Consider the following 240,451-nt stretch of genomic DNA (forward strand, 5'->3'; position numbering starts at 1 on the left):
ATGTCACATAAGGCCACAAGGTTGCGCTGAACTCAATATCTCATGTGACCGCCCCGGACAGCAATCACGGCTCTGCACCTCCTCGGCACTGACTGGATAAGTGTACGAATTCTGTCCTGCGGAATTCTGCGCCATTCGCTTTGTAACGCGTTGGCCAGTTCTGGAAGCTCTGTGTCGTGTTCTGACGTTGATGTACACGTCGATCGAGTTCATCCCAGAAGTGATCGATTTGGTTAAGATCTGGAGATCTCGACGACCAGGGCAAGTCGTTGATGTTGGCATTATGGAGGTAATCTACCGAGACACGAGCACTGTGCGGTGGGGCGTTGTCCTGTTGAAACAGATCCCTCTGGCAAGTGATGCAGAGCTATAATGCAGTGCATGATGCCAACAGGCCTACAAACCTAATGTGGGATTCGAACCCATGGTCACAGATTTCTGGCGCAGCTAAGGGACACAATTCTGCAAAGGTAATTGCAGCGTCTCAGACTTAGAAACTACTTGGTTAATATGCGTCACTGTATGTACATTTCTAGGAAGTAACGTCGCATTTAATCATTTCAAAAGAAATTTTCCATCGATATAGGAACATGAGAATAACATCTGATTCTATAATCAATCAATAAAACTCACTACCATGTATGCAATGAAGACCTCACGCTTGACAAATGTGGGCCCACCTGTTGCGGTCACAATATGATGGAAAAAGTGGTCCCACGTTTTAGAAAATGGTTGTTGAAGAGGATATGTACATCACACTCTACCAGCTAAACTATTGACTTTTACCAAAGGGATTAAATGGAAAATTAATACTAAGATCGACGACAACGTACAGCGTGACTAATCCCACTTTGAGCAAATGAGTCATTATCAGATTGGAGTATAATTCATGTCACCATATGGTTATTTTTGTCTATCGGACAGTTGTGATATTTGGCAATTTCGTAGCTAAGATTATATTCTGACATAAAATCCAAATGTGAGTTATAAACTTTAATTATTTTTGAAATATTTGGTTGATGGGGTTGGGGTGAACAACCTCTGTGCCAAACTTCTTAGTCAACTCTGTATCGTACACTTTTGGCAGGCGTTATTCGTTCTTGACTTGAGTTCCACTGCAATAGGGAGCACAGGTACCCTGAATCTTCTGACAATAAGTCACCAATTTCTTCACGCTATGTGACATTTGGAAAACTTCTTCACCAATCCATGCTAAGTTTTCACAGTGAACCTTCGCAGTTACATGTCCACTCTCTGAAGATCCGGGTAAGAACAGGTCTTCAGCAACCCATGCTTGCCATGAAATGGCGAAACTTGTCATAAGAGGCGACTAACGGGATCGGTGGTCAGGCTCGCTGACTAGGTTGATGCAAGTCACCGTATCCCGATTGCTGGATCGATGCTCATGGTGATAACTGAATTGACTCGATTTTCTTCAGACTGCCGTCATACTGCTGGGATATTGAAGAGTGCGTCGTTGAACTACAAACAAAACATGCTTATTTTTGTTTTTGTTTTTGGATATGCAGGGAGAGTGGACATATAGATGTGGCGGTGTGTATATAGATATGATAGACTGGACATAATGTAGATGTGACAGAGTGGTGACGTTTAGTAATCATTTTCATTCTCTCAAATACATCATTACATATTTATATCAAAAGAATAACCATCATCGCCACCCTCACCCAGTGTACTAAATCCATGTGCAACCCTGAAACAGTGAACTTGACCATTGCAAGGAAACCTTCACGTCCCTCAACAGTTACCCTGCCCACTTGGTCTCCAAAACCGGACGCAAGGCCCTCAAGAACTAAACCTGTTCCGTCGCCCATCAGAATCACCATACCATACCAAGGCCCTGTCACTCATCAGATATTCCGCCTCATCAAGAACAAAGCCAACATAGATGTCACCTGGTCTAGCAGCAAGTCCATCAAGACCCATCTACAAGCCAATGACAGAGGCACAAGCAGTGTAAGTCCCAAGACCCGAGGATGTATATACCAGATCTCCTGCAACTGTGGCCACCGATACATTGGAGATACCATCAGACCCCTCAACACTAGACTCAAAGAACATCAGAGCTCTGTCAACAAACTCGACCTGAAATCTGCTATTTCGGAACATATAATCAAGAACCAAGACCATTACATCATGCGGGAAGCCTCCAAAGTCCTGTCCAAGAACAACAACAAAGACAAAGAAAACTACAAGAAGCCATTGACATCAGGAGACACCAGCCAGCCATGAACCGTGACCAGGGAACCTATCTGCCTGGTGCTTGGGGCTTATTGCACTGATCTTCATCAGTGTCTAAATTGTTTGATAGACATTACCAGTTAGAAGTTGACGGATGACTAAATAAACACAATTTATGTATAACAACTTCTTTAATTACTCATGTATGCAATTGTTGTTCCTGTTAATCTTCCACCTACTATATATAGTATGTACCATGTTCCTCATTCAGTCTTGCTTGACAACGGTATAAGGATCTATACCGAAACGTTGCCTTTACAGTATTAAAAAAGTTGTCATTCATAAATTGTGTCTATTCATAAATTGTCATTGCTATTTCTATTCTTTTACCTATCAGTGCTAATTACCCCCAGCCTCCCGTTTGCCCATTGTCCATTGCCAATTACCATTTAGTCCTGGCTTCCAGTTGTCCATAACTATCAGTGCTAATTATTGTAAAGTGTTGACTTCCATTGTCTATTGCTAATCACCTATCGGCGTCAATAATCTATTTGCTTCCATTGTTAAGTTTCCACCTTTTGTTATCTTATTAATTTTGTTGTTCTTACATGTACATATATATGCTCTCTGCCTCACAGCATTCATTCACCTCGTGAAGGAGTAAGCATGTACTACGAAACGTTGTGTTCCTCGTAATAAGGAAGGTATCATCCATAAATTCTCTTCATTAAAAGAATAACTGTTTATGTTCTTTTGTTCCAGTTTGTTTGCAGGAGATAAATATGTTTGATATATATATAAAATTCCACTCAACTCAAATTTTTTATAGCCTCTCCTCGTTTAGATTACCCATGCCTTTGACAGCTGTTGAGGACTAACAGGCACGCAACTGTAACACTGTCGCTAGAGATGAATACGTTTAGAAAGACAGAGATATCCGGGTAATCAAGGAAGGAATCGGGTAGAGTAAAGACAATAATCTCCTCCGTCCTGGAGGTTAACCTGCCATGTGGCAGTGCATATAATTTTATTCCTGGTAGGGGGCACGGGTGGCCCAGTCGTCTAAGGCGCCGCGATTCGCTGTGCAGAGTTGCGTCCCTTTGGCACGCCAGAAACCTCTGATTGTGGGTTCGAATCCCGGTTCGCCCCGATTATGTTTCTAGGTTTGTCAGCACCATACCCGTGCTCGTGGGTTTCACCGAAGTGGTAAACGTCTGAGACCTGCATCACTTCGATCTTTCCTCCCACATTAAGCTGACACGCCGTGATATTACTGGAATACAACTAAAAGCGGCGTTAAACACAATTCACTCACTCAATAGTCGTTCAAGAACCACTTTTCAATGGTTTTACATCTATTTCTTTTAATATTTATTTTCATATAGAGAATGTCTTTTCCTAGGAGAAATTGATGATTTAATATCAGGGGGAAAGGCTAGAAAAAGATATATTGTTTTCAGGTTTTAATATATAAATATCGTTCACTGGGCTTGTTGTGTTCTGAATTTTTTTATCCTCACAGATCAGAGAAAATTCTGTATATCGTGATACTCCGCCTGAACAGCCTGATGTTGGTTGAAGGCCCGAATTGAGACAGGTCGTAGACGTTTACCGCTTTTATAAAACCTACAAGGTGACAAACCTAGAAACATATCCAGGGCGAATCTGGGATTCGAACACGCGATTTCTGATTTCTGGTACGCCTAAGGGACGCAACTATACACAGCGCTTTAGGTAACTGGGCCACAAGTGACTCCGGAATGAACACAGTACATGTATATGTATGAATATCTTAGGCTAATTATGCAAATACTAATGTGGAATTGGACACTGTATGGAATGTTACATATATATTTGACTTTGTATCTTATAGGGATTGAACCTGGATCTTGTATCGAGAGAACACGTGACCTGTTGAGCTTTTCATGTGACCTTGACCTAAACAGAATCAACAAGAATTCTCCAAACTTTATTTTAATGTTATTTATTTCTGTATTTGTACAGTATTTGTTTGAATTATTTCGTCATTGTGGGTAATGCGTCTGTTCATCAAGCCGAAGTCCGGGTTCGATTCCCAAGATAGGTACAAAGAATGGTTACTCTACCGTCATGTGGAAATGTCATTAAGGGGCGTGAAACCCCGCTCACTTGTGTTCGATTTAAGTCATGATGAAATTCCGTGAAACGTTGCTATCAATATGATTGCACGCGTGTGCGTGCCTGCGCGCGTGTGTGTGTCGGCCTGTCCTAGTTTTATCCCCTTCATGCCGATCGCCATGCAGGGTAACAACAAGTACCATCGTTTAACATGTTTTGGCATGAAGCGGCCAGGAAATTGAACAAACGACCTTCTGGCAGACGAACAAACCACTGTAAACCCATGTGACGATGTGGTGACACAACAACCATATAGTCATTGACTGGCCGTTCAAACATAAGCTCAAGACATCATTTAAGAAGAAAAAGACATTTTGCAAATTTCAAACACTGATGATCAACCTTTATTTAACAACAGCACCCACATCCACAACCATCCCACCACGACAAAAAAAAACACTTCCAATCCACCCACACCCCTTCCAAAATCACCCCACAACAACCACCCCCACCCTGTTCCACCACCACAACCACCCCTACGACTACCATCACTCCACCACCACGACTACACCAACCCCCACCCCCACTCATACCACGCTCCATCACCACATTCACCCCTACCTCTACTGTTGACAATAAGTGAAATCATTTTTCGTTTTAATTTAAGCTGCTACTGAATAGCAATTTATGTTTTTCCGTAACTTTCGAGAATTACTTCCCCTTAGTTTCACCTACGGTCCAATTCGTCACCACTCGCCCCTTTCCGTAACCTGCAAGAAGACTCGTCGCCCTATCGATGAATGTAATGTGCGAAAATACGACAAACCAATCAGAATGCGTGTATGATTTCAAGTACTTCTTCAAAGAATCCCTCAGAAATAATTTTTGATTTTACATATGTCTTGCATCTAAAAATATACCCAAGACACAGTTAAATGTGTTCAATCATACTGTATAATTCCACAAGTCCCGATGTGCTTTAAATTGCATCTGAAATATATATGATATATGGGGAAATATATGTGAACCATTACGCAACGAATTGTTTTAGGTATGCCCATTTGCGCTAAGACGGAACCCGGTCGCAAAAGTGGACACGAGAGGGGCACGAGTCTCTATTCGGCTTGTCCCGGAATAACACGAGTTAGCCACGAATGCTGCGGTCCAACACACCAACACCATTATTACCGTTCCACCACCGCAACCAACACTATCTTCCCCTCAATCGCCAAACAGTTCGGCAGATGATTCTATTACATGCATCCTGTAACACATACACTGTAGTGTATTATCGACCCAAATTGCGATGAATTTTACAAAACAAGTCTCACAACTTATAAGAAGTTACCGTTTATTTAGGAAAAGCACAGTTCGGGTTGGCGAAACAGTTAGCCCAATATTCGTGTTGATGTTTGGCGTAGGCCTCATCGACACACGTAGACGGTGGGCAACAGACGCCGGACATTGGCCGATAGCAAGCCAGGCCTGCAAGCAATACAGAATAAATCATTGTGTGTAGTAGGATATTGATATGTGAAGGCAATGTAGATCAGTTTTAAAGATTCATGATCGATGGGGCGAGTGATTGAGTAAGGTTTTACGACGCGGTTTGCAATATTCCAGTATTATCACGATGGGGGACGTGAGAAATGGGCTTCACATATTTTATCCGTGTGGAAACTCGAACCCGGGCCTTCGGGGTGACGAGCGAACGCTTCAGCCACAAGGTTACCCGACCGCCCAACACCCTGCCATGGAGCTACGATACACACGTCAACCTACCCGATGGGAGTGGCCATTAGTCAGTGGTGGGCAGTAAGATCTTACTTATTTGAATTGGCGTGGTGGATTTTAGGCCTTATTCCCACATTTAGTTGACACGCCGTGATATAACTAGAATACTATTAAAAGCGGCATTAAACCCAACTCACTCACTCTTTAGATAGTAAACATTCTGAACACTGAAACGATTATTATTTATTTTCCTTTCGTTAGTTTTCATGTTTTTCAAATCGTACACCTTGACCGATACCCGTGTTAGAAGAATTAGAAGAATTGGTCTTCAGCAACCCATGCTTGCCGCAAACGGCGACTATGCTTGTCGTAAGAGGCGACCAACGGGATCGGGTGGTCAGGCTTGGTTGATGCATGTCATTGTACTCCAATTGCGTGTGTTGATGCTTATGATATCAATCACTGGATTGTCTGTTCCAGACTCGATTATTTACACACCGCCGTCATATAAATGGAATATTGCTGTGTGCGGCGTTAAACAACAAACAAACAAACCTTGACCCACCACCTCACCTCAATCAGTAACATTGCAGTGTATGGATCTGGTGGGAAAAGGAACACAACTGTTTTTATATTTTTGCGATCGGGAATACATTCTTATTAAATGCGAAGCAGTGTTTTAGTCATCTTTTTACGTTTAAGGTTTCTGTTTCTGGGTTGTTGCACGGTAGTCAGTAAAACCCCCCTCAAAGCGTCTCAAAGTTCCTGGGTCGATAAATTATACGCGATACGATGCATGGAAACTTAACGCCAGTCGTGTCGTGTTAAGGAACCGCGTTTCATCACGTTTCAAGGCGATGACTACAGACCCAAACATAACATATTTAGTTAGCTAATAATGGCTGGATTAATCATTCAAACTAAGAAAAATGTATGTTGTTCAACAATTGCAAATCCCTTTTGTTTGTTGTTTATATAGTTTCGCTATCAGGTTACATTCAGGTGTACGTGATGGCTTTATTCATGAACACAGAAACAATGCATTCACTTGTTCAACCAGCCAGGGGATAATTTAAGTATAACAGGTGTCTCAGCTAAACTTCCTCAATTCACTTGAACTCAAGCGCACCATAATTTCCTCAACTCATTAGCACTTCTTCAACTGAACTGAACTTCAATAACTCATCATAACTTCCACATCTCACCTAAACTTCCTCATTTCACCTTAACTTAAACATCTCACCCGGACTTCCACAACTCACCCCAACGTCCACTTCTCACTTCAACTGCCACATCTCACCTCAACTGAAAATCTCACCTGCAGTTCCACAACTCACCAAAACTTCCACAACTCACCTCAACTTCCACAACTCACCTCAACGTCAACACTCCATCTCAGCTTCCACAATCCATCTGGACATCCACATCTTCCACGCCTAACCTCAATTTCAACAACTCAACTGAACTTCCACAACTTACCTGGACTTCCACAACTCACCAAAACTTCCACAACTCACCTAAACTTCCACAACTCACCACAACCTCTACATCTCCCTTCAACTTCCACATCTCACATCAACTTCCACAACTCACCTAAACTTCCACAACTCACCTGGACTTCCACAACTCACCTAAACTTCTACAACTCACCTAAACTTCCACAACTCACCACAACCTCCACATCTCACCTCAACTTCCACAACTCACCTCAACTTCCACAGCTCACCACAACCTCCACATCCCACCTGGACTTCCACAACTCACCTCAACTTCTATAACTCACCTAAACTTCCACAACTCACCACAACCTCCACATCTCACCTCTACTTCCACAACTCACCTCAACTTCCACAGCTCACCACAACCTCCACATCCCACCTAAACTTCCACAACTCACAACTTCCACATCTCACCTGGACCTCCACAACTCACCTGTGTCACACTGGCACGAGCTGTCACATATTTCCCCCTTCACAGATTTCTTGGTGCTGCACGTGCCATTACGCGTACGTCCAAGCGTTCCAAACCCACCGAATCCGCCTGGTAATGACAACGATATTGACAAGGAGATGAGACATTGAGCAGTGATTGTGATGGACATTGTAGTGATGGTTGACAATGTGATGGTACTGATGCTAGAGGTGATGTTATGAAGGTGAAGTTGGTTGTCGTGGATGCTGCCGATGTAAAGATTATTATGAGTTATGATTACTCTGATGACAGAGTCGTTCAATGGCCTTCGGGTCGAGGAGACCGTCCTTCTTTCAGGTTTAGTATGTATTGTTTCCATTTTTAGTTTGTATTTCCAAGTCTCACCAAATGGTCCATTGCCCTGGTCTGTTGAAATGACCTTGTCGTTGCTGTCCCTGCAACAGCTGCCGCAGGTGTGGGAACTAGTGCAGTGCGTCCCAGGTGCCGCTCCCTAGTGTTAAACAAAACAGGAGTGAGTGAGTGTGTGAGTGAGTGAGCGCGTGTGTGTGTGAACATTACCATTATTCTGATAACATCAACTTCTCCATAATTCATTTGTCATCAACGAATAGGTCTTCAGCTACCAATGCTTGCCTTAAAAGGTGACTATGCTTGTCGTAAGAGGCGACTAAGGGGATCGGGTGGTCAGGCTCACTAACTTGGTTGATGCATGTCACCGTATCTTATGCTCGATGCTCATGATATCAATCACTGCATTGTCTGGTCCAGACTCGATTATTTTCACACCGGAATAGCTGGAATATTGCAGAGTGCGGCGTTAAACAACAAACAAAACAAACCAAATCGGCGACCAGTAAGTGGAATATTTTAGACAACACATGCCATAAGACAGGATTAGTATAGATTGTTAAGACATTGTTAAAGGTTGAACGCTTTTAGTTCTAACTGCCGGGGGCGGATGGGTAGCCTAGTGGTTAAACCATTCGCTCGCCACGTCGAAAGTCTACGTTCGATTCCCCAGATGGGTACGATGTATGAGGCCTATTTCTGGTGTCCCCCGCCGTGATATAGCTGGAATATTGCTAAAAGCGGCGTAAAACCATACTCACAAACTTCCGGCGAAAAGGAAGTATACACCCAACAAAAAAGAAATGGTTATTCGATGGTGATGTATTTGATACGGGTATCAACCTTGTGTTTTGACCCTTAAAGTGGCGGTATTTCGGCGAATGTTTTCGGTCCGGTAACGTTTTGATAACGTGTGTAATTATTTGGTCAAATCCAGTTTTCAAGTGTACACTTTCTTTTACAAGGCAGTATATTTGCCGGGGATTGACGTCATAAAAGTAATACTCTACCTCGACGTGATAGTGGAGCACCTGAAATATAGATAGTAATATAATATTAGAAAAATGATTGGAACATGTTGTATACTATTGCGCCTTTTTACTTACTCGTTTCTCGCGGTACAGTTCCGGAAACGTACTTCCACAAAACCTGTGCGTTTCTTCCGCAAAAACGAAATTACCGAGATATATTCGAAACACAGAGAGGTTGTTAGGAGAAAGTATCGACAGACAGAAAGGTTGTAAGGAGAAAGTGTCGACATACAGAGAGGTTGTTAGGAGAAAGTGTCGACTTACAGAGAGGTTGTTAGGAGAAAGTGTCGACATACAGAGAGGTTGTTAGGAGAAAGTGTTGACATACAGATAGGTTGTTAGGAGAAAGTGTTGACATACAGACAGGTTGTCAGGATAAAGTGTTGACATACAGACAGGTTGTCAGGATAAAGTGTTGACATACAGAGAGGTTGTTAGGAGAAAGTGTTGACATACAGATAGGTTGTTAGGATAAAGTGTTGACATACAGACAGGTTGTCAGGATAAAGTGTTGACATACAGACAGGTTGTTAGGAGAAAGTGTCGACATAAAAGGAGGTTGTCAGGAGAAAGTGTTGACATACAGAGAGGTTGTTAGGAGAAAGTGTCGACATACAGAGAGGTTGTTAGGAGAAAGTGTTGACATACAGACAGGTTGTCAGGATAAAGTGTCGACTTACAGAGAGGTTGTTAGGAGAAAGTGTTGACATACAGAGAGGTTGTTAGGAGAAAGTGTCGACTTATACAGAGAGGTTGTTAGGAGAAAGTGTTGACATACAGAGAGGTTGGCAGGGGAATGCGTTGAAAGTACCACAGCGGATGTCTAGTCCAGATTCGATTATTTACAGATCGCCGTCAAATAGCTGGAATATTGCTGAGAGCGGCGTTAAACAACAAACAAACAAACACAATAAGGAAAGACATACTCACCAACACAACACAGAGAGCCAGAACCGTCTTCATGTTTACAGTGCTGGGTAGTGACAAACAGGTGATTCTTCACACCACACCTGACAGGTGTAACTTCTGATTGTGATAGTACCCATAACGCTGTTATCTTGATCAGAACAAGGTGCTTGGTTCTGTGCTGATTGTTGGATAAGGTTGTTGTACTTTGTAGTACACTCTTCAAAAAAAGAAACGCATAGGTAGATTTTTAGTAAATTTATTGTACCAAATAAAGTCGATATATTTAATTTAATATCATAGATACAAATATGAAATGTTGGAGCTCGATAGTCACATGTTGTCATTGTACACAGGCACTGACAACTGTTCATTGTCATGTCACATAAGGCCACAGGGTTGCGCTGAACTCAGTATCTCGTGTGACGGCCCCGGGCAGCAATCATGGTTCTGCATCTCCTCAGCAATGACTGGATAAGTGTACGAATTCTGTCCTGCGGCATTCTGCGCCATTCTGCTTGTAACGCGTTGGCCAGTTGTGGGAGTCTCTGCGGCGTGTTCTGACGTTGACGGACACGTTGATCTAGTTCGTCCCAGAGATGTTCGATTGGGTTGAAATCTGGAGATCTCGACGGCCAGGGCAAAACGTTGATGTTGGCATTATGCAGGTAGTCTACCGTGGCACGAGCTGTGTATGGTGCAGCGTTGCCCTGTTGAAACAGATCCCTCTGGCGGGCGATGATTGGAAGAAGGTAAGCTGAAGAATTTGATTCATGTAGCGATTTTTTGTCCAATTTCCCTGAACCACAACCAAGTCAGATCTCGTGGTGTAGGATATGGCACCAACACCATGACACTACCGGCACCGAAATTGTCGAATTTACGTACACAATGTGGGGAAAAACGCTCATTTCGACGACGATAGTTCTTGACAGTCTGGTCCGATATCCTCCTGAAACCAAGGATGCGTCCTGCAGTCTTCGTAGCCGCATTGCGATGACGTTGGTGGAAAAGTTGAATGCAGCGATCCTTTGCAGGGGGATAACTCTTGGTCGGCCGGTTCCCGGACGGTCTGCAATGGAATTGAACCGAGTGTATCGGTCACAAAGGCGACAAATGGTGTGGTGGACGTTGAAGTGGCGTGCAACAGAAGACTGCGATTCCACTCTTTGGATACGTCCTGTGGCGATGTCTCGGCATTTTCGAACTTGAAAAATGTTAACAACTGAATGACAAATTATTGGCGAATGTTTGCCTTTTCATGGCCACTACCACGAGTTACGAAAGCCATAATTTGCACGTGCATTTTGTTTTACTGCTTTTCTCCGTGACATGTTTGAACAATTGTGAAAACAATGCCGTTTAAGACATTGCAAATCGACTATTTTCATACTAAGATCTTCCGTTTGGATATAGTAGTTTGTTTGCTATTCGTGGTTTTCCCATGTTAAGAAGCACACCTTAGCTAAGCGCCCAAGACTATTGTATTCCCCGGCTTTCCAGGACAGATAGCCCTCTCCGAGGTCCACGCGCAAGTATATATACCTTCGTCAGGATCTTGTATCTTTATGCCCAGGTATTGTTAGATCGTTTACGGGTCGGCAGGCTATTGGCTTGTCACTCGAAAGTCAGGTTTCGTTAGTAAGTGATGATAGGGCACTTTTGATCTTGTACTGACTTACTCTGGTCGTATTGAGCTCAACTTATTAGCTGGGTTTTTCATACTCCATTTTTTTCAGTAATCTGTGGATAACCAACCTTCTCGTGGTTGGCTAGCATCTGGGAAATTTTAGTTTTTCCTTGCTCAGTCAAATTAGCCGAGTCTTTAATCTATTAGACTAGTTTGATAGTCAAATGTTCTTGTCCATCTTTTTATTGTCCAAGGCACTTGTTTTTAGGAATAGACCCTCTACGTGACCCAGGCGTAGGTCATTCCCTCATTGGAGTGTTTAGTTAATTAACTTAGGCGTTAAGTGGTCGCAGCCGACTTAGATGCCCGTCTACGCAATTTGTCAATATCTTGCCAAAGTGTTGTTTTAGCTACTCGCAATTTATTACTCTTTCACAGTAGTGAGTGAGTTGGGTTTAACGCCGCTTTTAACAGTATTCCAGTTATATCGCGGCGTGTCAGCTTAATGTGGGAGGAAAGCCCGAAGTGATGCAGGTCTCAGACGTTTACCACTTCGGTGAAACCCACGAGCACGGGTATGGTGCTGACAAGCCTAGAAACATAATCGGGGCGAACCGGGATTCGAACCCACAATCATAGGTTTCTGGCGTGTCCAAAGGACGCAACTCTACACAGCGGCACCTTAGACGACTGGGCCACCCGTGCCCCTTCTTTCACAGTAATGCTCTCGTATAACTAATCAGTCATCTTTGTCAGTGCAGATTGGGTTTATTTGAACCTTTATAGTGTCATCTATTGATACAATTATCTGTTATTTATAAACATGTGAACCCATTACCACGTTTTCATTATTACTCGTTCTGACACGCCTGATATTGGATCATGATCCGTGACAGATTCCAGTACGACGTCTTCCGAGTTCAGTTAACAAAATCTTGTCTTTTTGTTCCAATTTACAGACAAACATTTCGGCGAGTACAGACAAAGTCTGTGACAATGTTCGAGTGTTTAAATTTTTACAAATCATAACCATATCCCGGGAGAATGTTGTCGTATGAACCACCCACGTTCAGGATAGTGGTGGAGTTGATGCCGTTACAGATGACGACGATACACTGGAACAGAATCACGCGGGATGTTGTCAACTCTATGACCGAAAGTCAACTCTGGCGTCCAAAACCGCCAACAGCACTTCACTAGTCATAACCATGCGCATGCGCATTAGGAAGTGATTATGTGAGCCAACGGAAGATGGAACTCAAATTGTCATGTATTCATCTCAATAGACCAATAAAACTTAACACGAACTAAAATCAACTCCCCGCAGATGGCTCGCGTGAGGTTAATGATTTTCACTTTCACCATGTTTAACGTAGTGATCAGGAGGTCGTACACATCGATGGAATGCAGTGACCGCTACTTGATCTGGTAAAAGGACATCGCCTTGTTGGGTGATGACGGTAATGCATTGATAAAAGACATTAAAACAAAACAATATTGGTTTATTTGGAGACACTGGCGAATTGGTTATTGTCTGTGAACAATAAGGGTCAGTCTGTCTTACAGACCCTGATACATTTATATCAACTACAGCCAATGCAAGTCTATAATGTTTGGCAAGTCTAGATTACTGCAGTATCTGAAAATGAAGAGAATCACTGGGCTCCCTTTTTATTAGATTTTTATTTTCTGTATGATATGTTCATTTCAGAGACTATATGTTAGTCTAAATAAGGGTGGAAGGATCTAGAATCCGGGATACGGCAGCGATGGGGTGGGTGGTTAGTTTAATTATTTAATCATTGATAATCAGAGCTGATGGGAAACTGTGGTAGATGTTCTGAATAATATTTTTATTTTTATTTTATGGTGGACATGTGGAGGACTTTTCCAAATTTGCCGCATCAGTGACAAAAATTATGCCCGATGCAATTCTCTGTTTTGACTTTTTGTACCAAATGTTCTCGTGGTTTTTTTTCAAATGAACAATTGACTTGCCTTTGCATGTGTTTGTGACGGATCCGCTGATGGGACAGGAAACGCCAACCTTTTCGCGACCACCAGGTAGCGCCACTATTTGATACTGATTGATAAACACATGATCATGATATAGCTGGAATCGAAGAATCGAGATTGTGAATGTGGACAGTTTTTGTCGCTTTTATGTATAAATGAGAGGGACCAAATCTACAGTTATACTACTTCAAATTTCAAAACACAGCAGGTGTTTCTCCATTCTACCATGACGACAAGAAGCCATTAAAAACCGTTCTCCTTTGATTCGCGTAATTACACATGAGCAAAAAGCTCAAATGTCTTAGAACCTTCCGAAAAAATGTGTTTGTTTGCACGTCATGCACTTGAGGGGGCACGGGTGGCCCAGTCGTCTAAGGCGCCGCGATTCGCTGTGCAGACTTGCGTCCCTTGGGCACGCCAGAAACCTATACTTGTTGGTTCGAATCCCGATTCGCCCAGATTATGTTTCTAGGTTTGTCAGCACCATACCTGTGCTCGTGGGTTTCACCGAAGTGGTAAACGTCTGAGACCTGCATCACTTCGGGCTTTCCTCCAACATTAAGCTGACACGCTGATAAAACTGGAATACTGTTAAAAGCGGCGTTAAACCCAACTCACTCACTCACTCATGCACTTGAAATACATCCCTGAGTGAGGCATGTGCACTGCAATCATGACTCGGGTTAAGAAATGTCCCTTGGGAAATATTTGAGCAACTGTAACAATCAAAACACCAATGTCACTTGCAAATGTTGATAGCCAGTAAATGTTTAATCGTTTATTCCACCTTTTTACCATGTCGTCGTTGCTGAAGCTTACAGAAGTTAGTCTTCAGTGTTGACTGTTGTGACACGCTATTCGTCAGAATATTTTGTCGGTGATTAGAAAGAAGTAGTTCCATCCTTGGGGTGTTTAACAAACACTTCAGTTAGCTAACGCCCTGTTTAGACAACAGAACATAACGGTTATCTTGTGTATCCACAACATCATGATCATTGATCATTGGTTTGAATCTATAGCAACACTAGACCGGTCTAATTAGTACTGACATCAAGACTTATTAGTCGTTCAAGAACCACTTTGCAAATGTTTATTTTCTATTAATTTCTTATAATTTCTTTTAAAACCTATATAAATATAGGGAGCGTCTCTGTTTAAGGAGACATTGATTATTTGGTTTTAAGGGGAAAACCTGGAAAAAATATGTTTTTATTCAGGTTTGCAAAAAAAATCGTTCACTGGGCATGATGGAGTTCTGATGTTGTTTGTCCCCATATATCAGTTATGTCTTTCTTGAACAGCTTGATGTGGGAGGAAAGCCTGAAGTGCTGTTGTCTTAGACCTTTACCACTTGGTGAAACCCACAAGGTGACAAACCTAGAAGCATAATCAGGGCGAATCTGGGATTCAAACTCACAATCATAGGATTCTGGAACGCCTAAGGGAAGCCACTCTACACGGAGCATTGCGGCGCCTTCACATAGATCCCGGAATATACATAATATACAATGTATTCAATAATCGCCAAGAAAAATGAAGAACGGGGCGTGATTTATTTCACGACGAAACATTGTCCTGTCATGACGTCATTTCTGATTCGAATATGCGCTCGCAACTTGATGACGTCATATTTTGGATGATGTTATTTTTTAGATGGAAGTGTCTAGTAAGTGGTTCCCCAAAGATGAAGGTGGGCTTAGCAGATAAACCCAGTGGCCGAACGATCGCATCCAAAAATGGAGAGATAAGACAAACGGTATTCAGAGAAAATGTACAAATAATCGACGTGATGATTGCGGGAAATACCAAACTTAACCCACCTGTTTGTAAAATGGACTTGTCCGACATTAACGAGGTTGGATTCTATTCAGCGGGGTCATCAAATGTTATTAAAATTTGTGTAAATATTTTTAAAGCTTGTACATATTATATCATCATCCTTAAAGAGACTGTACATTATGTTGATATATCATATAAGAAAGAAAGTTGTTTAGTAAATACGTAAGTAGAATGGGACACCGTTGAGACTGTTACATATATATATATATTGGACTTCCCTTTTGTACCTAAACGTTCCCCGAACCTTGTGACGAGGGAGGAGATGACCTGTTTCGCTTCTCATGCCACCTTGACCTAAACAGAATCTACAAGATTTCTACTATCTCTAACTTTAATGTTATTATTCACTGTAGTTTCTTTTTTTAATTTATTCCGTCATTGTGAGTAATACGTTTGTTCATCGCGCCGAAGTCCGGGTTCGATTCCCCAGATTGGTATAAAATATGGTTACTCCGTCATTAAGCTGGGTATTCGTCACCACTCGCATATTTCCGTAATCTACAACAAGGCTTGCCACCTTCTCGAAGGTCGTCAAAACTACGCAAGCCAATCAGACGATGTTGTTACATGTTGGGCCATGTTGATTGGCAGATTAAATGTACACATGAGTTTGTTGACATTCAGGAAACGGCTCCCTTGACTGCGACATCCGTTCATTTAAGCCGTCACTTGTCTACTAGTAGGCTTTCCACTACTACATTTAGAGTAATATTCATTTTGATGGTAAACCAAGAAATTACCAATGTATTAAAGTGATTAACCAATCACCTATTTTAAAACAAATTATTTAATTACCTGTAACATACATTAGTGAAATATTTGAATTAGCAAAAAGAATATGTAACTATAGAGATGGCAGAATTTGCTCCGGTCATTCATATTTTTCATGGTATTAATGGCCCATATCCAAGTTAAGGTCAGAATCAGCTGGCTGAGTTTGGTTTGTGTACCAAATGACATCTTCCCGAGGCAAGGAAGTTAACTGACTGCAAAAGTCCAGTTCCCACCCTTGCCGAACTAGGCTGGAATTTCCAGGCTCGATCGTAGCGCAACCAGTGGCTACTAAGGATTATGTCTCTTATATGTCACTCCTATTGACCAATCAGATTCCATTTCTCATATCACTTGCATTTGCTTCAAATAAAATGGCGGCGCCCAGCCAAAACGATCTGATCGATAATCAAGATCTATATTGCAATAAAGACGGGTCTTTGCCGCGAAGTACATCACATCATTTGAGCACCTTGATTAAAAACATGAAAAGATTTGTAAAATATCTGTTGATGCCCAATCGGCGGTACACATGCTTCGCAAATCCTGCATTCGACTGAAATCTGCACGTTGAAATCCACGTAGTTCTTTACGCGATTTTGATTGGACTATGCAGAGACTCTTTAGTCCAGCCAAAATGTAACTCCGGAATACCAGCCTAGTTCGGCGAGGATGGGGAACTGGACTTTTATAGTCAGTTAACTCCCTTGCCTTGGGCAGATGCCAAATGATAGTTTCTATTAACTATCTATAGATATGACTTTGTCGGACATTGCTCGGGGGTGTAAATGCTATGTATACCCGCGAGCACTGACATATATATAGAGACAATCCTCTTCCATAACTAGTGCTTTAACAATGATGTTTAACTTTGCTTTATTAGCACATAAGCGGGGGGATTCGTGTAGATGTCAAAATTAGGTTAGTGGTGATATATTTTAAACTGAATATATTATCTGGTGAAACACTGTTATTCAGCCTTATTTAACAGCCGCGCTCTTTTCCAGAACTACTCCACCACGACAAACACCCCATCACCAATCCACTACAACCCAACACGCTTTCGCCAACCACCCCCACACCCAACCCTTCACACAAGTGTGATCACTCCACAGGCGCCTCAAACCTCCGCTTATACCACCGCCCCATCACCACATTCACCCCTTCCCCGCTCATACCACCGCCCCATCACCACATTCACCCCTTCCCCGCTCATACCACCGCTCCATCACCACATTCACCCCTTCCCCGCTCATGCCACCGCCCCATCACCACATTCACCCCTACACCACTCATACCACCGTCCCATCACCACATTCACCCCTACACCACTCATACCATCGTCCCATCACCACATTCACCCCTACACCACTCATACCACCGTCCCATCACCACATTCATCCCTACACCACTCATACCACCGTCCCATCACCACATTCACCCCTACACCACTCATACCACCGCCCTATCACCACATTCACCCCTACACCACTCATACCACCGTCCTATCACCACATTCACCCCTACACCACTCATACCACCGCCCTATCACCACATTCACCCCTACACCACTCATACCACCGTCCCATCACCACATTCACCCCTACACCACTCATACCACCGTCCCATTACCACATTCACCCCTACACCACTCATACCACCGCCCCATCACCACGACCACACGTACCCCGTCATACCACTGCCCCATCACCACGACCATACGTACCCCGTCATACCACCGCCCCATTACCACGACCACCCGTACCCCCACTCATACCACCGCCCCATCACCAAGACCACACGTACCCTGTCATACCACCGCCCCCTCACAACGACCAGCCGTATCCCGTCATACCACCGCCTCATCACCACGACCACCCGTACCCCGTCATACCACCGCCCCCTCACAACGACCAGCCGTATCCCGTATTACCACCGCCCCATCACCACGACCACCCGTACCCTGTCATACAACCGCCCCATCACCACGACCACATGTACCCCGTCATACCACCGCCCCATCACCATGACCAGCCGTACCCCGTCATACCACCGCCCCATCACCACGACCATCCGAACCTCCGCTCATACCACCGCCCCATCACCACGACTACCCGTATCCCGTCATACCACCGCCCCATCACCACGAACATCCGAACCTCCGCTCATACCACCGCCCCATCACCACGACCACCAGTACCCCGTCATACCACCGCCCCATCACCACGACCACCAGTACCCCGTCATACCACCGCCCCATCACCACGACCACCCGTATCCCGTCATGCCACCGCCCCATCACCACGACCACCCGTATCCCGTCATACCACCGCCCCATCACCACGACCACCCGTATCCCGTCATACCACCGCCCCATCACCACGACCACCCGTATCCCGTCATACCTCCAATTGACAACTTGAGGGAGTATTGTCCATTACTCCTCTTGCAGTGCCTGGCCCAGTTGGGGTAACGATGACCAAACGACTTTTAATCATCTGGTCAGTATTTTGAACTCCAGTGGCCTGGCGTTAGTGAACAGTGATTTGACTGGCTGTTTGGGATCGATTTCTTAAAACCTGGGTTCTGATTACTAGTAAAATAATCCTGGTCTTGTGATGTTGACCTTGGGCGCCCTGTGCGGGGTCGATCATTAACATTTGGTGTCTGCAGAAACCTGTTCCAGGATCTTCATATCACAGACGGAGACATATTGCACATGTTGGCTACTTCTCGCTGAGTTCTACCACTTTGAAACATGCCAGTAGTTTTAGGCGTTTGTCCAAGGTGTAGACGACGAATTTCCAATCTGACAATAAATACTGCATTAAAACAAGAGTATAGACCTTAGACGTATTATTATGGAAAATGAAAATCAACAATATCAATTGCTCAGAGCGATGTGACGACCTTGTAACTGATGTGACAAAATCAAGAATGACCCCCAATCCACGTGCTCGGAAGGATAGCATGATCCACGTGCAATATGTTTTTCGGCGTTAGGGTTTGGTTCTGAAACTGTCCTATCTATGGCAGTCATCTTTCAAAGCTGATCTTTCTTCATACGACCGATCAAAACATTTTTATTTCACGAGTACATAAGGGAAAGTCTCGCTGTGAAAGGCGAACGAATAGACGACGAGGTAAACAGGTTTCGTCTCCTAATCTTTGATTAATTTCAACGCAAGCATTAAATTTTGCTTATTTACAAATCTAAAATGTGATTGTGTATTTAAGTTTGTTTGAACGTTTTAAAGTGACTATTATTCTTCAAAATTGATCTACCACAGTAACTGGAATATTTTATACAACAAATCCCATTAGAAAGTGAGTGAGTGAGTTTTTACGCAGCTTATAGCAATATTCCAGCAATATCACGGTGGGGGACATCAGAAATTGGCTTCACACATTGTACCCACCCATTAGAAAGAGTCAGTATAGATTGTGGGACATTGTTAAGAGTTCAACGCTTGTTGCCCTTAACTTCCGGGCAAAATTTTGACCCTTAAGTTCCTGATGTCTCAGCGACTGTTTGCAAACCAGTAACGTTTGTAATTATTTGGTCAAATCCAATTTTCAAATGTACGCTTTCTTTTGCCTGGCAATTTGTGCGTCGAGGATTGACGTCATAAGAGTAATACTCTACCTCGATGTGATAGAGGAGCACCTGAAATAAAGACGATAATACAAAATTAGCCAAAAGATTTCAACATATTGTGAACTACTGCTCACAATTTCTTACCTGTTTTTCGTGGTACCGTTCCGGGAACGTATCGCGGTACTTCCACAAAGACTGTATGGTTCTTCCGCAAAGATTGATTTACCGCACCACGGTTTGCGGAATAACAGCTGCACGTTTTCGGAATTACCACTATACGCTTGTGAAATTAACGCGGCAGTTTGCGCTATTAAAAAACTCTTAACAAACTATCTGTATGTCAACGCTCTCTCTTAAGAAACCATCTGTATATCGACACCCCCTAAACAAACTCTCTGTGCGTCAACACTCTCTCAACAAACTATCTATCTGTATGTCGACTCTCCCTTAACAAACGCTCTGTATGTCGACAGCCTCTCTTAACAAACTCTGCATCTCGACCCTCTCTCAACAAACTCTCTGTATGTCGACACCCTCTTAACAAACGTTCTGTATGTCGAAACTGTCTCAACAAATTCTGCATGTCGACCCTCTCTTAAACTCTCTGTATGTCGACACTCTCTTAACAAACTATCTATCTGTATGTCGACTTTCTCTCTTAACAAACTATTTGTATGTCCACTCTCTCTCTCTAAATAAACTATCGGTATGTCGACACTCTCTTAACAAACTATCTATCTGTATGTCGACGCGCTCTCTTAACAAACTCCGCATCTCGACCCTCTCTCAACAAACTCTCTGTATGTCGACACCCTCTTAACAAACGTTCTGTATGTCGAAACTCTCTCAACAAATTCTGTATGTCGACACTCTCTTAACAAACTATCTATCTGTAGTACGACTCTCTCTTAATAAACGCTCTGTATGTCGACAGTATCTCTTAACAAACTCTGCATCTCGACCCTCTCTTAACAAAATCTCTGTATGTCGACACTCTTAACAAACTCGCTGTATGTCGACACTCTCTTAATAAACTATCTATCTGTATGTCGAATTTCTCTTAACAAATGCTCTGTATGTCGACATTCTCTCTTAACAAACTCTGCATCTCGACCCTCTTTTAACAAACTCTCTGTCTCCCGACTCTCTCTTAACAAACGTTCTGTTTGTCGAAACTCTCTCAACAAATTCAGCATGTCGACCCTCTCTTAAACTCTCTGTATGTCGACACTCTCTAAACAAACTATCTATCTGTATGTCGACTTTCTCTCTTAACAAACTATTTTTATGTCCACTCTCTCTCTCTAAATAAACTATCGGTATGTCGACACTCTCTTAACAAACTATCTATCTGTATGTCGACGCGCTCTCTTAACAAACGCTCTGTATGTCGACAGTCTCTCTTAACAAACTCTCTGTATCTATGTTAATAGAAAGTATGGAAATACACAGAGGCAGTTAGAGGGAAAAGTGTCCAAAGGGCAACAGAGTCTAATATTCTATGTGGGGTGTGCATGTGGTTTAAATAAGGTAAAACTACCCACCGAGACAACATAGACAGCCACAATCGTCTGCATGTTGTGTACAGTGATGGGTAGTGACAAACAGGTAATTCTTCACACCATACCTGGCTGGTGTAAATTCCGACTGTGGTAGTACCCATAACGCCGTTATCTTGATCAGAGTTAGGTGCTTGGTTCTGTGCTGATTGTGTCATAGGTTTGCACAAATTTTGCATACAGTAAACTACGGTTATAACGAACTCAAAGGGACCACTAATTTTAGTTCGTTGTAACCGTAGTTCGTTATAAGCATATATACAGCATAACTACAGAAAATAGTCTGGACCAAAAAAGTAAGTTCGTTATATCCGTCAGTTTGTTATAAGCGTGTTCGTTATAACCGTAGTTTACTGTATTTACATGTTACCAGTGATTTAAACCCTGGGACCACTGAGCAATGGAGAGTTAACTATGCATTTAGTGAAAGGGTTAGGGTTAGTCAGGGTTTGGGTTAAGTCAGGATTGGGGTCATATTGGTAAGGAGTGTTAGGGTTAAGGTTAGGGTTAGTCAGGGTTTGGGTTAAGTCAGGATTAGGGTTATTTTGGTATGGAGGGTTAGGGTTAAGGTTAGGGTTAGTCAGGGTTTGGATTAAGTCAGGATTAGGGTCATTTTGGTAAGGAGTGTTAGGGTCAAGGTTAGGGTTAGTCAGGGTTTGGGTTAAGTCAGGATTATGGTCATTTTGGTAAGGAGGCAGTTCAGAAGTAATGCCACGTACGAAATGTAATTGAATTTATTTGTATTTGTAATCTTCCATCGGACGAGTAAGTGAGTGAGTGCGTTGGTGGGTGGGTGGGTGGGTGGTTGAATGAGTCTGACGCAGTGTTCACCAGTAGTTCTGTCATATCACGGCGTGTCAGCTTGATGTGAGAGAAAAGCCCGAAGCTTGACTTGAATATTGCTGAGTGTGGCAAACAAACAAACAAACATATACCAGTAATGTAGAATACTTTTCTACGCCAGGGATTAATCCTTAGACCAACGAAAATGCGTAGCGAGACTAACCCCATTTGTAGCAAATGAGTCGTTATCAGATTGCGGGCGGTCGGGTAGCCTAGTGGTTAAAGCGTTTGCTCGTCACGCCGAAGAACCGGGTTCGAATCCCGACATTGGTACAATGTGTGAAGCCCATTTCTGGTGTCCCCCGCCGTGTTATTGCTGTAATATTGCTAAAAGCGGCGTAAAACCAAACTCACTCACTCACTCACGTTATCAGGTTGCAATATAATTCATGTAAATATGTGGGGGTTTTCAAAACTATCTTTCAAATAATTATGACAGTGGGCAATTCATTAGAAAATATTACATTGTAACATTAATCCAATGTGAGTATTGAATTTCAATTCTGGAAAAAAACCTCTTTTTTTCGTGACGTTCGGTATATAAGAGCGAGAGGAGGGAGATTTAGGGCATTCTACAACCTTACATGGTCGTATTTTCTTGCCATGTGCGGACCATGTACATACCTAACTTAACCGACTTCCTGCTAGTACCATCTTCCATCAGTGTTTCCGGATTCAAGAACGTAGTACGTGCCACTTTCGGAATATTCAACTCGTTATCGTAACTAAATTCTTAACATATATTACGGGGCCTGTTATTTACAGATGCTGTCTCTTCACTGACCAATTGCGATCTTGTTATTCCTTTTTTACTTTGTTACACAGTGTTTTTGCTTGGTAATATGATCTCCGTTATATGTCTTCAAGATACACCATCCCTAGGCCCCTCTACATAAGGACCAGCACTGAGCCTGTTAATGGAATGTCATTTTGAACCTTGAAACTCCACAATCTCTGCTCAGATCCGGGCACATTCTGACCGCTGGAGGATATAGTATTTAACAACATATGTGACAGAGTTGACAAATATATGTAAACTCTCAAATTGACTGATTTTTGTTAAAACAATAATGTGCCTGAAGTGTGCATTTTATTATTGTCATACATAGGTAATATTTATTCCCAGTAAGGAAGGCATCGTTTATGCTGGAAGAGCGCAGTTCGGGCTGGCGAAACAGTTAGCCCAATATTCGTGTTGTTTCTTGGCGTAGGCCTCATCGACACACGTGGACAGTGGGCAACAGACGCCGGACATTGGCCGATAGCAGGATAGACCTGCAAACAATAGATAAACAAATTCAGGGACCACCGTTCAGAATTCAAGGGTGTTGTGGAGCTGCGGTGTTTTTTACACTGGAAATTTTCAGTCATTACTTTAAATTATAGCAACAAAACCATTTACGTAATTATAAGAAATATATAGTAAAACCAGAGTCAATTGTATCTTTCGGACCAAACCATAAGTATGCGTTTATGAATCACTATGAAATAGGATGACACCAGGTGTTCGCGACGTGATGCAATTGTTTTCTGTGTTTTCTACTCAAACACATTCCAGGACGCCCAACATGTCGAGTGAACTATTTATGTTTGAGTGTATACCTGAGAACAAATTATTTTTCTTTTCTCAAAGTCTATCAGAAAGTTAAACCTTATTCTCTACGTTCTTGATTTCGTATCATGTCCACAATCAAGTGTCTTGTTATATCGAAATGTATTTATGAAGTCCTTAATCTCATTTTTATTTGCAGTCTACTTTACAGCTAGGACATACTGCATTAAACCTTTAAGAACTATCATATCAAACTAAAAACGTCATATATGAAATTGAACGTACCCTTTGAGAATTGATTTATGTTGAAATAACATAACAGAAAGTATCGACACGAGTCAGCCAGCATAGATCGGTCATCAACAGAAATGTTTCCAGTTTTGTCTACCAACATGACAATTCTGAAAATCACTCAATCCTTTGCATGAGAGTTAGGATATTGGGGAATATATACCCATTTGATTCGACTGTTATGTACAGCAATGCCATATGGATGATATGACGAAATAAATGACGTTGGCAGTATGTTTAACCAACGAACAGCCAACGTCAATGTATTGAGTCTGTTTCCGGCATCCCAAAGACGTCGACGTAGCCATGGTCACAAGAGCGGACGAAGGCCAAATGATATCATTCATTTGGAAGATTTGTTGCCGCTCCCTCAGTAACCTCAGTAACCATTGGGACTGCACAAAGTAAGAACAAGACTATACTTGAACGGAATTAAACGACTCCGGCAACTTTTTCTGATGAGTGGGTCTACATAAAGTAAGAGCCCACAGTATCGACTGGAGAGTATAGCTCTTGATATCTGTTTTAAGCGTTTGTCCAAACCAGAAACAAACCCCACTAAATAAGACAAAGACCGTATGTCTTTAAATTTGAAATTTGCAAACAAGGGAATTGATGCCTTAAAATTAAGTAACATTCCTAGACAAAAACAATTTTCCACATTGTCCCCCTATATTTTAAATTTCAGGAGCCACCAACAATTTCATTTTCCAAAACGAACACAATTTCATCCAGGATGTTCAATTATAGGAACCTGCTGCAGAACGTGGACCTTGCAGGTCATCACTTGTGGCAGCCAAGACTCATCATACTGCTATCAGCCTGTAGGTCATACAATCACAGGTGACTTCTCTGTTGTTGACAATGACAGCCTTCGTCAGTTATTCAAATATGGACCAAAATACCGTGAGCAACATCCTACCAATTGGGATCACAAGTTTAAAATCAGTATGGATGCTGTCAAAGAATATCCAAAAAATGGGCCAAAAGAGAAGAGGGACCTGCTGAATGTCTTTCAGAGTGGGTTAAGTCACCTCAACTTCCACATCTCACCTCATCTCACCTCAACTTCCACAAATCACCTCAACTTCCACAAATCACCTCAACTTCCAAACCTCACCTCAACTTCCACACCTCACCTCAACTTCCACAACTCACCTCAACTTCCACAAATCACCTCAACTTCCAAACCTCACCTCAACTTCCACACCTCACCTCAACTTCCACATCTCACCTCAACTTCCACATCTCACCTCATGTCACCACAACTTCCACACCTCACCTCAACTTCCACATCTCACCTCATGTCACCTCAACTTCCACATCTCACCTCATGTCACCACAACTTCTACAACTCACCTCAACTTCCACATCTCATATCAACGTCCACACCTCACCACAGCATCCGCATCTCACCTGGACCTCCACATCTCACCTGGACTTCCACATCTCACCTGGACCTCCACAACTCACCTGTGTCACACTGGCACGAGCTGTCACATATTTCCCCCTTCACGGATTTCTTGGTGCTGCACGTGCCATTACGCGTACCTCCAAGCGTTCCAAACCCACCGAATCCGCCTGGTAATGACAACGATATTGACAAGGAGATGAGACATTGAGCACTGGTGGGGATGAAAGTGATGAAGACAGTGGTTGTGATGGACATTGTAGTGGTGGTTGTGATGGTACTGATGTAAGAGGTGATGTTATGGGGCTGACGTTGATTGTCGTTGATGCTACCCATGATGATCTTCTTGTTATTTTTTCTAGATCTTCAGACACAGTGAACTATCGTTCTACTTTACATATCTATAAAACAATATTTCTGCTGGGTGTACATATTTAACATATAACTGGGCACTTAATTAATTAATATTTATTGACCATAAAGTATAGAAAATCGAAAAAAATCTGATTTTAATGGCACTTAATTACCACTTATTTACAACAGAATTAGTACAGGGTAAATACCGTGACCTTTAGTGATGTCCTTATTAACTATTTACTATATATACTATTAACCGGCTGAGTTAATCTCACGTTAATCTCACGCTACACAACTAAACGTCAATGTTAATATCACCCAAAGATTGGTTGGTTGGTTGGTTGTTTAACGCCGAACAATATTCCAGCCCATATGACGGCGGTCAGTAAATAATCGAGTCTGTACCAGGCAATCCAGTGATTGATATCATGAGCATCGATCCACGCAAATGGGATCGATGACATGCATCAACCAAGTCAGCGAGCCTGACCACCCGATCCCGTTAGTCGCCTCTTACGACAAGCATAGTCGTCTTTTACGGCAAGCATTGGTTGCTGAAGACCAATTCTACCCCGGATTTCACCATACATGACATTCAAGCATGTGACAAAAGTTCAATACTGTTTGTAACCTCCGCGTGTCTAAATCAATTTTGTTATAATCTTATTTTGTACCATGTGCATCAGGTAATGATGATCAGATGTCAGTTTGTATTTCCAAGTCTCACCAAATGGTCCATTGCCCTGGTCTGTTGAAATGACCTTGTCGTTGCTGTCCCTGCAACAGCTGCCGCAGGTGTGGGAACTAGTGCAGTGCGTCCCAGGTGCCGCCCCCTAGTGTTAAACAAAACAGGAGTGAGTGAGTGAGGTTTTAGTGAGTGGGTGAGGTTTGGGTGAATGGGTGGGTAGTTTGGGTGAGGTCTGAGTGAGTGATTTATCAATTTTTTAATCTTTTTTTTTTAAACCAGTGTCATACGGCTTGCTCTAGTGTATGATTAATCAGTTCGGCGATATGTTTGTTAAATATTTATTAGTTTTGTTTGTTTGTTGTTTAACGCCGCCCTCAGCAATATTCCAGCTGTATGACGGCGGTCTGTAAATAATCGGGTCTGGACCAGACAATCCAGTGATTGACATCATGAGCATCCATCCACGCAATTGGGATCGATGACATACATCAACCAAGTCAGCGAGCCTGACCACCCGATCCCGTTAGTCGCCTTTTACGACAAGCATAGTCATCTTTTACGGCAAGCATGGGTTGCTGAAGACCTATTCTACTCCGGAAGAACTTTTATTTAGGTGTTTTTCTCCACATGTTGCTAACAAGTCGGGGTTCCGTTATCAAGGCAACATATGGCGTCATCCTTTGTTCCCTGACGCCATAGCATTCCACCAGAACGACGTCCTGTCTGTTAACTCTGAGAGTAGATAGTAATCCAGAAAATTGCTCATATCTTGCATTTCTCAACGCCTATAAATGTTGAAAAATGCGAATAACGCCATCGGTTCCAAGTCGATTTTCCGGGTATCAAATATTCAATAAAACATCTCCAGTCTCATTGAAACACGCTACCCCTCTGAGGGAAGATGTGACAAATGCTCCATGCGTGGGTCACCGGGTCATCTGATGTAATTTTTCTAGAATGATTTGGTTAAAAAAATTGATTTCGTGACCACATGTATTCGGATATGTCGAACTTCACAAAACAAAAGAACGCGACTATTCCCTCTATGGCACACCGCTTTGGGCGTGGATGACATGATGCTCAGAATCAACAAGGTCGATCATATATCTATCCACAACATAAATAGCGCAGCCGTTATTATTTTTCATTCGGAAAAATAATCTACCTCGACGTGATAGTGGAGCACCTGGAATAGAGATTAGAAAATACAATTAGGAAACCGATAAGATTAACATTGGTAGTTTTCAAAACGATTTGTAGTCAATATTGAATATTAACTTTAGCCACGTTTTGCGTTAATGTTGGGATACACACAATGTCAGTGTACAGAAAACTTAAGGTTATGTTTTAATAAAGAGAATATTGAAACATCGATATGTAAAAAGTGTAAGGATGCAAAGGGGTTGTTACGAAAATGTGTTGACATAAGTATAACGAGAAGTATAACGAGAACATTTCGAAACACACAGAGGTTATTAGGAGAAAGTGTTTAACTACAGAGAGGTTGTCAGGAGAAAGTGTTTAACTACAGAGAGGTTGTAAGGAAAAAGTGTGGAAATACAGTGAGGTTGTCAGGAGAAAGTGTTGAACAACAGAGAGGTTGCCAGGAGAAAGTGTTGAAAAACAGAGAGGTTATTACGAAAAAGTGTTGAAATACAGAGATGTTGTCAGGAGAAAGTGTGGAAATACAGAGAGGTTGTCAGGAGAAAGTGTTGAAATACAGAGAGGTTGTCAGGAGAAACTGTTGAAATACAGAGAGGTTGTCAGGAGAAACTGTTGAAATACAGAGAGGTTGTCAGGAGAAAGTGTTGAAACACAGAGAGGTTATTACGAGAAAGTGTTGAAATACAGAGAGGTTGTCAGGAGAAAGTGTTGAAATACAGAGAGGTTGTCAGGAGAAAGTGCTGAAATACAGAGAGGTTGTCAGGAAAAAGTGTTGAAACACAGATGTGTCATTCGGAGAAATTGTCAATATACAGCGATATTGTTCGAAGAAATTAAGAAAGGTTGATCGGAAAAAGCAGGAGAAAGTGTTATATGAATCTGTTTGATGTATGCCTCAATACGAAGGAAATACTCACCAACACAACACAGAGAGCCACAACCGTCTTCATGTTTACAGTGCTGAGTAGTGACAAACAGGTGATCTTCACACCACATCTGACAGGTGTAACTTCCGTTTGTGATAGCACCTATAACCTAGTTTGGGACATAGTTGTGATTATTTGCACGGTATACTACTTCGGGACTAACGATCAATGGAAAATTTATATACCATTCTCTCGTTGTTGTTTTTGTTTTTTTTGGTATTGCCAAGCAATATCACATGCAAACATAATATGAGTGAGTGAGTGGGTGGATGGGTGGGTTGGCTGGGAATGGTTGGTTGAGTGAGTGAGTGAGTGAGTGAGTGAGTGAGTGAGTGAGTGAGTGAGTGAGTGAGTGAGTGTGGTGCCACCGGTGGGATACACTCACCTTTTTGCGAAACACATACTTATGATAAAGTTTGAATCGTAAAGTCCACTATTTTTTATGGATATGGAAATGTTTTTTTGGTAGTGGTAGTAGTAGTAGTAGTAGTAGTAGTAGCAATAGTAGTAGTAGTAGTAGTAGTAGTAGTAGTGGCAGTGGTAGTAGTAGTAGTAGTAGCAATAGTAGTAGTAGTAGCAATAGTAGTAGTAGTAGTAGTAGTAGTAGTAGTAGTAGTAGTAGTAGTAGTAGTAGCAGTAGTAGTAGTAGTAGTAGTAGTAGTAGTGGCAGTGGTAGTAGTAGTAGTGGTGGTAGTAGTGGTAGTAGTGGTGGTGGTGGTAGTGACATTATCAGCAAGAATCTTATATTCGAACCCCCGATTATAGATTTCTGGCAGGTTATAGAGCATATGTACTAGAACGTAAAATATACAGAGTTTTATCCCATGCTAACACATGCATCTGGACAATATGTTTGTTCTTTCGAAACACATTTGTTTTGTTCACAACGTAACATACCCATATTGAAAGACATGAACCTTAATCGACGTTGTACTCGTAAAGGCTCATTGTGTAACTATTCCATGCCAGTGACTGCCATCATGCCTTCATATCATATGACCAAGTCTGTGCGTCCCTTGTGGATAGTCTCAAGTACCTACTGAACTGGTAAGTGTCACGGTATATAACCGTCAAATCCCATGACGGTTTTCCTGTGGGATTAACGAACCGAAAATCAATATAACAAAATCGCTTAAGAGTTGAAGATCAGTTTGGATGGGTTCTTTGAAGTGTGAGCGATTTAAAAGCGCTGGTTAAACTGTGTGAACCTCCGAGCTTTTTTTCTAAGACATTTGAAATGCTACAAGACCAGACAAAAATGCTTAATTAACTATATTGCTGAAGAATGCAGGGATTAAAAAGATAGTAGAAAAAACTACTTGATTGTAAACACCGATCGAGAATTCGGGGAAACCCCGGAAAGTAGTTCACACGAACAATTTCACACAAAAATTGTTCACATCGTGTGAACTTTTTCTGTTCGTTTACAGGTGTTTGAACTCCAAATATCAGATCACGTGACTACCCATTCAGCCAATCAGCATGAAAGAAAGAGTGTAAACTTCAAAGTATGAAATTATTTTCAGGTATTCAGGTCTTACAAATTTGCCCCAATTGATGAAAATGTGGTTTTCTTATATGACCTGAATCGGATTACTTCTAAGTTCAAAGGATCCGTTGTTCGGTGTTCAGCAACCCACGCTTGTCGTTAGAGACGACAAATGGGATAGTGAGTGAGTTGGGTTTAACGCCGCTTTTAACATTATTCCAGTTATATCACGGCGTGTCAGCTTAATGTGGGAGGAATGCTTGAAGTGATGCAGGTCTCATACGTTTACCACTTCGGTGAAACCCACGAGCACGGGTATGGTGCTGACAAACCTAGAAACATAATCGGGGCGAACCGGGATTCGAACCCACAATCATAGGTTTCTGGCGTGCCCAAGGGACGCAACTCTGCACAGCGAATCGCGGCGTCTTAGACGAAGGGGCCACCCGTGCCCCCACTATTGGGATAGGGTGGTCAGGCTGGTTCATTTGGTCGAAGCATGTCATCGTGTGCCAATTATGTCAATTAGTGGAACGTCTGGTCCAGACCGCAATATTTACAGACCGCAATCATAGAATATTGCTGAGTGCGCCGTTAAACAGACAAACAATATTGTACATAATTGGATATGACCAATGGTTTCAACCCCTGGGATTACCAAACTTGTGGACCGCCTCCGTGGTCTAGTGGTAGAGCATCCGCCCAATGAGGTTTGCCCACTGTTGCACGCAACTAGTAATTATGTATATTATGACTTTCTGTTGACATTTCACTGCAGCCCCCTTATCGTCGCAAAATATTCGAATTATGAAGTGAGAACCTAAATAAAACATACCTCTCAGCTGATTATAACGTATGTTGATTTTCAATTGAAAATATTTTAAGTTAATATTATATCCAAAATATGAACTATAATGGCGTTTAGACAACACTCAAAGAATACTTTTACATTTAAAAATATATTTTCATACAAAAACTTTTCAAAATTACAACAAAAATTCGCATTATCCACAAATTTTGATGACATCTTATCTTTGAAAATCTATTAAAAAATATTTTTTTCGACACATGTTTACCACATTTCAAACAGGGTAGGGGTCATGTAGTCTCAAAATCATTTTTTACCCCAGTCTCCAATGAACCAAAATACTTTTACACAAAATTACCCAGTCACAGATTACTTTTTACGAAATGATACAGGAATGACATAATCAATTTATACAGTTCTTTCAATTTTCAGTTCCATAAAGAAAAACTCGGTATACGTTTTTTGCCCCTTATTTTATTTTGACATCTACATATGGACTATTGCTCACAGAATTTGCTTGTGAATATCAGAAATGATGGATGCCTATGCTTCATCAAAATACCAATTGTCAACCTGAACCAGGGCGATGGGATAGCCTAGTGGTTCAATCGTTCGCTCGTCACGCCGAAGATCTGGGTTCGATTCCGCACATAGGTACAATGTGTGAATATTGTGTGCGCCGTGATATTGCTGGAATATTGCTAAAAGGGGCGTAAATCCATACTGACTCATTCACTCAATCTGAACCATTTGTTTGTTTGTCATGTTTGAATCCTTACGTCAACATGAACGCTGAAGTTACTTGCCGTGATGAAAGTGTTTATAACATCACGCTTCGCGTTAAGCCATTAAATGAGGCAACCAGACCGTAGAATTCAATGTGAATTATCCATGCCACCAAAACAAATGGACTCGTTGATTCAAAGGAATTACGTAGGTTGAGAATTGAACTCATTGTCTCTGTTACTTTGGTGTAACCTGACGACTTAAATATTTTATATTTGTTTACTTTACCTTATTGATTAAACTGTCAACGCGACAGCACGTTGTTTTCCACTATTTTTTTACGAAAGTGGTTTTAGCATATTTTTCCTGATAATAGACCCGGATATAATGGCACGGCGTTTATTGGATAGATGTTTGTGTTTGTTTGTTTGTTTGTTGATTAACACCGCATTATTCCAGGCATATAACGGAGGCTTGTAAGTAATCGAGTAGTCGACCAGTGGTTGATATTATGAGCAACGATCCACGTCGTCGGGCACGATGACACACTATGAACCAAGTCACCGATCCTGACCCGATACTTTAAAGCCTTCTCAGAGGGTGTTGGGGACAATTTCTCATAGTAATGCGCATATAAAGTGCCTAGCCGCCCAGCTTCATACAACTGTTCCGTGGCGTTAACGGAAATATAGATGACATGTCAATAAGCTTGCGTAAAAGGAAAGCTGACCCGTGAAAATCCGGGGAAGAATGGGTCTTCAGCAACCCATGCTTGCCGTAAAAGGCAACTATGCTAGGCGACTAATGGGATCGGCTGGTCAGGCTCGCTGACTTGGTTGATGCATGTCATCGTATCCCAATTGCGTGGATCGATGCTCATGATGTCAATCACTGGATTGTCTGGTCCAGACTCGATTATTTATAGACCGCCGTCATAGAGCTGGAATATTGCTGAGTGCGGCCTTAAGCTACAAACAAACAAAAAGAAAGGTTTTAAATTGACGTCGGAAGAAATCAAGAATGTCTACTTGTGTCAGTTCCAGTAGTATAGAGTTCCAGAGCTTTCGACTGGCAACAGAGAAAGAGCGTTCAGCCGACTTTGTTTTGGTGTCTGGTACGACGAGTCGGTGTTCTCGTGCTGAAATTAATGCCCTGGATGGTTGATATACTAGCATTTGAATCAGTTCTTTGAGATATCCTACGAGCAGTCAGCATTTAAAGCTGAATCTTGAATCTTGAAGCTGAATCCCCGCGGGGGTTTTGAACTGATGACATTTACTTGGGGATGTAGTCAATGTATTCATTTTATAGTTTCTTAATGGAGACAAGTATGTTCGTGGTGTAAATAAAGTATACATGTACTTCCATATATTCGTTAGTGCCGCGATTCGCTGTGCAGAGTTGCGTCCCTTGGCCACGCCAGAAACCTATGATTGTGGGTTCGAATCCCGGTTCGCAACTATTATGTTTCTAGGTTTGTCAGCACCATACCGTGCTCGTGGCTTTCACCGATGTGGTAAACGTCTGAGACCAGCATCACTTCGGGCTTACCTCCCACATTAAGCTGACACACCGTGATATAACTGGAACACTGTTAAAAGCGGCGTTAAACCCAACTCACTCACTCTTTAAAACTGCGGTACATACCAAGGTGACCCTTTAATAATGACGCTGAGTATACATCTTTATCGCTGTAGTTTCTGTCGATCATTTACTTAAACCGTCCTGAAACAATATTAAACAAGGAGTTCACCAGTGCACTGTCAGTAAAAATGGGTGGTGGAGTAGATAAGGAATACCACAAGCACAAATCAGGAGTGCATAAAGTTTCAAAATGTTTTATGATAGACATGAGAAGGACATTTCCAAATTTGACGCATCAGTGATAACAATGATGTCCGATGCAATTTCCTATTGTGACTTGAACCATATGTTCCCCTGTGTTTTTCAGGTGAACAATTGACTTGCCTTTAGAGAACAAATTATCCAAAACAACTTCCAAGGCTGCAGTTCAGTTGCATCCGATATGAACCAGTGTATACCCACATCGACTGTTGGTGAGTTGAGGTTGAGGTTGAGGTTGAGGGTGAGGGTGAGGGTGAGTACTAGTCCGGACTGATGCCGATTTACAGTGCTAGCACACCACGTCGCAGTTTTAACATGAATACCCGACTCAGACACAGTAACTGACTCCGAGCCGACCAGTCCTTTGATTAGCCCCTTAATGCCGAGCGCCAGACAGAGTAACAACAAGTTCCATCTTTTGACATCTTTTGGTATGACATGGCCAGGGATAGAATTCCTGACCTTCCGCTCTCTGGACCTGACAGTCTTTTATACACTATGTTCCTCTATTACAGTGGAGTATTGACGATTTATTACTTGCCCGTGAAGAGATCACCCGTTTAATAAACATACAGCTTTATTACACATTGTGTAATACCAAAACGCGTGCTTATGTACTCTCGGAACACGTTTCACGAACAAATATTGAAAGCTCTCAACATCCCTTGGCGTATTCAACGACATTGCGTGTGGAGATGATAGATCACTGGGAGGAGCTTATGGACACTCGATGACCCCAGCAACCTTGTTGCTAGGCTGACGTCACATTGCTTTGACCCGCCGATGGATCTTGCAACAAAATTCAACAAATTACGTCATCGGGTATTGTGACGTCATTGTAAACTTTGAGCTGCAAGGCCCCGTTCCACAAGGCGATCGTACTCTAGCGCAACGAGAATCTTTAGTCTAAGTTAAATTATGTGAGTTGTGATAGCCTTAGCACTACGATAATTTTGTGGGACGAACGCCTGAATTCTAAAGGTGGACCATTGTATGATATTAAATTCATACGTTTCAACTTTTGACGTGTTTGAAGTATTATTCTGTTAAACTCAATTGGATTATGCCATGGATCGTGTAGGTGTCGGCCTATTTACACTCAACAGTATAAGTCTAAAAACATTATAAATGACAAGTAATAAATAAAATACTAAACTCGCTCTCGTGTAAAACCAATTTTATGAAACTCGTGAATAGTTGTGGTATCTGACTCGCTTTCGCTCGTCAGATACCAGAACTATTCACTCGTTTCATAAAATTGGTATTACACGGGAGCTCGTTTAGTATTCTATATGTACATAGGCTGATTGATCAAATAGGTATCACTCCTGGAGTCCCCTGGCAGGTACTGCCTGCCTCAAGCTTTGTAAAACATCCACACTCCCTCACATTGAGCCCTCTGAACACAAACAACTCATGGGTTTCATCAAATTACCGTATTCGACATAATAAGCGCCCAGGGCGCTCTCAAAAATTAGAAATTGGGGGCTCTTATTAGAATATTATTTAGGTGAAAAACAACAGAGTTGAAAGATCGTAAACTTCATGGTTTATGTTGACAGCCTTAAATGTTTATATACAAAGATATACTTTTCCTGAATTTAATTTCCCATGATTAAGGATGCATATAACACACGTATTATGTGCGAATAAATAAGTCTTTTGTACATTGATCAATTGGAAGGGGTGCTAATTGGGATTGTTCACTAGCCAATATATTAGCAAATATCGCCGTGGGTGCTTATTAGAGCGGGGTGCTTATTACGTCGAATACGGTAACATCAAGACTTGCACCAGTTGGCACGTTGCTCCTGCATCCACCCGACACACCGTGACACAACTGCAATACTGTTCAAAGCAGTGTTACAACAAACTGACTCTGTTCTTGACACTCTACAAACAACACCACAAACTGATATTTACATGTAATTTATTACAGGCGTTTTATGAGCGTTCCGCAGTTGTTAACAAGATTAAAGCATTATTATACAGTAGGTTTACTTCATCAACACATCCACTGTTATTATATTTACATGTATGTTGCAAAAATATACACATAGAATGGAACAGGTTCACTGTAGATTGTATGCCCCAGTCTTTGTAATGTTCAGTCAAATCAATAGGGATAAGATGTCACCCTTGGTTTATCCCTTGTTCCTGAATGACAAAAGACATGTAAACTAACCCTTATAACCCTCCTGAATAACTACCGTGAAGATACGGGGTAGAATAGGTCTTCAGCATCCCACGTTTGCCATAAAAGGCGACTAAGCTTGTCGTAGGAGGCAACTAACGGGATCGACTAGCTGACTTGGTTGAAGTATGTCATCGGTCCGAATTGCATGGATCGATGCTCATGATCTCAATCACTGGATTGTCTGGTCCAGACTCGATTATTTACAGACCGCCGTCATATAGATGGAATATTGCTGAGTGCGGCATAAAACAACAAACAATCAAATCTCTTGTTTGTTGTTTGGGAGCTGTCTACGTGAATATTGTAGGAGCCAAACCCAAGTCTTTGGGAGCCAATAGATACAACGGGGTAAAAAAACAAACCAACCAACTCAAGAATATAGCCCTTATGTATCACTCCTTGCACTGATTTGTGTTTCTATAATGTCAAAATTAACTACCAAAATTAAAAACAAAATGATCCCAATAGATATTTAACATCATTTGGTCAACAATATACTTTTGGATGTACCCCCACCCTGTGTCTTTGACATGGAGGACCAACACTATGTTTGGCAGTGAAAACTGATGAAATTTTAAACATTACATTCTTTCTTTTATAATAATATACCCTAGATATGCCAAAAAACCCATTCAAATTGGCAGCTATTTTTTCAGTAATGTAATCGTTATTTAATTAAAACTTATCAAACATATTACCTCTTTATAACTGGAGATTCTGGTAACACAAGGGACAAATATTTTGCTGTGATGTTTTTGGTTAGAGACAGATAATTCTATCCCACCCCTACCCCTACCCCTACCCCAACCCCAACCCCAAATAACATGGTTGGTTCTTAACTCTTGGGGTGAAATATTTATTTGCATTGTTTAAACATCTATCACACAGTTAGTCCCTAGAATGGAAATTTCTATTCATTCAGTTTCATAATCAGCAGGGAGTCAACAGGAACTCACATTTTACCACTTTGGATTGATTCAAGTTGGCAGCCAAAAGGAACAACAATTTTAAATGAAAACAGTGATTGTTAGTTTGGTTATGAAAAACACAAAAACAGAAATAACTTTAAAATAATGTATTTTGGCATGTAAAGATAGGCTCTTATGGAGACTGGTGTTATTACGCCCCCCATATACATACCTCATATATTTTCATCAATATGAGAAAAAGTACGTGTCCGCTGAAACGACTGAAAACGATAAAGACTGAGGCATGAAAGCTGCTAAATCACCTTGAATGTACTTCCGTCTGTTAAACCAGAATACTGCATAGTGTTACAATGTAGATCTTAAAGTTACTATTTCACAATGAGCAGAAATCTACACATCAGCAAAAAGAAAAACAAAATGAAAAAACTTACAAAAAAAATAAATAATACTGAACAAGAGAGTAGAAGAATTGAATGTTTTCAGAGAACAAGTGATAAAAAAATAGGAAGACGCACTTTATAAAAGGCAAGAAGATACATATTCATTTAAGAATTATCAAAATGTCATCTTCACTCAATATGAATATCATATTTCTGTTTAATATGTATCAGTCTTATTATTAAGTCTTACTGTCAAACTGTTAACATTAACACTAAGAATACCTAATATCTGCATTTTATGCAGTATTCTGGGAGGTTTTAATTATTTAATGCTATTTATTGAGAAGAAAAACCACATGTATCCTTGAAACAGAACAAAGGTCTTAAAATGAAGTAGTTTAAAACCAAAACTAGTTTATCTGCTATCAGTACCTGTAGTTAATATCACAAAAATGAATCTGTTTGTCTTTGATTTTGGCATATGGTTCCCTCACACAAACATGCTTGTTGAGACTTAAATTCCTAAGTATATAGATCATTAAATCTTTAACAGCTCCTGATGATAATCAGTGGCTGCAAGTCTTAAGCTTCATTTGTATCTGTGGAATTTGATGATCATCAGTGTTAATACGTATGAAGACTCATTAATGAAAACCTGCCTTAAGCATGATACATTTTCGCACACCTCCAACATGAACAAACCAACGAAGGCCAGGTCAATTATATTTCTTGTTTTGTGGATTTTTTGGGTAAATGTGCCTCAATTCACAAGGAACATTAAAAAAATCACAGATTATAATTAAGTCAAGTTTCTGAAATAAACTCATAAGCGCAATTCTTAACAATAGGTACATATTTAACCATAAAGAAAAATTTAATGCATACTTTTATTTTTGAAAATTATATTTGCCAAAAGCAGTCTTATCCTCAAAACAAGAAACATTTTGTCCTGTTAATCTTCAAAGGGACCTAGACATGGTTCTAATTATTATCAAAACAGCCAATTTCTATTGTGAAGCTCTTAAGAATACCGGTAATATGATCAAGTCACCAAATCTCAATATCATCACAAATGTGGCAATGCAATACAAACTTTCCAAGTAGTTTTACTTATCAGTATCAACTTGTTATAACATATGAATCTCAACATAATATTTTCAAGATACTTGTCACCTATTTCTTAATCTAATAAGTATTACATTCTTAACAATTTAATCAGGAATATATATCTATTTCTACTTAACCTTCTTACAAAAATTCAATTCACACGTTACAAATAACAGTCAAGTCAACTATCTGAATGAAAAAGGGCAGCACTATATTATTTTTTTACTTTACAAATGTCCTATTTTCAATTTCACTTCATGTCATAAATAATAGGTAAATTGTCAAAAAAGTTTGCAAAAATAAAAAAGGTTTAAAAGTTAACGGAGACCAGCTCATAAAATCAATGTTTCACTAAAATTCTATACAAGTCCAAACATTCATGCATGAAAAAAACAGTCCATCGTCGATATTGCAAAATACCAATTTTGTCAACCTAGAACCTAATATTGCATCAAAAGTTCAGTTTCATGTTGGGTGAATTAAATGAAAACAAATATAGATACATAAAATAATACAAAGTTTTCAGAAAAAAACATACTTATATGGACAATAAAATATCACTTTCAAAGGATTTTCAAGATTAAGGATATCTCATTATTTAAGACATTTATTAGCACTTATATATTGTAATACAGTAAGCAAATTAAGGGATATTTCCAAGTAAATATCAACCTTCACATATTTAGTAAGTTTATGAATATTAATAAGGCATATGAATATTCAAACTTGTCTGATAGATATGTATGGTAGTAGTTAATTGTAAGACAGATTTAAGGAGTTGCGTTCATTAATTAAATTTTCTTATACTTTAATGCTAAAAATGTAACAAATGATTCAGCCTTTGAATTGTATTAAAAATCATGGGATCACATTCTAGTATCATTTTGTAAATTCAAAATATTAACCTCAACAACTCGACCACCACAACAATATTCATGGTAAACCTTGCAAATGGTAGAGAAGCATTCACCACAGATGAAAATGTACACAAATGGCAGTTTCCAATCAAATTCAATAAGCACTCCACGTTTGTACAGTCTGTAAACAAAACAGAACCCATCAACATTGCAGTCCCAGTTTTAACTACTTCAGTTCTCTTACTAAATGCACAAACAAAATTGCAACTTGCACACTGGTTCGGTAACAACATTCTCACATTCTGCAACCATGGTAACATCTAATGTTTGGACTCCGATGTTAAATCTGGTGTACTTCCACGAAGTCTTTCGGACTGTATCCATGACAACAAGGACCTGTTCTCTGGTACTGCCGGTTCCTTGACAACTGGCTGCAACTGTTCCCAAGCAGACACTTTAGGTTCAGTTTCCGCCTCTTTTCCGCTTGTGACGGAAATCAAAGCCTTGAAATGCTCCAAGTCGTTTGTGCCTCCAACAGTGTGACGTCGCTTTGACCGTTTTGTGCGCTTCTTGTCACCGACTGGGGACTCGGATCTGCAAGCAGGTTTAGAAAACACAGCTGACTTTACAGCGTCTCTGCCACTGAAATATTTCTCTTCCCGGCTCAACTTGGCCAGTGTGGAATTAACTTCAGTCTTTTCTGACTTAGAGATAGGTCTAAAATCAGATTTACTCACAGGTTTCGTTTCCAGTTTCTTTGGTTGGGTCAACGTCGGCGGCGATGTCACCATCACTGTAGCACCCGTTTCATTCACAGGTTTTCCTGTGAACTTAAATGGAAAGGCTTTTAGTTCCTGAGTAGACTTTCGATTCTGCAACGACTGTGGACTCCCGGTAACAGGAAGAACTGTTGCAGTGGACTGAGGCTGCGTGACTTGACTCCCTCGCTCAAAGCGAGATGCAATACCGATTTTAGTTTCAGATTTCGAGGACCGGTGGAGACTTGGGTCCCGGAAAGGTCTGTCCCGAGAAAAATCCCCTATTCCAGGCACCCCATGTTGAGGGAGGACCACTGGAGTGTTCTTGTGGGGGACGACCTCAACAGTCTTCTCCACATCATTGTCCTTGTCCTCTACAGCGTCCTCCACATTACTAGCACTACTCACGTCCTCTGCCCTGTGTCCTCCTCTCCTGCTACCACTCAGTTTATACTTAGGATTCAAAAGAATTTGTAACTTCTGATCAAAGGTCGTAGTCAGACTTGTAAGCAGATCTGACCCATCTTCCGAATCAGACGATGCCCACGAACCACGATTGTCCTGTTTATCATACAAATCAATCAAAGAGTCGAGTGACCCGTGTCGAACAGACCCCCCTCGACTCAGATTCCCATGAGGTCTCTTTTTCTCACCTTCATGCCTAGAATCTCTCCGCCCGTCCCTCTGACGATAGCTCGGACCACGCACGTGAGACTGCGGTGGGTGGATGTGGCCGTGACTGTCTAATATATTCTCCAAGGAACCAGCTCGGGAGAAGCGAGGAGCCAGGGAGTCAAGGCTTCCCTGGGTTACCCGACCACCACTCCTTTCCCTGGACCTTCCCCGAGTGTTCCCGATACTGACAAAATACTTCCCCCCGTGACCCCTGTCCTGCTGTGATTCCGGTCTCCGTAACTGGACCTTCCCATCTGAGGGACCTCCAGACTGGGAGGAGTCTGTGGAAGGATAATGTCTGTGACTTGCCCCAACAGATCCACGGCTGTCACTCCCGGAATACTCGGACACGGGCACATCCTGGAGTCGGTGTGAGTAGTCTGGTCTCCAGTTCAACAAATCTTCTACACTATGCGTCTCTTCCATCTCCATCTCTTTCTTCGTCTTCTGATACTCCTGCTCAATCCGCTGTTGCTCACGACGACATTTTTCCATGTCCCTCTGACGCTGTTCTTCACGTTCACGAAGAGCGCGTGCCTCGTACTCGATCCGTTTCAATCGATCAAGGGTATCTCGGCTCAAACTCCATGTACTGCTCATACCATGCGACATCTCTAATTCATCGTTCCTATCAAGCAAAGACTCATCAGAGTAATGCCGGGAAAATGTACTCACATTGAAAGACTTTGATTGTGGTTTAAACTCAGACTTGCTATCCGTGCAGTCAAAGTCCAGCGAATCTGTCTCGTCAACAGTTGATTGTGGAAGCGACTTCATAGTCGAGGAGGATAGTTTACGATCAAGGAATTCCTCAGAAATACTGCGAGACGATGGAACGGAGCTGATCGTGGATTGTGACTTGCTCATCTTGGTGGCACTGCTTGCCTTCCGACTAATTTCAAGGTCGATATCACGCTCATTGAAGGACTCGTCAAAGTCAAGTGAGTCCATGCTCTTCTGGTTTTGTTTGCTGTGGAGTTTCTTGTGGGCAGCACTGATGATAGAGGAGACGATCTCGCGGGTGTTGATCACCGAATCGAGGTCCTCTGCAAACAATAACATGGCATCAATAACCTCATGGTCGATACCTCAATATTGAGCTTACCAGTTTCCTAATATTGAAATGAAAATATACATCCATTACAACATAGATATTTCTGTCATAAGATTAATCAATAGCTTATTTTATTTTTAGATAGATCACAATCATATTTCAAGTTATCTTATAAACAGATCACAATCATATTTCAAGTATTCTTATAAACATATTTCCCCGAGCTTTATCTTAATCACAACACATAATTATGTCTTCACATGAAACAAGGACATTCACAAGACGTCATCCTTCACAAGGACACAACACGTCATCCTTCACAAGGACACAACACGTCATCCTTCACAAGGACACAACACGTCATATATATCCATTACAACATAGATATTCCTGTCATAAGATTAATCAATAGCTTATTATATTATACCACAACACGTCATCCTTTACAAGGACACAACACGTCATCCTTCACAAGGACACAAGACGTCATCCTTCACAAGGACACAACACGTCATCCTTCACAAGGACACAACACGTCATCCTTCACAAGGACACAACACGTCATCCTTCACAAGGACACTCCACGTCATCCTTCACAAGGATACAACATCCTTCACAAGGACACATCCTTCACAAGGACACAACACGTCATCCTTCACAAGGACACATCCTTCACAAGGACACAACACGTCATCCTTCACAAGGACACAACACGTCGTCCACATAAACTCACCGTCATCATCTCGCATGACTCGGACGTCGGAGGTGACCGGGGTTTCGCAGACCTCCTCGGAGGGGACAGTGTGGTCGTCCTCCCAAGAACTGAAGAACCAGTCAAACTGCCAGAAGAAAGGGGTGTCAGAATATCACGCTGACATCTTGTCACAGACCAACACTCAAATCATCCTAAGAGAGCCATACCAATTGTTTTGTAGGGAATGATTTTTTAAATCTTTTTAACTTGTGAGAATTATCTCAAATCCATTCCCAATCTCTCTGAGCTTACTTTATCAGTAGCATATAAGAATAGCGTTGTAACATATCCAAAATATGAGGGGGAATGGATGGCCCAGTTGTCATTGGCAACACTACTCAGTATGCAGAGTTGCATCCCTTACGAATGCCCAAAACCTATGATCGTGGGTTCGAATCCTGGTTTGAATCCTGGTTTGAATCCTGGTTCGCCCTGACTCCGTTTCTAGGTTTGTCAGCACCATCAAAACCCATGCTCATAGGTTTCACCAAAGTGGTCACTTCATGCTTTCCTCCCACATTAAGCTGACATACTGTGATATAACTGGAATACTGTTCAGATCAGTGTAAAAACCCAACTCAGAGACTGAAAAAGTAAATATGTTTCCCCCCAAAATGGAAAATAATAATTTGTCCTCACATGAAATACTTTTTTTTTAGCGGCACCTCCTTTCATAAAATGGGATACAATCACAATGTTTGGAAAATGTCTGTCCACCAGAATATTGATCGGTGGGTCCCTGGCGATGTTTGATATTGTTTGGTTAATAACACCACACGGCAGTGTCTAACCACTGAGAGCTGGGAGGAATTGGACCTGCTCACGGGGTCATGGGACGTTGTACGTTTCTCTTTAGAACATTCAGAAGTTAGTATCACAATCTTAAAGAGAAATTTGTCCCTTTGCCTTGAGGGGAGGTAACTCTTGGTACTCACATGAATGATGATGCTCTCAACGATGTGACACTGATCCGACATATCTGTCACCATTGAGATTGTGTCATCCTCAGATTTACGAATTAAGGTGGGACCAAACATTGTGGCAAGGTTTTTGGCATTCATCTGAAATAATAATAATAATAACAATCATGAGCATCATCTACGTAATTGGGATACGATGACATGCATGAACCAAGTCAGTTAGACTGACTACTCGATCATGTTAGTCGCTTCTTACAAGCACAGGTGGCATGGGGCAATCATCATCATAATCATCATCATCATCATCATCATCCTCATCATCATCATCACCACTACCACCACCATCATCACATCATTATCATCATCATCATCATCACCACCACCACCATCACCATCATCATCATCATCATCACCACCACCACCATGATCATGATCATCATCACACCATCATCATCATCATCATCATCATCACACCATCATCATCATCATCATCATCATCATCATCATCATCATCACCACCACCACTACCACCACAAACTGATCACAATCAATCACCTACACTCTGTGACCAATGTCGCTAGAGTGAGAAGGGTGTAATGCTTCTTTTAGCAATATTCCATGAAAAGTTTGTGATCAAAGCAAGAAGAATATATACTGTAGATACTGCGAAACCCCCGGAGTGAGCCATGTGACAACTCCCGATCCCCACCTTGTTGATGTGTCCGTAGGCTGCCACCCGGTTCAGGTGCTCCGCCATCCGCTTGAATGTCTCGAAATGATGCTCTGGAAGAGTATGTAGCCGCCTCTTCAGCTTCAGCATCCGCTTCTCCGGGTCCGAAATACGATTAGCTTCGATGAAACTCCCATAACACTCTGTAAACAGCATAGAGACATTTAACACATAGGTACATCAAGAACTATCACACAAGGGTTCAACAAATATGTCGGTTCACAGAGGTTGACTCTAAGAACCATTTTGTGTTCAACAGTCTTGGTTCATTATGTTTGTTCCAACAGCAATATCAATCAATCAAACTGAGTTATGCTAGCTCAAGTAGGGACCTGCAGTTATTGTAAAACTATGTATAATTCCACTTTGTCAAATTTCAAATAGAATCAAACTGTGAATCAATACATGTGTATCATAGTGTCAGTCGTAAATTTCTGATGCATATTATATCTTACATATACAGTGTTTGAAATTAAGCATGAAAGTCAAGGGGCCCTTCTCATAGCTCCATTGTTAAAAGTTCATGAGTTAGGGTTTCGGCATGACGAGCAAATGCTTTAACCACTAGGCTTCCCGACAGCCCCGAATCCTAGTAGGGGAAGAAACCATTGGTTATATCCAACTAGTCCACACGGCTTAGTGGTTATGTAGAATATTATTTTCTTGTTTGTTTGTTGTTTAACGCCTGTCTGTAAATAATCAAGTCTGGACTAGACAATCCAGTGACTGACATCATGAGCATCGATGTACGCAATGGGATGCGATAACCCGATCCCATTAGTTGTCTCTTACACAATAACTAGAATTTGGATAAAACATCTGTCTTAATTTTTACTAGTCTTGGACTAAAAGACTACTGTAGCAGCCGATCTCTATCCCTGCCCTAGATTCAAAAGACTGCAAAATTATCCTTGCGTACTTAACATTTTTTGGCTGCCTGTGGGTAAAAGTGCTTAGGTTCCTGCACAAACACAACACTGGAAGCAGCTTAATATGTTACATGGCAACTTACTGTTTGTGACGAGGGGTTCAGGCAATTTCCTGAAGAAGGCTTTTAGAAGTGAGCTGATCACGTTCACATCCAACCACTTCTCATTGTCGATGTTAACATTCTCAATTCCCTGCAATCCAAAATAAAGTCATAAACGTACAATTCCGTCCTCTGTTATAAATAGGAGCAGGATTATTGCACTTGTATTGCGATGTGCGTGCAGTGTGTGGCTACTTGTACTAGTCCGGACTTGTCGGTGTTTTATGCCGACCCACTGAGCTACCATGCCGCAGTTTAACATAGATACTCAACTCAGATATAGCATATTGAATCCAAGCTGACCAATCCTTGCCTTAGCCCCTCAATGCTGAGTGCCAGGCAGAGTCAGAACAAGTATCATCTTTTAATGTCTATTGGTATGACGCGGGGAGTGAATCACTGACCTTCGCTCTCCGGGGAGATGTTCACTCCACCGTATCTCTTAGGGATGAGCCTGGAGCCTTGATCATTTACCACCAACAAGACATTATCCACTACACCACGAACATGGTTGCAAAAAGAATTCGCTGTCACATGCTCAAATTGCAAATAAAAGATCTGGGTCCCGTTCCACAAAGCGATCTCATCGCTACGATAGTAGTAAGTCAGTGTTAAAGAATGGGAGTTTTGATCGACTTAGTGCTAAGATCACTTTGTGGAACGGGGCCCTGCTCTTAATATAACCTGTATTGTTAAAAGTATTGCTGCTGATAGTGAGTGAGGGAGTATTGTTTTACTCTGCTGGGAGACAGGAGACAAGTATGGATGCTAGAGATGAGAAGGGGATGAGAGTAGAATGTCGTGATTGTAATAATAATTTATTACCCATAGGGTTAGAAATAACCATATTCGTATAAATCGTATGTGCTCAAATGCAAATATCACTTCTCGTGCACCAGTGCATTGTTTCCGTCATCCTGACAGCATGGTTGACGTCATACAGATCTTATTGTAAAGTAACGTCAAAATGCCATCACACTAGAAACTTCGTCAAAGCTGAAAATTGTTGACACCTTTCGAAAAATTGTTTTAATGGTGGTGATCACTGCATTTTCTGAAGGGGAGCTGAAAAGGATTAAGAAATCATGGCTACAAAAGAAATTATTACACTCACAAATGTGTCATGATTTTCGAAATTTGGTAAGAATCCATGTATTGCCCTCTCGATCGGGAAATACACGAATTCTGACGTTCGTTTTGTAAAATCGTAATGACATACTCGTACAATAGTCTCAATATTTGTCTGGGATCTGTAAGAGAGACAGCATTCATGGTCTGAATCCGACAAGAAGAGTTGGTGTTTACCTTGTTGAGCTCTTCCTGCATGTTCTGCACTGCCACCGAGTTGCCTGGTACGCGGTACACCCCGATGACCTCCAGACCTCGCGCCTCCACAATACGGGTACATAGCTCCACGATCAGGGGAACATACTGCAACAGGACGCATATCAGACAGTGAGTGAATGCTAGCAGTGAAATACACGTCAGCTCTATAAAGCACTAACATTAATTGAATATTACAAGTTGGGAAATTCTTATTACCACATGGGAATGTTCACTGACATTTCTTGCTGACCGGGGCCTGAATATCAGCCTCCGAACAGGCCTAATAAATCACTGAAGTCACAGAAAAACATCTTTACATACCCAGGAAAGATGTGTGGTTTTCTACCTTATACAAGCGGAGCCTTAGGCACTGGAATACTATTGTCCATACAACTGATTATTGAGAGTTGACCGTTAAGAGGACCTCTGTTGAAAATCTGAAGATTTTTGTAGTGTGAAGACAGGTTTATGGCGACGGTGTAATAGAGGTCAGATATTCGAAGGAATTACATCTATACATAGGCATGAAACTGTTAACATGAGTCAGTGCATAGAGAGTCAACAGCATGGATAATAAGTAGAGTGTTTTTTTGCTACAACCATGGGCAGTTGTGCTTCTTCAATCCAAACAGTCTCTTCAAGTCATTACGCCTGTAAAAATACTAACCTCGTTGTGTGGTGACGGCATACACAGGTCAAGAGACACTCCGAAGGCTGCCGTCTTCATACATTCTTCATCCATTTCAGACAGGGCGGTGGAGCTATTGTTCTCATGGTGTTTCTTGAAGCTTGGCATAATGCGTTCCTTCCAACCCCGCGACTTGGAGTCTGAAATTCATATTGGATAATTTAGATATTGGCGCTCTCTGGGGGAGCATACACACAGAGCCTCCCCTCGACAATCTCAGACACTGTATAATGCTACAAAGAAATTATGTGCCAAGTTTATTTCGGTATCATAAATATTTTCCATAATAAAATAGACAGATAAACCGATCTGATAAGGTGAGGTGAAATTGGTTTTAACATCCCGTCCAAGATTATTGCACTTATATAGCGACGTGCATGCACGTGTGTGTGTGTGGCTGCTTGTACTAGTCCGGACTGATGCCGATTTATAGTGCTAGCACACTGAGATACCATGCCGCAGTTTAACATGAATACCCCACTCAGACACAGTATACTGACTCCAAGCCGACCAGTCCTCGTTTTAGCCCCTTAATGCCGAGCGCCAGACAGGGTAACAACATGTACCATCTTTTAACGTCTTTTGGTATGACGCGGCCGGGGATCGAACCCCCGGACCTTCCGCTCTCCGGGCGTACGTTCTACCACTAGACCACGGAGGCGGTCTCGATCTGATAAACTTAGTGTCATGATCAGATAATGTGCAACTGAGGTTGCCTTGCAGGAACGACTTTCAAGCTCCATACATCAATACAATATCTGTTATATTAATAAATTATTGTCTGACGTTACCAGTAAGTTTACATAGGGGTTTCCCTGTGTTGTGTTCCTGTAGACAAACATGACTGTGAAGCACTTAGCACTATATGATTGATAGGGCGGTTTACTCAAACACTGTATTCATACGCAGATACTTCAAGAAAGAAATCATAAAAAGAAATTATTACCCTCGTGTGTTTCTGCATCATAAATGTCAGTGGTTAGAAATATAAAATATGTAGATTCGATAATACAATTCTTATTTCTAACATATGATATCTAAAATCTGGAAAGACACTCAGCCAATTACAGTCAAGTCCTGTTAATCCGACATGGTTGGTTGCATATGATTATGTCGGAGTAACGAGTATGTCGGATAAACGAATTTAAGTAGTACCAACGTTCGTCGGTCATAGTTCGCGAAAGGTTCTTCTGATGTGACCTGTAATGGGATGTCCTCGGCGATAGCGAGAACTTGCATCTGATTTTAATGAGATTGAGGTAATCTAAGCATGTGATTAATCCTGTTTTCTTTATTTAAAGCATTAATTGTTTATTGTTGAGCAAGTTTATCTCTGCAGCCGTTGTAATATGCAGCTACCAGCCAACTCGTCTCGCATCAAAACACAGGCTGTGGACCCTCCAGCAGATGACAACGGAGTAAGCTTATCACTGTGTCGGATTAACAAGACTGATTAATTAGTGATTTCGGTAATTCGTTGCAATTTAGGAGTGTCGGAGTGCGAGATTGTCGGATTGACGGGTCTAAATAGCACTGATTAAATCGGTTCCCATCATTAGTGTCGGATAAAGTCAACTGTCGGATTAACGAGACTTGACTGTATCTCTATATTACGCATAACTCAGCACCCACCTTTTTCACTTCCTGTCTTCTTCCGTTTGACACTGGGGGAAGCAGCCTTCTTGAGGGAGAGGGCACTGTGTTTCTTGCTAGGCTTGTGGGTTGCAGTGGGCGACGTCTTGACCGTCAGCTCTGCCTGGGAGGACTTGCGACGTATCAGGTCGGCGTTACCGATTCCTTCATCCTGGAGACAAAGTCAGCATAATCCATAAAATCCCTGAATACTAACAAGTCAGTCTGGTTGCTAGGACACGGATGATCTGGTTCTCATGATCCTTTTCACTGTGTGACTCAACAGGGAACCTTTGTCAGGCAAAAGAGTTCTCCTAGCAAGCTTGTCTCATGCCAGTCAAACACCACATTGTCAACTGCTACCAGTATTTAAAATAATTTGAAAACCCAACAAGACAGTCGGCCAGGTGACCCATAAGTGTTGCCTGCCCATCTTCAAAGTCACCTGCCTGCATTCAGACATCGTAAATATTGAAAAATCGCAAAAACAAATTACTTCTTGATTCACTTGAAATACTACAAACTTTAGAATCTACAAGGAGTTATGATAAAATTGAATAGTAAGTAGTCTGTAATTATCTGCCAGACAGTCGGACAGGAGGAAGACAATTTCATGCAGCCCGACAGAACAGTTACAGCCATGGGCAGGTAGTTATTTCGGACACTGGCTACAACCTCTCATTCTATAGTTGGTTGGTTGGTTTGTTGTTTAACACCGCACTAAGCAATATTCCAGCTATATGACGGCGGTATGTAAATAATCGAGTTTGGACCAGACAATCCAGTGATTAATATCATGAGCATCGATCCACCCAATTGGGATCGATGACATGCATCAACGAAGTCAGCGAGCCTGACCACCCGATCCCGGTAGTCGCCTTTAACGACAAGCAAAGTCACCTTTTATGGGAAGCATGGGTTGCTGAAGACCCATTCTACCCCAGAATCTTCACGGGTTCATGCTAAAGAACAAGCATGTGGTTATTGATGACGATAACAAGCCATGGGACAACAGATCCGTCTTCACTCATTACTGTGAGTGAATGAATGGAACTGAACGCTGCCTTGAATACTGTTTAAGTTATATCATGGCATTTCAGCTTAAAAGTGGGATGGTTACCACTTTTTGTTTGTTTGTGTGTGTGTTTGTTGTTTAACGCCACACTCAGCAATATTCCAGCTATATGACAGCGGTCAGTAAATAATCGAGTTCTGCCCAGATCTTAACGGGTCTTACCACTTTTGGAAACATATGAGTGAGTGAGTTGGGTTTAACGCCACTTTAACAGTATTCCTGTTATATCACGGCATGTCAGCTTAATGTGGGTAGAAATCCCCAAGTGATGCAGGTCTCACACATTTACCACTTCGGTGAAACCCACGAGCATGGGTATGGTGCTGACAAACCTAGAAACATAATCAGGGCCAACCAGGATTTGAACCCACAATCATAGGTTTCTTGCCCAAGGAACACAACTCTGCACAGCGAATCATGGCGCTTAAGACGACTGGGCCACCCGTGCCCCCTTTAAACATATGAACACGGGTATGGTGCTGTCAAACCTAGAAACATAATCAGGGCGATTCTGCGATTCAAACCCGTGATAATAGGTTCCTGGCATGCCAAAGAGGTGCAACTCTGTATTGTGACTTGCAGCCCCCTAGACGTCTCCATTCCGTTTTTTCAAGAAAACTCTGATCCCCATGCAGGCAAAATACCGTTTCAAACTAATCCTAAACCTGCTGCCTTTCTCCTCTAAGTGTTCCAGAGCCACTGTCTAAGAAGCAACAGTTTATATATTTCAGACTCAATGTTAACTTACTTCCTGCATAATGAATCCCAACACTTAGTAAGCTAAAGGCCATGAAAGGCAATAGACTTGTATTGATAGATTTCAGAGAGAGAGTTCAAATTTTACATTGCATCGGCAATATTGTGATGATAACAAGTTAATTATTATCAAAAACATAATAATATTCAAAACTTTAACGTAAGTATCAGCTTAGGTATAAAACAAACCAACATTAAAACAAATAATTTTTCAGTAGATTAGCAATAAATTAAACCCAGACTATAGACCACAAGCTTGATAGCTTCCATACAATAAGCAATTTTTTAGTGCAACATTTGGTATGGAAGGCAAAATGCAATATTTACAGCTTAAAACCATAAGCCAAGTTTAAGAGCAACATAAAATTACTGGCGCATAATTAGCTGGATTCAATAAGGTGAGATGAAATTGGGTTTAACATTGCGGCCAAGATTATTGAATTTATATAGCGACGTGCATGCACGATTGTGTGTGGCGGCTTGTACTAGTCCGGACTGATGCCGATTTATAGTGATAGGACAATGAGATACCATGCCGCAGATTAACATGAATACCCCACTCAGACACAGTATATGGACTCCGAGTCGATCAGTCCTTGTTTTAGCCCCTTAATGCCGAGCACCAGACAGGGTAACAACAAGTACCAACTTTTAACGTCTATTGGTATGACGCGGCTGGGGTTCGAACCGTGGACCTTCCGCTCTCCGGGCGGATGTTCTACCACTAGACCACGTAGGCGGTCGATAAAAAAAGGTAAAACATCAATTCACAAAACAACACAAATAAACCAAATGATTTCGTTACGAGTAAAATAGCCAAAAGTCTCAAGCAGGCATGATTTGAGAAGCAGCATTTTGCTTTATCAAGCATACAAGCAAGTTGAAGCAACACATCTACAACTTGATCAGTTTCTTACACGTCTCTTTCTTACATCGCAATCTGGGTTGTTGTTGGTTTTGATTGCTTGTATCCATAGTAACATGGTACCCTTATCGTCGGCCTGGAATAGGTACTCGGATCCGTTGTACGTGACGAGCTGAAACACATGCTTCTTCCGCTTGGCGTACTCGTGTTTGATGTCGACAAGGCTGGACTTGATGGAAATCGGTTTGTCCTCATCAAAACTGAAGGTACTCTGTGGGTGAAACCCAAAGTGAGGCATTTAATACAGGGATAACTGGCATTGAAAAAAAAACATATACGATGTAATAAGTGCCCCTTGGCTAGTGAACAATGCCAATTAGCACCCCTTCCTATTGATCAATGTACAAAAGACTTATTTATTCGCTTTGAGTACTCACTCATGTGTTATATGCACTCTTGATTATATGCAATTAAATTCTGGAAAAACATATGTCGTACATTAACGTTTCAGGCTGTCAGCATAAACAACAAAATTTATCTTTCAACAAATAATATTCTAATAATAGCCCTCTATTTCTAATTTTTAAGAGCACCCTGGGCGCTTATTACATCGAATACAGTATTGTAAGTTGTTGCATGATCACTCGGGGTACATTGGAGTTTATGCATCCCACGTTAAGTTTTACAGCCACAGCCAGAGGCGAGTGGTATAACGTATAACGAGGGATGCATAAAACCCAGTGTACCCCTCATGATCCTGCAAGGAATTTATCTTACCGACATGATTTAAAATGACATTGTAAAAGTGAGTGAGTATTGTTTACGCCGCTTTTAGCAATATTCCAGTAATATCATGGCGGGGGACACCAGAAATGGGCTTCACACATTGTACCCATGTCGGGAATCGAACCCGGGTCTTCGGCGTAACAAGCGAACGCTTTAACCACTAGGCTACCCGACCGCCCACATTGTAAAAGAATTAAACAAATTCAAAATTGATAGAAAACAGCTGTTCCATTGAGGGGAGGTTAGCTTGTGCTATGTCACGTGACTTTCATTGACTTGGAAATAGGGTGCAGCTTTTTGTTTCGAAGCTTTGTAAAACAAATTTATTCTGCCTCTCAGAAAGCCACATGTAGCCTGTCTTGCTGGTGGGAGGGTATAAGCGATTTATTCACCTGCTGAGAAATTTATTTCCCTCCAAGGCAGGATACATAGTATTTTATCAAGATCACATGGACCAATCAGATCTCATCATTCTGACATGAAGGTACAATAATAATAATTATAATGAGCATGACTAATAAAGGTACTTTGACTGGAAATTTCAGTATTGATATATAGACTCAAAAATATCATGATACATCGATATATTGATAAATAATATAATTAATTATTTTTAATGTGTAAGGATATAATTGCCAATAGACCAGTAATTTAATGATAAATATGAACTTGGCGGATCCATTGAATAAACAAGAAACAAACAAACAAACAAACAAAACTACTTTTTGACTGGAATTATGTCAGAACGTTTATATGTTTCAAATCTTATATTTCAAGTTGTTTTATTGTTTTTCATAAAATTTTGGAAAAAATAATATCTTTTTTTCCTTTTATCTCCAGCATATTGGCATACTACTAAAGTAAATATGTCTGAACTGTTTGTTTTTAAACACCGCACTGAACATTCCAGCTATATGACGTCTGTCTGTAAATAATCAAGTCTGGACAAGACAATCCAGTGATTGACATCATGAGCACCCATCTATGCAATAGGGATACAATGACATGTACTGATACCCTAGGGTTGGAAGGGCTGACATAGCGAGCAACTTCCTATTTTTCACCTCTGTCACTGATTTACATATTTAACTCCGGATACCATGGATACTGAACTCACTTGGCTCTCCCTCCTGTCCTTGCACAGGAACAAACAGTGACCTCGCAGTACGACCCAGGCTTCCTTCCACGATCGGTCACTTGATTTCTGAAAGTTGGAATAAAACTAATTCAATAAAACATGTTGTAGGTGAGGTGAAATGGGGTATAATGTAGCATCAAACCACCGACCTTGCACTCTCCAGGCAGACACTCCATCCACTTGACCAGGGAGACGGTTTCTTACAGAAACAACAACATTCCTTGGCTAATGCTTCTCTCAAAGCTATTATGAGCTGGATTTAAAGCCATTTTGAACAGTATTTCAGTGATATCCCAAAATGTCATCTTGATGTGGGAGGAAAGCTCCAACTGATGAAAGACTTTTACCACTTCAGTGAAACCCACGAGGCCAGGTATGGTGCTGACAAACCAATCAAACTTTGAGGGCTGTGCCAAACACTCTCAAAGTAAGGAATCAGCTCGATGAACCTACCTTTCCATCTGTGATGGTGGTTTTACATGTCAGCCATCCCTCCTTGACGATTTCCGGGAGCGGGGACTCTGGCATCTCCAGCTTTGGCTCCATTGCCTCGATTATACAGGGGGTCTACAACATGGGAGGCATGAGTGAGTGAGTGAGTGAGTGAGTGAGTGAGTGAGTGAGTGGGTGGGTGGGTGGGTGGGTGAGTGAGTGAGTGAGTGAGTGAGTGTGGGTGGGTGGGTGGGTGAGTGAGTGAGTGAGTGAGTGAGTGAGTGGGTGGGTGGGTGGTTGAGTGAGTGGGAGAGTGAGTGAATGAGTGAGTGAGTGAGTGAGTGGGAGAGTGAGTGGGAGAGTGAGTGAGTGAGTGAGTGAGTGAGTGAGTGAGTGAGTGAGTGAGTGAGTGAGTGAGTGGGTGGGTGGGTGAGTGAGTGAGTGGGAGAGTGAGTGAATGAGTGAGTGAGTGAGTGAGTGGGAGAGTGAGTGGGAGAGTGAGTGGGAGAGTGAGTGAGTGAGTGAGTGAGTGTGATGGGCTCTATCTTCTTCAGTTCTGTCATAATGTGTCTCAACTTTTTCATATTTGTAACCAAAAGAAAACTTAATAATAGAATTAACACAGTGACAAATAGCGAAGCATGCTAGAAATATTATTCATCTGAGGTTAGTCATTGTAATGAAACCCAAAGAAATACACTCATTTACATATTTTCTCAATAAACCCCCCAATATTGATCATATCATAACACTTTGTTGAAAGTTTGTACCATGGTGCACTGGTTATACAATAAAGATATAAAAGCCAAATATGTGCATGATTACCATCTTAAAATGCAAAAGTTGAACCTTGCAGAAAAACACTTTCATGAGAATTCTGTGAAATTTTATTTATATCCTGAGTCTCCCCTGTCAATATGATGTTATTGCTTTGTCTGTCACGATATTCAGGTGAAACTATCATTATCCCAGTGCTGACAAGCAAAGGATAAAATACCTACCTTTTCACCGAAGAAGTGCTTGATCTTATTCAAGCTGGGTTTGTGTGGCGGCGTGACCAACCTGTGGAAACATTGAGAAGAGTTACTTCCCTTCCATCATACACAGCCTTTCATTAGGATTAAGAAAATAAAAGAATTGGTTCTCAGGCAATGACTTTTGAAAATATAGTGCGGACGTGTGTTTTGTTGTTGTTGCTTTTTCTGCATGTCCAAACTCGTATGTAACCAAATAAACAGGTGTGTTCCATCAACCTGGGAAAGGGCCTCCCTACATAAACAAGCATACAAACTCCTATTGCCGCCATGACCATAACACAAGTTCCGCAGCAAAGTAGTGCGCATGTAAAGGGAAGTAACTTTATGCTATATTGGATTGCATTGTTATTAGGATTTTTAATTATTATTTTTCTAAATGGTAATAAAAACAAAACGTGTGGCAGATTTAAAGACGATGCGAGCGGTGCCTGAGAACCAAGACTTATTTTTTATAGCCTTTTGAAGTGAGCACCACAGCAGGTAACTGTTTTCATTTGAAATATGACAAATTTAGACTTCTGGAGACAGTATATTGTAATCCAAAACTTAATCAAGACTTATATCAACTTCAGTTAAAAACAATGAACATTTGCAAATACTGCATTTCCATTGAGCCTTTAATAATTAAACAACAGGTATCAGGAACATATGTTATAACCATATTATAACAGTTAGAAATGCCACATCTACATCGAGGTAGCTTCATGTATGTGGACTCAAGTGAAGACAGTGCCAGTATTTTGTTGCCATGGATACTCCACTTCAACATGGTTCTTGAGGCTTGAACCCAGAAGTCAGGTGGAGAGACACATGAATCTGCGACTTACTGTCCCTCGGGAATAGAAGCTGGTGGTGAGAAGGACTGCTCGTACGGCTGCTGGTTGGAGCGGTCTCTCGCAGTTGCCATCAGGTACGAAGTCCGCCTGTGGAGCTTAACCGCCTCCTCCTCAGGAGATGCTGGAAAAACATAGATTTTTGAAATGATGATGATTGATGATCGATGATGATGATGATGATGATGATAATATACGCCATAAGGGCAATGATATCAGTGAAATTATTTTCCGTAATTCTCATTAAAGTGCTAAGCATTAACACTTCTGTTCATGCTATAGGCTAGTTTCATTGTTTTTATGAAGCCCCCTCTCACCCCCCCCCCCCCCAAAAAAAATGTACTTATATTCATGAGAGAAAGTCTTCAGATTCATTTTCTTTTGAATTGATAAACAGCTGCAGATTTCAATTAACCATAAAATATCAAATTTCATTTTCAACCACATTAGGTGATGCAAGGACATTTGTAAATCATTCAAAACATGACATAAAAATATCTCTACAAGTTTTGTCAGGTGTCAAGAGGATGCTTTCCATACAGCCTACCTATGGCCTTGGACCTCATCTGTACTCCTGGCTCCGAGATGACTGTATCCATGGAGCTTCCCAGGAACGTGGAGCCTGACGTGGAGCCAGCATCTATCCGGGACAGCAGCACCCCGCCGTCACTGGAGGACATGACTAAGGAGGGAGGACGGAAGGCGTGAGTGAGTGAGTGAGTGACTATCGTTTAATGCCTCATCAGCAAAAATATCTTGCAGCTATTTGCTCTAACCCGGATCTGGTCAGCGAGGACAACATGACATGTACTCCAAAGGGGGACTGTGTTCCCTGACTGGACTCCTGTCTACTTTAACAATTAGCCAGACTGTGGCCAATTTCTCATGGACTGCATTTGGATGACACTAGGCATAACTTCTTTGATAGGCAATTTAGAAGTTGGAGTACTAAGTAAGGATAAGAATTTATGGATGAACAACCTTTTTATTACAATTACGAGCGATGTTTCGGTGTAGGTTCTAACACCGTTATCAAGCAAGTCATCAAAGAAGTGGTTCATCCATAAATTCTTATCCATATTGACACTAAACATAGTTTCTTTGATCCTTTGAATCGAATGCAAACAACAGAACAGACCAGGTGAAGTTCACTTATACAGCAAATGTGGGGAATTAAACCCAGGTCTTCAGCGTGACAACACTTTAACCACTAGGCTACCCCACCGCCCTATTAGATAAGGATGCTAAACTGGACATGGTACAGATTGTTCCAGATTTTTGCCTCTAGAACCAGCACTAGGACCAGCACTAGAACCAGCACTAGAACCAGCACTAGGACCAGCACTATGACAAGCACTAGAACCAGCACTAGGACCAGCACTAGAACCAGCACTAGGACCAGCACTAGGACCAGGTCACTGTACCATATGGTCTGGTGCATGATTCCAATCCAGGTCTCATTGGATTGAGTGCCATGTTTGACATTGAGACACATCTCGTTAATGTTGTTTATAATCACGGTGCATACAAAACTTGCACCAACAAATGTAAGGCCTCTAAAGTGAAGAATAAGTCAGACATCCAATTATTCTGCTTGTGAGGTTCGTTCAAGGCTATCTGGCACATAGTCCCGTTTCTGGCGAGTTGCTGCTTTGAACAGTATCTCAGTGACATAACAGTATACCGACACCGAGCCAGCCAGTCATTGTTCTATCCTCCTAATTCCAAGCGCCAGTCAGGGAAACAAGAAGTACCATTTTTTAACATCTTTTGGTATGACATGGCCACAGAACAAACCACCGACCATCGGGTGTTGGGGCAGAAGCTCTATCCACTACACCATGAAGATTTGTAACAAGAGCAACATTACTTGTAACAGGCCTTATCAATAATGCCTCTGTCAAAAGCTATAATTAGCTGAGTATAAGGCAGCTTTGAACAATATTTGAATTATATTGGTCTATGATTCAGGCAAAGATTGTTATCGCTTTGGTGAAACCTCCCAGCACATGGTGCTGACAAATATAAATTCATGATCAGGACAAATCTGGTATTAGAACCCACGATCATAGGATCCTGGCATGCCAAAGGGACATAACTGCGAAATGGAGTGCCTTAGACAAATGGGCCATCCATGTTTCCATACATGGGAGTTTATCTGTTTTGCTTGTTGCTTGTTTGTTGTTACATGACAGTTGGCTGTAAATAATTGAGTCTGGACCAGACAATCCAGTGACTGATTTTGTGAGCTACAATGCACACCATCAAGGAACACTGTCACACAATCAAGTAGCTGAGTCTGACCACCTGAGCCGTTCGGTTGCCTCTTACAACCAGCATAGGTTACATTTTAACCAGGAAACCCCGGAGTTTTAAAGACATTCAGTCCTTTGTGACCATATTAACCTAGTATGGCCTGCATTATTGTAATTCAATCACATAAAAACTCCAGATGAGACTCAGTCTCATTAAAATCATATCTGCTACGCTGCTGATACGATACCTCTCAAAATGGAGATCTGACAACACAACAACAGGACTTCACGTCAGGTGAACCCTGAGCCAACTTTGACCATGCAATATAAATTGCAGATACAGATGTCAGCTTTCTAAAAGATTCAGCTTTATTTCTTTACCTTTAACTTGATTTTACAAAAGAAAACCCACACAGATCCCAAATATTCCTTCACTGGTACTCCTTTTGGCCGTAGATGCCATTGAGCTCAGAAACGACACGGCGTGAAACACATCCACAACAACATAATGTCACAGACTTAATTATCTCCATTTGGAACTGGTTCATCAACTTCATTTTTAAGATACAAGAATCACATATGCTGTTCTGAATGCTTCTTGTACAGAATCTAGATGCCTCGGTGGGTACAGAGGTGTCCTCCGATCTCCACATGGCTCCGTATCACCGCCTGAAGACTGATTTTAATAAGTCCACAGCAACACAAGGTGTGCAACACACAAACACATATATAGACACAAATAAATATAAATAAGTACAAGGAGAGCATGCTAATAAACACCAACCCAAATTATTAGACAATATATTAGTGGGGTTAACATTTCAGAAAAATGACATTCATAATATAGGCCAAAATATTGCAAACTTTGGAGAACAATATATATGAATGATGACATGCAAATTTGAAAAAAAGAAATCATAGATTAATAAATTGACATTTGAATATGAATATTCATTGGCATTTAAGAACCACATGACCCTACCATGGAAGACTGGATAGTTCTCTGACTTTTTTCCAAAAATGTTGAACCCCGCAATATTTGGTAGAGTTGTCACGATATACTGTTAGTGATACTTCAGTCATGATATAAAATACATCGCATTTTTTTTTATATTTTATATCGTTTAAGTGTGAAATTTGACTTGTTCCCCGTGTCCTGGCTGACAATAGGTCACCTGCTGCTTTCAACCAGTGTTAAGGACTTGATATTTTGGGCTTGTTCCAACAGTTTTACGGGTACTCCATCAGATTCAGCATCATGTTTTATAATCAAGGTGATGTTGGTCGTAGTAGTCATAGTCCTGGTTTTGCGAAATTTGAAATACTTTTTTTGAAGTCGATAAAGAATCTGGGGTGGGCATATCAGGTAGCGTATCGTCGTGACAACCCTTATGTTTAGTGAGCGAGAGGAGGAGCGAGGCTCGTGGCAGACCAACCTGAAGGGACATTGCTATACGAGGAGAATAAACTGATGCTGCCAGCACTGGAACCTAGGCTAGTGGTCGAACCCAGGGGCTCGGGGAGACTCGACGGACTTTCCAGATTGTCCAGCGTGTCGTCGCCATCAACATCATCTTCGTCATCATCTGATGCATCATGGGAATCTGATGAAGGGGCGATGCATTTTGAATTTCAAAACAGCATTGGTCTTTCCCCCCGTGTTATATCCATGATGCATCTTGTGTTGATGTATGGATGGATGGATGGATGGATGGATGGATGGATAGGCGGATGGATGGATGGATGGATGGATGGATGGATGGATGGATTGGAAAGTCGATGGGTGGACTGGTAAGAGAATGGATGGTTGGTGGATGGATGGATGGATAGGTGGATGGATGGATGGATGGATGGATGGATGGATGGATTGGAAAGTCGATGGGTGGACTGGTAAGAGAATGGATGGTTGGTGGATGGATGGATGGATAGGTGGATGGATGGATGGATGGATGGATGGATAGGTGGATGGATGGATGGATGGATGGATGGATAGGTGGATGGATGGATGGATGGATGGATGGATGGATGGATGGATTGGAAAGTCGATGGGTGGACTGGTAAGAGAATGGATGGTTGGTGGATGGGTGGATGCATGGACAGAAGGATTGGTAATCAGGTGAGGGGATGGTTTGGTGGGTGGATGGTTTGGTGGGTGGATGGTTTGGTGGGTGGATTGTTTGGTGGGTGGGTGGATTGTTTGGTGGGTGGGTGGGTGGTGTGGTGGGTGGATAGTTTGGTGAGGGGATGGTTTGGTGAGGGGATTGTTTGGTGAGGGGATGGTTTGGTGGGTGGATAGTTTGGTGAGGGGATGGTTTGGTGAGGGGATGGTTTGGTGTGGGGATGGTTTGGTGAGGGGATGGTTTGGTGAGGGGATGGTTTGGTGGGTAGATGGTTTGGCAAGGGGATGGTTTTGTGGGTGGGTGGTTTGGTGAGTGGATGGTTTGATGAGTCGGTGGTTTGGTGAGTGGGTGGATGATGGATGGGAGGCTGGATTGACAGATGAGCGAATTATCTCATTAGAAAAATGTGATCAAATTTGAAAACTTAAGTTTTATATTACCGAAGGGCTTCAGAACTTGATTATCAACTTTTAAAATATGTCATCAAAGTTAAACAAAACCTAAGAGATGATTGAACTAGTGTTTGAATCTCAATGAGTGGGTTGAAATTCTATTACTACATAAAATGTGTCAAAAACAGAATGTTCGTGAACAGCAAAAAATTTAAAAGAAAACAAAACATTTTGGGGTGACATTGTACATTAATTCTGAAATCATTACAAATTCAATGAAATGATTAATCTTGAGGAGATTCTAAAAAAGTGAAGCATGCAAAATTATGATCACAGTCTATGAGGTAAATATACACCTTTACAAGTGAATTAATCTAGATATATATATAGAGAGAGACATTGATACATATACACATGAGTACATTCATCTATATTAAACCATCACCATTGACTAGTTTTCTAAAGAAATGTATATGAAAGGAGAAGGGGGAGAAGGGGACATTTATAGGATAAACAGACAGAAAGCTCAGTGTTTCTTGCACTCATAGGATTGTATTAATGTTGCAAGTGATTTACCATCACACAATCAATAGACAGTAAAAGAGACATTGTCGGTGTGTCCATTCAGATTGCTGATACAGTAGATCACCGTTTATAATGTTTGTTTTTTAAGGCCGCACTCAGCAATATTCCAGCTTTATGACGGCGGTCTGTAAATAAGCGAGTCTGGACCAGACAATCCAGTGATTGATATCATGAGCATCGATCCATGCAATTGGGATCGATGCCATGCATCAACCAAGTCAGCAAGCCTGACCATCCGATCCCATTAGTCGCCTTTTACGGCAAGCATGGGTTGCTGAAGACCTATTCTAACCTGGATCTTCACAGACCCCATTTAAAATGCAATTAGTTTGTTCTGAGAATGCATGGGAAGAAAGCATTGGTCATATCCACAGCTTGTACAAGACTAGATGTTTATGTAAATAACTAGATGTGGGGAGAAAACTACTTGTCCCTCTAGATTTTCACTTGTCTCCGACTAGTGGTCGAGTCTAAACGTGGGTACGTCAGGGGTCATACTATGACCTTGGTAAAAGATCTTTTGTTTTTCTACCAACGCCAGATTCTTCTTACGATGTCAACAGGTGTTTGAAAACCAGCCGGACATTTGACAGGTGTATTATAAACAGTGAAATACAGCATCACAATCCACTACACAAGGTTTCTCTGGTAGCAATTTTAAGAAAAAGTATAAACTTTTGAGAAGATTCGTCTCTAAGATGGCTTACTCCTGGAATGAGTGACCACCTAGACCTTGACCTCATTGTATGGCCTCAACTTATTGTGTGGCCTTGACTTATTGTGTGGCCTTGAACTTATTGTGTGGTCTTGACCTCATTGTGTGGCCTTGACCTTATTGTGTGGCCTTGACCTCATTGTGTGGCCTTGACCTATAGACTCAGACCTGGACCCAATTTTAGACCTGTCCAAATGGAATTGTAGAGGCAATTACAATCTGCTAGACAGAATGTGATCAAAATCAATATGGTTGCTGTGTCTGACTTCCCTAAAAAAGGCTATAGTTCTTAAGTACAGATTGCAGAAGCATTGATTAAATTACCTGATTCAAAACAATGCCAAATGTTTCACAAACCTTCTCCCCCAAAAAGGGCTACTCACAGAATAAACACAATATTAAGAAACACCGAGGAGCAATTAAAAAACATTTTAAAACTTACACCGACTGCGAGGGGCGTTCACAGCCGAGAGATACGACGTCTTCCGCACGGGACGACTTCCATGGATGTTCTCCTGCACGATGCGAGCCTGAGGGAAGGGCTCTTCCACTACTTCTTCCTCATGGTTGAAAGACTGTCTGGGCTTTGGGTCGTGGGTCAAGCTTGTGGTCATCTTGGGTGCCGGTTGATTCTCCTGGAATACCGGCACAATCTCCACAATGGGAGACACTGGAGCACTAGAACTACCAGGAGAAACATATATCCGTATTGGCGCCGGGGCTTCCTGATAGCTCGCCAAAGTGGCGGGACGGTCGGGTTTATCGTTAGACATTTTGGGCGGGATATAACGTTCGGTTGAAATTTTCCGGACCTTAATGGCAGGTTGAACCTGAACAGAATTGCTAGGAACCTCAGGTTCTGGGGAATCTTGCTTTTGTTCAAAGACTGCGGCACGATTTGCAACACTTTCAAACTTCTTGAAAGTCGTCATTTTTTCAAGTTCAGTTTTACACCTATCAAACTTTATTCCTGGACTGTGGTTTTCATTTTTACCTAACTCAAACAGTTGTTTCCTATGCGAGACAATCTGTCTGGGAGTCTTCTTAATTTCTATCTGCGTTGTGACAGGGGATCGTGTCAAGGCGAATGTCGTCCCCGATCCCTTCCCCCCTCCATCAGTTCCATCACTCCCCATCGATCGGTCCCCAACTGGAATCCGGACCACAAACGTTCTCATTGGGCTTTCAGGATTGGCTTGATCATGGAATCGGTTGCTGTCCGTATGCCATGAGCGCTGCGTCTGGAACCGACTTAACCTTGAATCGATGTTATCAACACTGGAAGATTTGGTACCTTTCTCTAGCGGATTTGCAGACACAACAGGAACATAATGCCGAACTCCGCGAACATCTGTTTTATATTCAACGTCACTTCCACGTCTACCGGAAATCTGGCTGCGGTACGGCGACTGCGATGTTATGTTGGATGCTGGTGATGATAACGATGACGTTGTGTGGGAGCGTGATATGATAATGGACGTGGAATCTCCCGATTTTAAAACTTTCGAACCACTTGGTGAATATGGCGGTGGTTTCGAATCTATTCCTAATCTATCTTGTGAACGTAAAAGAGACTCCTTGGACTGCGAATTGTCTGATGTGTTATCAAACGATGGCTGTCTGTGTTCGTATCCTAATCTACGTGGACGTAACTCTGAACCCGAATCTCGGATATTTTCCTTAGAATATCGATTACTCCCCTTGTTTAAACCATCCATGCTGTTTGACTTGTTATCTCCCTGTTGGGGAGGAAAGTACAGTCCAAAGGAATATTTCTTCTGTGGAATTGAACACGACACACTGGAGCTCATGCTGACTCCGTCAAAACCATGGGGATTCCGATAATCAAAATCAGAATCCCGGAAAAACGCTTCTCTGTTGTAGCTGCTATCACTCCTCAAGGGTTCCTTGTAAGACGACAACGCTGAACCGAAGGACGCAGAGGTTTTCAAGGGGTAAGGACCGAACTCTCTTGATCGGTCAATATAGTAGTCCTTGTTTCGGTGGTCCTTGACTGTGAAGGACAGTCGGGATTCCTGGCGGGGTTCGGGTGATAACACATTTTCGTTTGAAGCGTAAGCAGAATGGACTCTTCGGATAGGGGCAGTAGCTTGGCGGTCGGAGTCTAAGGAACCATTACTTCCGCTGATGGAATCCTGAGCTTGTGGGTGGTAGGCCTGAAAACACAAATGCACAGAGTAAGTCCTGGTGTGAGGTGAAATGGGTCGCATTCAAGATTATTGCACTTATATCGAGACGTGCAAGTTTGTGTCATAAAAATCACTTTGAAGGTATCATGGTGTCATCTTGATGTGGAAGGAAAACCTGAAATCTTGCAGGAGTTTATAACATTTTGAAGGAATTCAGACTGCTTTTCATAACATTATGACATTGTAATATGACAGGCTATGATAAAGGGCAATTACTCTGTAGAAGGTAAGGCTTGGATAAAGGGCAATTACTCTGTAGAAGGTAAGGCTTGGATAAAGGGCAATTACTCTGTAGAAGGTAAAGCTTGGATAAAGGGCAATTACTCTGTAGGAGGTAAAGCTTGGATAAAGGGCAATTACTCAAGAGGGTAAGGCTCGCTACCAAAGTACAGTGTTACTCTTAATACGGGATTTTCACCATCCCAAATCACACATGCTTGATAACCTCTATGTATTATAAGTAAAGTATGCCAATGTTCACATTGTTCAGTGATTCAGTGACTTGTACAGTCCTCCAAACCAGCTTCCACTCTATCACACTTCAGACAAACAGATGGAAGGACACTTACCAACTGTAGAATGTCTTCATCTTTGGGCACAACAAGAAGTTTCAAAGCTGCATCACTGAAAACAGAATATATCCAGTTGAATACTTTGTAACAAGGGGTGGTGAATAAAGTGTTTGCCTGTCCTGCTGTAGGCCAGACTTAGATTCCCTATATGGGAATATGGGTGAAGCCTATTTCTGTGGTTTTCAACAACCAATGCTTGCTGTAAAAGGCGACTATGCTTGTCGTAAGAGGCGACTAACAGGATCGGGTGGTCAGGCTTGCTGACTTGGTTGATGCATGTCATCAATCCCAATTGCGTGGATCGATGCTCATGATATTAATCACTGGATTGTCTGGTCCAGACTCGATTATTTACAGATCGCTGTCATATAGCTGGAATGTTGCTGAGTGTGGCATGAAACAACAAACTAAAACCCAAACCTATTTCTGAGGTTTCTGACGATATTGCTAGAATACTGATCAAAGCGTTAAAAAAACGTACTCACTCTTTAGAATGAGAAAGAATGCCACAGCACAGAATTTATTTAGGCCTGCTTAGAGGCCGATATTCAGCCTGAAGTCATCAATTCCAAATTGGAATTAAAAAATTCCCAATTTATGCTGTTATAGCTTTGTTGTAGTCTTGTATTTTACTGATAACAGGACCAATATAGAGGAAGATTAATGCCTAATTTAATACTATCGTATGCAATGTTGCAACATAATGTGAAAATACCTCTCAATTTAGGAAAATAAAAATCCTAATTTGAAACAAACTAACGTCCAATTTTTCCCAGCCTGCCAAGAGCAGTTTGATACATCCCTGCACAGTCAGCAATATTTCAGCTGTACCGTAAGTGAAGGTTAAGTTTTGTTTGTTTGTTTGTTGTTTTTAACTCCGCACTCAGCAATAGTCCAGCTATATGACGGCTATCAGATGGACTCAGTTGGAGCAGAGAGGCATCTGCCCTGCTGAGTGAGTGTTGGTTCAGGCCCCAATCAGCAGAACTCGAACAATATCATGACAGGCTGCAAACAATCAAGACAGCTCCTTCCACACAAGTGGTTTTCTATATATAACTGTTGACAATGTTTTTCATAATTGTTCTTTCTCAAATTTCTGATTTAATCTGATTTCCTTCCAGTTTGGGTGGACACAATATTTTCTCACTTGCCAGCATTGGTTTTATTTTCATTCTTCAAAACACTCAATACACTCCCTGCAAACAATCGTACTGAGTGAGTATAGGGTATTTAACACTGCCGTCAGTTATATTACAGCCACATCACAGCATATATATATACAATCAAGTCTGAGCGGGGCAAACCCGTGGTCGACGGCAAGATCATCAACTCATACCGTCAGAGCACAGTGACATACTATGGGACATACAGGACCTATTGTAACCCCTGTAATATTCAGAGGACATATTGTAACCCCTGAAATCCTCACAGGACCTATTGTAACCCCTGAAACCCTCACAGGACCTATTGTAACCCCTGAAATCCTCACAGCACCTCTTGTAACCCCTGAAATCCCACAGGACCTATTGTAACCCCTGAAATTCTCAAGGGGCCTCATCCAAATGACAAGCAATGGTTACTCAGGACCGACTGTGCCCTGGACTTATCCCAGGGCTTCTAATCACCTGCTGAGGATGGTATCAAGCCTACCTGGACTGTATAAGAGAGATGACTTGGGAGTAGGACTTCCCGGTGACAGATTCTCCGTTGACGGACACGATGCGGTCTCCTGTCTTGAGGCCAGCGACATGTGCGGGGCTTTCCTCCTTCACATTCTTCACAAAGATGGTGTCCATCGGCTCCAAGCTGGCCAGCTTGGTCCGCTTACTTCTCTTTTCTGAAACATGGTGAGGAAGTGAGTGAGGAAGGTTCTACACTGCTTTTAGAAACATTAAATGCTTCCTTTTACCAGAAAGTACATCTTTTTAAAAATAAAATATTATTTGGACTGGGAATTTCAGACGCTGTCGGTTGCTTGGACCAGCATAAATATTGTTGAAATAAGTACCACAACAACATTAAGTGAGTGAGTGAGTGAGTGAGTTTTATCGTGGCGGGTCAGCTTGATGTGAGGAAAGCACAAAGTGATATTTACATCTGAAACACAGTGTTTGACACCGACCAAAATTTGTCAGTGGTCCTAAGGACCAGCCCCAGAATACATCTACTGGTCCTGTTGGATCTCTGCTTGACACAGGGGTGCCTTATCACCGATTTCAAAATTAGAACAAACTTAAATTACTGTGTTCCTTCCTAAAATAACGCTAGACCACCGGACAATATTCTGTCTAAATTGACTGATCCTTTAGTAAATATGCTAGACTCGGACCAGCAGACCAGTGTTCATGTTGAGCAGAGATATGGAGCGGACGAACCTTGAAACATAATCAGGTAGTATTTGGGATTCAAACCCACAATCAGAGGCACCTGACATGACTAAGGGATGTTACTCTGCTAGCGAATGTCCCCCCCCACCTGTAAAGTAACCCCAAAACAAGCAGTGGTTAATTCCACCTCTACACCTCGACTTAGCTAAACTTGTCAGATTGACTTGGCCTCGTGCTGTGTGTATTGGAGATACTGCGGTCAACAATACAGCCCTCTTAGTGGCGACCATTTTTGTGACCAAATGCGACTTAAATCTATGATTGGCAACCTTAATTGATTTACTTCATTAATCATCATAATAATTCTTGGTACATATTTTCCTTTACAACTTCAAATTAAGGAAGGTCCTGGGGTCCAATGGGGTTTGCCCCTCTGGTATTTGAATCCAGGGACCCCATAAATCTTCAGCTTTCGAAATTAAGGTCATGACAAGGACCTTCTGACTTTCAGGCTCCATTTTAAACACTGTATTGGGATGTCATGACATTTAATAAAAAAAAATTGAAATTCGAAAAAAAACCTTGAAACAACATGTAAAAGTGTGAATGTTTTTACGAGAGTCAGAAATATTACAGTGTCATCAAGATCGATAAATATTAGTCCACACCTGTCAAACCAATGGTTGACAGCATGAGCAATGACCGAAGCCTTTGAAATACAACCAAGAATGTCACACATCAAAACCATCCAATTCCAACCTTTGTGGACTAGTTGAGTCATAAAAGCAAAAGTATGAAATATCCTTCCATCATACACACATGTTGTCTATTCATCTAAATCTAAACAGGCACATACATGATTCTTTCAACATTATGAAGCATAAAACCAATATGCAGAAACCTTAACAATTACAACCAGGAAAACCACAAAAAAATCAACAAAAGTTCGTCAAATTCCTCAAATTCTCTCCACCATGTTTCAACATCTGTCCAGACATTGAGTCCAATAATGCAAACTCCTTGCACCACATGAACCATCAGGCACAGCAGTGATAGGCCATGCAACTGCCGTGTAAGGAGCTCCCGCCAGCAGGTGGAGTGGCTGTTTGGAGACGGTTGCGTGTGCACACACCAGAGCACGGGGAATGTCGGGCAAAACAAACACGCTCCCACTGCCAGGAATGTAGTGGCATCATGACGACATGTGTTCTTCAAGAACACTTTTTGGGGTAAATGTAACATATGTCCTTGCTTCATCATGCACTGATTACAGACAGTTAATGACTTTCAGAAAAACGTTATCGCAACTCGGGTTACAGATGATAAATAAACCAGGAAATAAGTCCAGCATCTTCATCTTCATATATTCCGAACATTAATGTATCTAAACTTCACATGATATTGACCTCATTTCGATAAATGTCTCAGATGCCACAAATAAGTTGGCATAAGAACTAGGCCACATATTTTTCAACGACCTACACTGAATTTTAAGCCAATATTTTGCAAACCAACCTATAAAAACCCAAAAAACAAAAACCTCATATCAAGTTTTACTATAAGTACTAATGCAAAAACAACAGTACACACTGGTTTCTGGACGTCAGAGTTTCCAAGAATGGCTATAAGCATACATAAGTCTCAAATCAATTATAACTTTTATAATTTCATACCAAAACAATCAAAGTTTTAAAAAATCAACTCCAAGAACAATCACACTGATTGACATACCCTTCCTTTCAAAACACTTATCTGTCTTTCCTGCTTCCGATAAAAATCAACTTTTAGAAATCAAAATATCTCTAAATTTAAAATGTCATTCTGAGGGAAAATTCAATGACATTTACTTCACATTCAACACTATCTATCCAATTACGCACAATGAAAGTACGTCTTTCGAATCCATGAGTTACGTTTAATGACATTAGAAATGATGTTTAAACAGTGAACGATTGAGATATTTACATAACACAATGGTAACTCAATATCCTGGCAAAGCACGGACCAGGTCGCTCTGACATTGTTCTACGTTCAAGTATCTCATAGACCTGCATTTCAGCTCTGACAACACAAATATGTTCCTCTCCGTTCCACAGCTGCAGGTAATGTTCTTGGGAACAGAATGACTTTCATGGTTTTGTTTCATGCGTGCACATATTGGCTGCCAAACGGTCTATGGCTGCACGTGTATTTCGGCTATTTCATATTTGATGTTAATTGATAATTTATACTCTGATGATATGGCAGAAAGGTATTTATAAGGAGCATCATGTTTCTTCAACAGCCATCAGCAACATGATGATATTTGAGGATTGGACGACATATATATTAATTTGAATCAATGTCGGTTGAGACCCGTAAAGATCTGGGGTAGAATAGGTCTTCAGCAACCCATGCTGGCCGTAAAAGGTGATTATGCTTGTCGTAAAAGGCGACTAACGGGATTGGGTGGTCAGGCTCGCTGACTTGGTTGATGCATGTCATCGTATCCCAATTTCGTGGATCGATGCTCATGATGTCAATCACTGGATTGTCTGGTCCAGACTCGATTATTTACAGACCGCCGTCTGGAAATGTTGCTGAGTGTGGCGTTAAACAACGTACCCATCAACCAATGTCGGTTGAATTAGATTCAAATTTCATCATACATACAAAGTTTTTTTCAAAAATTTGTAAATGCTGGCAATGATTTCTGGATGCTTGTGTATGGGTGTTTTTTTCAAATCAGCAAAACTGTCTGATAAAGTATTTACATAGAGGTGTCAGAGAAAGGTGTCACACAGGTGTCAAAGGTGGAGTAAAAGAATTGACATATGTGTCATACAATCTGTTTGTTGCTTAACACCGCACTCAGCAATATTCCAGCTATCTGACAACGGTCTGGAAATAATTGAGTATGAACCAGACAATCCAGTGATTGATATCATGAGCATCAACCGACGCAATTGGGATATGATGACATGCATCAACCAAGTCACCGAACTTGACCGGCCGATCCCGTTAGTCGCCTCTTATGACAAGCAAAGTCGCCTTTTACGGCAAGCATGGGTTGCTGAAGACCTATTCTATCCTGGATCTTATCCCGGGTCAGGTGTAAGCTAAGTGGTTGTCAAGTGTCATACAGCAACGACACAGGTGTCATAAAAAGGTGGCATAGGTGTCATAAATGATTTCATGCTGGTGTCACATGTGACAAAGGTGTAGAGGTGAGGTGAAATGGGGTTTAACGTCGCGTCCAAGATTATTGCACTCATATAGCGACGTGCATGCACGTGTAAATATGTGTGTGGCTGCTTGTACTAGTCCGGACTAATGCCGATTTATAGTGCTAGCTCACTGAGATACCATGCCACAGTTTAACATGAATACCCCACTGGGACACAGTATACTGACTCCAAGCCGACCAGTACTTGTTTTAGCCCCTTAATGCCAAGCACCAGACAGGGTAACAACAAGTACCATCTTTTAACGTCTATTGGTATGACGCGGTCAGGGATCGAACCCCAGACCTTCCGCTCTCCGGGCGGACAAAGGTGTAGAGATGTGTCAGATACAAAAAAAGGTGTCAGAGAGGTGTCACATGTGTGTCATACTCACCACTGCCATTGTGTTCCAAGTCCTCTCCCTGAAAATAAAATTCAAACATGAATGATCTGCATAACATTTCATTTCCCATAAAAACTGACAGTCATCAAGTCTGATGCTGCGACTAAACACAATTCTACAAAGTCCTCTTTAACCGGTTTTGGTCAAATTTGTTCCCCTTCAGGAGATACTCAGGGCCCAAGTGGTCAATATAATTCACTGTGGAGTGTTCTGGCCCTCGATTTGCCAGTATCCACCAGTCCAGGTTTGAATCCTAAATTCAACTCTCTTATGATTCTTGGTCTCTAAGCACCATGTCTGTTGCCATCACTTTCACTCCAGTGATAAGTTCTATGACACGTGCCACCATGGGTTTTGACCAACTCTCTCAATAAGAAAACCCCAAGTGTGGCCATTACCTATGAAAAAGACGCGCATGTTTCAATAATTATAATACTGAGAATAAAACATCTGCTCTCAGTAGGAGGGTGCAATACCTTTACTTGGATGTCCAATGCCCTTGACAACCTCGAGCTCTGTGTAACACTTCTACCAGGAAGATCCAGGACTGATTTTCATCAGAGCAACATAAGTTTATCATACAATGTCAGAATGACAAAAAGAGACCATCCCATTCAGATATAACTTTGGACAACACAGCGCAAAGGATGTGTAGGTCCATTCATCATCAATAGAGGAAGTGACACAGCAATGATGGACATGGTGTGCCATCTCCCCCCACACATACACACACGCACACCGACCTCCATCTCAAAACCCACACACTTATATACTAACTAACATCACTCACGCTCTAGTTCAGTACATAATTCATGCTCTAATTCAGTTCATAAGTCATCACAATTCACTGTTCTCACACTCTGACTCAACCGATGAACACATAAGCAGAACACTACTGAAGCACCTGTAGCAATAATGATCAAATGAAAGTTTTTTTCTCATAAAAAAGGCAGAGAGTTGTGGGTGTAAGTCAGGAAAGATGGTTTAGATGACTATAACACACTGCTGGTAAACAGTTCACGGCAAGATGGAGGAAGCTGTGGAGGAAGCTGAGGAGGCAGGGCTGTTGGAGGGGGGGGGCGAGTAGGAGGGGGTTTAGAGTAGGAGGGGTTTAGAGTAGGAGGGGGTTATATTGGGTGTTGATGGTCATCCCAGCATGAAATTGGCTCCATTTTCAGCCACTATTTCTCTGATATGAACTCTGCAAGGTTTTTTCATATTTTTTTTTTATATTTGCTGTTGTCTGAAGGACTTTACAGATGCATCAGGTATAGAGTTGGAGTATCCTGTGGAAGTATAGAAACGTTGGGTTTATTGTTCACCTAAAATTAAAACTTTTACATTTTAGGTTTTTAGTTTAAATATCAACTAATATTTTCACAAGTTGAGGAATGTTTGAGTCCGTGAGTCCGTGAGTCTCTGAGCCTATGAGTGAGTTAGATATAGATTCATCCAGGAAGGTTATACAATATGCACGAGCTGGTGATCTTAAAAATGCGGTGAGGTGAAATGGGGTTTCACGCTGCGTCTAAGATTACTGCACTTATATATATAGCGACGTGCATGCATGGCACTGTGTGTGTGGCTGCTAAACTTACTAATCTGGACTAATGCCGATTTTACAGTGCTAGCCCACTGAGATACCATCATAGTTTAACATGAATACCCCATTCAGGCACAGGATACTGACTCCAAGCTGACCAATCCTTGTTTAAGCCCCTAGATGCCGGGTGCCAGGCAGGGTAACAACAAGTACCATCTTTTGTCGTCTTTTTGTATGAAGAGACCAGGGATTGAACCCCGGACCTTCCGCTCTCCGGACAAACGCTCCACCACTTGACACTCTACAGATCTTAGATATGTGCCACTTTGGTGACATGATGCTGACAGCACAAGGATCATAATGGAGGCCAACTTTGGGATTGGAAACCGATGATGTCTGATCACAGGATCTTTGCACACCTAAGGGACGCAACTCTGCACAGCTAATTCCAACCCCTTCAACCCTCTAAACACACTTAAAAATGAATGGAGTTTACATAAACATTATGGGAGGACAATTCGGAGAAATCTTTTTCTCATTCATTTATTTTAGTTTGTTGTTTTACATCATACTCAGCAATATTCCAGCTATATGACGGGGGTCTGTAAATATTGAGTCTGGACCAGATAATCCAGTGATTTACATCATGAACATCGATCCATGAAAATTGGGATCGATGACATGCATCAACTAAGTCAGTGAGCTTGACCACCCAATCCTGTTAGTTGCCTTTTACGGTAAGCATGGGTCTCTCATTTCTAGAGGGTTGGATGAAAACGTAAAAATAGAAAAAATTAATTTGCAAATAATAATCAATTCCACTTATCAACACTGTCCGATGTGAGAATACAGGTACGTGGGAACAGGCCTAAAACACTGCAGTAAACAGTCAACAACTCGAGTTGTGTAGGTTGGTAGTTTTTTTCCTCCTCCAGTTCAGAACCATAAATCACCTGAGCAGTTGCCTGTCCCAGCTTATCTGTAAGAGTACTCCCACTTCTCTATCCGGGAGGCATACAGGCCTAAATACTGTCATAGCGATGAGGTGGGTGAAATGGGGTGAAATATCGACTTCAAGATTATTGTGTGTCGTCTTCAATTTTTACAACAGTCCGAAGCCTGAGTTTTGTGTAAGTGTGTTTGGTCTTGTTAGCTCAGCTAATTCTAGTCTATTTTATAACAATAAATTCTACTGACAATGATGAGTGAGTGAGTGATTATGGTTTGACGCTGCTTTTAGCAATATCCCAGCATTATCACGGCGGGGGACACCAGAAATTGGCTTCACACATTGTACCCATGTCGGGAGTTGAACCCGGGTCTTCAATCCACAATCTGGGCCAGTTAATCCAGTGGTTGATAGCACAGGCAACAAGACACACCACCCTGTATTATGATTGATTGGTTTGTTGTTTAACGCCGCAGTCAGCAATATTTCAGCTACATGACGGCGGTCTGTAAATAATCAAGTCTGGACCAGACAATCCAGTGATTGACATCATGTGCATCAATCCCACAATTGGGACTGATGACATGCATCAACCAAGTCAGTGAGCCTGACCCGATCCCATTAGTCCCCTCGTACAACAAGCATAGTCTCCTCTTACGGCGAGCATGGGTTGCTGAAGACCTATTCTACCCCGGATCTTCACGGGTCCCCAGTATGATGACACCAATCAGCCAGGTCCTACATGGTTACAGCATATCATCATGTCAGTTGGTCACAATGTTACAACAATCAGCTCAACTGTGTCAGTACGAAATCATTAAGGAGGTAGCCCACCCTTGGCACACCAGAAACCTATGATTGTGGGTTCAAGTCCCGGTTCACCCTTGTTATGTTTCTAGGTTGTCAGCTCCATACCCATGCTCATGGGTTTCACCGAAGTGGTAAACGTCCGAGGCCTGCAGCACTTCGGGCTTTCCTACCATAGGTGGTGGACACGCAGTGACATAACTGGAATACTGTTAAAAGTGGCATTAAACCCATCTCACTCACTCACAAAATTATTAAAGTCTGTCTGGTGAACCAACGGTAGAAACTACACTTTTTGGCCACTAGTCCTTATAATGATAACATAAAGCAAAACCCTTAAAATGGCAAATTTGTACTAGTCCTCATGACACCTTAACTATTGGGCAGTTTGGCAAGGACTACAGGACTAGTGTCAATTTCTGACACTGGGTTAACAGAACTCAGCAGCTTCGTCCAAACACAAACCCACTCTCTCCTCTTCATGCCCAAACCATACAACGGCCCCTCAAAGAGCAAGTCATCTGTCTGGGATGTCGGTTCCAAGGAACTTTTTTAAGAATTCCGTAAAAATCATAAGCAATCCACCTCACATTCTCGGAACTATGTCATGGGTGCACAAAACTATCACGGACACTGTCTGATAAAACATCAAAACAGCATTTCCATCATCACCTCAAATTAACACCCAGCTGTTGAAAGCAGTAAACTTACTCCACACTGCATTCGGGAAAATAAAAATGGCAAAAAAATAAACCTCACATTCTCGGAAATATTTAGAGGGTGCAATGAAAAGATCATCAACATTAGCCAACAGAACACAACAGCATTGCATTTTCATCCTCAAATCTAAACAACACACACCTGTTGAAAGCAGTAAACTTTTCAAACTTACTTTATGCCGTATCCAGGTAAAGATTTGGCGAATCATGGTAAAGACGCCAGACGAAAGCGAAAGATAGGTCCTAAAGCAAAGGTACAGACTTACTAACTGACACACGAAGCAGTTCTCACGCTGCAGCTAAGGTGAGCCATGAGACTCTTGCGCAAGTACAGACTCCTGGAATGCAGAATGGCGGACAAAACAAGGATATTCTGCCAAAATATCTTTCTATGGTGCTTCCTACAGTGATGTCGGTGGCATCGTATTCAGTCGTCTCAGAGGTGCATTGCTCTTCCCAGAGTGTTGATGGGAAAGTCATGTTTGATGGGTGTGTTTTCATGCCTTTCTTTGTACACTGTACAGTAATCAGTGATGGCAGCTTAAACTCACTGAACTTCTGTCTTCACTGACATATATACCGCTATCTTTTGTAACAACAGAGCAATAACATTTCTTGTTTTCCACGTTTCCTTGACCAAGACAACAAAAAATTCCAGTTCAATGTACAATGATTGCTCAACTTGAAACAAAGCTATGTGTGGCTTGATCTCTCAATCATTTGATGATGGATTGCCACTCCTTCACAGATGACAAGTGTCAGCTATCCATATTGTAGCGTGTTACATGACCGTACTATCAAAATACCTCTCAAACAGCAAGAAAACAATGTTTGATTAACAACATTTTTTGGACTAAAGGATCATTGACCGTTGAAATAATTATGAACAAAACACTCTGTCTCCGGACTGTGTTATGTTATTTTATGGGAGCTATGACCAACTTACTGATAAGATAATTTCGGGGAATAGGCTCTAGAATCGGTAATTTGGTATATGGTACTCTTTATAAGAGAACTAACCTTACTTTTAGTCTCTGAAATGAATACATATCTGATTCGTTACACTGTCTTCTAATGAATAATAGAATCTTAGGAGCTCAGAAAATTTCTTCATGTTCAGAAACTGAAGAAATCTTGACTTGTATTTTAGACTTTCTTGGTTTGGGGTTTTTTTAAAATTATTTCATGATCTCTATTATTGACCAAATGAAAACATACACCTCCAAAATACATTTCTATTCAACTGGCAATACAAGAATAAAATATACAACTAATATTAGTCATAGGCTTGTCAGAAATATGAATTTAAAAACATTGTCTCTATTTTTCAAAGTTCATGCCAAAAAACATAAGGCACATTGTTGTTCATGTCAAGAGTCTCAAGAAAAATTTTCAATAATCATAGTCAACATTATTGTAAAGAACTATCCCAATTCCTTCATTGTAAATATGACGTACACTGACATGCACTAGTACGTGCATTCCTCTGCAATTAGGCCTGTAATAGTTACCTACATGCACTGACGTCTGAGGAATGTGCTTGGATGAAATATGTGCAGCAGTAGAATACTCATAACGTGTCCATCACAGGACATACTTCTGTCTGACATTCTCCCCACATTCTCACAACATTCTTCTGACTGAACACCAGATAATGGTAGCAGTGCAAATGTACCAAGATCATGTATGATGACTTTAGCTTACTTGTGTTAAATTATTTGGGATAACATAAACTAAGAGACAATTCATTTAATACCACAAGGACTATCGTTATTTCCAGAGCTTCAGATGAGCTGTGGATTGGCATAAAATATGCAAAATAAATCACCATTACCCAATTAACATTAACTTTCTTGCATACAAATACACATGAAAAATATAAAAAAGATGATATTATAATAACACTGGTCATAATTACCCAATGTTGCCTTTCACTTTCAAAAAAGACAAATTAAGAAAAAAAAATTATTTTCAATTAAAACAACATTTTTGTATAAAAATAACATTCAAAATTTATGTTCATCCTTAAAACTTGGCAGCCAATGAGGTCATTCTATCCACATTCTGCCATGAGTTTGGAAAACATTTGATTTGAGTGGTCAATCAGAGGTTTCAAATCACAATAACCTCCTTTGATTGAAACAGATGGTTTGAAGACCACATCACCACAGAAAATAAGGAAATGCATGTGCACTGTCTGAGAAAATTGGATTCTGCGCAGTATCTAGTTCCCATGTGCGTCTCATATGTTAATTATCAAGCCTCTAACAGCAACAAACTTGACGTTTTTAATGTCTATAGTCTTGTCTGTATGACCGTGAGTACGAGTTTGATTACTTTGGGACTTAATAACAAGATTGTGTATCATTCATAAAGTCATATTACCCTTCTGAAATGTGGCACCATCTGAACATATCTCCCACATTCTGCAGAACACATATTAAATGTGGACGCTATATGTGACTGACATCCAATGAATGTAGATTGCGCAACATGAGTTGTATGTATCACGCAATTGATAACTCTGACATTTGTCAATCACCTGTCAAAACATGCGCAGTTGTCTGCTGGTCGGCAGGTCAAAGTGCATTTTGTCACCTTTACACATATTCTGATTCTCTTTCGTTGTCAAGTGTGTCTTTGAAACCGTTTTTTTCTTTTTTTTCTTTTCATATTATTATTTACCAGATTTTATTGAAAGGATTTAAATCATGCTATCATCAGAAGTTATATATATATATATATATATATATATATATATATATATTCAATGATGATGATGATGAACAGTGACATATTTCGAACAAAATCACTTGCCAAAGGAGACCCAAAATCATCATCATCATCATCATCATCAAACAACACTTCTTTAGCATGTTAAGTATGCAAAGCATTTGCTAAACAAAACCTTATCCATGTTGTACATATCACCCCTAGGTCCCGGTACATTTCACTCGTACATTACGCTGGTGTTACATACAGTTTATCAAGTGTACATAGCATTCTCAGCAGGAATTCACAGACCCATACGGGTCAGGGTCAACCACAACAGACTTCATCACTCCAAAGTACATGTATGAATGTTTTCTCCATTGCCAGCAATACTGTATCTTGTAGTGAGTGAGTGAGTGAAGAGATTTCTTACAATGGTCAGTCAACAAATTTATAACTTTAACCCACATTCTTCAATAGGTTCCTGGGGGCACGGGTGGCCCAGTCGTCTAAGGCGCCGCAATTCGCTGTGCAGAGTTGCGTCCCTTGGGCAAGCCAGAAACCTATGATTGTGGGTTCGAATCCAGGATCGCCCCGATTATGTTTCTAGGTTTGTCAGCACCATACCCGTGCTTGTGGGTTTCACTGAGGTGGTAAACTGATATAATGGGAATAATGTTAAAAGCGGCGTTAACCCGTCTCACTCACACACTCAATAGGTTCCTAAGTACTCCAAGCGCATTTGTTTGTAGCGTACTGCCACTCTCAGCAACATTCCAGCAATATGACTGAGGCAAGTAAATAATTGAATCTGGACCAGACAATCCAGTGACTGATATTATGAATGCCTTGAAGAGAACTTCAGCTTTATCCCAGCGTGTCAGCTTAACGTTGGAAAAAAGACCGAAGCGATTCAAGTTTGTGACATTTACCACTTTGGTGAAATCCATGAACATGGATATGTGTATATATTGTACATACAAACTCAGAAACATGATTAAGTCAAATCTGGGATTCGAACCCATGATCAAAAGTTCATGCCTTAGTAAAAAACCCTGCACATCGAATTGTGCTGCCTTAGAAGACCAGGCCACATGCAGTCACTCTCTGCAACAAAATCCTACATCAATATGAAAATGACAGAAAATTGAACCAAATAGCTTGAAGAGATCTATACCTAAAAATAATCACTACAAAAACAAATCTTACTTAAATTCAACAAGTTAAATTAGCACACAGCTTGGTAAAGCCTTTGCACGAAGATCCATAAGGGGTGACAATCTAGTGTGGGCTAGTACATGCAGACTCCAGTGGTAGATAGCCACTGCTTGTACAATTAACATTCACTTTTAATTGAAACCTGATATTGGAAGAAAGGAGAAGGATCAATCTCACAAATGTTGAAAGGTGTGTTTTCCAAATTTGAGGAAATCATTAAGATGTCTTCTGTTAGAAGCTTGGATTAAAATTAAATATTGATAATCAGTAGCTAAATGAGGGTCTTGAGAGGAGCTGTGAATGTTTAACGTTTATGATTTAATTATCCAAATGAGCTCATAACTTGTAAAACCTAAGATGCTTTAATATCTTTTTCCTTTTTTTGTCTTTCTTATTGACCTTTGATCATTTAGAAACTGTCTTACATATTCAGGCTCATCATCATCATCATCATCATCATCATCATCACACGTATGCACGTATGCACGTATGCACGCACGCACAAATGATGACCATAACAATCATCATCATCATCGTCACTTTCATAATCATCACACGCATGCACGCATGCACGCACGCACAAATGATGACCATAACAATCATCATCATCATCATCATCATCATCATCATCGTCACTTTCATAATCATCACACGCATGCACGCACACACAAATGATGACCATAACAATTCAAAAACCCATCATCATTTTCATCATCATCATCATGGTATTACTGGATGTCTAATAATTTTTTTTAAAATTCAAACTTTTTCAAGACGACATCCCAATGTTTACCCTTCAAATAAAATTCCAAATACAAACACTCAAATTAGCAGCTGTACAAAAATACTCCAACATTTTCAATTAAATTAAAAGAATCAACACACATTCATGTCCTAAGTGCCAGAAATATGGATAGCCGAGCGAAAATAAGATTCCTCCCTCATATCCACCCCCACGATGCCCCCCAGGCATCCAACAATCACCTCCAGAAAATGTGCATCCCCCCCCCCCCCCCAGCTTGAAAGGGCAAGCCTCCTATTAATAGCCATAATGAGATATTCTTGAAAGTCCCTCTCCCCCCCTCAAAACCACCACCACCACACACACACATTTTTTTTCCCATTTCTCGTCCCACGCAAGTGAGCCCCCAAACAAACAAGCACATTAAACAAGGGGCGCATGACAGCGCGGGTCTTCTTCATGTTAGGTAAGACACTGGTTTAACCCTTTTGAACTTAACAGGAATTGAAGCTGCCCATGCCAAGAATAAACAGTGTCTGGTTGTACAGACCTTAAGATTCAGCAGTGAACAAACTTCCAGGAATTTGAGTTGGTGAGGTTTGCGGACTTTACAACATCTTTGGGTTCCCACAAGAATGAGGGCTAGAAATTACCGCAGTTCCTTGACTAAAAGTAGTTCTCCATGACCTAATTATCTGACATAACATTGTGTGTGCAGTGTTCATTTCAAAACTCCCCATGGGGAATTTGACATACAAAATTTCTTGATGTCGCAAAGATAAATAGCAATGCACCCAAAGGGATTAACATAATGTTGTTTGTTTGCTGTTTAAAGAAGTTTAAAGAAGTTAACATCCATAAACTATCTTCCTTAATACTATCTGGTTAGGTAAAGCATAAATTATTAAGCATACAGTCACATTTCCAGAATATTAAAACCCAGCAGTCTGAAGATGCAACTGTTGCAGTGTGTGACTACCTTGCTTTCATCCAGTCCAGGTTTCGTTATTCCAGGTGCACATAATTACACCATCCTAGCCAGCACACAGTGTTGACAGGTAACACCACACCTCTTGATTAACATGCTCTGCCCGTGAGTCATGGGACATCCACCTATTACACAACCACCACGACAACTCCATCTGTTTCCTGCTCACAGATGAGGACATGACAGTGTTGTGATGCTGCAGTGCTAATCCATCTATAGCATTATCAGGGCATATGGCGAGTCAGGTTGTTTGTTTGTTTGTCGTTTAACGCCGCACTCAACAATATTCCAGCTATATGACGGCGGTATGAAATAATCAAGTCTGGACACTGTTGGTGTCTATGTTAAAGTACTGCCATAGTCTTAGCGCTAAGACTGGTCGCGTCTTTGTAAAAATACTACAATAGTCTTAGCGCTAAGACAGGTCGCGTCTTTGTAAAAGTACTGCAATAGTCTTAGCGCTAAGACTGGTCGCGTCTTTGTAAAAGTACTACAATAGTCTTAGCGCTAAGACTGGTCACGTCTTTGTAAAAGTACTGCAATAGTCTTAGCGCTAAGACTGGTCGGGTCTATGTTTAAGTACTGCAATAGTTTTAGCCCTAAGACTGGTCACGTCTATGTAAAAGTACTGCAATAGTCTTAGCGTTAAGACTGGTCGCGACTATGCAAAGGTACTGCAATAGTCTTAGCGCTACGACTGGTCACGACTATGCAAAAGTACTGCAATAGTCTTAGCGGTAACAGGTAACACCACACCTCTTGATTAACATGCTCTGCCCGTGAGTCATGGGACATCCACCTATTACACAACCACCACGACAACTCCATCTGTTTCCTGCTCACAGATGAGGACATGACAGTGTTGTGATGCTGCAGTGCTAATCCATCTATAGCATTATCAGGGCATATGGCGAGTCAGGTTGTTTGTTTGTTTGTCGTTTAACGCCGCACTCAACAATATTCCAGCTATATGACGGCGGTATGAAATAATCAAGTCTGGACAAGACAATCCAGTGATTGACATCATGAGCATCGATCCATGCAATTGGGATACGATGACATGCATCAACTAAGTCAGCGAGCCTGACCACCCGATCCCGTTAGTCGCCTCTTACGACAAGCATAGTCGACTTTTACGGCAAGCATGGGTTTCTGAAGACCTATTCTACCCCGGAATCTTCACGGACTGGGGAGTCGAGCTGAGGGCACAGAGTCCAATCTTTGATGTACCGTTGATGACAGGGCCACCCGTGCCCCCTAAATACTAAAGTGCGAGGAAAACCCAAACAGGCCATAGATGTTCACCACTTGTGAAACTGCAGAGATGGGATTGACAACACAATTTCTGATTGCTTCTTCAACCTGTGATAGAAACCCATAGGAACCTATTAGCTAAGGACATCATTGGACGACCTGTGTCACACATGAAGATCAAACGTTTCTGTCCCTGGCTGACCAGCACTGATCATGCATGAAGCGAACGCTTCCATTCAGTCTAGCTGCAATGAGTTCAAGCTTAAATATCAATTTCTCAAAGTCACGGTCTGGCTGTGAATGACCAAGACTTCAATGAAAGCAAAACCCCAAGTCATATATATATCTGTCTTCAAAGACAAAATAAAAGATTACCATGAAACCCAAATCACAATCTAATTAAAATCAGACCTTAGTTCTTGCTACCGCTAAACAAAGATCTTAAAGACTTCCCATTAGGGGTCACGGCAGACCGACCTTTCATCCGACCAATCAGTGCGTCGCTTACCAGATTATGAAAGTGACAGTCGGAATGTGATTTCTAATCATACAACCTCTAAAACTTTAACACGGGGTATACCGAACGATAGTTACGGGTTAAACGACTGATTCCTTACAATCTAGACCATCTATTAGCCATTCCAGAATGTTTTTTGTTCAGGTTTCAAATTTTTAATCGGAATTTGTCTAAATATGTTTCGAAGCGAAGTCGCCAATTTGAAATTAGTGCCGTACAGGACGAGAAAGCTGCCTTCTGATTGGTCATTCATTTGGTTGGTCAAAGTTCGCCAAGGTCGGTCTGACGTGACCCGTAATGGGATGTCCTCAGATCTTTGTTCAGCGGTTGCGAAAACTAAGATCTGATTTTAATGAGATTGCCCAAATCAATGAATGAATCTGAGGTTGTTTCAATTCTAAATAAGTCAGCTCTACTTTACACTTTTAACATAAATAATGAACCAATACATAACATCTGCACAAATATCCAGCAATGACCTGTTTGACATACCTGTGAACTGTCATCCGTTAGTTCCGGTGGGTATACAATAAAATGCCTCAGAGTAAATCCAAATCCTTGATCTGTTCTTGGTACCAGGACAGTTCTGGGGCCAGCCCAATCCAAGGCATCAAACTGCAAAACAATAAAACAGGTAACTAAAAATGACAAAACCCTGTCCACATTCATCAAAAATATCTGCTAAAAGCAAAGTCGATTGTATGATTCCGACTATATGATGAGCAAGTGCCTAAATCACAATCAGACAGTGATGACACCAGGTGTTCCTGAAAAGGTACAAGTACCATCTTTTTAAAAAAAATTGGTATGGTGCGACTGAGGATCGAACCCCAGGCCTTCTGCTCTCCAGGCAGACGCTCAATCTACCACTGGACGACGGAGGATGTCTCGATCATCAGGGACAATACAACCACCATTTTCTGATGCATTCTGCCAAAGTAAATGGTATGCTTTAAGCAAGTAGGAAATACTTGTTTTTTTTAATACTTTTCCTTTATTTGGGAAGGTTATATGTGGTGTTATTATTGAGAAAATTTAACTTGTGTCCATGTTTACAATTGAACCATCCCTTTTTATGACGTTCACATTTGTTTCTACCAGCTACATGATGAACGCCTGTTGATAATCAAATTCAGTTAGTGATATTACATATCCTCTGCCAAACCCATCCAGCATAAACGCTCCAAGGCTGTTAGTCTTATTCTCACAAACACCACCTGATCAACCACGTTAGTGACTATGGCTAGATACCATCAAAACAAGTGTCAGTTTCACAATGACTCACAATACAATAATGTGCCAGTGTCAACATGCACAAAGCGATCTCAGCGCTAAGACTGTTGGTGTCTATGTTAAAGTACTGCCATAGTCTTAGCGCTAAGACTGGTCGCGTCTTTGTAAAAATACTACAATAGTCTTAGCGCTAAGACAGGTCGCGTCTTTGTAAAAGTACTGCAATAGTCTTAGCGCTAAGACTGGTCGCGTCTTTGTAAAAGTACTACAATAGTCTTAGCGCTAAGACTGGTCACGTCTTTGTAAAAGTACTGCAATAGTCTTAGCGCTAAGACTGGTCGGGTCTATGTTTAAGTACTGCAATAGTTTTAGCCCTAAGACTGGTCACGTCTATGTAAAAGTACTGCAATAGTCTTAGCGTTAAGACTGGTCGCGACTATGCAAAGGTACTGCAATAGTCTTAGCGCTACGACTGGTCACGACTATGCAAAAGTACTGCAATAGTCTTAGCGCTAAGACTGGTCGCGACTATGCAAAGGTACTGCAATGTGCATTGTCAATTGTAGAGCCAAATGTGACTGGGACACCAGCGACCCCCATGTCTGTAGAAATCACAATCTGACCTGTTGACATGAAGCATTGGACAGCCATATATGTTGATACCAATAACATGACACAGAAAATTGTCACATATGTGATCCCTGCCATCAAAATCCTGTACTCCTCCACAACCTGCTGGAACAGTACGTCTCAGAGCCTTCAGGGATCGAACAGAATATCTGACAATATGATCCACTAGACTACTTAGGATCCTAATGATGACGTAGGTTAATGTCTAGTTTGATCCAAAAGAATATCGCTTGTAGGGCTGGCTAAAAAGATCGATAATTGGAATTATCGTCGATGGGAAGAAATATTAACCATAATTGATATGAAAATTGTGTTATCGATAATAACTTTCAAAAAGTATAAGGAAATCAGCTGATTTTGTTGAACCTTAAATGTCCACAAAGTTCTGTTTCTGAGCTTTTGCATATTTGATGAAAGTTACTTTGATTGGATCGATATTTAGTTAACGAATTTCAATCTCTAATATCTATATCAATAGCCAGCACAAATCATTTGAAAATATGTTCCACAAGACTACATACCAATGATTCAAATGACCTAATGCACCAACATTATGCAGAAAAACGTCAGTGATTCAAAAGAATATCTTCTTTGAAAATGTTCCTTAAAATTTCAACAGCTGCAGTCGTAGACTATAAACATAGTCATAAATGTGATATTTTTGTGCCATACGTAACAATATACCAGCAGAAATCATATACAACATACCACAGCAATAACAGCAAAGTACATCCCAGAGCCTTCAGGTATCCAAAAGTATATCTGACAATACGTTCCACAGGACTACTTACGACCCAAATGACTTAATGCATCAACATCATAAGTTAATAAATGTCCAGGTCGCTGTCAATATCGACTGATCAAGTGGTACATCAATGAGCTGTCACTCCAAGGTTCACAACATACCTTCAGAAAGCAATCAATCAAACCAGCCCCAGTTATTACAACCTTAACACATGTCTTCAGGAATGTAGCATCTATTTCATAATCACCCCTAAAATGAATTTTATCCACACAAGCCCAATACCCCAAGTCTGCTCAAACAAATCTTCTCTTGCCATTAACTTGACAAGACGACAAGAAATTTGTCTCATTTCCCACAAAACACTCAGTTGACCACCAACGGCCTTTGAGTAGGCACAGCAACATTTGCATAGCTCTTGAATCAAACTAAACCTATTTGCTGGAGTTAGCATGATAGGAGTCACTGGGTACGTGACTACATCGGTTGTCGTAGACCGGAGAGGTAACGGTAGATGCAAAAAATATATCAGCATAATAGTAACAATGATAATCTCAAATATTATTGTCGCCTCCATGGTCTAGTGGTAGAACATCTGCCTGGAGAGTGGAAGGTCCTGTGTTCCGATCCCCGGCAGCGTTATATCAAAAGACGTTAAAAGATGGTACATATTGTTACCCTGCCTGGCGCTTGGCATTAGTGAGTGAGTGAGTTTGGTTTAGCGCCGCTTTTAACAGTATTCCAGTTATATCACGGCGTGTCAGCTTAATGTGGGAGGAAAGCCCGAAGTGATGCAGGTCTCAGACGTTTACCACTTCGGTGAAACCCACGAGCACGGGTATGGTGCTGACAAACCTAGAAACATAATCGGGGCAAACCGGGATTCGAACCCACAATCATAGGTTTCTGGCGTGCCCAAGGGACGCAACTCTGCACAGCGAATCGCGGCGCCTCGCTTGGCATTAAGGGGATTGATGATGATGTAGATGAGGATGATGCTTACTTATGATGACAATGATGCTGATGCTGCTACGATGATGATGGTAACAATGGTGATGACGGTAATGATGATGATGATGATGATGATGATGATGATGACATAGATTTAGTCAAACATGACAGACTACAGAGCAGGATGACAAGGACAACAAATTCTGCAACCCTACTAGTCAAAACTTAATCCATCTTTAAAACAGGAAATTAAGCCATGAAAGATTTCCTTAAAACACAGCTACAGGAAAAGGAAAATCGAGAGTTCATTTGTTTATGAAATACATTTTAATGAACTGGCTATATTTATCTTGAGACCACATCACAGGGATGACGATGCCCCAAATATTACAGAAGAAAAAGGTCAAGATGGTTTCTTTCATCATAAGAGCTTTTTTAAGGAAATATAGAACGTAGCCTTAAAATAAACAGGCATTTCAAAAAAAATGTCATGTTATTATTACATAAAAAAAATAATTTATTTGATTTCACAATCACAATCATTTCACAATCATCTGGAGAATTTCACCCACACAAGTGAGTGAGTGAGTTGGGTTTAACGCGGCTTTTAACAGTATTCCAGTAATATCGCGGCGTGTCAGCTTAATGTGGGAGGAAAGCCCAAAGTGATGCAGGTCTCAGACATTTACCACTTCGATGAAATCCAAGAGCATGGGTATGGTGCTGACAAACCTAGAAACATAAATGGGTCTTTCTGTACTGGGCGCTCCATCGTGATGCACTGAACGAGGCTTCAAGCACCCACACCCTTTCCTTGTTTATTTCACTAGGGCGGGTGTTAATTTCAACTAACATACACAAAAACACACAAAAAACTTTCCACATTACTGAACCAATATGCCTAAACATGCACATCTGACGTTTTGTAACAACTTTCAGAATCAAGGCATGATTGACCTTGACCTTTTGAGACACGGTAGCCATTTATCAGTGACAGTTTTCATGTGGGAGAGGGGCCATAGATATCTTGTTTTAGTTTAAGAGCTAAATCCGTCCCTTCAAGACAAGTGGCATGTCTCTATCATGTCCTTATCAGGATGAATCAAACTAGAAAAACAGAAACATTATCCCTTGAAGAACAGACTGATGACTACACAACATGCAGAGATGTACACAAGACATTAGGTCCACTCCCAACTTTCTAAACATGGTTCAAAGCTGGTGAAAAACTGTTGTAAAACTAGTTCTCATTACCTAACTTTTTAAAACATTTCTACCAAATCTGCCCAAATTATAAATTTTACTTTCAAGTTTGAAATGACATGTACTTCCACATGTAGCCATGTACTGTCCTGTTGGGGTGTTTTGTACAATAAAGTCCTTGATTCATGATCTAATAAATAATAAAATTTCAAATTTCCATTTCGGTAATTTAAATAAGTATCTACACCAACCATGCGAACGGTTCCTATCAATGGGCGAGGTCACATTTAAATTTTATTAATGTAAACATTTCAGCGCTAACAGAACTGAGACTCTTAAAAAAAGTCACATTTGTTTGAGACAAAAAACATCAAAAATATTTTGGCTGAATAAACAGATTCCAAAGAAAATTCTGGTTTCTGCAGTCAGCCAGTGCTGATGGCCTTTATAGAAGGCTATTTATAGGGGCTGCCCAGTGGTCCATTCAACCGATGCCCCTGTCTGTCATAGAGAGATACTGTATGTATACGGAGAGCCCAGTAGTCTGGCTGTGTGTCACTTCACCGCTAAGCCGTATACAGTATAATACTTCACATGCAGTCATGAAGCTGTTCTGTTGATATTCTTCTCAATTGTTCCGTCTCAAATAACGGATTTTATCTCATTTCCTTTTAGGTTTTATGTCCCCGCTGGCCAGGTTTTGTAGTTGTGGATCATCACTGCGGTATATGTGCATTAAATTTAATCAAATGAGTGATAAAAAATGTAGAGCTAGCAAAGATTTCACCTGAAATCAGTAGTGTTTGAAATTTCAGGCATGGAAGTCTTGTGGTCCTTATTTATTAGGGCTGCAACGAATACACTGTGAGGCAAATACGATTCATATCACGAATATAGGGTAAAGAATACAAATATTAATTCACAATAACAAGTCAGCAGTTATGTATTATTTATCATATTCAGTTAAACAATAAAATAAATTATTTGACATGGTTTGTTATACATTCTATATACTGCATTTATCCAGGTACTAGTATCTGCTGAAATGCAACAATGACCAGTGACAACAATACTGTCAAATTAAATATTATTAGAGTGTTGTCATTGAAAGAAATCTATGCATATAATATGTTGTTATGGATATTCTTAGGTACAGGGTATGTAAATATACATGATAGCATATTCATAAATATTCCATTCTAGTGGCCATGAATAACAAATTCAATTCATGAATAGTTACGGTTCGATTCACCGAATACGCGAGTGAATCGTAACAGCCCTATCATTTCCTATGTTATAACTCATCACCATATGATCTGTTTGTCTACAGGTTTTGAATTTTTTAAATATCCCTCATTTTTTACAAATGACATGCCATGACAGATTAACTATAGTAATATGAAAGAATTTGGCAGCCCTTAACTTTTTTGAATAGTATATGATTATGCTTGCAATTTTTTAATTTAAACATGATATACTTACGAGGCTAATAACACTTATATCAGCACCCCTACTTATCACCTTGAATATCACCTCCCAATTATCATATCTACACAGGTAGGGAAGCTCCAATTAGTCCATACCTATAACGAGCGATCCACACGTGGTTTGACCTCATCACCTCACATGAATAACCTGGCAAAGAATAGCCAGGCTGCTATGTTCCTCGGCTGAGGTAATAATAACTCCACATGACAAACATTGACTTGGACTGACCTCTTTAAATCATCAGGACGAAGAAGAAAATGGAACATTTATAAAATTGTAAATTATAAAGGTCAAAATAGTGATAATCTTATCAGGAGGAAAAGTGACATGTAATATTGATGCCGATAAAAAAGCAACAATAAATCTGAGAACCAATGTAACAAAACACTGTTATATTTTGTTGTTTTTTTAACGCTGCACTCAACAATATTCCAGCCATAATGATGGCGGTCTGTAAATAATCAAGTCTGGACCAGACAAACCAGTGATGGATATCATTAGCATCAATCTATGCAACTGGGATACGATGTCATGCATCAACCTAGTCAGCGAGTCTGCCCACCCGATCCCCTTTGTTGCCTCTTACGACAATCATAGTTGCCTTTTACGGCAAGCATGGGTTGCTGAAGACCTATTCTACCCCGGATCTTCACGGGTCTACGGATGTTCAGCACAAAATGACACCACAACATGACACCACAAAAAGACACCACTTAATGACACCACATAATGACACCACATAATGACACCAATGTGAGGTGAACTGTGATATTAAGAAAACAAAATATGTCAAAAAAGGTCACATTCACAAAGACACTGAATGCTTATCATTTGGATTAGCAAACAGGTTTTGCTTCACTTAAGCTCAAAATTGGAAATGTCAGTGAGATGAGGAGATCTCTTGGCATGCAAAACTGTAAAAAGAAACTACTCACATCCCCGTAACCTTTCAGTGCTTGCCGCTTTCTGCACATTCTCATTACAGAGTGTGAAGGTAAACGTGAATAGTTTAAGTGACACTGTATATTTCATGTGTGTCTCCAACCTGAACCCTCACCTCTGTGACTGTGTCACCCAAAAACAGTTTAAGGGGGATATACAGTAATGTTCCACGGTCTGTTGCCCATGGTCAGATCAAGTCTTGATGGTGTAATTAGTGCCATGTGTAAATGGGACATCGTTTCACTCCTCAGTCCTTATTTCCTTTGCCATTTAATCAGATGTATTCCTTCAAACCTTTGGAGGTCATCATGTCAGATGACCGGTGCCCAGTAATGTCATACTAGTGAGTGAGTGAGTGAGTTGGATTTAACGCCGCTTTTAACAGCTTTTCAGCAAATCACTGCGTGTCAGCCTAATGTGGGAGGAAAGCCCGAAGTGATGCAGGTCTCAGACATTTACCACTTCGGTGATACCCACGAGCACGGGTATGGTGCTGACAAACCTAGAAACATAATCGGGGCGAACCGGGATTCGAACCCACAATCATAGGTTTCTGGCTTCTGGTTTCTGGTTTCCCAAGGGACGCAACTCTGCACAGCGAATTGCGGCGCCTTGGACGACTGGGCCAATCGTGCCCCCCCGTGTCATACCACAAGAAGTTAAAAGAAGATACTTGTTGTTACTCTGCCTCGCCCTCGGCAGGATAAAACAAGGACTTTCTTCTGGGAGTCAGTGTACTGTGTCTGAGTGGGGAATCCACGTTACACTTGAGCATGATATCTCACGGGGCTAGCACACCAGTGCAATAATCTTGAACATGATGTTCAATTCCATTTCATGTCACGTCTAATTAGGTTGATTGTTAGGGACATGAATACCCCATTTAGACACAGTATACTGACTCCTAGCAGACCAGTCCTTGTTTTAGCCCCGTAATGCCAAGCGCCAGACAGGGTAACATCAAGTACCATCTTTAAACGTCTTTTTGGTATGACACAGCTCAGGATCGAACCCCAGACCTTCCGCTCTCTAGGCGGTCACTCTACCACTAGACCACGGAGGCCGTCATTGAAACATGTTAAACTAGTTACTCATCCTACGGAAAACATTTCAGATCTGATTGACTCTTTTCAGGATATCAAAATATTCAGAACATCTACAGTTCAAGGTACAACAGTCCAAATAGAACAATTCAGGCCACAATCCTTCCTGAATGACATTCATTGGAATATTTCCTGTTTCACATAGATTTAATATGATTGTTAAACGAAACCCATTACTAATATCGTACATGAAGAAAAGGTCTTCAGCAACCCATGCTTGCCGCAAGAGGCGACTAACAGGATCGGGTGGACAGGCTCGTTGACTTGGTTGATGCATGTCATCATATCCCAATTGCATGGATCGATGCCCATGATGTCAATCACTGGATTGTCTGGTCCAAACTTGATTTTAACAGACCGCCGTCAAATAACTAGAGTGCGTGAGTGAATGAGTGAGTTGGGTTTAACGCTGCTTTTAACATTATTCCAGTTATATTGCGGCGTGTCAGCTTGATGTGGGAGGAAAGCCTGAAGTGATGCAGGTCTAAGACGTTTACCACTTCGGTGAAACCCACGAGCACGGGTATGGTGCTGACAAACCTAGAAACATAATCGGGACGAACCAGGATTCGAATCCACAATCATGTGGTGTATGTGTGTCAAACGAAAATGATGCCCGTGCTCCTGCACACAAGTGGCAATACAAACATGTCTCACTTTCAGGTGGGTATGAATTCCAAGATTACTAAACAAGTCTTCCATACGTCTGACCCCGACAGATACACAACAGAATAGCCACTAAAGTATGTCATCAACATGAAACACAAATCAAATACACAGCAAAGAAACTGAAAACTTGTTGAAACATACCAGTCCTTCTAGGAGGCAAGCTCTTAAATACCAACAACCAACAAATTTAACCTTTAATATTCAAACTACTTCGAAACTTAGAATCAAAAGAATGTCTTAACATAAATTTCATGCACAGAGTGAAATTGACAACTTTGTACTTAGCTGTTTTTAACAAGTATAAACACCTCAAAGGGTATGACGCAGCGCTAGAAATTGGCACTAGTCCTGTAGTCCTTACCAAACTGCCAAATAGTAAAGGTATCCTAAGGACTAGTAGAAATTGGCCCATTTTAAGGCTTTTGCTATAAGTTATCATTATAAGGACTAGTGGACAAAAACTGTAAGTTTCTAACCCTGATGTCAAGGGCAGTAAAAGAATGTCTTAACATAAATTTCTATCACAGAATTAAACAGTTAAAAACGGGGGCATATATACTCAACCCAAAAAGATAAGGGTTATGAGTATTTTGAGGGATATTTTTTGGCAGTGAAGACTGAGGACGCAATTTCATAAAAAATATCCCTCGAAGTAGTCATGATACCTAACATTTTTTGTTCAGTATATTACTTTATGTGTCAAGTTAAGTCAACAAAGAACATACATGCATTTCAAAGTGGCACAAAACTCACGTGTTGCGTGAACTAGACAAATTTGTACGTATATGCCCCTGTCAATGTAAACTCTCCCCTTACTCTTTTGGGCACACACTCCCAGCTTAGTGGCTCACCCCATACACTGCTGTACAAACCTGGGCTAAATAGGCATTCATGGTTCCCACTGACCCGTGGCTAAGCTAACATTGTTTGCTGGCTCAGGGAGACACGTTGATCACCTGAAGGTGATATTCGTTGCACTTGTACCTGGCAAGTACTCAGCTCAAGATTGATTTTAACATGGAAGAAGTATTCTCAAGTTAACAGTAGTAGTAGTTGGTTGGTTGGTTTGATGTTTAACGCCACACTCAGCAATATTCCAGCTATATGACGGCAGTCTGTAAACAATCGAGTCTGGACAAGACAATCCAGTGGTTGACATCATGAGCATCGATCCACGCAATTGGGATTGATGACATGTATCAACCATGTCAGCGAGCCTGACCACCCGATCTCGTTAGTCGCCTTTTACAACAAGCTTAGTCATGGGTTGCTGAAGACCTATTCTACTCCGGAATCTTCACGTAGTAGTAGTAGTTGTTGTTGTTTGAATAGTATTTCATTTATGTCACGACATCTTATCCTATAGTGGGACAAATGTCCAAGGTCGTGAATATTTATCATGGTTTCAAACCTACAATCAGCAGATCCTGGCATGGTAAAGGTATGTAACTGCAAAGCAAATAATGGTGCTTTACCCCACAAGACAACTCACAACCCAACATCGTACAAAGTCCTGCAACATGACCTTGGACTTTTTTCTTTTCTTCATCAACACACAAAGCAAGTCTAGATCAAACTAAACCAAGTCTAGATTTGTGGATTCCACATATGAAAGCAGCAGAGGAGGAAAGGTTCTTTAGAATAAAAATACATTACAATTACTTCAAAGAAATGTTTTCATAGACAAAGTGTCCGTCTAGGCCAACAGCTCAATACTATCAGCAAGACATTAGGATAAGTCATGAAATCTAATGCTACTAAATCTGTTGAGGCCTGTCCGTAGATATATCTGACATTCCAGACATCTTGTTGTTCTGAAGCCAGTGAACCTCAAAGCTGCTCCAAACTGTCATTTTCTACAAGTCCGAGATATTGTTATCTGAAAAGAACCTTCAAAGCGTCAACTCCGCTAGTAAGTCAGGTGGTTAGGTCAACATTTCTTATCTTAGAAAACAGTCAGGGGGGATTTTTCTCTGCTTCAGCTTCAGGAGGAACCCTCCACAAACTTGGCTGATCTCATCACCTCAATCCACATTTAATGTCCTGAAAAGACCATCTCCCAGTTCCAGTCCAATCCTTTACCGAGAGACACCCGATAACATGGCGGTATCTTGTTGTACACGTTCATGCTGCTATCTAAACACTTGCCTGACTTCAGCCACACAGGAGGACATCCATCCCCATGTACTTGCCAAAACATTAACTTCCACAGTCTATCCACTGTTGACTGCCTTCCACCTTCACACAGCTTGATAACACAACCGTATCGCTGTCATCACAAAATACATGCTGTACTATCATGACTGTCATTTCATATGCTACTTTCAAACCTTTCTTGTATATATCAATCAACATAGAACAATATTCTCCAGGCTCAGTTAAAACAAGAAATGCAGTTAGATCCTCTATCTGCCATAGATCTCCTGAAGCGAAGAAATGCAAAACAGCGAAGGCCAAGCTCTATTTCTGAAAGAAAGTAGGCAGCTCGAACATATCTAAAAACAATTTAGAAATCCTACCAATTTCCAAAAAAATGTTATAAATATGAAAACAGGAATCTGATCAATACTACAATGCAAATAGACATATGCACCTACTCACACGACCCCTGAAGATCCGGGTTAGAATAGGTCTTCAGCAACCCATGCTTGCCGTAAAAGGCAACTATGCTTGTCGTAAGAGGCTACTAACGGGATTAGGTGGTCACACAAAAGACCCAAATGGGGACATGTCAGCTGAAATTGCACCTCTTAAACACAGACAAGCGAAAACAGCAGAACTGAAATTAGCACTAGTCCTTGCCAAAATGCCCAATAGTTAAAGTATCATTAGGACTCAATCTCATTAAAATCAGACTTTAGTTCTTGCTACCGCTAAACAATGATCTGAAGACATCCCATTATGGGTCACATCAGAACGACCTTTCATCCGACCAATCAGAGTGTCACTTACCAGATCATGAAAGTGACAGTCGGAATGTGATTTCTAATCATACAACCTCGAAAACATTAACATGGGATATTCCGAACAATAGTTACGGGTTTAACGACTAAATATGTTTCGAAGCGTAGTCGTTAAATTGAAATTAGTGTCGTAAAGCACGAGAAAGCTGCTTTCTGATTGGTCATTCCATTGGTTGGTCAAAGTTCGCGCAAGGTCGGTCCATGTTTCATGGCTTATTGGACATAAACTTCTAAAGTGACATGGTTCACAACATAACTTCAACCCTTCCTGGTATATATCAACCCACAAGAGTAGTCTTCAGCAACCCATGAAATCATAAGAGGCGACTAACGGGATCGGTTGGTCAGGCTAGCTGACTTGGTTGATGCATGTCATCGTAACCCAATTAAGTAGATCGATGTTCATGATGTCAATCACTGAATTGTCTGGTCCAGAATCAATTGTATACATTTCCTATCCTAGTCTCAATCATTAACAGTGCAGTAACAGCTGGACTATTGCTGACTACACATAAAACAACTCAATGACAACTCACTTCTCCTTTTCCGACGTGCCAATCCTCAAAATTCAAACAAAGCCTTCCTCCGCTTCTTCCTAGAACAGGAACAACCCCAGGTCATCAGGTCTAACAGGCTGGACCAGTATTATCATCACTGACATTTGATGTGATATACCATCTATCTACTATGATCGCCAGGTGCAGTGTTGCTATCAACGTGACGATCTGTCATCAGTTTGATATGTACGCAGGTAGCATGTCGACCAGTGACATCCAGTACACGCTGACCCACAGAGCCTCGTATTCATAACACCGTTACAGACCCTCCATGCTGTCATATGTATGTCAAATATGATAAAAACTTTCTGGAATGAATAAATATTGTCCAATTCCAAACTTTTGTAATATGACGTAAATTCCGAATTCTCATCAAGATATTTTTTTTCACAAAATCTTGTTGCAATTCATGTCATTCCAATCCGTATCGTATGGGTTATTTTCAAAATTTCAAAAAACTATTTCATCCTGAGTTTATATTACTTGACCATAACACTGCTACAAGTGAACTTATCCCATCCTGAGTCTTCTGTTGCCTCCATGGTGTAGTGGATAGAGCCTTTGCCCAGAAAGCCGAAGTTTGTTAGTTCAATCCCTTACCACGTCACATCAAAATACGTTAAAAGATGGTACTTGTTACTACCCTACCCGCTATGAGGACACAACAAGGTCTGGTCAGCTTTGAGTCGGTATACTTTATCTGTGTGGGGTATTCATGTTAAACTGCGGCATGGTATTTCAGCGGGTCAGCACAAAAAAAACTGACATCTGTCTGGAAAAGCGCAAGCACGAACAAGCACGCACAAGAACACACACGAATCACAATATAAATGCAATAATCTTAAATATGACTTTAAACCCATTTCACCGCACGAGTCTCTTTGACACAACAAACTTGCCACAAATCCTCAATTTAAGTGCATTTCACTGTCTAATTACAGAAAATAACTGCATGCCAGTATACGTAGCTGAGTGTTAGTCATCGTCATCTGAAGTGCAGGTCATGGTGACATGCACATAGTTCCCTCAAGGTGTACAGTACACGGTAGGTGACATGCCCGAATCGTCTATACCATCAGCCCTCTATGTAATTACAACCCCATCACTCCGAGGCGATACCTTTACAAATCAGCCCAGGCTAGAACAGCTGGCAATTATTAGTCCTGCACCATCTTTAAGGTATACCTGCATTTAATTTAATCAAAGTCACTTTAGACGATACACATAGGCTAGTCAACATTATTTTTTTTTAAGTAAAGAAATTTATTAATGAGAGTGAGTGTGTTGGGTTTGACGTCACTTTTAATAGTATTACAGTTACATCACGGCGTGTCAACTTAATGTGGGAGGTAAGCCTGAAGTGATGCAGGTCTCAGACATTTACCACTTCAGTGAAACCAACCGGCTTGTATTATTATAGTGCTGACAAACCTAGAAACCTAATCGGGGTGAACTGGGATTTGAACCCAGTCATAGGTTTCTGGTGCGCCCAAGGGATGCGCAGCAAATCATGGCGTTTTAGACGACTGGGCCACCTGTGCCCCCAAACTTATTGATGAAAGTTTTCAAAGACTCCATAGCTTACACCAATACTAAGATAGGTTTTTGAATGTGTCACGATTTCCAATTAATGAAATCATGATCAACACAAAAATAATTTGTATAGTTATCAGTGGTCTTTAGCTAATAAACTCAAATTATTATGCAAACTTATTTCTATGGAAATGAAACACTAATTACAAATGATGAAATAAATTATAATTATTTATATGTCTTTTGAAAGTCAGTTTCGTTTTCTAAACTCACACTCATCCATATTCAAGTCATATGAAACCTGTGAAGATTCCGGGATAGAATAGGTCTTCAGCGACCCATGCTTGCCGGAAAAGGTGACTCTGCTTGTCGTAAAAGGCGACTAACAGGATCGGGTGGTCAGGCTCGCTGACTTGGTTGATGCATGTCATCGATCCCAAATGCGTGGATCCATGCTCATGATATTAATCACTGGATTGTCTGGTCCAGACTCGATTATTTACAGACCGCCGTCATATAGCTGGAATATTGCTGAGTGCAGCGTTAAACAAGAAACCAACCAAACCAATCAAGTCATATGATCATGATCCATACATAATCAAATCTGGACCAGACAAACCAGTGATTGATACACAATTATGACACACATCAACCATTTAGTCACTGTGCTTTTTGTTTGTTTGTTTGTTTTACGCCGCACTCAGTAATATAATAATTCAAGCTAAATAACGACAGTCTGTAAATAATCGAGTCTGGACCAGAAAATCCGATGATTAACATCATGAACATCCATCTACGCAATTGGGATACAATGACACGCATCAACCAAGTCAGCAAGACTGACCACCCGATCCAGTTAGTCGCCTCTCACAACAAGCATAGTTACTTCTTTTGGCAATTAAGGATGGGTTTCTGAAGACCTATTCTGACCAGTGCCCAGTTGCACAAAACGATCTTAGTCTATGTTAAAGTGTGGGAGTTAAGATCATCTTAGCGCTAAGATCACCTTGTGTAAGTGGGCCCTGAGATCTTCACAGGTCCCACTGTGCTTGACCATACAATCCTTAAAGTCACTACCAGGGTTAGAAACTAACATTTTTAGTCCACTTGGCCTTATAATGATAATGTAAAGCCAAACCCTTACAAAGTGCCAATTTCTACTAGTCCTAATGATACCTTAACTATTGGGCAGTTTGGCAAGGACTAAAGGAGTAGTGCCAATTTCTAACGCTGACTATAAGCATATATTGTGCTAGGTTTTCGTTGAATATTTCTGAAGTATTCTAAAAACACACACAGATGGCACTACCTTAGAGTAACAAGAAAGAATCTATGACACACACAAGAGGGCTGGTATCTCCGTACAATCTAACAACAGCAATGTACAGGCTATTGAGGAGACCCGTACAAAGTACATGCGAGGCATGAGTCCCTCCACATGCTATACATCACACAGATAATGCCATATATCACGCTGAAATTCTTTGTTGTGATATTATAGGTCTATACATAGACGGTCTCAACATGTGATATACCCAGTCGTATGGGACCTCATGTGTAGAGTTATTTATTATACATCATAAAGATCTTCCTCCAAACACTATGATGTCAAAACAATTGCCTTGTGTATAGACGTATTACATAGGCGTATTGCATTTGGTCTTAGATGTAGGATTAGTGAACCGTTAACTTGTTTTCTTCTAACAGATTCATGTAACATCAACATGAACATCATCAACATCAACAACATCATCCTCATCAAAAGGAGCAACTGCAAAAGACATTACTTAAATGTTACTCAAAAATGTCATCAAACAAACCAAAAAAAGTCATAAACAATTTCACACCTTCACATTCTTCTAAATGCATATCATTACTTTTACATTTTATACATCTAATATGAAGTTTTCTTAAAATATGCTCCCTCACCAACCAAACTGTGAAAACAGATGCAGATAAACCACACTATTTTCCATGTGGCCAAAAGCCAAATGCCTGAACCCACCTCTTGTATATGCAGAGCATATTCATAAGTACAATTTTTATAATGCTGTTAGGATCAATAATCATATCAGGTTCATTAAAGTGTAATAAGGTGTGAATTCTCCTTTATAGTAAACTGACTGTCAACATCGATAGATATATACCTCATGGGACAGCTGTTGGTGTATTGACAGATCCATAACACTGGACATACATCTATACACAGACTACAAATAATAATGTAACGATGATGATGATGATGTGAGATGATGTGACTCAGAGCCAACCAGTCCTTGTTTTAGCCCCTTAAGGACGAGCCCCAGATAGATTTTAGTATGACGCAGCTGGGGATCGAACCCAGGAACTTCCGTTCTCCGGGGGGACGCTCTACCAATAGACCATGGAGACGATGATGAATGATGATAATGACAATGATGGTGATGACGACGATGAAGATGATGATGGTGATGATGGTGATGACGACGATGATGGTGATGATGGTGATAATGCTAAGGCTAATGCTAATACGGCTGATAATGATCATCAAGATGGTCATACAAATAACACATCGTATTCATCAGAAGAGGATGAGAGAACAACATTGTTATTTTAGTTTCAACAAAATGTTAAAGTTCATTCCGTCATGTTTACTTTTCAAATCTAGCCTACATATCTTCTGTGCAAGAAACCCTGGTTGGGCTGCAGAAAATCAATAAATGCATGGACTTTAAATGTCAACATGAAACGTAGTACTGTGCTGTCTCAGGTTCTGGAGAGGGAATATACACGATAAACATATTTACCATATCCTCATATTAACAGTTCAACATTATACAGAGGAACGCCCCGAACAGCCAATTTAGGAAGTACAGCCACTAGATACTGGTAACAAATTGAACAACATTTTTTAATGTCCCTTCCTGTAAACTCATTAATCCAGACATAGTATATTGAAAGTAAACTGTTCAGATTCAAGGGGGTCTGCTAAAAGCATTTAGTGTGTGTGGGCAGTTTTTAACAGTTTTTCAGCAAATCACTGCGCGTCAGCTTGATGTAGGAGGAAAGCCCAAAGTGATGCAGGTCTTAGATGTTTACCACTTGGGTGAAACCCAGGAGCAGAGGTATGGTGCTGACAAACCAAGGATCTTAATACCAGCAAATCTGGGATTCGAACCCACTGTCACTGGATACAGGAAGCAGAGGGCAGCAGCTCAGTATGGAACCTTTTTGCTGCCTATGACTGAGCCAGTGTTTCCAATATGAACTAATATTTGCCCAAAATGTGATATGCATTAATGAAGGGTTGTCAAAGCAATTGTAAGGAAAGGACTCAGTTGATGTTCATTTGACTAAAAACATATGCACGTAAAAAAAACACATAATAATTCTTGTTTAGTGGGTTTCTATGTTCCGTTCACCTGACTAGTGTCCATATATTAGTGGTGGGATGATACACGGATGCATCAATGGATCGTGATTTTTTACTGCTTGATACAAGTATCAATCACAGTGGCACACTAAGTAAAAAAAGTTCATACATACTGTATTTTCTTGAGTATAGTGCGCAACCCCCTCTAGCGGGTTCAATATTTTGGAAAAAAGAAATTTGAATATTATGCGCAGAAAAAAATTACACCGTACCCCTTCAGTTAAGTCCGGCAAACGAACGGGTGATGAGAAACTTTGTCAGTACAAATTCGTAATTTAAGATAAAAAAATCACCAGACATTTTGATTTACCGTTTAAATTGTATTATTTGTTCAGCTAGGCATTGTTTTATATCCAGGGATTAAGATTACCTTGTGTATTTTCTCGTAAACTAAGCCGGACACAGCAATCAGCTGTACACACGTTTACACACAAAAAAGTGTGCACTATACTCAAGAAAATACAGTACCTTAATTGTTTTCTGTTATAACTGTTACACCAAACACTAATGAGTAATAAAACACTAATAGTGAAAACGTAAATATGTTCATCCATTGCACCGTACTTGACACTGCCAACTGTAAACATGGTAAATTGCCTAATGCTGCATCACGAATTACATATATAGAAATATATATTGCTGTCTAAAATGAAACAAATTACTTCTCTTGAAATGATAAAATTGATGACATCAATATACTGAAATCATGCGCGGATGTTTGATATGGTTGCTACCTAAAACATGGCTATTTTTTTTAGTTGCCTAACAACTCTATGAGACCTGCAATTCTGTTTACAGCGATGATGTTTATGGGAATGTTTACTGTTCAGTCAGTCAGCGTAAATTACATGAAATGCGTTGCAACAGCTATTTCAATACAGGCAGGCTGAGGCAACAGTGCAGCCACAGAGGGGGATGATACCTCCACAAGTGATGTTCTATTCTTACTGCGTTGATGTACCAATATTTATCAACCTTTGCCTCAGTAAATCGGTCTACAGCAGTTTGACTCAGTGCCAACTTGCAACATCTGTTACAACAAATACTCCACCGACGTACACAAACCCATTCAATTTCTAGTGGGCCAACATTTTTCAAGATGCTCAAGACGAAAATGGCATTCTAGAAAATGTTTATTTGGATGCAAGGCTATTATGAGTTTATACCATCCCTTCGGGAATTTCAAATTAAAAATTGGGTTGGGTTCAATTGAATTCCTGGTTTGAGACGCTTCTTAGATTCTTAACATAATATTGTCATTTCCTCCACAAGAAAGGTAACACAAATGGATGAAAATTATATGAAATCCTAACACCCAAATTTTACAGTCATAACATTTTGTAATTTTTTAATGTTTCACAAAAACTTGATATGATTATGCGGCTGTTGTTATGACAACATGGTGATGATACAACTTATGAAACAGCAAGATCGGGACTGTAAAATTCACTGTAAAATTCACATATCAACTCTTCCATTACTGCTACATTACCTCCCTAGCTCCCATATTAAAACGTATGCAATTTTTCTTCAGGCTACCACTGTGTCAATTTATAACAGTGAAAACGTTCAAGTGACAGGTCAACACACAATATGACACACGGCCCAACACCTACCTCCTAAGCGTGGGAAACGCTGTGTCCTATTCACTATTCCTTTCCACAAAAACAATCTCCGCTACCGTCTCCCAACTGAACTTGAATACATATGATCATAAAAAAGCTCAAGGAAAAATAAATTACAGCCTGCTACATATTCAGTACCCCTGCTACTTACCACCACTGTAGCAGTCTAACAGCACATCTGTTTCATCAACAGCAGACGACACAAAACTGTATGCATCAAATTCACTGGCTATTCCATATCAAAATCTATAGTAAATCCACACAAGCCATCAATGGACACGTCTGTCGACAAAATCCACCACAGGGGCAGACGTAAACTTGCCGTCTGCTCGTTTCACGTCTGCTCTAGAGTTCACGTCTGCTCGAATGTAAATCCTCCACATGGGTAAAGACACACCAGCTTTCCTTCCGTCACACACGTCACAAGAGACGATAGCAGGGTTGTGTCATCCCTTTCCTATCAGAGCGTCACAGGTTGCTTCACCGAGCTTGTGCATACATAATACTTGCTGACCATGGCCACAGACTGTCTTGACCTCCTCCCCAGTTCACGTGGGTGGCAAACCGGGGCAGCTCAGATCCATTATCTAGTAGAAGTGATAAGCCAGGCTAGGAAATGCTTGTGGGCCATGGCGGTTGCCTAACAGTGTTATATACTTCCTTCATGTGTTCTAACATTTTTGTTGTGGTCTCAGCCTGGGTTGTAAAAGATAACCTAGCCACTTGATCTCATAGCAACAGGGGACATGAATTTGTGTTCATCCCAGTTGCTGGGATTCTGCATCAGGCAAATATATTCACACACAGACTACTACTAAACGTCCTGTTTAGAGGTGTCATGCCCTGTTAAAACGTGTGAAACCAGGGTATCAATTGCAGCCTGAAGCATCTTGCTGTGAAGGAATTATTCAAGCATTTTTTTATTGTTACTTGCTATCATTGCCTATGTAAGTTTTCCAAAGTAAACTTGAATATCTATTGCACATGTGTTAACATGTGTTAACATTTGGTTAACAAGTGTACATGTGTACATAAGATATATCGTTATCTTTCAATCATCAAAAATAAATAAAATCTTAGAGCATAAATTTATTAAATCAGATTTTGCATGTTATGACATCCCTTTTCTGCAATCTTGCCAAACTACACCAAATCTCAGGGTACAAATTGTTTAAGCAGATTTTGCATGTAAAAATGTGGTTGCTTTTTCGCACTAACACCCGCCCCGAAACCCCTCCCCAATAAAATATTCACCAAATTTCATTTTATTTATTGTTATTTTTTGTTAATATTATATGAATGGTGTACAAGAAAAATTAGAATATTTCATGGCATGTCTAATTTCTGTATGCACATAACTCCATCAACATCGGGCACAAAAATCTCCAGAACAAAGCCAGGTATGTTGTCTGTATTACCTTCCCATCAATCATGCACGCAGCACGCAGCACGCAGCACGCAGCACGCGGTGTACATTTCAGTACCGTGTGTCTTATCTAATACATTTCAATCAATCAGTCAGTCCATATTTGTCTTGAAAATATTTGTGACAGTTTCATCTTTCCCTTCATCATTAGCAATGCACCTTCCAATTCAGTGAAAACAGTCTTATGTTTGCTGTTTTGAGATTTATTTACATGTTTCTCAAACCATTTGCCTCATTCTTTGGTCCAAGCTTGGCACACGTGATAACTTGTTCAAAGTTTGCCTATTTTCTGAGAGAATGTTGTGACAACATCAACAGACAGCAGTTTATATGAGGTGAAGCAGCAGGTGAGGACAGATGTTCACATTCATTCCCTCCACCGGCTCCTACAAGTTAGGAGATACAACAGACTGTAGATCACAGCCCTGAAAACTGGCAAAATACATAACATCGTAATTCATCATCTGAGTGAGGGGAAACAGGGCTTAACATTAGCACTCCACATTATTGCACTTAGATAGCTAGCTGTGTGCATGTGTGCGTGTGTGTGCGTGTGTGTAAGTGTGTGTGTAAGTGTGCCTTTGATTTTGTGAGTGTCTGTGTGTGTGTGTGTGTCTGTAAGTGTGCCTTGATTTTGTGAGTGTCTGTGTGTGTGTGTCTGAGAGTGTCTGTGATTTTGTGAGTGTCTGTAGTGTGTCTGTGAGTGTTGTGTGTGTCTGTGAGTGTTGTGTGTGTCTGTGAGTGTCTGAGTGTTGTTGTCTGTGTGTGTGTGTGTGTGTGTGCCTTTGATTTTGTGAGTGTCTGTGTGTATGAGTCTGTGAGTGTGCCTTTGATTTTGTGAGTGTCTGCGTGTGAGTGTCTGTGTGTGTCTGAGTGTCTGCAATTTTGTGAGTGTCTGAGTGTGTTGTTGCCTCTGTGTGTGTGTGTGTGTGTGTGTGTGTGTGTGTGTGTGTGTGTGTGTGTGTGTGCGTGCGTGCGTGCGTGTGCGTGCGTGCGTGCGTGTGTGTGTTTTGCTTTTACTAGTCCAGACTATACTATCATAGTGCTAGTTAGCCCACTGAGATACCGTGCCTCAGTTTAACATGAATACCCATTTAGACACAATATACAGAATCTGAGCCAATCAGTCCTTGTTTTATCCCCTTAACGCCCAGCACTAGGCAGGGAAGCAACAAGTACCATATTTAACATCTTTTGGTATGACCACGGACCTTCAGCTATCCAGGCCGACACTCTATCCACTAGACCATGGAGATGGCCTGATTCATTGTGTAGACTAGGCAGCTATTATTAAATGCCGACAGTTACCATTCGTCTTTAGTCATTTTCTACTTCAAGATCTTATCATCCAAAACGAAATAACTGCTATCGTGAACATCATCACTCCTTAATCCTTTTGCTTTGAACAAAATCATTTGGGCAATTTGGAAGAAAGTTTTTTCTGCTTCATTTGACACAGTAATGATCTCAGATTAAAATGACTTTTGTGAAGGATGCGGGAAAGGAGGTGAGGTGAAATGGGGTTTAACGTCGCGTCCAAGATTATTGCACTTATATAGCGACGTTGCAGGAAAGGAATCGTGACTATTTCATTTATAGTTTGCTGATGGGCCCATGAACTGATCAAATTTTACAAATGGTGAGAAGATGCTGGCAAGATCAAGTCAAAATGAGTGAGTGAGTGAGTGAGTGAGTGAACTTCCCACACTGTACTCATGTGGAGAATCAAACTTCAGGCCGACAACCAACTTTTCAACCACTTTAACCACTAAAATTCAAGAAAATCTCAATTCAAATGTCTCAATTATGAAGAACAAGTCTCCTATAACACAATTAAAGCTTCACCATTTCAGCAGAATCAGACCAGGTAACTCCTGCAGACCCTGTGGAGCTAGACGCCTGATAATCAGGCTTTTAGCAGGTTAGAACGGCCTCCGAACAACAAGCCTATCGCTTACACTCCAGATAAGAAGGCTCTGTGGGTTGTCATCCTGTTGGCACAGAGCTTCATCCACAGTTTGAAGCTTCTTCAACAGAATTCTCTGATTTTTCTAGCACCAATTCCTGACTTCATGCCAGCCTCCTCCATATCAGAGCTGTTGTAAACAGTGTCAGCTCCCAGGCAGGACCTGGAGGTCAGCACCCCACCTGCTGATAGATCAAGTCAGATGCACCAATCTGACATTTTGGTGGATTTGGTGAACCATATTTTGACAACCTTTGTGTTCAGGACCAATGGTCTGTGGTATAGATGTTGCTCACAATATCATCACTGGATTGTCTGGCCAATCACTTCTTTACAGGCAGTCATGTTATTGCTAGAATACTGCTGAGTGCAGCACAACCCTTCAATCCAAACCCTACCAGGTTTCCCTGCTATTTCCACTCAAACCTAAACCTCCACCCCAAACAGATGCCCCAAGGAAACTCTCAAATCACACACCTCCAATTAGCACCTGGCTTAAGGCTGGCAAATCAAAGTGGAAGGTAGGCAGCCACAAATTTGCCACTTAATCAGTGCCTCTTATCTGATTACCACTGAACCAGTTAACAATTATCACTCATCCAGAAACACAGGCACATACCTTGACTCTTAATTGAATAACCTTGAACTAATAAATTACAGCAACAAGTTCCACACAATAGCATTCTCGGCTAACCCATTTCCTTTACAGTTTGTCAGTCATTCCATCAAGCTGATAGTGCTCGACTGTTGCACGGCCGCGAGATAGACACGTCACAGAACACAGGATATGATTCCATTCTGTTTTACCTCCTGCATCAGGTGCAACCAAGTAAATTAATCAGGTTGCACCACCAAAATATTGGTTGCACTGGATCATCTTACATTGAAACACAGTATTTTGTTATTTTGAATTTGAAATAAATTCATAGAGAAAATAAACTTGAGAATGTGCTCCAGTATTTTATTTTTGGTAAATCTGTATATGTCTTTTCATATCCAGTAAACAACCTTAACAAGAAGTTTCAAAGTGTCTGATGTGATTGAGTGACTGTTCTACAGGTAATTAGGAAGAATTAGTTCCGCAAGTTCACTGCATTCAGACAACCTGTGTATTTCACTAATTTCATGACCCTTGGATTCCTGGAATCGAAAAGATTTGGACCCAGTTCTACAAGAATTCATTTTTCCACTTTTATCAAATATAACTGCTGCCGTGCACTTGCGGTGGAAATTTTACCTGCACTGGGTGCATCCTGGCCTCAAAAGTTACCTGCACTTGCAATGTTTTACCTGAACTGGTGCAGCTTGGATATAGCGAAAACGGATCCCTGGAACATATTATTGCATCAGCATACTTTGAAATACATGTTTGGATAAAACTGCATGTTTTTTTAATTTTTGTTGTATGCCGAATAAGGAATGTATCAAACTAAACCTTTGAGACAGACAGAAAAACAGTGGATGATATCATGAGCAACATCAAACATTATCAGGGTACAATGACTTGCAACCAGCCATGTCACTAAGCCTGACCAGCTGACCAGATAGTCTCCTCTTATGACAAGCGTAATAGAGCACTGGTGATTTTTTGTTACCCAGATTATACCCCCCAAAAGGCAAGTAAATCTACAATGCTTGAGCAAGTCTAGATTTCCTCAGATTCTAAAAATGAAGAGCTCCCTTCAACTATGTGTATTATATATTAAAATACAACTTAACCATGTTAACCAAACAAATAAAAAATAAATTCAATTCAATTCAGAGACTTTATAGCTTTTTTTCTTCAAAGCAGTCTATATAAATAGAAAGAATATGCTGAAATATAGTAATTTTGATGTTGATGTAGCTATTCTCAATCTCTGTTAGAGGTTTTGATATGCACATATATATACATCCCTTATCAGCAATAGATTACACAGATCAAGTCAAGGGGACCTCAGGGGTCCTTGAGTTTGGCTTCTCCAGTGTCTGAGTCTAGGGACACCCTCCATAAGGCAATGACAGGAACCATGACTTTCCAGCCTAATTCAATTCAATTTCAACACAGGATTGGCTTCAAACGTTGCAAGAACTTGTGAATACATGACAGTCAAAGCTGCACAATGAAGACAATATCATTATAACCCGGACGCCTGTGAAGATCCGGGTTAAAATTGGTCTTCAGCAACCCATACTTGCCGTAAGAGGCGACCAATGGGCTGGGTGCTCAAGCTTGCTGACTTGGTTGATTCATGTCATTTTATCCCATTGCGTAGATCAACGCTTGCAAAATCAATCACAGGACTGTCTGGACGAGACTTGATTATTTACAGACTGACGTCATATTGCTAGAATATTCCCGAGTGCGGTGTTAAACAACAAAGAAACCAACAAACAAACAAATCATACCCCGAGTCATCCTTAACTCCTGTATTAGCCATGATAGAATATACACTGGCATATGGACAGACAATCAAACACTAAGACCCTCATTACCTTCGATATTTCAATTTTCCTGAGCTATATGAACTGACTGTCTGGAAGTATTCACTCTTTACAACGTTCATCCACATCTGACCACCAAATAACAAACTGTGGCACCTAACAAACAAGCACAGTTTGTAACAATCTGACACTTTTCTCACCACCCATTCACAATAGGTACATGGTCCCTCAAGGCTTTTCAGCATGGGATGTGACAAGGGTGTAGTCTTCCCCTGTTGTTATTGTCACTCACAGCAGAAATAACAACAAGGTCCTTCTCCTTCAAGCAGAAAATGACCACAGTGTCAAATTACCCCAACATCCCATCAAAGGGTTGCTTTGTAAGGGACATAGCCCGGCAATATCTCTTCTATTATTGTCTGTATGTTATATATCGTATATCACATGGCTGACAAATCCAGCTCAGGGTTAGCTGTCTATTCTTTTCAGAAAAATATATATTGCATGTTTTTTTCCCCATTGATATCATTTGAGCTTTACTTGAAATATGAACCAGTGACGAAGATAAATTGGTTTGCAGTTAAATCATTGCTTAACTTCGTAAACAAGCGCATAAATATTCAACATGATACAATTTTAATTTGAAAAAAATATGTAAACATCCATGGAATAATGATATTGTGTGTTGTGCAAATCAGTTGCGTAATTAATCACAATTAATGATATGTTTGTTGTTTTTTTGGGGTTTTTTTGTTCAACGTCGCACTCAGCAATATTCCAGCTATATGACGGCGGTCTGTATATATCGAGTCGGACCAGACAATATAGTGATTGACATCATGAGCATCAATCCACAAAATTGGGATACAATTACTTGCATCAATCATGTCAACGAGTCAGACCACCCGATTAGTCGCCCATTACAGCAAGCACATGTGCAATTATTAAAGAACTGTTTGAACATTTTGAGTGGGTATATTTTTCGTCTTTTTCAGAAATATTCCAGCAATATCAAAACGAAGGTAACTAAAAGTGGATTTCAAACATTGTACAAATGTGGGAAATTGAACTAGGACTTCAACGTGAGAAACCAAAGCTTGAAACACAAGGCTATCCTACCACCCCTTCTGTGAGTGAATATGGTTTTACACGGCTTTTAGCAAAATTACAGCAATATAACAGTGGGGAACACCAGGAAAGGCTTTATACATTACACCCATGTGGGGAATTGAACCCAGGCTTTCGGCGTGACAAGCGAACGCTTTAACCACTAGGCTACCCCACCACTCCTCACACCCCGAAAATGAAATTGCATTCATAAACTATGGACTATCCTCAAGACAACACATCCATTACATGATTAACCCATCAGCTGGTACTGTCAAAACATGATAAAAGCCCTGAGATGCACTGATGTTTTTACCCAACACCAACTTTCCATCTGTTGAAAGTATACAAATACGTATACTGAATCCTTAATGCATGAATTCATGAATGCTACATGAGGGAGAAGATGGGCGTTCAATGACTCAAGCAGTACATCGTCTGTTTCCCACGCTTGAACACAATGTGGGTTACAACCAGGTGGACTCGGGTAGACGAGGAACAGGATGTCGGCTTAAATCACAGGTTTTCCACGAGGACGGACAATACTGTACACAAAACTTTCAACTTGGAGCATGTGCTTCACACCTCTGTCGGCCAAGGTGGACTTGCAAGATCAATATCCTCAAGAAACTGCTGACGGTAGCATACACCATGCTTTGCCCTTGGGATCATCAAGCATGCCTGTAGACTTGTTTCTTGAATAAACTCAGAAATGAATTATTTATGATAATGATTAAGTGAGTGAGTTGGGTTTAACGTAGGTTTTAACAGTATTACAGTTATATCGCGGCCTGTCAGCTTAATGTGGGAGGAAAGCCTGAAGTGATGCAGGTCTCAGACATTTTACCACTTCGGCGAAACCCATCGAGCACAGGTATGGTGCTGACAAACCTAGAAACATAATCAGGGCGAAACAGGATTCGACCACAATCATATGTTTCTGGCGTGCCCAAGGGACACAACTCTGCACAGCAAATCGCAGCACCTTAGACGACTGGGCCACCCGTGCCCCCGATAATGATTAAGAATCAGAAGAAATATCTTTCAATTGAGAAACAATATTTATGAGCATTTTAACCATCTTGATTCATTTTGTGAGGAAGACAGTGACTGTTTTTGTCAGCGTGTTAAGCAAGTCAGAGGTTGTGTTTCGGACTGACTTGTTATTCAAACCAAAGCAGCCTTGTCCCCCCTCTGTGGTAACACTGAGAACTCTTGATATTGATCTGTTACACATGTAAAGACAGGAAAACTTTCTCCCGAACTGCATCCTCATGTGATGACCAGACTGAGATTGGAGAGGTCTAAAACCATGCCCTAATTACACAGCTTATAAACTTGGGGCACGTAATTCGGTCAATTACAAAGCACATGTTTAATATGTCTTTTTAAATGACACAAAACCTATTATTGGTCATATCTTCTAAGATTACAAATTGGGAGAATGTCAACATTTAACATGTAAAAATAGGTCTGTGTTTAGCATGACTGTCATCTTCATCACTGCATTATCAGCATTAATGTTTCAGGACTGCCTCAGGTCTGATGTCAGGTTAATGCCATAGCACTGCCTCAGCTCCGACTTCATATCAATGTCTGGGTGGGTCACAGATGTCTCATTGGTTTCTGCATCTACAAACCGCTTTGAACACTATTTCAGTCATAAGATGGCGTATAGGCTTGACGAGCGAAGAGAGCCCAAAGTAAAGCACATATTTACCACTTTGTAGACTAACATCTAGTCTCTGAAATGAACATATCGTACAGATAAAAACAGTTGTTCAGTTATCTTAATAAAAATATAATAAAAAGAGCCCAAAAGGAGCTCTTCATTTCCTGAAACTGCAGTAATCTAGACTTGCCAAACATTATAGACTTGCATGGGATAAATTAGATGTATATTTGTATCAGGGTCTGTAAGACAGACTAACCACTTTGGTAAAACCCATGATAGTCTCCTCAGTCCCTGAACATATCATATTCCTTCTGCCCTGCCCTTTCTGTAATGCAAAACCCCTACATGAAGCAAGTCTAGATTTTCCACACGGTTCTGAATCTCCCTGCTTACTGGGGCTCCTTTGAATCGAGATGGATTTACTTGTTTCTATCAAAATCATAAATTTTCAGAGACTACCATCAGCCATTTATCTATACACATAACCAGCAGTAGAAACTAACAGTTTCAGTCCACTATAATGATAACAAAACCTCTAAAAATGGCAACTTTCTACTCATCCTTATAATACCTTTACTATTGAGCAGTTTGGCAAGGACTACAGGACCAGTGCCGATTTCTAACGCTGATAACCACAAGCTGACTAAACGAGGAACATAATCAAGGCAAATCTGGGATGAGAAACCACCCTCGTAGGCGACAGCAATTTGCGGCGCCTTTGATAGCAGGGCAACCTGATCCACATTGTTATCATGCAGTATGACAATGGCAAAATTACGGCACGAGGACATGATCAGTATTTGCCCCGTTTCACAAACTCGATCTTAGAGCCATGACTAACGAAACTCCTGTCCTTCAACATGGACTTACAACAGTCAATCAATACAATTGCTTTGTGAGTGAGTAAGTGAGTATGGTTTTACGCTGCTTTTAGCAATATTCCAGCAATATCACGGCGGGGGACACCAATATGGGCTTCACACATTGTACCCATGTCGGGAATCGAACCCGGGTCTTCGGCGTGACGAGTGAACGCTTTAACCACTAGGCTACCCGACCACCCCAATTGCTTTGTGAAACAGGCCCAGGTGTTCCTGCACATAGTGTATGTATGGATGTAACTAGGTCAACACTATTAACATACAAATTCATCAGAGATAACTCCTACTGTCATTACATCTGCATATTTAGCCTTGTTTCATACGTGAGGGCTCAACACAAGTCGTACCCATCACAAACCCACAACAGCTATCCCATCACACTGCTTATGGAATGTGGAAAATGTTTGGAACCCCCCTGTTACAGCACTAATTTTTTAACAGTAACAGCAGGCATAATGACTGCACTCCTGGCTTAACATATGATATTCAGATGATGTTTGTTTATTCTGGATCTGAATCCTGTCATAGTTTATACAGCATGAGCCTGTTTGTTGTTTAACACCGCACTCAGCAATATTCAAGCTACGCAACAGCAGTCTGGAAATAATCAAGACCAGACAATCTAGTGATTGATATCAGAGCATCGATCTACGCAATTGGCATACGATGACATGAATCAACCAGGTCAGAGAGCCTGACCATCTGATCCCGTTTGTCACCTCTTACAACAAAAATGGTTGCCTTTTACAGCAAGCATGGGTTGCTGAAATCTAAAAATTACCAGTCCCCACTAATTTTTGTCAGTCCCAACTTTCAACAAATAAAAAAACGTATGCAAAATTACCTCCTTTTAATTCCCTCAACACCATGTTCAAAGCAATGATGTCATCTTTGCAGTAACTTAGTTAGATCTAGATGTCATGCACTCAGACAAAGTCCAGTCACAAGTTTCTCCTTTTTAGAAATATTTTTACACTAAGTCGCTAAAAATACATATTTAACCTCGTAGCAAGGCAAAATGTTCTTGCATTGAAACTGATAAGTGGAAACCCTGATGGTGACAGACAAGCTGACTTCGTTCAAAAAATATACTTATATGAATATCACAGATGTTTTGTTCAACAACAAAGATTTATAAGGTACTTTATTTGCCAGCCCACAGGGACTGGCAGTCACATGAATTACCGGTCCAAGCCTAATTTTACCACTAAAAAACTGGTTATTACCGGTAAACAGGAACACTGATCACACTGCCCTGTCTTATACCATAGCATGCGAGGGCAAGGGCACTTTTTCAATTTACAATATATTTTCCACGAGCAGTCAATGACGGTTCAATTGCACAGATGAGGTGAAACGTCACTACCCTTTAGTTGTGGATACAAGCTTCAGAAAGTGTTGCTCATGTCACTCCACATCAAATACACCATTATAATCCAAAATGATCAATGTAATTGTCCCCGTAATTATGTAATCACCTTGCCATGTAACTACGCCTTGGGGTAACACAACCTGGCTCAGCACAATCAGTAATTTGTTGTATGTGCAATTACTGTTATTGGGCGGGCTAGCAATCAACTAGCAGGTAGAGTAATGGCTTCACTGGGTTATGGCTAGCCTTGCTCCAAGTCTGTTCTGAATGATGTATAGTAGGTCTATAAGCCTTATACATGTTATACATGTGATAGGCAAGTTTAGATAATCAGACAAAGAACATGGGTCTTTTATAGGGAAAACTTGTTCTGAATATTTCTCTTATCTATGAATCATGATTCAAACTAAACACAATTGCCTGAGAGACTGGTGCAAGTCTACGTTATGATGACTTTGTGTTGCCAACAAGTCATGAGACATGAATGTGTTTGACTCATGAACAGCTCTATCACCATTCTACCTAAACATCTGTACTTGTATCTATTAAGCTTATTAAGTTGTTTACCAATTAGAATGACTAATCGTAATTCATACCTTAATCGTGCGAAAGGAAAAAAATCATTTTCTCAACACTCAAGTCTTTTTATAGGCATTTTGTTACTGTCATGGCTGGATGACTGTTGGAAATATTTTAACATGTAAGTTTTTGACAACTGTATCAGTTACAATCTTTCGTTATCAGTACCAAAATCCAATTACACTACTTGTTCCAGGTCAATATATCTTCAGTTTTATGAAAATGAAAGGATTCTCAGGGCTCCTGTCTATTACATAAACATAATTAACGATAAGTGAACAACAATATATCAAAATATGTCAACTTCAGGTAATAAATGTTACTCTACCCAAATACCTAGAATAGATATTGTCTCCATCAATGATTGATATAAATGATTTTACAATTGTTAAAACCTTTTTCAGGGTAGGACCACTTGCCTGTCAATACTGGCACCACAATGTTATTAAGTATGGCTTAAAATGTAGAAAAGCTTGTATATCCCACCTGGACGTGTGATTCTGACATTTAGATGCACCTGCTTATCTGCACTTGCAGTCTTATCACAGTTTAACAGATCTGTGAAGGTGTGTGGAAACACTATCCCAGGAAAGACGTTTTTTGTGCCATTGGCCTCGTAAAATTTCACATGTTAAACCGAGGAAAAACTATTTTGCAGTTATCGAACGGAAACACTTCCCCTCTCTTACAAACAGCCGACAAATAATTTCATACCTCATAAGGATCATCTCACCTGCTTCAAAACTTTTTCTTTTCATTAAATGTGGGCAGAATTCTTTCTATGCATTACCTACAAGCTTGTACTTACTTCATTTGCTTGTTGAGTGCAGCGTTAAACAACAAACAAACAGCAACTGGCAAGATCCCAGCGGTCTGTAAATAATTGAGTCAGGGCCAGACGAACCAGTGACTGATATTATGAGCCACTGGGGTTCAATGACAAGCAATCAACCAAGTCCCCAAGTCTGACCATCTGAGCCATTTGGTCACCTCTTACGACATTGGATGCAGGGGACCTATTCCATCTTCCCAAGGCAAGGGAGTTTAACTGACTATAAAAGTCCAGTTTCCACCCTTGCCGAACTAGGCTGGTATCATGGAGTTACGTTTTGTCTGGACTAACGAGTCTATGCATAGTCCAATCAAAATCTCGCACCGAAATCAAAATCCGGTTCGTAAACTGTCGTGCAGATTTCGATCGATTGCAGGGTTTGCAAAGCATGTGTATCGCCAATTCGTTGTCAGCAGATATTTTCCAAATCCTTTCATGTTTGTAAATAAGGTGCTCACGTGATTTGATGCTTTACGCGATGTAAGACCCATTTTATCACAATATAGATCTTGATTATCGATCAGATCATACTGACTGGGCACCACCATTTTGTGTGATGCAAAAGCAAGTGATACAAGAGGTGGAATCTGATTGTCCATAGGAGAGGCTTAGAAGGGACATAATTGGTAATAGCCACTGGTGGCGCAACGATCGAGCCCAGTAATTCCAGGCTAGTTCGGCATGGGTGGAAACTGGACATTTAAAGTCAGTTAACTCCCTTTCCTCGGGAAGATGGACCTATTCTAACCTGCAATCCCCTTTGGGTGCTCCATTTGAAGCTTGGATCACAAGCATGAAACAACAATGCAACAATATACTTTAAGTGACCTGGATTTAATACCACTTTGAACAGTACTTTCATTTTGCCATCACCAGTCATGTCAGCTTAACAAGGGATGAAAGCCCAAACTGATGGGAGTGTATACCCTATATCAAAATCTACAGAGCGACCCTGCCTGCATGGTGACCCCCTGTAAACATGGCAAAAGTGTTCAAAATCGATGCTTAAACTTATATACCCTGTCTATACTACCATCTGTAATGAAGCACCTCACCAGTGCATACATAATCTCTCCATTTGCAACAAAAATGTGTTTGTCTGCTGTTTCAAAATTCAAGTATTATGCCCAGACAAAATTACATTGCATACCTTCAGTGAATTCAGGTATACAAACAAATGATGTCAAACTTCCAAGGTTATGCAAATTTAAGGTTAAATATCACAAGACATGATGAGTTAAATTGTATTTCCGTTCTGCAAGGCATTATTTTATGTCAGATTGAGATTACCGTGTGTAGTAACCCGGAAACAGCAGTCAGCTGTAGACACATTTTCTCCCAATCTACCAGTCATTCTGTTAAAAATTACCCAATAATATAACTTAAAAGAATTTTGATGCAGTGACCAGAAGAATTGTTTCTGAAACTATTTTATCAGGAATAACATATTCCAATATCGTGTTATTTTAGTTGCAGCTTTACTGTATATATTTACAAAAATAATAATAACCATAAGCGTAGCACTTTGTTACAGACGATCGCTATTGCCAGATATTTTATTCTTATGGGAACAATTTGACCAGTCACCGTCAAGGCTCCCACACTCGCAATCGTGAAAACTTTATGTTGACACATACCCGGTAATAGTCAAACTGCAACAATTACGACTCTTAACGGGTCAAAGTACGGCATTTATGATATATGGATCCATTCTCTGTCAACTAAGGTTCGTTTCAAGGCTTCAATAGCGGTAATCTGACCGTGGTTGCTGTAAATAACAACAAGTTGTGCGATCTACCGATCACTCCACACACGATTTCACGAAATTAAGGTAAACAATATTGGAAAAATTTTGAATAAAATTAATAAGATATTTTACAGTTCAGATATATAATGTACAGTTTTTATAACCAGACGGTGTAATTACATGAATAATTTTAGTACTTCAGTATGGATTTGATGACATGGTATTTCCGTTGTTACGTGCTCATGGTTGGTTGGTTGGTTGGTTGGTTGGTTGGTTTGTTTGTTGGTTGGTTGGTTGTTTAACGCACATGCTCATTATAATGTCTTTGTGTTGGGGTAGGGACGGAAACATCAAAACTCTTCTACCCTGTGTTTATGCGACCCGGGGCACTTGAAACCACACTACTTATAGGTACAAAAAACTTGTCTTACACACGGCAATATACTTAGCTTAGCTTAATGAATCCCACCAGCACTGTCAAATGAAGAATCATAATTTAGACAAATTTTGGATTCAAGCCCACGAAGTAGGTAAATTGGCAACAAAGGGACACAACTCTACAAAGTGAATTGTGATCCATGTGAGATGCCACCTCTGACCGCTTCTCCAAAAATATTTATTTCTATAGTTTTATATAGTTGGTGACTAAGATGTTAAAAAAGCCTTCAGATTCCAAGGTTAAAAAATGCTTTTTAGCCTTCACAAAGTTTTGGCAGTAGTATCAAGAATGTTTGTCTTAATGTTCCATCAGTTCCCTCCATGTGTGTAATCTATCACTCAGAGAGTTTTGACGGGCATATCAGGAATTCATAGACTCATTTCAATCAAGCTACTATATCAATCTCCCATATAGCAACTTTGTATCAAGCTGAACCACATTTTCTGGGGAAATATTGATAAGCAGGATATTTACACAGCTAAACGTAAAGGCAAGCATCACATGCATCGTTCATACAATGAAATATATCAGAATTATTTCAAATGAAAACTAGCTCCGAGATGAAGATGTGAAACTTTTTATGGGTAAAAGTTTGTCTTAATATACTGAGCTTTTTCTCTCTTACAGCATGCTTAGAGACCAGGGACCCTTTCCACAAAGCGATCTTTGCGCACAACTGTCAGTGTTAAAGAATGGGAGTTACGATTGACTTAGCGCTAAGATGGAACAGGGCCCACAGAGCATTTACTTTATAAAACAATTACCCCCAACCTATTCTCATCCCCCTCCCTCATTCTAGTAACCCATGCTCATCTTCTTTCAGCTCTGAAATGAAGAGACTCAAGAAACTCATAGAGGCCCCGTTAAGATCCGGGGTAGGATTGGTCTTCAGCAATCCATGCTTGCTGTAAGAGGTGACCATGCTTGTCGTAAAAGGCGACCAACGGGATCGGTGGTCAGACTTGCTGACTTGGTTGATGCATGTCATCCTACCCAAATTGTGTGGATCGATGCTCATGAGATCAATCACTGAATTGTCTGGTCCAGATATTCATTATTTACAGACTGCCATCATATAGCTGGAATATTGCTCAGTGCAGCATTAAACAAGAAGCAAAAACAAACCAATCTAGAGGTCCCTAGAAACAGTCAAATACTGCAAGAGCACACCTAGACCCAAAGAACTCTTTCAGGGACTATATGTCAACTATGTCAACCAACTGTTAAATGTCAAGCAAGGGCTTCCTGGTACGAGATGGTGCAAACAGTCCCACACACACACATCAACCTCCTATCCCCTACACCTGACCTAGATACAATCAATTACTATAGAAGCATAGCTACAACCTAAGACCCTCTTAAAGCTCTCAATGCTACTGTCGAACCAGTTCGACAGAGTTTGTCACTACCAGTGTTGCTACTGTCGAACCAGTTCGACAGGCGAATAGCATTAGGACACCCACAAACAAAACTCGCCATATCTATTTACCAAGAAGGCTTTGCGTTACATTTAAATTACGTATGGCATGCATAAATGCTCAGCTTGCTCAATATCAAAACTTTCAGTAGTGTATTTACCTCAAAAAGAAAATATCGCGAGTTTAAAAAGTTTCAGCCAAACTTCGCGGCACACAACTACCACAAACGGCCATTGTTGACTTTTGGCACTTCACGCTGATCGGCATGCAGTCCGATATTTTCTTTATAATGTTATGACTTTTCACAATCGATCATAATTTATTGTTTGCCGACGAAAGGAACACACTCAAGTTCCTTAATTTCTAAAAATTAGCAATTTTCGAAGTAATTAATTATAAACAAAAACAATCTGAATCGTAACATCATCGATTGGATGAAACTTGTGCGATCATGGCAACGGCGGTAAACAAACAACTCCACATGCATAATGATCCCGTAAGACTATTATAATAATTTTGTTACATCTAACTTCATTTTCTAGAATTATTGACACGAATGTATAAATCTGTGTAAAAACATATCATTTTTATAGAGTTTTCAAATGATTTCGTTTGATAAACTTTCGGACACATCAACAAGCCGACAAACGTCGGTGATACGTTTGGGCGTGGCCTAACTCGCGATTTGTGTAGTTGAATAAAGTCAACAAACACTGCAAATAATGACAAATATTGGATGATACGCAAAATCTGAACTGTTATACATTCTAGGTAAATCATGCAATAGCAATATAATGCAGTTTACGGAAAATAATCGAAATACTTGCAATTTAACCTATCATTTCTGAAACCGGAAGCACGTACCGCATGACACATCGAAGCAAAATATGCAAAAGTTGGTAAGCGATCATAAAACAAATTCCGAAATAGATTCAAATTCAAAAGAAAATACATAGTTTACTTTTTTTCGACATTTGTTTACTATTTATTGATCTGGATAGCAGTCTTCACTCCTATTTGTTTCATATTTATACGTGATTGCCGCCGATGCGTAACACCAAATTTGTAAGTCTAAATCCGAAACCGTAAAGGATTCCGCGCTCGATGATTTTAAAATTATTTTCTGAAAACGACGACAGCGGAGAGCGATTTAACATATTAATATGCCATAATAATAACAACAGAAGATTGTTATTGGTCTGTCATTGCAAGAAGGACAATTTAGAATATTAAGGATTGTTTTTAGAACGTTTACTCCCCCTCCCCAATCTTCAGAACGGATGGAAGTAGGTACTCACGTCGACTGGATAAATGTAGGGCCTATGTGATTTTGTACCCAAAACAAAATTGTACCCAAAGCACTTGATGATTTTGTACCCAAAAAACTAAACTAAATCTTGTTGATCATATTTATTTTTTCATGTTTATTGCAAACAATGAGCTGAACATTATGGTAAAACATTTCATCAATAATATGACTAACCTAAATGTACGTGGTCCTTGAGTGTAGTCAGTCCACATTGGCACAACTCAAATTGACTGATTGTGATAGGAAAGTAATAAATTCTTGTGAAGAGAAGAGGCCAGTAAATTGGTAAACCGTAAGGTAATTGTAGATCTAGCGAATTGACAGAAAAGTGATAATAAATTAACTTTTTTCATATAAAAAGCAATGTGTAAGTTTGAAACTACAAAACTGTAATACAAAAATATTCTGGGCACAAAAGCACATACCTGTTTGGGTACAAGCTCTCAAGACATTTTACGTACAAAAAAGCACATTTCAAATGGATTTCATAGAACAATGAGATAAAAAAAAAGATATCTAATCAGTGGAATTCCATTTCACATTTTAAACAAGTATTTGTTTACGTAACCAAGCTCAGGTAGACGGCTCATGTTTTCCTAAAAGTAGAAAAAAAATATGGACACCTCAGAAATGAGGGCTTTTAAAGTAATAATTCAGTCTAACTTGTCAGATGGTTTGATATTGGTCCATCAAAGAAAAATCCTTAGGAAATTTAATAATTAATTTATGACACAAAAAATTTGAAGCACTAATCCTAAGATTATTCAAGAAAGGACAAATGTGGGTTTTTTGTTATTGCAAATGCTTTTGTTTTTGGCATTTCTTGTTTCATGATGGCAAGGGCACTTTTATACACACCAACTGAGGAACTAGTGACACACCAGCTGATTAAGTTTGATACTGTGATTGCATATACAAGGGAAAAACAGGTTTGCAGCAGTACATGTATGCGAAAATTAACCACATAAGGTGAAATAAAGTCAGGGGGTGTGGCTGACAGGACAAAATACATCTGACAAAGGTAATCATGTATACAGCGACATTTCTTTTCATTCCATCCAGAAGGCTGAGACACAAAGAACATAAGGACCTATACTGACTGTATATTCAGAAACCCATCAAAATGATTAAGGATGTCAGATCCAAAGCTGGTGATGATCTGCATTTATTTAGAATTTTTGTACATTATATTGACTGAAGACGAAAACCTGTTGATCACATTTCACAATGGTTCATGTTCCTTCAGGGGACATGCATGAGTGTCACTGTCAAGCACACGAGAGCATACTGCAACAAACCTGGAAAGTCCTGCCACACTAATTACACATTGTTTCATTGGTGAGAACCCTGAAAAAATACATAAGGTAGGATATTTCCATGTACATTTCTCCAACCGAACAGAACTGCAAGAATTGTCAATGTATGTATATGTGCCCTATTCCTTTTTCAAAAGATAACATTCTCTTATAAATATACGATATGGCTAACTCACCAGCTAAGTGCCACCCTGGTTCTTGTGATTAAACAAACAAAAATATCATGTTCTGTTACAAGAAATTAATGTATCGTATTCATATTACAATTATATTTAAGAATTAGTTTTTTGGAAACAAACAACTTCATACACAAGATTAATGTCCATATGAGTTGTGTATGTATAGGTTCATATAAGGATCTTATCTATTTCTATATTATTTTATGAAATACTAAACTAAAATAATGACATCAAATAGTTACTTATTCACATAATTTATGTTCAGGTGAAAGAAGACAATTGTTGAATAAAATATGTAATTAAAGTCTGATCAGTTACACTGTGCTGATGCATTGACCTGTTGACCAATATTTAGTATCCATACACATAATCATTGTGGAAAAAATAGATACTAAATATAACTTAATATTTTAGAAGCTGTGAACAGATGTATATAATTAAACATTAACAAATCTATCATCAATACGCAATCATGGCGGTCTCTATATTGATGGAATAAATTTTAAGATGATCCATGAATTGTTGTAAAATCATGCTAGATCTAGAATCGATAAATGTATTAAATTATAAAAGGAAAAAATATTTAAATATCCCACATTTAATTAGAAACTAACACTGAAAATATGTATATCGTATTTTTTAATATATATATTTACATCACCCACCTGCGTATATCCTACCATATTCGGCATCGCATGAATGCTATTTTGAAACACGTTTTGTGACGCCTATTATCGCGCACCTGTTGTGGGGTGTGATCGTTGTCGATCGACGATTTCTATGGACTTATTGCTTCAAACACATAATTATTATAGTGAAAACAAAGTAATCAACATATACATCGCAGATACATGAATCATATCACTTTATATTCAACGTAACATGGAATGGTGATCCTTATGTATCAACAAAAGTTCAAATAAAAGATACCGAGAAACTTGCATGTGGCGTGTTTCCGGGTCACGGGAGCATGCAAGGTCCAACGGATTAAAAAATACGTCAATTATATCGTGAAAATCACTTTGTAATTTCATGTTAGTAGCGATTACTGATAGTATGTAGTGATTTGTGTTTATTCTTTATAATACAGGCGAAATATTTCAAAATTGACTGAAATTGTTTTGTTTCGAAAGATTATCAGCAGACTACCCCTGTCTGTGACATCACATCCGGTGACCTTTGCGCAAACTGAAATATTGCTGTCAGAATTTACGATCTTTATTTTCATTTTTCTCTCGTCATATTAAACGGAAAATGACAAATGAAAGAATCTTCGATTGAGAAGATCGTCAACTTTCGCCAAGTTATAAACATGAAGACAGTGTAAACTTTGTTGATATTAAAATAGCAATAAGTTACGACGAGGTCGGGCGAAGCGCGCCATGTTTGATGTTCGAACGTCTGCTAGCATCATGACACGGTATTTGTATTTTCGTATATCGTAAATATTCAACCAAAACACATGAAATAAGGATTGGTGAATATTCATGAGTCATTTATTGTTTCCTGCAAATTTGATAACGTGACATGTTAGATTAACTCGAATGTTCGTATTTCTGCAACTGACATGGTGACCTCGAAAATTTAGTTTTTTTCTGTTTAACGTTTTGATAATAAATTTACAGAAATGGTTCATAATTTACCACCGCGCTGTTACTTACCAATAAAAAAACATCGAATTTATACTCAGTTAAAATTAAGATATCGGTGATCTGATTATTGAAATCAATTAGCACAAATTTAACGATTTAGAAAGGTTCCTAACATGAAACGTAAACCACCTTCAATATCGTAATTCAGGCAAGATTACGAAAATTTACAAATTTTGTGTTCGTTTTGGTCTTAACCTTGGTATGATTGAAAACATCAGGATTTTTTTACATAGTAATGTGTATTTTTCTGTCAGGAATAAATGTGCAAAATATTTCTTCAATTGGCCCTTGTATAATGAAGCACCAGCTGTTTGAAATCACCCACCCTCTTTACATCGCCTTATGCTAAAATTAATCCAGCAGGCAGGGCCAAGAAGTCTGAAAACAATTCAGCAGGCTAAAGGTTAAATTGGAACAATGTAATTTCCGGGATTAAAATGTTAAGTCTACCAACTCCTAATATCAAGCAAGGGCTTCTTGGTATAAACGGGTGCAAAACAGTGCCCCAACAAACACACTTCAACCTCCAAACCCCTCTCCCCTCCAAGATTCCATTCCCTGGTATCAAGCTATCTAGTTGACACCCTCTTCTGAGCACACTTGATTAGAGAGGACAAGGAGAGATATCAGCTGCTGATTGATGGTGTTGACAGGTCTGTCTATTGCAATCGGTCTAGACACACAGCCTCTCCGTAACATGTAGTCACTGAAATGTCACTTCAGAATCCTTGCAGCACATGCCGGGGTATTTGTCAGTCATTTTCTTATCCAGAGAGTGAGTGAAATGAGATAGCACCTCTTTGAATAGTGTGTCAGTAATCCATTGCATGTCACTGTAATCATAGCAGGAGGATAGCCGGAAGTGATGAAAGCTGAAAACCCCTTGAGTGAGTGAGTGAGTGAGTGAGTGAGTGAGTGAGTGAGTGAGAGACGGGTTTAACGCCGCTTTTAACATTACTCTAGTTATATCACGGCATGTCAGCTTAATGTGGGAGGAAAGCCCGAAGTGATGCAGGTCTCAGACGTTTACCACTTCTGTGAAACCCACGAGCACGGGTATGGTGCTGACAAACCTAGAAACATAATCGAGGCGAACCGGGATTCGAACCCACAATCATAGGTTTCTGGTGTGCCCAAGGTACGCAACTCTGCACAGCGAATCGCGGCGCCTTAGACGACTTGGCCACCCGTGCCCCCCTGAAAACCCCATGACAGGTGACCACATAGCTCAGGTGGTGAGGCATGGGGACCTGGTTGATTGTATTTCATTGAACCCCAATAGCTCATAATATCAGTCGACCTATGTAGGTTCAGGGTAGAATAGGTCTTCAGCAAAGCCATGCTTGCTGTAAAAGGCGACTAAGCTTGTCGTAAGAGGCGACCAGGCTTGCTGACTTGGTTGATGCATGTCATCGATCCCAAATGCGTGGTCGATGGTCATGATGTCAATTACTGGATTGTCTGGTCCAGACTCGATTATTTACAGACCGCCGTCATATAACTGGAATATTGCTGAGTGCGGCGTTAAACAACAAACAAACAAACATAATGTCAGTCACTAATTCGTCTGGTCCAAACCAGATCAGACTCGATTATTTACAGGCCGCTGGCATTTTGCTGTTTGTGTTTGTTGTTTATTGTCGTATTTTAGCAATATTCAAGCTACATGACAGCGGCCTGTAAATAATCAAGTTTGGACAAGACAATCCATCTTTCGATTAAGTAATCTTTACATTCAACATAGGTTGCTGGGGCCTATTCTAATCAGAATCCCCCAAAGCATGGGTAAGTCCTGACAGACCAAGGATTATGATCAGTGTCAATGAGGGAATTGAAAATATGAACATCAGATCCTTGCAGAGCTAAGGTACATAACTCTTCACAGCAAACACTTATGCTCCGATTGAGTTAACCGTAGGAAGAATTTGGGAGTATTTACCATATTTACAGATTCAAATTGTAATGAAAGTTAAATCATCTTGTTTTTATCCTCACAGTTGCTAAGAAAACGCATTCAAAATTATTCAATTGCACATGCAGTCATAATAATGGTACCAGACATTGGGAAATGTGGCAGTTCATAAGAAACCTCACACACCATGGTGTCAGTATCTCTCTTCCGAGATAATTACACCAGATATGAAATGATGTTTATTTCATTTAAAAAATCAGCTTCAATCTTGAAAGAAGTTAGTTATTTCATTCCGAGTATCAAAATAGACACACATTATCAGCAGCAGCACCTTTAGCATCTACAAGAAAAACAGGGACATTCAAAACACATATAATAACTAAGCAAAACCAAAAACACCTTGTCCATATCAGCTGAAAATGAAATGCTCTCCTCCCACTGAAATGTATGTCACATTTGACACTGGAATATCTATAAGATGTGTGATTAAACCATTAGAATGATCAAGTGTTGAAATATATGTCAGTCACGTGTCATCTCGACCTGTCAAGAATTTCAACAATTCACCGAAAAACAATCTTTGATTAGCACAGGAAGCTCGCAAACCGAAACCATCAACATTTTTTCCAAGACAACAATTCCCAAGAAGACCAGTAGGGAACCTCCAGCCATTTCATGAGACCATGTTTACATGTGACTCCCCCTGCTCCACAGCCTTGCTCCAAGTCTCTACTGAATGATAAGTCCATGAAACATAGTAGTTTCCTTCATTATAACAGGCAAGTCTTGATAACAGGCCTCAAAGTTGCAACTAAAACGGTTGCCAATGTGACCTAAATTTCAATTTCTCTACAGTCGAAAATTCAGAGGTAGCCAAATGATTACCTTGAAAATTATCTTGCGGCAACTAAATTCTATTGCTACACATATTTAGACTAAAAAATAAACATGTCTGCTACTAATTGTACTCGCAAAAAATTCCTCGTAAAGTCAACAATGAACCGAAATACCTAAATATTAATGTAATTAGTATTTTATTTTAGTTGATAGTTTATTGGATAAGCAAGGATATACCTGTATAATCTACTAACATAAACTGCATCATTGTTCTAGTCATAAATAACAAAACATTAGTACAGTTTCCACAAATATACAAAAATAGTTACTTGATCAAAGACAATTTCAAATACTTTTGGCTACCTACACTATTGGCTTGACTTCTTAATTTTACCACTGGCTACCTGGAAAAAAATACTTGTAGCCATATGGCTAATTGGTACAAATTTAAACTTTGAGGCCTGAATATGCAGACAGTTGTAAGTACGCCAGTCTCTTATAAGGACAACTTGTTCTTATTATTTACATAATCTAGGAATTATCATTTAAATTAATAATTTTTGCCTTAGAGACTTGTGCAAGTCTAAGGATGCTACCGTCTTATAGTAGAACGTTCCTGACAGACCAGCACTGGATACCAGGCAACAACAAACTGCTTCTTGAAACCAGAGCTATGGGATCGGCCCCACAGCACAAAGGGTCTACTGTCTCGACTGTAAACAAGCTTGGTATCTGGTATAAATGGGAGACATACAGCAGGTTATTGTCACAAGTCTCCGATTCCCAGACAAGTAACAGATGTTAGAGCTGTTGGCTAAATGAAAGAAAAATGCTTTATTATGTCTTTGAGGCAAAAGGCCATAATATAAAACTTGAGCTTCATGTAACTTTAGGCTTTGAAATTATTTAAGTGTAATTATAAGGTTGTCTGAATTTTAAATAAATGATTATTAATAAATGAAAAAAACCAAGCAGGGCATTACGTTGTTGACAGCATGATACATGCTTCAACTGTTTGTACACACTCACAAAAATATTTGAAGCTACAATCGAGGAAAACATCAACCAGTATGTTGATGGGGTTCAGTTGCCAACTGTAAACTAGTTTCATCAGACATGGGTTTGTAAACGGTAGTTGTTTCATCCTCCAAACAGCCATAAAATATATATCGCTTGCACGTTCCTTGGTCGACGCCTATTTGTGAGACAGGGGCAGGCCCATTCCCCTTATTAAATATGACGATTTGTTTTATTATTTTCAAATTCCATTTTTAATACAAAATGTACAAGGCTTTAACAACCCAAGAAGTTTCCAGGACAGAAGATAGGTCTCCAGCAACCAATATGCTTATCGTGGAGGTAAGTAAAGGATCCGGTGATCAGGCCAACATGGTTGATTGCATGTCACTGTATCCTAATTGTGTTGATCAATGCTCATGACATCAACCATTTGATTGCATGTCTCACACTCCATTTACAAAAATATATAGCCGAAAATATAGTTGAGCAAACAAACAAACAAACAGTGCGGTCAACCAAGTCACCAAGAACTTGACCACTAGATCCATTAGTCACTTCTTACAAGCATAGATTACAGGGTCATAGTCTCACACAGAAAACCCCTGAGTTTCCAACTGAATTGACAATAGTGTTCAAGCAGCATTAAACCTAGACTAACATCTAGTCTCTGAAATAAACATATCGTACAGAAAAAAACAGTTGTTCAGTATCTTAATAAAAATATAATAAAAGGGAGCCCAGTGACTCTCTTCGTACTGCAGTAATCTAGACTTGCCAAACATTATAGACTTGCATGGGCTGTATTTGATATATATTGTATCAGGATCTGTAAGACAGACTAAAGCATAGGTTACATGGACATAGTATCACCCAGAAAACCGCTGGGTTTCCAACTGAATCGACATTAATGATTCAAACATTCATACTCCTTGTGAATCCCATGGGATGCACACAGCACATAAGACCCAATATGTTGTGCCTTGTACAGATCTGAAGTCATATCCCCATTCAGTTCCATTCCCTTATCAAATGCGATCTGTTGCCACCAAACACACTTTTATTCTAAAGAATTATTGTAGGCTTGGTTATTTAACACTTGCTTATCAGACAGACACATGTAGGCAGGGTGATTCTGAGGTCAAGCAAGACATTTTTTCAGTCAAGGAAATCATTTTTAAACAGCTTGTCAAAAGCAGACATTTTACAGGCTAAGTGTGTGATGTCTACAGACTCCACTTGTGTCTGAACAACATATTGCAGTCATAAACATATATATCAACCTTTATGCAGCTTCTATAATAATAATAATAATAATAATTAATACTAATATAATAATAATAATATACATATATATATATATATATATTATAATAATAATAATAATAATAATAATAATAATAATAATAATAATGATGATGATGATGATGAATGATGCTTGTTTGTACCCTGCAATGTGGAATAAAATTCTTGATTCTTGAACATATTCCTATTACTTATATCCCTCTGTAAAAATTCAAAACATATTTTCCATAAAAAAAACAACCAACCAACAAATAGAAGCCACCAGTATACATTGAGTGGAATATCAAACCAGGATTCATGATTGTTCATGATTATATATTTTTTTAAGCTATGGCTAAAAATTAGATATATTTTTAATCAAAGTATGAGCCTGAATTTGTTATTAAAGAAGACACCTTGCAGCAATGTAATTTTTGTGGCAGGCAAAATTACTTTTTCAACTGTCTGAAGCATAATTATTTTTTACAATAGTTCTTGGGGACAATTTATTTTTGTCGATCCTGTTAGTCTCCTCTTACAACTGGGGCGGTCAGGTAGCCTAGTGGTTAAAGCATTTACCCTTCACGCCGAAGACCCGGGTTCGAATCCTGACATGGGTACAATGTGTGAAGCCCATTTGTGGTGTCCCCCGCCATGATATTGCTGGAATATTGCTAAAAGCGGCGTAAAAACAAACTCACTCTCTCACTCACTCCTCTTACAACAAGCAACAGCAAGCATGGGTTGCTGAAGATCTATTTTAACTTGGACCTTCACGAGTCATGTAAGAGTAATAATAATCAGAGTGGCATTAAACCCCATTACACTCCCCTATTTCACTCTTTTGATGCATTAGCTGACCACGCATTTCTTCGAGGATTTACGGTATGCGAAGTATTGCTACACTAGGAAACCAAAGGCATAAAAATCCTTTCCATTTGACTTCACAATCTGAATAAGGAGCCATCAGTGGGCAACAACATCCAAATTGGGTGACTAACAGCAGCAAGAATGTCCCTTTTGAGATCCCCACAATACTGGCAGTGTAGGAGGTACTTCACCGAGTCAGCCCACTTCACCAATAGGAAGTACAGTGGCAGCTGCTGGTGGACACTCATACAGCCTGAGTATGACATATTTGTACATGAGAGAGAGAGAGAGAGAGAGAGAGAGAGAGAGAGAGAGAGAGAGAGAGAGAGAGAGAGAGAGAGGAGAGGGAGAGAGAGAGAGAGAGATCAAGGGATATAGGGAAAAAGAGAAAGAGAGACATCGAGAGAGAGAGAGAGACATCGAGAGAAAGAGAGAGACATCAAGAGAGAGAAAGAGAGAGACATCAAGAGAGAAAGAGAGAGAGAGAGAGCGACATCGAGAGAAAGAGAGAGACATCAAGAGAGAGACATCGAGAGAAAGAGAGAGACATCGAGAGAAAGAGAGAGACATCAAGAGAGAGAGCGACATCGAGAGAAAGAGAGAGACATCGAGAGACATCAAGAGAGAGAGAGACAGAGAGATAGACATCGAGAGAGAGAGAGAGAGAGAGAGAGAGAGAGAGAGAGAGAGAGAGAGAACAAGGAGAGAGATGAAATGAAATGAAATGTAACTTTGATAAATGATTTTATTAATGAAGGCAAGGACAACTTATTTTGTTGGTTATGTCACACATGCAGAGTATGTTAGACTACAACAGGTTTCAAATGTCACAGTTTCAATATTTGATCCACTGAATACCTCCTGTCAAGGTTCATGTCAATCTTGCCCAAGAAATTCATGAATGCCATAGCAGTTCATTTCAACTCAATCACTCCCCAGACCTCAAAGTTTAAATGTTTACTTCTCAGAACAAGAATTGATCACAGTTGCACACTGAGTAAAAAATATTGATTTATACCTTAAATGTTTGCTTCAATAACAGTTACACAAAACACTGATTAGTAGTGAAAATTAGTAGTGAAAATTGGTTGTGAAAAGGTAAATATTTTCATAAATTATGCCATACTTGACACTGACAACTGTAAATCATCAGTGTGCCAGGTATTTGGCTGTTCTGTCTATAAACAAAATATGCACTACAGACAAGCACACATGCAAGCATCGTGATACGTTTCGAATCGTGAGCAAGGTCGCATGATATGTATCAGATCGTCAGTTGGTACATCGTCCCAGCCATGGTCAGAGATCAGTAAACAACTCTGTAGCAGACCATTTTGCTGACTTGTTAAAAAACAAGTTAATTTCACCCCTGAAATATGACGAGAAATCAACCACTTTATGAAACAAAGACGTCACATCTCTTCAAGCATCACACACGTCTGAGAACCTGACTTTACAAACACTGAAATCAAGCTCAGATATATTTGTTCTCTTAAACCCAAAAGCAAATACCAAACCAAGATTATATTTGTTCTATTTTAAGGACATTTTCAGGAAAAATTCAACTTCAAAGTCAAGGTTGAGCTTCATATTTTTAATCCCCAGTGACCTTGAAACATCACAGGCAGTAAAAACAACCTTATTTACTTCCCCGTGTTCGACCCTTACCAAAACAGCAGTTTTCCCCATCTCTGCCAGGAGAATCCTGATTAGCCAAATTCTCCATCCCACCTCTCTTCACTTGACCCTCAAGCCTCCCAATAAGACTGAAACACAACCCTTCATGCACTTCTAATGACCATCCACGTACATGTCAACGATATGTCAAAGATCAATCTGCCAATATGCTTGTTTAAGGCAGAGGAGCCTGTCAATCAAAACATGCATTTCAGCTTGAGGGTATGAAAATATCAGAGGGTTCGTTGCTTTCAGTTGCATTCTGCTTATCTGTCCCTTAATCCTTGCCCTAATCCTAATCTCCTGTAATCCTCTAATGTCCATTGTCTACCTTGTAAGCATGTTTCTGTCACTGGACATACATCAATGGTTCATATGCCATCAGAAAATATATTCCTTGACACTGTTCCAATTACTTAGACTTGGATAAGGAAACGGACATTTTTCAACATTTTCTCAAAAAAGTCATTAGGTAATCAAAATAATACCTACCCACAACTCAGAATTACGGATCATCTGTCGTTCATGAATTAATGGGTTTTTTGGTTGTTGTTTTTTTTTCATTTTTATTGTTTCATTAATTAATGTTGATACGCGGAAATAAGAGTTTAATTTCACTGGGGACAGATGATCTCAAGGTCAACAATACATTACAGCTACATCAAAGCAGTCTGAGTGATTCAGAAAGGACCATCAAGTGGTCACTGGTGTGAACACCAACCCTTAAAAATAACAATAAAGTGAAAAGCATTGTTTGTCTGTTTGCTGTTTAATGCCACACTCAGCAATATTCCAGCTATATGATAGGCAGTCTGGAAATAATCAAGTCTGGACCAGACAATCCAGTGACTGACATCATGAGCATTGATCCACACAAATGGGACATAATAACATGCATCAACCAAGTCAGCAAACCTGAGCACCCAATCCCGTTGGTCGCCTCTTACGACCAATTCTAACCCTGATCTTCCGGGTGAACTAATATGTTGTTACAACGACAGTAGGCCCAGCCCCACAAACAACAGTGTTGTTATAACGACAGTAGGCCCAGCCCAACAAACAACAGTGTTGTTATAACGACAGTAGGCCCAGCCCAACAAACAACAGTGTTGTTATAACGACAGTAGGCCCAGCCCAACAAACAACAGTGTTGTTATAACGTCAGTAGGCCTAGCCCCACAAACAACAGTGTTGTTTTAACCACAGTAGGCCCAGCCCCACAAACAACAGTGTTGTTATAACAACAGAAGGCCCAGCCCCACAAACAACAGTGTTGTTATAACAACAGTAGGCCCAGCCCCACAAACAACAGTGTTGTTATAACGACAGAAGGCCCAGCCCCACAAACAACAGTGTTGTTATAACAACAGTAGGCCCAGCCCCACAAACAACAGTGTTGTTATAACAACAGTAGGCCCAGCCCCACAAACACAGATTTGATGCACAACTGTGCGAGTTTATAGAAATATCTTCAAGAATTACACACAAACATCAACAAATGACAAAATACATAAACATCTAAACAATGAGGCAGTAAACAATGCATTTGTCTGCACAAAACGATCGACTAGAATGGTTTAAATTGTAAAGTCTAAAAATAGCTACACTGTTGAATAATTTACTCTTTTCCAGGAACTAACCCTTGTTTCCTATAAATGAACTATCAAAATTATCCAATCTGGGATAATTAAGTCTGACATATTTAAGATATTTCAAATTTGAACACATTATACAAGAGTAATAAATGCATTAAAATCAAATTCATGTTCCATATGCATAAAATAAACAAAATTATGGGCAACATTTCCAAGATGGATTCCATGACATTTCCGAGTCCATTTTCTAAAAATAAACAATCAGACTCTCACGAGAAAAAAGCCATCCAGGAATACACTTGTCTTCCAAACTGATTCCATATTGGAAGGTTCTACAGACTAGCAGAATCACAAGACAATTAGAAATAGGAGCACCTACCTAGAATTTCCAGTGACCATGCTCCTTCACTAAAATCCATGCAAGTTAGCATTAGGCTAAAATACCGATCTTCAAGTGTCTTATTTAACGGGCAGTGTAGAAGAATGCCTAGTCATAATCACCCAAGCATTAACGCTGCAGTCGTCGTCAGCTCAGGGGCGGGTAATTCCGCTAGACCCGGTCGATACACGATGCCTTTCCCTCGTGTCAAATCTGCTCCTCTCATTTGCATGTCAAGCTACAGCAAGGACCATGAATCACTGAATCATTGAATCATAGGAACACAAAGCACAAAGACTGTCCCCAAATCCTTAGTAAACTTGCAGTTCAATTTAGCTCATCGTGCTGTGATTATGACAATGATTTGAATATTTTATGTATTTGTCAAAATGATTCTGAATTATTTAGATATGGATGCATGAGGAGAGTCACTGGAATGTGCTTCAAATTTTTGAAGAAATTAAAGAAATATCAAAGTGACATTTAATTAAGCTGCTACATCAACAATATGAACATGATAATCATTCTCTGCAAGAAAATCACAGCTTACATAAGTCAACAAACATGCTATTATAAGTTCTTTCACATATTTTAATTTGTGTTATAATTTCTTTTTCTTACCAAAAATTTTATACATATAACATGTACAACCCTCACAAAAAGCTAAAAAAATATTTCAATGAAATAATTTACATATTTCAAGTAAAATTGAACATCCAGAATATTTCACACCAAACGAAAACTGACATTATCATGATTATACTACTAAATCTCCAAACTTTCAGCATTGTGTATAGTTGTGCACGTCAAAAAATGTTAATTACTGTCATCAACGAGACATGCGGCAATTACTCTCATTCTGCAGCCCAAACAGCTGCCAGCCATTATGATAACCATACACAGATCAATTCTGCCATCAATTAAGTCTACGACCCCTCTCAAGGTCAGGCAGGTTACAACTGGTGTTTACATCAGTTTCGTCACAAATTACATGTTCGCAAGCACCAGATGTACTATTAGCGTGACAACTTCTACCGGCCATCGTTGAATATTAGACTGAGATCCACAACATTGTCTTGACAAGATTTTCTGAAAAGATCATGATTTTATTTTCGTGAAATCATTTCATTACAACTGAGAGTCCGGAAAAATATGGCTGGACTAACCATTTTGTCTACAATTTTTTTTTTTTTAACTGTCCTATAGTACTGGTATATATAATATCCAGGAGCCCGAGTCTCTCGGAAATCCAGACACGTCAAACGACTTGAGACTTGCATCTTTTACACAGGATATTCTAAATTGTTTTGTTTTCAGGGTTCATATGAGGGAGGAGCAGTTGGGTAGCCTAGTGGTTAAAGCATTCGCTCGTCACGCCAAAGACCCGGGTTCAATTCCCGACATGGGTACAATGTGTGAAGCCCATTTCTGGTGTCCCCAGCTGTGATATTGATGGAAGATTGCTAAAAGCAGCATAAAACCATACTTACTCACTCACTCACTCAATATGAGGGAACCACAGTAACAGTCAATGGTCTGAAGTCCATGTCAAGTAAAATTTTGTTCAGTCTAGTAGGCTCAGCTAATAAAAGTCTATAATAAAACCAAAAAGTACTACAAATGCTTAAGGCCAGGTTCAGGCTAGTAGACTCTGAAGTATTTGGCACGGATTGTACTGGTCCAGATTTGTCCATCAGCACCATTTTTAGTAAATTTCAATTTAAATATATTAACCATTACCAGCTAAGCTTTCAAAGACTAAAATAAATTTGAATAGCTGATTGGAATTAGTAGCTTGAAGTTATAACAGGTAAAGGTTTGGAAGCAACTTGTCCTTATCGGTGAGCGAGTGAGTTAATGCTTTAGTCACATTGGCAATATTTCAGCCATATTGTGACGAGTCTTGTCCTTGTTTATCTGGCACTCTCCTGAATAAAAATAACATACCAGCATTCTAACTATATATTTTTTCATCACTCAATGGATTCCTTAAAAATGGACCAGTTTGCTTCTGACGAGAATGGAACTCGTTTTCAAAGTTTGCCATCAGTCACTGTCTAATGAAGGAATGAGTGAGCTGGACACCGTATTCGCTGTATTAAGCATCCTGCTACACTAAGCACCCCTGAACTTCAAGGCCAATCTGTAATTCATCTTTATCAGCTACCCCAACAAAGCTGAAAATATACAGTCTATAGTTCCTGGTGTATAGTACATATTTTTTTTCAAAAAACATAAGCAAAGGGGTATATAATTGCATTGTAGTGAGAGATTGTCGTAAGAGGCGACTACCAGGATCAGGGGGTCAGGCTCGCTGACTTGGTTGATGTATGTCATCGATCCCAATTGCGGTGATCGATGCTCATGATATCGATCACTGGACAGTCTGGTCCAGATCCTATTATTTACAGACCGCCGTCATATAACTGTAATATTGCTGAGAGCGGCGTAAAACAACCAATCAACCCACCAACCAGCTGATCAATGTTAAATTGTAACCAATTCTCAACTCATCAGCACAATAACCCATATCACTTCTGTATGGCTAACAGCACTAAATGAAAGAGCAGTTGTATGGCCAACGGCATTAAAAGTAAATGTAATCAATTCTACCAAGGGCAACAGCTGGTCATTTATAAGATTGACCGCGCTGGCATGTTTTTGTTTTTATCCTGCCCACACAGTCTAACGGCTGCCATTGTTCACTTAATTACTCTGGCCAGCGACCTTGTGATGCGACTGACCTCATATAACTGCCAGCATCCATACTTTTATCATATGGTAAACCCTAGCCTTGCTCCAAGGCTGTACTAAATGATAAGTCCATTGGTGTTTAGTAATTCTATCCTTATAATAGGCAAGTCCAGATAAGTGGACGCCAGTCTCTTATAGGGACATCTTGTTCATATTATTTAAATAATCTCAAAATTATGATTTAAATTAAAATGTTTGCATTAGAGACTTGTGACAGTCTAGGTAAACCCCATAAGTCGGACTCCAATAATCCAATAATAAACTTTAATTTGAAGGTACATAATTACTATGTGTACATCAATTATCTCGCTAATCCATCCCTAAGGACTAAACAGCGGTAGAAACTAACAGTTTTTATCTACTAGTCCTTATAATGATAACATATAGCGAAAGTGCAAATTTCAACTGGTCTTTATGATACCTTAACCATTGGGCAGTTTGGCAAGGACTACAGGACTAGTGCTAATTTCTATCGCTGCTAAACCTATGATCTTTGGTTTGAATCTTCGTATGTTACAACAAAACCTGTACTCGACGTTTCATCAAATTTTGACCAACACAAGCCTCTGAAATGAAAATATTTTGTGTTGTAAAACTGTTTTTTATTGTACAGCAGAAATGTATCTAGAGAACAGGATCGAGTGGTCGGGTGCGCGGACTTGGTTGACATGTCATTGTATCCCACTTGCGTAGATCAATGCTCATGATAATAATCACTGGATTGTCTGGTCCAGACTCGATTATTCACAGACCTCCGTCATATAGCTTATACATTGCTGAGTGCGTCATTAAACAACAAACAAAGTGTATCAGAGGCTGGCCAAAGTTGTAAACGTCCATGACCTGCATCACTTTGAATATCTCCTCATCAAGCTCACCAGGCTCCCCATGATAAATCGGTAGTGCTCTTCCCAGTGGTGTTCAACCCTGTCCAATCACCCACCAATTCCGCTCCCTCGCTCCACTCACTCCCCACCCCCCTCCCTACCCTACCCTACCCTTCTCAACACCACCCCACCTCCCAACTTGATCACTTGCTCATTCACTCCCCACCCCCCTCCCTACCCTACCCTACTCTTCTCAACCCCACCCCACTCCCCACTTGATCACTTGATCATTCACTCCCCACCCCCCTCCCTACCCTACCGTTCTCAACCCCGCCCGACCCCCCCACTTGATCACTTGCTCATTCACTCCCCACCCCCTCCCTACCCTACCCTTCTCAACCCCACCCCACCCAACCCCTACTTGATCACTTGCTCATTCACTCCCCACCCCCCTCCCTACCCTTCTCAACCCAACTCCACCCCATCCCCCACTTGATCACTCCATAATTCACAGCCAAATTGAAACTGCACCAGCAGCCAAATGACACACCCAATAAACCATACTTCATAGCTCCTTGATGTTATCAGCTACAGAGAATGTCTGGAGCAGATAATCTCGTATTTCATGCTGTATTGTGTAACACTCTATTGAAACCACTTCCTTTTTACATGGCCCTATTTTTTCCTGGTATGTTATAGATATTATTTAGACATGCTAAATTACATCCTTTTTCAAATCTTATCTGACACAGAATCAAGATCCATGTTACTTCTCTATTGTGATAAAAGTAACCAAACTCTTCTACAGCTCCATTTGGTTCCTCTTTCAAAAGAAACACTGCTGTTAGCAATGAAATGGACCTGTGGTATTGATCCCGAGGTGAAGACTGGGTAGAAGTGGAACCAGATTTCTTAACTTAGCCTTGGTTTCTAACTTTGCTCAGCTTATCAACATGATGCGTAATACCTAAGGAAACCGTTGCGGTAGACTAACATCTAGTCTCTGAAATGAACATATCGTAGAGAAAAAAACAGTTGTTCAATTATCTTAATAAAAATATAATAAAAGGGAGCCCAGAGACTCTCATTTTCAGATACTGCAGTAATCTAGACTTGCCAAACATTATAGACTTGCATGGGCTGTATTTGATATATATTTGTATCAGGGTCTGTAAGACAGACTAGCGTATCATAAAAAAGTTCTGTGAAAAAGTACCAATAATCTACCCAGGGATGTCTTACTTTCATTATTTACAACAGCCAATAATATTTTATGTTTGTTTGTTGTTTACCACCACACTCAACAATATCCCCGCAATATGACGTCAGCAGGTAAATAATCGAGTCTGCACCAGACAATCCAGTGACTGACCTTGTGTGCAATGATGACACTCAGTCAACCAAGTCACCGAGTTGCTGGAGACTGATTCTAACCCAGAAACCCCACGGTGAAGCAACATGTTTGTGGTGGTCAGGCTCCAAGACTTGGTTGATTGCATGCCATAGTAAAGAGGCGTCAGAATATACCAATTATCTACCAAGGGTCATCTAACGTTCATATTTAATGTATCTCACAGAAGCTTTTGTTGAATGCGTGCAAAATATTTTGTCCACCTCTTCTAATCAACACTGTATTAAACTTACATTGTGAGTGTCCCAAAAACTAATTACCGTATTCAACATAATAAGTGCCCTGGGTGCTCTCAAAATTAGAAATAGGAGGCTCTTATTAGAATATGATTTTGGTGAAAGAGTTGTAAGATCGTAAATTTTGTGGTTTGTGCAGACAGCCTGATATGATACAAAAGAAATGTCTGTGCATATTATTCACGACACATATTTTTCCAGAATTTAATTGCCCATAATTAAGGGTGCTTATAACACACGAGTGCGTATTATACACAAATGAATAAGTCTTGTGTACATTGATCAATCAAAAGAGTGCTAAATTGGATCGTTCACTAGCCAGTATATTAGCAAATATCGCCATGGGCGCTTATTAGAGCGGGGTGCTTACTGCGTGGAAAAAGGTATATAAATTCTGAGAAAAAAAAATTATCCCTGAATATATTAAAGTATCAACATATTACCATTAAGAATCATGTAAAGATCTCAGCACAAAACAACATTCTCGGGTAAGAGAAGATTCTCACTTACAGCATTCCAGATCTCGGCAACAACATTCCTTCACAATCCTCATCTTAACTTTTATTTCCCACTGATCGTGCTGATCAAGTCTTACAAATTCCTTTGAATAAAATTCTGAACTCAATAATGATTTAAAGGTAATATTTTTTCAAGTCATTCCTACAAAATGTAAAGCTTCATTGTCTTTCAAGATCATTTAGATATAGAATTTCTGAATTTCCGCACCAATCATCACAGGAAGTAGCTATCTGGGTAAATACACAGAATTGTCTTTCCTGCTGTTAATTTGAGAAAATTGATAGCATTCTCAAACTGTCTCCTATAATTGCATATTATTGAAAACTGATCCTGAAATTAAGTCATGGCACTAATTAGCAAACTCACCACAGTGAATGTATTAGACTTGACATGAAATACTAGGTGTTCTATAAACGTCATGGGATATTTTCCTCACTACTTAAAAGCTTAAACACCTCTAAAAGATCATCAAATTTCAGTCCTTTTATAGATATTTTCCTGATTCTATCAACTTTTGAATGAACCTTGGTCACTACCAAATTGGGAAATATTTGAAAATCAGTCAATGTCCTTGAAAATTATCTGATATGAAACAATGACATAACTCAATGCATTAACACAGAAAAATGCCTTGTGAAGTGTTCATAATTGCTGTGATAACTGTGTTTCTTATCTATAAACATTTACAAGCTACAGATCCCGGCATGCTTATCGTCATGGGATTGGTTGCACAAATTTTTCAAAGAAATTAACACCTTCACATGCAAACTTATGAATGAGAGAATCCATATGTCTGATTAAACTGACATATTACAGTTTTCCCAGACTATTCCAGAGATTCAGATTTTTGTGAAACAGCCTAAATTGAAAATGCAGACCATGGGAGTTGTTTTGCTTTGAGAATGTCAATAGTATCAAATAAATCTCACATCATTTTTTCCGTTTCAGATTGTTAAAACAGTTATCAGTGGATGGGGTGAAGAATAGGCTTTGTGATAATATGTGGTAAAGAAGGTAGTATATGTACATCTGAGGCATCTAATTGAATGAGCAGGGAGGTGATTCAACCTTGAAACCCGACTACCACCATCTTGAAAAGGGATGCTGGAGAATGGCTAATTTTTTTTAAGATGGAGTTGCTGGAATTCCTCAGACATGTAGGCTTTCATGTCTTTGGGAAAGATACTCTTAAATAGATGTTGCGAGCTGGGAACAAGGAAATGTATGGAATAGACACCACCAGGAGGTGACATGAGGGTGCCGCAGAAAAAAACAGAACAGGGAGAAGAAACAAGATAATGAAAAACATGCAAGCAACATGAGGTCTTGCTAATTTTACAAATATCTGGCACCATCATGTGAGTTTTATGAAACAAGCTGTTTGAATGACATTTATTTTTTTTCAGGACGATCAATAATGTTTGGGTTTTTCCTGGTTGAAGATCTGGTTTTGATATTAGTTCTATCAATATCTGGGTTTTGACAGAAGAGTTATCTTCCCCTGTCCTGATTTCAACAGAAGAGCTATCTTCCCTTGTTCGGATTTTAACTGAAGCGTTATCTTCCCTTGGCCAGATTTCGACAGAAGAGTTATCTTCCCATATCCGGATTTTAACTGAAGAGTTATTTCTTCGCTTGTCCGAACTTTAAGAGTTATCTTCCCTTATCCATCTTTTAAGTGAAGAGTTATCCCTTTTCTATTTTCTGAAATACACCTAATGACCCAGACAATCCAAAAATAACCACGTACTGATCCTGAGTTGTATTTCAAGGTGTACTGTTAGTGCTGTTTCCTTATTCATCCATATTAGATGGCTTTCACTTTCCAAACAAAGCGATCATGAAATCCAAGATTGATTTTCAAAACATAATTGTCGTGAATTTCGGGTAAAATATAGGGTTGAGGTTTCGTCAAAGCTCAAGGGCTTACTGCAAAGAAAACGAGTTTCGGTTGTATGGATGCTGTCAGTTTTAACACGTTCAGCTGGTAAAAGCTTAAAATCAATTTCATGGTGCCAGCGTAAAAATAGCCCATAATATTCTCCCTGCTCCCTGCATGCTCATTTATGGTCAAAGAATACCCATATAATAAAGAGGATGGTTTTGAGTGTTGACCATTTATCCATTTTATAACTTTGGTTGGTTGGTTTGTTGTTTAACGGCGCACTCAGCAATATTCCACCTACATGATGGCGGTCTGTAAATAATCGAGTCTGGACCAGACAATCCAGTGATTGACATCATGAGCATCGATCCACGCAATTGGGATCGATGACATGCAACAACCAAGTCAGTGAGCCTGACCACCCGATCCCGTTAGTCGCCTTTTACGACAAGCATAGTTGCCTTTAACGGCAATCCTGGAATCTTCACGGGTCCATTTTATAACTTTACGTTAATGAAAACACATGCAATGGTCATCTGAAGAAGGGCTAGCTTCAGTAGCCTGGCGCCTGTATTCTGTGTAGCTATGACATCATAGTGAGTGAGTTGGTTTACCTCGAACAGTTCTAAGTTTAATTGCAGTGTCTCAGCTTGATGCGGGAAGGAAGCCCAAAGTGACGCAAGTGTTTGGACATTCACCACTTTGGTAAAACCCACAACCATGTGTATAGTACTGATTAACTTAGAAACATGACTGGGGTGAAATGAGATCTGAGCCCATGATCATAGGATTCTGGTACTTATAAGGGAGGCAACTGCACAGCAACATGGGACGTGTTAGACAAGGTTACCCATGTCCCTTCTAAGCATCATCATTGATTCACAGTGAATTGGCCCGAGTTTGGTCCCCTTCCAAGTTCTTACTCAAGATAAGAATTTGCAAACAGGTAGAAACATCAAATCTTTCCTAAAAATCATGAATAATATATTTTTGTTTAAAATGCAAGAAAATTGCATATAACTTATATAAATGTCAGCCACATATTGTAAAACACCAAGGAAGCGTACAACTTCATGAATATTTAACCAACAATTTAAATAATTTACAAATAAATTACATAAAACAATCCAATATATGTCTTAAAGACCCACAACTGAATACAAATTCTCTCTCTTGCGGCCTTTGATATACAAATGGCTTCTGGGCAAGAACAATGGACCATTAACGAACATGTTTTTTCACACTAAAGCTGTGCTGCTTGCCCTTTGACCTCGTCTGCTGAGCGGGCACTTATCAACTTTCCACACGACCAAACAAGATACGCTCCACAGTAAACATTTACTCATACCGTGGGAGGCTGGTGGGGGGAGGTGGTCACCTTATGTCAACTGCCTAATTGCTTCATGTCTGGGCTGAAGCTGGTAAATTTGGCTGATTAAACCTGCATGATGAACTGTGTCCTTTTCGTAAAAATGTCCAACATTTGCCTGTGATGGTTCTTGCATTACATGTCATGTTTTTACTGGGACATTGTGTGCCTCATGTGTCAAGTTGTTGTGAGGGAATTCTTGTATCATTTAACATGTTTTTCTGGAGGAATTCTTGCATCATGTAACAAGTTTTACTGAGGGAATTCTTGTATCATTTAACATATTTTACTTGAGGAAGTCTTGCATCATTTAACATGTTTTACTGAGGGAATTCTTGTATTGGGCAGGCTGTCTTCCACTACAGGACTTTCATCACATTAAATGTTTTATGGGACGAATTCTTGCATCATTTGACATGTTTTATGGGACGAATTCTTGCATCATTTGACATGTTTTACAGGGGGAAGTCTTGCATCATTGACATGTTTTACTGGGGGAAGTCTTGCATCATTGACATGTTTTACTGGGGGAAGTCTTGCATCATTGACATGTTTTACTGGAGGAAGTCTTGCATCATTGACATGTTTTACTGGGGGAAGTCTTGCATCATTGACATGTTTTACTGGGGGAAGTCTTGCATCATTGACATGTTTTACTGGAGGAAGTCTTGCCTCATTTGACATGTTTTACTGAGGATATGATCTAATGTGGCATGTTTGGTGGCAATTCGTGGATCAATTTACATATATGGCCTTAGTTCGATCAAGTTACTTTCTTTATAGAAGAAATACTTTCATCATAAAATGTATACACCATCACTAAGCTTTCCCCAAATTCACTGAGGAATAAGTGGCATCACTAAACATTCATTTAAACCTTTCCATCCGGGAAGTGCCAAACACAAAAACAAAAGGTCTGACACAGAAATGCAACATGGCAAGGCAAACCAGGACTCCAGCCTATAACCCACACCTGTCCTCCATCAGAGGATTCGGCCTATCAGTGGTAACATTTTGAAATCATCAGGCCAGGAAAGAGAATCTGTTATAATGACTTCCTGGCCCCAGAAGGTCAACAGCGGTCAAGGAAAACCTGGCCAGGTGCTATCTATCTATGTATATACATAGCCTACAGCCGGAGATGATGGACACAGATACCGGTCAGGTGGGCCACGCTGGTCTGTTCCACAAACAAAACTATCAAAAACATTCCATGCAGGTCTATAATAATTCTTCTGATCCAAACGATTCCATGTTTTTCTGTAATTATTTGACTAATTTAGATTTCTTTTCAGGCCCTGAAAACAAACAATTCCTTGCAAGTCTATAATAATTGGACAAGTCGAGACTTTGGTTCAGGTTCATATTTAGCCCTTTGGTCATACCATCTCTTGCTCTCAAGACAGGTGCTGGGACAATTGTTCTATCCAAAATCCACCACTTTTCGTGATCACAAGTTTGAGCCAAAAGGACATGTTCTATCGAGTTTCCACCACTCCTCGTGATCAGAAGATTTAGCCACAAGGACATGTTCGATCGAGTATCCACCACTCCTCGTGATCAGAAGATTTAGCCACAAGGACATGTTCTATCGAGTTTCCACCACTCCTCGTCATCACAAGATTTAGCCAAAAGGGCATGTTCTATCGAGTATCCACCACTCCTCGTCATCACAAGATTTAGCCACAAGGACATGTTCTATCGAGTTTCCACCACTCCTCGTGATCAGAAGTTTTAGCCCAAAGGACATGTTCTATCGAGTTTCCACCACTCCTCGTGATCAGAAGATTTAGCCAAAAGGACACGTTCTAGCCAGAATCCACCACTCGTCGTCATCACAAGATTGAGCTGAAAAAACATTTTCCCCAAGAATCCTACAACACTTCGTCATCACAAGATAGAGCAAAAATGATAATTTGCTACCAAGAATCACACCCAGCTCAACATCAGCTTTCTGCCACACCAACAGTCCGACTTAGCAGCATGCGTTACAAGAACGTACAGAGCACCAGTGCAAATTCATGCTACCTTGCTACATGCTACGACTGACGATGGAGACTGGACAATAATAATATATTCCTGGGCTCGATTGTAGCGCCACCAGTGGTTATTACAAGTTATGTCCCTTCTATGCCTCTCCTATGGACCAATCAGATTCCACTTCTCGTATCACTAGCATTTGCTTCAAACAAAATGGTGGTGCCCGGTCAAGACAATCTGATCGATAATCAAGATCTACATTGTGATAAATCGGGTCTTACATCACCAAGTGCATCAAATCACGTGAGCACCTTGATAAAAAACATGAAAAGATTTAGAAAATATCTGTTGACGAGTTGGCAGTGCAGATGCTTTGTAAATCCTGCAATCGACCGAAATCTAATTGATAGTTTACACACCGGATTTCGATTTTGTTGCGCAATTGTGATTGGACTATGCATTGACTTGTTAGTCCAGCCAAAATGTAACTCCAAAATACCAGCCAAGTTTGGCAGGGGTGGAAACTGGACTTTTATATAGTCAGGTAACTAACTTGCCTCGGGAAGATGAAGGTCCTATGAAGGGGGCACAAGCCATACATGAAAACTGCTTGCCCTAGGCACTGGAAGTCCTGCAAGGAGCTAGGAGTAGTCACATACACCAGCTTCATAGTAGGAAATCACTCCACTAGAGTATGTCCTCAGAAACATATGTTCTTACTCACAGCCTGATAAAGTCATGTTTTATCCCACACAACAAACAAGACTGAGCTTGTCACTTGTACTTGTGTGATGTAATTATCCTCATTCTTCAAAGATTCTTCAATGATGATGACTGATCACCCACTGCCTCCCAACACAATACAGATCTAACAATGCTAACCTTACCTTTGTCTCTGCTTCCAAAGACAGCAACACAGACTTGATGGATCTAAAACTTTCTCTAACACTTTAAACCTTTAATACACAGTCTGGGACTATCTTAGCCCCGTACCAAGTGTCAGAGTGAGTCACTGCTTCGACTGCTATCTACCCTTCCCCCCTCCCTTCCCCCTCCCCTCATCACTACCCCCCTCCGACACCCCTACTCAAGCAATATCTATCTCCCTTCTCATATCCTACAGCATTGATATGTAAAGTCTTGAGGGGTCATCTCAAAACACCTCACTTGCATATTGTGAAAAAAAATTCAAAAACCTCCAAACAATTCAGAATTTATAAAAGCGATATTTCACAGTGAGTGCATTGGGTTAAACGATGCTTTAAACAGCATTCCAGTTATATCACTGTGTGTCAGCTCAGTGTTGAAGGAAAGCCCGAAGTGATACAGGTCAATTCATAGACATTTAGCACTTTCGTGAAACCCACAACCATGGTTATGATGCTGAAAATCCTAGCAATATAATCGGAGGAACCATTTATGGACATGGTTTGAAAATTGAATACAAATACACACTACATTGATCACATCAGATTTTCAATAATGGTTGTTGGTTGGTTTGTTGGTTAACACCGCACTCAGCAGTATTCCAGCTATATGACAGCGGTCTGTAATTAATCAAGTCTGGACAAGACAATCCAGGGATTGATATCATGAGCATCTATGATCATGAGTAATCTCTGGGATTTCTGATACAAAAATAAATGTTGAAATCAACTATGGAATGAAAACACTTCAATTTATTAATAAGCTAGAATATTTCCCTAAAGAAAAAGCAGCAAGAATTTAATATACATATTTAAAATATAAGAAACAAAGAGTGAATTATAAGAAACAAAATGAAATATCATTTATGAGATGACCCCTGTTCAACTCCTGTAAGACTTTGTGCACACATCAGCACATAAACCCATCACCTCAATTTAACACCAGAGATAGATAAATTTTATCTACACTTCAGCTTAATAGTACCAGATATTAACAGGAGGGGACGAGGGCTAATAATATACTTGGGCCACTTCAGTGGAGGTGTACGAAGTACGCAGTCAAGAACCTATTTAGGTTATACTTGCTTACTAATTGTCAGTGACTAGGTGACCTGCTTCTGAAAACTTGTTTCAAAACCTTCAACCGTTTCAATCCAGCGCAAGCCTTCATCAAGGGAGAAGGTTCCAAGGTAAGATGATGAGCTTATTTGAATTCATTATGTCAATTACGTAAAAAGGTCCTAAAATACGTCTCGAATATCTCCTTGAGTTCAATGAGTAAATTGGGTTAAACAACATTTTGAAAGTATTTCATGACCATCAGCATGACACTTGAAGATACAGCACCACACATATAAAGAACTTGCCCTAAAATTTGGACACTGAGCCCAAATAATTTCAAAAGCTGAAACACAAAATGTTTTGTTTTGTTGGTTGGTTTGTTGTTTAAAGCCACACTCAGCAGTATTCCAGGGATATGACAGCGGTCTGTAAATAATTGAGCCTGGATCAGACAATCCAGTGATTGCCATCATGCGCATCGATCCAATTTGGATACAATGACATACATCAACCAAGTCAGCGAGTCTGACCACCCGATCCCGTTAGTCGCCTCCTACAACAAGCATAGTCGCCTTTTACGGCAAGCATGGGTTGCTGAAGACCTGTTCTATACCACCCTCACAATGTCATCGTATGTGTGAATTTGTAAAATTCCTTCAAATTAGTGATATATTTCTTAAACATTCAAGGAATTCAAAGCATCAGAACAAGCACCTGCCATGATGTATGTACACATATTTAGACCACAAGTTTTTCTGTGCCTGTGTCGAGTTCTGCATGTCTACAAGATGGTCTGATAGATGTAGGTCACGGCTGAGCCTCATCTTGGAAATTTCACAGCAAGGCCATATTCTTTAATTGTTGGCTTGTGGATGTTTTTGTAAATTCTTGGTCAGTATGTAAAACAAAACCATTTAAGTCTTTTGGGGGGGTTCTGAATATATTGTCATGAGTACAGTATTCATCATCTTGTCCACGCTGAAGTTTAACATATTGTACATTGTACATATTGTACATATTGTATGCACAATTTGGTTTAAAATATGCAACTTTGCAGTCAGTGGTATAAAAGAAAACTTGCTCTTTTTTATTTTCCACTTTGCATTTTTGTAGGGGCGGTAGATCAGTAAAATAAATATACCCTAACCTCAGTAATTGGGGTCATGCTTATCGAGATTACTCAAGATCCGAACAGCTGTGACCCAACATCAAGGAATAATTATACCATCCACTAAAATCACCTGTCAGGATACAGAGGATGTAGGCTTCATTACAAACAAAAACTAAGAATTTCTTTAAATCTGAAGCCCCGGGTTCATCTTGCCTTGCATCTTAAACTGCTTCCTAATACATATTAGAGTTTTGTTGAACCCTTCAATTTCACAGCTGACTGCCTTTGAGCACCTACTGGTATTAGATTAAGATGTTTAGGATGAACTCAATAGACATGTTAAGCTTCTGATAAAATCTTCCTAAAATCATTCAACATTTTGAATGAATACAATCCCAACATACTGAAAGAGGGGCCCCCTACACAGAAGGCCAGTTGTCTGAAGTGCGATTCACTGTGCAGAGTTGTGTCCCTCGGGCACACCAGGAACCTATGATTGTGGGTTCGAATCCCAGTTCTTTCCAATTCTGTCTCTAAGTTTGTTAACACCTTAACCATGCTTGTTGGTTTCACCGTAGTGGTAAACGTCTAAGACCTGCACCACTTCAGGCTTTCCTCCCAAATTAAGCTAACATGCTGTGATATAACTGGAACACTTTTCAAAGCAGTGTTAAACAGCAAGCACTCACTAAAATACTTCAAACATAAACCTTGTTTTAATTAAGAGCTGAAATTTCAAACATTTTATGACCTCTTCCAAGCCAACTCAAAATTATATCAAAAATAGATATCCAAAAGAAGACAATATTTTTATTAATAATTAATATTTTGCAGTTTGGTAACAAAATGTACAAACTTGTCTGATCATGTAATTTTATTCAGAAGTTCACTCAAACTAGCGAACAATTGAACCACTTTATCAGCATATGTGTCAATCAATTTCACATGCAACAAATGCCTATTGAATAACTAAATCACCAAGAGTTATCTCCCCTGAACAAAATACAGCATGCTGAACATATTTTAGCTACACTTTTAACTTTTTCATGTTCAAATCAGAAACAATCGAAACAGACTTAAACTCTTAACTATCTTCAAACAATTATCAAATTAATCCAATCAAAACAGCCCAACTGATTATGATTGCGAAGTCCTCACTTGATATGAGTCATATCCAACTGATTTCCTTGTATGACAATTACCACAAATATTGTTCATACAAATTATTTCTGAAAACTCTCAATAACCCTCTTGAGGCCGCACTGGTGAAACACAACCTGCACCAGGAAGTTAGGTGTTACTGTCAAACTGATAAAAGGCGAACCACTAGAAACTGATTTTTCAGTATTCTGAATTCAATTGACAAGGAAACATTCAAATGTCAACAAAAATATTTTAAATGTCAAAACTAGTACTGCCCAATCATGCAAACTATGAGAATATGTTTGATGTTGGACTGAAAACATACCACATCCTTGTCATGACCAGTGCAATGTGATTAACACACAGAGAGCAGCAGGCTATCTGGGGTGTTTGGATGGAACGACCTGTGTCATCTTTATACACCCATCATGCACGACCTGTTCTCTTGAGTTCACTCTTCATTTTCTGAACAAAATGCAGACCTTTTTAATTTTTGTGTAGATAACAGAAAAGAATCGATCTACTTGGATTCAGAACCTGTTTGTGTTGAGATGGAGATACTTCTCTGGCCACTTCTCTGTTATATATTGTCATACTTCTCCAGCCATTTTTCGGTTATATATATATATATATATATATATATATATATATATATATATATATATATACTGTCATACTTCTCTAGCCATCGCTCTGTTATATATTGTCATACTTCTCTAGCCATCGCTCTGTTATATATTGTCATACTTCTCTAGCCATCGCTCTGTTATATTTTGTCATACTTCTCTAGCCACTTCTCTGTTAAATATTGTCATACTTCTCTAGCCACTTCTCTGTTATATATTGTCATACTTCTCTAGCCATGTCTGTTATATAATGTCATACTTCTCTGGCCTCTTCTCTGTTATATATTGTCCTACTTCTCTAGCCTCTTCTCTGTTATATAATGTCATACTTCTCTAGCCACTTCTCCATTATATAATGTCATACTTCTCTGGCCACTTCTCTGTGATATAATGTCATACCTCTCTAGCCTCTTCTCCGTTATATATTGTCATACTTCTCTAGCCACTTCTCCGTTACGTAATGTCATACTTCTCTAGCCACTTCTCCGTTATATATTTTCAGTATCACTATCCTGTGTTACCATGATTACACTGTTACCATGGAGATTAATATTGGAGTTAATCTGTATTAAAATCAATATTTCAATTATCATAACTGTTGCGTCCGATAAACCAGACACCTAACTCCTTAACAAAATACTTCTTTTCCAACGTGAATACCTGTACAAACCAGAATATGCTTCGCCAGGAATGGAGCAAAACTGTACTCATTTGAACCGCCCTTATTTACAAAGTATCAAAGAAACACCAACACATGCTTAAGGCTACGCATTAGTAGTTCACAATACAAGAAATGCAATGTTTGCCTCCATTACAATGCCTATACAGGTTCACTCAGCCAAACACATTTTCCAACCGCTACAACTTTTCCTCTTACTGCTGCAAACTGCAACAGGCAATAACCGGGAGGCCTCTTTTCAATTTGATTTTTGTAATTTTGTTGAATTTATAAACGTTATTAGCAATGAAATTCGAACTTCAGGAGATTCTTTTACGTTATGATACTGATATCTGAGATGACTGTACACAGAGAAAATATATGTGAACAACTAATGATATAAGGAACCTCAAAGGTGAAAAATCACATTTTGACTTTTCATTATATTTTAAATTACAGTATCTTCGGAACACAAAAATACAATTCACAAGCTTCAATTCATATTTATTACAGAGATTCTTGACACACAATCTTCACTGAAGAGGTGAGGTGAAATAAGGTTTAACGTCGCGTCCAAGATTATTGCACTTATATAGCGACGAGCATGCACGTGTGTGTGTGTGTGTTGCTGCTTGTACTAGTCCGGACTGATGCCGATTTATAGTGCTAGCCCACTGAGATACCATGTCGCAGTTTAACATGAATACCCCACTCAGACACAGTATACTGACTCCGAGCCGACCAGTCCTTGTTTTAGCCCCTTAATATCGAGCGCCAGACAGGGTAACAACAAGTACCATCTTTTAACGTCTTTTGGTATGACACGGACAGGGATCGAACCTCGGACTTTCCGCTCTCCGGGCAGATGCTCTACCACTAGACCACGGAGGCGGTCTCTCTTCACTGAAGAAAGTTGACGTCAAACGTCTTAATGACGTCACATCACAAATGTATCCTCGCACCGTCAGGACCCTTTAGTCCTTGTGGGTCAAATATGTTGAGAAGGACATGGAGAAGAGGATTAAATCATCACAGAGAGCCTGAGTTCACCTGGTTCCCTCTCATCTGAACTAGCATCTTCATCCATCATCATATTACTGTCAATATTTCCTTATAACTAAACATTTATTCTCTAATGTTTCATTGTGAGGATTTAACAGCATTTCGACTAGGATTTCAGTTACCATATCGACGTAATAAGCACCCCGCTCTTACAAGCACCCATGGGCGATATTTGCTAATATATTGGCTAGTGAACAATCCCAATAAGCACCCCTTCTGATTGATCAATGCACATGAGACTCGTTTATTCGCGTATAATACGCATACGTACATATACAAATTTATCTTACAGCGCTGTTTTTCTTACCAAAATAATATTCAAATAAGAGCCCCCATTTCTAATTTTGAGAGCGCCCAGGGCCATTATCAATGACAGCTTAAAGTGTGACACCTGCAAAGATCTGGGTGAGAATTGGTCTTCAGCAACCCATGCTTGTCATAAGAGGCGACTAACAGGATCGGCTGGTTAGGCTAGCTGACTTTTTGCTGCATGTCATCGTATACCAATCGCGCAGATCAATGCTCATGATGTCAATCACTGAATTGTCTGGTCCAGACTCAATTTTTTACAGACCGCTGTCATGCTGTTGGGGTATTTCAAAATGACCCCTCACAGAATGATCAGGGGCACTAACATAGCTATGATCATGTAGAGAATCATGTTCGTGATCTGTGTTAAAGCTATTTAGAAAGTGAAAACTGCCTTGGAGTCGTGACTCGATCAGTGAAATCAACACCTTCTTTGAGTTATAAACAAGACAAAATATTGAGTATTCACTGGCCACTGAAACAAATATACCGTTATGAGTCTATAATAGTTGGCAAGTCGAGATTAATGCAGTTTCTGAATATGAAGAGTCTCTTAGCTGCTTTAAGATAATTAAACAACTTTTTTTTCTGTCAAATATTTTCTTTTCAGAGACAAGCTGTTAGTCAGTGGCCATTAGTTGAAGTGTAGTAGGTGTGCATCATTAAAGAAATTTTCATTTAAATTTTTAAATATATTGTTTATTTGTGATACAGGATATTTATCATAAAAAAAAACTCTCGCATGATAACCTCAAACAACCATTAAAAATGTGGGGTTTTCCACATCTCAAATCGAGCTATTGCTCTAATAACCACACATCAATTTGTCTGATGTCATAAATGGATGTCGTCAGTTTCAAATATATTCAATTCAATTCGGTTTATTTCGTAAGTGCAGGCCATCGGCCCATAGTTACATTTGTATTACAGGACGTGATGTAGACAGATCTTATTGTTGTGACAATAATGTACTACAAAGTGACATCGCTTGATAGATATAGATAGCTAGACGTTTAATTAATTTACAATCAGTTGTAGACAAATATATGTGACAAAGCGTTGATGACGTCACATTGATACAGACTGCTTCGCAAATAGAGAAAATAGAATACAACTAGCCAATCGGCACGAAGCTTGTATGCTAATGCACAGTAATAATTGCTGAGGATAAATTCACCTGCATTGTATCACAAACATATCATATCAAAACATATCTGAAGTGTCATTAGTGGCTATTGCAGCTTCAATTAACCTTCGCATAAAAAAAGAATATTGATTAAGTTGAAGGAATGTTTTTGAAGTACAAAAACGTCTTCCAACATGATCATAACAATGATTTGTTTGTTTGTTTAACGCCACACTCAGCTATATTCCAGCTAAATGACGGCAGTCTGTAAATAACTGAGTCTGGACCCGACAATCCAGTGATTGATATCATGAGCATCGATCCACGCAATTGGGATACAATGACATGAATCAACCAAGTCAGCGAGCCTGATCACCCGATCCCATTAGTTGCCTCTTACAACAAGCATGGGTTGCTGAAGACCTCTTCTAACCCGGGTTCATTATAACAATGATATCAGCCATAACACAATACAATATAAGTAAATAAACAATACCTCTGAAATAAAAAGACTTGACAAAAACATTTTTCAGAAAATGCCATGGAGTAGGATCGTTTCGAGATCAGGTATTCAACACACCAAATGCCATACAATTCTAACTGGTGAAATATTTACATTTCATAGACGTGGAAACTGAAGGTTCGTTTTCCTGAACATATAGGTTGTCTAGAATGATTTGGAATAATCAGGTGTGTGAATGCGTCAAAGGGAACAGGCAGTCATTAAGCGTTGTTTGACCTTTTCCCAGAGATGAATTTCTGAAATGGGAATTTGTTGTTATTTGTAGTCTTGTAGGTCTGTGTTTGTCATGAAGTGACTAAGGATAGTGTTGTGACGTCTGTAGTTGTAGTTGTATTGGTGATATTGTAGTGATGGTATTAAAGTGATGTTGCAGTGATGGTATTTTAGTGATGCTGAGGTGATGTTGTGATTTTACTTAAGTCCCGTAGTATAGTGAAATGGTGATGTGATGTTATTTAAGAGTGATAGTCAAATGATATTGATGTTGTGATGAAGATTGGTTGGGGGAGGAGAACAGAAACTACCTGTCACTCGTCAAAACCTCCAGGTCTTCGGAAGTCGCACATCGACCTATGTCAGCAAGTAACATTTTCACATTCGCACCAACAGACCGTCACCATGGCAACGAGATCAATAAACACCCCAACAGGCATGAGAGGAACAATGAGGGAATCTTTCCCTCCATTCAAGAAACATCTACCTTTAACGAAGGTGTCACGCCTCAACGATTCCACACTTAATGACTCACCTGCGAAGCCTCCATCAGTGCTGTCGTGGGTCGTTACTGTTGTAGCCGATCTGGTATCACATTATGACACTGACATCACATCTCAGTGCTGACTTGGACCAGGGCATGACGATGTATTTTTAGCTGATCGTGGGAAGTGATTCCTCATCCGTACCAGCTATTCACGGTGGCATCTATGTAGAGAGTAGTCCATCAGCCGACACCATTGTGTGCAGTCACTCGACCTGCAAGAACCACAAAGTAGCGATGTAATGACTGCCAGCTTCCGTTATCAATAAAGCTGAACTCTTGATGGTCACACGTGTGACGGTCACACGAACTGTGAATCACATGTGACTAACAAGGAAGGGAAACACCTCTGTGACAGCCATCATGTTCTGGTCAAGACAAATTTTAAACAACAAAATTTTCAATACCTTTACTATACTTGAAATACCGGTAAGCCTGAAAGTCAAGAGGTGCTTTCATTAACTCTTTTTGAAGACTAGTCCAGGGCAGAAGTTTGTAGCTAGTCCAGCTTGAATGAGAACAAAATTTTCTGTCAAGTTTTATACAGTTCTAGTTTGTAGCAGAATTCAAACATTAAGAACTGGTTCAGAATAATATTCCTGAAATGCTACTAGTCAATGAGGATGACCATGACTGGATTTTTACTATTCCTCAGTAGAATCAAGTAGCCCCCCACCCCTCCCCTCCCCACCCCACCCCATCCCACCCCTCCCCTCATTTATTTCCAACCCTCCTTTATATTTCAAGTGACAAAACATGTACCTGAATCTAGCTTTTGTGTCAACATGTGCTAGCTGTGCAACACTTGATCATGCAAGATTATTTAAACATTCATATCTATTCACACTTCACTGCACATGTAACCATTAAAAAATAAATTGATGCATCAACATCCTGTCACTGAACAGCACCAAATGTCACATATTTTTTAAAAGTCATTATTGGAGGTTTGTCACTCATACAGACAATAAAAGAACATATAGAAAATTCCCATGCAAGTCTACAATGCTTTGGCAAGTCTAGAATTTTTTAGTCTAAGTGTGAAGTGATTCTTGGTCTCCTTTCTAGTATACTACTCAAAAGAAGTTAAAGAACACCAACATTTTTCATGACAATAGTTAGTCTGGCTTCTTTTGTGTAGTATATATACAATGATATAGAAGACAATTCCACAAAATAAAATCTTACAATACTTTCATTTCACAGACTACTTGTGGCATGTGGACAGGGTCTGAGCTGACAACCTGGCTGACTTGATTTATTTTTACATTTTACGGATTCCATTCACCAGAGGAAAAAGTCACAATCAGAAAGTAAGCAAAGACATGTTTGATTTATTTTAAAAATAATTTCTCTAGCACTCAATCTTGCAGTGGATTCAAAAAATAAAGAGATGTGACAAAAAAGTATTTTGTTATATCTTTTAAATAATAATCCTGAAATAACTTGCTTATTTTTGTGCCATTCCATACATTCATTATTCCATCTATAGGCCAATAACTGAGTCTGGACCAAACAATCCAGTGACTGATACTGTGAACAAAGTTCTAAGCCACTAGGATACAATGGCACGTCATAACCAAGTCACTGAGCCTGACCACCCTATCCTTGGCTAACATCTAGACTCTGAAATGAAAACATTTTTCAGAAGAAAAAAAAGTTGTTAAATTATCTTAATAAAATGAAATAAAAAGGAGCTAAAAAATTCTCTTCATTTTCAAAAGTGTAGTTATCTAGATTTGCCAACTATAATAGACTTGCATGGGCTGTATTGGATATATATGTTTCAGGGTCCGTATGACAGACAACACCTGATCCTTTGGTCACCTCTTTATGACACTCTACACAAACTTCTACTCACTGTATTTTGCCATACTCAGACTAATTATTTAGCAAAAAGTATTTAAACCAGGAATCATTTTTGGGCCTAAGCAAAATGCTAAATGGGCTCTGATGAGGAGAGGTGGTCGCCTAGTGGTTGTTGCATTTGCTTGTCACGCCGAGGACCCGGGTTCGATTCCCTACATGGGTACAATGTGTGAAACCCATTTCTGGTGTCCCCCACTGTGATATTGCTGGAATATAGCTTAAAGCGGCATAAAACCAAATTCACTCACTCACTCTTATAGGGAGCATAGGAAAATGGACACCCACATTTCTGCATCCTTGACAATCCAGGGATTTATATCTTCATTCTGTTTAGACGAATACGCTCGACCCACCCAGCTTCATTTCAGAAGTGATGTCACCATCTCACACTCTCTCATCACGGCCAAGCACACAATATCTCTCGCTCATGAGCCATAGATAAACAACCAATCCAAATGACTCTCTGAACCAGATTGGGCCTGGATAAAATATTTAAATTGTGGAAAAGTTCTCAATACGCTTAATTGCAAAAAGACAGAGTTAAGATGGGGCCGACGAATAGGTCCAGGGTATTATCACCAAAACATAAAAATAATACACAACAAAATCAAGGTTGACGATACTTCTGAAATACTGTTAACACGATTGTCATGATGAGACACTATGTTGGTGTCACAGAGACACCTTCCAAAGAAAAAGGAAATATACCCACCCTAATCAGGAGCCCCCAACACACAACCTTTTCTGTTTTTTCTCGAGTTGCACTATAGCTTCATCCCCAACCGTGGTATATACCCCCAATAAAACCAGCTACTATTTAGAGCACCTGGCATCTATGACTCCTAAATTCATCCCCCTGATCATAAACACTCAAGGTGCACTAGCAACTTCCTTTGCATAAATACTTCCCCAAGTGTATAAAACAGTAATTATTTCCCCATGTGATTTGATTGAGTAAACTTTATTCACAGCTTGTGATATTCCCCTCAACCCTAAATACAGAGTGCATCTGCACACATATGTTCGAATTTATACACTAAACATCAGTCTGCTAAATCAATACATCAACACCTGCTACAATGTATCTGAAATAGGATATCATGAAAACAGATGTTTGAAACATCATAACCTGCTAATTTTTCCAACTTATCAAAAAATAATATGTTAATATGTATATTTTATTGGAAGCAATATATGCATCATTGGGGTTTGAACATGACTGTCCTAAAACAGACACACTGTTATGCACTGCATCATCCCCAAACGCAATTTTAACACTTAAACTGTAATAAATGATCAATAGTGTTTTCAGGGGTGGTTGTCATTTAATATATCTATCAATAGAACCATTAGTGTACATGGTGAAGCACAGCATTGACCTTAGCTTGATTAATGATTTACCTTAAGTGATAATGCACGGCCATCAACCCATGAACAATCCTGAATGGTACAACATATCATATCTCTATTTAATTATCCCAGGATCCATTCAACACCAAATCTTACTTCCGAAAGACAGGGTTAGAAATTAGCACTAGTCATCTAGTCCTTGCCAAACTGACAAATGGTAAAGGTAGCATAAGTACTAGTAGAAAATTGCCATTTTAAGGGGTTTACTATATGTTATCATTATAAGGACTAGTGGACGAAAACTGTTAGTTTCTAACGCTGGAAGAGGCATTACTATCTAATCCTCCTTAAGATCCGGGGCAGAATAGGTCTTCAGCAACCTACGCTTGCCGTAAATGGCGACTTTGCTTGTCGTAAGAGGCGACTAACGGGATCGGGTGGTCAGGCTCGCTGACTTAGTTGATGCATGTCATCGCTCCAAATTGCGTGGATTGATGCTCATGTTGTCAATCACTGGATTGTCTGGTCCAGACTCGATTATTTACAGACTGCCGTCATATAGCTGGAATACTGCTGAGTGTGGCATTAACAAAGAACAAACAAACAAACATGGTGAAGCACAGCATTGACGTTAGCTTGATTCATGATTTAACTTACGTGATAACATACGGCCCTCGACCACGGACAATCCGGGATGATACAACATATCATATGTCTATTTAATTATCTGTTATATACACTGGTCCCATTCGACACCAAAACTTACTGTCGGAAGAGGCATTACTATCTAATCACTCTATTCACCATCTAGTACAGAATTTCTCTCTCCTGACCAATCAAAATGTCTCTTCTGAACACAAGTTTGGAATAGATCCACATTCAAAATCGCAGACTTGTACAAAAGGGACCTCAAAATATTTAATCAGATGAATCAGATTACTGTCTTACATAAACATCTACAGTCCGTGATGAAGTTCTTTAAGAAACCATCATGTAATTTTGTATAGAAATGAGTACATGACACATAGGGGGACAAACCGTGGAAGGCACAGCGCAAGCATGGTCTGCACGTGCTACACAGTGACCTTGTTCATTCAATGACAAGATGCGCTACTCAGCAGATGTTAAACAGTTGATGTTGAATGTGAATGATTTCTTAAGAAGTGAAGCAGAAAGAGCAAAGCCTTTTTATGCAATTAATAAATTCTTGAAACGAGCTTCAAAAGCTCTTGGTATGTCCCCTCAGAAACTTAAAAATGTTGTTAGTCGACGAGATACAAATAGTCAGGCCAAGGAGGTAGGGAACATGTCAAAACCACGCAAGGTTGATAAATTAGACAGTTTTCAGAGGGATTAAGTCAGACGTGCAATTGTTAAACTGCACTCAGAAAATAAGTACCTGTCCCTAAGAATTTTGAAGAAACACCTTGAAACTGACCATGATTTACGTGTTACAAAGTACAAACTATGGCAGCTGTTGCATAAATTTGGTTACAAATACAAAAAGATGATTGGAGAAAAAAGGGCTGTGTTGTGTGAACGGTCTGACATTGTTCGTCTCCAAAATCATTACCTTCGTACCATCAAGCAGAAACACGAAGAAGGATATGAGCCCTTCTTCTTAGATGACAGCAGTCAGTGGGTACCCAGTGGTGACTGTAAGGAGTCTGGTAGAAAGTTACCAATGGGAAAGAGTGAAAGACTCATAGTTCTCCATGCTGGTTCTGCTAGTCAGGGTTTTCTCCCAGACTGTGACATCGTCTTTAGAGCCAAGGCCAAAGACAACAGGGACTACCACACAGAAATGAACGGCAATGTATTTCTGGAGCTGGGTGAAAGATAAATTAGTCCCTGCTTTGCCTACCGAGTCTCTCATTGTCATGGACAATGCACCGTATCATAGTGCGCAGGATCCAGAAAGCAAGACTCCAACCTCTAATAACCGTAAAGCATGGTTACTTGGCTGCAACGGAGGAACATTACCTTTCCTTCTCGAGCGACGAAACCACAGCTCTATGAAATCATCAAAACTATGAAACCTGACCCCGTGTATTAAGTTGACAGTTACATCAAGGGTCAGGGTCACGCTGTCTTACGACTGCCACCTTATCCCTGCAACCTGAATCCAATCGAGTTGGTGTGGTGCATCGTCAAGGGGACGTTGGACGATCGAACACAATGTTCAAATTACGAGACGTTGAACAACTCGTAAAGGAATCCCTTGGTCGGGTAACAGTAGAAACATAGAGGCGTTGTGTGGCCACAGTCGTTGACGAGATAGAGCCACGTTATTGGTCACGAGATGCACTACGGCCAGCAACAGTCCAACCTATAATAGTGACAGTCGGTTCAGGCACCAGCAGTTCCGACGACGAGATCTGTGGCATGAGCGAGTCAGATTGCGACTGAAATTATCATGAGACGGACCCTCTAACGCTCTGTCATTTCCCCTACCACAGAACGTGCAGTGCATGCGTGCTTGCGCTGTGCCTTCCATGGTTTGTCCCCCCTACGTGTCATGTACACATTTCTATACAAAATTACATGATAGTTTCTTAAAGAACTTCATCCGTCATGGGTCTTAAATTAAACAAAATTCAGATTTTGTTGGGTACAGGGTATTCATGGTCAAGTACCGTATTGATGTTTCATACACTTTTCTGGATTTCGAGTTATTTTGCAATTCATCGTTCTCATTAGGAGTCAAACGGACTGTAGCTGGAAATGATGTTTCCTGAGCATTTAAGCGATCTCAGCTTACCAATTTGATTTGGCGTCATTTCCTTACCAACTCCATTTGGAAATTCAAACTTTAACAAAAGAAAACACTCACAAAAATAAAATATTCCTTCAGTGGTTTTCTACCACAGAGTGCATTAAACAACAACAACATAATGGGGCGGCTTTTATTGTTTACATACGGATCAGGCCAAATAAGTCTGTTTTCAAGATACTGAAATCTGATATGCTGGTCTGAATGAAGCCTCTACACTGATGGGCTGATTAGCAGGTTCCCATGATGCGACCTTGTATGGAGATCTGTGAGGAATCAAATTTATTGACACTATTCCAAAACGTGTCATCTCCCTAATGTTAAAGGTGATAGTCCAGAGGAAATATCACTTGTCATGTCTGAATTTTACAAGTCTCGGACGAGCAGTTTTTTGTAAGGATATTAAAGCCTTCAATTCACACTAACACAACCAGCAGGCTATCTGCCCAATTTTCAAGTACCGTATTCGACGTAATAAGCGCCCCACTGTAATAAGCGCCCACGGCGATATTTTCTAATATATTGACTAGTGAACAATACCAATTAGCACCCTTCCGATTGATCAATGTACACAAGACTTATTTATTAGTGTATAATACGCAATCATGTGTTATATGCACCCTTAATTACGGGCAATTAAATTCTGGAAAAATATATCTGTCGTGTATAATACGCACAGACTTTTCTTTTGTATCATTTCAGGCTATCAGCATAAACCACAAAATTTACGATCTTTCAACAAAATTATATTCTAATAAGAGCTCCCTATATCTAATTTTGAGAGCGCCCTGGGCGCTTATTACGTCGAATACGGTAATAGACTATTGCGTATTTACTGATCAGTCATGGTGACCACTTGTTTAGGTGGATTTTCGAAGGGGTCAATTTCCTGTTGGAATTCAATCACAGAACCAAGATTTTTTTAACAAATTTATGTGCCTTTTGTTATCAAAGAGGTGCAAAACTCACCTTAAAGAAGATTTAAAAAGTTGAACATATTCATGGTAAATGTATTTACCGTATTTGACATAATAAGAGACATTGTGTACATTGATCAATCGGAAGGGGTGCTAAGTGTGATTGTTCAAATATCGCCGTGGGTGCTTTTTATGTCTAATATGGTATTTCATTTTGAAAAAAACAACAGTTATCTTGACTCTGAGAGAAAAAATGTTCAAAAATCTTACATAAAGTGCTCTTTACTATTACTTCTGAACATTCTTGTCACCTCTCCCCATCTCAAGGCCCCGACCTTCTGAAACATCACAGCTTTGGTAACGAAGACTGTTTTTTAACCAATAACACCACATATCGTATTACTGTCCTCAGACAAAGATTGATCAGTAGATCCGTATCATGAGAAGCACTGACACCTTGAACCATGAACATGTGAAAACTGCCTAGAGCTGGGGGAATGTCTCCTGCACATAGTGCTGGTCTTAAAGTTCAACATCTATGCCCTCACATGAACAACACTTAAATACCTGAAATATGAATCACAAATTGTTGATCTATTATGGTGCTTATGTAAATGTTGACACAGCAAGGGTGAACCACACATACTGAGGGTGCTGACAGTGGGCATCAGTAGCTCACCTTGTTTATGGATGTCACATTTGTCCCCGGGGACTTTTGGCTCCAGATAAGCAAAATAAATCACCATAACAAAAACAATCATGATAATTATAGGTTGGTTGGTTGGTTGGTTTGTTGTTTAACGCCGCACTCAGCAATATTCCAGCTTTTAGACGGCTGTCTGTAAATAATCGAGTCTGGACCAGACAATCCAGTGATTAATATCATGAGCATCAATCCACGCAATTGGGATCGATGACATGCATCAACCAAGTCAGCGAGCCTGACCACCGGATCCCGTTAGTCGCCTTTTACGGCAAGCATGGGTTGCTGAAGATCTAGTCTTCCCCGGATCTTCACGGGTCTGATAATTATAGGTGAAGTGAGGGTTTAACATCGCGTTCAAGACTGTAGCACTTATATAACGACGTGTATGTCTGCGTGCCTGCCTGTGTGCATGCGTTTACTAGTCAAGACTAATACTGACTGAGAAACCCTGTATGTCTATAAGCAGAGTTGCTTCCCTTAGCCATACAAGGATCTGCTGGTGGTTAGAACCCAAGGTTCCCACTGCTTATGATCCTGAAACTGTTTGCACTATATACATGCGCTTCAGTTTCATTACATGAGTGAGTTTATGTTTTGAACTGTACCAGTATTTCAGTAAAACCACAGAGTGTTGAATGTGGGATGACAGCCCAAGGTGATGCAGCTCTTCAATGTTTCCCCCCTTCAAGGACTTCAATTGGACAATCACCTGTGAAGATCCGGTCTTCAGCAACCCATACTTGTCATAAGAGGCGACTAACGGGATCGGGTGATCAGGCTCGCTGACCTGGTCCATGCATGTCATCATTTCCAAATTACGTAGATGCTCATGTCTATGACTGGATTGTCTTGTTCAGACTCGATTATTACAGACTGCCATCATTTAGCTGGAATATTGCTTTAAACAACCAACAAACATCGGGACAAATCTGGTTCCTCTAAACTAGTAAATGTCTATGACCTGTGAACTTCAAATTGTCCTCCTGCCTCAAGTTGACGTGCTGTGACCTAACTGTAATACAGTTATAACCCACTCACTCATTCACTCTACTCAATATGAAATTAAACTTTTATGAAATGTCAAAATGGGAATGAGTCTTGTACAATGCAGCTTATGCAGGGATAGATCAGCTAATAAGCCACCACACAGATCAATATTCACCTTCAATTTCATTCTTGTTGCAACTCGTGTCACAGCCGGCCAACGCTGCAACAATATTATCACGCACATCCAAGGCTAATTCTAGGGGGCCCTTGTACTTGCAGCCCCTAAATCAAAGAAAGGCCCACATTTTCAAAGACAATGGGTCATTTTAAGATTGTGCTGTATGGGCAATTGTCGTGTGCCTCTGGAATATTTGACATTTTCAAATAAGGACCATGTCAGAAAATTCCTAGAGTGAACCCTGCACATAATAGTTCAGCCCCACAGTATCAACAAACCCCCTCATCAAATTTATCCATCCATTAACCATCACTGCAATAACTTATCTATTGTTCAAAATGTTCATATTTATCTGTAACACATCTAAAAAACAGCTATATTAGGAAGCGACACCTGGGATCCCCCTCGTCACCCTCCTCAATGAAATGAACATGACATTCCCCAATAAAGGAGCCATTCTACCTAATGACATCACACCTGTCAATCAATGCATGGTTGCCATAGAAACCTCAGAAGCAGAATGACTGACATTATTTGAACATTAGGTCATCCAGTGTACAATTTACTACAGGATGCATGCCACAAATGCATCACAATACTCACAGCATACAATGAGGTGTTTATACGAATTCAACAGAGAAAACATAAAACTGTTTAAGCCGCATAGTTTAACTGACAATAGCTGCAACATCTTCAAACTCAATGTTGACCATCTATGTCACAAACCAAAATATCAAAGTATCTTTAAAAGTGTTTGTTTGTTTGTTGTTTAACGCCACACTCAGCAATATTCCAGCTACATGATGGCGGTCTGTAAACAACCGAGTCTGAACCAGACAATCCAGTGATTGACATCATGAGCATCGATCCATGCAATTGGGATACGATGACATGCATTAACCAAGTAAGCGAGCCTGATCACTCAATCCCGGAAGTTGCCTCTTACGACAAGCACAGGTTGCTGAAGACGTATTCTACCCCGGATCTTCACAGGTCTTAAAGAGTGAAACAAATCTTGTCTTCGTAACTTTTCACATTAAGCAGCTGTTAACATTTAAGACAAAAGCTTTTGCTTTTGAAGCTTAATATGTATGCAAAAAATTCTTAAAAAGTGACAACAAACATGTTTCAAAAAATCTTGTCGTCATCACTTTTTACATCAACAGTTAACAGAAAAACTTCACACAAAAGTTTTCATGTCTGATGTCTCTAAATCATCTCTCTTTGGTAAAATAAGGAATGCATTATAATGTACTCATCACAATTATATATTGCATGCATAATGCTGCCTTAAAGCGAGCAGAATCATTTGCATGTGACTCAGAATCTCACTGCCTATCCATCTTAGCCACAATAAATTAATCATTAGATTTTCATCTTCATTTTTCACAAATGTTAGGCTGGAAGCAATATATTTCTGCATGCTGTTTATAATAAACAAACCGATAAAGGCATCTGTGCACATTAACTGTTGATCAATGTGAGCTAATTGAAGAATATATGCTTGGTAGCATTTCACGTGAGGTGTGTGTGTGTGTGTGGGGGGGGGGGGGGGGGTTCAGTTGATATTATTTTATTTTCCCATTTGGCCATTACGTTCTTATTTGTTGACTCATGAACCCACAGACATTCATTTTCCTCAAAACTGAAAAAATATCCAAATTTACACTATGTTTTTGCCAACCCATCAACCATGCAAATGTATTTTGATATTACTCAGTGTTTCAACAAATATCATCTATGAGATTATGATTCTCAATTTGACATTAATATTTTGTCAAATCGTTCAGTCAACGAATCGTAGCGAAATTCCTTGCATAATAGATCCAGAGGTATGTCTCGTGTCCTGATACACGAACACAGAAATCAACTCCCTTTGTCTTCAAACTAAAACATGCAATACCAAAGTACGGCTACCAGCAGATAAAGGGGTTAAAGACGGTGAATTTATCATTTATAAGTATATTTTTACTTATTTCTTCCTCTCCTGCAGGTAATATTTTAAAAAAACATTCTGTGATCAATTTTTTTTTAAAAAGCTGATGTCAGCATTTGTTATATTTTTACTTCCCTTCTCCGACTTTCTGATTATGACACCAAAAACAGAAATATACAAATATACACACTATGGCCATATCATGGGACAGAAAGTTTTGTTTTGGTTTATAACATTTGTCTTCATCCACAAGTTCCAGGCAAACAACCGCTTAAATCATGTTGCCATGACAGTGTCTCCAGCAGTCAATGTGACGCTGATAGATACAGGATAAAAACAACCAATTGGTAGATATGACTTGATACATAGTCAATAGCAAGACATGTAACTATGGAAACATGGTGTTGATCCGATTAAAAGATTTCATCAATGATTGGACTGGAATGTTTTAGTTTCCAACAGGTGAGGAGAGATGGGGTTGAGGTGAGGTGAGGTGAGGTGAGGTGAGGTGAGGATTAATTTGCACCCACCCTCCCATTTTGGAATTACCGTATTCGACATAATAAGCGCCCAGGGCGGTCTCAAAAGTAGAAATAGGGGGGGGGGGGGGGGGGCTCTTATTAGAATATTATTTTGGTGAGTTGAAAAATTGTTAATTTCGTGGTTTATGCTGACAGCTTGAAATGTTTATATATACGATAGATATATTTTTCCAGAATTTAATTTAAATAAGCCTTGTGTACATTGATTAATCGGAAGGGGTGCTAATTGGGATTGTTCACTAGCCAATGCATTAGCAAATATCCCCGTGGGCGCATATTAGAGTGGGGCGCTTATTATGTCGAATACGGTATGTATTTTCCTTTATTCTGTCTGCAAGGGAGTCCCAGGTAGGGCAGCTGCCAGTGTTCAGCTTGCTCATGATGTGTTTCAGTAGCTAGTATTTAAGCATAAGTTGTAGCAGTTTCACTCAACATCCTCAAGGTATAAAACCTACCAGGGGACGCATACAGCCACATAATGCTACAACAAATTTCAACCTGTTTCAAGCTGACATTGTAACAGAAATAAAACAAATTGAAAATTGATTGAAAACAGCTATTCAACTGAGCTGAGGAAAACTTGAGCTGTGTCAAGTGACTTTCATTGACAACGTGCAGCTTCTTGCTTTACAGCAGGGTGCATGAGATGTATTTCCCTGCTCAGAAATCAATGTGCAGCCTGTCTTCTTCATGGCGGGGTAAAAGGGATTTATTCTCCCACTCAAATGGTTATTCCCCTCCCAGGGGGGATTCGCAGTATTGTATGAAGTCCATGTGGACCAATCATACCAATAAGGACCCAAGGCACTCTCAAAATTAGAAATAGGGGGCCCTTATTAGAATATTATTTGGGTGAAAAAACAGAGTTGAAAGATAAATTAAGTGGTTTATGCTGACAGCCTGAAATGTTTATATACGACAGATATATTTTTCCAGAATTCCATTGCCCATAATTAAGGGTGTATATAACATACGAGTGTGTATTATATGCGAATAAATAAGTCTTGTGTACATTGATCAATCAGAAGGGGTGCCAATTGGGACTGTTCACCAGCCAATATATTAGCAAATATCGCCATGGGCGCTCAGTAGAGCGGGGCGCTTATTACGTCAAATACTGTATATGAGTTCTTGTACCTTGTGTCGTTTGACTAGTCACATACTTTGGGCGGGGCAGACTTGTATTTGATAAATACTTCTATCCTGTATACAATACAATAGACATGTAATGAAACCCTACATAAATAGCATAAATAAACAGTAAAGGGGGAAATCAATTGGGCACCATTTCACCCCCGTGGGGATTCTGGGTTAGAATGGGTCCCCAGCATCCTATGTTCTTTGATGGATCGGGGGGCCAGACCCGGTGACTTGTACTCATAATATCAATCACTGCATTGTCTGGTCAAGAATGGATTGTCTACAGGCTACCGTAATATAAGTGGATTATGGCCGAGTGTGGTGTATAATGTTTGTGATGTTCTCTCTCTCTCTCTCTCTCTCTCTCTCTCTCTCTCTCTCTCTCTCTCTCACACACACATACACACACTCTCTCACACTCACACACACACAGAGACACACACTGTCTCACTCACACACACACACACACACACACACACACACACACACAGAGCCTCACACACACAGAGCCTCACACACACACTCACACTATCACACACTCTCTCACACACTCACACAGAGACACACACTGTCTAACTGTCTCTCTCTCTCTCACACACACACACACACACACACACACAGAGCCTCTCTCACACATACACACACACTCACACACACACACACACACACACACATACTCACACACACCAATTCAACAGTAGATATTTTGCCCACACTGCCAAATGAATACCTGAAAATAGCATTCTACTAGTTGTAATAAGAGCCTCAAACCTATTTCACATGTTTCTGATACAATTAAGTTTTCCCTCCGCTTAAACATGTTAAATAACAATACTGTAGAGAAGGAAACAACATAAATAACAATGTCCTTGAAAAAGGAACAAAAACACAAACAGAAATTCAAATACATCACTTTGTGATTATAAAATAATATGACAAAAAGATGGTACGGTGATCCTAAAGCAGGAGATGCCAACATCTGTCAGAATCAACAAACTTATCCAGAAACTAACAAAAAGCAATACAACATATTTACCATACCTTACAATGATGTTTCCAGGATCAAAAACCCTCCTTATTTCACGAGGACAACGCTTCACCAATATCCAAGGGAATTTTCAATAAACCTTCAACAAGAGTGCATTTCTACAAGAGATCTCTGAAGACACAGCGCTCTCCTTGCACTAAACACACAGAAACAGGTTAGCATAACGGAAAGTTGAATTTTCAAACACAATCAATTCCATGTGGTGACGATGCCTGTTGAATTGCTGACATATTTAGAGCTGACTGAGGCAACATCTGGGGCAAGAAGCCCATGTCGTAACTAAAGCTGTTCTATATATAGCCCTCCAACACAGGTGAGGAAACTTCAGGTAGAGAGTAGACTTGCTTCAAGTCTCTTCTGAACAAAATACCTACATCAATCTGGCCTCTTGGTGGGCCGTTAGTCGTTATTGGGCACACAGTAAGTTCATGTTTTTGTGTAAACTTCACTGCCATTTGTTTTGACTTAACTGTAAATATATCAAATAAAAATTTCCATTGGTTAAAATTAACATTTTTAGTCCACTAGTCCTTATAATGATAACATATAGCAAAACACTTAAAAATACCTAACTATTTTGGGAAGGACGACAGGACCAGTGTCAAATTCTAACACTGATTTCCTTGTAGATTTAAGTAACGATAGATGTCTGAGTCTTTCATACAAACGAAAAAGATTTATGTTTCATTGGTAATCTAACTTACATTTTTTTAAATAAAAACTTTTATGAAATTCTAATTTCCTTATGGATTTTAGCAAGTCTATATACCATATGTTCTTGAGAATAGTGCGCACCCAAGTATTATGCGCAACCCCCTCTAGCAGATTCAGTATTTTTGGAAAAGAAATTCTAATTTTATGCTCAGAAAAAAATTACACCGTACCCCTTCAGCGAATTCCGGTAAACGAACAGGTGATGAGAAACTTGGTCAATACAAATTTGAAATTTGAGATAAAAGATCACCAGACATGTTGATTTACCGTTTAAATTGTAATTTTTGTTCTGCTAGGCATTGTTCTACATTCAGGGATTAAGATTACCTTGTGTATTTTCTAGTACACTAAGCCGGAAACAGCATTCAGCTGCACACACACAATGATCGGCAAAAACAGTATCTGAAACTATTTTTTTTATCAGGAATAATATATTCTATATATCTTGTCAATTTAGTTGCAGCTTTTACTAAATATATTTAAAACAATAATAATCCTAAGCGTAGCAGCTGATCACTATTGCCAGTTATTTTTTATCACATGAAACAATTTGACCAGTCACCATCGAGGCTCCCGCGCACGTGATCGCGAAAACATGTTGACATAGAATCGTCAAATTATAACAAATATTACATTTAACGAGTCAAAGTATGGCATTTATGATATATGCATCCATTCTCTGTCAACTAAAGTTCGCTTCAAGGCGTCATTTGCGATCAGACCGTGGTTGTTAATAACGGTGAGTTGTGCGATCGCTTCTCACACGATTTCGCCGAAATTAATTAAAACAATATTAAAAGGAATATTGAAGAAAATTAATGAAATAAGTTACAAACCTAAGTCCAGATATACAAAGAACAATTAACCAGACAGTGTAATTACGTGATTAATTTGCGTACTTCAGCATGGATTTGCTGACATGGTATTTCCGGTGTTATGTGCTCACGGTAATGTCTTTCCGTTGAGGAAAAAAACATCAAAACTCGTTATGGCGAGTATAATGCGCACCCCCTTCTACACAGCTGTGTTCTTTTTCAAAAAAGTGTTCACTATACTCAAAAAAATACGGTAGTCTGGGTCTTTGATACAAACAAAAGGAGTTCATCAGTTATTGGGTTTTTTACATTTAACTGTTATTTGATAATAACTTAACAACTTCCTTTATGAAATGGTAATATCCTTATAGATATAAGCAATAGGGCTGTTATGATTCACTCGCGCATTCGGTGAATCGAACCGTAACCATTCATGAATTGAATTTGTTATTCATGGCCACTAGAATCAAATAATTATGAATATGCTATCATGTATATTTACATACCCTGTACCTAAAAATATCCATAACAACATATTATATGCATAGATTTCTTTCAATGACAACACTCTAATAATATTTAATTTGACAGTATTGTTGTCACTGGTCATTGTCGCATTTGAGCAGATACTAGTACCTGGATAAGTGCAGTATATAAATGTATAATATATTAATAATTAACAAACCATGTCAAATAATTTATGTTATTGTTTCACTGAATATGATAAATAATAAATAAACTGCTGACTTGTTATTGTAATTGTGAATTAATAGGGTATTCGTTACCCTATAATTGTGATATGAATCGTATTTGCCTCACAGTGTATTCGTTGCATCCCTAATAAGCAAGTCTAGATAGTCTGAGTCTCCAAACAAAATGAGTTCAGAAGTTGTTTTGTTCATCTAACTGTATTTGATAATAAAATAATAATTTCCTTGGAGATCAAGCAAGTCTAGCAGTATATATTGCTGGACTGACATTACTAAGCCACTAAGATTATCTTAACAGTAACACATATTTCAATGGTTGACATACTTCTAGTTCCACAGTGTGTACGTCACTGAATGAGCTTATGACATTTGTATGGATGGTGTATGTTTGAGGTTCAACAACACACGGCAATATTCCAGCTGTGTGACTGAAGCCTGGAAATAATCAAGTCTGGACCAGAAAATCCAGTGATCGATATTGTGAGCAACGATCCACTCCATCAGTAAATATCATTTGAAAACAAATCATGTAACTTTAAAATCAAAACATATATACTCAGGTACCCTGAATTGTACATCAGTAAAACATATATTTTTCATCTTAAAAGCATAGTGATACATTATATTTATCACTAAAAACATGAACAAAACCTTAACAAAAATATTATGTTAATTTCTTGCTCCAATAACAATGATTTTTCAGTATGTTTAGTTTCAGGACTAAGACTGGTTGTACTTCAAATTTCAGTCCACTAACATTATTGTTTGAGTCCACTCTCAATTGTAATGTATAGAATATTACAGCGTTTTAGGTCTGGGGGGCTTTTCCTGAGCTCAAGGTTCTACATTTTCAATCAAATCCGAGGCGGCGTGTTCTATTCAACTTATGAACCATCCAAATGCAAGAAATACCAGAAAAAAATCAACATACCTTATAGTGAAACAATACAGTGTGTCGCAGTATTAAGGAATTCGATTAAAGCATGCAAGAGCAAAAAGCATGTGCAGCATGGACCAGCTGGAGTCATGAAATGTAAAATTGAACAACTTCTCTCTTTTTAAAATACTTCCTGCATAGCATACTGGGACACACGTGATATTGGAGACAAATGGAATTTTTAGGACATTTACATGATTTTATAGGACATTTACATGATTTTATATACTCCGAAACGTTGTGATCCTGATAATAAAGAAATTGACATCCATAAATTCTCTTCTTTATGTGTATCACTTCTAAATGCTTTTCAAAGACTTGACAATCAGTCAATATAAAAAAAAAGAACCGATCTGAAACCCTTGAACACCTAGAAAGAGCATCCCACATTGTCCCAGAGAATTGAAGCATTTTCAGCCTTAAACTAGGAGTGAAACTGGTCAGTTATACTAGGCAAACAGTGTCATATGAGGATTATTACACCCAATACAAGGAAAGATTTTACAAGGGCTGTTTCAGAATTCAAATCCAATCATTCATGACAGTTTCTATTTCCTCCAAACTACACACTATCAACCCAATCATGCGTATATATATGTGAACCTAATAATATATTCGCCTTTAGAGCTCCAGATAAGTTGCATATTTGCATAAAATATACATAGTAAATTATCATTACCTAATACATTTGAGTTGCTTGGAAGCACTGGATTACATCCTAACCATAATAATAACAGCTAGCTATTTATACTGTGCACCACACCACACCACACCACACCACACCACACCACACCACACCACACCACACAGGGCTAAACTATTATTACACCAGTCCATGTGCACTTGATTTCATTCTCAGCTCCCTTGGGAGTATCCACATCCAACAGTGATCACTGCAGGAATTCCACTGCAGGAATGTCACTGTTAGGATTACTAATAGCACTATTGACCCAAATAGAATTGACCATTCACTGACCCTCCAGACAGAATACTATTGAATTGTAATTTCATGGTTGAAAGAGGAATACAAAACATGCTCGCTGCAACAATGGCAACTGTCCCTTCAATAGCAGATTTGTCACGGATGAATGACTGAAAGGAATGGGCAGGTCTGAGGTCAGTGCAGGAGTATAATTTTCAATATCAAGCAGTTCAAGGTCACATCATGTTTCACTGGAGTAGCTGTTGTGGTTGCTCTCCTGCACACAAGCAATTGATACTTGTGGTAATGATACTGAGTCAGAGCTCCATATAAACTGAGCATTTGCATAAGATATGCAAAATGTATCCCCTTTGCTCAATTCATTTTGAGTTGCTTGCTCACCAATATGCATGAAAACTTTAAAAAATCAAAAAGTAAAACAACAATCCACGCATTTACGAAACTTACCCTTATCAAACTGCAGAGATTCATCTATTGCTGCTTGGGGGTGATATTCAGCCCCAAGTCAGCAGCAAATCACAGTCAACATTTTCAATTTGAATTAAAAATGTCTCAATTCATCAGAATTTATTAAATTAAGAACATCAAAAAAAATAATTTTTTGACCATTATCTTGATTTTTTCCCAAAATTTGTCTGCCAATCCTAGATATATCCCTGCCATATTTCTTGACAGATTTTATTTACTGATCGAATGCTGGTACAACACGCATGAACTCGGCTGCTGTGAAAAATGCATAAAAAACTCCAGTTCTCGCTAATTGTTGATGAGACATGTATGTTGCTGTTGTGAACTCTGGGCTGCACATACATACAACTTAGAAGTCACCAGATACAGCACTTTAAGCAGAATGGGTTTTTTAATATTGGTGTAGAAATAGCCCAAAGACTGGACCCAAAGCAGTAGCAATATATTGAATACCCAAAGATAACTATCACTACCCAATGGGAACGATAACCTGTAAGACTCAATAGCTCAAAACATTATCGGAGTCCTTTTGAGTTCATGAATATTAATTTTTGTTCATAATGATCATTCAAAATGGGACGAGGTGGGGACCATTGACAAAATAATTAAAGAATTTATTTTCATTGTTGCAGCAATGTTAAAGTACCAATCAATCTTATTGTGTTTTTCCATTCATCTGAAACAATAATAAATAACAATGGGTTACACCTAGCTACAAAACCAAGAAAAAAAACAATTTCAATGAAAAAGAAAGGGCAAAGAAACCAGCCCGGTCTCACCACTATAAGGACTTTAAACTGAAAAATACAAGAAATACAAAACAAAATTCATCATAAATTCTGTTTCTGCGAAAACCAAATTACCAGAATGATAAACAAAATATATGAAGCTGCGTCAAATATTTATTAAGTAAATGTCAACAGGAACATTTAAGACAAGGCCCATTCTCTGACCAGTCCTTGTGAGGACCCACTTTTTGAAACTGCACAATTCAAATAATCCGTTATTCAAACAGTCACTCACCCTGCTTGGGCCTGGTGATCATATCATGCTTCCGTCTTCAAACAACCTTGTGTGTTTATAACACAAAGAAGGAAAAAGTTCAGAACAATTCAGTGTTACACGTGTAAACACACATCAACATGACTGTACTCTTAACAGTTGAAAAAGTCGGATATTCTTTCCCCTGTTCTCCTAAATTTTATTTTGGTGTGTTTGTTCTTTGTCAAGGGTGAAAAAGAAGTATTGAGAGGCTCCTAGTCAAAAGGATTTTCAATTCTCTACTTCCACTGTTACCGAAAATACATTTTCACAAATACAGAACATGTTGCGCCAAGGAAAATAATTAACTCCTTCATAAAGAATCCATAGCTTATATCCTGAACATGCTGAATAGATGAGGAAATATTTATTTGCATCAACAAATATTTCCAAGTTGAAACTTAACCTACATGAAGCTGATACCACTGACAGTGTGGACTTATGACTAACAAATTCTGAGGAAGTTACAGTCCCGGTAGACACCATGTCCTCATCTTAAACATGTCAAAGTCAACAATCAGTCTTTCGAAATTCACACTGGTCTGCGAGCCCAAGACTACTAAACTGTGTTGAGGACAAGTAAAAATCTAATGCTGGCAGTCGCCACTGACCAGAAGCATTAAAGAGCCATTATTTTGAAAAAGTTCTCAATGTTTCAATTTTGCTACAAATTGGAGCTGAATAAAACAGACAGACAATGTTAACAAAGTAAACATTTTTGTCTTGTTCAAGCAGGACTAGCTGCACATGCTAGGGACCTGTGAAGTAAGTCCTTAGACCCGCCTTAAAAACAGATTTCTAAGGCTGACATTTCATTGCAGACTAATTGTTTATGAAACAATGCTACATTTTGATAGAAAACTATATGAAACACACCATTTCGGGAAGACAAACCAGACATTATGAGCAAACAGGGTTTAATGATACGCAATGAACCAAGTTGTCAAGTCTAACCACACAATCCACTTGTGTGCACACCTTGCATAAATCTGCTTCATGCAGTCCCAGATTAATTCTGCAATCCCAGAAAGATTTGCAGAAAATGTGACTTACTGCAGAATTGCAGAAAAATTGTGAATCTTACCGGTTTCTTATCTACCAATCCACTATTTTTCATTATTTTCAAGCTTTTCTATTGAATTTTATATTTGAATGATGTTCAAACACACAAAATATGAATCCTACAATAAAATGAAATTTGAAATAAATAATTCTCACTTTTAAATGTTCTTGTGGTATTATAAACTACATAAAGTTGATATGTTAAACCAAACCTGTAATGTGTAAAAAAATTGTAAAGAGAAAATGAGTTTGTATTAATTTTACCACAGAATTTTTAATATTTTACCGTAGAATTTGTCTTGGACTGTACATGGATCTACACAGATGCACACAGTTTTGTTACATATATTTATATATACCTCCATAAACACAAAACTTATTGAAGTTAATTCTTAAGGGACATGGTGTTTGACATGAACCTGGGCACTGGAAATTGTAAGGTTATCTTCTAAGTTAGTTCAACAATGGGACTTACAACTAACACCAAATTCAATAGATTTGCACAAAATTTGATGTAAGGTGAGCTACAAATTCACCTGAGTTCTACAATCAGCTTATGAGCATGATCAACAACAACACTGTGACTACTTGAACAAACATCATTTCAGAACAGCCTGTTATTTTTGTTTCAACACGTAGAGTCAGAGGTTACAACGTGTTTTTGTTGAACAAACATCAACAGGACGCAAAAACACAATCCCTCATAACCAAAAATATAACATGTAAGGCTAACTGTACAACCGTCATGTATTGTTTCATTTTGGGGAGAAGTCATATTTCAAATATTTGAGCATATTTTGACTGACTGTATGCTCGGTATGACAGTTTAGAGATCTGAAGTAAAAATAGTATGCTACATGGGTTTCCTTCATCAAAAATATTTTTTAAAAAGCCGTTGTTTTTTGTCGGTTTGTGGAATTTTGTAATTGTAAAATGGACCATCCCTAACCCGACGAAAAATCAACATGCATTTTTTCCAAAAGCTCCCCTCACCTGAAGCCCATGTCTCCAAATATTTGTCAGGGGTCAACAATAATCATTTTTCAGTTCGACAACATGGCAAATGCAGCAAAGAACCACTGATTGTACAAAAAAAACCTTGCTCAATAAAAAATGTTTTTCTGATAATATATTCAGGGAATAAGCCTAGAACTGTCAGGTCCATACCCGCATATTCATACCCGTGGAATATTGCTGACAATTTAATGAGTTCCATCTAGCATGTCATGTTACTGTTTCATGACAACTGCTTTGATATAGCATGGATCAGAGTTTAAATAATTCTTCAACCTTGAGAAGATGACAGTGAGTGAGTGAGTATGGTTTTACGCCGCTTTCAGCAATATCCCAGCAATATCGCGGCGGGGGACACCAGAAATGTCGGGAAATGTCGGGGGTACGCACCATCAATCTTTTAACATGTGAGCCTGGGGATAGCCTGTGGTTTCTAAATAACAATCAGTATGACAGTCGCAACAGGGTTGATTTTATCAAACGTAATATAATTCATGTTGAAATACAGCAATACCATCCATGTAAAATCAAAAATATATCTTCATCACGTTCATAAGAAAGTATTCCTACTTTAACATCAAATGTTGAACAAATACAAAAGTGACTGTGACTGAAATATTTCAAATAGTGACAAGATTTTGAAAGGACAAGAAAAATAATAACATAAACATCAAACCATTAGGCTAATTGTTTTGCACTAAATGACCTATAACAACGCTACTGAGACCTCTGGTCTCTTGTTAAAGGGTTCTTAAATGCAATTTGGACTGACGTTTTCTTATGTTATACAAATTCATTTGCTTATGTTTAACTGTTATTCGATATGTATAGCAAGGTCAACGCATGTCTTCCGAGAAAAAAACTGTCAGCATCCTAAGACTGACCAGATGGTATATAAACGAATACAAACCAACATGACCTTAACAATTCCACTGATAATGTAATAGAAAGTCCAAAACTGGATATATTTCATAGACAAAACGCATGATACTGTAAGTTCCGAATTCAAAACTCCTTTAGACTCACGTGATGCCGAAGTAGTACAGCTTATCGGACAGGTGAAATCGATCACACTGGCTAAGAAAAACCCGACGATTCCCACTGGATAACCTGACCGACAACCTGATCCGTACACACAACCCACACCGCGGCCTTGAAGGATCATAATTCATTCCTTTAAAACATCAGAGCACTGTTTTTCATTCACTTACGTCAAGTTTGCAGATATCCCCTTTCCGTTGTGAGAAACTAGACTTTCACTCACGAAATCGCCATCAAAGCTTAACTTCCTGTCGGGAGCTACATGTTTCTAAACAAGTACATATTTGTAAAACGATATTTGATTGGCCAATTCTCCTTCAGCCATTTTGCCATTTTTGGGATACTTTCGTTATTCTGTAAATCCAAGGTTTTTAATTCAGTAACTTATGGAAATAGGGAAATAAAATCACTGCTGTTCCATATCGTTAACACAAAGTCTTAAAGTATACAAAAAATAAGACAGAATAAAATAACGACAACGTCGAACTCAATTAGCCAATGGCAGCATTTCTAACAAAGTTAGAACGCGCACTTGTCCAAGGGAACTAACTCTTGTTAAGTTCTTCGTTGTTGACTCAAAAACTCTTATGGTTTGTTTACTAGGTTTACCAGGTTCAAATCTCCGGATACATTCGGATTTTTTTTCGCTACAAAAATGTGAAGCAATTGGTTACCTTTCAGCGATTTTGGAACAATTCAAATTAAAACTTTGAGAAAAGGAAAACAATGGTCACTTTTATTAAATATAAGGTTTAGTTTGTTGTTTAACGTCGCACTAGGCAATATTTCAGCTATATGATGGCTCTCTGTAAATAATCGGGTCTGGACCAGACAATCCAGTGATTGATATCATGAACATCAATCCACGCAATTGTAATACGATAACATGGGTGGGGTGGGTAGTGAAACTTTGTGTGAGTGAGTGAGTGGGTGGAAGGGGGGTGGGGTGGGGTTAGTGAGTGATTGAATGGCGAATCAAACTTTGGTCTTCAGACGACAACACAACACTTCGACCACTAGCCTATGCACCTGCAAATGCAGGAAAAGTTTCCACTTCCTTCTCTAACTCAATTTTACCATCATCTGTACATTTCAGCGGAATCAGACCATGTTTTTTTACTACAGACCTTGTTGAGCGAGACGCCTGATGATCTTCCATTTCGTAGGTTAGAACGGCCTCAGAACAACAAGCCTATCGCTTACACTCGAGATAAGAAGGCTCTGTGGGTGGTCATACTTATTAATTAATTCCCCTTATGTAATGAACATGAATCGTGCATTTACTTAAATGCAATACAGCATATCATAAAAGGACAAACTCGAGAAGCATATAGGCACATCTTAAGGCTTGCAAGCCTGATAAAACGCAAAGAACTGACTTGGTTATGAAGTAACTTAATCAAATCCGTTTTTAACATTCGCCGTCAACTCATTTACTCACTTTTATGCTACATAAAATAAACCACGTCCCAAGACCTTCAAATTAATTACTAAGCTCTTTCCATGAACGCAAGGTTTACTTCTCAGTGATAAAAAGATGCAAAAGACATAGTGTACATTTCCAAAGTAATCAGTTGACAAAAGATGCTTAAGTACAAAGAATCATCGCCCAGAGATTCCAAGCTGATGCTTCTTCATCTCTTGGGACTGACAGGAGAAGCATTTCAGCTACAACATGCTTTTGCCAAAAGTTTGGGCTCGTCCGGGAGTCGAACCCGGGACCTCTCGCACCCGAAGCGAGAATCATACCACTAGACCAACGAGCCGCTCTCCAACCTAAACCTCTTCGACGTTCTATCGCTGTCTCAGCATATCATCTGACCTCATTTCTTCTTCATTTAATCAATTGAGACACTTTACCTTCATCTGCATGCTTGGAATACCCATCATCTGAACACTTTGGTCGTGCTAAAAATCACTCTCTCTGTACATTTCATTATTCATCAGTCGCTCTCTTATGTAAGCAAAGCTACACTATGCATCTTACTACAATACTTTATTTCACACAGGAAAACATCAAGCAACATTTAGGCACACCTTAAGGCTTGGGAGCCTCACTTCATTGCACAAGAGAACTGGCAAAACGCAAAGAATGGGCTTGGGTTATGATGTAACTTATTCAAATCCGTTTTTAACATTCGCCTTCAACCCACTTTTCTGCTTCAAAAAACAAACCACGTCCCAAGACCTTCAAATCAATTGCTAAATTGCTTCCATGAACGCAAGGTTTACTTCTCAGTGATAAAAAGATGCAAAAGACATAGTGTACACTTCCAAAGTAATCAGTTGACAAAAGATGCTTAAGTACAAAGAGATTCCAAGCTGATGCTTCTTCATCTCTTGGGACTGACAGGAGAAGCATTTCAGCTACAAAATGCTTTTGCCAAAAGTTTGGGCTCGTCCGGGAGTCGAACCCGGGACCTCTCGCACCCGAAGCGAGAATCATACCACTAGACCAACGAGCCGCCCTCCAACCTCAAGCTCTTCGACGTTCTATCGCAGTCTCAGCATATCATCTGACCTCATTTCTTCTTCATTTAATCAATTGAAAAACCTTACCTTCATCTGCATGCTTGGAATACCCATCATCTGAACACTTTGGTCGTGCTAAAAATCACTCTCTCTGTACATTTCATTATTCATCAAGTGCTCTCTTATGTAAGCAAAGCTACACTATGCATCTTACTACAATACTTTATTTCACACAGGAAAACATCAAGCAACATTTAGGCACACCTTAAGGTTTGGGAGCCTCACTTCATTGCACAAGAGAACTGGCAAAACGCAAAGAATGGGCTTGGGTTATGATGTAACTTATTCAAATCCGTTTTTAACATTCGCCTTCAACCCACTTTTCTGCTTCAAAAAACAAACCACGTCCCAAAACATACAAATCAGTTGCTAAATTGCTTCCATGAACGCAAGGTTTACTTCTCAGTGATAAAAAGATGCAAAAGACATAGTGTACATTTCCAAAGTAATCAGTTGACAAAAGATGCTTAAGTACAAAGAATCATCGCCCAGAGATTCCAAGCTGATGCTTCTTCATCTCTTGGGACTGACAGGAGAAGCATTTCAGCTACAACATGCTTTTGCCAAAAGTTTGGGCTCGTCCGGGAGTCGAACCCGGGACCTCTCGCACCCGAAGCGAGAATCATACCACTAGACCAACGAGCCGCTCTCCAACCTAAACCTCTTCGACGTTCTATCGCAGTCTCTACATATCATCTGACCTCATTTCTTCTTCATTTAATCAATTGAGACACTTTACCTTCATCTGCATGCTTGGAATACCCATCATCTGAACACTTTGGTCGTGCTAAAAATCACTCTCTCTGTACATTTCATTATTCATCAGTTGCTCTCTTATGTAAGCAAAGCTACACTATGCATCTTACTACAATACTTTATTTCACACAGGAAAACATCAAGCAACATTTAGGCACACCTTAAGGCTTGGGAGCCTCACTTCATTGCACAAGAGAACTGGCAAAACGCAAAGAATGGGCTTGGGTTATGATGTAACTTATTCAAATCCGTTTTTAACATTCGCCTTCAACCCACTTTTCTGCTTCAAAAAACAAACCACGTCCCAAGACCTTCAAATCAATTGCTAAATTGCTTCCATGAACGCAAGGTTTACTTCTCAGTGATAAAAAGATGCAAAAGACATAGTGTACACTTCCAAAGTAATCAGTTGACAAAAGATGCTTAAGTACAAAGAGATTCCAAGCTGATGCTTCTTCATCTCTTGGGACTGACAGGAGAAGCATTTCAGCTACAAAATGCTTTTGCCAAAAGTTTGGGCTCGTCCGGGAGTCGAACCCGGGACCTCTCGCACCCGAAGCGAGAATCATACCACTAGACCAACGAGCCGCCCTCCAACCTCTAGCTCTTCGACGTTCTATCGCAGTCTCAGCATATCATCTGACCTCATTTCTTCTTCATTTAATCAATTGAAAAACCTTACCTTCATCTGCATGCTTGGAATACCCATCATCTGAACACTTTGGTCGTGCTAAAAATCACTCTCTCTGTACATTTCATTATTCATCAAGTGCTCTCTTATGTAAGCAAAGCTACACTATGCATCTTACTACAATACTTTATTTCACACAGGAAAACATCAAGCAACATTTAGGCACACCTTAAGGTTTGGGAGCCTCACTTCATTGCACAAGAGAACTGGCAAAACGCAAAGAATGGGCTTGGGTTATGATGTAACTTATTCAAATCCGTTTTTAACATTCGCCTTCAACCCACTTTTCTGCTTCAAAAAACAAACCACGTCCCAAAACATACAAATCAGTTGCTAAATTGCTTCCATGAACCCAAGGTTTACTTCTCAGTGATAAAAAGATGCAAAAGACATAGTGTACATTTCCAAAGTAATCAGTTGACAAAAGATGCTTAAGTACAAAGAATCATCGCCCACAGATTCCAAGCTGATGCTTCTTCATCTCTTGGGACTGACAGGAGAAGCATTTCAGCTACAAAATGCTTTTGCCAAAAGTTTGGGCTTGTCCGGGAGTCGAACCCGGGACCTCTCGCACCCGAAGCGAGAATCATACCACTAGACCAACGAGCCGCACATCTATGACAAGCTTATCGACGTTCCTGTCGCAGTCTCTACATATCATCTGACATCATTTCTTCTTCATTTAATCAATTGAAACACTTTACCTTCATCCACATGCTTGGAATACCCATCATCTAAACACTTTGGCAATGCACAAAATAAATCTCTCTATACAATATATTATTAATTAATTTCCCCTTATGTAATGAACATGCATCGTGCATTTACTTCAATGCAATACAGTATTTCATGAAAGGACAAACTCAAGAAACATTTAGGCACACCTTAAGGCTTGCGAGCCTGATAAAACGCAAAGAATGGACTTGGTTATGATGTAACTTATTCAAATCCGTTTTTAACATTCGCCTTCAACCCACTTTTCTGCTTCAAAAAACAAACCACGTCCCAAGACCTTCAAATCAATTGCTAAATTGCTTCCATGAACGCAAGGTTTACTTCTCAGTGATAAAAAGATGCAAAAGACATAGTGTACACTTCCAAAGTAATCAGTTGACAAAAGATGCTTAAGTACAAAGAGATTCCAAGCTGATGCTTCTTCATCTCTTGGGACTGACAGGAGAAGCATTTCAGCTACAAAATGCTTTTGCCAAAAGTTTGGGCTCGTCCGGGAGTCGAACCCGGGACCTCTCGCACCCGAAGCGAGAATCATACCACTAGACCAACGATCCGCTCTCCAACCTAAACCTCTTCGACGTTCTATCGCAGTCTCAGCATATCATCTGACCTCATTTCTTCTTCATTTAATCAATTGAGACACTTTACCTTCATCTGCATGCTTGGAATACCCATCATCTGAACAGTTTGGTCGTGCTAAAAATCACTCTCTCTGTACATTTCATTATTCATCAGTCGCTCTCTTATGTAAGCAAAGCTACACTATGCATCTTACTACAATACTTTATTTCACACAGGAAAACATCAAGCAACATTTAGGCACACCTTAAGGCTTGGGAGCCTCACTTCATTGCACAAGAGAACTGGCAAAACGCAAAGAATGGGCTTGGGTTATGATGTAACTTATTCAAATCCGTTTTTAACATTCGCCTTCAACCCACTTTTCTGCTTCAAAAAACAAACCACGTCCCAAGACCTTCAAATCAATTGCTAAATTGCTTCCATGAACGCAAGGTTTACTTCTCAGTGATAAAAAGATGCAAAAGACATAGTGTACACTTCCAAAGTAATCAGTTGACAAAAGATGCTTAAGTACAAAGAGATTCCAAGCTGATGCTTCTTCATCTCTTGGGACTGACAGGAGAAGCATTTCAGCTACAAAATGCTTTTGCCAAAAGTTTGGGCTCGTCCGGGAGTCGAACCCGGGACCTCTCGCACCCGAAGCGAGAATCATACCACTAGACCAACGAGCCGCCCTCCAACCTCTAGCTCTTCGACGTTCTATCGCAGTCTCAGCATATCATCTGACCTCATTTCTTCTTCATTTAATCAATTGAAAAACCTTACCTTCATCTGCATGCTTGGAATACCCATCATCTGAACACTTTGGTCGTGCTAAAAATCACTCTCTCTGTACATTTCATTATTCATCAAGTGCTCTCTTATGTAAGCAAAGCTACACTATGCATCTTACTACAATACTTTATTTCACACAGGAAAACATCAAGCAACATTTAGGCACACCTTAAGGTTTGGGAGCCTCACTTCATTGCACAAGAGAACTGGCAAAACGCAAAGAATGGGCTTGGGTTATGATGTAACTTATTCAAATCCGTTTTTAACATTCGCCTTCAACCCACTTTTCTGCTTCAAAAAACAAACCACGTCCCAAAACATACAAATCAGTTGCTAAATTGCTTCCATGAACGCAAGGTTTACTTCTCAGTGATAAAAAGATGCAAAAGACATAGTGTACATTTCCAAAGTAATCAGTTGACAAAAGATGCTTAAGTACAAAGAATCATCGCCCAGAGATTCCAAGCTGATGCTTCTTCATCTCTTGGGACTGACAGGAGAAGCATTTCAGCTACAAAATGCTTTTGCCAAAAGTTTGGGCTTGTCCGGGAGTCGAACCCGGGACCTCTCGCACCCGAAGCGAGAATCATACCACTAGACCAACGAGCCGCACATCTATGACAAGCTTATCGACGTTCCTGTCGCAGTCTCTACATATCATCTGACATCATTTCTTCTTCATTTAATCAATTGAAACACTTTACCTTCATCCACATGCTTGGAATACCCATCATCTAAACACTTTGGCAATGCCCAAAATAAATCTCTCTATACAATATATTATTAATTAATTTCCCCTTATGTAATGAACATGCATCGTGCATTTACTTCAATGCAATACAGTATTTCATGAAAGGACAAACTCAAGAAACATTTAGGCACACCTTAAGGCTTGCGAGCCTGATAAAACGCAAAGAATGGACTTGGTTATGATGTAACTTATTCAAATCCGTTTTTAACATTCGCCTTCAACCCACTTTTCTGCTTCAAAAAACAAACCACGTCCCAAGACCTTCAAATCAATTGCTAAATTGCTTCCATGAACGCAAGGTTTACTTCTCAGTGATAAAAAGATGCAAAAGACATAGTGTACACTTCCAAAGTAATCAGTTGACAAAAGATGCTTAAGTACAAAGAGATTCCAAGCTGATGCTTCTTCATCTCTTGGGACTGACAGGAGAAGCATTTCAGCTACAAAATGCTTTTGCCAAAAGTTTGGGCTCGTCCGGGAGTCGAACCCGGGACCTCTCGCACCCGAAGCGAGAATCATACCACTAGACCAACGAGCCGCTCTCCAACCTAAACCTCTTCGACGTTCTATCGCAGTCTCAGCATATCATCTGACCTCATTTCTTCTTCATTTAATCAATTGAGACACTTTACCTTCATCTGCATGCTTGGAATACCCATCATCTGAACACTTTGGTCGTGCTAAAAATCACTCTCTCTGTACATTTCATTATTCATCAGTCGCTCTCTTATGTAAGCAAAGCTACACTATGCATCTTACTACAATACTTTATTTCACACAGGAAAACATCAAGCAACATTTAGGCACACCTTAAGGCTTGGGAGCCTCACTTCATTGCACAAGAGAACTGGCAAAACGCAAAGAATGGGCTTGGGTTATGATGTAACTTATTCAAATCCGTTTTTAACATTCGCCTTCAACCCACTTTTCTGCTTCAAAAAACAAACCACGTCCCAAGACCTTCAAATCAATTGCTAAATTGCTTCCATGAACGCAAGGTTTACTTCTCAGTGATAAAAAGATGCAAAAGACATAGTGTACACTTCCAAAGTAATCAGTTGACAAAAGATGCTTAAGTACAAAGAGATTCCAAGCTGATGCTTCTTCATCTCTTGGGACTGACAGGAGAAGCATTTCAGCTACAAAATGCTTTTGCCAAAAGTTTGGGCTCGTCCGGGAGTCGAACCCGGGACCTCTCGCACCCGAAGCGAGAATCATACCACTAGACCAACGAGCCGCCCTCCAACCTCTAGCTCTTCGACGTTCTATCGCAGTCTCAGCATATCATCTGACCTCATTTCTTCTTCATTTAATCAATTGAAAAACCTTACCTTCATCTGCATGCTTGGAATACCCATCATCTGAACACTTTGGTCGTGCTAAAAATCACTCTCTCTGTACATTTCATTATTCATCAAGTGCTCTCTTATGTAAGCAAAGCTACACTATGCATCTTACTACAATACTTTATTTCACACAGGAAAACATCAAGCAACATTTAGGCACACCTTAAGGTTTGGGAGCCTCACTTCATTGCACAAGAGAACTGGCAAAACGCAAAGAATGGGCTTGGGTTATGATGTAACTTATTCAAATCCGTTTTTAACATTCGCCTTCAACCCACTTTTCTGCTTCAAAAAACAAACCACGTCCCAAAACATACAAATCAGTTGCTAAATTGCTTCCATGAACGCAAGGTTTACTTCTCAGTGATAAAAAGATGCAAAAGACATAGTGTACATTTCCAAAGTAATCAGTTGACAAAAGATGCTTAAGTACAAAGAATCATCGCCCAGAGATTCCAAGCTGATGCTTCTTCATCTCTTGGGACTGACAGGAGAAGCATTTCAGCTACAAAATGCTTTTGCCAAAAGTTTGGGCTTGTCCGGGAGTCGAACCCGGGACCTCTCGCACCCGAAGCGAGAATCATACCACTAGACCAACGAGCCGCACATCTATGACAAGCTTATCGACGTTCCTGTCGCAGTCTCTACATATCATCTGACATCATTTCTTCTTCATTTAATCAATTGAAACACTTTACCTTCATCCACATGCTTGGAATACCCATCATCTAAACACTTTGGCAATGCACAAAATAAATCTCTCTATACAATATATTATTAATTAATTTCCCCTTATGTAATGAACATGCATCGTGCATTTACTTCAATGCAATACAGTATTTCATGAAAGGACAAACTCAAGAAACATTTAGGCACACCTTAAGGCTTGCGAGCCTGATAAAACGCAAAGAATGGACTTGGTTATGATGTAACTTATTCAAATCCGTTTTTAACATTCGCCTTCAACCCACTTTTCTGCTTCAAAAAACAAACCACGTCCCAAGACCTTCAAATCAATTGCTAAATTGCTTCCATGAACGCAAGGTTTACTTCTCAGTGATAAAAAGATGCAAAAGACATAGTGTACATTTCCAAAGTAATCAGTTGACAAAAGATGCTTAAGTACAAAGAGATTCCAAGCTGATGCTTCTTCATCTCTTGGGACTGACAGGAGAAGCATTTCAGCTACAAAAGCTTTTGCCAAAAGTTTGGGCTCGTCCGGGAGTCGAACCCGGGACCTCTCGCACCCGAAGCGAGAATCATACCACTAGACCAACGAGCCGCTCTCCAACCTAAACCTCTTCGACGTTCTATCGCAGTCTCAGCATATCATCTGACCTCATTTCTTCTTCATTTAATCAATTGAGACACTTTACCTTCATCTGCATGCTTGGAATACCCATCATCTGAACACTTTGGTCGTGCTAAAAATCACTCTCTCTGTACATTTCATTATTCATCAGTCGCTCTCTTATGTAAGCAAAGCTACACTATGCATCTTACTACAATACTTTATTTCACACAGGAAAACATCAAGCAACATTTAGGCACACCTTAAGGCTTGGGAGCCTCACTTCATTGCACAAGAGAACTGGCAAAACGCAAAGAATGGGCTTGGGTTATGATGTAACTTATTCAAATCCGTTTTTAACATTCGCCTTCAACCCACTTTTCTGCTTCAAAAAACAAACCACGTCCCAAGACCTTCAAATCAATTGCTAAATTGCTTCCATGAACGCAAGGTTTACTTCTCAGTGATAAAAAGATGCAAAAGACATAGTGTACACTTCCAAAGTAATCAGTTGACAAAAGATGCTTAAGTACAAAGAGATTCCAAGCTGATGCTTCTTCATCTCTTGGGACTGACAGGAGAAGCATTTCAGCTACAAAATGCTTTTGCCAAAAGTTTGGGCTCGTCCGGGAGTCGAACCCGGGACCTCTCGCACCCGAAGCGAGAATCATACCACTAGACCAACGAGCCGCCCTCCAACCTCTAGCTCTTCGACGTTCTATCGCAGTCTCAGCATATCATCTGACCTCATTTCTTCTTCATTTAATCAATTGAAAAACCTTACCTTCATCTGCATGCTTGGAATACCCATCATCTGAACACTTTGGTCGTGCTAAAAATCACTCTCTCTGTACATTTCATTATTCATCAAGTGCTCTCTTATGTAAGCAAAGCTACACTATGCATCTTACTACAATACTTTATTTCACACAGGAAAACATCAAGCAACATTTAGGCACACCTTAAGGTTTGGGAGCCTCACTTCATTGCACAAGAGAACTGGCAAAACGCAAAGAATGGGCTTGGGTTATGATGTAACTTATTCAAATCCGTTTTTAACATTCGCCTTCAACCCACTTTTCTGCTTCAAAAAACAAACCACGTCCCAAAACATACAAATCAGTTGCTAAATTGCTTCCATGAACGCAAGGTTTACTTCTCAGTGATAAAAAGATGCAAAAGACATAGTGTACATTTCCAAAGTAATCAGTTGACAAAAGATGCTTAAGTACAAAGAATCATCGCCCAGAGATTCCAAGCTGATGCTTCTTCATCTCTTGGGACTGACAGGAGAAGCATTTCAGCTACAAAATGCTTTTGCCAAAAGTTTGGGCTTGTCCGGGAGTCGAACCCGGGACCTCTCGCACCCGAAGCGAGAATCATACCACTAGACCAACGAGCCGCACATCTATGACAAGCTTATCGACGTTCCTGTCGCAGTCTCTACATATCATCTGACATCATTTCTTCTTCATTTAATCAATTGAAACACTTTACCTTCATCCACATGCTTGGAATACCCATCATCTAAACACTTTGGCAATGCACAAAATAAATCTCTCTATACAATATATTATTAATTAATTTCCCCTTATGTAATGAACATGCATCGTGCATTTACTTCAATGCAATACAGTATTTCATGAAAGGACAAACTCAAGAAACATTTAGGCACACCTTAAGGCTTGCGAGCCTGATAAAACGCAAAGAATGGACTTGGTTATGATGTAACTTATTCAAATCCGTTTTTAACATTCGCCTTCAACCCACTTTTCTGCTTCAAAAAACAAACCACGTCCCAAGACCTTCAAATCAATTGCTAAATTGCTTCCATGAACGCAAGGTTTACTTCTCAGTGATAAAAAGATGCAAAAGACATAGTGTACATTTCCAAAGTAATCAGTTGACAAAAGATGCTTAAGTACAAAGAGATTCCAAGCTGATGCTTCTTCATCTCTTGGGACTGACAGGAGAAGCATTTCAGCTACAAAAGCTTTTGCCAAAAGTTTGGGCTCGTCCGGGAGTCGAACCCGGGACCTCTCGCACCCGAAGCGAGAATCATACCACTAGACCAACGAGCCGCCCTCCAACCTAAACCTCTTCGACGTTCTATCGCAGTCTCAGCATATCATCTGACCTCATTTCTTCTTCATTTAATCAATTGAGACACTTTACCTTCATCTGCATGCTTGGAATACCCATCATCTGAACACTTTGGTCGTGCTAAAAATCACTCTCTCTGTACATTTCATTATTCATCAGTCGCTCTCTTATGTAAGCAAAGCTACACTATGCATCTTACTACAATACTTTATTTCACACAGGAAAACATCAAGCAACATTTAGGCACACCTTAAGGCTTGGGAGCCTCACTTCATTGCACAAGAGAACTGGCAAAACGCAAAGAATGGGCTTGGGTTATGATGTAACTTATTCAAATCCGTTTTTAACATTCGCCTTCAACCCACTTTTCTGCTTCAAAAAACAAACCACGTCCCAAGACCTTCAAATCAATTGCTAAATTGCTTCCATGAACGCAAGGTTTACTTCTCAGTGATAAAAAGATGCAAAAGACATAGTGTACACTTCCAAAGTAATCAGTTGACAAAAGATGCTTAAGTACAAAGAGATTCCAAGCTGATGCTTCTTCATCTCTTGGGACTGACAGGAGAAGCATTTCAGCATTTTTTGCCAAAAGTTTGGGCTCGTCCGGGAGTCGAACCCGGGACCTCTCGCACCCGAAGCGAGAATCATACCACTAGACCAACGAGCCGCCCTCCAACCTCAAGCTCTTCGACGTTCTATCGCAGTCTCAGCATATCATCTGACCTCATTTCTTCTTCATTTAATCAATTGAAAAACCTTACCTTCATCTGCATGCTTGGAATACCCATCATCTGAACACTTTGGTCGTGCTAAAAATCACTCTCTCTGTACATTTCATTATTCATCAAGTGCTCTCTTATGTAAGCAAAGCTACACTATGCATCTTACTACAATACTTTATTTCACACAGGAAAACATCAAGCAACATTTAGGCACACCTTAAGGTTTGGGAGCCTCACTTCATTGCACAAGAGAACTGGCAAAACGCAAAGAATGGGCTTGGGTTATGATGTAACTTATTCAAATCCGTTTTTAACATTCGCCTTCAACCCACTTTTCTGCTTCAAAAAACAAACCACGTCCCAAAACATACAAATCAGTTGCTAAATTGCTTCCATGAACGCAAGGTTTACTTCTCAGTGATAAAAAGATGCAAAAGACATAGTGTACATTTCCAAAGTAATCAGTTGACAAAAGATGCTTAAGTACAAAGAATCATCGCCCACAGATTCCAAGCTGATGCTTCTTCATCTCTTGGGACTGACAGGAGAAGCATTTCAGCTACAAAATGCTTTTGCCAAAAGTTTGGGCTCGTCCGGGAGTCGAACCCGGGACCTCTCGCACCCGAAGCGAGAATCATACCACTAGACCAACGAGCCGCACATCTATGACAAGCTTATCGACGTTCCTGTCGCAGTCTCTACATATCATCTGACATCATTTCTTCTTCATTTAATCAATTGAAACACTTTACCTTCATCCACATGCTTGGAATACCCATCATCTAAACACTTTGGCAATGCCCAAAATAAATCTCTCTATACAATATATTATTAATTAATTTCCCCTTATGTAATGAACATGCATCGTGCATTTACTTCAATGCAATAAAGTATTTCATGAAAGGACAAACTCAAGAAACATTTAGGCACATCTTAAGGCTTGCGAGCCTGATAAAACGCAAAGAATGGACTTGGTTATGATGTAACTTATTCAAATCCGTTTTTAACATTCGCCTTCAACCCACTTTTCTGCTTCAAAAAACAAACCACGTCCCAAGACCTTCAAATCAATTGCTAAATTGCTTCCATGAACGCAAGGTTTACTTCTCAGTGACAAAAAGATGCAAAAGACATAGTGTACATTTCCAAAGTAATCAGTTGACAAAAGATGCTTAAGTACAAAGAGATTCCAAGCTGATGCTTCTTCATCTCTTGGGACTGACAGGAGATGCATTTCAGCTACAAAATACTTTTGCCAAAAGTTTGGGCTCGTCCGGGAGTCGAACCCGGGACCTCTCGCACCCGAAGCGAGAATCATACCACTAGACCAACGAGCCGCTCTCCAACTGCAAGCTCTTCGACATTCTATCGCAGTCTCAGCATATCATCTGACCTCATTTCTTCTTCATTTAATCAATTGAAACACTTTACCTTCATCTGCATGCTTGGAATACCCATCATCTGAACACTTTGGTCGTGCTAAAAATCACTCTCTCTGTACATTTCATTATTCATCAATCGCTCTCTTATGTAAGCAAAGCTACACTATGCATCTTACTACAATACTTTATTTCACAGAGGAAAACATCAAGCAACATTTAGGCACACCTTAAGGCTTGGGAGCCTCACTTCATTGCACAAGAGAACTGGCAAAACGCAAAGAATGGGCTTGGGTTATGATGTAACTTATTCAAATCCGTTTTTAACATTCGCCTTCAACCCACTTTTCTGCTTCAAAAAACAAACCACGTCCCAAGACCTTCAAATCAATTGCTAAGTTGTTTCCATGAACGCAAGGTTTACCTCTCAGTGATAAAAAGATGCAAAAGACATAGTGTACATTTCCAAAGTAATCAGTTGACAAACGATGCTTAAGTACAAAGAATCATCGCCCACAGATTCCAAGCTGATGCTTCTTCATCTCTTGGGACTGACAGGAGATGCATTTCAGCTACAAAATACTTTTGCCAAAAGTTTGGGCTCGTCCGGGAGTCGAACCCGGGACCTCTCGCACCCGAAGCGAGAATCATACCACTAGACCAACGAGCCGCTCTCCAACTGCAAGCACTTCGACATTCTATCGCAGTCTCAGCATATCATCTGACCTCATTTCTTCTTCATTTAATCAATTGAAACACTTTACCTTCATCCGCATGCTTGGAATACCCACCATCTGAACACTTTGGTCGTGCTAAAAATCAATCACTCTGTACATTTCATTATTCATCAAGCGCTCTCTTATGTAAGCAAAGCTACACTATGCATCTTACTACAATACTTTATTTAACAGAGGAAAACATCAAGCAACATTTAGGCACACCTTAAGGCCTGGGAGCCTCACTTCATTGCACAAGAGAACTGGCAAAACGCAAAGAATGGGCTTGGGTTATGATGTAACTTAATTTTAACATTCGCCTTCAACTCACTTTTCTGCTTCAAAAAGGAAACCACATTCCCAAGGACGACAAGTCAATTGATAAATTGTTTCGATGAACGTACGGTTTACTTCTCAGTGTTAAACAAATATAAAAGACATTTATATAGTGTACATTTCTACTGTAATCGGTTGGCAAAGGATGCTTTAAGACAAACAAGCATCGTCGAGAGATTCCAAGCTGATGCTTCTTCATCTCTTGGGACTGACAGGAGAAGCATTTCAGCTACAAAATACTTTTGCCAAAAGTTTGGGCTCGTCCGGGAGTCGAACCCGGGACCTCTCGCACCCGAAGCGAGAATCATACCACTAGACCAACGAGCCGCACATCTATGACAAGCTTATCGACGTTCCTGTCGCAGTCTCTACATATCATCTGACCTCATTTCTTCTTCATTTAATCAATTGAAACACTTTACCTTCATCCACATGCTTGGCATACCCATCATCTAAACACTTTGACAATGCTCAAAATAAATCTCTCTATACAATATATTATTAATTAATTTCCCCTTATGTAATGAACATGCATCGTGCATTTACTTCAATGCAATACAGTATTTCATGAAAGGACAAACTCAAGAAACATTTAGGCACATCTTAAGGCTTGCGAGCCTGATAAAACGCAAAGAATGGACTTGGTTATGATGTAACTTATTCAAATCCGTTTTTACCATTCGCCTTCAACCCACTTTTCTGCTTCAAAAAACAAACCACGTCCCAAGACCTTCAAATCAATTGCTAAGTTGTTTCCATGAACGCAAGGTTTACCTCTCAGTGATAAAAAGATGCAAAAGACATAGTGTACATTTCCAAAGTAATCAGTTGACAAACGATGCTTAAGTACAAAGAATCATCGCCCACAGATTCCAAGCTGATGCTTCTTCATCTCTTGGGACTGACAGGAGATGCATTTCAGCTACAAAATGCTTTTGCCAAAAGTCTGGGCTCGTCCGGGAGTCGAACCCGGGACCTCTCGCACCCGAAGCGAGAATCATACCACTAGACCAACGAGCCGCTCTCCAACTGCAAGCTCTTCGACATTCTATCGCAGTCTCAGCATATCATCTGACCTCATTTCTTCTTCATTTAATCAATTGAAACACTTTACCTTCATCCGCATGCTTGGAATACCCACCATCTGAACACTTTGGTCGTGCTAAAAATCAATCACTCTGTACATTTCATTATTCATCAAGCGCTCTCTTATGTAAGCAAAGCTACACTATGCATCTTACTACAATACTTTATTTCACAGAGGAAAACATCAAGCAACATTTAGGCACACCTTAAGGCTTGGGAGCCTCACTTCATTGCACAAGAGAACTGGCAAAACGCAAAGAATGGGCTTGGGTTATGATGTAACTTAATTTTAACATTCGCCTTCAACTCACTTTTCTGCTTCAAAAAGGAAACCACATTCCCAAGGACGACAAGTCAATTGATAAATTGTTTCGATGAACGTACGGTTTACTTCTCAGTGTTAAACAAATATAAAAGACATTTATATAGTGTACATTTCTACTGTAATCGGTTGGCAAAGGATGCTTTAAGACAAACAAGCATCGTCGAGAGATTCCAAGCTGATGCTTCTTCATCTCTTGGGACTGACAGGAGAAGCATTTCAGCTACAAAATACTTTTGCCAAAAGTTTGGGCTCGTCCGGGAGTCGAACCCGGGACCTCTCGCACCCGAAGCGAGAATCATACCACTAGACCAACGAGCCGCACATCTATGACAAGCTTATCGACGTTCCTGTCGCAGTCTCTACATATCATCTGACCTCATTTCTTCTTCATTTAATCAATTGAAACACTTTACCTTCATCCACATGCTTGGCATACCCATCATCTAAACACTTTGACAATGCTCAAAATAAATCTCTCTATACAATATATTATTAATTAATTTCCCCTTATGTAATGAACATGCATCGTGCATTTACTTCAATGCAATACAGTATTTCATGAAAGGACAAACTCAAGAAACATTTAGGCACATCTTAAGGCTTGCGAGCCTGATAAAACGCAAAGAATGGACTTGGTTATGATGTAACTTATTCAAATCCGTTTTTAACATTCGCCTTCAACCCACTTTTCTGCTTCAAAAAACAAACCACGTCCCAAGACCTTCAAATCAATTGCTAAATTGCTTCCATGAACGCAAGGTTTACTTCTCAGTGACAAAAAGATGCAAAAGACATAGTGTACATTTCCAAAGTAATCAGTTGACAAAAGATGCTTAAGTACAAAGAGATTCCAAGCTGATGCTTCTTCATCTCTTGGGACTGACAGGAGATGCATTTCAGCTACAAAATACTTTTGCCAAAAGTTTGGGCTCGTCCGGGAGTCGAACCCGGGACCTCTCGCACCCGAAGCGAGAATCATACCACTAGACCAACGAGCCGCTCTCCAACTGCAAGCTCTTCGACATTCTATCGCAGTCTCAGCATATCATCTGACCTCATTTCTTCTTCATTTAATCAATTGAAACACTTTACCTTCATCTGCATGCTTGGAATACCCATCATCTGAACACTTTGGTCGTGCTAAAAATCACTCTCTCTGTACATTTCATTATTCATCAATCGCTCTCTTATGTAAGCAAAGCTACACTATGCATCTTACTACAATACTTTATTTCACAGAGGAAAACATCAAGCAACATTTAGGCACACCTTAAGGCTTGGGAGCCTCACTTCATTGCACAAGAGAACTGGCAAAACGCAAAGAATGGGCTTGGGTTATGATGTAACTTATTCAAATCCGTTTTTAACATTCGCCTTCAACCCACTTTTCTGCTTCAAAAAACAAACCACGTCCCAAGACCTTCAAATCAATTGCTAAGTTGTTTCCATGAACGCAAGGTTTACCTCTCAGTGATAAAAAGATGCAAAAGACATAGTGTACATTTCCAAAGTAATCAGTTGACAAACGATGCTTAAGTACAAAGAATCATCGCCCACAGATTCCAAGCTGATGCTTCTTCATCTCTTGGGACTGACAGGAGATGCATTTCAGCTACAACATGCTTTTGCCAAAAGTCTGGGCTCGTCCGGGAGTCGAACCCGGGACCTCTCGCACCCGAAGCGAGAATCATACCACTAGACCAACGAGCCGCTCTCCAACTGCAAGCTCTTCGACATTCTATCGCAGTCTCAGCATATCATCTGACCTCATTTCTTCTTCATTTAATCAATTGAAACACTTTACCTTCATCTGCATGCTTGGAATACCCACCATCTGAACACTTTGGTCGTGCTAAAAATCAATCACTCTGTACATTTCATTATTCATCAAGCGCTCTCTTATGTAAGCAAAGCTACACTATGCATCTTACTACAATACTTTATTTAACAGAGGAAAACATCAAGCAACATTTAGGCACACCTTAAGGCCTGGGAGCCTCACTTCATTGCACAAGAGAACTGGCAAAACGCAAAGAATGGGCTTGGGTTATGATGTAACTTAATTTTAACATTCGCCTTCAACTCACTTTTCTGCTTCAAAAAGGAAACCACATTCCCAAGGACGACAAGTCAATTGATAAATTGTTTCGATGAACGTACGGTTTACTTCTCAGTGTTAAACAAATATAAAAGACATTTATATAGTGTACATTTCTACTGTAATCGGTTGGCAAAGGATGCTTTAAGACAAACAAGCATCGTCGAGAGATTCCAAGCTGATGCTTCTTCATCTCTTGGGACTGACAGGAGAAGCATTTCAGCTACAAAATACTTTTGCCAAAAGTTTGGGCTCGTCCGGGAGTCGAACCCGGGACCTCTCGCACCCGAAGCGAGAATCATATCACTAGACCAACGAGCCGCACATCTATGACAAGCTTATCGACGTTCCTGTCGCAGTCTCTACATATCATCTGACCTCATTTCTTCTTCATTTAATCAATTGAAACACTTTACCTTCATCCACATGCTTGGAATACCCATCATCTAAACACTTTGACAATGCTCAAAATAAATCTCTCTATACAATATATTATTAATTAATTTCCCCTTATGTAATGAACATGCATCGTGCATTTACTTCAATGCAATACAGTATTTCATGAAAGGACAAACTCAAGAAACATTTAGGCACATCTTAAGGCTTGCGAGCCTGATAAAACGCAAAGAATGGACTTGGTTATGATGTAACTTATTCAAATCCGTTTTTACCATTCGCCTTCAACCCACTTTTCTGCTTCAAAAAACAAACCACGTCCCAAGACCTTCAAATCAATTGCTAAATTGCTTCCATGAACGCAAGGTTTACTTCTCAGTGACAAAAAGATGCAAAAGACATAGTGTACATTTCCAAAGTAATCAGTTGACAAAAGATGCTTAAGTACAAAGAGATTCCAAGCTGATGCTTCTTCATCTCTTGGGACTGACAGGAGATGCATTTCAGCTACAAAATACTTTTGCCAAAAGTTTGGGCTCGTCCGGGAGTCGAACCCGGGACCTCTCGCACCCGAAGCGAGAATCATACCACTAGACCAACGAGCCGCTCTCCAACTGCAAGCTCTTCGACATTCTATCGCAGTCTCAGCATATCATCTGACCTCATTTCTTCTTCATTTAATCAATTGAAACACTTTACCTTCATCCGCATGCTTGGAATACCCATCATCTGAACACTTTGGTCGTGCTAAAAATCACTCTCTCTGTACATTTCATTATTCATCAATCGCTCTCTTATGTAAGCAAAGCTACACTATGCATCTTACTACAATACTTTATTTCACAGAGGAAAACATCAAGCAACATTTAGGCACACCTTAAGGCTTGGGAGCCTCACTTCATTGCACAAGAGAACTGGCAAAACGCAAAGAATGGGCTTGGGTTATGATGTAACTTAATTTTAACATTCGCCTTCAACTCACTTTTCTGCTTCAAAAAGGAAACCACATTCCCAAGGACGACAAGTCAATTGATAAATTGTTTCGATGAACGTACGGTTTACTTCTCAGTGTTAAACAAATATAAAAGACATTTATATAGTGTACATTTCTACTGTAATCGGTTGGCAAAGGATGCTTTAAGACAAACAAGCATCGTCGAGAGATTCCAAGCTGATGCTTCTTCATCTCTTGGGACTGACAGGAGAAGCATTTCAGCTACAAAATGCTTTTGCCAAAAGTTTGGGCTCGTCCGGGAGTCGAACCCGGGACCTCTCGCACCCGAAGCGAGAATCATACCACTAGACCAACGAGCCGGATATTAGATATGGCAATTATATTCAAATCTGAATCCTTTCCAAATAAGGCTTATTTATCACAAAGGAATTTCATGGGCTCCTATTGGATTCGAAACCGCAGCAACCGAAACGAGCATCTTTGCGCTTGAACTAAATCACGTTCTTCTGGCTTACGTTTTATCAAAGAGGGTCATTTTGTTTTTTGGGGAGTTACTTCAATTACCCTTTCCTGATGAAGTTTGATTAAAATAAACAAAAAAAACAACTTTTGTGTAGCCATTTGGCAGCTGATCAGCATATCTCACTGTATTATGCCATACCTGACTTTCTGAGGTCTTTGATATAAAAATGGACAGCTTGCATGTACATACCTATCGTCAGTTAAATTAAACAAGCCGAGATATATAAGATCATAGTTACCTCCCTTTAGTCTGATGTGGCATGCCCGCATATTTGTCAACTTCTATTAATAAACATTTTTGGGCGTGTTCTCAGCTGGGATTGCGATTTCCCTCGATGTGACGTCACAGGGCAAATGAATCACCGCTTGACAAAGGCTCGGACGGGTTACTGGTCTTCAGACAGGCCTACTTTGTCGTTATAAACGACCAGCAGTAAACATGTTGAGGTCACATCATAGCATTCGTTTAGAAATAATTCACCGGTCTTTTGCTTTTTGTGAGCAATGTAATCTGTTTCGGCGAATAATCTATACTCTGGCGTTGATATTTTCCATTCACAAAAAATGTGAAGCGAGAGACACTTTATTGTTTTGTTCCAAACCAACGGTTTAACTGTGATTTACATGAAGCAGGTACGTTTAGTCGGACTATGTATGTGTAAAGGGAATCTCAACCTAGTGTCAAATATATCAGATATATTACGACGATTTGATAAAACTTACAACTATCCAAGACTTGCCGGGGATATTTTTACTTTTATCAACAAGTCGTGATATATTTGAGCTGTGACGTCATGATAACCGATGACGTCACAGTGGTCTGAAAAGCATTGCGATGCAAGTTCACTGTAGCGATATCTCCAAGTGATATCACAAGTAGAAGCCAGTTTTTGACTGTAAACAGAGATTACTACACGAGTGTGTGTCAGATTTATCTTACCACGAGTTGGTTGATAACGTATCTAACGATCGATAATATGTTTCTTACACACCCTAAAATCGCAATGACCGCCTCCGTGGTCTAAGGGTAGAGCGTCCGCCCGGAGCGTCATACCAAAAGACGTTAAAAGATGGTACTTGTTGTTACCCTGTCTGGCGCTCGGCATTATGGGGCTAAAACAAGGACTGGTCGGCTCGGAGTCAGTATACTGTGTCTGAGTGGGGTATTCGTGTTAAACTGCGGCATGGTATCTCAGTGAGCTAGCACTATACATCGGCATCAGTCCCGACTAGTACAAGCAGCCACACAAACACACACACGTACATGCACGTCGCTATATAAGTTCAATAATCTTGGACGCGACGTTAAACCCCATTTCACCTCACCTAAAATCGCAACTTTTTTAGGATCGAATGGACGTTTTATGTCTATTCTCTTGATCGTGGTGGCGCATTAATACATGACATAACGGTTATCAATGACGTCACCCGACGCTCACGCTCATAATACCATATATATAAACAAACATCATCAAGTTAGAAACATCTGCATGCAACGGTACATCGAGTTTTAAACCCAGGTCATTGTGTTTGAGGGCAGCCGGCGGGACGACCGACTCATCGAGTCAAAAACTCACGGACTTGACATAAATATTCAAGTAAAGTGTCAGACAATGCAGTGTCTATCGGGACGGGAGTACAGTAAACGTTGCACAGGACAGTCTAGACTTGCAAAAGTCTCCAAGGCAAAAATTATTAGTTTAAATCATATTTTCTAGATTTTATCAACAATAAGAACAAGTTGTCCCTTTGTTTGTTTGTTTGTTTAACGCGGCACTCCGAGATATTCCAGCTGTATGACGGCGGTCGGTAAATAATTGAGTCTGAACCAGACAACCCAGTGATTGACATCATGAGTATCGATCTGTGCAGTTGGTTTAGACGACGGATTAGTAGGTAATTGTTTGCAGATTTAGTAAAAAAGAAGGCCGGGGTAGCCTTGTGGTTTAAAGGGTTCATTTACCACCATGCTATGGATAGAATATTGTTAAAAACATACTCACTCACAAATGATAATGAAGACATTTCAAAACTTTACATGAACAAGAAACATATTATTCATATACTTCGAAATGCACCCTAAATCCCCAGACTCCTACAATATGCAAACTATAGATTTTGCTATGCGATTAGTATTAGCCTATTGAAGGGGCAGATAGTAGCCTAGACTAACATCTCGTCTCTGAAATGAACAAATTTTACAGAAAAAACCCAGTTGTTAAAATATCTTAATAAAATATAATTAAAAAAGGAGCCCAGAGACTTTCTTCATTATTTAGTAATCTAGACTTACACACTTTTATAGACTTGCATATCTAAAAATATTTTGAATTAATATATCTATTACATAACTGTGGGGGCAAGGGTTGCCCAGTCGCTGTGCAGAGTTCCGCCCCTTAGGCACGCCAGGAACCTATGATTGTGGGTTCGAATCTCGGTTCGCCCCGATTAGGTTTCTACGTTTGCCAGCACCATGCCCATACTCGTGGGTTTCACCAAAGTGGTAAATGTCTGAGACCTGCATCACTTCGGGCTTTCCTCCTACATGAAGCTGACACGATGTGATATAGCTAGAAACACTGTTCAAAGCGCCGTTAAACCCAACTCACTCACTCACTTAACTGTTGCCTAGTGGAACACTATGTCTAGTGCGGTTGTGTGGTTTCAAGATAGTTGAGAAAAAACGGATACAATTGTGTATTATTTGGCCAAACACGATTCAATGAAGGTGTCACTATCTTCTCTTTCGATCGTCTCTATTAAAACCTGAGGATGAATCCTTGAACACTACTGAGTCGATGAGTTCCATTGTGGCCCTCTTATACACCGTGCTCATTGGGTCCGGCAGACCTGAAAATCACACGCTATTTAAAATATTCCATTGAGTAAGTATTCAATGGATAATATACTGTTTCTTCACCGGTTCAATGAAGCACTCTCGTTCACGACGTGAAATCATACCTGGCCCTTCAGCAGTTACCTCCCCTTACTAGACTAAATTCATGGCGTTCCATAACTGATGTTATACAAACAGGTGTGGCGAGAAGTAGCGTTTGTTCTCGGTTAGGGCTGGTGACGCAGAAAGACTAGCCCCGACCAAAACACCTGTTTCATATGGGACGGGGTATCCCCGGCGATGAGCGTGGGCGATCCGGCGGAGACACCACGGCCGAAGTTTTACAGTTTACTCGCATTGCCGTCTGCTCGCGGTGAGGGTGACTGGCTATCAAGTGACACCGACTTTCAAACAGAACGAGCACAATTCAGCCCAAGTGGTGGATTTTACTGGGATATATATATCAAGCCTGGTAAGTTTACGAATTTATCAACTGTCTTTAGTTTAGTAGCAATTTGTTAAACGGAAAAGCTACATTAGCAGACGATATTTTGAAATTGGTATGAAATTGATTTTCGTTGACACGAGTTTTAGTTGTGAACTTACAACGTATAAGAAGATTGTTACTGTGTATTATATCGTTGGAGTGATTTCTAATTGGACGAAGATTTTGTGGAATAATTTAACATGTTCAATGAATAAATAATTTGCATGTAAACGTGTGCTTGTGGGGGCAGAAGTGTAGATCAAAAGTGAAAACTCAATACTTAGTGTGTTTTAAATAATAACGACTTCGAAACGCAAATTGCATTGGGATTAAGATTTGAATTCATCTGGCATGTTGTGTGGTAGTGCTTCTGATACCACTCGCCATTCTTTCTCCCCTTTTCCCCCAAAAACTGTATATGTACACTTGATGAATGTAGGTCCAGTTGTGTATTACATTTGCTTTCGGAGTGTTCATTGTAAACAGCATGGGATTGTTCAGGGTGCAGTTTATATAACTACACATTTGTTATAGGAGCCCCAAAAGATCTGTGCATTGTGTCTGTATTTCCGTATATCTACCCGTGACTCATTGTGGTTGGTTGCGGACCGTATATCGTTATACGCTGCCTTCGACAGTGAATTCACGTGTGGGTTCTTCATCTAAGAGAGCGTACAAAGGAAGTTTTTTAAAACCCGGCACATTACCTGTCATATTTGCTGGGTCATATTTGTGTGTGTGTGTGTGTGTGTGTGTGTGTGTGTGTGTGTGTGTGTGTGTGTGTGTGGCTGCTTGCTCTGGTCCAGATCAATGCCGATTTTATAGTGCTAGCTCACTGAGATACCATGTCGCAGTTTAACATGAATACACCACTCAAACACAGTATACTGACTCCGAGCCGACCAGTCCCTGTTTTAGCCCCTTCATGCCGAACGCCAGACAGGGTAACAAGAAGTACTATACCTTAACGTCTTATGGTTAGACCGTTTGATAGGGTAAGGCATTGTTATGTGGACACCAATTAAATGGTACAGGCAAAAGTCCTTTTCTGTCCACCTTGATGGAATCACGGTTTGGGAGAGTAGTTCTGAATTCGTTTTGAAATGACGTTCTCGTTGAATACATGGGTAACGCATGATTGATTTGTCAACATCCACAATTACTGGCTTATGCGAGCAGGCAGTGGCAGGCACCTATTCAATGTGTTGTCCTGTCGGTGGCTAGTGTAGATAGGATTTCCATAAATTAATCTGGAGATGTCGTTTTGATAGAGTTAATCCAGGGTACTTTATCATCATCGTGCAGGAACACACGTGATCGACTTACTTCAGCGTGAATTGAATATGCTGTTATCAATGTATTCGATTTTAGTGGGTACTTGTCAGCCACCAATGTCCTAGTTGATATTTTCGCTTTATTGCATTAGAGTGAGTGAGTGAGTGAGTTGAAATTTAACGTTGAATCGGCAGTATTTTAGCCATATTGCGACAATTACATGATACCACGTTTTGCATAACCGTCAGTTTGGCATTATAACCAGGATGGCTTTATAACCTGTTTGACACAACAAGGATGGCTTTATAACTAGTTTGACATTATAACAAGCTGGGTGGCTTTTTAACCAGTTTGGTATTGTAATCAGGATGGCTTTATAACCTGTTTGACATAACAAGGATGGCTTTATAACTAGTTTGACATTATAACAAGCTGGGGTGGCTTTTTAACCAGTTTGGCATTATAACCAGGATGGCTTTATAACCTGTTTGACATATCAAGGATGGCTTTATAACTAGTTTGACATTATAACAAGCTGGGGTGGCTTTTAACCAGTTTGGTATTGTAATCAGGATGGCTTTATAACCGCTTGGGTTTATAACTAGCTTCGTGAAACAGGCATTGGTAAGGAATTGAAATGACTGAAAACAGCATCCCTGATCTGAACAAGTCCTTGTGAGATTTAGGATGCTTCAACACAGTTTTAACGCCGCCTTGAACAGTATGTCAGTTTATCACGGCGTGTCGGCTTGAAGCAAGTCCGAACTGATGCAGATCCTAGACGTTAATCACTTTGGTGAACTCTCCAAGGTATTACATCTGCGAATTGCCCTGCCCTAGACTACTGGGCCATTCGTGCCCCGTCAGCGTGATATAGGTCTATACCTACATGTATAAATGTAACACCGAATCTGTGCAACTGCCCAATGCATGCAATGGGCAATACAGCTTGCCCAATGCACGCAATGTGCAATACAGCTTGCCCAATGCATGCAATGTGCAATGTGCAATACAGCTTGCCCAATGCACGCAATGTGCAAACAATGGTCTGCTCATTTCACGCAATGGGCAGTTGCACAGATTGGGTGTAACATATATAACTCGTTGCCGCCATTAAACGACTGCAAAACTGATGATGCGACGAACAACATGTGGTGAATCCTAATATCACCCAGGCCCACCCACTCAAGGAATCTGGACCAGGCTACCAAGTCATCGATATGACGCTATCGAGATCCGATGACACGTAGTCAACCTAGTCATCGAGCTTGACCCCGATCTAACCTCCATTCTAATTCATTTGTGATTTTATACACATGCATATGCACGTAACATTTGGGCAGAGATCCCGTCGTGGTGAAAACTTGTGAAAAGAGTCTTGTTGGTGAAAGTTATACCAAGTCGCTTTTTGTGTGTTTGTCGTAAAATGGAAATACTAATATATGAAACATGGAATGTCGCTAAAACATAGGTTACAATATAATGCCTAAATCGTGTCCGACACAGCGGAAACCTGTCAAGTGTTTGTCAATTGTTCGGGTAATAATGACGAAAAAAACGATGATGAAGGGTAAAAATATTTCCGTCTGACATGGCTTTTGTTGGACTATAATATCACATTATTTCAGGGTTATACTTCGGGTGTTTGACAATGAAATAATGCCCCTCCCGCTCTTCCTACCACTGTACTGAGGTCACTGGGTGCAGTAAGCATCGACTTACAACGTATTCAGGTCACTGTATGCAGGGTTGCCTGTTTCACATTCATTGTTGGAATTTCGGTTCAGAAACACTTCCTTTTACCACATACAACCCGTAAGAGCCGAGTAACGAAAATCGGGTGATTACAATGTGTAACTTGGCTGATTGTGTGTCATCGTACTCATATGGCATTGGTAGCATAGTAGTTAAAGCGTTCGCTCGTCACGCGGAAGGCTTGGGTTCGACTCCCCACATGGTATTGAAGCTCAATTCTGGTGTCCCCCGCCGTGATTTTGCTGGAATACTGATAAAAGTCACTCACTCATTGAAATAGCGTGCTCATGCTACCAACCTTAGTTAGTCTGTCTCGAATTTAACACGTGCCGTGATCGGATGTAATTGTTTTAGGCGTAAAACAGCATTCACACACTTACTGGCAAAAACTGGGCATATTTGTAACCCCTACCAGTGGTAATTATTGACCTATGTTATATAAGTCTAATACGAAATAATAACTTGAAGTTCTAAAATCGAGAGCCCCATTCCACATAGCGATCTTAGCGCTAAGACGACCGTAACTCTCATACTTTAAAACTGGATTATGATAATTGTAGCATTAAGATCGCTTTGTGAAACAGGTCCCGTTCAACAAAGTGATCTTAGTCTCGAAGAATAGGATAGGAGTAATGGTCGCGTAGCAATAAGGTGGCTTAGAGGACCATGTGCACAAAACGAACTTAGCACAGTGGGTGGGTCCCAAGGATTACAATTCAATCTTAAAAACGCAATTTTTTTAAACATAGACTTACCACAACCCTATTGCTAAAATCGCTTCGTAGAACAAATCCCAGATTTGGTCATGTAACAGCTAAAATTTTACTTTCGTTTCTCTGCATAATTCATATTCTACTGCGTTGACTTTAAAAGCTTTATAGATCCTTACAAGTGAAGCTTAGTGACTGACGACGGGCTCATATACATTCCTTGAAAGGCTTGACGGTTCCGATTCCGACTGAGGTTAGAGGGCATTTCCCTGTTGGAGAGTACTTCGCTGCTGTGTCAACTACTACCTACTTGATCTGCGGAAGCGGCTGTCGTATGAATAGACATGCGTGAAACGTTTAAACAAACAGGACGCTGCCCCCTTTTGCTTTCAAATGTCACTAGGTCATGTTGGGTCACCGCGACTGAACGATTTAGAGGTCTTACTAGTGATAAACCTTTCACACGCATGCTATGAAGTGATTTAACCACATGAGACATAATGTATTGCATGTTGGGGCCACGCGCTGAACATGGGTTAGTAGACAAGGAATACAGTAGTCAAGAATTGGTAGACTTAGAGATAGTCATCGAGAGCTCATCCAAAGCGCAGCTTAATTCAAAAACGAAGTTTAAATTATAGTGTTACTTTTGGCGTGAGATTTCTACACATAATTCTGATAATGTAACACTGGTATCCTGTACTGGGCAAAACGGAAATTAGGTCACGTGTTTCTTTAGGTCTTCCAGCCTTTGGCTGTCGTTCCATGGCTTCCTGTATGAGAGTTATCGGATGTATGCATCTACTCCACATTTGATAAAATCATGAACGTCAAGATCTTACGAGCATTCATACCCGGACCATTCACTTGGACTATCCCATCTCAGCAATATCCCAGCTATGTGACGGCGGTATGTAAATGATCGTGTCTGGACCAGACAATCGAGTGACTGATATCATGAGCATCGATCCATGCAATTGGGATACGATGCCATGCATCAACAGAGTCAGCGAGCCTGACCACCCGACCCCTAGTCTCCTCTTACGACAAGCATAGTCGCCTTCTACAGCGAGCATGGGTTGCTGAAGACCTGTTCTGGCCCGGATCTTGACAGGCTTCTCACACAGTGTACCTGCGAACCCAGGTCTTCGGCGTGACGAGCAAACGCTTTAATCACTAGGCTTTTCCCCCAAAGGTCTTTTTTTCATACGAAACGACCTACTTTTCAGCCCAGTGCGTGAACCGTTCATATATACTCAAATGCAAATTGAACTGTCAGCTGTTAAATTTATTGATCATTTTAATCAATTATAGTTTGACAGTTTCACTTCTGTTCATACTGCGTACACAACAAACCTCTTGCCAATAAAGAACGGAGTCTCGTCCTACTAAGTATCGGACTTTAGATAGCACATATGTACTATTTATTATAAATATATATATATATATTGTACAGCTAATATCGTTCTGTGGAACGAAGTACATGGTGTAGTTCAATACATATTTGAGTCAAAACTTGTGTGAAGGAGACAAAATGTGCAACGCACAATTTAAATTCTATTTTTTTAAATCTAAAACAAATCAAAATATTTCTTTCGACTCATTAAAGGAAAAAGAGGTGATTTGAGTTTTGTGCCTCGAAAACAATATGATGAATTTAGAATGTGACCACAGTTGCTTGACCCTACGTTTAAAATTGCCTTTTCAAACCGCCACCTAGGTGTTGTGGATAGTGAGTGAGTGTGGTTTTACGCCGCTTTTAGCAATATTCCAGCAATATCACGGCGGTGGACACCAGAAATGGGCTTCACACATTGTACCTATGTCGGGAATCGAACCCGGGTCTTTGGCGTGACGAGCGAACGCTTTAACCGCTAGGCTACCCGACCACCCCTGATGTGGATAGAGCGACTGCCCGGAGATGGGAAGAACGGTGGTTCGATGTCCTGTCCGCGCCATATCAAAAGACGCTGAAAGATGGTTCTTGTTGTTACCCTGCCTGTCGCTCGGTATTAATGGGCTAAAACATGGACTGGTCGGTTCGGAATCAGTGCATACTGTGTCTGAGAAGCGTATCCATGTTAAACTGCGGCATAGTATCTCAGTGGGCTGACACTATAAAACCGGCATAAGTCTTTACTAGTGCAAGCACCCACACTCACATAAATGCATGTCGCTATATTAGAAAATAATCTATCACGCGACGATAAACCCCATTTCACTTCACCTCACCACGATTTTCAAAGACGCCCAACACATCCTGGAGACAAATAGTCCCACATTTCACATCTGCACTGTACCATGCCGTGATATGTTGCAATGGCCTTTGTCACTAGCACGAGCTGCACGAGAAAACAGGGCTGGCGGGCCCGGTTCAATGTATACATGCCTTGTGTTTGAACACACTTTCTATGAAGTTATTTCACTGACTAATCCTTTATCCGAAACATGTCCAAACAAACAAGCTTTCAATAACACGTCAGAATGTCTTGGGTCATTGCAAAGAACCGAATAGTATGTTTTACGTAAGCCTGTTATAGTCTCCATACTTCAATGGGTATTTGTGTGAGCTTCAATATTTGTCAGATGAGACATTCAAACACGATCTATTTCATATTCATTTGTAAGTGCTATATCAAGATTGAGTTATCGTTTTTTTCAAACAGTTGTAACATTGCTTACGGACTGACAAATCTGGTGAGGATAGTGAGGACGTTTTGATTAAATAATGAAAAGTTATGCTATATTATGTTTAGAGGTTACACACAGGCAATGTTTTTCCATAGATAGATAGATAGATAGATTTTAAATAACTAAGCATTCAACAGCTATTACCTGTACGTGTATGCACAGTTTGGCCTACTTTCAGCAATAAAAACAAAATAAAATGACCAACTTAGCCAGCTCCATTTTCGAGTACAGAAAGTTAAACACCACCCCCTGTTCCGCACCAAATGTCACTTGCTTGAAAATATCTGCATAACTTGAAATAGAAAAAATATTGTCAGTTTTAATTACTGGATGGATGTACATTTCAAAAACATAAACATCTTACACAAAATCATCCAATCACAGCTGTCAGATGATTCAATCTGCACTGACGGCTCTACGAAAACGGCTGAAGAACGACTGATCCTGATTTGGTGAAGAAGAACCAAGAGGGATAGAGAGGCTATATATATAAAGCCTTAAACAGACTATGACCCCCTAACTATTTGAACTACTGAATGAATAGATGTGTCTCAGTCCATCGCATCAAAGACATGACTACTGCTGGCCTCTTGGTTGGGTCCATGCAGTTTCTGGATACATCCCGATTAGTCTTCAGCAACCCATGCTTGTCGTAAAAGGCGACTATGCTTGTCGTAAAAGGCGACTAACGGGATCGGGTGGTAAGATACGCTGACTTGATGTATGTCATCAATCCCAATTGCGTGGATCGATGCTCATGATATCAATCCTTGGAGTGTCTGGTCGAGACTCGATTATTTACAGTCATAACCAATTAAAATGAAGTCAAATAAAGCCAATTTTGTTAATTCAAATTGTATTATGTATATCTATCAAGACGTTACTTAGTACCGTGCCATAATTAGGTTTGACACAAGCCGCTAAGTATAACGTCTAGACTTCGTACGAAAATGGACTGCAGATCGTGAAGCATCGAACCCTTTAAGAAAATATTTAATGTGGTTTTAATATCACGAAAGACGACGACAACGCGAAACAAACATCTGAAAACATCTGGGAGAGGGGAGGGGGGGGGGGGGGGTGTCCGCACACTCACTTACCCCCTAAAAGCCCTCGGTTGTATCTGGGGCTGGGCGTTCCCGCACATGACCACGTCTGAAAGGGAGATCAACGTTGTAGACACTTACTCATTCCTAAGGCATGTTCGGTGGCTGCTAACTGCCGATCTAGGTTAAGAGAAATCACAAGATCGGTTCTCACTGCCTGTGCATTATAGTGAATCAGTCGACAGTATGGTGACCACCCGTGAAGCTAAAGCTATTCCTAATCGGGATAAATGTAGCGATGTCTGACTAAACCAGGTCCGATGATTCGTGTGTAGGTTCTATAAAACTGCATGTTTAGTCTGAATCTTGTTCATGCTTATTTTCAAACTAGGCGATTACATTGGTTGGTTGGTTGGTTGGTTGTTTAACGCCGCACTCAGCAATATTCCAGCTATATGACGACCGTCTGTAAATAATCGAGTCTGGCCAAGACAATCCAGTGATTGATATCATGAGGATCGATCCTCGCAATCTGGGAGACGATTACATTGAACTACGTTAACACTGATATGTACACGGGCCCACATTCACGAGCACACGTTGGTACTCCGTGGCTGAATAGGTCCCCATAACCCCAGGCCTGTACTGAAAATGAGTGAGTGAGTATGGTTTTATTCCGCTTTTAGGAATATTCTAGCAATATGACGGCGTGGGACACCAGTAAATGGGCTTCACACATTGTACCCATGTGGGGAATCGAACCCGGGTGTCTGGCATGAGGAGCCGACGCTAGGCTACCCCACCGCACCTGTACTGAAAATGAAAATCGGATGGTGTCAGTGCGTGACCTGGCTTACTGTGTGTCATTAGCGTTCACTTCACGGGTCGTTGCTCATGCTGTCAACCATTGGTTTACCGGACCCAGATTCGATGTATTTGTTGGTATCCGTAATGCAGCTTGGATGTTACTACCTGCGGCGCAAAACAACATCGGTCACACAATTGCCCCACCCCTTTCAGTGAAACCTGATCCAGGAAATTCATTGTTGTATATCATTGTTTAACAGCATGTCTGTTGATCTGAAATGTTTCCGCTTTCGTTACATAGTTTTGTTTGTTGTTTAACGCCGCACTCAGCAATATTCCAGCTGTATGATGGCTGACTGTAAATAATCGAGTCTGGACCAGACAATCCAGCGATTTATCATGACCTTCGATCCACGCAATTGGGATACGATGCCATGCATCAACGAAGTCTGCGAGCCAAGTCAGCGACCACTAGATCCCGTTAGTCGTCTCTTACGACACGCACAGTCGCCTCTAACGACAACTATAGTCGCTTCTTTCGGCTAGCATGGTGAAGTTGAGGTGAGGTGAAATTGGGTTTAACGTCGCGTCCAAGATTATTGCACTTATATAGCGACGTGCATGCACGTGTATGTGTGTGTGTGGCTGCTTGTACTAGTCTGGACTGATGCCGATTTATAGTGCTAGCTCACTGAGATACCATGCCGCAGTTTAACACGAATACCCCACTCAGACACAGTATACTGACTCCGAGCCGACCAGTCCTTGTTTTAGCCCCTTAATGCCGAGCGCCAGACAGGGTAACAACAAGTACAATCTTTTAACGTCTTTTTGTATGACGCGGCCCGGGATCGAACCACAAGACCACGGAGGCGGTCTCGGCTAGCATGGGTTGCTAAAGACCCATTCTACCCCGGATCTTCACGGGTCTCGTTACATAGATTAAGCTACATTTCAAAAATGGTCAGGGCTTTCCTCACTCTCTCGTCAACAGCTATTGATTTGTAACGGATTGATGTATGTGTTTGTCAAATGCATGTTTTCAAATGGAATATTAACGTAGCGCCCATGCAGTTTAATATGCGCCAATAGCGATCGTGAATCAAGCCGTTGATAAGGCACGGCGCTGAAACAGAAACCATTTATTGCCCACGTGAACCAATAAAGGAAACTTATGTAGTCGGTCAGTGTCGACACGTTTATTGGTGTTTAAATCACACTATCGCCAGGACAGTAGGAAGTCCTCTCAGGACAAACATGCGCTGGATAGGACTGAGTTAATGTCTCCTTAACGATGAAAGTCGTTCATATATGTGGCAGCTCTCGAAACGTGCAAACAACGAATTAAGCTATCTCTGGAGTGTATATCGAAAGTACATAAAAGCATGGGTGTATGGAAGTGTAAGTCAACTGGTATCATTGCATGCGTTTCAGTACCTGCGACACACAGTGTACAAGAAGGCAACATTAGTCCTGTACAGTCAAACCTCGTTATACTGGACTGTACCATTTCTCGTTGAAGTGAATAATGTTTTACGCCGCTTTTAGAAATAGTCCAACAATATCATGGCGGCTCTTTAAAATCAACTGGATTAACGTAACATGGATGCCGCCCATTTCGGTATGTATGGACGGCTGTTACAGTAATCGTCAGCAGGCAGATTTCCAGATTAATGGGGTTACACTGTAGTCCGGGTGTCAGACTCTCAGTATGTGTCTAAAGCGTCCGCCCATTCTAGTGTCTCCGTCGCTATGTGGTGGGAGTAATACTAAAAGTGGTACCAGACCAACCAAACACACTATAACACCACATTATCGTGGTCCACACGTGCAGAAAGTCTAGATGGTACAACGCTTACCGGAGATGGTCATAAAGTCAATGACGTCGTTTGAGGGCAACTTGTGTCCCGCGGTGTCCGTGTTCAGCTGAACGACACTTCCTCTAAGTGACAGGCCTCTCTTATCGACAGGATGCACTGACGCCTCTCAGGACAATACACAAGGTGGGACACTTCAGTTGGATGTTTTATTCAGGAGTACCGTTGATATAGTGATCTGTGGTGGGACTTAGTCCTGTGTGCAGTGCATGGCCATGGGCGGATACAGAAGGGGGTGCGGGGGGGGGGGGGGGGGGGGGGGGGGGCTTTTTATTTCGAAAAAAATCGTTATTTCTGTATAAATTACCACCATAGACAGTAAATAGATCTTAATTGTGCACACACACACCCATTTTAAAAAAAGCTGTATCCGCCCATGCATGGGGCACATATCAGGCAACGCCATAGAGTAGTTGGATGGGTGACAGCGCTCGGCGGCTTGATAGTTTCTCGGGCTTCGGTCCTGCCCCCCACAGAAGCACATGTAGCTTATAGTGTTTCCAAAGTGACTTTGTTCCAAATATGCCTCTGTTGACCCAGCAGTGAATGGGTACCCGGTAGGATGATATTTAGGCAACTTTGATTGTATACTCCCCGGGGATTTTCAAATGAAAATCGAGTTCATTCTGATCCCTGACCGGGTAATAATCCAGCGATTTTGAGCATGCTTTATAGGGTGTGGATAAATATATATGAATATCATATTATAATCATTATTATTATCATCATCATCATCATCATCATCATCATATTTATTATTATTATAACGAATGCACTGCCGCCCGAAACGCTTTCAATCAAAAGAACGCTTTCAAGACATAAACTTTGAGGTATCTTTGCAGATAACTTTGTCTCATGTTTAATCTTAAAACAATGTCCCTTTTTAATAACTTGGCGTATGTTAGTATTTCAGCTGCATTTTAAGGTAACCATTTTCGGGTTATTGATATTTATTGTCCTGGAAATTTGTAACATCAACCCCAGGGTATAACCACTCTGCATATGAAACATGTTCCACCAGGCGTAAAATGCAAGCGATATTAGAGAGGGTTAGACCTGGAATCAGAGACTGAAATATCCACTTGAAAGTCGAGGGCATTATATTATGTGTAGTTTCAGTTGAAGTATCATATTTCCTCTTGTATATTTCCCGCATGTATCCTTTTCTGACATTATGACGAACCGGTCCTTATTTCATCACCGCTACAAACCGCAGCCATGTGACGTCTTACAAGTCTAATGAAAACTCAGCATTTAGTTTTCAAATTGGTATAGTTTCGTGATCTTTCAGAGAAAATTTCTGTATACAGAGTTCTAATCCAATCAGTTCTGCGTAAGCAATCTAAGAGCAAAATAGGTTTTCTGTTGTTTGTATCAAGATCGATGAAACAACAGGCAAATCTACTTCCTAGTTGCTGTTTTTGTTTGTTGTCACCAAGATTGCAACGTGTCTGAGTTTTTCTTGTTATATCGCTTATCTCCTTGCACTCTGCGGGAGCGAATGTCAACGAGGTAGCAAATGAGTTTTCGAGTGTTATCGGTGTGGTTACAGACTTAACAATCGATGTTTTTAAAGAGTTGGAACTAACTTGAGGGATGGAAACTCAATGTGGTGCGTGTATTTACAATAAAAAATGATATAATTATCAAAATAATTTTATTCCATTTGCCACTCTCAATCGAAAAATAATTAGGTTTAATGATGAATATAAAACAGAAAATATAGAGTTGCCGGAATGATGAAGTTTCTTCTAAATGGGTGCGTTTGTCTGATAACACCTGATAAGCTGAAGGGAAATGTTTGCGTTTCCAACGCACAGCATGACAGACGCGTGTGTCTTCAACCAGGATATGGAATGACACGGCCCGAGCGGGCGCGAGGACTTGGGGCAATGTGGATGTCAATGTCGGTGACAACACGGAGCCATGACATATGCTGTTGATAACATTACCGACGCCCGTGTCCTCTGATTTTGGGCAAAAGGCAAACAAGATTTCTGGAAGACGGAGTACGTTTGAGGCAGTCTTCATAAATCTGCCGTACCGGTTTCTTGCGTGATTTTCAAACTCAAATTTTGTTTGTTTGTTGAATAACGCTGCACTCCGCAATATTCCAGCTGTATATGACGGCGGTCTATCAATATTTGTGTCTGGTCCAGAAAACCAGAGACTGCCATCATGAGTATCGTTGGAATACGATGACATGCATCAACCAAGTCATCACGCCGGACCACCCGATCCCGTTAATTGCTTCCTTTAACAAGGATGGATTGCTGAAGACCAATTCTTCAAGGGTGTTGTTGCGTGAACATATAGTGTAACAAAGCGGGATCATCAAGGGTATTATATACCCATTCTACCCATAACTTCGTAACCTTATCGATGATGAAGCTGCGTATGTCTGCTCATTTTCGTATCGTTTTCTATACTGTATTGATGATGTTGCATTCTGCGCCGCTTAAGCAGCATTCCAGCCAAATCACGCCAGGCCTAGGGACACCAAAATGGGCTTCACAGATGCAAGGATCTTGACGTAACAAGCTAATACCAGCGGTCGCTTGACTACCCACCGCCCTTTAAAATCCTGAGTCAACTATTCTCCCTGGCTGATTGTCATCGTATACCCGAAAGTGTGGTCATCGCTCATGCTATCAGCCACTTGTTTGTCGACCCGTGAAGATCCGGGTAGAGGATAGGTCTTCTGTGGATAGGACTGTGCGTGTCGTCAGAGGCGACCGCCGGGATGGGGTAGTCAGGCTCGCTGACATGGTTCATCCATGTCATCGTATCACAGTTGCGTTGATCGATGCTCATGATGTCAATCACTGGAATTGTCTGGTCCCGACTCCATTATCTGCAGACCGCCGTCATATAGCTGGAATATTGCTGAATGCGGCGTTGAACAGCAAACAAACTAAAAACTTGTCTTTTTAGACTCGAGTGTATGGGTTTTTATTGACCCAGATGTGGAACTAACTTGTCCTATTTTTGTAAGGCCGACTCGTAACCCCATCTAAACGGGTTAAAACAAATACCTGTTTTCACGAGGTTGTTGCCATGATACGCGTATTGGCTTCAGCAATCGTAATAAAATAAAGTGCTGTTTAACATCCTCCCGAGATAAAAAGCGAATCGTGTTTGTGTAGTTGACAAGAACGACAAGATCAACCTGTCTGGTGAATCTCCATTAAGTTTATTTTGGGACTGTCACCCCTCGCTGTTCTGCTGCGGGACAAAACCTGGCTTGGCGACAAGTACCTCTCCACGTGCTTCTCCGCATGGAGGTGCAGGAGAGTAAATACTTACCCAGAGACAAGTACATTTACATATCAAGCCTTCCTCATGACGCGGGGGCACGGGTGGCCCAGTCGTCTAAGGCAACGCGATTCGCTGTGCAGAGTTGCGTCCCTTGGACACGCCAGAAACCTATGATTGTGGGTTCGAATCCCGGTTCGCCCCGATTATGTTTCTAGGTATGTCAGCACCATATCCGTGCTCGTGGGTTTCACCGAATTGGTAAACGTCTGAGACCTTCATCACTTCGGGCTTTCCTCCCACATTAGGCTGACACGCCGTGATATAACTGGAATACTGTTACAAGCCGCGTTAAACCCAACTCACTCACTCCTCATGACGCTGTAGTTCCATGTTCTTCGGAACATTGTTTCACATCTAACGTGGAGACATTTTTAGATGAACTCGAGTCCTACGTCAAAGATACGAGTGCTCGACTCGATTCACTTCTCTAACGGGTGATGCTGACACTAAAGAGCAACGGGCCAGTGTCTGGACGCAGTGTGACATAGATGAGGCTGAGAAAAAAGGCAAAATATCGACTGTCTGTCATATTGTTTTGAAATCGAGAACTCGAGTCTGGACTAATGCCGGTTTTATAGTGCTACCCCACTGAGATACTTTGCCGCAGTTTTAACATGAATACCCCACTCAGACACAGTATACTGACTCCGAGCCGACCAGATTTTGTTGTATCCCCGTAAAGCCGAGCGGCAGGCAGGGAAACAACAAGTACCATCCTTTAATGTATTTTGGTTTGACACGGCCGGGGATCGAACCTCCGACCTTCCGCTCTTTTGACTGACGCTTTGTCCACTAGACCACGAAGGCTGTCTAAGGGGGTTGGGGTGGAATGGACGTAGGTTGGCCACGTGAGTAAAGCGTTCGCCCATCACGTAAAACTGAATTCACTTACTTTTAATTGGGAGGTAGTTCGATAATTTGGAAGTATAAAATTTGTATCCAAAAGTATCATACAATTTTACCCTATGTCTCGGAGTTTTAAAATAATCAATTAATCTGCTGTCAGTATTTTCGGGTAAGCTTATCAACAAAACGCCTGGACGGAATTCTTAGACTCGAGGTCCGTGCGTCCGTTCGACAAGGCTTGTTGCCGGGGCGAAACTATATCCTATATCCATGAGACTTTAATAAATGTCCGTACTAGTAAGCCAACCTAGAGGTGTACTTTTTATCCCCCCGTCTTCCCTGCAAACGCAAAACTATTTAATTTAAAAAAATGAGAGAGATAACCCAGTCACCCATCACCCCAAGCGCCGGTTTGTTTGTTTGTTTAACGCCGCACTCTGCAATATTCCAGCTATATGACGGCGGTCTGTAAATGATCGAGTCTGGACCAGACAATCCAGTGATTGACATCATGAGCATCGATCCACGCAATTGAGATACGATGACATGGATCAACCAAGTCAGCGAGCCTGACCACCCGATCCCGTTAGTCGCCTCTTACGACAAGCAAAGTCGCCTTTTGCGGCGAGCATGGGTTGTTGAAGATCTCTTCTACCCAGGATCATATCACGGGTATCCCAAGCGCCGGTACGCTGACACTGCTAAAATGTCACTAACGGAAGACATTTAAAATGGCTTTAAAAGGGGGCGGCACTACTTGGATCAAATAGGAATACAATGGAATCCAATCGTTCCAGTTAAATCCGTCTCGTAGAAGCCTACTCCTTACAGCGCTCCGTTCCAAAGCACTACTAAAGTCGTAAGTCTATGTTAAAGTTACTCTGATACCACCCATTAAGGTATGTATAGACGACATTAACAGTAATGGCCTGTAGGCAGGGGTCCGGATTAAAGAGGTTTCACTGTGGTCCGGGTCCTCCAAACGTCCCTTAGGAGCCAGCGAGGGTCCCGTTCCACAAAGTGCTTTTAGCATTACGATTGTCGTAAGTCCATGTTAAAGTATTGGAATTACGATCGTCTTTGCTCTACGATCGCTTTAAATGTTTAATCATCAGGCTGACATGTCAAAGATCTGTAGTTCGTCCTCATTGCGGCCATATCCACGCTGACTCAAGGACAAAGCAGACTGCCCAAGGCAACGATGTCAATATTTGGGACTGGTCATTAATTATATGACAGTCATTGGGCAGCAGCGTTCCACATCAAATACATACCTTTACGCACTCCACTCTGAAATGACCTCCGCCCAGTCAACACTCCTCTTCACGGGTCTTAGTGTCGAGGTAATTATTTCTGCTTTGAATTAGAATTGTTCCTATAGTTTGTGATGGGTCAACATGGATGTGTAAAACGGGTAATGTGATATAAATGACAGAGAAGTGTTCGTTAGTTTGTAGGCTTACCTTCGAACATGCGTCCATGTTTGCTTACGGTACGCGGTTCGTTTACAACTCGAGAGCACAAAGACGTGTTCTGAGAGGAACTGCGCTCGGGCACATTTGCGGATGTAAGGAGTTTGGTTCAAGTCTTCACAAATTTCAGAACTCGCGAAACGAAGATTTCATCCGTTTGACATGTTAACAATACACAATATAACATGTTGACAATATGGCCTTTTAACCAATTTTGTATCATACAGTTTGGCATTACAAGTCTGGCATTATAACCAGTTCAGCATTACAATCAGTCTGACATTATAACCGATTTAGTTTTCTAATCAATCTAGCATTATAACCAGTTCAGCATTATGACCATTTGGGCCAAGTGTTAATTCCACGGCAAAGTCGCTGGGGTAGCTAGAAGGTTGATATGATCGCTTGCCATGCCAGTATCGTCAGTAGACATGAGTAAAACATGGCGGTACTGCCAGGTTACATCAAAAACTGATTTCTTGTGCATGCAATCGTATTGCTGTGTATCTATAATACTGTTATTTGATCTGTTTTGATGTTCATGCCTCGTTACCCCGAACGTTCGGATATCTCGAAGTTACAACACGGTCAAGCTAGGTTCGAGATTACTGGGTTCGACTGTACTATAACATGTTTTAAAAGGAAATTCTTACTTAAAATGCTGACCTGAAGCTCATATGCATATTCCGACTTCAAACTATACATTATTTATATATCTATATATTTATCGACAAAGAAGGCGATCAAGCATACGTGCGAGGGATAGAATTGTTCACGCAGCCGTCAATGATTCTACAAAAGACCTACATCCATGATTTGAAGAGTTTGATTTTCTGAGAAATCTGGAACGTGTCAAAATGAGTCATTTGTGGGCGAATTTATCAACGCGAAGTGAGTGAGTTGGGTTCCAGCTCCTGAATAGTATTCCTGTTTAAACATGGCGTGTCAGTTTAATGTGGAAGGGACCCGTGAAGATTCCGGGTTAGAATAGGTCTTCAGCAACCCATGTTTGCCATAAAAGGCGACTATGTTTGTCGTTAGAGGCGACTAACGGGATCGGGTGGTCAGGCTCGCTGACTTGGTTGATGCATGTCATCGATCCAAATTGCGTGGATCGATACTCATGATGTCAATCACTGGATTGTCTGGTCCAGACTCGACTATTTACAGACTGCCGTCATATAGTTGGAATATTGCTGGGTGCGGCGTTAAACATCAAACAAACAAACAGATAATGTGGAAGGAAAGCCCAAAGAGATACAGGTTGTATGTTGTAGTCCTTTACCGCTTTGGTGAAACCCACGAACGTGGGAGTGGTGCGGACAGTCTGTGGTTGTTATCAAGGCAAATCTGACATTCGAACACGTGCTAAGCACATAAATCTAAGCACATATAAGGGACGTAACTCTGGGAGGCGATATTCGACGCCCCATACCACAACTCCGCCTCAGCTCCAGTTATGACAACCTATACGTTGTTCAATTCATTTTTTTGAAAATCTTCCCAGATTTCAACAAAAGGAAATATTTCCTGAAATAAGGGGGTTATTATCCGGTTGCGTCGTTTCCCTGATACGGTTTACACTTGCGTAGCTTTGATTTATTCATAGTTTAGTTTCAGCAAAAACAGCCAATATCGTGTATCTATCAACTTAGTCAATATTTCCGAAATGATCATTAATTAAGAATGTGTCCAACATGCAAGATTTGCATTTCGCAGCTGAATGGTAAATTTAGGCCGTTGGTTTAAATTGTAGAAATAAAATGTTCCCGACATTTAAGTAAAAAAAAGTTTCCGTTAATGTTATATCGGAATCCACCACTTGATAAACTCGTAACAAACTAAACTGCCGTACTAAAGAAAGTATACATCCATGTTTGATGGTGGCTAAAAATGATTATTCGATGGTGATGTGACGTTGTTGTTTATTTGATTGTTTGTTGTTTAACGCCGCAGCCAGCTATATGACGGTGGTCTGGAATAATCGAGTCTGGGCCAGACAATCCAGTGATTGACATCATGAGAATCGATCCACACAGTTGGAATACGATGACATGCATCAACCAAGTCAGCGAGCCTGACCACCCGATCCCGTTAGTCGCCTCTAACGACAAGGGGCGCTCGGGTAGCCTAGTGGTTAAAGCGTTCGCTCGTCACGCCGAAGACCCGGGTTCGATTCCCGACATGGGTATAGACTATACAATGTGTGAAGCCCATTTCTGGTGTCCCCCGCCGTGATATTGCTGGAATATTTGTAAAATCGGCGTAAAACCATACTCACTCACTCTAACGACAAGCATAGTCGCCTTTTACGGCAAGCACGGTTTGCTGAAGACCTATTCCAACCCGGATCCTCACGGGTTGGTGATGTAATGAGCAGAGTGAAGCGGGTATTGGCATGATCAGTTTGAGTTGGTTGACAGATACACATTCAGCCTAGTTTTGATAACGTTTGTAGTTATTTGGTCAAATCCAATTTTCAAGTGTACACTTTCACATATGCCCTGCAGTTTACTTTTGCCTTGATTCCGACACTTAAATGCCATCTCGAGTTTCAACAAAATCATGCCATATGGGACATTTGTCGTCAGTTTCCTAAATGCCAGGGTTGTAGTGTTTGTAAAGCACGCTGTGTGTAAATATACCGGACATCTCAACACACTATCACAGACCACGTCCCATAATTGGAGAAGTTGTGCCCGTGTTACAAGTCAACCAACATCACTTGAAACCTGAAGGATGTGACAGTGACTGATAGGGACAACGCGTGGGGTTGTACATTTCATTACGTAACACACAGGTACGTGTATTTGACTCCGTGACTTGGCTTCACAAACCGGTGAAGTGGGTCCGTGTTTCCTTTTGTATTGTGTACTCTGATAACTAAGTAGAGCAATATAATCTGTAAGGTATTGCATGTGAACGTTGCCAGACATTACCTTTATAATAATTCCCAGTTCAATATGTAACGAGTATGCCAAGTAACGTGAATGGGTCGTTTTCGACGCAGAAAAAGTCCATCTAAGTCACAGTGGCCTGTAAGTAACCCAGACTCAGCCAGACAAACCAGGGCCCCGTTCCTCAAAGCGATCTTAGCACTACGATGATCGTAAGCCTATGTTAAAGTATGGGACTTACAATCATCTTAGTGCTAAGATCGCTTTGAGGAACGGGGCCCAGGAGTTGACAGTAACAGGGGGGATCGACGCCGTCGGTGAACGAAGACATTTGATCAATAATGTCACATATTGTGACCACCCGATCCCCTTTATTCTGCGTTGAACTATTCTATCCGGCAAACCAACGGGTCCTTACGGCCGTATGTAGGTGTAGCGAAGTATTCCATTTGAATGATCATGTTATTCAGTATTATAGAGCATTATTTCAAATATTTGGTCGCAAGGATGGCCCAGTCGTCCATGGCGCTATTCAATACGCTGTGCACAGTTGCGTCCCTTGGGCACGCCAGAAACCTATGGTGGGTTCGAATCCCGGTTCGCCCCGATTATGTTTCTAGGTTTGTCAGCACCATACACGGGCTTGTGGGATTCACCAAAGTGGTAAACGCATAAGACCTGCATCACTTCGGGCTTTCCCCCCACCATTAAGGTGACACGCCGTGATATAACTTGAATACTGTTAAAAGCGGCGTTAAATCCAACTCACTCACTGGGCACGCCAGAATTTGTTCTCGGTGTCAGCACCATACCCGTGCTCGTGGGATTCACCAAAGTGGTAAACGCCTAAGGCCTGATCACCTATGGCTTTCCTCCCACGTCAAGCTGACACGCCGTTACTGTTAAGCGCCTTTAAACCCAATTCACTCACCCACTCGCAGTCAAACGCGGTGCAGAGCTGCATTCCTTACGCATATCAGATACCCTTGTCGTGGGTTCGAATCCAAGATGCCCCTGACTGGTTCTAAGTCTGCCAGGACCGTATCGTCCTCGTATGTTTCACCAGAGTGATAAGCGTCTAAGACCCGCTTCATTTCGGGATTGACGCCCACATCAAGCTGACACGCTGTGATATAACGGAAACTCTTCAAATCGGTGTTAAACCAACTCACATATATACATGTGATAAGGGTCATATGATTTCCTTGTCCAACAATTGATTGACAACAGACAGGAACTTGAAATTTTTACCAGCAGTTAATTCACATGCTCTGTCCCATTCGGTAGAAGGCTGTATTAAAAATTTTACAATAATGGCACACTGTTATTAATAATTTTACAATAATGGCACACTGTTATTAATAATTTTACAATAATGGCACACTTATTAATAATTTTACAATAATGGCACACTTATTAATAATTTTACAATAATGGTACACTTATTAATAATTTTACAATAATGGCACACTGTTATTAATAATTTGACAATAATGGCACATTTATTAATAATTTTACAATAATGGCACACTGTTATTAATAATTTGACAATAATGGCACACTGTTATTAATAATTTTACAATAATGTCACACTGTTATTAATAATTGTACAATAATGGCACACTGTTATCAATAATTAAACAATAATGGCACACTTATTAATAATTTTACAATAATTGTACACTTATTAATAATTTGACAATAATGGCACACTGTTATTAATAATTTGACAATAATGGCACACTTATTAATAATTCTACAATAATGGCACACTGTTATTAATAATTTTACAATAATGGCACACTTATTAATAATTTTACAATGATGGTACACTTATTAATAATTTGACAATAATGGCACACTGTTATTAATAATTTTACAATAATGTCACATTTATTAATAATTTTACAATAATGGCACACTGTTATTAATAATTTTACAATAATGGCACACTGTTATTAATAATTTGACAATTATGGCACACTTATTAATAATTTGACAATAATGCCATACTGTTATTAATAATTTGACAATAATGGCACACTTATCAATAATTTTACAATAATGGCACACTTATTAATAATTTGTCAATAATGGCACACTGTTATTAATAATTTGACAATAATGGCACACTTATCAATAATTTTACAATAATGGCACACTGTTATTAATAATTTTACAATAATGGCACACTGTTATTAATAATTTTACAATAATGGCACACTGTTATTAATAATTTGACAATAATGGCACACTGTTATTAATAATTTGACAATAATGGCACACTGTTATTAATAATTTGACAATAATGGCACACTTATTAATAATTTTACAATAATGGCACACTGTTATTAATAATTTTACAATAATGGCACACTGTTATTAATAATTTTACAATAATGGCACACTATATTCCGTAAGCCAAACTTCTTTTCTTTGACAAGCTTCTTCGATATAGCATCTGGCCTTGTCATACAAAACTGCCTGGCAAAAGAAAGTATAAAGTTCAAAATTGAATTAGACCAAACTAATACAGACGTTATGAGAACATTACTATGTTGAAAACAGTCGCAGAGACACTGCAAACATTAGGTCCAAAACACAACTATGATCCTCGCATCAAATACATCACCATCGAATAAACACATGTTTTGTTTATTTCATTTTAGCCACCATCAAACATGAGTGTATACTTTCTTTCGCCCGGCGGTTTGCATGCATATTCATTTTTTAATAAATGACACAAAAATCGGTCAAACAAATATTCAGCTCGTGATGTGTTCAGTGGGACGTATCGGAATGTGGCCATACTTGTCTTCAAATTTCCATTCAAGTTGTATTTTTGCCTCATTTTGTATCACTGAGGTCATTCAGTTCTGTGACAATATTTCCATACTAAATAAATGCATATTCAGTTTAAAATATGACAAAAGTTCACAAGATAAAGTTAAGGGATTTATTAAGTCTGGGCGTTGGGACAGATTTATGTCTGTCGTTATATAAATTTCAGGACAAACTGCCGTTTTAGTTTTAGTTTTAAAAGAAACGTTGACACGGACTAGATTAAAGATGAATTTGCTTTGTCAGTTATATCGTGACTCGGGCAGACACGTGTTGTTGTTTTTTTTCTGAAGACCATCAAGATCCCTCCTTCCTCCATGAGATGGCAGCATTGAGTGTAGCATATATGGCATGACTCTTATTGTGCTGACCATGATGATAAATATCATGTCATTCTTCATCATGCGATGTCATGTCAATGTCTGGAACAGGGAAATTAAACAGTGGGTGGGGGCGGTGAGTATGGTAAACGCCGTTATGAACGGGATGTCCGTTTCATGACGAGGTGTCAGCATGTCAGCAGCTCTATGTGAGATTAGAGCCCAAAGTGACGCAGCTTGTCGACGTTTATCGCTTTGATGAAACCTGCGTGCTCGGGTAGGGTGCTGATAAACCATGTGGCATAATTGAAATCCTGGCACTAGTAAGGGACGCAACTCTGCAAGTTATCCATGGCACTTTAAGCGATTTGGTCATCTTTGCCATTTGCTCAGTGTAGAATGGTACGAAGATGCTCATGAGAGAACCCGTGAAGATCCGGGTTAAAGTTGGTCTTCAGCAACCCATTCTTGTAGTTACAGGCGACTATGCTTGTTGTAAGAGGCGACTAACGGGATCGGGTGGTCAGGCTGGCTGACTTGGTTGATGCATGTCATCGTATCCCAATTGCGTGGATTGATGGTCATGTTGTCAATCACTGGATTGTCTGGTCCAGACTCGATTACTTACAAACCTTCATATAGCTGGAATATTGCTGAGTGCGGCGTTAAACAACAAACAAACAAACGTAACTTGGGTGTAATGTGCGACCCTCTTTTTCAAAATTTTGGATGACTTAGATCAAATGAAAGTCAAATAGGTTTGCGAAATGCTATCATGCTTGTTTTAGCAGATACGTATAAGGAAACATTCATTCGGGTTCATCATAAGGTCATACTTCACATTTATAATCAGTTGGTCCCATGTCCAGATATCCTGTTTCGTAATAGGGTGAACACGATTTCTTCAAATGTCTCGTGTTCCATAACAGAGTGGGCAACAGCACGATATCTGGAGAAACAGGATGAAGCGAGTGCTCTTGTAGTGAGATATCGAGAATTGTAAAACATCGATAGCGCAACAGTTGCTGGTCGTATATGTCCATCCATAGATGTATTCAAATACAGACATTGAATAGCAGGAGTATTTCTAAATAACACATATGAAACATGGAGAATGTTATCTGGTATCTAGGAATAGTAACATAAGTAATGCTCGAGTTGCTGGTCGACTATTATGCGTATGTATCTGGTATCTAGGAATAGTAACATAAATAATGCAAGAGTTGCTGGTCGACTATTAAGCGTATGTATCTGGTATCTAGGAATAGTAACATAAATAATGCAAGAGTTGCTGGTCGACTATTAAGCGTATTTATCTGGTATCTAGGAATAGTAACATAAATAATGCTCGAGTTGCTGGTCGACTATTATGCGTATATATCTGGTATCTAGGAATAGTAACATAAATAATGCAAGAGTTGCTGGTCGACTATTATGCGTATATATCTGGTATCTAGGAATAGTAACATAAATAATGCAAGAGTTGCTGGTCGACTATTATGCGTATATATCTGGTATCTAGGAATAGTAACATAAATAATGCAAGAGTTGCTGGTCGACTATTATGCGTATGTATCTGGTATCTAGGAATAGTAACATAAATAATGCTCGAGTTGCTGGTCGACTATAATGCGTATATATCTGGTATCTAGGAATAGTAACATAAATAATGCAAGAGTTGCTGGTCGACTATTAAGCGTATATATCTGGTATCTAGGAATAGTAACATAAATAATGCAAGAGTTGCCGGTCGACTATTATGCGTATATATCTGGTATCTAGGAATAGTAACATAAATAATGCTCGAGTTGCTGGTCGACTATTATGCGTATATATCTGGTATCTAGGAATAGTAACATAAATAATGCAAGAGTTGCCGGTCGACTATTATGCGTATGTATCTGGTATCTATGGAGTTAAATGTATGCATTGTTGACGCAAATCATGCAAAGGTTGACATAAGTTGTAGTAAAAGATGAAGTTAGTGCTAGTAGTTTATCTATTCCTCTCCGCCACTATCGGCTCTATTCTTGGCGAGGCAAACCGATGACTGAAAGCATGAGTATGCAGGGTACAATCGGGTCAATCACTCAACTCGCCTAACCTCGCCAACTCATCCATTTAATAATTACTCGCTTCTTACGACCAGCAATAGAGTGCCTTCGGCTTGTTCTGTTCTAACACGGACTCCCTCGGTAAAAGTAGTAGTGGTAGTGGTAGTTGTAGTAGTAGTAGTAATAGTAGTAGTAGTAGTAGTAGTAGTAGTAGTAGGTGTTGTTGTAGTAGTAGGAGAATTATAGTTGTAGTAGTAGCAACAGCAGCAGTAGTAGTAGTAGTAGTAGTAGTAGTAGTAGTAGTAGTAGTACTAGTGTGGTGGTAGTAGTAAATGTAGGGGTAATAGCAGCTGCAGTAGAAGTAGCAGCAGTAGTAGTTACATGAGATGTAGTACATCGACATCAGTGCATATATAGTGCAGCAGAGTAACAGTAGCAGTAGATACCACACGTGCATGCAGTTGTAGTGGTAGTAGTCGTTGCAGTGACGATGCAGTAGAATGTAACAACGTAGGTAGAAGGAGAAGCAACCTTAACGCACTCCTCTCTCATATAACGCCAACCTCATAACTAGTTCCATTTTATCCTGCTTTATACACTGACACACAATGAACGTACGTTCTTTTCCTTGCCTATTTTCTCGTCTATTGTGTGTACCGAAAGAACAAGGTCTTACTGTTAGTTTGTCAAAAGCATCCTCATTCCAGGTAAATGACGTGAAAGCTGACATGTCTGTGTAGCCAGAATACACCATCAAATGTCATCCTGCTCACGGCTGAAGCATGCGGCTTTCATTATGCCAATAATCTCCTTCCACTGTTCGTCAAGGGCCTGTCTGTCACGCTTCAGTATACCATGTCTCGGAGACACAATTGAATGTAATTATAGATGATAACATCTGTCATACGTATGGTCGGACTTCGTGGTGTATGGGTGCGGAACATTGCGGTCTATTGCATTACTAAAAAGGTGAAAGCTTGGCTTCTGTGGTAATGATTTATGAGTAAAAAGGATGAGTTATGGCTTGGTTGCGCTGAATTTGGGAGGTTAATGTGTTAATATTAATTGTTACAATATGGTGAGAAGTAACATGGACTGATCAATAGGTGTGATGGTGTCTCCATGAGTTAGTGAGTGAATATAGTTTTACGCCGCTTTTAGCAATATTCCAGCAGTATCACGGCGGGGGAGACCAGAAATGGGTTTCACACATTTTACCCATATGGGGGAATCGAACACTGGCTTTCATCGTGACGAGAGAACGCTTTAACCACTAGGCTACCCCACAGGTTTGATGGGCTATCAGTAATGGTTTTAAGGTTAGAGAACACATCCGCGATTATCAGGTGTATTATAACTCCGTTCCATTACGAGTGAGTATGGTTTTACGCCGTGTTTAGTAATATACCAACAATATCACGGCGGGGACACCAGCAATGCGGTTCACACATTGTATCCATGTGGGGAATCGAACCCGGATCTTCCTGGTTAACTACTAGGCTGCCCCACCTCCCCTCTATTACGATAAATACCTATCGTAATAGAATGGAGATATATTACACTGGATAATCGAGGGTGCTGAGAACAGTCAGAGGGGAATGTGACTGCAATAAATTTAATTTAAAAGACCGCTAGGCTCGTTGCAATGGGAGTTCTAGCAAGATTCGTTAAAGTTTATGGTTTATATCAATTTGTAGCTAGCAAATACTGTCAGACATCGTTGTGTCGAAGTTAAAGGAACATACGTGAATACTTCGAGTCATCCGAAGTTAGAATTCCACAAAACCGTTCGACACATTTAAGTTCGACACAATAGTGTTTAACTGTAATGTTACATCTAATTTCAGCTATTTTTCATATATGGCTGTACTTACAGCATCTAAAGCTACACTTGTAATGAGTAACAGACCCGAGTGAAAAGTTCCTCTTTGACTTGAAATTCGATTCACTTGTGAATATAATCATTTGAAATGACAGCACAAAGCCCTATTCATGCTGATCGAGGTAATTGTAGGTTGTACCTCGTTACCTTGTTTTCCTGTAAACATTTGGACAGCTCCTGTGCAGATGGCAAAATTACATGAAGCTGTATATTGCCTGACTGTAGTGTGTATGTAGCACATAAAATCTCTCTCACACTCTCTGTATCAACGTAAATACGTTATAAAATGTGCAAGCTAAAGACCAAAGTCCTCATAACACCATCGCTACCGCCCAACATTACTGGCCTCAATTATTGTAGAAGGCTTTGACCCAAGCCCAAAGAAGAAATAATTTACTTCTTATCCATTGATAATACTTTCTCCTCGGCTATTTCTCAGTTGTAACCAGTGGTGACAGGTGAAAAACTATTGTCCTCACAACATATATAAGCCCTGCTGGATAGACCTGAAAAGGATATTCTGAATTGTATAATATCCTTCAGTTCAGTGGCCCATTGACAGGGACCATGGCTTGACTATGAACTTTCTTCAGTACGATATTTTAAACGGACTTGCCTTGAAGTTTAAAGTAGAAGTACTTCGCATCAGGTGTGGATGTTTCAAAGGATCTGCTTTCAAAATACTTGGGTATCTAACATTCATCCTGTGAACAGGGGGTGGCGTCTGATTTTACAACTGAAATGTACGTATCTATTATTGATTAGCTCAAGGGCGTATAGTGTCATTCTGAATACAAATATGGTAATAAAACCTGTTCTGAACAGAGTATTTTTCTTAGCTCACGTCGAGGAGAGAAGGACAGCGCTATTTATTTTCGTTACACAACTAATGTCCGACTTTGTACGCGGTACACCGAAAACTGATAACGATCAAAATTATTTCTTCGTTTGTTGTGTTCCTCAGCAACAATCCAGCAACATCAGTACCAGTAAATAATCAAGTCTGGGCCATACAGTGGCTCACATTATGAGGAACGGTCCACGCTCCAGGTTTACGAGGACATGCAATCAACGAAGCCACTGAGCTTGACCAGCCGATCCATTAGTCACCTCTTAGGAAAAAAGCATAGGTTACTTGGGTATATATCATTTCTGCCCCCACAACGGTGCTTATCAATAGGGCATGAAAAAGCAAGCACCATAAGGGGCATAAACAAAGTTATAAACCGTTTTCATTTATGATTTTGAATTTGTTTCAATATATTTCTTTAGCTTAGCTCAGTTAAACAGCAATTAACTAAAGTCTTCAAATATATATATATGAGTTTTGAATTATGTACTTAAAGAATCACAATATGATGAGTAAGGGACATACTGACGGTTGAGTATACAGTGCTTGAGATCGCTCCGTGTACGTAAAAAAATCTTGTTTGTGAACTAACTTTATTTTGGGGACCAATATGCCAGTCTATGTTAACTGCAACTGACATCATTCTCGTAGGAAATAGTACTCTTGTGTTAGTGTCCCATATCTCCATAGCCAGTAGGTATACCGAGGTTTCCGCTGACACAGCCATATTCTGCTGAACTGCTGAATTCCATTTTAATCATGCCCGAATTAGTGAGTGGGAGGATCGATTTTTACACCACCAGAAAAGGCTTTCACACATTGAACCTATGTTGGGAATCGAACCCTCTTCTTCAGCGTGACCTGCCAACGCCTAATGTGTGGACTGAGTGGCCAAAGTCCATGCAGTTCTTGACGCGTACCCGGCCTCCCCGCCCCCGACACAAATATGTGTATCCCTGCGCCAATGCTGAACACAACCTTTGTACCCCATACACACGCCCGTGACCTGCTCCGTACACAAATATTAAAGCATGGAGTGGCTGTGGAGGACGACGAGTAGACACAAGCTGAGTCTGTCCCGTGTCGAGTACACGAGATAAGCTTAAGTATATACAAGCCGCTGGCGAGTACCTGACCGAAATTTCAAACACCCTACACAGAGAATTAACCACCTGTTCCTTCATTTTGGCACGGATGTCGGATTTGGGTGAAGTTCAGCCCTTTCAGCGCTCACATTTGGGCGTGGTTCGACCCGTGTACTCTCGGAATTATACCAGTGTCTGATTATACCTCTGTTTGCCTCGAGTGTGGAACAGTTAGATGCTAGTGAGATAGGTTAGCTATATGTTTTTCTGTTTGTAGTTTAACTCCGCACTCGGCAATATCCCAGCTATACAACAGAGTTCTGTATATGATTGACTCTGGTCCAGACACTCCAGTGATTGGTATGAGCAGCTTTCTCCGCCGTCGGGGTATGATGACATGCTATCAACCAAGTCACCGAACTTTATCCAAGCCCCTTGAATACTTGAATTTGAAGTAGAAGTACAGTAGATATTGCAGTAGATGTTACAGTAGATATAGAAGTACGCTATCGTTTGTGTGTCGGTTTGTTGTTTAACGCCACACTCAGCAATATTCCAGCTATATGACGGCGGTCTGTAAATAATCGAGTCTGGACCAGACAATCCATCCAGTGATTGACATCATGAGCATCGATCCACGCAATTGGGATACAATGACATGCATCAACCAAGTCCGCGAGTCTGACCACCCGATCCCGTTAGTCGCCTCTTACGACAAGCAAAGTCGCCTTTTACGACAAGCATGGGTTGTTGAACACCTATTTTACCCCAGATCTTCACAGGTCATTATGCTATCATAATATTTCTGATTTCCATGGGGCCCGGGTAGATGACACCTGAAAATACAACTGACTTTGTGTCGATACGTATTCCAACGTTTCCCAAGGGAATTGGTCAGAATGGTTCACTTGACCCATACATATTCCCATCAATCTGAAGCTCTATTATCTGAAAATAACTAAGTGACAATTAGTTTACTACATGCGCACCAATTGTGCAGCCGTTCGGCGTCTGGTAATGATCGCCATGATATTCCTGTTATTGAATAGTGAAGAATTCCAACCCTGCACATACACTCATTTCTGGTGATACACGTTTGTGATCTGACCTTTAGTCGTATCCACCTTTTTGAGTAAGTGTTTTGCTCTGAACGGTAATGCGAATATATCACGGCGTGTCAGCTTGGAAAGACAGAAGTGATGCTGGTCTCAGGCTTTTACCAGTTTATTTACAACCACGACGGATGTGGTGCTGACAAACCTAGCAATATAACCAGTAAGCTCTTGATTCGAACCCACAATCCTAAGTGACGCAACTTTGCATAGCGAATTGCAGCTGCTCTGGGGAACTGGTCACCCAGTCCGTCCCATGAGTTTGACATTCAGACCAGATTGAAAACAACATCCTCAAGCTAGAATGTCTAACACTGTCTCTTAAACCATCAACATCTATTAAACATCGTGATATAAAGCCCTCGTAATTGTCGTTAACAAATTACATTTGTTTTCCAGATCTCAAGCGGCTTGTGACGTCACAAGATGGACGGGAAGGATGAGAACAACCATTTGGAGGCCATCAGCCGGGCGATGTACAAGTTCCGGGATTACGTTATCCACGTCATGTCATTCCTCATGTACAGATTCACGCGCTCAATCATTGTCACGTTCCAGAAATTCACGTGGGCTGTCACGGGCGTGGAGCGAATCCGTCGTGACGCCAAACGGGGATTGCAATTCAAACAAAGTGCGCATGTGCAGGAGATATTCTGGAAGCGGAAGTTCCTGCCTACCACCATTGCGGACCCTAATAACTTTATCGCCCTGCATAAAGGATTCAAAAACCCAAACTATGTTCTCAAGCCTTTCGTATCGCTATACTGCATGACGAAAGATGAAGCAGTGTTTGTTGAAACTCCCGAAGGTGTTAACATATACCGTGACAAAAAGTCAAGACCTTTATACGAGGCTCAATTTGAGCATGCGACAAAGATGATAACGATGCCCTTAGCCTCCTTCCACAAAATTGCTTCTGATGTTGGGGACCCCCGAACAAGGGTGGTCTGGTTGTCAAGCACAGATCACTGCGGGTCATCCCTCTTGGCCCAGGTCTTCTCTAGGGTGCCTGGGATGATGGTCATTTTGGAACCAGACGCCATAACGAAACTTGGGTTCCTGTGGAAATACGACATTTTGAAGAAGGGTGAATATGAACAGCTGCTAGCTAGCGCAGTTCGTCTGCTCTGCAAACCAGACGACAGGGCTGGGATGATCTGCGTGAAAACCCGGTCATGCGCAACACGCCAGGTCGAAGACATTGTGATGCTGTTTCCCAAGATAAGACAACTCTTCATGTATAGAAACAGCCTCAAGACCCTTGTGTCATCCCTTAACATGTTACAAATAGACCCGGCGGCTAAGGCGATGCGTTTCGTAATGGATAATGACATTCTATCCACAATATTTCCATGTTTTAGGTCAATGATGTACAATTACTACGTTAGACTCAACGAGAAACAGATAGACACTCTCAGACCATCCAAGATGTCCACCGTAGGCATCTTCACCGCGGCGTGGGCAGCGGCCGTAGCCAGAGTCGTGGAGAATAGGGAGAAGGGCTTCCACATCATGCCCGTTCTTTATGAAGACATCATGAAGGATCCCAGAAGGAGTTGCGCCATTCTGTTTGACCGTCTTGACATTCGCAAGGAAGCGTTGGCGTTAGCTCTGGAGGCGTTCAAAGTAGATTCGCAGAGGAGTGCGGTGTATGGTTTAATGAACACGGATACCCGTCGCGCTATCCCACAGGAAAGTAGGATAGAGGCGGATACTATTCTCAAGAAGTATGGACTTCTCAAACTAGGGGAGAGGTTTGAGATTCCTGGTTTGATCAAGCTGGATTAATAACATTAAATCATAAAAGGCGGTTCTATTCTACAGACAATGATTGAAAACGCTCAGGGCACGTTTTTGTGCTTAACAGCTGACAGCGTTTTATGCGTGTACCAGCATGTATTTGCAGCTGAATAACATCCTGAACGACGCTCATCCTACCTTAAGATCCAAGTTTAAAAATCAAAAGCATCGTCATGAAAATATTGGAATCAAACCATCTTGAACAATGCAACTCGACATCAATACCAATGAACTTCCGCTTGGTTATGAATCATGAAGCCATTTGAAAAGCATAATCATAAATTATGTTAGAAATTGAACCATGCATCTTGAAAAGTTTAGCATCATAACTGTAATGTTTGGTAAAGGTCTCAGGACCACCTTTACCTGAGACATACATCTTTAACAAGGCGCCTGAACTTGCCGTTCAGTCCAATAGTACCTCTGACTGCATTAGGAGGAATCCATTGCCACTCGAGGTATATCTCGTCAGCGGAATAAGCCGAGTGATCCCGAGTGCCTACCAAAGAAGCAGGCATCTTCTCCGGGAGGATGGAGATCAGGAATGTCAGTGCTAATGCACTGAGAACAGGACGTTAGTTATATAACATAGAAGCGGCACTAGGCTCCCTCAGATTCTTGCCCAAACCCACAACATGCCATATGTTATACTGAGACATTGCTCCCGTGGAATCAGACATAATTCATCAACTACCACTTGTCCAAAACAATTGAGTCGGATTTGCTTAGTCTGCTAAATGGACTCGAGTTGCCCTTTAAGTCACGTGTACATATCGCTTGTTGTTGATGGCTGTAGGATAGTAATGCAATATAGGCTAGTTGTCCTGCTGGATTTGTGGAATAGGTACATAGACGTGTAGAAAATATGTTGGAATGTGAGGATGTGTGAGAAGAGTCTAGTCCCTCCATTGAACGTTATTCCCATGAGGCACGGGTTAGAATTGGTCCCCGGTAATCTATGCTTGTCGTAAAGGCGAATAAAATGTACTGTAGGTCTGGCTCGGTGATTTGGGTGCGTGTCATCGCACCCAGACAACGCCAGATGGTGGTTGTTATATCCATCACTTGGATGCTTGGTCTAGTTTCGATATTTGACAGATCGTCGTCATAAAGCTGGAATATTGCTTTCAATGTCAGCCAGCACTTCTCCGTTGAAAGTGCGATTGGGACGCCTTGTGTTTAAAGCGTTTGCTCATAACGCCGAAGACCCGGTTTCGATTTCTTGTGCCTAAAACCATAGATTAACCAACGTTAGATGGACGTAATGAGTGAGTCAGTATGGTACGCTGCGTTTAGCAATATTGATGATATCTCAAAGCGAATGTCACCAAGAAATAGCCTTCAGACGTTGTACAAGTAGGGAATATAAACTTGCATCTGAACTCTTTATCCACTAAGCTTCCCAATCGCCCGAACGTGAATGCGAGATGACATTCTGACGTTGTATTAAATCAGAAGGGTTGCGTTGTAATTCCTTTGGTATTTAAGCTCGATCACATGATAGATGAGTTTAAATGCTTATACTCAAACGATTTTCTGCCACACCCTTACACCCTCACCGACACATTCTCGGCCTTCTTTGAATATTAAAGCATGACTATGTGACGCATGAAGAATGTGTGTTTCGTTATCATAATTGTATATTAATTACGTATATATAATCATAATTGGCGACATTCTGAATCATGTTATCATACGATTACTAATTGCCAATTTGTACCATATAATTGTGTTACATGTGTCATCAGATGTATTTCATCCCACATGTTTATGATTGTTGGTGATTGTGGCATTTTGTGTGTGCTTTCAAAATGAAAACTATTCGAAATGTTATTTTGTAACATGCGTTTGATATAAAACTGACGTTATTAAAGTTGTACCAGTTTGTTTTTCTTTCACGAATTCGTCAATGAGTTGGCATGTATTAAAAAAATATGCTGAATTTAGTTTGGACAGATTATTGTTTTGCAACCGAGACACCAAAACGCTCAACTCAAAATATTGTGTGGCCTCTGCGATCTACAGAAACTGTAAGAATTGACAGAAATAAAAGTAAAACCGTTTCCGGCAAATATATTCTTGTGAAACATGTGGGACTGCGTGCGGCAATCTGATTGGTTGGATTCGAAGCCCGGTATCTAGAATGTTCACTGCGCATGAATATTTTTCTAAATACGTTTTCTTTTCTTCTCAGTCCCCAATTTGAAAAATGTGCCATTCGGCTTTGCCGCGTTAATTAAATAGTAAGTAAATATTATCACGTAGAGAGAAGGTGCTTCAGAAAATAGCTGATAACTATTGTATTTTTCAATGTCGATAAACAATAAATGTTCTCAGATTTGCGGATGTTATGGGTCATTATAGGCAATCGTTGAACGTGTACAGATAATATCACCATTTTATTTGAAGCAAATGCAAGTGATATGAGAGATGGCATCTGATCGTCAATAGGAGGGACATAGAAGGGCCATAACTCATAATAGCCACTGGTGGCGCTACGATCGAGCCCAGAAATTCCAGCCAAGTTCGGCAAGGGTGGAAACTGGACTTTCACAGTCAGTTAACTCCCTTGCCTCGGGGAGATATATACACGTTACGGAATTAAAGAACAGCAACCTGTAAGTCCATGTATACTCAAAGAATAAAACGCAATGTATTCTAGCTTGATAACGGTTGTCGACCTGTGAAGATCTGGGTTAGAATAGGTCTTCAGCAACCCATGCTAATGTGAAAGGCTACTATATGCTTGTGTGAGAGGCGACTAACGGGATCAGGCGCTCGGGCTCGCTGACTTGCAAGTCATCGTATCCCAATTGCGTGGATCGATGCTCATGATGTCAATCACTGGATTGTCTGGTCCAAAATTGATTATGTACAGACCGCCGTCATATAGCTGTAATATTGCTGAGTGCGGCGTTAAACGACAAACAAACAAACATGATAACGGTGTCAGAATCTCCATCCAAATGTTGCTATATGCAATAAACCAGAAGTTGTTATCCATAAAGTTGTACGTTTTCTTACTTACTCACCAATGTCAAGAATGCCAATCAAACAGTTAAATACAATTGAGTTGCGGTTATGTTGTTTATTATATTGTCATGTTATTTTTCAGCACGCAACGGAACCTCTTTTTAAAGAAAGTATTGTAGCAAAACAGATAAAAATATACGTGTTTAGCATTAAACTTTGATTTTGGACACTGTTCCTTACATATTGATTATCTATAAATTGTGTCTACTTTGTCTACTTCATCTGTTGCAAGTAATATATCAAGAAACTAAATGGTTTAAGAGTTTCCAAAACTATCCCATTGAGGAAGAGTTTACATACCGTCACTGTCTCTTTAACATATATATATATATATATATATATATATATATATATATATATATATATAACATTTACAGAAATAATTGGGGATCCAACAATGGGCAGCTTGTCCGATAGACACCAAGTTTTGTTCAGAAAGGGATACCTAGACACTGAGGCGTCTGTAAAATATCCATATTTCGTAAAAGTTACATACGCGACCGACATGGATATCTTCCAACATACAATACGTATATGATTAAATGTGATGTGTGTTTATGCGCGTACAGACATTTTAAACTGAAATATATATCGAAGACAACTCACACTTCCTTGTTCTCGTGGTAGCTGTCGATGCCGCGCATGACTTTCCCGGAAGGCACAACGTAGTCCATGTGCTCGTCGAAGTTGTTGACGTAAGCCGTGAAGTAGCAGGACCCAGTTATGAAGCCTGCGTTGAAGCATTTGATAATAATAGTAATAATAAACAACATCATCATCATCATCATCATCATCATCATCATCATCATCATCCCAGCAGTAGCAGTAGTGGTAGTTATAATAATGGTAAGAAGGATGACGACGCTGACGACGCGGCCGACGAAGATGATGATGATGATCCCATGTTCGAGTAGAGTTGGAGTGACTTAAATCCAACTTGCTATAATCGCCAACAGGTCTCACCGCGTTAAACATCCACAATTACCTGATATTTCGCAGCAGAAGAACTTGAAACGACGATCTTCATAATGGTTGTCATGGATACTGCTAATTCCCGCAATGATGCCATCGCTTGCACATTGGAAGGTTAACGGTTGATCAAAGTCATTTTCGTAATCTATGAAATAGATAGCATGTGACATTGATAGAATAGATAATAGTAGTGCAAAATATACGTTCTGTCGCTCTGCCGTGTGACGATTATTGTTTTATTGCACACTTATGGTCAAAAGGCATTCTGTCCTTTATTTTTCACCCAAAGTAACATATTCACAACAATATTGTTTTTTTATTTAATTTGTTTATTTTTCTTAAGCATTTACACTGTTTTGCAAAACAATATATTCAAAGAAATCAAGCATGACAGCTTGACCAAGGTTGATTGAAGTAAACTCGATGACAATTAAAGACTGAAGTATATTTTGTTAGCTTATAAACATCAGTGAGATCCTGCAGAAAATGGAATCTTGGTGGATAGCTATTATTTCTAAAGATGAAAATGATTCGTTTTGACAAAATAATGATATAAGGTTTAACGGATTGTTATTTCTCGATAAATAACCAAAAAAATAATGCACTGCAAAACGTTGGCGGACGATGCGTGCTGTCCCTGGGTAGCGGTAAGCAGTACCCCGTTGACGTTGTGCTTTGCCATTAGCGTTGCATACTACAAATCTCGGACCACATCGTTGCGCTGCCACCTACAGACGGTAATCTCCTGGACACAACAACCAGCTGTACCGTTGACGGTACACACGTACTCTGCTCTGAAGAACTGTAACCAGGGCCCACTTGCACAAAACGATCTTAGCGCTAAGACTATTGTAAGCCTATGTTAAAGTATGGGAGTTAAGATCATCTTAGCACTAAGATCGCTTTGTGCAAGTGGACCCTGGTCTCATTAGAAACACGAATCTCTACTTGTTCCTGTTCTCATCTCATCTCATCTCTGATTGGATGATTTTGTGTAAGATTTTTGTTTTAAATCCACATCCATCCTGTAATTAAAACTAACCCATGTCTTTTCTATATTTAGTGCTGTCAGTTTCAACATGAAGACATATGCTGAATGTGACCACAGATATTTTCAAGCAGCTGACATTTGATGCGAGCCGGGGCGGTCGGGTAGCCTAGTGGTTAAAGCGTTCGCTTGTCACGCCGAAAACCCGGGCTCGATTCCCGACATGGGTACAATGTGTGAAGCCCATTTCTGGTGTCCCCCGCCCTGATATTGCTGGAATATTGCTAAAAGCGCCGTAAAACCATACTCACTCACTCACTCACTTGATGCGAGCCTGGGGATGGTGTGTTTAAGTTCTTCTACTCTGAAAAGGAGCTGGCTCATTTTTCTCATTTTTGTATCGCTGCTTTTAGGCCAAACTGCGCACAAATGCACACGTAATAGCTGTTGAATGCTTAGTTAATTCTTTTTTTAATATAATGTTACTATATAAGTCTATGAGAAAACGTTTCTGACGGATCAAGCTTCCGTGTGGCCCGTCCTGTCGACATAAGTGGCATATTACTGTTGTCTCTGGTCTCTTCATGCGTTGATGAATATTGTGAACTGTTTGTACTCCCATTATCCGTCTTGTGACGTCTGCACGTGTTTTTCAAACGTCAGCGAACAAAGTCATCTGACTTGAAGTTCCGTGAAATAAAGCGAGAATTCCAGTTGTATTTCTGCGATTGGTTAGGCAATATCATTTTTTTTCATTTTGGCATAGTTTCTTTTGCTCGTCAGTGTAGCTTACCTGTCTATAGTGACTTATCTGTATGTAGTGGCTTACCTGTCTATAGTGGCTTACCTGTTATAGTGACTTACCTATCTATTATGGACTACCCGTCTATAGTGACTGACCTGTCTATTTTTGGCTTACTTGTCTACATAAGCTAACTTGTCTATATTGGCTTATCTGTCTATCGTGGCTAAGCTGTCTACAGTGGCTTACCTGTCTATCGTGGCTTACCTGTCTATAGTGACTGATCTTTCTATATTGGCTTACTTATCTATAGTGGCTTACCTGCCCATCGAGGCTTACCTGTTTATAGTGGCTTACTTATCTACAGTGGCTTACCTGCCCATCGAGGCTTACCTGTTTATAGTGGCTTACTTATCTACAGTGGCTTACCTGCCCATCGAGGCTTACCTGTTTATAGTGGCTTACTTATCTACAGTGGCTTACCTACCCATCGAGGCTTACCTGTTTATAGTGGCTTACTTATCTACAGTGGCTTACCTGCCAATCAAGGTTTACCTGTCTATCGTGGCTTACTTGTGTATTGTGGCTTACCCGTCTATCGTGGCTTACCTGTCTATCGTGGCTTACCTGTCCATTCACAGTTGCTCATATTGGTACTGGTGTATGGCGGGGCTCTACACGAGAAATCCCACACTCGGTCCTCAAAGTGGTTGTCATGGCTACTGACCACATGCGTCAATGAGGTTTCAGGGGGACATGTGAAGTTGAACGCCTGATCGAATTGGTTGACCCAGGCCGTCACGTGACAGACCAGAGCACAGAGGATGATCTTGAGAGAAGAATACAACATAGTTACTTCATCGTTGTTGTTTTAGGGACCGACTATTCAAAATTCTAGAGGTGAGGTCAGAGGTAAGTTTTGTATCGAGTTTAAATATTTTAGCTACAACTAAAAACAGATTTTTTTTGTTTCTTTTAAGAACACGAGCTTGATATTTTTAAAGAAAGACACTTTGCAATAAATGTCATTTTTGTGGCAGGCGATTTTTTTTTTAACAGTCTGAAGTCCACCACCCACCACCCTCCATCCATTAGTATTCTTTCCTGGTGCAAACCATGGAGGTGGTCAATGTTTCCGAGGGTTTTACTTTAATTTAACTGGTAAAACTTGTCAAACTTGACAAATGTGTCAAGCGCGCGTCCTCTCGTTCAGTGGCTCGGAGTTCTATGGATATCACAGATGCTTTGGGCTGATGGCCAGTGACATTTATGAGACAAATCTATTTACCTACCTTTCTAAACGATTCTATTACGCCTTATATCAAGTCTGTGAATACAGAACAGGTTGTCTTGCTGATAGAAGATTATGCAAAACTTCGACATGCATCTATTACAGGTACAACATATGTTGACCTCAAATCTTATCAGTAAATGTACTTGGTCGGATTTTTAATTCCGTACCTTTTTTTTGAAGGGATTGCAGTGATAGTTTGATTTGGATTATATTTCAGTTATATCATGACCTGTATGTATATTGTTGGAGGACAGCTCAGATGCAGGTCCAACACGTTAACAACCTTGGTGTACATTTCAGTTATATCATGACCTCTCTGTATATTGTTGGAGGACAGCTCAGATGCAGGTCCAACACGTTTACAACCTTGGTGTATATTTCAGTTATATCATGACCTGTCTGTATATTGTTGGAGGACAGCTCAGATGCAGGTCCAACACGTTTGCAACCTTGGTGTACATTTCAGTTATATCATGACCTGTCTGTATATTGTTGGAGGACAGCTCAGATGCAGGTCCAACACGTTTACAACCTTGGTGTATATTTCAGTTATATCATGACCTGTCTGTATATTGTTGGAGGACAGCTCAGATGCAGGTCCAACACGTTTGCGATCTTGGTGTACATTTCAGTTATATCATGACCTGTCTGTATATTGTTGGAGGACAGCTCAGATGCAGGTCCAACACGTTTACAACCTTGGTGTATATTTCAGTTATATCATGACCTGTCTGTATATTGTTGGAGGACAGCTCAGATGCAGGTCCAACACGTTAACAACCTTGGTGTACATTTCAGTTATATCATGACCTGTCTGTATATTGTTGGAGGACAGCTCAGATGCAGGTCCAACACGTTTACAACCTTGGTGTATATTTCAGTTATATCATGACCTGTCTGTATATTGTTGGAGGACAGCTCAGATGCAGGTCCAACACGTTAACAACCTTGGTGTACATTTCAGTTATATCATGACCTGTCTGTATATTGTTGGAGGACAGCTCAGATGCAGGTCCAACACGTTTACAACCTTGGTGTATATTTCAGTTATATCATGCCCTGTCTGTATATCGTGGGAGGACAGCTCAGATGCAGGTTCTACACGTTTACAACCTTGGTGGAGAGAGAGAGAGAGAGAGAGAGAGAGAGAGAGAGAGAGAGAGAGAGGGGGGGGACGAGGAAAACATTCATCTCATGAGAATTTAAAAATGATTCAAAATCCACACATTCACTTTATTATGACATCAAAATATGCATTACATGTGCTTGCACTGTACTGCCAACTGTCAGATATAGAACAGGTGCATGACATAAAGTATGCGCAGATGAGGGGATACGTAGATGACGAAACAACACTCCGAGGTTTTGGTTCACATCGTAAAACCTGAAACAAGCAGTGACCTATCTTGTAAAACGGAAGGTGTCAGCACGAAATTGTACTAGCCAGTTCACTGCCGCCCGAAGGTTTTACTATGCCAACAAAAACCGAGGAGTGTTTTATCCGACTTATTAACCGTCGAAACAACATGTATTAATATTTGTTACATATTATGCATAAAATAGCGATACGACAGTCTAAAGAAACACTCGTAAAATAGATCTGGATAAAAGTATACGCTGAATATAGTACCTTCTGATGAAGCGCATCTTCAGCCAGTCCCGTAGTCAGGAGATTGTGAGTTCGATTCCCGTCAATCTTAATGAAAACATTTCGTATCTTGTCCTTGAGTTAAGAACATTAGACGTTAGAAACACAAAGTCCAACCTTCATCTGCTTCTCATCAGCTCTTACGACGATACATACAGTAAACTACGGTTATAACGAACTCAGCGGGACTACTAATTTTACTTCGTTATAACCGTAGTTTGATATAGGCATATATACATAATAACCACAGCAAATTGTCGGGAAAGAATAAGTAAGTTCGTTATATCCGTCAGTTCGTTATAAGCGTGTTCGCTATAACAGTATTTACTGTACTTGGTCTTACTTGTAAAACCACATACCCGGGATGAGGTCTGGCTGAGAAAGAGTAAAACCTCCTATGAGGTCAATATCCATGCTAATTTTTTAAAGCACGCGAACCTATCTACGCCTTCGGGATTGCTTGATCAGCAAAGTTACCGATACAAGCATAACCATTCGTCACCTCTCGCGCCTTTCCGTAACATGCAAGAAGACTCGTCCCCCAAACGATGAATGCTATGTGCGAAAATACGACAAACCAATCAGAATGTGCATATGACTTCAATACTTTGGTCAAAGAATCCCTCCGGCATAATTTTTGATTTTTTAAAAGGTCCTGCATCTAAAATTATACCCCAGATACAGTTAAATGTGTTCCAAAATACTGTATAAATACAGTTAGGCTCGATGTGTCTGTGCCTGTTTTTGTGTCTGTCTGTATGTCTGTGTGTGGATGTCCGTCTGTGTGTGACTGGCTGTGTCTGTGCGTCTGTGAGTGTGTGTCTCTCTCTCTGTGCTTCTTTGTCTGTCTGTCTGTCTGTGTCTGTGTCTGTGTAATTCTGTGTGTGTCTGTGTTTGTGTCAGTGTGTCTCTCTGTCTGTATATGTGTCTGTGCGTCTCTGTGTGCATGTGTGTCTGTGTATTGCACTTATATAGCGACGTGTGTGTGTGTGTGTGTGTGTGTGTGTGTGTGTGTGTGTGTGTGTGTGTGTGTGTGTGTGTGTGTGTGTGTGTGTGTGTGTGTGTGTGTGTAAACATTTACGTTACCGTTACAAATACAAAAAGCAGCACGATATGACAAAATGCTCTCAATAGTGAATTAGCGAATTGTTTAATTGTTTAATAGTGAGTGAGTATAGTATAGTATTTCAGTCACATCAGGGACATGGTTTCACATGTAGTAATAACATAGGGGTTCGAAACCGGGTCTTCTGCATGAATAGCGAACGCTTATACCACTAGACTACCCGCAGCCCCGGTTGGCTATAGGTATTAACTATTTCATTCCTTTCAGCAGGAACTTGTTTCACACTTTTCCTCTTTTCGGACAATCTCGGTGTGGCAAACTCTTTTCTTTCGGTCCATGAAACACTCCAGGATTCTCTGAACATCCGCCAAGACGATCACCCCAAACACAAGCCCTAAGATGGTTGCCCCGGAGGCGCCCATGTAACGCGAGGATGGTCTGACGTCATACGCGCTGGTCAAGCGCCGTCGGACAGCGGACAAGTTGGATTTGATGAGAGTGAGGCTGTGGCGGTATCTCGCGATCTTCTGCTCGACGCTCAGGTTGATCTTGCCGTTGATAGGCCAGTCGCACGGGCACCAGAAGGTGCCAAGGTTGTCTGTCGGGGTCGTTTCCGGGATGGTCACGTGACTTGATGACGTGAAGCCTGTTTCCGTTGGCGAAGGTGAGATTTCTAGACTGGGCGTTTGACTGGTTCGGTCGCTCTGTTGCGTTGACAGTTGGATACTACTGGAGGTCTCTGTGTCTTAAAAAAATAAAAACATTCGAAAAATATTTTCATCATGTTACAATACGATTCTGGTTTTATCATATAATATGTAGGTTTCTCGGCATGGTAAAGCTGATATCCGGTGGGGTCTTATGCGGATTGAGATGCAAATATCAAAGGTCAAGTGGGGACTACTTTCAGTGTTTATAAACAAACATGGAGTCGACCTTGTAATTCGGCGATAGAGTCAGCATTAACCATCGGGAATCTGGATAAACTGCAGGGATAATTGCTATCATTATCAAAACAACAGTCTAATATACTGAAAATCAGTGTCTAACTGTGACGTAGCTATAAGGCAATTTGTTTTGGCAACTTTGGAGATATAAAATTCGAAAACAGTTTGCGAGGGCACGAGGACAAGCGGAATCAGTAGCCATATCTGTGCTTATAGACCTCTACAGCTTAAAACCTTCTCCACAATTTTAAATAGTTGGATTTGGCCGAAATATGTTACTTTGTTTCGTTTTGTCGCTGTGTGTACATCTGACTGCACTTCTTAACGTTATGACAGGACAGGCCGACAGTCAACAACGTCTGAACATGACTGTCACTCATTTTAGACTTTGTCTCTGGGTAACGAGTTAGTGAGTGAATGTTATTTTACTCCGCAATATTCCAGCTATACCACGGCGGCCTGTAGATAACGAGTTGCACCAAGCATGCCAGTGTTGACAGCAGGAAGAATGATACATGCGTTTGGGTTACGATCAGGTTGATATCGTGATATGTGTCGCGAGATATATGGCTTTATCATATAGAAGTAATGGGAAGGGTTCTCGGCAGGGTAAAGCCAAAGGATAAAACGGTATTCGTCGGGGTCATATACATTAAAGATGCAAATATGAAAGGTCGGGTAGGTACTACTTTAAGTGTTTACAGACAAACATGGCGTCGCCCTTGTCAATCGGCGATCGAAGCAGATTTCACCATCGAGAATCTGGAGAAACTCGTTGAATAATTCTTGTTATTATTATCAAAACAATTGTCCAACAAATACTGAATTCAGTGTCTAACCGGGACGTAGCTGAGGCATTCTACAAATTGGGCAAATTTGGAGATATGAATTGAGAAATAATTTAGTGAGGACATCTAGCCCAATACCGGGAACAGTTTCCATATCCGTGCTTGTAGACATGTGTGGCCTGTGGCCTTTTCCCCAGTTTAAAACAGTTGGATTTGGCCTAAATATGGCCGAATTGGCACCTTCTTACATTTTGTCTATGTGTGTACATCTGACGGCACCTCGTAACGTTATGACAGGAGAAGCAGACGTCTCTCAGACTAGGGTTAGAGTAGAGTAGCCCCCGATGCTTAGATAAAGGGCAGTTACTCTAGCGGGCGAACCGACGGATAGCCGCGAAAGCAAGTAGAAACAGTTTGTCTAGGTAATTTTTAGTGATGTAGTTACGGCACTGTCTGAGAAACAGGTTTCAGTTGGAACTATATATTGACTGTTGTCACTGTCCGACTGACAAATCATTGACGTTCTGATGTTTTATACATTAATGCTCAAATTCCAATTTAGGTATTGTTTACAACTGAGAAATGAGAACAGGTTTTTCGACGACAGAATTTAAGAATGAAATTATATTATAAAGAGGTTATCACGCTTGTGTGTGTTGGGCTCGCTAAATACAAAGTTTATTTATATTACAGTATATCTACAATCCCAAAACACAGTAGCGTATGGCAAGCCGTTTTCACATTTATTGCGGAATTACAGATATCTTAAATTGTTTTAAAGATAACGGTTTTTTATTTAAAGATATCAATAATGTTTTTAAGATATCTACAAATAGTTAAAGATATCTTAAATTAATTTCTGATATCCATAATACAATTACTGATATCTTAAAATGTTACGGTGATATCAACAAATTAGTTTGTGATATCTCTAAATGTATTTAAGATATCATTAAACAATTACCATCCTACTGTACATAAATATATTAGAAATAAATTCAAGATATCTTAAATTCAATTTAAGATATCATGAAATAGGTTATACATATCCACAAATGCATTATAGATATCTTTAATTCAATTCAAGATATCATTAATTCTGACTGTTACTGATATCAAAAATCCAATTAAAGATATCATTAATAATTTTGATGACATCTTTATATCAATTATTGATATCAGTTATCTAATTTAAGTAACATTATAATGTAACATCTTAAATAATGGCAACAATTGAAGATATCAATAATTAATGATTGGTATCTGTATTTATATTCAAGATATCAGGAATTGAATTAATGACATCATAACAAAACATGACATTTTGATATCTTTAAATCATATTTGATATCAATAATCGAATTTAAGATATCAGCAATTCTTTTCAAGATATCAGTAATACGCTTCACCATATCCTTAATTCATTTCGTGATATCTTAAATTGTATTGCAGATATCTACAATTATCTGCATTTAAGATATCTTCAATTCCATTCAAGATATCTTCAACTGCATTCAAGATATCTTCAATTCATTTCA

The 240,451-nt window shown here is 40.2% G+C and overlaps 6 protein-coding genes and 27 non-coding genes across 41 annotated transcripts; 2 read left to right on the forward strand and 31 right to left on the reverse strand.

Moving 5' to 3' along the window:
• The first annotated feature begins 1,704 nt into the window (after positions 1-1,704).
• On the forward strand, positions 1,705-2,253 carry LOC139470495 (uncharacterized). Its single transcript, XM_071252901.1, has one exon. It carries the CDS (start codon positions 1,705-1,707, stop codon positions 2,251-2,253), a length of 549 nt encoding a protein of 182 aa, XP_071109002.1.
• Positions 2,254-5,633: 3,380 nt separating this feature from the next.
• Positions 5,634-125,094, reverse strand: LOC139470318 (uncharacterized). The gene is made up of 6 exons (XM_071252688.1): positions 125,091-125,094; positions 28,887-28,919; positions 20,153-20,173; positions 8,350-8,455; positions 7,966-8,073; positions 5,634-5,784 (listed from the first exon to the last, which is right to left on the reverse strand). Exons 2-6 carry the CDS (start codon positions 28,917-28,919, stop codon positions 5,651-5,653), a joined length of 402 nt encoding a protein of 133 aa, XP_071108789.1. The 5' UTR covers positions 125,091-125,094; the 3' UTR covers positions 5,634-5,650.
• On the reverse strand, positions 23,648-27,880 carry LOC139470398 (uncharacterized). Its single transcript, XM_071252813.1, has 4 exons — positions 27,860-27,880; positions 26,845-26,950; positions 25,823-25,930; positions 23,648-23,781 (listed from the first exon to the last, which is right to left on the reverse strand). The coding sequence occupies exons 1-4, from the start codon at positions 27,878-27,880 to the stop codon at positions 23,648-23,650; spliced, it is 369 nt and encodes a 122-aa protein (XP_071108914.1).
• LOC139470316 (rho GTPase-activating protein 23-like) lies at positions 39,135-173,634 on the reverse strand. Of its 8 annotated transcripts, none has more exons than XM_071252681.1 (22): positions 173,546-173,634; positions 151,176-151,399; positions 82,449-82,571; positions 70,499-70,526; positions 66,225-66,411; positions 64,569-64,623; positions 62,232-63,966; positions 59,414-59,581; positions 56,270-56,404; positions 55,717-55,846; positions 54,854-54,914; positions 53,874-53,987; positions 53,400-53,486; positions 51,549-51,767; positions 48,801-48,972; positions 47,148-47,308; positions 46,460-46,585; positions 45,137-45,245; positions 44,104-44,267; positions 43,410-43,535; positions 42,454-42,559; positions 39,135-41,712 (listed from the first exon to the last, which is right to left on the reverse strand). In XM_071252681.1, exons 2-22 carry the CDS (start codon positions 151,188-151,190, stop codon positions 39,554-39,556), a joined length of 6,180 nt encoding a protein of 2,059 aa, XP_071108782.1. In that variant the 5' UTR covers positions 151,191-151,399; positions 173,546-173,634; the 3' UTR covers positions 39,135-39,553. The 8 variants fall into 8 exon arrangements, with proteins under 8 accessions (XP_071108782.1, XP_071108787.1, XP_071108784.1 ...); XM_071252687.1 differs by lacking the exons at positions 151,176-151,399; positions 173,546-173,634 and adding an exon at positions 84,528-84,570 and having other exon boundaries at positions 39,712-39,827; positions 39,971-41,712; XM_071252686.1 differs by lacking the exons at positions 151,176-151,399; positions 173,546-173,634 and adding an exon at positions 101,159-101,608.
• Positions 173,635-175,069: 1,435 nt separating this feature from the next.
• On the reverse strand, positions 175,070-175,141 carry Trnap-cgg (transfer RNA proline (anticodon CGG)). The gene has a single exon. It is a non-coding gene; the product is annotated as a tRNA-Pro (tRNA).
• Positions 175,142-175,768: 627 nt separating this feature from the next.
• Positions 175,769-175,840, reverse strand: Trnap-cgg (transfer RNA proline (anticodon CGG)). Its single transcript has one exon. It is a non-coding gene; the product is annotated as a tRNA-Pro (tRNA).
• A 640-nt stretch (positions 175,841-176,480) lies between these two features.
• On the reverse strand, positions 176,481-176,552 carry Trnap-cgg (transfer RNA proline (anticodon CGG)). The gene has a single exon. It is a non-coding gene; the product is annotated as a tRNA-Pro (tRNA).
• Positions 176,553-177,179: 627 nt separating this feature from the next.
• Positions 177,180-177,251, reverse strand: Trnap-cgg (transfer RNA proline (anticodon CGG)). Its single transcript has one exon. It is a non-coding gene; the product is annotated as a tRNA-Pro (tRNA).
• A 640-nt stretch (positions 177,252-177,891) lies between these two features.
• Positions 177,892-177,963, reverse strand: Trnap-cgg (transfer RNA proline (anticodon CGG)). The gene has a single exon. It is a non-coding gene; the product is annotated as a tRNA-Pro (tRNA).
• A 608-nt stretch (positions 177,964-178,571) lies between these two features.
• Positions 178,572-178,643, reverse strand: Trnap-cgg (transfer RNA proline (anticodon CGG)). Its single transcript has one exon. It is a non-coding gene; the product is annotated as a tRNA-Pro (tRNA).
• A 627-nt stretch (positions 178,644-179,270) lies between these two features.
• Trnap-cgg (transfer RNA proline (anticodon CGG)) lies at positions 179,271-179,342 on the reverse strand. The gene has a single exon. It is a non-coding gene; the product is annotated as a tRNA-Pro (tRNA).
• A 640-nt stretch (positions 179,343-179,982) lies between these two features.
• On the reverse strand, positions 179,983-180,054 carry Trnap-cgg (transfer RNA proline (anticodon CGG)). The gene has a single exon. It is a non-coding gene; the product is annotated as a tRNA-Pro (tRNA).
• A 608-nt stretch (positions 180,055-180,662) lies between these two features.
• Positions 180,663-180,734, reverse strand: Trnap-cgg (transfer RNA proline (anticodon CGG)). The gene has a single exon. It is a non-coding gene; the product is annotated as a tRNA-Pro (tRNA).
• A 627-nt stretch (positions 180,735-181,361) lies between these two features.
• Positions 181,362-181,433, reverse strand: Trnap-cgg (transfer RNA proline (anticodon CGG)). The gene has a single exon. It is a non-coding gene; the product is annotated as a tRNA-Pro (tRNA).
• A 640-nt stretch (positions 181,434-182,073) lies between these two features.
• On the reverse strand, positions 182,074-182,145 carry Trnap-cgg (transfer RNA proline (anticodon CGG)). The gene has a single exon. It is a non-coding gene; the product is annotated as a tRNA-Pro (tRNA).
• A 607-nt stretch (positions 182,146-182,752) lies between these two features.
• Positions 182,753-182,824, reverse strand: Trnap-cgg (transfer RNA proline (anticodon CGG)). Its single transcript has one exon. It is a non-coding gene; the product is annotated as a tRNA-Pro (tRNA).
• Positions 182,825-183,451: 627 nt separating this feature from the next.
• Trnap-cgg (transfer RNA proline (anticodon CGG)) lies at positions 183,452-183,523 on the reverse strand. Its single transcript has one exon. It is a non-coding gene; the product is annotated as a tRNA-Pro (tRNA).
• Positions 183,524-184,163: 640 nt separating this feature from the next.
• Trnap-cgg (transfer RNA proline (anticodon CGG)) lies at positions 184,164-184,235 on the reverse strand. Its single transcript has one exon. It is a non-coding gene; the product is annotated as a tRNA-Pro (tRNA).
• Positions 184,236-184,842: 607 nt separating this feature from the next.
• On the reverse strand, positions 184,843-184,914 carry Trnap-cgg (transfer RNA proline (anticodon CGG)). Its single transcript has one exon. It is a non-coding gene; the product is annotated as a tRNA-Pro (tRNA).
• A 620-nt stretch (positions 184,915-185,534) lies between these two features.
• Positions 185,535-185,606, reverse strand: Trnap-cgg (transfer RNA proline (anticodon CGG)). The gene has a single exon. It is a non-coding gene; the product is annotated as a tRNA-Pro (tRNA).
• A 640-nt stretch (positions 185,607-186,246) lies between these two features.
• Trnap-cgg (transfer RNA proline (anticodon CGG)) lies at positions 186,247-186,318 on the reverse strand. The gene has a single exon. It is a non-coding gene; the product is annotated as a tRNA-Pro (tRNA).
• Positions 186,319-186,926: 608 nt separating this feature from the next.
• On the reverse strand, positions 186,927-186,998 carry Trnap-cgg (transfer RNA proline (anticodon CGG)). The gene has a single exon. It is a non-coding gene; the product is annotated as a tRNA-Pro (tRNA).
• A 640-nt stretch (positions 186,999-187,638) lies between these two features.
• Trnap-cgg (transfer RNA proline (anticodon CGG)) lies at positions 187,639-187,710 on the reverse strand. The gene has a single exon. It is a non-coding gene; the product is annotated as a tRNA-Pro (tRNA).
• A 637-nt stretch (positions 187,711-188,347) lies between these two features.
• Positions 188,348-188,419, reverse strand: Trnap-cgg (transfer RNA proline (anticodon CGG)). Its single transcript has one exon. It is a non-coding gene; the product is annotated as a tRNA-Pro (tRNA).
• A 621-nt stretch (positions 188,420-189,040) lies between these two features.
• On the reverse strand, positions 189,041-189,112 carry Trnap-cgg (transfer RNA proline (anticodon CGG)). The gene has a single exon. It is a non-coding gene; the product is annotated as a tRNA-Pro (tRNA).
• Positions 189,113-189,749: 637 nt separating this feature from the next.
• On the reverse strand, positions 189,750-189,821 carry Trnap-cgg (transfer RNA proline (anticodon CGG)). Its single transcript has one exon. It is a non-coding gene; the product is annotated as a tRNA-Pro (tRNA).
• Positions 189,822-190,429: 608 nt separating this feature from the next.
• On the reverse strand, positions 190,430-190,501 carry Trnap-cgg (transfer RNA proline (anticodon CGG)). Its single transcript has one exon. It is a non-coding gene; the product is annotated as a tRNA-Pro (tRNA).
• A 640-nt stretch (positions 190,502-191,141) lies between these two features.
• On the reverse strand, positions 191,142-191,213 carry Trnap-cgg (transfer RNA proline (anticodon CGG)). Its single transcript has one exon. It is a non-coding gene; the product is annotated as a tRNA-Pro (tRNA).
• A 637-nt stretch (positions 191,214-191,850) lies between these two features.
• Trnap-cgg (transfer RNA proline (anticodon CGG)) lies at positions 191,851-191,922 on the reverse strand. The gene has a single exon. It is a non-coding gene; the product is annotated as a tRNA-Pro (tRNA).
• Positions 191,923-192,530: 608 nt separating this feature from the next.
• Trnap-cgg (transfer RNA proline (anticodon CGG)) lies at positions 192,531-192,602 on the reverse strand. Its single transcript has one exon. It is a non-coding gene; the product is annotated as a tRNA-Pro (tRNA).
• Positions 192,603-193,239: 637 nt separating this feature from the next.
• Positions 193,240-193,311, reverse strand: Trnap-cgg (transfer RNA proline (anticodon CGG)). The gene has a single exon. It is a non-coding gene; the product is annotated as a tRNA-Pro (tRNA).
• A 3,348-nt stretch (positions 193,312-196,659) lies between these two features.
• On the forward strand, positions 196,660-229,293 carry LOC139470315 (uncharacterized). 2 transcript variants are annotated; one of them, XM_071252677.1, is made up of 2 exons: positions 196,660-196,782; positions 226,035-229,293. In XM_071252677.1, exon 2 carries the CDS (start codon positions 226,062-226,064, stop codon positions 227,421-227,423), a length of 1,362 nt encoding a protein of 453 aa, XP_071108778.1. In that variant the 5' UTR covers positions 196,660-196,782; positions 226,035-226,061; the 3' UTR covers positions 227,424-229,293. The 2 variants fall into 2 exon arrangements, with proteins under 2 accessions (XP_071108778.1, XP_071108780.1); XM_071252679.1 differs by lacking the exon at positions 196,660-196,782 and adding an exon at positions 215,213-215,394.
• A 1,749-nt stretch (positions 229,294-231,042) lies between these two features.
• On the reverse strand, positions 231,043-233,917 carry LOC139470145 (hemagglutinin/amebocyte aggregation factor-like). Its single transcript, XM_071252444.1, has 3 exons — positions 233,798-233,917; positions 231,454-231,585; positions 231,043-231,198 (listed from the first exon to the last, which is right to left on the reverse strand). Exons 1-3 carry the CDS (start codon positions 233,817-233,819, stop codon positions 231,071-231,073), a joined length of 282 nt encoding a protein of 93 aa, XP_071108545.1. The 5' UTR covers positions 233,820-233,917; the 3' UTR covers positions 231,043-231,070.
• Between the last annotated feature and the right edge of the window lie 6,534 nt (positions 233,918-240,451).

The sequence above is a fragment of the Haliotis cracherodii genome, unplaced genomic scaffold, assembly GCF_022045235.1.
Source record: "Haliotis cracherodii isolate W230 unplaced genomic scaffold, xgHalCrac1.p SCAF_20, whole genome shotgun sequence".
In the NCBI taxonomy this organism is placed as follows: Eukaryota; Metazoa; Mollusca; class Gastropoda; order Lepetellida; family Haliotidae; genus Haliotis; species Haliotis cracherodii.

Bases quoted from the DNA above. Each gene is read 5' to 3' on its own strand.
- LOC139470495 (XM_071252901.1), top strand. From the start codon at position 1,705: ATGTGCAACCCTGAAACAGTGAACTTGACCATTGCAAGGAAACCTTCA.
- LOC139470145 (XM_071252444.1), bottom strand. From the start codon at position 233,819: ATGAGCAACTGTGAATGGACAG. The intron at 231,586-233,797 runs GTAAGCCACGAT...TCTATTTCATAG, and splicing joins GAGCAACTGTGAATGGACAG to ATTACGAAAATGACTTTGAT. The intron at 231,199-231,453 runs GTAATTGTGGAT...GCTTCAACGCAG, and splicing joins CTTCTGCTGCGAAATATCAG to GCTTCATAACTGGGTCCTGC.
- LOC139470315 (XM_071252677.1), top strand. From the start codon at position 226,062: ATGGACGGGAAGGATGAGAACAACCATTTGGAGGCCATCAGCCGGGCG.
- LOC139470318 (XM_071252688.1), bottom strand. From the start codon at position 28,919: ATGAAGACGGTTGTGGCTCTCTGTGTTGTGTTG. The intron at 8,456-20,152 runs GTAGAGTATTAC...GTTTAACACTAG, and splicing joins TGCTCCTCTATCACATCGAG to GGAGCGGCACCTGGGACGCA. The intron at 8,074-8,349 runs GTGAGACTTGGA...TGTCATTACCAG, and splicing joins CCAGGGCAATGGACCATTTG to GCGGATTCGGTGGGTTTGGA.
- LOC139470316 (XM_071252680.1), bottom strand. From the start codon at position 84,551: ATGTACTTTGCTGTTATTGCTGTG. The intron at 82,572-84,527 runs GTATGTTGTATA...ATTGTTTTGCAG, and splicing joins ACTTTGCTGTTATTGCTGTG to TTTGATGCCTTGGATTGGGC. The intron at 59,582-62,231 runs GTAAGTTTTAAA...CCCCTTCATCAG, and splicing joins GAACGCCCCTCGCAGTCGGT to ATTCCCATGATGCATCAGAT.
- LOC139470398 (XM_071252813.1), bottom strand. From the start codon at position 27,880: ATGTCATCCACGCCCAAAGCG. The intron at 26,951-27,859 runs GTGTGCCATAGA...GTTTAACACTAG, and splicing joins TGTCATCCACGCCCAAAGCG to GGGGCGGCACCTGGGACGCA. The intron at 23,782-25,822 runs GTGAGTTGTGGA...TATTGTTTGCAG, and splicing joins CTCGTGCCAGTGTGACACAG to GTCTATCCTGCTATCGGCCA.